At 42.3% G+C, this 243,793-nt stretch overlaps 1 protein-coding gene across 1 annotated transcript; it reads left to right on the top strand.

Moving 5' to 3' along the window:
- Nucleotides 1-2,504: 2,504 nt before the first annotated feature.
- On the top strand, nucleotides 2,505-124,019 carry LOC124798671 (UDP-glucosyltransferase 2-like). Its single transcript, XM_047262171.1, has 7 exons — nucleotides 2,505-2,622; nucleotides 54,554-54,832; nucleotides 61,667-61,918; nucleotides 72,366-72,686; nucleotides 108,232-108,454; nucleotides 114,329-114,548; nucleotides 123,373-124,019. Exons 2-7 carry the CDS (start codon nucleotides 54,554-54,556, stop codon nucleotides 123,662-123,664), a joined length of 1,587 nt encoding a protein of 528 aa, XP_047118127.1. The 5' UTR covers nucleotides 2,505-2,622; the 3' UTR covers nucleotides 123,665-124,019.
- Nucleotides 124,020-243,793: the final 119,774 nt, after the last annotated feature.

Below are 243,793 nucleotides of genomic sequence, written 5' to 3'. Positions count from 1 at the left end.
AGAATGCTGAAGATTAGATGCGTAGATCACATAACTAATGATGAAGTATTGAACAGAATGGGGGAGATGAGACCTTGACGAAAAGAAGGGACCTGTTAGTAGGACATGTTCTGAGGCATCAGGGGATCACAAATTTAGCATTGGAGGGCAGCGTGGAGGGCAAAAATCGTAGAGGGAGACCAAGAGATGAATACACTAAGCAGATTCAGAAGGATGTAGGTTGCAGGAAGTTCTGGTAGATGAAAAAGCTTGCACAGGATAGGGTAGCATGGAGAGCTGCATCAAACCATACTCAGGACTGAAGACCACAACAACAACAACAAAAACAATGTAGAATGCACTCCGTAGAAAGCAGTACGTAGATGATGCACGAAGACGTTGTCTCGGAATTCGACCAATAGCGTGGTAGAAAAATCTCTCCGATGTGTCGTAAGGCCGTCACATTGAACGGAGATTATGTTAAAAAATAGGGTTTTGTAGCCAAAAGGGTGGGGAATAATAGGGTGTATTGGGACCCTGCATAAAACTAACCTAATTTCAGATGAAAATGTCTTGCATTACTTATTGAACGTGTCTCGTGAAATGTAAAGGTCATTTACTATAACTGACCATGTGCTATCAGACATCGTCGTGTGATGTACTATCGGGTGAGAGTTCAGTTCACAGCTGGTACTGACTGAGGGAAATGTGACTGGAAAACGGTACGTCATGGTGATGTGCGTCTTTATCCGTTACTTCTTATAGCACAGTACCATGGTGCTGGTTTACAAATCCAGAATGCTCTTGGACGCGCGACACGTATCTCTATGAAATGTCTATGTGGTTTTGAGGAAGACTCGTGGCCAGAAAGACCCCATATCTGTACCCGATAAAACTTGCGTGTGGTGGGTTTGGACGTCAACTGCGTTCCAGTGGCAGCATCGTGGACATAATTGACCAGTTACAGTGTTTATGAGCCTGCTTGCGGAGAGGAGTCAACCGATTTACAGCCGGATTCAGAGGGTGCAATGCCATGCTGATAAGTAGAATCATACAGCCAAGTATTTTTGTAGATTTGACTCCATTTTGTAATCGCTGAAATAAAAGTACATAGCCTGCCCTCTCCACCCTTGAAATTTCGTTTCGTTGCCTCGTCCTTTCCCAGTTACTTGACTTTCGGTGTCATTCAGCGTATTTCAGGTGAGTATTATACGCTACTGCCAATTTCTATTTTGTATTGTATTTCTTTTGACCATCGTCAGTTACTTCGCTCTCAAATGAGAAAAAAAAAGAAAATTCATCTAGTACTATATTTCATTTCCTAATCTAATATCTGCTCTGTTATGTCACAAAATTTAGCTGCACTTATTTCCGTAGTGTTGCATCTGTTGATGTTAATATCGTAGGCTCTTTCGAGGGCACTGGCTCTCCAAGTCCTGTGCTGCCTGTGACAGAATTACAGTATCGTCGGGATACGTCGAAGTTTTTATTTCTTCCCCTAAAGTTTCGCTCTCCAGATTTCCCCTTAGCTTCGTCATTTCTTGCTCTTTGTACGGATTAAACAACACGGTGATTGACTGAACCCATATCCAGTTCTCTACTTCTGCTTCCCTTTTATATGCTACGGCTCTTAAAACGGCAGTCTGCTTTCTCTTGTAGATAGCCTCTGAGTCTCTGTTTTTTGTTCCTGGTAACTTCAGGGGTTGAGTTCGACACTAACCTCAATTGCCTGAGCACACAGAACTGAAGATGTCTCATTTTCCTTCTACGTCTACATGGATACTCTGCAAATCACATTCAAGTGCCTGGCGGAGGGTTCATCGAACCACCTCCACAATTCTCTATTATTCCAATCTCGCATAGCGCGCGGAAAGAATGAACACCTATACCTTTCCGTACGAGCTCTGATTTCCCTTATTCTATCGTGGTGATCGTTCCTCCTTATGTAGGTCGGTGTCAACAAAATATTTACGCATTCGGAGGAGAAAGTTGGTGATTGGAATTTCGTGAGAAGTTTCCGTCACAACGAAAAACGCCTTTCTTTTAATGATGTCCAGCCCACATCCTGTATCATTACTGTGACAATCTTTCCGATATTTCGCGATAATACAAAACGTGCTGCCTTTCTTTGAACTTTTTCGATGTACCCCGTCAGTCCTATCTGGTAAGGATCCCACACCGCGCAGCAGTATTCTAAAAGAGGACGGACAAGCGTAGTGTAGGCAGTCTCCTTAGTAGGTCTGTTACATTTTCTAAGTGTCCTACCAATAAAATGTAGTCTCTGGTTAGCCTTCCCCACAACATTTTCTATGCGTTCCTTCCAATTTAAGTTGTTCGTAATTGTAATACCTAGGTATTTAGTTGAATTTACTGCTTTTAGATTAGACTGATTTATCGTGTAACCGAAGTTAAACGAGTTCCTTTTAGCACTCATGTGGATGACCTCACACGTTCCTCCGCTCCTCTAACTACGCGGACAGAAGAACCTGTTCCCGGGTCTGACAAGCGCCACCGGTCGTGGTCGCCCAGATAGCGGCAGCCCCGCCGCCGCCGATCGCGCCCACTGTGCAGACAGGGGGCCCCTCACTGCCTCACTCCGCCGGCTCCCGCCGCCCACGAGCCTGCACCCGCTGTCAACTCACCGTGAGTACTGCGTTCCAAGTCCTTCCCCGTCACCTCCAGTCACTTGTTACTGCTTCAACTAGTTATGGGACTTTTATAGAGTCCCAGACAGGTTTACTTGAGGTTCCACTACACTGCTCAGGTATACGATTAATACGACGTCACTTCTTGGAATTACGCTGCAGTGTCTGCGTAGCACCCCTAATAGCGCAGTTATCCTTATCTGAGAGTGCTGAAATCGCAGCGTGAATATCCGCACACCACTCTGTAATGCGGGAGGGACCACTACACGTCACGAGAGGCGAACCCGCCAGTATTAAACGAGGCGGGCAGTACTGGGTTGTTAGTGGTGCAATTGCAGCGCCAGAACGGGTCTGTCAAGAGATCTTATCGACTTCAAATGTGGACTAGGAATTCGGTGTCAGGCGAGTAACAGCTCCATCAGGGGCATCTCAACTTTTCTAAAGCTACCAAAGTCCACTCTTGCTGATACTATTCTGAACTGGAAAAGCGATGGGATAACCACCGTTCTACCACTACTAGGCAGATCTCATGTACCGATGAGCAGGAACCGTAGAGGAAAGAGGAGGCTGGCTAAAAAGAAATCTCATGAAATCAAGAGAAAGATAATGTACATTCTTCTGGGCCTCCACCATGAAATTTGTAGCTGGTGACTTTATACATGTATGAATCCAAGTCCGCTGCTTCAGTTGTATTTCTTTATTCCAATTGGCCTATTCTGTCTACAACTACCACCGTCAGTATATAGAATTGTATCATTAGCCCCTTCACATTTTTTAGTGACGTGTTATGGCTAAGTACTGTGTGTATACGTTCCCTTACATCTAATTATTCTGGACTCCCATTTCCCATCGGTAGGCGTTGTCGCTTGTTAAATTGCTGTCTATGATTTGGTAATCTATGTTTTTGACAATTTGTTGGTCCTTTTTCACTTCAATGGATGCTGTCGAAGGTACTTTAGTCTATAATTATATGTTAACAAATTCCTGACAGCATATTTGACAGCTGAACAAGCGATGATATAGGTTTACAGACTTGCTTTGTACAGGCAATGAAGTAAGTTGGTTAATCGTGTAATTTTTGCTGCTAAATTTGTCTTTGACTGTGAAATGTCCATGTTTATCCTACTTTAAGGTTTCACTAAAATATTCAACATATTTGTTACTTCTAAAATTTGTTTCTCCGATTAGTACAGTTTTTGGTTACTTAATGGTGGGCATATATATCACCATTTCTTCAAGAACGTTCACCATTAATCCCTTCGGCATTACGTCGAGGATTTTCGTCGCTTGTCCTATGCGTTCTGCTTTGTGTCTCTCAGTCTTTAAGTTGCAGGGAAAAATGGAAACTTTAATCTAATGATCCCTCGTTCGCTCTCGACGTCTAATGTCAAAACTTCGTACATTATTTTTTACTAATTTTACATTTGATTTCATATATGTGTGGTTGTTACGAACTGCTAACAGCGTTCTCACTGAGTGGTTCATTGTTATTTATCACTGGTTTAGTGAGCGAATTTTGCTGTTGTATTGTTTAGTAATGCATTTAATATATTAGATATGTTTTCTACATATATCTTTGATATGTACGAGGCTTTACGTTTCATTCGTGATTCTCTTAAAAATGATATGTCCTTATGGATTTCGTTGTGTGTGGTTTAGTCTGTTTTCATAGACTTGAGCTACTATGTTTGGTTTGTTCGGCTACACATTGGAGTATGGAAATTTCTTTCTGTATGGTTGATTTTTATGGCGGTAAATTGATCATTCTATTTTTATTGTGTGGAAATATGCATATCTGTGCGCTTTAGGATGAGAGGATTTTAGATTGGTAATGTTACCTCGCAAGGTGGTTTCCTGAAAATTTCAGATTTTTATATATTGTAGTTGTTGCTAACTGCCAGGTCTAGAACGTTTACTGACTTATTTTTTTAAGATTCCGTTATAAAAATCCTTTTTGATAAGTAGTTGATTTTTCTTCTGAGGTATAGAGCAAAATCACGAACGCATCAAGAGATCAAAGACAAACTCAACCACAAAATTGACATAAACCAAGAATTGTATAATAGTCAACACATCAGTCACAGGGAATAAACTATACATAATAAACCAGAACGGATACGTCAAAGAAGTAAATGACTTTTTCACAGCTAACAACATCAGAGAAATATCAAGGTATTCAACTATCAAAAATTCAGCACGAACTAAGAGAATTATAAAACATTTTGAGAGATTACTCACTGATTACAATAGGGAAAGATACATTGTCAGGAACCCTAGAGCACTTAAATTAAATGGCCAGCCCAAAATACACAAAACACGTATCCCAATACACCGACTTGTTAGTTGCAGTGTTAACCCAGTAATCTCATCACTAAAAAACTAAATAATCTACTTACAGAATTATACACATATTAAACACAAATTTACAACAAAAAACTCACAAACATAGCCAAGCAAAATTAAAGATATATGAATTCCATGAAACGAAAAATACATATCGTTAGACATGATGAGTCTGTACACTAACATATTTGCCCAAGTTCTTATATTAACTACAGAAAATAACCTACCCTAATATAGAAAAAATATCTATTACAATTGCTCAGAAAGTCACAGAATTACTGAAATTCGTTCTAACACTAAACCAGTTCGAATTCGACAGTAACGTTTGTACACATAATGATATAGTAGCTATGGGATATAGCATTGCCCTTGCAATAGCAGACATCTTCTTAAATACCTTACATGAACGATTTTAAATGCCACAAAACCGCTAGTAAAAGAAATACACAAAACGCTAAATCAGTTACATCCAAAAATGAAATGTACAATGGAATATGACATTAGCAAATCAATAAACTTTCTCGAACTGTCGATAAGCAACATCAACAACATTCGCAAATTTGAAATGTAATGGAAACCCACAACAACATATAACATTTCCACTGATAATTCTGTCATCCTAAATCATATAAATATGAATATTTTCACACAGTAATTAATAGGGTGATCAATTCACCGTCAGAACAGTCAGAAATACATAAAGAAATTGCAGTACTCCAATATCTAGCCCAACATAATTATTTCATCCCACAAATGGTACTTTAGCTCTATCAGAAGCACACTAAAATCACACTCAACGAACACCATAAGTTCATAAAATTTGTAGGAGGACCACCAACGAAATATAAAACCCCATTCATAGTGATGGTGTATCTAGGAATTTAATAAATGGAATGCATCACTGAAAAATACAACAGCAAAATTCGCTTACCAAATGAGGGATAAACTGAAACAAATCCAGTCAGTTCACACCAACCCAGACATATACAGGGGGTGTCACCTAACTGTGCCACCTCAAACATCTCTGGAACAACAAAGATATTCAAAAACGATTTTCACCAACATGAACGTACGGCAGGAGCTTAGGAAACCAAATACCATATGAAATTTTAAAATGTTAACAAACTCTATTTTCAATAGAAACATGTGTATTTTGAAATGGAGACCTCCATATTATTTCGTATGAAAACAACAACATGATATTTTTTTAAAAGAAATGCCGTAGGTTGCATCGCAATACGTCAATTACATCCTGAGAAATTGCAAAGAGAAGTTGACTCTTGAAATAAATGAAGCGCACAGCTAGCGCACGTCCTGAGACTCAACCGTGCATCTCACTCTACCTGTGTCAGGGGCTCACATAATGAGAAGTTTTGCACAATTCACAAAGATAAACAAGTAACACGTCCAACGCAGAGTTACGCTTTTCAAATTGTAAATGTATGTTTATTCTAGAGAAATGACAACTAGAGCTACAATTAGAGAATTCACTTTGCTAAACACATTAATAGTGGCCTGAAGCCCACAGGAACTGTATTGTAGTGCAAAAATCTTGACCAAGGAAACCGTGTCACTTCAACATGTGTTCAAATTGCCCTCCGTTTGCATCAGTACACGTTTGCAGACGGGTAACCAGAAAGTGTTGCATAGATAGTAGAGTTTCTATTGCCGCACATGACGCAGTAATACGGCGTTGCATATCTTCTACTGTCGTTGGTTTTTTTTATACACTCTGTCTCTCACTGCTCCCAGAAAAAGAAGTCTGATGGCGTCGAGTCGGGGGACCGTGCTGGCCATCGCACAGTACCTCCCACCCCATCCACCTATTTGGAAATGTCGCATCTAGAACGTCTCTGGCAACTTTTGCATTGTGTGTGGGACATCCATCATCTTGGAACCACGTTGATAGACGAGTTTCCAGTGCTAGATGTTCCATGAAGTGCGCTAATGTGTGTTGAAGAAATGATGGATATCGCTGTCCATTCAATGTTCCACGGTAAAAACAGGGACCTACAATGCAGTTAGCAATGGTACCGCACCAAACATTGACACTCCACTGTCGTTGGTGAGCAACTTGGCGAATCCTGTGGGGATTTTGCACGGACCAGTAATGCATGTTCCGCAGATTCACGTTACCATGATTTGTAGATGAAGCCTCGTTCGCAAACAAAGTATTGCTTAGGAATACTGGATTACCTTGCAACTGCTGAAGTGCAAAACGACAGAATGCAATGCGGGATTCAAAGTCATTCCCTTACAATTCTTGGTGCAGTGAGATATGGAACGAATGAAACCGATCCCGACGCAAGATTCTGCTCACACTACTGTGTCTTATTCCTACACCTCTTGCAATTTCTTGTACAAACCCCTGAGGATTGTGTGCAACAGCAGCCAGAACAGCAATTTCGTTTCCATTGCCAATCGCTGGAGCTGTACGTCGACGTCTTGTGGGAGCCCAGCTTCCTATTTCCGTGAGTGTCTTGCAGATGTTGCCAATGGTTCGACGTGACGGACACCACCGATCTGGGTAGCTTCCAGCATACAGTGTCACAGCTGTGGTTGCATTTCTGTGACATTCGCCATCAATTAATTTAATATCTAGTTTTTCTTCATTAATGAAGGCCAGCATATCGACTAGACGACGGCAAATGTAACAAGCCACAAGAAAACAGGTTTTGATGTGGCAACGTATGTGAATTACGTTACAGTATCAGAGCAGTTCAGCAGACCAGATTAGGAGACACTTGTACACTGAAAGTAGAGCATGCCGTGCTGATATTGGTATCTTTATGGCAGGATAAAGGCGCCGTGCAGGCAACCCCTGCTCTGAGCATAGTACTACATGTGATGCATTACGTCAAAAACTGTAGTGCCGTTGCTATCCTTTAGAAGCCACATATTTCAGAACTTATGAGGTTTAGAAAAGTGAAACCAAGTGTGTTACCACCAATTGTACCTCTAGTTGTCATTTCTCAACAATAAACATCATGCGCAGGACATCCATTATTTTGATGCTGCAATATTTGATACATTATAAGAGGTAGACCGGTTCAAGTAAGGTACAGCTCAAGGTGGGGCTGAACTATCGCCCTTTAGGAGTGCCATCAATGAAATATGGGCCATTGATGTGTTGTCATACAATACTACACCATACATTAACACTCCACTGACGTCGTACGTCAATCACATCACGATTACCGGCAGCGTGAGGGGCACGCTTGAATCTCAGGACGTGCGCTAGCTGTGTGCTTCATTTATTTTAAGCGTCAATTTCGCTTCGCAGTCTCTCGGGATGTATTTGACGTATTGCGATGCAACCAACGCCATTATTTTTGCGATTTTTCATACTATTGATTGCATACTAAATAATCGGGGGCGTCTATTTAAAAATACACAAGTTTGTGTTAGAAATACTATCTCTTTACGTTTTGAAATTTCGCATAGTATTTCGTTTCCTAAGCCCCGCCCGTACCTTCATGCTGGTCAAAACTGTTTTTGAATATCTATTGTTGTTTCAGAGATATTTGAGGTGACAGAGTTAGGTGATACACACCCTGTATATAGAATTGAACGTAAAACTTGTAAAAAAATGCTACATAGGTCAAACAGAACGATATTTTGACATTTGTTGTCGAGAGGGCACTAGCGATTACGAGAGTAATGGTTTCACTTTTTCCTTATACTTAGAGGCTGAGAACCACAAAGCAGAAGTTACATAAAAGCGATGAAAATCTTCTACATAATACCGAAGGGTTTAGGGATGAAAGTTCTTGAAGAAATGGAAATATATATATGGACACATTTAAGGAAGCAAACAACATATCATAAACAGATTTTAAACACAAAAAGTATATAGAAAATTTTATTAACCCTTTATTGCCTATATAAAGTAAGTTTCTAAATCTTACTTAATGTATAAGTGTAAGGTAAAGTAACTTTCACAGGATCTTATGATGTGATAAGGGACCAACAAACTGTCACGAACATAGATCACCAAATCATAGACAGCAGTTTAAGAAGCGACAGTGATATGAGGTCAAGAATAGCTAGACGCAAGTACAACAACACCATGTAGCCATGACAAGTAACTACAAAAAATTCAGCAAATAGTGATAAAATTCAGCGTGTTATTCACAGACACCTTGACAATGGCAGATGTAGCCGAAATAGGTCTGTCGCAATAAATTGATGGAACACAGTGAAACATGCGGATTTAGGGTACTTGGGTTGATATAGACATATACGTCAGCAGAAGGAATCACTCGTAAGTCTCAAGGCAGCAGCCAGCACTGTGACAGGGAACTTCTACTGACCTAGCCCGGTTCACGCCGACGTCGCCACCCGTCTGATGACCCGAGAAAGCCTGCATCTTGCAAAATGGAAAGTGTGTTACTCCATTAGCTTCCTCACAACAACGACCAACAAAGTTTTATGCAGCTATAACTTAGTTAATATGCAGAGATTTTCTCCAGAAAATACATACTGAACGCTCTAAATATCTACAACGACTTACATGACTAAACGCTGAAGGTAAATTATGCCCAGCTTTACGAACATTTATTTAAAAAAGGATTTTGACATTTGAAACGAATCTGGAACGTCCAGTCCAACTACAAATAATGTCATTTTCAAAACAGGAAATCGATTGTGCGTAGCGTCGTCGAAATTTTCTGAGGACGACAATTTAGATGTTATTTATGTTGAAATATGTCATTATAATATTTTACGTTTTAAGAATTGTTTTACGATTTTCAGAATGAATATACTATGTTCTCTTCTTCATGTTATGCTTTAAATTTAGGTGCAGTAAAATGGAATAAATCTATCTTTAAGACTCGTCAAAATATCTGTAAAGGATAAATCCACATGTTACGGCTTTATGTTACAAAAGGTTCATTCACGGAACGTGTCTATTATAAATACTGGGCCGATTCCTAATTTTGTGACGTTTCAACTAGCGACAGATACACTGTCACTATCGATAGCTAAAATGTGGCTGACTGCAAGATGTACGGAGCCATAAACAAGAAAAGCTGGTAAAAATTGAAGAGGGTAGGTACGTGACGAGCGATTAGAGGCGAGATGACCGGGGTTCTCCCTTTCTTTGCAGAAGAATAAAGGGAGACCTACGCTAGTCTACGGAAAGGAGGTTCAGTTGACATAGGTTGCATTAGCTGTGATGAAGTGAAGATACCAAAGTTGCATCAAAGCAGTCGATGGTCTGAGTTCCACAACAATATGGAAAGTACAAAACAATTGAGGAGAGTTGTACTCCACTGCTTCAATGTTCCTGAAAAAAATCATTGAATTTCGTCGAAAACGGCATTATTGTCTACGTCATTCGTCGAAACTAGTTCCAGTCAGATGATCAGCTTCAATTGACGAATTTTTCTCTAGGGGTGAAGCTTACAAGGTGAAATCTCTCCACTAATATTTTATAATTTTTCGTCCAAAGTTTTTGCCTTCTAACCTTCGCTGCTAAAGCAGAACATCGTGTACTGAAGATAATAGGTGACTGAGACCGGATTCGACAAATGAAGAAGAGGGTACAGCACCTTTTGGCGCAATACAGTGAAGTTTTTTTTAAAACTGGTAATCTGTTTGAGAACTGTCTTTGCAAAGGTATGGGATGTACCGAACTGAAGACATTACAACTCTTTAGGTGGTGGTTTGGCTTACATTTTTGAACATATTGTGTATCACACTCATGTCACTGATTTTCTTTAACAATGTCAGTATAGGAAACGATGTGAACGCTTGTCGGGGGCGTTTATCTACCTCATATACCACATTCTCTTTCGTTGGTTGTATGCTTCGCGGGCCTAAATTTACATAGTACGAATAATTCTTTCGTTCTTAAACGTCCATCGATAGCAGAAAATGTTTTGACGTTTGAGAGACCTATATCTGGGTATCTCTCCCTGCTGATATCTCATTTCACTGTTCTCTCGTAGACCGTATATCACGGGTACGTAACGCCCTTCTTTCCGTTTTCGACGTGCGCAGTCCTCGAAGCGTCACGAAGATAACGAGTTGCGTTGTTTACGGTCTCATATCTCACTACAGGTCAGCAAGCACATTTCTTAATGAGCAATAGGTCGCCTTCGCCAGGCGTCAGCTGAGATAGAGTGGGAACGAAGTTTCCGTAATTGCAGCACCAACAGTCTGCCACTTTTGCTACTCAGAACTTCTTACATTTAGCGATCAGTATTCGCACACTCCATTTTTATTTGTTTTATGCACATCTACGAAACAGTCATTGTAAATGTGAGTTAAAAATGCAGAATTCATGGAAGGTCAATTTACTTATAAACTTTTCTAGGTCAGGCGTACATAGAAGTTCATATAACTCTGAATATAAAATTAGGACATTGGTGTATGCATAACAATAATAGTTATTTTTTAACGTTAATGACAAAATATGAAAACTTTTGCTTTTATAATCTTCAGTCCAAAGACTCTGGCCTACCATGTGCAATTCTGTTCATTTTTCTGTAAGTACTGCAACCTACATCCATTTCTAACCCTCTGTGCTCCCATAGGTTACCAGATTGACGATCCTTCATGCCCTAGGATGTGTGTTATCGACTAAATTATTGATTTGATCCATTATAAATGGTTTTTGAAAGCCTGCGACTGTAGATACAATAGGTTTGTCTATAAATAAATAAATCTACTGCTACCAGTCACGACATTTTTTTTATTTTACTATTTGCACGACGCGTTTCGCGAAATAATTCCCATTTTCAAGTGCGTTTTTTTGATGTGTGTTAAGCCATTTCTTTTGATGTTGTCAGTGTGTGTGAGTCTGCTTCATTTTGTTGACTTTTACTGTAATACATAAGAAACGCGATTTTTAGTTGGGTATCAATTCTTTCTGTGAGGTTAGTGGCTAAAGTTTGAGAACAATTTGGTCCATTTGTGTAGAGTCTCACACACACTTAACATCACACACTACTTGTACACTTTACACATCGAAAATATCTTATATAAACAAAACAGTTACAAAGATCTTCTTACAGGTAGTTCACAGAGATAACATTATAGGTCTTCCACAGATTATGATATGCTTTTGTACAGAGGTTATTTATCTTAACAGTTTGGCTCATGAATTACTTATATTGATTTTACAATTGTGCTTATTTCTATGTTTTACTATTTTTATTTAAGTATATTATCGAAATATCTGAAGAAATTCACTGATTCACTTTCAAGTTTTTCATTTAATATTTTATCTTCATATTTTCTGTAATGTGAATATATCTCCAGTTCTTCAAGCAAATCCATTTTATGTCGTTTATTTAGTCAGTGGAGTACTTTGACATTTTGCTCTATTTTTCCAAATGGGTGTCCTGTATTATGTATGTGTGTTGCTATTGCTGATGTAGTGTGTTTGTTGTGTGTGTATGCTCTAATGTGCTCTGTGTACCTGGCGTTGATATTTCGATCTGTTTGTCCTACTTAGAACATGGAGCATTCCTGGCATGTTACCTTGTATATTCCAGAGTCTGAATATGGATCATGATTACACTTTATATTATGTATTAGTTTTTGGTGTAGTTTATTGGATGTAGAAAACCCAATTTTTACTCTGTGATTTTTGAAAATATTTGCAATCTTCTGTGATACATTGCCTATGTATGGAATGCTAGATACATATTTGTTTTTCTCTTTTTCTTCTGTGGTGCAGTTTGTACCTGTCGTGTCACCGCCAGACACCACACTTGCTAGGTGGTAGCCTTTAAATCAGCCACGGTCCGTTAGTATACGTCGGACCCGCGTGTCGCCGCTATCAGTGATTGCAGACCAAGCGCAGCCACACGGCAGATCTAGAAAGACTCGCCCCAGTTGTACAACCAACTTTGCTAGCGATGGTTCACTGACAAAATACGTTCTCATTTGCCGAGACAATAGTTAGCATAGCCTTCAGCTACGTCATTTGCTACGACCTAGCAAGGCGCCATTATCAGTTGCTATTTATATTGTAAATAATGTACAGACAAGAGCTACGTTCAACATTAATGGATTAAAGTTAAGTATTCCACCATCTGCGTCCGTTTTTCTAAGTTCTAATTTCCTTGTCCTGTTCCAGACCTCACGCCAGCCTGCGTGAGCTTAAATGCGTGCCTTTCAGCTTCCTCTAACATTAGTGGGTTGGCTCTCCTGCCAATCCACAACAGTAGCTGGGTTTCTCTTCACTTTGTCTAAGATTGTGTCAACCATGGAACCATTGTAACCATTGGCAACTGCAATCTTCTTCACTGTGTTTATTTCTTGTTGCATATTTTCCTGGTTCAATGGTATTTTTGCTGCCCTATGCAGCATTGACCTGTATACTGGCTGTTTATGGATATTTGGGTGACATGAGGTTGCAGGGATTGTGGTGTCAGTCATTGTGTTTTTCCTATAAATATTGAATGCGCATATGTTGTTGTGTCTTGTAATATTTAGGTCCAGAAAGTTGATACTTTTATTTTGCTCATGTTCCACTGTAAATTTGATTTTCTCATTTAGATTATTGAAATGATTAAGAATGTCTGTGATGTCTTTGATATCTCCTTTCACTAACAGTAGTATGTCAACTACATATCTCGTATAAAATTCTATTTTCTTTAGGCAAGGTTCTTGGCTGTCAAATAATTTTTGTTCTAAGTGATTTATGTATATGTCAGCTATGGTACCGGATATACATGATCCCATTGCTAGTCCATCTGGTTGCTTATAAATGTTGTCATTAAAGGTAAAGTAGTTGTAACTTAGAGTTAGCTGAAGCAGTTCCATAAATTCGACAATCTCTGTGTATGAAAGTTTCTTGTGTTGCATAAGGTTCTTTTGTATTACTGTTAGAGCTTCTTGTATAGGTATGTTTGAATAAAGGTTGGTGATGTCAAGTGATATAAACTGTGCATCTTGGGGGAGCTTTCTGGTTCTTAGTTCTTTGGCTAGAATCATGCTGTTTTTTTATGGAATATGTTGTTTCATGTGTATAATTTTTCACCAGTATGTTATTCAGTTTTTGTGACAGTTTGTATGCTGGGCTGTTTATAGAGTTGACCACAGGACATATCGGGTTTCCATTTTTGTGTATTTTTGGCTGTGCTCTTAGGTGTGGTGCGTTTGGATTCATACATGTAAGGTATTTCTTTTCAGTTTCTGTCAACAGGAAATGTGTGTTCTTTAATTGTTCCTTAATTTTACTTTGGAATTGTTTGGTTGGGTCTTTTTCAATGTGCTGAATGTTATTAGCAGCAAAAAATTCATTTGTTTAGTCTATATATTCTTTTTCTTTCATCACAAGTAATGTATTACTTTTGTCTGACTTTAGAACTATGGATTGGTGGTTTTTCAGTTTATTATTTATAGATTTTAAAGTTTTTGTATCATTTATTGTATTTTTAGATGTAAACTTATCTTTATTCATTTCTTTCTCAAGAAGCTTGCTTACTTTGTTACCTATTGCTGCTTTTGTATTTGGATTTAATTTTGCAGCATCTGCTGCACTTTTAGTTGCAGCTATAACCTGTTTCAGTGTATCGTTGTTGAGGTTAGGTTTTACGTTGTATTTCAGTCCTTTTTGGAGTAGATCGTTTCCTCTTTGGTTGAACTTTATGTCAGTGTTGTTCACCACTCGCTGTAAAATGTGTGTTTGATTTTGACAGCATACAGGTCAATGCTGCATAAGGCAACAAAAATACCATGGAACCATGGAAATATGCAACAAGAAATAAACATAGTGAAGAAGATTGCAGTTGCCAATGGTTACAATGCTTCCATGGTTGACACATTCTTAGACAAAGTGAAGAGTAACCCAGGTACAAACTGCACCACAGAAGAAAAAGAGAAAAACAAATATATATCTAGCATTCCATACATAGGCAATGTATCACGGAAGATTGCAAACATTTTCGAAAATCACAGAGTAAAAATTGGGGTTTCTACATCCAATAAACTACACCAAAACTAATACATAATATAAAGTGTAATCATGACCCATATTCAGACTCTGGAATATACAAGGTAACATGCCAGGAATGCTCCATGTTCTAAGTAGGACAAACAGATCGAAATATCAACGCCAGGTACAGAGAGCACATTAGAGCATACACACACACCATACACACTACATCAGCAATAGCAACACAGATACATAATACAGGACACCCCTTTGGAAAAATAGAGCAAAATGTCAAAGTACTCCACCGACTAGATAAAGGACATAAAATGGATTTGCTTGAAGAACTGGAGATATATTCACATTACAGAAAATATGAAGATAAAACATTAAATGAAAAACTTGAAAGTGAATCAGTGAATTTCTTCAGATATTTCGATAATATACTTAAATAAAAATAGTAAAACATAGAAATAAGCACAATTGTAAAATCAATATAAGTAATTCATGAGCCAAACTGTTAAGATAAATAACCTCTGTACAAAAGCATATCATAATCTGTGGAAGACCTATAATGTTACCTCTGTGAACTACCTGTAAGAAGATCTTTGTAATTGTTTTGTTTATATACGATATTTTCGATGTGTAAAGTGTACAAGTTGTGTGTGATGTTTAGTGTGTGTGTGAGACTCTACACAAATGGACCATTAGAAAACTGTAAGTACAAATTGTTCTCAAACTTTAGCCACTAACCTCCCACAAAGAATTGATACCCAACTAAAAATCGCGTTTCTTATGTATTACAGTAAAAGTCAACAAAATGAAGCAGACTCACACACACTGACAACATCAAAAGAAATGGCTTAACACACATCAACAAAACGCACTTGAAAACGGGAATTATTTCTCGAAACGCGTCGTGCGAATAGTAAAGTAAAGAAAAATCGTGACTGGTAGCAGAAGATTTATTTATTTATAAACAAACCTATTGACTAATTTATTTTGTTGTCCACATATTTCTTTTCTGCTAATTCGGTTCTGAGTCTCCTAATTAATTATTAGAGCTTCAGCACTCTTCTCCAGCACCTCATTTCAGAAGCTTCTATTGGTTTCTTTTCTGAACTGGTTTCCTAACACGTTCCACTTCCGTACAAGAGTATGCTCCTGACAAATTCTTCCAGAAAATACTTTCTAAAATTTAAATCTATTTTCAATGTTAAAGTAGTTTCTCTTTCTCAGAAACGCTTTTGTTCATATTATAAGCTTATATTTTGAATCCTGTATACTGTGACCATTATCACTTGTTTGCTGTCCTCTAAACACATGAGTGATTCATCCCCAAAGCTAATTCCCTAAGCATTAGCTGACTGTTTCACTTTTCTTGGTGACCATCTTCTAACCTCATTTCAAGAAACAATCCATCCCACTGAACTGCTATTTCACTTCTTTACCATGCCCGATAGAAATTGCCATCAAACCACAAAGTTTTTGTTACTTTTCCTTGTACTTCATTTCCCTTTCCAAAATGTCACGAGTTTAGTTTACCGCTTACTCAGTGTATGCACTCAATAACATCAGAGTAGGTTACAACCCAGTTCGACTCTTTTCTCAACTTCTGCCTCCCTTCCATATTCTTCTACGGCTGCAGGATGGTTTCTATGCAAATTGCGGGTAACCTTTTCTTCCCTGTGCTTTATCCCTGCTTCCTTCACAAATAACTCCAAAGAGTGTAGTTCAGTCAACATTGTCAAAAAATTTCCCTATATCTACAAATACAATGAACTTAAGTTTGTCTTTTGGGAAGCCACCTGTTAAGATACGTCGTAGCGTCAGTACTTACTCGCGTGTTCCTACATTTCTCCCGAATCCATAGTGATCTTCCCCATGGTCGATTTCTATTTATTTCGCCATTCTTCTGTAAACATTTTCTGTCTACTTGTGCAATAATAACTTATTAAACTGATAGCTGAGCAATATTCACAGCTATCAACTCCTTTTCTTGGGAATTTTTTTTATTACAAACTTCTTGATGTCCAAGGGTGTTTTGTGCGTCTCATATCTTGCACACGGGGCAGAATATTTCTGTCATGACTGGGTCTCCTAACGATCTTAATATTTCTGAGGGCATATCGTCTGGTCTAGAGGCGTTGTTTCTAAAATATAAGATAACTTATCTGTCATTCGCGTCTAATATAGAAAGATAATAGCTTTCACTTTCATCCATAGACAGAAAGTCGTTTGTTTTAAAGAGTCAGTTTGACCAACTGTTTATAGCTTACACTTTTGACCAAAGGGCTGATTTGTACCGGAGAGCAAATAAACATAAATCATGTAGTTATTTGATGTAAAATTACTTTGTTTTAACATTTAGCTTCTAGGTTTTAGAATGGTGGAGATTAGTGAAGCACTGGTTTGTAATCTCTTCTAGGTTGAGCATATTACAGTGTAAAACATCTATGTATGGCATCTCTGAAAATAAGCTGGCGCGTATTTGAACGTATAACGGTAAACTCTTTGGTGTTTGGTGTCAGTCCCATACATAAAGATATGTGAAATTGCCTGCTCTAAAAAGGATACACTGGGAAGGAATGAGCTTCGCATCGCAGGCTTTCTACATGAAAATGCAGAAGGGACTGGAGTTACAGATTCATAGGTACCGAACTCTGAGAATTAAGTTCTGCTTGCAGCTGTTACAGCCTACGGCCAGGGTTAGAAGCTTTGTGTCGTGGGATTAGGGGGCACATGGGCACAACTCTGGAGAGTGATCCTCCGTGCTGTTCCTATAACAGTCCGCGGAGCACCAACTGCTACTTGAGGACCCCAGTAAAGTAGTTTCTGGCGGACCATTTGCCAGGCATGACCCATGAGCGATATGTTAAGCGAACACGCTTGCCAGGGAAGTAGTTATATTTTGTAAGAGTGTCGGACGTATGTCTCCACATGACACCAGTAACTGTTCATCTGAAATACACTGTGCTAAATTACCTCAAGAGCTCCTCAGTCATAGATCGTCCGCACGTTTCGACTGCTGTTGACATTGCCCTCAATACGTAGGAGTCGAGGCAACATGTTGTACACCGGAGCACCTCCAACCAGCACAGTAATGCACTCGTTTGTTCTCTTATATTCTTCAGCAGTGCTGCCAGCAATATGACAGTCACCCTGGCAGCGTCTATACATATAATAGGAATTACATAGCGCCAATAACACGACTCGTCAAGTTCCCAGCATCATTGTCATCCACACAACTTGCAGCCACATGTTCAGCAATATTGCTGACAATGTTTACGGCAGTAAATTTCCGGGCCAGAAATGCTCACATGGGCCATGGTATGGCGTCGAACTAAGCGTAAATGAGGCAGCAGAAGTAAGTGAAGCTCCCTTGGATTTGTATTCCACAAGGAAGACCGTTAGCAACAAAAAGAGAACAAGTGCTTTGTGGATGGTTTGTCGTTTAAATAAGCGAATCACACCCGAAAATCTGGCTCGCGAATTAATGGTGGATACTTATTTTTTCACAGTTTTGAAAAATGATTTGGGGTGTTTCGTAAAATCAATACGTCCTACAAATCGGAAAGCCAATACCAATACGAAAAAATGTATACGAGTTAGAATCGAATAGGTGACAATCCTTCAGGGTATGGCTACTGGTGATTCATAGAGAAGTTTGGACTACCTCTTTACTATACTTTGTCACCTTTCGTTGGAAAGACTCAAGGTAATTTGAAACAATAATAATAACAATAACAAAGCGTTTATCTTATCTGACAGTGGGTGACCAGTACAGTGAGATAACTACAGATATCGTAAATTTGATGCATCTATCGCCCGCGTTTAGGACGCCATAAATAACTTGTACAAAAAACGAAATAGAGAGAGACAATTGGCACGTTGCTTCCCATGAACATGGAAACGCTCATGAAGCATCATTAGAGTGTTGAGAGCCTACGTAGAATACAGTTACCGCTTACTACTGCAGGTGTGCTACAATCGTAAGGGCGAGAAAGTCCTTTTACAGGTTGCAATATATATCTGTTCCACAGATATCGTGGTGGATCTGCACATCACATTTTTTGGAATTCATAGTTCTCTCTTCTCACCACTTCTACTTCCTCGTAGACGAGAAACAAGTCGAGTGCCGTCTTTCGAATTGGAGAGAATGTCTGACAAAAAAATGAAACATCTGAAATAGGTGGAGGAAATGAAAGGAAATGAAACGTGTTGGCCGGTCATCGGGGCTCAGTTCGGAGAGGGACTCATCGCTGGAGACAGTCCTACTCTAGTCCACGTGTTTCCAGGTCGAAGACATGACGGGAGGCGCCTCAGCAACGGTGGGGTGCCAGCCTTACTGTAGCCCGCCATACGGACCGACAACCATGAGTGTTGATCTGGCGTGCCATTTCTTCTCACAGCAGGACCCCTTTGATTGTCATCCACGGCACCCTTGCAACACAGCGGTCAACGATGTTCTAAGCCCCGTTTTCTTCTACTTCGTGTGCAAGCTGTCCCGAGCTTACATTTCAGCAAGGCGATTCCCGCAAGCACGTGGGGAGAGTCGCTACTGCTAGTCACCGTGCCTGCTAAACCCTGTCCTGACCAGCAAAGTCGCCGGCTGTCATCAGCTGAGAACGCTTGCAGCATTATGGCAGGTCCCTCCTAGCACCTCGATATTTTGACGATGTCACGTGCCAGTTGGACAGAATTGGTCACGACATACCCCAGGAGAGCATCCAGCAATACTATCAATCTGTGCCATCTCGAATAACTGCTTGCATAAGCTCCGAAGATGGACCAACGTGTTGTTGACTTGCGCAATTTGTGAAACTCTTCCTCTTTAATAAATCATCCAATAACTTCTTGCAAAATGGGCAAAGGCAGCCATCGTGTTGTTATCTTGCTCGATTTGTGAAGCTCTTTCTCTTGAATAAATCATTCGATTTTCCTGAAATTGTAATAATTTGTTTGTCTTTACGTGTACATCACATCTACCGATTTGCGTCCCATTTGCATAAGTCTTTCGTGGTGAGCTTTAGAGTGTATATCATTTCCTCATCGAATTCCCTCGGCATCGCCCGATTTTATTTAACTTGATACCATTACTCTTGTGATTCTTGAGTTTGTCCCGGCGTATTTGCTAATGAAAATATCCACGGGTGTACTGCCGGTCTACAGTGTCCCACGGGCACAATATTTCGACGATCATACATGTCGCCATCATCAGGTGAACTGACGGACTGAGCTCCTGTGAACGTGCCGGTACGGAGATCCGTACGCTATGGCTGCTCAGGGGGAACTGGGTTCGGTCGCGGCGGCGGCCCATTTAAATACGCTCCGCCCGCGGCGCGCTCACTCCGCCGTCCGCGCCCCGCGCCACGGTCGCGCGGTGGAGCAGATTGCGACGGCGTCTGAGATGACGTCGGTGTGATGGCTCTGTCCGCCGTGGAACTGTATTTCGGAAAAAATGGGTACTCAGAGTGGCAGATTCAACGTGCTCTCCGCCCAACCACTACAGCACAATCTGTGGAGGTGGGCGAAATCTCGAGGGAGGAGGTAGGCACTGCGTTTATTCCATATACAGGCGCACTCTCGGGGAAAATCGCCCGCATTTTGAAGAAACACCGGGTCGGAACTGTGTTTTGTCCTCCGAATAAAACTCGTGCACTGGCGGAGAGCGCTAACGATGAGGAAGGCCGGCGTGTACCAGATTCCGTGTCAATGTGGCAAGTCGTATATTGGTCAGACGATGCGTACCGTCGAGGAGCGATGCCGTGAACACCAGAGGCACACTCGACTGATGTATCCGAGCAAGTCGGCGGTCGCTGAACATTGTTTGTCGGAAAATCACGCTATGGAGTACGAACGCACGAGGATTCTGGTACAGACGTCGAGATACTGGGACAGCGTTGTTAGAGATGCCATCGAAATTCGCATCAATGACGACCTCATAAACCGTGACTGTGGCTTTAATCTTAGGAAGGCTTGGGAACCAGCGATTGGGTTAATCAAGAGTAAATCGAGCAAACGTACAGTTGTGACGACCACGGCGGACAGAGCCATCACACCGACGTCATATCAGACGCCGTCGCAATCTGTTCCACCGCGCGACCGTGGTGCGGGGCGCGGACGGCGAAGGGAGCGCGCCGCGGGCGGAGGGTATTTAAATCGGCCGCCGCCGCGACCGAACCCAGTTCCCTCTGAGCAGCCATAGCGTACGGATCTCCGTGCCGGCACATTCACAGGAGCTCAGTCCGTCAGTTCACCTGATGATGGCGACATGTGTGATCGCCGAGATATTGTGCCCGTTGGACACTTTAGACCACCAGTACACCCGTGGATATTTTGATTACCATTACTCTTGTTTTACTTTTGTTGGTGTTCGTCTTAGAAATTCTGTAAGATACTATACATTCCCTTAAACAACACTTACAAATCCTTTGACAGCTCGACTCAAACTGCAAAGTCATCACCAAATCCTAAACATTTTATTTCTTCTCCATGATCTTTAATTGTCTTTCAGAATTATTCTTTGGCTTCCTTTACTGCTTGTCAGTTTACAGACTGAATAATATCAGAGAGGGCCAGAAACCCTCTCTCATTTAGTTTTCAACTACTGTTTCTCTTTGATGCCCTTCAGATTTTTATAACAGCAGATGGGTTTCTGTAAAAGCTGTGGAAGGCCTTGCTCTTTATTACTCTCTATTCTCTATGTTACTAAATCTATGGCTGAGAGTGGACGTGTTACCACTGACGGCTGCATCACCCTCGTGGCTGTCCTTAAGCAAAAAAGGAACTAAGTGTCATTCTGCCATAGCGTTGTTGTAATCTCTTGGATAAAGTTCCCTTCTGCTCTCAATAACACTCGGATAAAGCCAATTGTCATTTCACTTCCCTTCTGATGTTGAGTTGTACAAAAAAGCTGCAGATCCTCTTATGGGAGTAACTGGAGAGTGACTTCCGACGGACGTCAGGTATCGTGAACCGCATGCACAACCTGTAAAGCACGATATGGTAGGGAGGACGGGGCCGGTAGGGGAGAGGCTACTAATTGCGATATCAAGCGACTGTGTTTTTCCCCATTATTCTTTTAACACGTCAAATACTCCCGTTCAGTTCTGAGACGGAGATGGGTGCATCGAGATCAGGTATAAGAAAGAGCCCTCTCTGCGCTGCGTGCTTCGGGAAGAGGTCCACGAGCTCATATTCTTACACGTTTGGTGAGCAGGTAGCCAGAGCACGCTACATACCGCTGAAGCTCGACCAACGTAACACGGACGCGGCTGTCCCTCCACATTGACAGGTACGTGTTGAGGTGCGTTCACATGGACCACAAACGTGTGCTCGCAGTATGGTTGTCACCAATGTTGCCGCAAAGTGGCTACAATTGACGGCAGCATTTCTGGGCAGTACTGTTGATAGTGTAGACTGTTGCAGGTGATCGCTCAGATATGGCCTTCGTGTTGCTGGTCTCGTCTGCCAAGGATGGAGAATTCACGAACGGCCGGGTGATATCTACCTCTGCCCCTTTATGTAAATGTTTCCCTCTGAGAGTCATGCTGGTTTCCTCTTTCTTACGCCGACAGTGCTGCAGTGCCAAGTCACATGATGTGAGTGATGAAACAACACTACACTGCCTGATAAAAAAAGAAAAGGATGCACAAGACATGATCGGATATACTTGCAACTTCTTACATTTACACATCTACGGCGGAATGTAAACGATTAGAATTAAAATAAACTTAGAGATGTAGAATGGGAGCGAGATTACATTAATGTTGTCCGTTTTTAGTATTGTCATCACATGTGGCAGGCTACATAATGAGTGTGAACTGTTCATTGAGGCGTCGTATTCTTGAGTGAGACAGAGTTATCAGCACCTGACAGTGTTTGAAAGGGACCTCATCGTTTGTCTGCATTTGGCCGGTTACCGGAATCGTGCAGTATCCAGATTTTTGGGGCATTCAAATGAGGTAATGGCCCGATGGCGGACTGCATCGGAACGTGACGCACGCAACCTGAACCATTTAATGGACTCAGTGCAAAGTTCTGGAGACTAGCAGCAGCTCAACGAGGAAATGACCGTCCCATGCATAAAATGGTTTAAATGGCTCTGAGCACTATGGGACTTAACATCTGAGGTCATCAGTCACCTAGAACTTAGAAGTACTTAAACCTAACCAAGGACATCACACACGTCCATGCCCGATGCAGGATTCGGAACTGAAGCGCCTAGAACCTCTCGTCGACTACCGCGGACGACTCCCATGCACAGACTGGCGTCAACAGTACAGCACAAACCTCTTCGTTTGGAGTGATGCCATGACCAAAAAGTGTAAACACGTGATGATTGGAACTGCATTGTGTTCACTTATGAATCGCTGTTCTGAAGTACCCAGAATGACTATCATCGGCGAGTATATTGGCGGCCTGCGCAGAAGTCCGATTATTCCAGCTTTTTGGGGAGGCGCAGCGGTGTTACTCCTGGCATCAAGGTGTGCAGAATCATTGGGTATGACTTCAGTTCGAGGCTTAGAGTGACTGCGAGAACTGTGACGGCAAAACGGCGCATCATGGGCATCCTGCTCCCTCATGTGGTAGCGCACACGCGACAATACCGAGGTGCCATTTTTCAACAGGTCAGTGCTCGTCCACACATCGCATGTGCCTCCAAGAACAGTCTGCATGATGTCCGAGTACTCCTGTGGCTGGGCAGATCCCCGATCTGTCCGCGAAAGAAAGTGTGCTGCAGCATCTCGCACTTCAACACCATGCTGGTGCCAATATCCAGAATATCAAGGACCAATTGTGTTCCAGGTCACCTCTGGAGGAGATGCAACGGCATTATGACATTCTTCCCACTGAGTCAGTACATGGATCGAGGGCAGAGGGGATGTAACTTTTTTTTCTCTTAGAGTCTATTGAAATTGGTAGATGGGGTTCGCTACTTGGGCTGCAAAATAATGATGACATCCAAAAGAGAGAGGCTATTAAATGTAGACTTGGAAGACAAGAATTTCTGAAAAAAAAGGAATTTGTTACTATCTAACTTAAATTTAAATGTTACGAAATCTTTCTTAAAGTATTTTGTCTGGAGTGTAGCCTTATAGGAAAGTGAGACGTGAAGGATAAAAAGTTCAAAGAAGAAGAGGGAGACTGTTGGATGACAGCTAGCACTTTTGAGTGGGTGTAGGTTGTGGTAGCTACAGAGAGGTGAACAGACTTGCACACTGTAGTGCAGCGCGAAGAATTGCATCGGACCAAAGACCACAATAGCAACGTGGGACTTATTTTTCTTTCTCAAGCCTTAACCGTACTGATATTCTTAAGAGAGTTACACCAGACTTGTTTTTGTTGAAGCGTCATCAGTAAATATCCCTTACATATTATGTTTCAACATATTATAATACAATAGGAAACAGAATTGCTTATGAACGTGGTACACAATCAACTAACACTGTGTAGGGCTCCTTTCTACACGTTTTATAAACAAGAGATTTTTCCCTCGTTGCTAACAGACTCTGTAGTAAAGAAAAACGTGGTGTGTGTGTGTGTGTGTGTGTGTGTGTGTGTGAGTGTGTTTGGATCTTATGGATGCCTAACCGCTAGGTCATCAGCGCCGTTACGGTTATGAAAACGAACGAATCTGGAGATGAACTAAAACTGTTTTAGACTCATGCACTCGAAAGACCACACAGACGCTCTCTCACACATCCACTAGAACCAATTATAAGGGAAAATAGTTATACGTGAAATCAAAACATAGAGAAAACAAAGCACAGAAGAGCTAAAAGAAAAGCACAATGAAAATGTGACTCCCTGACCACTTACAAAAATATTCGGGTAAGCCAGTCACTCTATTGACACATTAAAAACATCATCCTAAAATCTTGTTAAAAATGTTGGACAACTCAAAAAAAATGTAGGAGTTGAACACATTCCTTTGAAGACTGCTTAAAAGAGAGGGAAGATTCGTCTGCAAATCGCCCGCAGTCCGCTCGTAGGCAAATAAAACGCAGTCCAATAAAATGTGGAGCGCAGTGATCTGCACCCAACAAACACCACACATTGGGAGGTCCTATCGCCTGAGTAAGAGTCAATGTGTGATGGGGTCGAGGCCTATGCGGACGGCTAAGAAGGAGTTCGCCCGTCGATGTGGCTGGAAGGAAGTTCGCCACGGTCGAGTTGTGGCCTTTACGACATGGAGCCTGATGTTGGTCTCTTCCAGCCACTCGTTTTCCTCGGACCGCCCTTTCGCTCCTCGGAGTTCCCATATGCCCAGGTACCCAGCAGACACAATCCTCTTTTTGCCGTCGTTGGAGTTGGAGGAGGGCATCCTGGATGACTTTGTCTGCTGGAGAGAGTAAAGCGCGCTCAGAGAAGAATTTAGCACAGGAAGGTCGTATCATCTGCACCAGTGACCTAAAGATCGCATATAATTCTTCATCAAAGACAGTAAATTCTTGAGGACAAGATCCAGAAAAATGACGGACCAACCAGCGGAGTAGCCGTGCTTATACCCATCTGTAAAGACAGCACATAGTTGTGGTGCTCATAAAAATGTCTGAGGACATCGAATTAAAAACAGAAGCAGAGTGCAGAGGCATCAAGGGGTCACAAATTTAGCATTTGAGGGCATCGCGGAGGGCAAAAATCGTAGAGGGAGACCAAGAGATGAATACACTAAGCAGATTCAGAAGGATGTAGGTTGCAGTAAGAACTGGTAGATGAAAAAGCTTGCACAGGATAGGGTAGCATGGAGAGCTGCATCAAACCACACTCAGGACTGAAGACCACAACAACAACAACAAATACAATGTAGAATGCACTCCGAAGAAAGCAGTACGTAGTTCATGCACGAAGAAGTTGGCTCAGAATTCGACCAATAGCGTGGTAGCATGCGGGCGTAGAGTCTCTCCGAGATGTCGTAAGGCCGTCGCATTGAACGGAGATTATGTTGAAAAATAGGGTTTTGTGGCCAAAAGAGTGGGGAATAATAGGGTGTATTGGGACCCTGCATAAAACTAATCTAATTTCAGATGAAAATGTCTTGCATTACTTATTGAACGTGTCTCGTGAAATGTAAAAGGCCATTTACTATAACTGACCATGTGCTATCAGACATCGTCGTGTGATGTACTATCGGGTGTGAGTTCAGTTCACAGCTGGTACTTACTGAGGGAATTGTGACAGGAAAACGGTACGTCATGGTGATGTGCGTCTTTATCCGTTACTTCTTATAGCACAGTACCGTGGTGCTGGTTTACAAATCCAGAATGCTCTTGCACGCGCGACACGTACCTCTATGAAATGTATGTGTGGTTTTGAGGAAGACTCGTGGCCAGAAAGACCCCATATCTGTACCCGATAAAACTTGCGTGTGGTGGGTTTGGACGTCAACTGCGTTCCAGTGGCAGCATCGTCGACATGAGTGACCAGTTACAGAGTTTATGAGCCTGCTTGCTTGCGGAGAGGAGTCAACCGATTTACAGCCGGCTTCCGAGTCGAAGAGGGTGCAATGCCATGCTGATAAGTAGAATCATTTTTTTTTTGTCATCACTCTACTGACTGGTTTGATGCGGCCCGCCACGAATTCCTTTCCTGTGCTAACCTCTTCATCTCAGAGTAGCACTTGCAACCTACGTCCTCAATTATTTGCTTGACGTATTCCAATCTTTGTCTTCCTCTACAGTTTTTGCCCTCTACAGCTCCCTCTAGTACCATGGAAGTCATTCCCTCATGTCTTAGCAGATGTCCTATCATCCTGTACCTTCTCCTTATCAGTGTTTTCCACATATTCCTTTCCTCTCCGATTCTCCGTAGAACCTCCTCATTCCTTACCTTATCTGTCCACTTAATTTTCAATATTCGTCTATAGCACCACATCTCAAATGCTTAGATTCTCTTCTGTTCCGGTTTTCCCACAGTCCATGTTTCACTACCATACAATGCTGTACTCCAGACGTACATCCTCAGAAATTTCTTCCTCAAATTAAGGCCGGTATTTGGTATTAGTAGCCTTCTTTGGCCAGAAATGCCTTTTTTGCCATAGCGAGTCTGCTTTTGATGTCCTCCTTGCTCCGTCCGTCACTGGTTATTTTACTGCCTAGGTAGCAGAATTCCTTAACTTCATTGACTTCGTGACCATCAATCCTGATGTTAAGTTTCTCGCTGTTCTCATTTCTACTACTTCTCATTACCTTCGTCTTTCTCCGATTTACTCTCAAACCATACTGTGTACTCATTAGACTGTTCATTCCGTTCAGCAGATCATTTAATTCTTCTTCACTTTCACTCAGGATAGCAATGTCATCAGCGAATCGTATCATTGATATCCTTTCACCTTGTACTTTAATTCCACTCCTGAACCTTTCTTTTATTTCCATCATTGCTTCCTCGATGTACACATTGAAGAGTAAGGGCGAAAGGCTACAGCCTTGTCTTCACCCTTCTTAATACGAGCACTTCGTTCTTCATCGTCCACTCTTATTATTCCCTCTTGGTTGTTGTACATACTGTATATGACCCGTCTCTCCCTATAGCTTACCCCTACTTTTTTCAGAATCTCGAACAGCTTGCACCATTTTATATTGTCGAACGCTTTTTCCAGGTCGACAAATCCTATGAAAGTGTCTTGATTTTTCTTTTGCCTTGCTTTCATTATTAGCCGTAACGTCAGCATTGCCTCTCTCGTCCCTTTTCTTTTCCTAAAGCCAAACTGATCGTCACCTAGCGCATTCTCAATTTTCTTTTCCATTCTTCTGTATATTATTCTTGTAAGCAGCTTCGATGCATGAGCTGTTAAGCTGATTGTGCGATAATTCTCGCACTTGTCTGCTCTTGCCGTCTTCGGAATTGTGTGGATGATGCTTTTCCGAAAGTCAGATGGTATATCACCAGACTCACATATTCTACACACCAACGTGAATAGTCGTTTTGTTGCCACTTCCCCCAATGATTTTAGAAATTCTGATGGAATGTTATCTATCCCTTCTGCCTTGTTTGACCGTAAGTCATCCAAAGCTCTTTTAAATACCGATTCTAATACTGGATCCCCTATCTCTTCTAAATCGACTCCTGTTTCTTCTTCTATCACATCAGACAAATCTTCACCCTCATAGAGGCTTTCAATGTATTCTTTCCACCTATCTGCTCTCTCCTCTGCATTTAACAGTGGAATTCCCGTTGCACTATTAATGTTGCCACCGTTGCTTTTAATGTCACCAAAGGTTGTTTTGGCTTTCCTGTATGCTGAGTCTGTCATTCCGACAATCATATCTTTTTCTATGTCTTCACATTTTTCCTGCAGCCATTTCGTCTTAGCTTCCCTGCACTTCCTATTTATTTCATTCCTCAGCGACTTGTATTTCTGTATTCCTGATTTTCCCGGAACATGTTTGTACTTCCTCCTTTCATCAATCAACTGAAGTATTTCTTCTGTTACCCATGGTTTCTTCGCAGCTACCTTCTTTGTACCTATGTTTTCCTTCCCAACTTCTGTGATGGCACTTTTTAGAGATGTCCATTCCTCTTCAACTGTACTGTCTACTGCGCTATTCCTTGTCGCTGTATCTATAGCGTTAGAGAACTTCAAACGTATCTCGTCATTCCTTACTACTTCCGTATCCCACTTCTTTGCGTATTGATTCTTCCTGAGTAATGTCTTGAACTTCAGTCTACTCTTCATCACTACTATATTGTGATCTGAGTCTATATCTGCTCCTGGGTACGCCTTACAATCCAGTATCTGATTTCGGAATCTCTGTCTGACCATGATGTAATCTAATTGAAATCTTCCCGTATCTCCCAGCCTTTTCCAAGTATACCTCCTCCCCTTGTGATTCTTGAACAAGGTATTCGCTATTATTAGTTGAAACTTGTTACAGAACTCAGTTAGTCTTTCTCCTCTTTCATTCCTTGTCCCAAGCCCATATTCTCCTGTAACCTTTTCTTCTACTCCTTCCCCTACAACTGCATTCCAGTCGCCCATGACTATTAGATTTTCTTCCCCCTTTACATACTGCATTACCCTTTCAATATCCTCATACACTTTCTCTATCTGTTCATCTTCAGCTTGCAACGTCGGCATGTATACCTGAACTGTAGTTGTCAGTGTTGGTCTGCTGTCGATTCTGATTAGAACCACCTGGTCACTGAACTGTTCACAGTAACACACCCTCTGCCCTACCTTCCTATTCATAACGAATCCTACACCTGTTATACCATTTTCTGCTGCTGTTGATATTACCCGACACTCATCTGACCAGAAATCCTTGTCTTCCTTCCACTTCACTTCACTGACCCCTTCTATATCTAGATTGAGCCTTTGCATTTCCCTTTTCAGATTTTCTAGTTTCCATACCACGTTCAAGCGTCTGACATTCCACGCCCCGACTCGTAGAACGTTATCCTTTCGTTGATTATTCAATCTTTTTCTCATGGTAACCTCCTCCTTGGCAGCCACCTCCCGGAGATCCGCATGGGGGACTATTCCGGAATCTTTTGCCAATGGAGAGATCATCATGACACTTCTTCAATTACAGGCCACATGTCCTGTGGATACACGTTACGTGTCTTTAATGCAGTGGTTTCCATTGCCTTCTGCATCCTCATGTCGTTGATCATTGCCGATTCTTCCGCCTTTAGGGGCAATTTCCCACCCCTAGGACAAGAGTGTGCCCTGAACCTCTATCCGCTCCTCCGCCCTCTTTGACAAGGCCGTTGGCAGAATGAGGCTGACTTCTTACGCCGGAAGTCTTCGGCCGCCAATGCTGATTATTTATCAAAATTTAGGCAGTCTTATATCAAACGATTAAATATTGTATACAGAGATAGGAAATCACGGGAACAACTCAAATAGGACATTACTTCATTGCAATTTGCATTTATTCTAACACTTGATAACAGATCAACAAAATGTCGCGTGTTACACTTGGAAGATAATAGCGCTAGAAGAATAATAAACCTCTGGTTCAGTTAAAGTTCAACAGGCGAACACAATTTAAGTTCTCCCATAAATATAAATATGCGCGTAGGAGTATTAAAGAAGTGCTTATGAAACAGTCACTTATAACATCAAGGCAGGCACACTCCATTTAAAGGGAATATAATTAGCAAGTTTACACATTGGCGAACATTAAGATGAATAACAGGAAAGTGCACCGTCCACAACACCTTACGGCCTCAGTTAACCTCCAAAAATTTCCTTTGTTTACAATATGGCATTAAATATAGCTCAACAGTAATAAAAACATATAATTCCTCCTTTATATATACATGCGCATAAGCACAATTAAAAACTGGTGGAAAAATAATAAATTGGAAATTGACAAATCTATACTCAAAGGAGCCGCAATGCATCTAAACACCCCAAAAATGGCAACTTAATGGCTACCTACAGTAACAAAATTAAGAATAGCATGCTTATGGATTGACTAGAATAAAGGAATAAATAACACGCACACGGCTTCTGACGGCCGACAAACTGTGTTGGGCTATTGAGCGGTGGTTAACTGAAGCTAGCGACAACAAACGCTAACAAGGTTAGCGGCGTACTTAAAAGACAAGCGTCGAGCATGAACCCTGGTCAGAAGGTAATGGAACAACTACTAATTTAGAACTAACTACAGCACTGAAATCAACTGATGACAGGTTGACCATTACCGATGTGGCGTACGATGGACAGTCAATAGACTGAACACCCAGCTGAAATCCAAGTATAACGCTGAGGGGCGAAACGCCCAGCCCAAACCATGTTTAGCGTAAACACCTAGTTTGAGTACAAAACAAACATAAAACCACAGGATGATACTGCAGCTTGCAGTACAAATACCACAGCCCGAATATAGCCTTACCTAAGGCAGGACTAAAGCACACTAGTTTCTCAATTATAGTTTACAAAACAATCAAAACCAGCACGATTTCCTTACACAGCAGTTGTCTCAACACTTCCGTTCATACCCCAGAATAAACTAGCGCAACATAAATCATTGACACATTTCAGATAATATTTTAAAACGACATACTAAATACCTTTGTTTAACACAAGCCTCAATTAGTTAACAGGTTAGGCTCTGTTACTGATGCCACGCAAATGAGGTAGCAAGTTAAGGCCTACAATTCTACTTTGCAATTTAACACACGTCTTGACGAGGAAAGAATGAATCCTGCTAATTAATTGAAAGTCACTACTTGGATTCAGTATTTGACGATGCGCTCAAAATCAACAGACCAAGGTGAGAGTCAAGTTTACACTCGTATGCAGCCCACGCGGAAGACGAGCATAAGGTGAACATTAAATAAACTGCTCCTTGTTCATTCATTTACACACCGACGAAACAAATATTCTTCGCCGAATTACTGCAGACGCTGGAATCCCCAGTTGCTTGCAAATGACGCAAATAATGGTCGAAACGTCTTACTTTACGTCCGATGACATCCGTAGGACAAGAGTTTCAATGGACAACCAAGCCTCATCCCCTTGGATCCACATGCGACCAAGACAATAACATTGGCTGCTATCATGGCTTCAACGATGCATCACACCTGACACGAGTCACGCCAAACCATCAACAAAACGGCGTGGCCTCCTGTACGCTCCCAGCCGTCCGCAATCAGAGTTTTTCCTCCCGACCGACGCTCTCCCGCAAACTCGGCAGGCAGCCGTTCGCCGCAACGCCACAGCGCCCTCTGCCTAGAGTAAGAAAACAGCAGAGCGCGAAGCGGGAACTTCAAAAGGAACGCGCTACAGACAAGGAGCAAATGAAAGGAACCAACCGTGACGTTTCGTCACGGTTCACTTCCTCCAGACTGCAGCACACGCTGAACGCGGTTCGCAAACGGTATTATGGCCTGTGGACCGTTGGAAAAAGGCATTCGAGAGGTGGACGAACTACAGTACGGTGTGCGGGTGAAGATGGAGCTGCAAGGATCTCATATGCCTGATGCACCATGAGGGGCTGCCGCCGGATGGTAAGTGGCGGTTCCTCGGCCTCAGTACAGAGGCTGCATTTCGAACAGGTCCTATGAGTACCCGTGACCAGCCGACACCCCTCATGATTGATAGCGTCAAAGATCTTCAAATAAGAAGACCTCGCAATCTATGCACTGTGCACCCATAGTCCAGCCGCGAAAGCGCGAAAACCCTATAAAACTGGAGGACACGCACCCTGTTCGCTCCCCAAGACCTGTGGCTGAGGGACTTTAAGAGATTCAATGCTTTCAGGGTTCTGGCTTTCAAGTCTCTCAGTTGTGGCAACCACGACAACTTCGACTCAAAAATGTGGCTCAGAAACCACACGTCACGGAGGATTGGGCGAGCGGTCTAGGGCGCTGCAGTCCTGGACTGTGCGGCTGGTCACGGTGGAGGTTCGAGCCCTCCCTCGGGCATAGGTGTGTGTGTTTGTCCTTAGGATAATTTAGGTTAAATAGTGTGTAAGCTTAGGGACTGATGACCTTAGCAGTTAAGTCCCATAAGATTTCACACACATTTGAATATTTTTTTGAAACCACACTCAGTGTTTGAAATGTAGGATGGTGTCCCCCATGTGCAAGACAGGTAAATTAAAAATACGACAAAACGATTTAAATGAACACACACACACACACACACACACTTATCCGCAGAAAATTGAAAACCCGTCTTTACAGCCCACTTCTCCAACCTCGGCACTGTAAGTTGCAAGTGACGGCTTGCTCTTGCAACACTGGGGGAGGTACAGAAAACAGATAATCGTCCAGGGTTCCTTACCATAGACATGACACTGTCTATGGCTATCACAAAGAGGGTAACACTTAAAACACTGCCCTCAGGAACACTATTCTTCTGCTCAAAACGCTCTGACAACGAGTCACCAACCCAGGTACGAAAAAATCGTTGAGGCAGGAAATACCATATGAGGATGGGGAGGTGGCCACGTAAGCTACATTGATACAGTTGTGCAAGATTGCAGTGTCCCCAAGTAGTTAAAGTCTTAATCTCCTGCATCTTCCGCTCTTTATGGAAGACACTGCAAGCCCTACTCTAGACATGGTGACCCAAAGAGCAATTTACACATTTTGGAGAGGAGGAGCAGTCAACACCATCACGGTAGGCCATGCCATATGTGCCTTTCATCCTAAGGTCGTGTGCCCAAAGTGCTGCACTTATACAGCTCATTGAGTTTGGAACATTTCGCCCTTTGTTGAGATGAAGAAAACCCACCTTGTTGTGCCCTGGGAGTTTAGGGCTATTGAAGGTAAGAATGAATCACCAATATGTTCTGCATATCAAGGATGCCCTCCTGAGCCCAGTCGTGCTTCAGTTCCTCCTCGGGAACGTCGACAACATCTCGGCGGGTCACACCACCTTTGCTATAGTTCAAGGTGTTGTGGAGCTCCGTTTCTGTGGCATGTTCTCCAAGGCGTTTAGCCTCCTGGAGGTTCGTTGCTTGTTGGGAATTAGCAGTTTCAACCAACAGGATGACATAATGCAGTCATTTGGCTGTTGTCAGGGAGCCTGCTATGCCCTGCAAGCCCTTTTGAATACAGAAAGGTGAAATTTTGTCGAAACTGCCGTCTTTCCGTTTCACAATTACGAATACATTCTGACTGGCAGCGTGGGTATCGATGACTCCACAGGTGTACTGCTGGTTCATAGTGTCCAATGGGCACAATATTTCGGCGATCAGACACGTCACCATCGTCAGGTGCGCTGACGAACTGAACTCCTGAGGGCGGGTGGCCGCCTTATATCCCCTTCCGCCACGTGCCGTTCTCTCCTAGGTCCACGACCGCAGCCGCGAAGACGCAGGGGTCAGCTATTGTGGCAGCGTCGGAGTAGTTCTTGTGTCTGCCCACCTCGCCAAATCGTTTCGTTGCTGAGAGTCTTCTTAATTATACTCAGTGCCTGATCCCATGCCTTGCTAAGATTATAACCACAGTCTCGGTTGATGAGCTCGTCCCTGGTGCGAATTTCGGTGGCCTCTCTGACAACGCTGTCCCAGTATTTAGAAGTCTGGGCCGAGATCTTGGTACGCTCATAATACATCTCGTGTTTTCCAAACAAACAGTGCTCTTCGACAGCTGACTTGTTAGAGTACTTCAGTCGTGTCTGCCTTCGATGTTCTCAGCAACTATCTTCGATGGTGCACGCTGTCTGTCCAATGTAAGTGTTACCACACCGACAGGGAATCTGGCACTCGCCGGCCTTACGCAAGCCAAGATCACGTTTCACTCGTGTTTTATCGGGAAGCAAAAGACGGTTTTGACTCGGTGTTTCTTTAATATGCATTCCATTTTCATTTGCATTTACTATAGTTCAATGTAAAGAAATATTATATAGTCACACGGCAAGCTGCTTAGTTAGCAAACGATTATAAGTTGAATTGCTAAAGAAAGGTGAATACATAAGTTTTAAAAATCATCGGCTCACACAGAAGGTTCCTTTCGTACTTATGTTGATTTTGAAAGTGCTGCTTAAAATGGGTAATACACAACCTGATCTATAAAATTCATATACAATGAAGTATCAAATACATGAATCAGGAGGTTTCTGTTATTATATGAAATATAGGATGGCTATTCAGAAGGTAAATTTAAAAAAATCTAAGTGCAAGAAATACATTTTATTATATACATTTGAAAGAGCGACTGACATACTACTTTTCCAAATAGTCACCAAACTCATCATAGAGGTAGACAAGCCTTGAAAGACCGTCGTAAAATTCAGCCGCCTGAGACTTCAGCCAGTTCCACGTCGTCATCAAAGAGCTGCTTTGCAAGCCAGTTTTTCATCCCTGGAAACAAGCGGAAGTCACTTGGTGCAAGATCGTGGCTGTAGGGCGGACGAGAGAAAATTTCCCATTTCAATGAATTAAGGAGTTCTGTAGTGCGGTTTGCCGTGTAAGGTCGGGCATTGTTGTGTAAAAACAAAATTTTGGTCGTCAGCTTTCCTTTGAGTTTGTTTTGAACTGCTCTTCTAAGGCTGTGCAAAGTTTGACAGTACTGGGCAGAAATTATGGTTGCTTCACATTAGAGAAAATATCTAAGAAGCACACCTTGCCCATCCCAAAGCACTGTCGCCATCAACGTCCTTGCTGACAAGGGTTGCAAACATTTTCTTGGTTTTTGCGGGGACCTTGTGTGCCCCCACTCCATGGACTGTAATGTTGTCTCGCAATTGACGTGTTTCACATAAGTCTCGTCACCGGTTACGATTCGATCCAGTAATGTAAATGTCGTGTGACTAGCACTTCCCGTCGGGTTGACCGTTCGCCAGGTACAAGTATTTTCATTTGACACCACTTCGGCACCTTGAGCGTCGATGGAGATGAAGTGATGATGATGATAACACAACACCCAGTCCCTGAGCGGCGAAAATCTCCGACCCAGCTGGGAATCGAACCCAGGTCATTAGGATTGACATTCTGTCGCGTTGACCACTCAGCTACCGCAAGCGGACGATTCAGTAATGAATCACCATATTTGTGGTAGGCTTCCAGAAATGTCAATGCTGCCCCCATTCGCTGTTCTTTATGGTGCTCTATAAGCATTTTGGACACCCATCGGGTACAAAATTTGTGGTAGCCTGGGTTTTGAGTGACAATTTCAAACAAAAAAGTCCGAGAAACTTGTGGGAAAGAAAGCGAAAGCTCCATTATTGTGAAGCGACAAGATCGTCAGTCACAATGCTCAGGCGTCCACTCTCCTCTTCATCATGAACGTTGGTTCTGCCATTTTTAAACCGAATGCACCATTTCTGGACGGAACACTCACTCATTACGTTGTTTCCGTACACTTCACAGTGTTCACGATAAATTTCTGTAGGTTTTTGGTTTTTTGTCAAAAAAACTTTATCACAGACTGTAGCTCACAACTAGCGGGATTTTCGATTGCAGCGCACATTTCAAATTCAAAATCGAGAAAACCAGATGCACACAGACATTCCCACTGTCATGGATGGATGCCATCTGAGCCGCTGAGCGCACACATACCAAAATATACGCGATCGGCGCTCGCCTAGCGGCGTCAGACAGAAATGTTCCCCACTTTGTGAATAGCCCTCGTATAAATAGACATTATAAAGATCCAATTCTTTATCGTGGACCAAGTCGTCATAAATAATTTCTGAAATATATGAAAAAAGAGATTTATGGACTTGGAAGAATGTACTCTGAAACTGAAGAAAAGAGACTGTTAACGTCTGAAGAACAATCAAGACATACAAGGCCAGAAACTTGTGTATTATGTAGATGTCATTATTCACAAACAAAATACTTGATCATCATGTACATTTGACTGGAAAATCTATAAATTCACTATATAATTGTTATAATTTACAATGAAATGTTTGTAGCTACTAATTTACATAATTTATCTGCGTATGCTCCATATTTGTTTCTAAGAGAACTTGTTTATGAAGGGACAGAAAATTTAAAGATTGGGTTTATTGACATGCTTAGTTTATGGGTTCAAGTGTTGATAAACCTCCAATAAATTTGAAAAAGGATCAAATAAAAACATGGAAATGTTTATTCTAGAATCTCTAGTAAATCTAGTAATCAAGAATGGTGACTGTCATTATGATCACATGAATAGTTGGAAGTAATTTGAAGAAGCACAGCTTTCATCAAGACAAAATTTTACAGTAAACTGAATGATAGTGAAATAAGTGATGAAGATTATAAACATCCACAATTAGTTTGGAAAAATTTAATATCAAAAATTTGGTGAATACCATGATCTATATCTTAAAAGTGATGTTTTCGTTATTGGCTGAAGTATTCGAAACTTTTGGAAAAACTTGTTTAAAAGCTTATGATTTAGATCGATATTTGTAATTTAGTGCGCCTGATTTATCTTTTGATAGTGTCCTTAAATGACTGAACAATTACTTCCATTATTAGATGATTAAATATGATTTTAATTATTGGAATAGGAATAATAGGGAGCACATTTATGAAAGCAAATAATAACTATATAAAAGATTATGAGGTATAAAGATGTTGAATTATTAGCATATTTAGATGCAAATAGTTATGTAGATGAGCTATAAGTCAGTACTTACCAGATGGAGGATTTCAGTGGGATGATACAAAATCAATTAATTCTACAGAAATAAGTGAAAGTTCTAGCACATCATCACTTGGATACATATCTGAATTAGATCTACAATATCCAGAAAAATTAAATGGTTTCCATACAGATTTATCATTTGCCCAAGTGTAATTATGTATTTCACTACAGAAATGTTAAACAGTATCTGTCTCCAGGAATGAAGGTAACAAAAATACAGGAAGTGTTACAGTTTAAACAGTCTGATTGCTGAAAGAAATATATAGACTGGACACAGAAATAACGACTAAGGAAAAGAATGATTTTGAAAAAGGTTTCTACAAATTGATGAATAATTCAGTATTTGGAGAAATTATGGAAAATATAAGTAACATAGCAAATGTAAAATTATTTTCAGATGTAGAAAGGTGTGATAAACTCATAGCAAATCCAGACTTTAAGGGGAGAACAATATTTAATGAAAATCTTGCTGCTATCCATTTGAATAAAAATATTGTTTTTAATACCAGTTTATATTGGAATGAGTATATTTGATTAATCTTAAGTACTGATGCATGATCTTCATTACAGAGTTATAGTAACAAAATATGATGAGAGTAGCAGTTCTAATTTGTTTAAAAAGATTAGTGAGCTGCAAATAAATGTTTCATATTATATTACTGGTTCTGAATATTTGAATACTAGGAAAGGAGAGAAAATATACTTGTAACTGAATAAGGAATTTAAAATTACTTTATGTTACAGATATTAGTTGCTGGGTTTTTCAGTTTTTTGATGATAGTAATATTAAATTGAGATACAGGGGAGTGAAAAAAACTGAAAATAATGACAATGAATTTTATGACCTAGAATTTCTAGTTAATATTTAAAATTATTTCAAAACCTTTGCTAATTCATGATAAGCTCATGGGCGATGGATATTATTAACAACAAAACGTATATAATCTAAAATATTAATGGCAATAACAGAGTGCTGTAATCGATGTAAAGTGCTTCCTTTCTACCTTTGGTTTAATTTTAGGGAAACGTGAATAATTTTATTTTGCTGATAGGTTACAACTACCCAAAATGACTATTATGTCATATTTCACAGTCATCCAGTCACTGTACCTACTTGTGATCAGAAATCAGGAAAGGGATAGTAAACAGAATTTGCAGGTTCAGGATGAGCCACTGAGCCAAGTGAGTCTGAATCTACGAATTCTGTCTACTCCCAGCATTGGCAGACTGTTGTAAACAGTGAAATGGCATATATTATTGACGACTAAAAGGCTCTGTTATGAGGTCTGTTGTGTTTATTAAACGTATGTAAAAACTCTGCAGACTTATGCACTAACCCAATGGCAAAGGAGACAAGATGGCAGCGATGGAGTATGTGGTGGTTAGTCAGCTGGAACCTTCAGGACGGGTACGCCTGTCCTCTTGTTGCTCTAACGGCCCCACATATCTGAATATTGAACTATTCGACCTATGGACCAAATGGAGACCCAGCATGAGGCTCCTTCCATACTCTGTCACGTGGTGGCAACACTGTCTCACATGAATACACAACATCTCCAGGTCACTCATAATGATCACTCAGTATCTTACACTGTTAAAGCCCATTTTATACCATACTATGCTCAATAGCAACATTAAACATGAATAAAGTTAGCGCACTGTGGTGGCTGTTCTGATTGTCATAGTGAGTTGCAATTCTGATCATTTTCACACCCCTAACAGTGTGCATGTGTACAAAGTTACACTGGCATCCGACCATGTCTTCTGACAAGTGCCTGATTCACTTCTTTTATCAGCCACTCTGAATTTGTCCAAGGTCTGTATTACTTGTGAGGGAACTGATTAAGTTCAGGTAAAAATGTAGTAACAATAACCCCTTTCATCTTTGTTGCTTTGAAAATAGGGCATACAGTACCTGCACACAAGACTTGTGAATCTCGCCGACTGAATGCAGATGTCACATGAAGGTTAAATGCTGGCAGTTTATCACATATAGCAATTTTCGAGACTTTCTGAATGTGGAAAATCATTCATGCCAGAGCGATCTTTTCTGAAATAATTATCTGATGTTTGTTGGCTAAAAGCAAATGCACCTCACATGTTTCGAGGTGCCTGCACTGCATTCACCCCTCTTTTAAACTGAAGGCAAACAAGATGTCCCTGATGTTAGATCTTATTCCACTTGCTGCTCCTTTTTATAGCCGTAAAAAAACGTTCATATGTTTCAAGTATGCAAAAGTAAATATATAGACGCAGGAGGACTACTAGAACTACGAATAAGAAAATGACAGTTGATACACACACTTCCAGCAATCTACGCATTTTGTGTTACTGCACAGCGTTTACTCGTTTTATCGTCGTTATCTCACACGGAATATCAAATTACACTGAGTGGACAAAAGTCACGGGATACCTCCGAATATCATGCCGGACCTCCTTTCGCCCAGCCTCAGCAAGTCGTTGGAAATGTCCTGCGGAGAAACTGAGTCGTGCCGCCTCTGTAGCAGTCCATAGCTGCGAAAGTATTGCCCATGCAGGGTTTTGTGCACTAATTGACCTCCCGATTACAATGTTCAATGGGATTCGTGTTAGGTGGTGTGAGTTGCCAAACCATTTGCTTGAATCGTGCAGAATGTCCTTCAAACCAGTCGCGAACAATTGTGGCCCAGTGACATGGTGCACTTTCAGCCACAAAAACTGCATCGTTATTTGGGTACGTGAAGACCACGAATGGCCTCAAATGGTCCCGAAGTAGCCGAACATAACCAGGATCCCGTCCATTCCATCTAAACACAGCCACTGCACTGCACTGTGGAATTCGTACAGTGCCTTGTCGACAACTTCGGCCCCTTGGTTTCGTGGGGTCTGTGCGAAACTCGAAGCCAACCATCAGCTCTTACTAACTGAAATCGGGACTCATCTGACCAGGCCACGTTTCTCCAGTCATCTAGGGTTCAGCTGATGTACTCAGCACTGCAGGTAATGTCGTGCTGTTAGCAAAGGCACTCGTGTCAGTCACCTGCTGCCATCAAATTAACGGCGTATTTCGCCACACTGTCGTGGCGTACACGTTCGACCTTATGTGCCACATTGATTTCTGCTGTTATTTCACTCAGTGTTGTTTCTCCGCCAGCATTGATTACTCTACGAAAAACGCAGCTGCTCTCGGTCGTTAATTGAAGGCCGTTGGCCACTGGGTTGTGCGTGCTGAAAGGTAGTACATGAAATTTGTTATTCTCGGCACACTCTTGACACTGTGGATCGAAGAATATTCAATTCTCTAACGGTTTCCGACATGGAATGCCCCTTGCGCCTACCTCCAACTACCATTCCGCGTTCAAAGTCTATTAACTCCTGTCGTGCGGCCACAGTCATGTCGGAAACCTTTTTATGTGAATCACCTGAGTACAGCTGAGAATTCCGCCAAGGCACTGCCCTTTTATACCTCGTGTACGCTACACTTCCGCCATTCGTATAACTGTATGTCGCTATCCCATGACTCTTGACATTTCAGAGCATAACAACAAACAATTTTAAATTTGCCAATGCGAGAGCAGAATGCGCTGAAGGAACGCGCCGCCATCTTCTCCTGATCAGAAGGCACCTTCCGCCAAGTGACTGGAGGCTTTGGCTGGCAGCCAGCGACCAATGTGAGGCCAAAAAAATCTGTTCTGATCTCGAAGCAGCCACCAGAGGGTTTTTGGAATTCCTTCTGAAAGTTTTTGCTAGCGCTGATGGGTTAGAATGTGAAGTGAATTATGTTCGAGGCTCCATCAGATTACTACCAATAAGAGCAGCCGAAATTTGGTTAAAAAGCAGAGTGAAAGAGTGGACTCGAATTCTCGCCTTCCAGTTTCTACTGAGCAGCGTATATCGCTAGACGACCGGGAGACACAGCTGTGTAACAGATCGAGTGAAAGACAACACATTCTCTAGAACTTACTCATCATACAGTGTTGCCACATCTTGCAAACGGCTATAGTCAGAATGATGAAGCAGGGCTGGTGTCATTGGAGTCTTCAGTGAGCGACTCGGACTTACTCTTTCAGGTGGCTGGCGGCGGCCATGTTTTATATTTATGAATATACATGCACAATTCATAGCATACTAAACTCAAATGAGAATAAATTCCTTCACTCGTTTACCATTTGAACAACACTACTCCTTAGCAGTAAGCACAAGTAAATACACTCCTGGAAATGGAAAAAAGAACACATTGACACCGGTGTGTCAGACCCACCATACTTGCTCCGGACGCTGCGAGAGTGCTGTACAAGCAATGATCACACGCACGGCACAGCGGACACACTAGGAACCGCGGTGTTGGCCGTCGAATGGCGCTAGCTGCGCAGCATTTGTGCACCGCCGCCGTCAGTGTCAGCCAGTTTGCCGTGGCATACGGAGTTCCATCGCAGTCTTTAACACTGGTTGCATGCCGCGACAGCGTGGACGTGAACCGTATGTGCAGTTGACGGACTTTGAGCGAGGGCGTATAGTGGGCATGCGGGAGGCCGGGTGGACATACCGCCGAATTGCTCAACACGTGGGGCGTGAGGTCTCCACAGTACATCGATGTTGTCGCCAGTGGTCGGCGGAAGGTGCACGTGCCCGTCGACCTGGGACCGGACCGCAGCGACGCACGGATGCACGCCAAGACCGTAGGATCCTACGCAGTGCCGTAGGGGACCGCACCGCCACTTCCCAGCAAATTAGGGACACTGCTGCTCCTGGGGTATCGGCGAGGACCATTCGCAACCGTCTCCATGAAGCTGGGCTACGGTCCCGCACACCGTTAGGCCGTCTTCCGCTCAAGCCCCAACATCATGCAGCCCGCCTCCAGTGGTGTCGCGACAGGCGTGAATGGAGGGACGAATGGAGACGTGTCGTCTTCAGCGATGAGAGTCGCTTCTGCCTTGGTGCCAATGATGGTCGTATGCGTGTTTGGCACCATGCAGGTGAGCGCCACAATCAGGACTGCATACGACCGAGGCACACAGGGCCAACACCCGGCATCACGGTGTGGGGAGCGATCTCCTACACTGGCCGTACACCACTGGTGATTGTCGAGGGGACACTGAATAGTGCACGGTACATCCAAACCGTCATCGAACCCATCGTTCTACCATTCCTAGACCGGCAAGGGAACTTGCTTTTCCAACAGGACAATGCACGTCCGCATGTATCCCGTGCCACCCAACGTGCTCTAGAAGGTGTAAGTCAACTACCCTGGCCAGCAAGATCTCCGGATCTGTCCCCCATTGAGCATGTTTGGGACTGGATGAAGCGTCGTCTCACGCGGTCTGCACGTCCAGCACGAACGCTGGTCCAACTGAGGCGCCAGGTGGAAATGACATGGCAAGCCGTTCCACAGGACTACATCTAGCATCTCTACGATCGTCTCCATGGGAGAATAGCATCCTGCATTGCTGCGAAAGGTGGATATACACTGTACTAGTGCCGACATTGTGCATGCTCTGTTGCCTGTGTCTATGTGCCTGTGGTTCTGTCAGTGTGATCATGTGATGTATCTGACCCCAGGAATGTGTCAATAAAGTTTCCCCTTCCTGGGACAATGAATTCACGGTGTTCTTATTTCAATTTCCAGGAGTGTATAAAACTGATGATACATTGTGCAGAGCACAATAACCACCACTGATCGAACCTGTTAATGTGTGGAAAAGATATAGTGCCTAATTATTAGATATAAAGAGGCTGCGGTCGTTTTGTTGTTATTGGTATCACATCAGCCTTGGTGTTCTGTGTGAAGTATCATGAGATCCATATTTACTTACATATACCTAACGGATTGCACAGTTGATTTATAAGTACACGTCAGCAGCTGGTAGTACAGTGGTGACCGTCGCTGCCTCTAGATGGTCGTCGACAGGTTCCCAACACTGTCAATGATTTTCGCTGATTGGGAATCGGTCTGCGTACTGTGGTCATCATTCATCTCTTCCTCCTTAGTCGTCAAAATGGCTTCAAATGGAGACTCGCAGAATCACACCTTGCGCCTGAACAACCCTAGACAGGGTCTTCCAGCAAAAGCCATACGATCATTTCATTTCATCATGTGTGTAATATGTGTCATACGTTGGTTTCAGTATAAGCACTTGAAATTAGCACATCCCTGAAATCAGCTGACAATGTGAATGTAGATGACTGTTATCAGAAAACAGACAAGGCAGAAGATGGAAACGTCGTTTAATAGGTTTCTGCCCGTGGCAGCCAATATGGAAAAATCTATGGTCAGATGCTAAATGAGAAGAAGGGGGCATGATGTGCAGAGGAAAAGGAATACTGTGTTGGTATTCATTTACATGTCAAAAGAAAGCGTGTACTCAATTGAACGCGGGATGTCACGTGTGAATAGATGAGCCACAAAATGCACATTGCTACTGTACACATAGAGAACAAAATATCATGGCATAATGCGCTCTGAGGAAATCAGAAGCTCTTGCTTTATCTGGAGACTTTTCATTGCATGCAGTGGCAGTGATCATGAAAAGCAGAAAACGGTTATAATGAGTGAGCAGACGGGAGATGAAAGCAAGCTTGACATTTCCTTAAACTTCTTTTAGAGAATGAATATTTGTTTGGAAATTAGTTGACGGTTAGGGAGTAAAATCGTGTGTTCTTACTGGTACTTGTAAAACAGACATTAACGAAGCAAACCATTGTAATGAGGAAATGAATTACATCCTTCAAGAAAATATGGACTATTCTATGATTTTGTGCCACAACTTAATCGAATTCTGTCAAGAACTACATTTTTGGCATAGAAACATCACTAGTGCCAGCACTACTTATCTTCGATGTCTTAGTCATGCCCCTTTTTCGGCAGTGGACGTATAGCTTTTACTTTCTTTCTAATTCCCTCCACTGTTGTCTGCGGCCGACATTTTCTTGCTTACAGCATTTCTCTTCTTATTCAGAATCATGTTTTTTTCCTGTTGTGGTAATCTGTATTTCTGAAGTCAAATAGATACGGCTCCAGTTCACATTAAAATTTAAACACTTGCGTGTTCGCTGCACCAAGTTGCCATATTGAAACTTCTTTATTGCAGGAATCATTTTTCCAGGGCACGAGGGGAGCTGTGAAGTGTGCGGCTGCAGATGTCTTCAGTGTTTGGAAGCACACTTGTGAGTGTGTATTCTATGTGTTTTGGCACTCTGATGTACATATTCATAACTGGGGTTCCAGAAGACGACTAGCAAGAGCTACGAGACTTACAGACAAATGACTCACATCAGTGGAGAGAGCATCTGGGAAAATTTTTAAGTGACATTTCTAGGTACTGAATATGTGAGTCGTCTGTGATGAGCCGATCGTCAGTGCGGATGGAAGAGAGCGTCAAGTCGCCGCTGTCGCTGCTGCCCAGCAAGGCGCAACAGCCTGAGCCTGCTTTGGAGTTCTGATCAGCGAGCATGAGTGAACTAATTCCACTCGACAATCAGGGGGCATTATATGTGTTCATGTCCTCTAATAGTATTGTTTTAAACTACAAAGCAAAGGTTAGTGCAGGTTCGTGCGTCTCTCAAAAGATCTATTGGCGAAACATACAACTACCACCGTCATGGTGTTGTTGTTGTTGTTGTTGTTGTTGTCTCCAGTCCTGAGACTGGTTTGATGCAGCTCTCCAAGCTACTCCATCCTGTGCAAGCTTCTTCATCTCCCAGTACCTACTGCAGCCGACATCCTTCTCAATCTGCTTCGTGTATTCATCTCTTCGTCTCCCTCTACGATTTTTACCCTCCACGCTGCCCTCCAGTACCAAATTGGTGATCCCTTGATGCCTCAGAACATGTACTACCAACCGATCCCTTCTTCTAGTCAAGTTGTGCCACAAACTCCTCTTCCCCCCAGTCCTATTCAATACCTCCTCATTAGTTATATGATCTACCCATCTAATCTTCAGCATTCTTCTGTAGCACCACATTTCGAAAGCTTCTATTCTCTTCTTGTCCAAACTATTTATCGTCCACGTTTCACTTGCATACATCGCTACACTCCATACAAATACTTTCAGAAACACTTAAATCTATACTCGATGTTAACAAATTCCTCTTCTTCAGAAACGCTTTCCTTGCCATTGCCAGTCTACATTTTATATCCTCTCTACTTCGACCATCATCAGTTATTTTGCTCCCCAAATAGCAAAAAAAGTGTCTCATTTCCTAATCTCATTCCCTCAACATCACCACACTTAATTCGACTACATTCCAGTATCCTCGTTTTGCTTTTGTTGATGTTTATCTTATATCCTCCTTTCAAGACACTGTCCATTCCGTTCAACTGCTCTTCCAAGTCCTTTGCTGTCTCTGACAGAATTACAAGTTTTTATTCTTCTCCATGGATTTTAATACCTACTCGGAATTTTTCTTTTGTTTCCTTTACTGCTTGCTCAATATACAGATTGAATAATATCGGGGGGAGGCTACAAACCTGTCTCACTCCCTTCCCAACCACTGCTTCCCTTTCACGTACCTCGACTCTTATAATTGCCATACGGTTTCTGTACAAATTGTAAATAGCTTTTTGCTCCCTGCATTTTACCCCTGCCACCTTTAGAATTTGAAAGAGAGTATTCCAGTCAACATTGTCAAAAGCTTTCTCTAAGTGTACAAATGCTAGAAACGTAGGTTTGCCTTTCCTTAATCTTTCTTCTAAGGTGAGTCGTAAGGTCAGTATTGCCTCACATATTCCAATATTTCTACGGAATCCAAACTCATCTTCCCCGAGGTCGGCTTCTACCAGTTTTTCCATTCGTCTGTAAAGAATTCGCGTTAGTATTTTGCAGCTGTGACTAATTTTCACATCTGTGACACCTGCTTTCTTTGGGATTGGAATTATTATATTCTTCTTGAAGTCTAAGAGTATTTCGCCTGTCTCATACATCTCGCTCACAAGATGGTAGAGTTTTGTGAGGACTGGCTCTACCAAGGCCGTCAGTAGTTGTAATGAAATGTTGTCTACTCTCGGGGCCTTGTTTCGACTTAGGTCTTTCAGTGCTCTGTCAAACTCTTCACACAGTATCATATCTCCCATTTCATCTTCATCTACATCCTCTTCCATTTCTATAACATTGCCCTCAAGTACATCGCCCTTGTATAGACCCTCTATATACTCCCTCCACCTTTCTGCTTCCCCTTCTTTGCTTAGAACTGGGTTTCTATCTCGGCTCTTGATATTCATATAAGTGGTTCTCTTTTCTCCAAAGGTCTCGTCAATTTTCCTGTAGGCAGTATCTATCGAACCCCTAGTGTTAAACGCCTTTGCATCCTTGCATTTGCCGTCTATCTATCCCGGCTTAGCCATTCTGTACTACTGTCGATCTCATTTTTGAGACATTTGTATTCCTTTGTAGCCTGCTTCATTTACTGCATTTTTGAATTTTCTTCTTTCACCAATTAAATATCTCTTCTGTTACCCAAGGATTTCTACTAGCCCTCCTCTTTTTACATCCTTGATCCTCTGCTGCCTTCACTATTTCATCTCTCAAAGCTACTCATTCTTCTTCTACTGTATTTCTTTCCCCCATTCTTGTCAATCGTTCCCTAATACTCTTCCTGAAACTCTCTACAACCTCTGGTTCTGTCAGACTATCCAGGTCCCATCTCTATAAATTCCCATCTTTTTGCAGTTTCTCCCGTTTTAATGTACTGTTCCTAACCAATAGATAGTGGTCAGAGTCCACATCTGTCCCTGGAAATGTCTTACAATTTAAAACTTGATTCCAAAATCTCTGTCTCACCATTATATAACCTATCTGAAACCTGTCATTATCTCAAGGCTTCTTCCATGTATACAACCTTCTTTTGTGATACTTGAACCAAGTGTTGGCTATGATTAAGTTATGCTCTGTGCAAAATTCTACCAGGCGGCTTCCTCTTTCATTTCTTCCCTTCCAATCTATAATCACCTACTACGTTTCCTTCTCTTCCTTTTCCTACTACCGAATTCCAGTCACTCATGACTATTAAATTTTCGCCTCCCTTCCCTATCTAAATAATTTCTTTTATCTCCTGATGCATTCCTTCAATTTCTTCGTCATCTGCAGAAGTAGGTGGCATATAAACTTGTACTACGGTAGTAGGCATGGGCGTCGTGTCTATCTTGGCCATAATAATGCGTTTACTATGCTGTTTATAGTAGTTTACCCGCACTCCTACTTTTTATTCATTATTAAACCTACTCCTGCGTTACCCCTATTTGATATTGTATTTATAACCCTGTATTCACCTGACCAAAAGTCTTGTTCCTCCTGCCACCGAACTTCACTATTTCCCACTATATCTAACTTTAACCTATCTTTTTCCCTTTTTAAATTTCTAACCTACCTGCCAGATTAAGGGATCTCACAATCCATGCTCCCATCCGTAGAACGCCAGTTTTCTTTCTCGTGATAACGACTTCATCTTGAGTAGTTCCCGCCGGGAGATCCGAATGGGGGACTATTTTACCTTCGGAATATTTTACCCAAGAGGACGCCATCATCACTTAATCGTGCAGTAAAGCTGCATGCCCTCGGGAGAAATTACGGCTGTAGTTTCCCCTTGCTTTCAGCCGTTCGCAGTACCAGCACAGCAAGGCCGTTTTGGTTAGTGTTACAAGGGCAGATCAGTCAATCATCCAGACTGTTGCTCCTGCAACTATTGAAAAGGCTGCTGCCCCTCTTCAGGAACCACACATTTGTCTGGTCTCTCAACAGATACCCCTCCATTGTGGTTGCACCTACGGTACGGCTATCTGTATCACTGAGGCATGGAAACCTCCCCACCAACGGCAATGTCCATGGTTCATGGGGGGAGGACCACCGTCATAAGCTTAGAAAAAGACCTGGCTGAGAACCCAAGGAAATACTCGTCCAACGTGAAATTTCTAAGAGGGTCTAACGCTTCCAACCAGTTGCTCGTTGTTCAGTCTAGGATGGCAGTTGAAGATAGCAAAACGAAATCCAAAGTATTAAATTTCGTGTTTAAGAAATCATTCATAGAGGAAATTAGTACAAACATACTGTTCTTTGACCATCGAATAGACGACCATATGGAAGACGCAGTAATAAGCATCGATGGACCAGAGAAGCAACTGAAGGAGCTAAAATCAAATAAGTCGTAAGGTTTGGATGGAATCCGAATTCGGTTTTACAAAGTGTACTCAACAGCAATGGCTCGTTACTTCCCATACGTTCATTGCGAATCACTCGTGAAGCGCAAAGTCCCAACCGACTTGAAAAAACGCAAATGACTCTTCTATGCAAGAAGGATACAAGAAAGGACCTCCAAAGTTACAGAGCAATACTCCTATCGTTGATTTGCTGCACAATCCTTGAACATGTTCTCAATTGGAGTGTAATAAATTTTCTTCGGACTGAGAAGCTTATGTCCTCATATCAGCACGGTTTTAGAAAACGTCGTTTGGCCGAAACTCAGCGTGCCCTTTTCTCGCATAACTTACTGTGAATCTCTAGTCTTGAGGACTTTGTAACTGAGAGTCAACTAACCCTTCCAGTGTTAACATTCTGGGTGTACTCAATGAATCTTCTCAACCCTACCTGACTCCAGGTAAAATCATCATGGAGCATTTTAATAATCACAATATTACCCCAGGTGGTCAGTCCACAGGCAGTATTCCTGGTGCAACTTGTCTTTCGGATTGTGGGGCGGTCAGGTTCAAATGCAGTGTGATTCAACAGTCGGAGTCCTCTAGCCAACTTAAAAGCAAAACAAACATATCTTTAGCTGCACTTTTGGGACGAGGTGAACTTCTTAAATTGGAAGATACATAAAAAAGAACAGAAGATTCAAATTTTTGCACGTCAAGAAACACAAATGATGGACAATAACACCATGGAATTTGGTAATTATCGTCTTTTTAAAAGTGAATTTGATAAAAGAATACTTAATCATATACCACATCTGGGAATTGCTTTTTCAGAAGGCAAAATGTTTTGAATTCGATGACGGAGCAAACACCCATTAATAACAGACTATTGACAATTTCTCTTAAGTGCACAAATTCGGCATTCGATTTAAGTAATATCCATATGCCAGTCAATGAGGATAATCGTAAAAAACCTGAAGAAGTTAATGAGAATGGGAAACGTTAGAAAGAATCATCTCGAAAATTTCCTCAAACCACAACAAAATTTTAATGGGTGATTTTAATGCTCAATTAGTTAAGAGAAAAACTATTAAAAAACTGTGGGTGGATTTAAAGCGCATAAAGGGACAAACCAAATTGGCCAAAGATTTGTTGAAATGTGCAAAAATTTTAACTTAAAATCGTGTCAACAGATTTTAAAAAGAACCCTTCTAAACAAAACATGGTGGGCACCCAATACATTTATTGGGGACTTTCTAATCGATCATGTAACAGTTTAATACCATAACTACAAAAAAATTTCAAATGTATAATTTAGGAAAGGGGCTATTATAGATTCTGACAGTTATTTAACGTGAATAAAAGTAAAACTTCAACCTCAAAAATTCTTCAAAACTAAAAAAGTTATCCCAAAATTAGACATTGCTAAAATAGCCCAATGTCTAACAAGCCAAATTGACAACAAACAATCCAGCAATTAGCAAAGTCTAAAAGAAGTGTTCATCAGAACAGTAAAAAATTTAATTCCACTTCGACAGAAGGAAAAACGTCCTTGGTGAAAAGCGGATTGTGAAAGAGCAGTTAAGTGAAGGCAAGAGGCATTCAAGAATTGGAATAGTGAAAAAACTGAAAATACATACAACACTTTTCTAACTGAAAGAAAAGAAACATCTAAATTAACCCAACAGACTAAAAGAAACTACAAAAATGCCCAACTTTTAGAAATCGAAAGAGACTCCCAAAAGTACAACACAAGAAGCTTTTATAAGACATTCAAAGTAAAAGTAACTGGTTACGAACCACAAAGTCTTTCCTTCCAAAATGAAAATGGCTCTTTGGCTCTTAATAACAAGGAAAATTGTAAGGTACTTGTTAATTATTTTGAAAAAGTGTTTAACTGTCCAGAACCAGCAGTAAATTCCAACAACAGCATACTAATAACACCAACTCTGACTCTAAATAACCTGACGAAATCGAAATAATTAAACAAATTAAAAGACTTAAAAGCAATAAAGCATCCAGAGACGACGGTATAACTACAGAACTACAAAAATCAGCTGGCCCTTACACTATAAATAAGTTCACTCAAGTAATAGGACATACCTGGCAAACAGAGAAAATACCTGATGACTGGAAAACGACGCTAAATCATCCATTGTTTTAAAAAAGGGACAGAACTGATGCTCATAATTACTGAGGAACCTCTCTTCTCTCAGTCAAACAAAAAATCCTCTCACATTGTTTACTCGATGCAGCCCAAGAACAGTTGGAAACTAAAATTAGTGAATACCAAGCAGATCCTGTCTGGAACAAATACTTAATTTAAAACTAATCCTTTGGCACCAAAGAATTACTAGGAATAATATTTTATGCACATTTGCGGATTTTAAAAAGACCTATGACTCAGTTGATCTTGAATCTCTTGTCCAAATTTTAAATGCGCGAAAGATAGATAATAAAACTCTAACACTGATTAAGGAAACTTTAACTGACACTAGCTCTAAATTAAATTCATTGGAGAAATTTCTGAACCATTTGATATAAAGACTGGTAATATACAGGGAGATGGACTCTTCCCATTATTAGTTCACTGTATTTTGAAAAAGGTGATTACAGAATGGCGAGAGCAAAGGTCGATTCAAATTATAGATCAATGAATCAAGCTAGGCAGAAGTAATATTAGAGTAGCCTGCCTCGTCTTTGCAGGTGATCTGGCAATTTTAACAAGTGATATTACCATAGCTCAGAAACAAATTGAAATTCTAAAAGAAGTTGTGGGAAAAGTAGGACCACATGTATCATTCGAAAAAACGGAATATATGACATGCAACAAACAAGCACCAAAATTTTTGAACAGAAAATATGGAAGAATAAAAAGGGGTTCTCAGGTTAAATACATGGGGGAAATCACAGAAGAGAATGTACTGGAAAAGCTGCAAATGGAGATCGCAGTGAAGAAATGGCAACTGCATTCCGATTAACACAAAATATTTATAGCAAAAAATCACTTTCTAAATTCGGTAAACTTAGCCATTACAGCAAAACTGAAAGTCTTTCTGAAGCAGAAACTTTAATTTTAAATGGAAAGAGGGATATTGGAGAAATTCAAAAGAAAAGAAAAGTAAAGAAAAGAAAAGAAAGTTTATTAGAAAAATATTAGGCCCCAAAATTACTTATGGAGAAACTTAAAGACTGAGAAGTAATAAGGAAATAGGAGTATACATAGACATACATGATGACGTGAGAAAACGATGACTGAAACTTAATGGGCACATTAAAAGAATGACATCCACTAGGTTGACAAAACAAACAATAGAATTCTATAGAAACAGAAACAAGACCAAAACTCAACCAATTAAATGGATTGCTGCAATTAAGGAAGATCTTAAAGCAGCAGTTGTAACTAAGGCAGAGGTTATAGATAGAAAAAACATTCAGGCAAAAGGTATTTGCTTGGAAAGTTGGTCAGAGGGAAATTAGAAAATTGACTGGAACACGGTGGTCTGGTAAAAGAAAGAGGCTTCATTCTGAAAAGATGAGACAGATCTGGATGCGAATAAACGCCAACCAACTAATGTGACATTGATGGACTGCGCCTCGCATGGTCCTATTGGGCCCATAGGTGAATAATAATAATAGTAATACTGTGAACTATAGATGAAAGGCACAGACGGGTTCCATATTGCTATATTCCAGAGAGTATTTGACATGGTGTGCACTGTAGACTGTTAGTAAAGGTAAGACCATATGGAATAGGTTCTCAGATATGTGTATTGTGATAAGACAGCCATTATTCTCTGTATACATAAACGATCCGGCGAACCAGGTAAGCAACAATCTGCGATAGCTGTTGATGGCATTATGGTGTATGGGAAGGTACGAAGTGAAATTACTGAAGGAGGATAAAAGATGACCTAGACAAAATCTGTAGTTGATGTGAAGAATGCCAGCTAGTACTAAATGTAGAAACATTTAAGTAAATGCAGATGAGTAGGAAAGATAATTGCATAATGTTTGGGTACATTACTTGCTTCTCACTGCTTGTCACTGTGACATGGTTTAAGGAGAGTTAGAATGGAAAAAATATTTTTTCACATTTTCCAATTTTTATCATATTATAAAATTTGCAATTTTCTGAATAATATATATATATATATATATATATATATATATATATATATATATATATATCACTTACAAACTCACATGGGAAGTATTTTATTTTATTTTTTAAATATAATCTACATCAGATGCAAATGTCAAAATTTTTACATGCATTACTTCAAGATCTAATAAAATCGGTAATTTTTTATATAGAAGGCTGTGGCTTGCTGTGTTATAAAGGTAGAATGCCATGTGACTAGGGCTTCTCGTCGAGTAGACCGTTCGCCTGGTCCAAGTCTTTCGAGTTGACGCCACTTAGGCGGCTTGCATGGCCATGGGGATGATGATAATAAGGACAATACAACATGCAGTCCTTGAGCAGAGTAAAATCTCCGACCTAGCTGGGAATCGAACCCGGGCTGTTAGGTATGACATTCCATCACGCTCACTACTCAGCTTCCGGGGCGGACGTTATAAAATTTAAATTACATGTTTGTTTTGGTGAGGTCCAGAAGAGGATGGGCACCAGACTGAGGAAATTGAAACAAAGTTTGAGAGACAATAAACTTTCTGATAATAAAACCATAAGACGCAAGCTGACAGACAAAATGATTGATGAACTGCAGCAGTATTATGGGATGGCCACTAGAAATAATACTGAAGATTTATTGAAAATGAAGAAGACAGTATGGGCTACCTTCTTCCACAATCAACTGATGAAAAATGAGTACTTTATACAACCATAAACATTTCATTCTAGCAGCAGTCATGGATATCATAAAACCTATTTACAGAGACATGGAAAATCCTGAATTTCTGAAGAAGTGTCTGCTTGGTCAGACTCAAAATCCCAATGAGTCATTCAATAATCTTATATGGACTTGATGACCAAAAAACGTTTTTGTTGGAATGAAGACACTAAAGTGTGGGGTCAGTCATGCTGTTATTACTTTTAATGATGGCAACAGTGGTAGGGTGAAAGTGCTACATCATATGAGAATTAATCCTGGAGCAATCTGCATCAGAGAACCACTAAGGAGTCCAGAAAGAAGAAAAGAAGAAAAAACTTTGAAAAAGATCAAGAGAATGATATGCAGTATGATGCAAGGTGCTTCCGAGTGATCAAAAATAAAAAAAAATTAAGCATATATTGAGTTGCAGTCCTTTGAAACTTTAGAAGCCGTTCATAAAAATTTACATTTTCTGTTGGATTTTTCCCTAAATCTCAGAAACCACTTCGAGTACAGTATTCAAATTTTATGGGAGTAATAGCATACATATCCTGAGTCAACTGAACTAAAAGAAGAACATAATGTTATGTTTAATTAAAATTATTCAGGATAACATACAAAAACTACACAAAATTTTAAGTTTGCAGCTAAAATAATTTCCGAAAGCAGTGACTGAAATGCAGTTCTTGTAGTTCAGTAGACTCAGAAGACGCAGTTTAATGTCCTGTAAGAGTTTCATGCCAATGGCTACAGTGGTTCCTGATACAGAAGGAAGCGATGCCACTAAATTTAACATTGTCGGGATAGGGCGTTCCAAGTCCCCTTAAATGTCTGGGTGTAAAGGTGGAAAGCGACATGAAATGGAACCAGCATGTGAGGACTGTAGCGTAGGAAAGCGAGTGGTCCACTTCAGTTGATTGGGAGGACTTTTTTTGAAAGTGTGATTCATCTAAAAAGAAAACCGCATATTGGACACAAGGGTGACCTATTCTTGAGTACTGATAGAGTGTTTGGGACCGTACCAGGTCGTATTAAAGGACGACATCACAGGAGTTCAAAGGCAGGTTGATAGATTTGTATCTGGTAGGTTCACATAATTCGTAAGTGTTACAGATATGATTGGCGAACTTAAATGGGATACAAATCAGTGCTCTTTTCGAGGAACACTACTGAGAAAATTTAGAGATCTGGCATTTGTAGATGACTGCAGAACGGTTCTACTGCCGCCAACATACATTACGTATAAGGATCACGAAGAGATGAGACATTAGGGCTCGTATGGAACCATATAGATGGATAGTTTTCCCTCGCTGTATTTGCAGGTGGAACAAGAAACGAATTGATAGCAGTGGTAAAGTGTACTCTGCTTCCGGAGTATCTATGTAGATGTAGATGTGGATGTGCGTCCAGAAACATACGATTTAAACTCGGAGAGATGCTCTGTTCAGTGACATGTGACTTTTCCTCTATGTCTCGCACATTTCGAGGTGACGTATTTGATATCCAAGAAATAGATAACTTTGTGTACAAGCCTTCAGTGCTGTGCAATGAACACCATCAAGATGAAGGAAGCGAGACTAAGGAGCCTCCGCAACGCACCAGAGTCTTGTTGGCCCTAAAAGGAACTTGCAGATAGTGAATGTGCTCTCAATACCGGTAACGCTTGCAGCCAGGCGGCTGGTACTACAGGCGCCGCCACTTGTTACAGATGTCGCTGGCCATTGCCGGCCCCGCCTTACTGTGCCTGGCGCTGGTCCTGCTACTGTGCCCTGCGGGCGCGCCGGTGGAGGGCGCTCGCATCTTAGTGGCGTTGCCGCTGCCCGCAGCCAGCCACTTCCGGCTGGTGCAGCCGCTGCTGCACGCGCTGGCCGCCAGGGGTCACCAGCTAACCGTCATCTCACACTTCCCCCAGCAGCCACCACTGCCCAACTACACCGACGTCAGCCTCAATCGCGGCGACTACCAAGGCCACGTTCCACCGCCTTATGTAAGTTTCCTGCTCGCGAACCACGAGCAAGAGAGGCCGTAGTACCTACGCCTCAGCGTGTCACACTACAGGTCTTACGAGAGTCAGTACAATTTCTGGCTGGGGTACACTGATCGGCCAGAACGTTATGACCGCCGACCTAATATCACCATAAACCCGACCAGGCGATATTAGCGTCACCTGGAGAGGAACGACTGCTTGTCAGACACACGCATGGTGCACGTAGTAACGGTGAGTATACTATCCGTATGTAGAATGGGGAAGGGTCGCGATCTATCTGAGTTTGACTGAGGGCAAACTGTGATGGTTTAGAGGTTCGCCACGAGAATTTCGGAAACTGCATGACTTTTCCGGTGTTTAAGGAGTCCTGTGGTGAGTGTCTTCAACACATGGTGAAACCAAGGTGAAACCACGTCCAGACGTCATGCGGTTTGGCGGCAACCCCTCATTTGCAGATGATGGACGTCTTAGGCTGGGCAGACTGGTAAAACAGGATAGTTGATGAACTGTGGTGGAACGAACATCAGGCTTTAATGCTTTGTATCCCACAAGTGTGTCTGAACACACAGCATACTGAACACTCCTAACAATGGATATCCTCAGCTGACAACCCAGGCATACGCTAATCTTACCACAATGACACTGGCCAATAGAACTTATAAGGTCACGTGGCCATCGGCACTGGATGTTGGCGCAGTGGCAGAGCGTTGAATGGTCTTCTGAATCGTGATATCTTCTTCATCATGCTGATGTGAGGGCGCGAATCAGTCGTTTTCTGGACAAACAGCTCATTGACACCTGTAATGTGGGATGGAGGAAAGCTTGTGGCAGCTCCATTAAGCTCTGGGGAACATTCATGTGAGCATCCATGGGACCAGTAGAGCTTGTACAAGACACCATGATATCCAAGGAGTATCATAAGCTAGTTGAACACCACATACTCTACTTCATGATGATTATGTTTTCCCATAGCACTGGAACTTTTCAACAAGTTAATGCGCCATGTCACAAGATCAGAAGGTGATCGAGTGGTTCTAAAAACAAAGTGGCGAGTTCCAGTTGATGTACTGCCTTACAAACTCGCCAGAGGTGACCTGATCGAGCACATTATTCTGGGATGTGACTGACGGTGGCACATGTGCAGATGTGGTGCCAACTCCCTCCAGCAACCTACCAAGGCTTCATTGCTTCCATGCCACTATGCTTCGCCACTGTTATCCATTCAAAATTTATATATACCGTTTATTACGTAGGTAGTCATAATGTTCTGGCTGATCAGGCTATTTCAGCCGATTTTAAGAATTCATAACCACACATTTAAATGCATGCAAGCTCACGGTATCATATGACCAAGTTAAAACACGTAGCGGGTACTTTTTCAACTGCATATGGATTTCCCATGGGTCCTGCATGGAGCCGAGCATTCGTAATGTGTGGCAGGCAAGCTGGCTATTGTGACATCACAGTTTCGCTGCGTGAACCGTATTTCTCGTCAGCTCCATTTGCACGACATACTCTCTCTAGTAGGGTCGCCTGCCAGGCGGCCCTCTTTCCTACCACTCGTACAAAATCAGATGACACTGACTCAGAAACTCTTTCGCGTCATGAGTACTGGGTGAGTCCACCATTTCGCCCCGAAGTAGTGGCTATCTCAGCTGACTGTGGCGTACAGATCTGCTTATCTGCACACATCGAGCTATCTCGTTGCTCTCTCCTTACTACGAAGCATGCCTCTGCAGTCTTCATGAACTGTAGAGTCGGGGAAAGTTCTTTATAATCAGGCACCTACTATTGTATGTGCTACGCCCTGCTAAAGCCGCAGGACAGGACAGGTACTGAAACGTCCTGCTAAATCAGCAGGACAGGACAGGTAGTTGGAATTGCGGAAAGGGGGCAAAGTGAGCGCCTGTCAGTTACACTCAAACTTAATTTATTTGACCAGACATTACAGTACAAATTCTTAAACTTGGTTATAGGCTGAATACACCACACTATCGTATGGCTTTAGGGCACAACCATTTTAATTAAAAAAATGGCTGAAAGCCATTAACTCAAAATTCAGAAAGTAAAGAGAATATTTATAGGGCAAAAGGCCTCATGTTATGTAATCTCTACAATTTGGCTGAAGGCCCAAAATCTAACACTTGAAAATCAGCAACCTTAATTTAAAGACGGCTGAAGGCCGATGATTTAAGACTCAAGGTAAAATGAAATAAAAGAACACAAGGCAGAAGGCCTTATCTTCAATTAGGCTGAAGGCCCCAAACAGTCTGATGGATGAAAGACAAAGATCCTTAATTTAAAAATGGCTGAAGGCCCCATGACTTAAAATTCAAAGTACAATAAATTTAAACAACAAAGCCTTATCTTAAATTAGGCTGAAGGCCCCATTCAATCTGCACTGATGAAGGCCCGTGGCTTAAAACACAACTAAAATAATATTTATTAGGCGGAATGCCCAATACTTTTTATTTAAACAATATATTAATCAGACTGAAAGCCCAAACAATCGAATACTTGACCAGCAAGGAATTATAATTTTAAAGCAGCTGAAGGCCCATGACTTAAAACACAACTAAAATAATTTTTAGTAGGCAGGTAGGCCTGAGGCTTTATCTCTGAACTATATTTTAATCAGGCTGCAGGTACAAGCAATCTAACATTTGACGAACAAGGAATTTTAATTTTAAAGGGGCTGAAGTCCCATGAGTTAAAAAACACTAACAAACAATTTAACTTTAATTCAAAACCATCGCCTATGACCCACAAAAATACACACAACAGAAAATAAGAAAAGGCAGTGCATCTAACGGCGCTCAGAAGTTTCTGGGGTCGGCCAGCACTTGAAATACTAATGTTCACTTAGGTGAGACAAGCAGTTGGCCCAACCATTCTCGATTCGACAACAACCCAACCAACAGACAGTCAACGGACCCACCGACAAGGTGTCTTGTTCTCCACTCGACCAGCACACAACCGGAAGTTCAATAGAAACGTAAAAGGAATGGACGCCCACAAGACAGCATACATTAAGCTGTCGCACTACACACTGTGCTGGACAGCGACCACACAGTGAGGAAAGGACAATGCCTAAATTTACGTCAACGGCCAGGGCAGGTAACCGAAACGTTAACGACCACAAGGCAGAAAATTCCGTTGGTGCAATTCAATTGCAAGTAACCAAATACAGTTAGACTCCACCGGACAGTGGCTAAACCTTCGCCAACTCGAACACACACGTTGTTGCTCGCGGGAATGTCTCAGCAGCCAACAATGAGAACCAAACGGCACATTGTGAACAGTCTTGACTTGCTGGTAGATTTAATCAAAACTCAATTTTCGTGTCCAGGGTCGGTAAGCCACAGTCCTCGTAGCAATGTGAACAGCCCCCCACACTCCGACACTCCATAGAGACTGCCAGCGGCCCCAGCCGAACTATGTCCCATGGAGAATTACTCGCTGCTCCACGCCAACCGACTGACTGGTCGCACCCTGCCCAGCTGGAAACTATAAGCGCCAGGTCAAAGATAGACCAAGGTGCGAACATCGATACACACTGCTGCTGCCACCTGTGAAAGGAGAGGATAACAGCATAATAGTGATAACCGTGGTAGACTAAACACAGAATCGCAACGAAGGTTTAATCCAGCGCATAGCATGAGGCAGCCATGGCTCAGTATGCAATGACATTAAATTATTGTCGGAAGAAAGAGACCAAGAAGCCAAAATCTCTTTAAAAATTTTGTTATGGAGAGTACAGGAACTGGTAGCTATTCTAGTGAACCAGTAATACTGCTGAACACCTTATTACAGAGCTGACATAGCTTCCACATGACACATGTCGTTTATTTTACACTGTAAGAATCATAATATGTGATAGTGTCTGCTACACTAAATTTTTACCCCTTTTAGTTGTGTGAGATTTGCTTCTGGCAGTGTCTGGGCGATCTTGGCTATCTTTGTTTGATCCTTTCTTTATGCGTATATTTCTTTTTCAATGTTCTTAGTGAGTAACTATTGACTCTGAACGACTATATTGATCGATATGTAATAGTACTGTCATTACTTGTTCGTATCATCATATGTGCACCTGCTAGCAGTAGCTTACAAGTTAGGACAGATCTGCATTCATGTGTAGGTTCCAGATGTTGAACCATCTGCAGCTTGTGGTCTTGCAGTAGCGTTCTCGCTTCCCGCACACAGGGTCCCGAGTTCGATTCCTGGTGGGGTCAGGGATTTTCTCTGCCTTGAGATGACTTGGTGTTGTGTGTCTTTCATCATCATTTCATCATTACTGACTCGTAAGTCGCCGAAGTGGTGTCAGCTAAAATGGACTTGCAATCTCGGCGGACGAACACCCCACATGGGGTCTCCTGGCCAACAATGCTGTACGATCATTTCATTTCAGCTGTTGAACCACACCTACCCTAGCATCCAAAGTGGCCCAACGCTACTGTTCTAACCCCCTCCTCCTCTTCTCCCTCAGAAGTACCTCGCTGTCTGCACTACTTCAGTACAATGCAATTACCAAACATACTCGACATAATCGACTTTGAGGCTTTCCAAGTGTTGTTAAGAACGAAATGTTTGTCTATGCACCCAGATTGGCCATAACAAAATTACACAGCTGCCTATACAAAACATAGTGTGGTATTCTCACTTTTCTATTCCTTTAAACAAAAAATGTTTTTGCTTGTCATATACAATTCCAAGGATGTATTGATTGTGATCAAGTCTCATATTAGCGTTTCCACAATATTGTAGTTCATTGTATTTCAGCAGTATAAAATATTTCAATAAAAAACTTAACATGAAGTTTTCTAGTCTTGTAATCAATAGGCTATTGTTCGATTTTCGCTATAGGCATTTCTTTCAACTTCCGTTGAAATTCAACATTTTTGCTATCCAACAGTAAAGAAATTCGCAAATACTGTTCATAATTTTTAGAGAGTCATGTTTTCGTGTTTAATCAGTAAATAAAGCAATTTCATATAGCAAATCAGAATCTAGTATAAAAATATAAGAACATTATAGGGAATTAACAAATAATCTGCATTAACAACGCTTTTCAGCTATGTTATCCTTTTATTTCATCATGTATTATTAGCCCTTTAGTTGGAATTCATGAGCCATATTTGTTGAAGATTGATTATTGTTTTTAAATCTTATGTTAATTATGAATAAAAGAAAGGCATACAAAAGTAGAGGAAATGGGAGTTCCAAGGGAACATATCCTGCTCAAAATTTTCATTTTGCTATTAACTTTTGAATATCATATTTGTATTTTTAATATTAGATTTGTATTTAGTAGAAATATATAGAAAAAAAGAACATTTGGTTTTTTTATATGATGTTTCCCTACCTTGCACAAACTTCCATTTTATCAGGAAAAACACTTTTTCATAAAACTACTAATTAAAAAGGAAAGTTTGTGTGTTAAAGCACTATGGCTATTCGCTACGCAGTGGCCATCGTGAATGTTGAATCGCTGTGCAAAACGGTTGGCGTACTATTGTTTCTATCGAATTCAGTCAGCAGCTAGCAGAACAAAGCTATCGTACTGAATCAAAAGGCACGAGTGCAGTGGCAGGACCCAACAGCTTGTAAGCACTTCAACTCATCAAGGAGTCAGACGTGTGGTGGAACAGTTTGAGGTTTGGGTTTCCCTTTGATAGAAGTGAACCTAGAATTGCACGGTTCTGGCACCGAGACACAGACAGTTATACTGATGAAAGATGCTTGACGTCTTTCCCGATGTCAAGCATCAACGGTTGCAGGTGGTTCGCAGCTTTAAGCGTGTCTTTGATTACTATTGCAACACATTTCCATTGATCGATGATCGAATCTCGATGGTCCCATGCCCTCTGCAATCATAACTGACGATGTTGTTGATCAATGCATGAACACGTAGGTGTGTTCTGTTGCGGAGCTCCGTGTTTAACAACGTATGATGACTAGTGTGCTGCCGGCCACTGTGGCTGAGCGATTCTAGGCCCTTCAGTCTGGAACCGTGCTGCTGCTATGGTCACAGCTTCAAATTCTTCCTTGGGCATGGATGTGTGTGATGTCCTTCGGTTATTTTGGTTTAAGTAGTTTAGGGGACTGATGACCTCAGATGTTAAGTCCCATAGTGCTTAGAGTCATTTGAACCATTTTGAAATAGTGAGCTCTGAAACACCTGTGCTCTTTCGGCAGAGACGTCACGGATCAGCATGTATCCTATTTTACAGAGCAGACAAACCTCTGAACAACATGTTCTGTGAAGAGTCGTGGACGTCCAACCATTTAGAACCTAGTAGCAGTTTCGCTGTCCTTCCATCTCTTCCTGTAGATGCTCACGACAGTAGCACACGAACAGTTGGCCAGCTTCACCGTTTACGAGATACTCGTTTACAGGCTCTGCTTAGTAAAAATCTTCCCTTTGTCAAAGCCGTCAATGGATTTCCGCATTTGCAGCACTTATCTTTGCTAGGTTGACACCACGCTGCAAAGCTGCATCGAATGTCTCGATGGTCAGTGGCCACAATGTTTTGGCTAATCAGTGTAGCTATATTGCAAGAGTTGACTTTTACCACAGTTGCAGACATTATTGGTTACAAGAAAATAATAAATATAGGCAACTCGTGGGTACTGCCATTTTAAACATTGAAAAGGGTCAGTTGCAAGCCAGTCTTACAAATGTCTTCTGGGCCTGTTTGTCTTTGCCCATCCTGCATCACAGTATGGCATGATGAATTTTGTCTTTGTCACTGAATGTGCTGTTCGTCGAATGTGCTGAAGTAGCTCTGGTACCACGCTGCGCTCGAGTACAGTGTCGCCGCGGTTCCTGCGCAGCTGCCGGTGGAGGAGGCCACCCTGGTGTCCGGGGTGCGGAACTGGGTGCAGTTATGGTCGCTCATGGCCGACTACTGCCGCGACGCGTACGCCGCACCCGCGGTGCGCCGGCTACTCGCCTCGGCCGCCCAGTTCGACCTGCTGCTGGTCGAGGTCTTCTCCGGGGACTGCATGGCCGGCCTCGCCCACCGCTTCCGCGCCCCGCTGGTCGCCATAGCCTCCTGCGTCGCCCCGCCATGGGCCCGCGACAGGGTCAGTACAGCCGCGAAGCGGGCTGGCGTGTGAATATATGTCATTACAAAGCACCAGCACACTGATAAGAGCTCGAAAATGCGTTTTTTATATGGTTAATTATAGTTAAAAGTTGGTTAACCACATATCGCTGGTTACACTTTGGCTGCTGCAGCTGTGCGTCTGGCTGGCCATGTCCTGCGCACCCTCGAGGCCACCTGATCCGCGTACCTGCGCCAATAGCCATCTCCCAGGACTGTCGTCTGTGCCTGAGCTCTTCGCTCGGCTGTCCTCGCCCTGTGCTGAGTGTTTCTGGAGACAGGGTGGATGTGAGTGTCTGGAAGTCTTAGTCTCGTCATCGATGTTACAAATATACACAGTGTATCTGGACACTTATTCCATAGCTTTGAATCTGGAGATGAACTGCTCGACAGACATAATGTACACTGAAACTGCCTATGCTGATAACATGTAACTACCCATCAAAGGCTTTCTTTCATCTGCAATAAGTTCTTGCAAAACATAATAAGATCATACGGAGTTTTATTTGACATACTGATACTTGATTATCAGCTTTTACTATTTAACTTAGGCACAAATGGAGGAGAATCCACAATGGACAAACACTGACACTCATCTGTGCTAGTGCAGTAATTCGCCCGCAGACAACTTTCGAGATAAGCATCTGGATGCCAAGATACTCTTTCGAAGCTAATCACTATGTATTTTGAACTCATTAACCCAATAAATTATCCTCAGGGTAACTTCAATGCCAAGAAGCCAGTGCTTCCGAATTCTTTTTATAGGGGCAGCAATTTTTATCATGCATTAGAAATAAACGATGATATATAACTGATGTTTATGAATTCGATAAGGAAATACTAAACTTTCTACAGTATCTAATGTCACGTTTAATTCCTAATGAACATTTGTGTCTCAGAGACAGGTGAGTGTGTGCAACTGACCATCATCTAATAAAGCTAACCTTCATACAGTATTTAACATCTCTGTACATCAAAATGAACTGCTGTGCGTTAGTCTCACTAAAACCCAAAAATGTCTGAACCAATTTGGTGATTTTGTTTCTGTTGCATTCCTAATTATTAAGGAAAGGTTTAAACGACAGAAAAGCTTGGAAAAGTTGCCTAGAGAACTGGAAAATTATGGAAATACTGAAAGAGCTTTCTTCTACAGAATTTTCAAGATTTTCTTTATTCACATGCTCAAATGATCGATATGAGTAATTCGTTTTTTGTTGTGTCCATAAAGGTCTTACGTCAGCACAGACTGAATGTTTTACATGTTTGTACATAAGATGTTTGTCAGCACAGTAATTCATCTGGACAGACTCTCAGGTTATTTCTGTGTTTTCATTTATTTTCACACATCAAAATATGTTTTGCATCGTCTTGGTACCGAGAGTTCCGGAACCTGTACAGAAATTTGGAATAGAGATGAACGTAAACATCATTTCCGCCCCTTTTATTGCTCATGGAAACCACACATTGCATGTTGTACCACTACACAGCGAAACCATCAGAGGTGGAGGTCCAGATTGCTGTATACACCGGTACCTCTAATACCCAGTAGCACGTCCTCTTGCACTGATGCATGCCTCGATTCGTCGTGGCATACTATCCACAAGTGCATCGAGGCACTATTGGTCCAGATTGTCCCACTCCTCAATGGCGATTCGGCGTGGATCCCTTTTCAGTCCATCCCATGCATGTCAGACAGGGTTCGTGTCTCGAGAACATACTGGCCACTCTAGTCGACCGATGTCGTTATCCTGAAGGAAGTCATTCACAAGATGTGCACGACAGGGACGCGAATTGTCGTCCATGAAGACGAATTCCTCGCCAATATGCTGCCGATCGGGTTGCACTATCGGTCAGAGGATGGCATTCACGTATCGTACATCCATTATGGCGCCATCCATGACCACTAGCGGCGTACGTCGACCCCACATAATGCCACCCTAAAACAGCAGGGAACCTCCACCTTGCTGCAGTCACTGGACAGTGTGTCTAAGGCATTCAGCCTGACGGGGTTGCCTACAAACACCTCTCCAACGATTGTCTGTCATATGCAACACTCATCGATGAAGAGAAGGTAATGCCAATACTGAGCAGTCCATTCGGCATGTTGTTGGGCCCATCTGTACTACGCTACATGGTGTCGATAGCGGTCATCCGCTGCAATAGTCGCCCTTTGGCAGCCTGAGCAAGGCATGTCATTGACAGTTACTGTCTCTCTTTATCTTTTTCATGTCTGAACGACATTACTTTGGTTCCCTCCAAGACGCCTGGACACTTACCTTATTGAGAGCCTCTCCTGGGACAAAGTAATAATGCTGACGTGATCGAACTGCAGCATTGACAGTCTAGGCATGGTTGAACCACAGACAACATGAGCCGTGTACCTGCTTCCCGGTGGAATGATTAGAACTGATTGGCTGTTGGACCCCCTCCATCTAGTAGGCGCTGCTCATGCATGGTTTTTACATGTTTGGGCGGGTTTAGTAGTGACATCTCTGAACAGTCAAAGGGACCGTGTCTGTGACACAATGTCCGCAGTGAACGTCTATCTTCAGGAGTTCTAGGAACTGGGAAGACACAAAACGTTTTTTAATGTGTGTATTTTTGTTTTTATTTATTTATATTTATTTATTTTGCTCTTGTTATATCTCCAATCATTCTTCCTCCTCCGGGCTGTGGACAGGCAATGGCAGTGATTTCGTACTTATTTTTCATTTTTTGTTTTTATTTTTTAAGTTTTAAATACTTATTTCACAAGGAAGGATTTTATTTCATCTTTCAGATGTAGCAACTCGGCTAAAAGTTCTTCATTGTGTGGTATGATTAAAAACGTGGTACAACACATAACGGAACGCTGCATGGTTGGTATTCATACATGGTTTTGTGTAACACATTCTGATTCGAGCAGACTGCACATCTAAGGAATAGTACACGTTTCTTATGCTGTTCACTTGGGATGACATTTGAAACGTGCCTTCCATTAAAGTGCAGACTATTCTCGTGATCAGAGGTCTTCCTTTCCTGCCTCTTATTCATTCTGTAGCAAATTCTTCCACGAGTTCTCGTACCAGACGCAAATGAAAGTCTCCTAATGGTATTTTTCTCCCTGTGACCGATCTGCGAAGAGTGTGAGCATTCAACACACAAACGCCCACGATATGAAAAGAAGCTTTTTGTACCATTTAACCTATCCACCCACAGATTCAACTGAGCTTAATAGAATGTCAGAAAGGTCTACTGCGCCGATACTTGCAATATAGTCGACGACGCATTGTGGCTTCATTACTTTCTCATCCTCCTGTTTCTCTTTCCTGTGTCACGCATTCCTGTAGTATTACAGGTAATCAACATCAACACTTCTCTCTTGTCGCACCACTTGATGGGAAGCATTGTATCAGTTGACATATATTCAACTTTTCCTCGTTACAATTTCTTCTGTAGTTCGGCAAATTGCGCCTGTTGCTATGTACAGAACCGCATGCTGCTGTAATGGTTGTGAAGCCAGAGGAAGAAGTCTGGACTTCTATACCAACTCTTGACACACTAAGCATGTCTACGTTCACAGTATGGCTTCATTATGATGCCACTGTATCGCCAGGTTTCCCCAAATTATGGACATCAATTTCTGATGCTGTGCATGTGTATTCAATGAAATCCAAGACGTATCCAATTTTACAGTCGCACAACACAAACGTCTTGAATCCAAATCGAAGGAATGAATTTTTTAAAGGATAAGTGACCTAGGCTTTCATCGACACAGAGCTTTTTGTATGGATTGAATGGACTGTGGAATGCCGTACAAACTGTATCACTTATTTTTCTAATCTAAAACCAACTGTCATCTGCACGTTTGGCTGAGTTGTCACTAAACTGCAACATTCTCAAAAGCAACATATAACGGTCACGGGACATATCTGCACCGAAAATTGGAATGTTCAGAAATTCATCTCTGGACCAACATTCCCAACATTTTAACACAGAGCATGATAAGCCAAATACCAACGAAGATATACAGTTTCTCAGAACCAGTATCTTTCCAGGTGGACAGTCGAAACGAGCTTATTCTGACGTATTTGCCATGGCAACAGTGTAAAATCAGTGCGTTTCAAGTGCTATAAATTTCATCAGATTTTCTGATTGAAATATCATAAAAAATAATGAAACTCTTGAATCGGGCTCTAGTTGGCAATGAGTCATCAAATTCACACAGTGCTGAACTGAAATCACTCTTTTACCGATCAAATTTGTCACTGAGGTGTGACATTTTATGGATCGATTCGTCTTCACCTTCAGAATCTGAAGAAGAACTATCTTGGCGAGCTCTACTTGGTGAAGCTCTCTCTGAAGAGTCATCATCATCACTGCAGTCATTGAAGATGCCACATTCAGTATCACTGTCACTTCTTGGGAGTATCTCCAGTGTCTGACAGTGCAACCACGCCGACGAGCCATTGGTTTGTCTAACACAAAAGTGACAGCATTGTAAAAATCCTGATCAATAGGCAGAAAGCTAAACAACACCACGGAAGCAGAATGCAGATGATCACAGGCACCAGCTACCATGAATGTTGAACAGCAAATGTGAAATCCGACAGAAATACCGCTGAGCGGCTATAGACGTCCGCAGCTTGTGATACCACTACCCAAATTTACTGTATTATGATTAGACCATGCAGCATTGGACTTCCGGAAAGCGGCTCTCGCGTCCAATAGGTTTGAATCGACACCCTATGGTGATCCAACTACTACACGGAATTTTTGGAATGAATAATGATAATCGCGCGTAACCAACTTATTTTTACGTCTATATTTGATTATTAGTGGCACTGATAATCTCTTTGAAGTTTTGAACAGGGAGCACTTAATTCTGTATGTTTGATATTGCCTAGCAGGAGGACATTATTCATTTTAAACACTACCACAGCCTGAATTCGTTTCACAATACATAAACACACATGATAAACACTTGAACTTGTTTTAGGTCAATGTAAACTACACAAATTAAAATTACTGAATTTAATGTTATTGAGCTTGCATTGTGCTGAAGGCACAATGTGTAATGTGGTGGCAGCAATTTCCTTGAACGCTTAATTAAAGAACAATATAGATCTGCATGTAAATATAGTTACTGAAAACACTAACTGAGAATCACGTTGCTCGGACGGAACCGAGTAACTTTTGACTATGGCAATGTAGTGAAGAGCCACCACATCAAGCTGGATAGTAATTAAGGTGGAACAGTACTTGGCATCTTCCATCTGTTGTATGAAGCGGCGTCTGCTAGCCATTTCGGCGTTAATTCCGACTATTTTCTCTTGCAACATAGCTACGCCGACACTCACGCACCATAACTTTTCACTGATGTTGCAGCACATAGAAATCACTGGAACTATTTCCTTTATATAATTGATTACACTCGGGCAATACAATTTAAACCACAAAATTATTATTGCCTCCAAACTTTACACACTGCAGGGAACTTTGTTTGACGATTACACAAACTGATTCACAGAATATAAATGTACTGGTAACGGCGTCGGTATAACCACCACTGCTTATAATAATACTCCTGTAAGATAACTTCTAGTTCTTTGCTACCGAAGTGAGCTCACCAATGCACCTCATCAGTTATTGAGATCACAATACGCCGTTGGATGTGGTTACTGGTCACTTCACACCTCGCCGTTAGCACAAGCAACTCGTCGCAATTAACGCAGCATTGCACCGTGAGTGCCATGTACCACAGAACGGGAAACCGTACTATTTTGGCGCTCACAGTCCATCTCTGTCGAAATACCGCGTCTTACAAGCCTTAGTGCCCATTTAGCTTGTAGCCATACGATAAACATAGTCCATATCTGTTTTCAGCTCACTTCTAAATAGTCTGTTAGCAACGTTACCGTAGCACACACCGGCAGACACTTTTACGCCACTTAACACTTGTCCTGCCTCAGAGGTATGCCAACTTACTTCTACCGCCGATATTACGCGCCAACCTGTTCACTGTTCTCATTCTCTGGGATTCCCTCCACACCTAAACATTATTTTACATTACGCCAAGTTCTTTATTTACGATTAAACATACCATAGCATTACAATACTCAATTACAGTCATTTTCATATATTAAAGTAATATTACATTTATATTTTTACTACATGTAACAATATTATTTAGTTTAATTCTTTTGTTATTTCGCTGTCAGAGTGCAGCACAAACCAACACTGTCTCCCGCATAGCGTTCTTTAATTTAGCTGCCACCAGGCGGAAGCACTTCCGCTTTGCCTTCGATTCTGGCCCACAGATGGCATAAGCGTCCACTTTCTCTACAGTTGCGCCTTGACTATATCTGGCCTTCTCTAAAAGGCACATTGTCACATTACAAGCTCCACAGGTAGCAGGACGGGATGGCAGCAAAAGCCGTCATTAGGATCAGGTACGGCCACTCCTTGACGGTGAATGCCGTCTGCAGCGCCCATTAGAAATACCTCAGCAGCTGCTAGCGACGTTTGCAGCCCCTGCGAAAGGGTGGTGCGCGTTGGGAATCCACATCTGCAGCGCTCAAAGGGTTGAATCATTCAGGACACCTTAAGGGAACCATGAAGTGAAAATCCGTCGGAATAAGGATTTTGTTATTGTGTTAACATACACTACAGTCCTTCCTGAACCAGAATATGTGTGGTTTTTGGATGTTTGTTGTATATTAATGGGAAAGAAAGAGCATTTTCTAAACAGCGTCACTCTCCTTTCTGTCTGCTGTCAACTGAGCTGTTTATACTGGCTCCTACAGATTTTCTTTGTCTTTATTTATTCTTTGAATACTGTTTTGCAAGTTGATGAACCGGGTGCTAAGCGAAAGCGGGTAACAGCTGAACATCAGTTCAGCACTGTGTTTTCGTTTTACTTTTAGCAATGATTAGAAATAGTACTTGATTTTAGGAGATAATCTTATTGTTTTATAGTTATATTTTATTCGTGCAGATCGTAAATATGGACGAAATAAGCATTTTTAACAGAAGGAATAGCTTTAAAGGTAACAGAACATCCCTATAATTCTCTCTGCCCAAGAACCCTGAGTCATGATGTAGTCCACATTAGTGCTGCTGGTGACGAATATAGACGTAAGCATCCCCTACCAATGCATATGTTTTAAAAGCTATCTACAGAGACTTGCTTGCTTAATTCATCTATGGGAAATCTCAAAATCCCAAGGAAAGTTTCAGTAACTACATGTGGCATCGCTTTGATAAAATAGGATTTATGTGTCTCAAACCCCTAAAGGCTGGTGTCATGGTTGCAGTATTGTGTTTCAGTCATGGATTATCCAGCAAGCTGAAAGTTTTCAGTGATACCTATAGTGCCTCCAAAGAACATGAAGAATGTGCGTATATCAGTTGCCCAGCTGAGGGTGTGGGACGCAGAGAAAAGTGCCCTACAAATGATAGAAGAGGACAGATTTCAAAAGAGGGCCTCCAAACGTAATCTGGAGCATACAGGAACCCGCAATGACGACAGTTTTAATTGTCAATGTAGGTTGAAAAAATATATGAAAACTTTGAAATTTTTAGTTTCAAGTACAGTTTCCTCCGAAAGTAATATGTCTATACCAGTGAAACTTGGTACAGAGATTAATTACACCAATTCCATTAAAAGACTGGTACACATCTTTCACCGTGGGATGAGAGCAACAGCGGACGACGGCAGTCGACAGCAGCCAATTGCGCTTGCGTATTTGAAACATGTGACGGCGGCCCCCTATCGTGGAAGCTCGCAGAAGCGGAATTCTGTTGTTGTCAGCAGCGATCCCGGGTGCCAATCGGACATTCGGAAAAGGTATACTTCACAGATGGCGACGAAACGTCAGGTTTTAAGGTGAAATACATTCGACCACGGCATAATAACCCTGCAAATTTTATTACGAAGAGGAGTCTTTGAACTGCACTTCAGAAACACGGTGACGGCCGATTGGTGCTTTGTACGTCGATTTATCCTCTACGTGGTGACTACAGATTCACACAAGCTGCCTATGGAGTTTCCGTTTTGTCCTTATCTCTGCAGTTCATTATTTAGTCTTTAGTATACGCAGTACTTGTCTCATATATTCGTTCGCCTACCTGCCTAGTGCAGTACAACGTTTCACGATCCGGCTTGAGAAGTTTCCCAATAGACTTCGAGCAACACAATGCCTCAATTCCAATTAATTTATAGTCTCCTAGATATTCACAGCAGTAGACCGTAATTTTTAAAGTATTACATACGATTTGTGCACTTTAATTTAAGGAAGATCAAAAAGGTGCTTGAAATGCTCTTGTTTTCTTATCAATCTCGTATCTAACCTCCTTGTGAGACATGACCCCGTGTGCTGACTGGAATGGTGTACCTTCGCTGGACAAGAAACACTAATTTTGCCAGAAAAGAGAAGAGCCATTTCGCTGATTCTATTGGGATTGGCGATATAAAATTACTCAGAAGAAACGGAGCTTTATTACCCACCCACATCAAGGCTGTCAAACTACTGCTCCTGAGACCATATTTCTCCTCTTTACATACCTTCATCGAGAGGCAATGATTTTGGCATAAATTTACTTTTGGTGCGTGCTGCTCTGAGTTATTTAATCTTCTCAGCCACATAAAATAGCACAGTCAGAGAGTCAAAGAAGTTGTCTGGAAGAGTCCTAATGAGGTTTTATTTAGCTGAAGAGTTGCAAACTTGATTCCTCCCGACACTATTCTTCCTGTTTAAGAATTTAAGAGTACGTTCACAGCACAGTTTAAATCCCAACTTATGGGTTTATTTTGAATGAATAGTCCCACATGTTCGTCAACAAACTGAAATATTGTGTTAGTCAGAGATGCCTGAAAGTTTTTATTTAAAAAAATATATGACAGGTCTAATTTTGAAGGCAGGATCATCTGTGCAGACTGGATTGCATTGTTAGCAAAATCCTAGTATTTCCGAATGACCTCAAACCTGTCAAGATATATTACTTGTGCAAGATATGGAACTGCTAGGACTAGTTCCTTCTGAATGTTGGCAGAATGTGATGCGCCATATCAAGATTCATGCAAATATAAGCTTTCATGTCAGTTTCGTCAGTAGTGAACACAATTCCTTTTCGTTCAGCACGTTAAATTCTACCAGGAATTGTAATATCAGTTATAAGCATTTTGAGGTTTGTTTTATAACAGAAAATGTCGATTGGCATTAGCATTTCTCCGCCATACTCAATGTCGAGCAAAAGTAGTATGCAAAACTGAGTTACGTCTTTCTAGACGCCATTCCGTAGTTGAAATTTGCACTTTGCAAGTTCAGGGAATTCAAGTATACCGTCATTATCGTCCAGTACTTCACTCTGATCTCCCATAGCATTTTCTTCCTGCTCTTCCATAACATCTGTAAGCTGTATCGCATAATCAACTTTCCTTCTCTTTGAGTCTGGAGAAACAATGTTTTCGGTATTTTTCACCAAAAAATTTTCCTCATCAGTGTCTTATTGTACCTCCCTGCGTTCTTGCTTTTGTAATAATGGGCTGGGCTAGATATTCAGCTGTCTTTTTCTTTGTGCTGCATTGGAACTCTTTTCAGGTTCTTCTATCAGGAAATGTTTCTTACCACTTTGGGCATTCTGTTTCAAGAATATTATATTATCTCAAAGAAGGTTATCTACATAATCATCATCAGCAACGCCCATTTTCTGTAGGATATGAGAAAATATATTTTTTAAAGTGGTGTTTCATATTTTAAAAGTGTTTTGCTGCTTAAATAAATAATAAATTCAATGGGGATATTTGATCATTGGTTTACTCTGCGTTCTGATTTAAAAGAAATAATATGTAACATATTCATAAGACTGTGGAATGTCTTTTTCGCCGATTGGAGGTCATTGTAATGCATAGAGTATGTGTTAAACGCTGGGGATCGGGGTGGTAGGGTGTGGCTAATTTTGTGTCTAGTGTGCTTATAATCATCCACTTTTTTCAGCACAACTGTCTATTCTTTATACTCGTCACTTCGTGGCATGTAACGTATGCCAGTGTCATTCAAGTCTGTGATTGGGAAAGCAGCTCATGACCATTACAATTATTTATATTGGTAGCATCCTATCCAATCAAAGCAAAATGAACTAAAACAGTTTATATTTTGTATTCCGCCGCCAGATAGTTCCAAATGTTACCCAGCAAAATAGTGTTAATAAATCAACTAGATTTTACTAACTGAAAACAAAATCGGTCTTGGAAAAAAATCTTATGAGTCTCACTGCGTAAAATTCAGTAAAGGAGTCTTGTTACATCTCTATGGATATTTCAGTTACTGACATTCACAACTGTCACAGTTAGACCTAGATTAAAAATGTTGGGATTCAAATGAATGTTGCTGGATAATAAACGTCAGGAGATATGCTGGTGGCATTATTGGGCAGCTGTGTTGCAGATGGGGGACCCTGACCATCCAGCCTACATGGAGAACTTCTTCCTGCCGCTGGTGGCACCACTGGGTTTCTGGGAGAGGACGGCCAACACGGCGTTCTACCTGCTGGCGAGACTGGGCAACTGGTGGCTGTCGGAGCGGGTGATCGACGCCGTGGAGCGGGCTGAGCTGGGCAGCGGGGTGCCGCCCACCAGCCAGCTGGTCCACAGCACCAGCCTGCTGCTGCTCAACAGCCACTCCAGCGCCAACCAGCCCGTGCCGCTCTCGCCTGGCGTGGTCGAGGTCGGGGGTCTCCACATACAACAGCCTAAGCCCCTGCCAAAGGTCTGTGCCACTGTCTCACCTCTGGAGTAACTGACAATTGTGTAAGATTTGTTTTATCCATTATCCTCTTTACTTCATCACGACTGGTACTTCCATTACCATCGACTGCTGGCTCACACACTCATATTGAGGCTTGTTCCTGTCGTTCTCTTCTTTCACCATCCCATTAATTACAGCTTTTAGAAATCTCTTGTCTTAAAAGATGGAACAAGGAAAGACAAATATACACTTTCAGTATTTATAGTATTAGAGAAAACATTTGAGAATATTGACTTGAGCATTGTCAGGTTTAAACTACAGGCATTGAAAAGTTATTCACAACAGACTGCAAGTATAAGAATCATATGACATGATTGAGAAGTTGCAGCTGAGAAGGAAGTGAGACAGGGTTATAGCCTGTATATTGAGATAGCAGTAAAGGAAACAGAAAAAAGTAAACGAAAAACAGAAAAAGCTTTGGAATGGATATTTTGGTATTTGTTAACAAATCAAATATTTAAGACTGCCACTGGCGTATTGTACATACATTTTTCTTTTAATTACATATAAGGAAAAAGAATACATATGGAAGAAAGAATCTGTAAAATGTTTAAATGTGCTGTTATTATAGTTAAAGTGGACAGTGAGAAAGAAAATGAAACCACACTTTTTTTCAGTACAGCATAGTACAGTCGGTTTTAACAGAAAACCTGTAGACTGTTGTTCAAAAAATATACTGTTATCTGAATGTTTATTCAGCTAACATGTAAAAAGCTCAATAGCTTAAATTAGTTGGTCAAAAAATTTGAAGACTGTTGCCAACAGTTTTCCTCCATTACAGGGTGTTACAAAAAGGTACGGCCAAACTTTCAGGAAACATTCCTCAAACACAAATAAAGAAAAGATATTATGTGGACATGTGTCCGGAAACGCTTAATTTCCATGTTAGAGCTCATTTTAGTTTCGTCAGTATGTACTGTACTTCCTCGATTCACTGCCAGTTGGCCCAATTGAAGGAAGATAATGTTGACTTCGGTGCTTGTGTTGACATGCGACTCATTGCTCTACAGTACTAGCATCAAGCACATCAATACGTAGCATCAACAGGTTAGTGTTCATCACGAACGTGGTTTTGCAGTCAGTGCAATGTTTACAAATGCGGAGTTGGCAGATGCCCATTTTATGTATGGATTAGCACGGGGCAATAGCCGTGGCGCGGTACGTTTGTATCGAAACAGATTTCCAGAACGAAGGTGTCCCGACAGGAAGACGTTCGAAGCAATTGATCGGCGTCTTAGGGAGCACGGAACATTCCAGCGTATGACTCGCGACTGGGGAAGACCTACAACGACGAGGATACCTGCAATGGACGAGGCAATTCTTCGTGCAGTTGACGATAACCCTAATGTCAGCGTCAGAGAAGTTGCTGCTGTACAAGGTAACGTTGACCACGTCACTTATGGAGAGTGCTACGGGAGAACAAGTTGTTTCCGTACCATGTACAGCGTGTGCAGGCACTATCAGCAGCTGATTGGCCTCCACAGGTACACTTCTGCGAATGGTTCACCCAGCAATGTGTCAATCCTCATTTCAGTGCAAATGTTCTCTCTACGGATGAGGCTTCATTCCAACGTGATCAAATTGTAAATTTTTACATGTGTAGGCTGACGAGAATCCGCACGCAATTGTGCAATCACGTCATCAACACAGATTTTCTGTGAACGTTTGGGCAGGCATTGTTGGTGATGTCTTGATTGGGTTCCATGTTCTTTCACTTACGCTCAATGGAGCACGTTATCATGATTTCATACGTGATACTCTACCTGTGCTGCTAGAACATGTGTCTTTACAACTACGCACAACATGTGGTTCATGCACTATGGAGCTCCTGCACATTTCAGTAGAAGTGTTCGTACGCTTCTCAACAACAGATTCGGTGACCGATGGATTGGTGGAGGCGGAACAATTCCATAGCCTCCACGCTCTCCTGACCTCAACCCTTTTGACTTTCATTTATGGGGGCATTTGAAAGCTCTTGTCTACGCAACCCCTGTACCAAATGTAGAGACTCTTTGTGCTCGTATTGTGGACGGCTGTGATACAATACGCCATTCTCCAGGGCTGCATCAGCGCATCAGGGATTCCATGCGACGGAGGGTGGATGCATGTATCCTCGCTAACGGAGGGCATTTTGAACATTTCCTGTAACAAAGCGTTTGAAGTCACGCTGGTACGTTCTATTGCTGTGTGTTTCCATTCCATGATTAATGTGATTTGAAGAGAAGTAATAAAATGAGCTCTAACATGGAAAGTAAGCGTTTCTGGTCACACGTCCACATAACATATTTTTTTTCTTTGTGTGTGAGGAATGTTTCCTGAAAGTTTGGCCGTACCTTTTTGTACCACCCTGTGTATCAGTCCACATGTTTATTAGAGTATTGTTTAAACACTGCAAGCATTAGGTTAGGAACTTCGAGATTTCTGTTAACTAAGTTTCTCCTTTATATATTATGTAAATGTTTATACACGATATACATAATTCACAAATATACAGTATATATCACCCCAAATGTTTATTAGAGTATCAAGTAAAAATCAAAAGTAAATCCATCGAGTAATTTTGAAGATTTTTGGTAACAACATTAGAGGTTGCAAAAAAACTTGCAAGAACATTAAAAATATGTGTATATAGAAAAGAGATTACAAGATGAACACCAAAAACTGTAAAAAGTGGTAATGGAATGTAGGTGAATTAAATAAGGTGATGCTGATAGAATTATACTGAGAAACGAAACACTCAAAATTGTTAATATGTTTATCTATTTGGGTGGCAAAATAAGTGACAATGGCTTAAGTAGAGAGAGTACAGAAACAGCATAGCAGTTGCAAGAATAGCTTTTCTGGTAAAGAGAGGTTTCTAATATAAAATATAAACTTCAGTGTTAGGAAGTCCGTTCTAAAATAATTGTATACAACGTAGCCTTCTAAAAAAGTAAAATATCGATGATGAGCAGAACAGACAAGAAGAGAATAGAAGGTTCTGAAAAATTCGTGTTATAGAAGACTGTTGAAGATTAGATTGGAAGATCAAATGAGGAGATACACAATAACTGGGGAAATAAGAAATTTATGGCAAAACCTGACTAAAAGAAGGGTTTGGCTGATAGAACACATCAGTATGATGGCTGTACAGGTATAAGCCCAAATTGTCTCTGATGCCCTCTCCCACCTGTACCCTCCAGTTTAACCCCTTCCTTCTCTCCCTACCCTCCAGACATAGCTGTACATACAAATGGTGAGGTGCTATGCAACTGGCTAGAGGGCAGACAAGAAATTATTTAGGAACCTTATCGCTATTATTTATTACGCAATTAACAAAGATAGCAGTGTTTCACAATCGCCAAATATACACGTGAGTTGGATGTAAGTGCTCATGTCTTTCTCCCTGCTCTCTCTGTCTGTGTCCTACACCCCCTATCTCTGTCCACATCCTCAACCACTTTATATCTCTCCACCTCCTACTTAGCTGCTCCTCCTCCTCATCTTCCAGAATCTTTCTATGTCCTTTCCCCCTTTCCCCTCTCTGGCCATTTCTGCTTCCACTTCCCTTGAGGCCTGTATGTTATTATTGCCAATGAAACCTCGACTGGGAATTGAAGTCCCTTAAATTGAATGGGTAAACTGGTTGAGGTCATTAGTATACGGAGTATGAGAGACTGCTCCTGCTGCAGGGTTTGTGAGGATATTAGCTTTAGTGACCAGTCTCTCCCATAGTTTCAATCTGCAAGTAATATAAAGTTCCTTTTTCTGTCAAAACAGACTGTGGGAAAGAGTACAAAACAGTACATAATTCTTTATACAATTTCTGTTTAAAATTAGATAACAGGAGAAAGAATGCACATGGGAGAAACAGTCTGTTTAATGTTTAAGTGTGGTGCTACCGTAGTTAAAACCAAATGTGAGAAATAAAATGAATGGGTGTTCTGTCTACACTTTACTTAAACTCTGAGCAGTCTACACCAGTTGCCACACAGCCTTAGGCAGAACACTTAGTGGTAACTAGAATCAATGACATCTGGTTTTTAATCCACAGATTCAGACTATTTTCTCAGCTATAACAATATTTTTATTACCACTATCAGCTGACACTACTGGTGAGTTGGCAAATGGTATCAGCGGCATGACACTGACTTCTCCGATTCCATTAAGAGCACATCCTGTTGTCACTAGTACGACTTACCGTGACTTCTCTCGCTTAAGTTAGTAATAACCATGTAAAGCTTAATGCGTTTCGTGGTCTAAATAAGATCTGTACATACACATAAATTCGGCAAACTATCGTGATTATCCTCTACAACAAAGTCTAAGTCGTGTGGAAGGGGGAAGAGTGCATTTTATTACTGGAGTACGTATTAGACGCATCAGATCTACTGAATGACATTTGATACACAACACCTGTAACTGTCTGTTTTGAGTATTACTGAACGGTAGAGAATCATTACTAGACAGTGAGCAGACATGGAAACAATCAATATTGTAGCTATAAATTGTGGAATCTGTGATGCAAAAGAACCAGAGCTCAAAGAGCTAACAAAATAGCACAGAATCTCAAATCGTTATAGGTACGGAAAGCCGGCTAGAGCCGAAAATGAGTTCCGTCGAAAGGATAGATTATATACTCTTGGTGGTGGGGTGTTTATTGCTATCAGAAGTGGTTTACCTTATAGCGAAACTGAAGTAGATAGTTCCTGTGAGTTAGTATGGGTAAAGGTTATGTTTGTCAAATGGAAAAGAAATTATGACTTGTTCATTTTACTGACCTCCCGACTCAGACAGTTGCTCAACAGTTAAAAGGAAAGCTTCAAATTCTTTCCAAAATAGGTAGCCCACCCATACAATTATAGTTGGTGGTGACTTCAGTCTATATTTGATAAGTTGGCAAAAATACTTTTTTAAAGTCGGCTGTCGACATAAAATGCCATCCAAAATCGTGCTGAACATTTTCTCAGAAAATTGTTTTGAACAACTAGTTCAGAAGCCCACCCATAGAGTAAATGGTTGCGAAAACATACATGACCTGTTAGCAAAAAATAATCCTGAGCAGACAGGGGCACCATGACAGGCACGGAGGTCAGTGTTTACAACGTATCATCAGAAACCACCAAAAATAAACGCCAAATACGTCTATTTGAAAAAGCAAATAAAAATTCTTTTGACACCTCCCTAAAAGATACTCTCTTGTCCTCCCAAACTATGTATGCGTTTACGTTTAAAGAAATAATATCGACGTCATTAGTAATAGATGGTACCAATCCTCTCTGGTACACAAGACGGTTAAGAAAACTGTTGCATAAGCAACGAGAAAAGCATGTCAAATTTGAAATAACCTAAAACTCCCGAGAATGGCGAAGTTTTAATAAAGCACGAAATTTAGTGAAAACTTCAGTGCGAGATGCTTTTAATAATTTCCACAATGAAACTCTGTATCGAAATCGGGCAGGAAACCGAACATGATTCTGGTTGAATGGGAACACAATCAGTACCTTCACAGCGTGATGACGATGGTAATGCTATTCACGACAGTGCCATTAAAGTATAAGTCAGTATCCAGATTTCGAATCAAGAACAACTGCCAACATCAGTAACTCAGAAATAGCTTACAAGGCAAGGCCTCCGGTCCAGAATGTATACCAGTCAGGTTCCTTTCACAGAATGCTGATTCAATAGCTCCAGACTTAGTAACCAAGACTGGAAAGTTGTAGACGTCACACCAATACACAAAAAAGGAAATAGGAGTAATCCGCTGAACTATAGATATAAATTACAAACGTCGATTTGCGGTAGGATTTTGGAACATATACTGCGTTCGAACATTATGAATCACCTACAAGAAAAAGGTTCGTTGACAAATAGCCAACACGGATTCAAAAATATCGTTCTTGTGAAACTCAGCTAGGTCCTCACTTTCACAAAGTAATGAGTGCTATCGACACGGGAGGTCAAACTGATTCTGTATTTTTAGGTTTCCTGAATGCTTTTGACATCGTTCCTCACAAGTGACTTCTAATTAAACTGTGTTCCTGTTGAGTATCGTCTCAGTTGTTTGACTGGATTTCTGATTGTCTGTGAGAAAGATCACGGTTTGTAATAACTGACGGAAAGTCATCGAGTAAAACAGAAGTAATATCTGAAGTTCACCAGGGAAGTTTTTAGGCTCTCTGTTGTTCCTGATGTACATAAACGATTTATGAGTCAATCAGAGCAGATGATGCTACCATTTACCGTCTAGTTAAGTCGTCAGATGATGAAAACCAATTGCAAAGTTATATAGACGAGATATATGTATAGTGTAGAAAGTGGCAGTTGGCTCTAAATAATGAAAAATTGTGAAGTTATCCGAAAGAGTACTAAAAGGAACTCGTCACGTGTGGTAGCCGTGCTGTCTGAGGCTTCTTGTCACGGTCCGTGCGGCTTCCCCCATCGGAGGTTCGAGTCCTCCCTCGGGCATGGGCGTGTGTGTCATTCTTAGAGTAACTTAGTTTAAGTTAGATTACATAGTGTGTAAGCTTATGGACCCATGACGTCAGCAGTTTGGTGCCATAGACCTTACCAAAAATTTTTTTCGTAAAAGGAATTCGCTAAATTTTAGTTCAAAAATGGTTCAAATGGCTCTGAGCACTATGGGACTTAACTGCTGTGGTCATCAGTCCCCTTGAACTTAGTACTACTTAAACCTAACTAACGACATCACACACATCCATGCCCGAGGCAGGATTCGAACCTGCGACCGTAGCGGTCGCGCGGTTCCAGACTGTAGCACTTAGAACCGCTCGGCCACTCCGAACGGCAATTTTGGTTACACGATAAACCATTCAAATAACTAGGTTCTAAACTCAACTAAATTCTTTGGAGCTACAATTACGTAGGATTTAAACTGGAATGATCACATAGATCATGTTGTGGGGAAAGCATTCCAAAGATTACAATTTATTGGCAGAACACTTAGAAAATGTAACAGGCCTATTAAAGAGACTGCTTACACCACACTTGTCGGCCCTCTTTGGGAGTATTCCTGTGCTTTGTGGGATCCACATCAGATAGGAATTGACGGAGGACAACGAAAATGTCCAAGGAAGGCAGCTCCTGTAGTATTGTCGCGAAATATGGGAGAGAGTGTCACGGATATGATACACGAACTGGGGTGGCAGCCATTAAACCAGAGATGTTTCTCGCTGCTGCAGTACGTCTCGCTAAATTTAAGACAACACCTTTCTCCTCATAGAGTGAAAATATCTTTTTTTTAGCGCCCTCATACATAGGGAGAGATGATCATCATAATAAAATAGGAGAAATAACATAGGAGGCCTCGCAGGGAAAGATGTGTTTGCTTTTGCCGTGGGCTGTTCGAGCGTGGAATGGTTGAGATGTAGCTTAAAAATGGTTCGATGAACCCACTGCCAGGGATTTAATTGTAAATTGCAGAATAATCATGTAGTTGTACATGTAGTTGATTGATGGATCCTTTGACAACGACACAGCTAATTTTCCTCAGCATCCTTACCAAACCTGCAGTTGGGCTCCAGCTGTTTACAACAGACAACATTGTATAAGCAATAAAGCTTTTCTTACACGATTGTATTGTCTGTATGTAGACTGTATTGAGAATGAGATGTGTAACAACTGCTTGCCACCTTATGGTGTGTGATGGAGAGTAAGTCTGGTAGCCCCAACATATCTCATTCCCCTTCCAACTCAGAATGGCGCAGGGAATGAAAGATTGTCGGCAAGCTCTAATTTCCCGTATTTCCCCGTTGTGGTCACTTGCATGTCCAGAACGTAGCTCTCGGATTTTCAACGGTATACCTCTCCGTGATGCGCATCGCCTCTCTTGTGGCGTTTCCCATTGGAGCTGTTTAATATCTCTGTGACACTATCACTCCAAACTGAACGATCGCATGCTTGCTGCTCTGTGTTGGGTATCGTGTACTTACTCTGTACGTATGGCCTAGTATGAGTCTGTGACCGATGAGCAATGCAATAAAGTCGATCAAGCAAACATTTCGTAATCCCCTTCTTCGATGGATGAATTAAATTCCCCCAGGATTCCTGCACTGTATCTCTGCTGTTATCGGTTTCTTTCCTACCTTTTAGTTTATGTCCTCATTCCACATTAGTTTGCTCCATATGGTTACTCCCACTTCTTTTTAGTGCGCGATCATACAGAATTGCATTTCTCGGCCAGTCTATGTACGCTACATTATATTTGGTTACATTCAGTGTCCTCTTGCAATCTGTTTAGGGGAAATGTTTGTTTCGCGTAGTTTGACAATATTAGCCTATAATTTAAATCTATATCACAATCATCTAATTCTCTTTCTAACCAGTAATTTGATGCATACGTAAAATGTATGTTCTCGACTGCTGACATGTATTAATTTTTTTCTGTAAACTGTCTACCTTACCCCCTTAACTGTTAGCTCTGTTAATTCTTGCGATTCTTCAAGCCTACAGTGTTCGGCAATTTTAACTTTCGTTTTCTTTCCTACATTACATTATCGTTAAAGCATTCTACATTCTCTTGGGTGTACGTTGGCAACTCTTCTCCCTCACGTTCCTGTGCAGTTTCCCTGAACACCTTTAAGTTTACGACTTCTGCGAAGAGCTGTCATTAAATGTCGTCATTCCCTCAATTATGTGTTTCACAAACGAATTTTCTGCTTCTAGATGCACAATATCCAGTCCACCACATTTAGAGACAATGTAACCCGCCATATAGACAATTGTTTGTCCCTCACTTTATTTGCTATTTTAACAGGAAAGGAAATGACTGTTAGGCGTACAGGGTACTCTTTGCCAAACACCATATGGTGGCTTGTGCAGTGAACATAGATGTAGATGTTGTTAAGCTAACTTGCCAATGAACGGCTGGAAAACACTAAGAATTTTCATAAAGTTTATGACGGTCCAACTACATAATGTGGACTCTGAATGCAAAGAAATTGTAGGACAATGAAAGTGTTTTAAGAATGAAGTTTTTGGCATAATAATAATCAGAGTAGCTTTGATATAAACTTTATTAATAACCATTTATGTCAGTCAGTAATTTAAAATTTTTCCTGCCAGTCTATGTTTGAAGTCTGTAGACTTAATAACTACTTTTCGGTGATGCTTAAAACTTTTGTGCACACATTTATGACATTGTTAGCTAAAACGTAGAGTACAATCAAATGATTCCAATCAATAGTTTTTATACAATAAATACGTATATTAGATAATCAAAACTAAGGTAATTTTTTGTATTTAATAAGGGTATATTTTTCCTCCTGGTGACAGTAAGCTGGTGTCTGTAGTCTACTTTTCTCTAAATGGTAGCCTGAAATATCACAATAAATTTCAGACCTCTAGCTCAGATAGTTTCTTTTTGCATAAAATAAACACGTCACAAAATTTGATTCTTGGGAATTTCGATTTAAAGGTACATTTCATCTGTTACTCACCTCTGTTATTCTTAAAACCCTCAAGTTGCATAATATTCTTGGTTTGTATGTTCCTCATCTTCTCTCTTTCTTTTCTTGCTCCTCTTTGCTATTCTGGCCTCTTTAGGTGCCTCGAGTGCCCATTTTTCACCTTCGGCCACTCTCAAGGAATCAATTGCCATCAGTGCTTGTCTCATATTGAAACCAGGAGTTAGTGCCAAAAGGTCTAAAACATCACATCTGCTAACTGCCTCATCATTAAAGTAAATAACTGCATCTAATACACCTGATCTCGTGGTACTGAAACCAACAAACACAGTTTTAGGCATTCGTTCCCATATCAAGTGGTTGAAACATTCATTAACATTTTGTGTCTTTCCATGTAAGCATCGTGAAAATAGTTTAGTGTCATTTAGAGCCCAGTATATGGGCTTAATTGCTTCCAATACCTCAAATGGCAGGGAGTATTGGTGCGCTTAAGTCTCACCATTTCCTGTTGCTTTTTTGTAGCCACACCGTGTGTCTACGTCACTGTCACAGGGAGCATGCTGTGGCTGGTCATCCGTGGAAGCTTTATGGAAAAAGGTAGCCCCTGCTGCTTTCGTCGTGGACTCATTATTGTCTCAATTTCTTCATATGGCTAAACCATAATGGAGCTGCAGTTTGTATAACTCTTCCTTAGTAAGACGACCCCGCCCACCAATTGGTTTGCCATCACCATCCCCTACACATCTCTTATTAGATTACGTAAACGTGTGCCCATCCTCTTTTGTACATGACTAACACACTCTAACTTTTCAATTTTTACAGTTCTTCCGTAAGGCACATTTTCCATCACTTCTGCAAACCCTTTCGAGTCTCCATCTCCAAGGTACTTCACATACTGTACACCATAATTCTCTTCTGACCTTCTGAGAACTCCCTCTGATTCCATTCCACCACTGTACCCAGAAATATTCTGAACACAAATACGATCCTGGTGATTTCCTTTGTAACCATGGCAGTACTTTGTCATATGTTCTATGTCGATCATCTTTCTATTTTCTAGGGATGTTTCGCTGACAACACTATTCGGTGATAGGTAACCACGCTTCTGCCGTGTGCCATCAAAGGCTGCAGCTACATCACTGTCACCTTCACTGCATAACACAGTTTCTTCTAATGCAATCTTCATTGAAACGGCACTCACTTGACCAAGACTTTCAAGAAGTAACTCTGTGTACTTCTCAAATCTTTTAGGTGGCGGCAAATTCATGATAGCACAAAATGTTTGAGCTGCCTTTCTACCCTTCCCAATACATCTCATTCCATATGAAAGTCAGATATTTGTGTTATAAACTTTTTCTTTGCACAATCCAGAAGAATACCCCGTGTTAGTTACCCCATATAAATCACAAAACACTTTTAACTTACTAGCCACACCTTTCCTGCCTTCAAAATCTTCGACAATTTTAATACCACCTTTTCCACAAAGCGCACACACAACAGCATTCTTTAGAAGCGAACATAAAGCACTCAATTCAGCAATTATGGAAACAAACTCCGTTATAGTGTTTTGATTATATTTTATAGAAATGTCACTCTGGGTACTCAAATATTTTAGCTTCTGTCTTGAGGCAATTGGTGGAGTCGACATAACATCCAGTTGGTTTGTGGGTGTAATTAAACAGTCTCTACTCTCTAACGAAGTAAACCCATTACCATAAAACTTAAGTTTTTCCGTACCAAAACACTTTTTTGGAGGTATAACTACTTCCGACAATGACACAGCACCAACAACTCAACAACACAGGCGGCCGCGGTGGCTGAGCGGTTCTAGGTGCTTCAGTCCGGAACCGCGCAACTGCTACGGTCGCAGGTTCGAATTCTGCCTCCGGCACGGATGTGTGTGATGTCCTTAGGTTAGTTAGGTTTGAGTAGCTCTAAGTTCTAGGGGACTGATGACCTCAGATGTTAAGTCCCATAGTGCTCAGAGCCATTTGAACCATTTCAACAACATACAGAAGTCTGAACACAAACAACCCCCGAAAACCATAATTATACAAAGAAAAACAAAGGGGCATCGGAGAACGTGTGTGCTAACAGGGTTGAAAACTCAAAAACCGATTAGGCAGTGTATCTGTTCGAAGTGGCAAAATAATAATGACGCCATTTGACATCTGACCGCAGCGGAAACACGGTCGTTACTGCATACCGACATATATTTAAATTTGTTTTTAAAGATGTTCCCGATGTTCGAATAGATTCATTTAATTGCCATTTTGTTCACAAAACCCTAAATATTGATTTAAGACGGAAAAAAATTCGAATTTTTGAAGCAGATTCACTAGCATGTGATCTTAAGCTGATCCAGATAGAAATGCAGGTTTATAAATAGATTTTTCGTTTATCCTTTAACATAATAAACGTCATCGAATTCATCATTTAACCACATATAAGTGCTTCCCATCGCTATTTATTGTAAATACGGGTATGTCGTATTCCCGAGTTGTATCTAGGTTTTTCCATGCAATGCATTCAAAGGGATTTGTAAGCCCTACTTCACCTGCCGCGGCCTGCCTTTTTTCCAGTAGCTGTTTATGACTTTCCTTCATGGCTGCAGTTTTCGACATATACTACAGTTTTCGGTTTTTGACTTGATCCGCTTGTTTTCTTGTTTTCGCTTCCGTACACATAATATGTGACCTGTAGTGTACAGAATAATCTATATGGTAGGTAATGGTTTAAGTCCGTTCAGTACACTGATCCTGTTTCTTAAGACCCGTGGACGAACATTATTGATGGACACTAGTCCTATTTCGACAACATACATATTTCACAGAGTTGTGCAGATCAGTGGCCAAGGTTTCTTCAACTTGAATGTGACATTATCTTTCTCAGAGCCTGTATTAACAATATCCACGTAGTTTACAGGTAATTGAAACTTTTCGCAGACGGAACATACGGGTACTTTATAATAAATTTCTCGATCTCGATTATCCAGAAGCGTTACCTACACACCAGCCAGCTTCTGCGTGTTCTTGTGGCCTCAGTAGACAAGTTGCATAACAGTATTAAGTACAATGCAGTAGATGTTTTGTAAGCTATCTGATGATTTACACAGCATAGAAGTCAGTGGAACAGACTAGAGTGGTGAATACGGTAAAGACTGCTTGTTAACATTTGATACACCTAGATGTTTTTCCACAGGCTCAAACACATCATTCATACCACAGTCATAAATAATAGCTTCTGGCCTTGTTATACTATGTAGCTTAGGTAACGAAGATGAAAATCTTTCTCACAGACACTTATCAGGACACTTTATAAAGTCTACGAGATGGTTACTGATAACTTTATTCACTCCTGAGTTTGTGACACGAAATACAAATTTGTTATATAGCTTTATATTATAACTCGTGCTCATTCACAACAAAAAGTTTATTTTAACTTTCTTACCATTTTCTAGAATCACGTTGCTGTCATTGAATAGTCTTCTGGCAAACAAAATTGTGGGTTTATTTTAGGTAGTCAAGCAAATCCAATTTCTTAAAAATTCCAGTAAAATATTTCTTTATATCCAGGTACACATAATTGTTGCAATATTCTTGTCTTTTGACCTGTTAGAACACCTCTAATGTTGGCTAATATCATATTATACGGCACAGCAAAAGGATTTTAATATTTTCTCGAAATGGTTTCCAGTGCTTCGTTGCCAATTTTTTTCCAATACGCCACTTGCTGTCACATTACTGTTCCCATGCACGAAAAAGGGTGGTTTTGCCTTGACACCGAGTCTCATCAAGATAGACTTGGAGACTTACCACACAGATAATTATTAAACACATGACAAATGTCCTTCTTTAATATTAAATATCTTCCCTTCCCTAACTGTTCTTGTCAATGCGCCTGATCACATATTTTAACCTCCGTAATGTAACAGAGAACTTCGGTAATGGATGGACACGTATTTGAATTTTGCTTTCTAAGAAATGTGCCACTTTCTGTGTAGTTTATGTAACCAGCGTCAGTAGAAAAACTGTCCAGGTTCTCCAGTTATAGACACAAACCAAAGCATTCGTCAGTTGGTCTCACCTTATTCCCTAATAGCTGAGGGATGTTTGCACTTTGGTCTGAGACGTGTTGACACTTTCTGCTACTACAAATGGCTGAACAATTGTGATTATCAAGGTTTATTATACAATGTAAACATCGAAGATGCAGTCACTTCCAGTCACATGAACATTTCGCAACTTCCAGTCTAGCTCATACGTTTAGAAGAGGGATGCTGTCCTCCAGTTCAATAAAGATAGAAAGTCCTGTATGTGTAGGCATAATACATGGAAAAGCAATAGTTTTATTTATGTTACATTTTGTATGTGAATCTTAGAATCTATAAAATCCTAAAGTTTCCCTCAAGCAGTTATTTTAGAGTACAGCGTAAGAGCAAGCATAAAAAAGAAATAAAGGTTGTTTATCATAATACAAGAGCGTGTCTGATTTAGAAAGAAAAACATATACTTCATCATTGTACCAAAGTAAAAAATGTTGTTTTCACATCTAAATTGTCTGTATTATTTTGTCAAAAAGTCTCGCCTTCTTCTCAAACCAGTATGAAAGTCGTCCATACATTACATTCAACCAAACATTAGAGTGACATTAACTCTCGGGAGGGCGCGCCTGTGTGTAAAGTGCGCCAATCACAGATAATACTGTCTTGTACCATACCATTGTTGTTTTACAATAGTGAACTCATACCTATTCTTTCATTATCGCTTCATGTAATGCAGTGATAGATTGTGTTGTCATACGTCGGAATCAGCAGCAGTAATGTAAAATAAACAACGAGCTAGCTTAGAAAGAAATCACTACCCTTTGTAAGAAAATCATCCAAATTACGAGTTAGCAACACAATTCCACAGCGAGACAGATGTCTACGGGATAGTTAGTAAACCAATAAGCGGTTGTTTGTGGTCTGATGCAACTGCACTGTTAAGTGCTTCGAGTGGCTCATTACTGTAGGTAACACTTGTCTGTGGTAAGAGAGAGGTGTAAAGAAAGTTGCGCGGGATTAGCCGAGTGGTGAAAGGCGCTGCAGTCATGGACTGTGCGGCTGATCCCGGTGGATGTTCGAGTCCTCCCTCGGGCATGTGCGTGTGTGTGTTTGTCCTTAGGATAATTTAGGTTGAATAGTGTGTAAGCTTAGGGACAGATGACCGTAGCAGTTAAGTCCCATAAGATTTCACACACATTTGAACATTTTTGTAATGAAAGTTAATTTTATTATTTTTATATATTTATTGAGGTTTCTCTCCAACATAGCAAATACCCAGAAATTATTACATTTGTTACATAAGATCTTAATGTATCTCCTCAGGATGTCCTTCCAGGTGCATCGGTTTTGGGTGTCTTCTTCTTCTGTACCATGTTATGATGTTGTGAATAGTAGGTTTTGGAGCCAGACCTCTTCTCTTTTTTCCCTCCGGTTCCCATTCGAGGATCATTTTTGATATTCTGAGTTCGCCCATTCTTTTTGCATGCGCGTACGATGTTAGCTTCCTTCTATCCATCTCATCATGCATTCTTCCTCTTACTTCCATTCTCTTTATTATTTAGTAGTTTCTCTTTTCTAGAAATTCTTTCTGATTTTCTCCAGAAATGGATTTCTACTGCTTGTAGTTTTTTTAAGTGTTTCAGTATAATAGTGCAAGTTTCCATTCTCCACGCAACTATGATCTTTAGTATCGATTTCAATATGATTCGTTTAGTCCGATATATTACATTTCTGCTCCATAAGACTGAGCTGAGAGTCCCAATGACCTTTCTTCCACTATTATTTTTTTTTAAGTTATACCTCCGATATTCCCTACAGCTTCCAAATGGATCCCAAATAAAAGAAAGTATTGTCCTTCTTAATTTTCTTTCCCTCTATGTATAAGTCATCAGGATCATTAGTGAGGTATTCTGGTATCTGATAATTAATCTTCAGTCTCCAGATTCCGTATTCCATTATTAACTGGTTACGATATAATTTGCTTGCTCCCTGTCTTGTGCTATAGCTATTTGATCATCAGAAAATAGCAGGAGATATAAATAAACTCCATCTTTAATTTCTAGCTTCATACCACTGCATTTACAAGACCATGTCTTAAGACTTACGTCTATACAGATTTAGAATAATGATATTGACATGGAGCAGCCTTGTAACAGACCCTTTCTTGTTCTAAATTTCTCTGAACGAGTACTACCAATTTTCACTTGATGTATGTTATCTTTATATTGTATTATCTTTATATTGTGTTATTTTAATTGAAGAACCGTTTATGTTAGCCTTATATAATGCTCTCCAAAGTAATTTCCCTCAGGACAGGATCATAAGCTTCTTCCAAACCTAAGAAAATTAATCCTATATCTTTTGGTTTTTCCCTATGTTTATAGTCTGTCGCAATACGAAAATGTGGTCTACAAATAATCTACCAGCTGTATAGCCACATTGTTCTTCCTGGGTTTTAAAATTTATTTCCAGTTTACTTTAATTATTTTCTCAAATTTCCCATTAATGTGTCTATAACAAATTTCTCGATAGTTTGAGCATCTTTCGCGATCCCCTTTCTTAAATATATTGTTAACATAGCCCAGCTTCACTTCCTTGGGTACTGAGTCTCCATGCAACTTTCAATTGAATAACTGTGTTATTGGTTTCACAGTTTTGTCATCACCATATTTTAAGAACTCTAAACTTATACTGCCTAGTCCAGGTGATTCACCATTCTTCCCTGTTCTAAAATTTGGATCTCCTCCCTTTCCTATTCCTTTTCGTCCACGGTTTCTTCCTTCAGATACTCTTCTCCATCCTCACTGAATATCTTCTAGAAATATTCTTCCCATTCTTTGGTGTTATCAGTTGAAGATTATGTTCGGCTTTTGTCTCTTGTCGATGTTCTTTTAATATTGACCACGTATCTTTCACTGTCACGAATCCTAGTTTACTATTGACAATGACACATGTTCCTTCTCATGCTTCATTGTTTCCTAGACTTATTTTTTTTATCATTTCATTCTTCTTTTCCTTGTAAATTGGTCTTTTGTTTCCGAATTACCACTCAACCACTGGTTGAATGCATTCCTCTTTTCTTTATCTGTCATCTCTATTGTTTCCGACTGTTGTTCTGCGGAAAGGCTGTGGTTGTTTCCGCTTATGTCCAGCACAACTATTGCTATATTTATAGTATTGGATTTTATGTATTCATATATTTCCTCTATACTTTCTTCAAATGTTTCTTCAATGTTCTTTCCATTCTGTCGGCAAAGGATGTTTGTATACGTTTATCTTGTAGTCTGTCAATATTAACGTGTAGATTTTGAGCTTTCCTATCACAATTTGTTTTAATGTTGTTAGGGTCATTCTTTGCATTCCTCCATGGCGAAAAACTCTTTATTTTTCCTAGATAATGGTGTGACCCACACTGGTTTCCTCTATAAGATCTGACATCTGCTACCTTGAAACTACCTGTCTGCCTAATGGTAATATAATCTATTACAGAACGAAATTATCTAGTATTCTGTTGCCAAGTATTTTTACGAATATCCTTGTGTTTAAAAATTGTTCACAAATTTCAATAAATCGCTCTCCATTGTGATTATATTGTGTCTGTACATGTTTTCCCGCTATCGGTCATGATTCCTTAATTCCAACAGTTCCGTTCATATACCCCATGATAATCATTTCCCTCCTCTCTGAAATTTTTTCTACAGTCTCCCTAAGAGTTGTCCAGAGTGTCTTTCTCCTCCTGAGGGTATTTTTGTTCTGTCGTTTCAGCTACAAAAATGAGTGTTTTTTTCACTAGACGCATTTCGCTTTACGTAGGTAAAGCATAATCATTGGTCTGTAATTAGGCTATTTACATTTTGATTTGATTTTAGATCGAAAAACAGTTCGTTAAGAAATGTTGATTTGTACTTAATCAAAATGTAAATAGCTTAAGGAGGGATGTAACGGAAAATGTAAACATTTATTTAAAAAATCAATACAGCCATATTTATTAATGTACAAATCTAAAATTTTGCATGTGTAAAGCAAAATAACTCTGTTTTAACGGCAAACTCTAATAAAAAATGCAGGATTATTATTTTGCCATAAATTTGAATTTTTACTGTTTTTATTGTTTTTTTTTTCTATAAGAAGCCATAAATCAAATTCTAATCACGCAATTAAGATGAAAATTTTATTGTAGTGTTTTGAGATGGCTATAAGCCCACTGAACTACAGTTATTAATTTATGGCACAAATTGTAGCATTAACAGAGTATCTAATTTTGCACATCCATAATTAACTTTTTTTCTATATACAATCATCTAAAAATCAGAATGTATTTGCAGGATCTCGTATTTTTTAGTTCTAGGAAGACAGCAACACGTTGCGAACATTTCCTGAAAATTTCATTGCATTGTCACATATACGTTTTGAGAAAATACTTCTAATAGAGCAAAAAATGTGAAACAGAGAAAATGAGGTTCAAAGATTCTCTTCTCATACTTCTACGTGTAATAAGCTTATCTCAATTTTAAAATCCTCCATACTGATACTCCTCATCCTCTAGGTTTATCTTCTCTCCTCTTGGGATCTGCCTGGCCTGTATATTCAGCTAAGACACTAATTTGTTAACTTTCTTGACCCTGTTCTCGTCGATGCTGTACAATTTTTTTTTATTGTAAGCACACCATGATCTATATCAACTCGCTTCAGTACTTCAATTCTGCCATTATTTCCGTTATTGTAAAATAAAACTTCACCATAGACACCCATAACGAGTACTTCAAATCCACAGAATGTCCATTTTGAGCATCTAATCCAAATTAAATTATTGAGGCTTTCGTGTCTTTCCGTGAAGACACTTCCTCAATAAATCAGGGTTTGCTACAAACCTGAATGTGGGCTTAATTGCATTCACAACAGGTTCTGGAAATGAGTGTTTATGTGAATATGTCTCATTCCTGTTACTGAACTTACACCAATTGTCTTTCAGACACGGATTGTGCATTGGTGTTTGGTCAGTGGACAGTTCATGGAACAGAACTGCCCACACAGTACGCCTTGTTGCCTCTAAATTATGTTTGTTTTTCCTGATATCTCTGTCATCAAATAACTGAAGAGAATCAATTTCTTTCAGAGTAAGCCTGCCTTTTCCTGCTAGTGGTTTTGCATCCTCAAGATCTTCACCTTTCTTCTGTTTCAGCAAGCGACGAAACCTACCATTCTAACATTTCAATTGTTGTATTCTAGGCATTTTTATCTGTTACAGCTTTGAACGAAGAAAAATCCCCATCACCAAGGTATTTAGTGTATTTAACTCCATACTGGTCTTCAGATCTGGAGAACATCCTCACAACTGCAGCAGCCTCCATGCCGCCACTTGAGCCACTATAATTTTTAGAGCATGCTACTGCATACTTTTCTCGCCATTTCCTAAACATAGTTTTTCCATCACCATTATGTATAAATCTTGTCTTCCACTTAAAGGTTTGCGAATTAAACCTACTAATATGTGTTAGTATTGACAAAACGTAAATAAACCACATGCAAGAAAGTTTTCAGGTAAAGATATAGATGTAAGATAGAGATATAGATATCAGCCAAAGACATTGAAAGCAAATAGATTTCAAACTGATAAAAATTCCGCTGAAGCAAGCAGTTTCTCAAATGTCGGGAAAGGTGGGAGTGGCCGACAGCGCAGAGTTAATCAGTTTAACAATTTAAAGGCATTTCTAAAGCTGCTATCACGATAAAATTCACACCAACATAGATTAAACTATGTAGATCAAGAAAATAATATTTTTGAAAAATCGGTTTTAGACCAAAATCCATTACTTACTCACCCCCTTAATCACAGACCACTGATGATGCTTTACCTCAATAAGGCGAAAGGCGTCTGGTAAAATACATCACTCGCTTTTTAAGCTGCAGGGCAGAACAAAAATATCCTCAAGAATTGTAAAGCAACTACGGACACTATGGTCACACAAGTGAAAAATCTTTCTCCTGGTCTCTTCCATCAATCGTGGGTGAATGTACACCAATAATTGCAACTTCCCTGGCAAATAGAATCATATTTACCACAGTAATACGTTCATTAATAAATTTACAATTTGTGATTCTATTTTTCCATGCTTTCTTTATCATAATGGAGACTCCTGGTTTGGCTCTTACCACTTTAGCCACCCCACTCCAAATATGTACATAATTACCAAGTTGTTCTTCTCCTTTGCCCATTCTCTTGGTTTCAGAGAGTTTGGTCACATCCATTTTTAACCTGTCAACTCCTGTTGATAATGTATTCAGTTTTATGGAAATAACTTGCACATTCCAGCATCCAAATGTAATTTTGCTTCTTTCTTCGCCAGTTTGTCGTCCAAGATTCCATTTCTTCGAAGGTGTATTATTAGGGCTTTTAGCATTTTCATTTCTTCACGTGAATTAGATGCTCGCCCATTGCACAACCTCCAACCTGGAGGACCAGGTAATTTATTCTCAAGGTTTTATTTCTTTATCCTTTGTGTGGTGTCATCGCCAGACACCACACTTGCTAGGTGGTAGCTTTAAATCGGCCGCGATCCGTTAGTATACGTCGGACCCGCGTGTTGCCACTATCAGTGATTGCAGACCGAGCGCCGCCACACGGCAGGTCTAGAGAGACTTCCTAGCACTCGCCCCAGTTGTACAATCGACTTTGCTAGCGATGCTTCACTGACAAAATACGCTCTCATTTGCCGAGACGATAGTTAGCATAGCCTTCAGCTACGTCATTTGCTACGACCTAGCAAGGCGCCATTACCAGTTACTATTGATACTGTGAATAATGTACCGTCAAGAGCGACGTTCACCATTAATGGATTAAAGTTAAGTATTCCACCAGCTACGTCCGTTTTTTCTAAATTCTAATTTCCTTGTCCTGTTCCAGACCTCACGCCAGCCTGCGTGAGCTAAAACGCGTTCCTTTCGGCTTCCTCTAGTAACACGGTGTTGGCTCTCCTGCCAAACACAACACTTTGATTTGCCAATATCGCGCTACAAAGCAGCAGCCGCTAATTTTGGTGCACCGCGGGTATTTTATTTCCCTAATTACCGCCACACCCGGTGAGGATTCCCCTGTCTGGCACATGGCCCAATGGGAGACTAGCAACTCCAGACGGGAAGTTATTGTTTGATTAAACAGTGATTTTGCACATAAGTGTTACCTTGATAACATAGAGGCAGCTATTCTCTACGTGTGTACAAAGTACGCCGTGCGCCCACTCGTGTTGTGAACGACGGCGCACCTACTCGACAGTTAACTGTTATTTGACGTATCCTAGATTTTTACGCAGTTATTCTATTCAGTTGTCTGGCTGTGACATCTTGCATGAATAAGGCACTGAGGCTGACGCTTTAATAAATACACACCACTAAATTTTCTCCTTAAGCAGGTGCTTTGGTACGTAATGTGTTAGTAAGTACATAAAGAACACATTTGCTTGTCGTAATACGGACATTTGATCACAGTTCACGGATCGCAGATCACAACTATCAGCAACGTTGCAACCTGATTTGAGTTTTGAGAGTATGTATCATTTTACTGCACAAGGATGCAATGTAGCTGTCAAACTTCTGCCATGAAATGTGTAACACTGATGAGGCATTTTACAGCTAATACTGATACATTTGGTAGGATGCCACACGATGGTACCACATAATAAGGCAAATAACAATTATCAAAAAACTTTGAAAATACGAGTGCTATTCGGAAAGTAAATTCCGATCAGTCGCAAAATGGAAACTACTGTAAAAATCGAAAATATTTTGTTTGCAATAGTAAGCTATACCTTACAGCTATTTCTCTTCATAGTCGCAGCTCCGAAATGACATTTGTAGTAGCGTTGTATCAACTTCCCAGTACCCTCTCATAGAACGCAGCCGCCCGTGGTTTCCACCATGTCTCTACGCTGATTTACAGCTCGTTGTCTGTGCCAAAATGTTGTCTTCATAGCCAGCGGCTCATGTGTGCCGAGATGAAACTCAGGACTAGCCAGTTAAGGGCTGTGTTGTGGGTCAAACACCTTCCATCGGGAACGCTGCAGGAGCATCTTCAATGCTCCCTGAACGGCTTAGACAAGCATTTTCACGAAGGACGAAACGCATGACAGTTATGTTACGTGGGCTGCACGACATTAGGCGAAATGTTTCAGCAGGCTCTCGTACTTGGCTGGAGACGCTATTATGAAGGAGTTCACTGTGCGCTCAGAATTGAAAAGAGCGACTTGCCGCGATCGACAGTCGTGCTAGAAACACTACCCAACACACATGCGCAAAGTTACGTCAGATTTTCACAGGGAGACCGATCGGAACATATTTCCCGAAAAGGCCTCGTACATACAGCTATGCAGTAGGAATCACTTTACTGTATGATACAAAGTAGCTGTCAAGCTGCAATAAACAGTTATCTTCCAAAATTCCCAAATTCGAGAGGCACAGGACAAAAACCACAATAGTTACGATAACGAAATTGCACCATATACTAGAACTTCTCAAAAAATTTATTTAATAATCAGCAGTAAACCTCAACATGTGGATGATTTGTAGCACAAAATACACTCCTGGAAATGGAAAAAAGAACACATTGACACCGGTGTGTCAGACCCACCATACTTGCTCCGGACACTGTGAGAGGGCTGTACAAGCAATGATCACACGCACGGCACAGCGGACACACCAGGAACAGCGGTGTTGGCCGTCGAATGGCGCTAGCTGCGCAGCATTTGTGCACCGCCGCCGTCATTGTCAGCCAGTTTGCCGTGGCATACGGAGCTCCATCGCAGTCTTTAACACTGGTAGCATGCCGCGACAGCGTGGACGTGAACCGTATGTGCAGTTGACGGACTTTGAGCGAGGGCGTATAGTGGGCATGCGGGAGTCCGGGTGGACGTACCGCCGAATTGCTCAACACGTGGGGCGTGGGGTCTCCACAGTACATCGATGTTGTCGCCAGTGGTCGGCGGAAGGTGCACGTGCCCGTCGACCTGGGACCGGACCGCAGCGACGCACGGATGCACGCCAAGACCGTAGGATCCTACGCAGTGCCGTAGGGGACCGCACCGCCACTTCCCAGCAAATTAGGGACACTGTTGCTCCTGGGGTATCGGCGAGGACCATTTGCAACCGTCTCCATGAAGCTGGGCTGCGGTCCCGCACACCGTTAGGCCGTCTTCCGCTCACGCCCCAACATCGTGCAGCCCGCCTCTAGTGGTGTCGCGACAGGCGTGAATGGAGGGACGAATGGAGACGTGTCGTCTTCAGCGATGAGAGTCGCTTCTGCCTTGGTGCCAATGATGGTCGTATGCGTGTTTGGCGCCGTGCAGGTGAGCGCCACAATCAGGATTGCATACGACCGAGGCACACAGGGCTAACACCCGGCATCATGGTGTGGGGAGCGATCTCCTACACTGGCCGTACACCACTGGTGATCGTCGAGGGGACACTGAATAGTGCACGGTACATCCAAACCGTCATCGAACCCATCGTTCTACCATTCCTAGACCGGCAAGGGAACTTGCTGTTCCAACAGGACAATGCACGTCCGCATGTATCCCGTGCCACCCAACGTGCTCTAGAAGGTGTAAGTCAACTACCCTGGCCAGCAAGATCTCCGGATCTGTCCCCCATTGAGCATGTTTGGGACTGGATGAAGCGTCGTCTCACGTGGTCTGCACGTCCAGCACGAACGCTGGTCCAACTGAGGCGCCAGGTGGAAATGGCATGGCAAGCCGTTCCACAGGACTACATCCAGCATCTCTACGATCGTCTCCATGGGAGAATAGCAGCCTGCATTGCTGCGAAAGGTGGATATACACTGTACTAGTGCCGACATTGTGCATGCTCTGTTGCCTGTGTCTATGTGCCTGTGGTTCTGTCAGTGTGATCATGTGATGTACCTGACCCCAGGAATGTGTCAATAAAGTTTCCCCTTCCTGGGACAATGAATTCACGGTGTTCTTATTTCAATTTCCAGGAGTGTATATTGAGTTTGTTCAGTTTCTTGCAGTATTCTTTGTTACATGTCCTCTGTTACTGTTGCATTTGCGTCAGTGATACGATATCTTAACATAGAAATAGTGTCCAGTTTTGTCTCACACAAACAGTCCTTCACGAATGCCCACAAGAATAGATCTAGTGGGGTAACATCGGGGGAACGTGATGGCTAAGCCGTGGGTCTGATCCAGCGAATGGGAAATTTCGTATCCAGTACTTCCGATCAGCGGAAAATCAATATTGCACAACTCCATCTTGTCGAAAGAAGTTGTTGGGTGGCCAGTCTTGCATCTGATGATATACAGACTTTTACAACATTTCCAGGTACACTTACCCATTCACTGTGTTTTCCGCAAAGAAGAACAGTCCCACAATCGTGTGGTGCCTTGCTGCACTGCAGATGTTCAGTATAAGCCTATCAGAAGGGTGTTCAATAAGAGTGTGTCGATGTCGCAGGCCCCAAATCGGAACATTATGCCGATTAACAGTTCTTGATACGTGAAAGATTGCTCAATCTGAGAAGAAACATATTTCCAAAACGCTACAACATATCTGTAGCAAATGGTTGTTGGCATGGTTCGTTATTTTGCATCAGATGTTGTAGAACTGACACTTTTCAAGCATACAATTGAAGACGCTGGTGTACTACATCATGAAATGTTGCTCGGGGTACATTAAATTCCCTAGACGCCTGCCGAATTGGCTTAGGCAAGCTACTGAAAAATTCTTGTCCATTGTCTGTTCTGAAACACAACGATGTGCACTGCCAGAATGTTTCAGAACAGTTTCACTTGCCAGAAACGTACAATACCATTCCTTAATTGCTCTTACATTAGGCTCAGATACATACAACCTACGGTAATTTCTTTGAACTGTAATCGGTGATTTTGTTTCCAATAATCACACCATTGCTTGTGCGCATAGGCATAGCTCTGGAATCAAAATTTCCACATGATCGTACTGCCCTCTGGCGACGGTAGTTGGCGTCCGATGCCAGAATACGAGTATAATATCTCTGAGATGCCCTGCCATATGGTGTCATATCATACACTCCTGGAAATGGAAAAAAGAACACATTGACACCGGTGTGTCAGACCCACCATACTTGCTCCGGACATTGCGAGAGGGCTGTACAAGCAATGATCACACGCCCGGCACAGCGGACACACCAGGAACCGCGGTGTTGGCCGTCGAATGGCGCTAGCTGCGCAGCATTTGTGCACCGCCGCCGTCAGTGTCAGCCAGTTTGCCGTGGCATACGGAGCTCCATCGCAGTCTTTAACACTGGTAGCATGCCGCGACAGCGTGGACGTGAACCGTATGTGCAGTTGACGGACTTTGAGCGAGGGCGTATAGTGGGCATGCGGGAGGCCAGGTGGACGTACCGCCGAATTGCTCAACACGTGGGGCGTGAGGTCTCCACAGTACATCGATGTTGTCGCCAGTGGTCGGCGGAAGGTGCACGTGCCCGTCGACCTGGGACCGGACCGCAGCGACGCACGGATGCACGCCAAGACCGTAGGATCCTACGCAGTGCCGTAGGGGACCGCACCGCCACTTCCCAGCAAATTAGGGACACTGTTGCTCCTGGGGTATCGGCGAGGACCATTCGCAACCGTCTCCACGAAGCTGGGCTACGGTCCCGCACACCGTTAGGCCGTCTTCCGCTCACGCCCCAACATCGTGCAGCCCGCCTCCAGTGGTGTCGCGACAGGCGTGAATGGAGGGACGAATGGAGACGTGTCGTCTTCAGCGATGAGAGTCGCTTCTGCCTTGGTGCCAATGATGGTCGTATGCGTGTTTGGCGCCGTGCAGGTGAGCGCCACAATCAGGACTGCATACGACCGAGGCACACAGGGCCAACACCCGGCATCATGGTGTGGGGAGCGATCTCCTACACTGGCCGTACACCACTGGTGATCGTCGAGGGGACACTGAATAGTGCACGGTACATCCAAACCGTCATCGAACCCATCGTTCTACCATTCCTAGACCGGCAAGGGAACTTGCTGTTCCAACAGGACAATGCACGTCCGCATGTATCCCGTGCCACCCAACGTGCTCTAGAAGGTGTAAGTCAACTACCCTGGCCAGCAAGATCTCCGGATCTGTCCCCCATTGAGCATGTTTGGGACTGGATGAAGCGTCGTCTCACGCGGTCTGCACGTCCAGCACGAACGCTGGTCCAACTGAGGCGCCAGGTGGAAATGGCATGGCAAGCCGTTCCACAGGACTACATCCAGCATCTCTACGATCGTCTCCATGGGAGAATAGCAGCCTGCATTGCTGCGAAAGGTGGATATACACTGTACTAGTGCCGACATTGTGCATGCTCTGTTGCCTGTGTCTATGTGCCTGTGGTTCTGTCAGTGTGATCATGTGATGTATCTGACCCCAGGAATGTGTCAATAAAGTTTCCCCTTCCTGGGACAATGAATTCACGGTTTTCTTATTTCAATTTCCAGGAGTGTATATACAGTAATTATCGTTCCTGGTATTTGAAATGTGGTAAGTTTGAGAGATACACTGCGTATAAGTGGAGGGTGATGTCACTTTAAGAAATACACACCACCGAATATACACCTACTTAAGTAGGTATTTTGGGATGGAGATTAACTGCATGTGAATAAGACATGTGCAGGTGACATATTGTAATATGTAACTACTCTAGAACGTTTACGGATCACAGAGAGCAAACTATAAAAATGCTTCTTGTGTTAAAATAAAATTATTGATTCATGAAGTATAATTATTATAATAACTATTAAATTATTTGTCAAAACACATAATAAATGATAAAAAAACTACTATTGTAACTTGATTGTTATACAGCAGTAAAAAGGTACACACAGATCATCAACTGCCACCGCTGATAAAATCGCCACGAAGAAGCCGCATCAACATAAATGATCCGGTGGACAATGTCGGCAGCTGCTTGATGTTGTTCACAAATGATGTGTTTGTCCATAAGGAGATAACAACGCCAGAAAACCTGCGCATAATATATGATTTGTATGAAGATATGAAATGTAACTAAATCTGGCGTAGAGCACGTTAATAGCAATACAAATCCAGTTCTGTACGTTTACATTATTGACAAATATCATTAGAAACAGTAACAATTGTAAAATATCTGAAAGTAACAGTATGGAGCGAACTAAAGTGGAATGACCACAGTGACCACAATGTGGAGGGAAACAGGTGACAGGCTACATACATTGGAGGAAAAGCAATTCATCCATGAAAGAAGTGGTTTACAAAATACTTCTTCGACCGACCTTGAGTATCACTCGTCAGTCTCAGACTTCTAGCGAGCCGAGTAAGTGTAGCTGTATGAAATCCAACACCGAGCTACACGCACGCGACGATTTTGTCACACGAGAGCATTATTGAGAGGCTAAAGAAACTCCATTGATAGACGCTATATGAGAGATGTACGTCACGCAGAGGTTTACTGTTGAAAGAAATGAGAACGTGCCAGGAACTTTATCCAACATACGAGTTGCAAAATAACCACAACGAGAAATTAGAGGCGATACACAATTTTACTGACGATAACATTTTCCTCAAGCCGTTCTTGGAAGAAGGAGCAACGGGAGTTAAATGATGGAGATACGAGAAATACTCATCTCCACGTACCTTAACTTGACATGTGGGTGTTTGGCATCAGATTTTCAGAACATTCTTCGCATTGACGATGGAATCCTGTGGGGAAAAGCTTTATAGAGCGTACGCTGTTTATCTGCAGCAAACAGTAGAGGGAGTGCTAGTGCAGATAAGTAATAGGTAGGTGGAAAATCTGTCGTGTCCTATAAGTATCTATCAGTGCTATTTGGTAAGGATTCCTTACTATGCAGCAGTGCATTAAACGAGAACTGATGTATGTCGTGTCGACAATCTCTTTCAGCAAATTTCCTGCATCTTTTAAGTGTTCAGGCAACAAAAATTCGTCTTCCGCTATCTCTTTCCCTTGGCCTAAAGACTGTTGTACAGGACAATCAGGATGTTCTGCCACATTTCTGTGTAATTACAGATCTTACTTAGGAGATGAAACACACTAAGGAATCTATACTTATTTATTACTAACTTAAATGAGGAAAGTTATCACTACTGACAAAAGGATATACTCTTAGTGGAATACAAGAAATCTATGCTATGCACCTGATCCCATTTTCCATCTGACCGCCATTGTTAGCCGTTGGATACAATGGAAATTATAATTCAATTACAATTGAAAGGACCTGTCTGAGTCTCTGCATATAAAACGGAGAAACACTGATACCGTGCTACTGGAAGGTGTGATATGTCACCCTGTGTGGAAACTGCTGGAGACTGTACTGTGCTTAAGTAGAGTATAAACGTAACAACATCCTCTTTATGTAAAAGCACACTACACTGAAGTGCCAAAGAAACTGGTATAGGCATGCGTATTCAAATACAGAGACATGTAAACAGGCAGAATACGGTTCTGCGGTCAGCAACGCCTATATAAGATAACAAATGTATGGCACAATTCTTAGATCGGTTACTGCTGCTACATTGACAGGTTATCATGATTTAAGTGAGTTTTAACGTAGTGTTATATTCTGCGCACGAGCGATAGGACACAACACCTCCGAGGTAGCGATGAAGCAGGGATTTTCCTGTATGACCATTTCACGACTGAACCGTGAATATTAGGAATCCAGCGAAACATCAAATCTCTGACATCGCTGCGGCTGGAAAAAGATCCTGAAGGAACAGGACCAACGACGATTGAAGAGAATCGTTCAACGTGACAGAAAAGCAACCTTTCCGCAAATTGCTGCAGATTTCAATGCTGGGCAATCAAAAACTGTGAGAGTGCGAACCATTCAACGAAACATCACCGATATGGGCTTTCGAAGCCGAAATCCCACTCGTGTACCCTTGATGACTGCACGACACAAAGCTTTACATCTCGCCTGGGGCCGTCATCACCGATATTGGACTGCTGATGACTGGAAATATGTTGCCTGGTCGGACGAACGTCGTTTCAAATTGTATGGAACGGATGGACGTCTACGGCATGGAGACAACCTCGTGAATCCATGGACCTGCATGCCAGCATTGGATTATTCAAGCTGGTGGAGGCTTTGTAATGGTGTGGAGCTTGTGCAGTTGGAGTGATGTAGGACCCATGATATGTCTAGATACGACTCTTGACAGGTGACACCTACGTAAGCATCTTGTCTGATCACCTGCATCCATTCATGTCCGTTGTGCATTCCGACGGACTTGGGCAATTCCAGCAGGGCAATGCGACACCCCAAACGTCCAGAATTGCTACAGAGCAGCTCCAGGAACAATCTTCTGAGTTTAAATACTTCCGTTGGCCATGAAACTCCCCAGATATGAACATTATTGAGCATATCTGGTATTCATTGCAACGTGCTGTTTGGAAGAGATCTCCATCCCTTCGTACTCTTAGGGATTCATGGTGTCAGCACTACTTCAGACAGTAGGTCAGTCCACGCCACGTCGTGTTGCGGCACTTCAGTGTCTCGTGGGGGCCCTACATGATATTAGGCAGGTGTACCAGTTTCTTTACCTTTTCAGTGTATAAGAAGACAATAATCGCGTCACAGCATACATTTCAAAGTGTGTGACTTTCTGCGATGTCATAGCTCCCGAAGACTGTGTCGTGATGCCTGACAGACACTGCAGGGCGCGGTATATGTGTTGCGATCTGGTGGCAAGGTGGTGTGGTGAGCACTGAAATGTGCTCAACACCTGGTGCAACACTTGCACGGCAAACATGTAGCATCACTCGTAGTGACCACAGCATGGGCGAGGACAGTCCTGCAAGTGTTTGCACTCACTGATTGTTAGTGGTAGGTAAGAGCAAGCGAATGTTCATATAAAAAAAAGCTTGTAATCATATCTTTCCTACAACATTGAGTGATACACCACGACCACATAAAAAGCACCAGTGGTAATTCTTAAATGTGGAGTCTGGAGCTATTAGTGTAATATGTTTAAAAAGAATGAAGCCTGCAACCTATCATTATGGTTGTTTCTTAGCTAGTTGTACTTAGAACAAATAAATCCCAACATTTCCATAGTGTAATTTTTATGTAGCAAAAGTGTGCTTTAATACACTTCCACAGTGTAATTTCTAAAGCAGCAAAAGTGTAATTTCAATAAAAAATGAACCACAACATGTACAAAGCATAATTGTTATCTTTCATTAGTGTACTTTGTTTAAAAAAGTTTCTTGCATGTACAAGTGAGGCAATCAGTAGTATAAAGGGGTGAGAGAGGGGGAGTGGGGTGTGTAAGAGAGTGCTAATAAATTATAGTCATAGGTATCCTAAATATACATCACACCCAGCCGACTGGCTAATAGCCCACCATAACTGTGGAATAAATTATAGAAATAATGATAATAAATTGGGCAATAAATTATATCGATAAAGACCCTAAATATACAGCCGTATGTGTTCTTCAACCAGTAGAATAACAGCTCTCTATTTATACGTAACGCAATAGGTCTGGACGATTGGGTGAGAGGGATTAGCATAACCTTGGAGGTGACAAGCAGGATGGTACTCCTAAATCATTGGGCTCACACCAGCACAGCCACTATACATATATCCTGAGGCATGAAGAAGTCGTCACTTTGATAACGGATAGATGTGTGTGTGCAGTAAAAACTGCAGTGTGATGAAGGCTCAATTACAGTAAGTAGTTTCATATGGATGGAGTTTACAGCATATATTCAGAGATTAAGAGGCTTGTGCAAAATAAGTTGTCATGTAGAGCTCCATCAAACCAGTCTTCAGACTCAAAACCACAACAACAGCAGATTCGTATCACCATCTGTGCCCGACCGAACTATCTCTTTTTGTTTCGCCAGAGCAACGTCTTTCTTCCAGAGAGGCCCATTTAGTTTAGGTTTACTGATATCTGCTTTCCATTTTTGTGTGCATTGTACCGCCTCGTTACAATACAATCAACGAATTTCTGAATTAATTTCACGTGTGCTGTCGTGACTACTTGCTGAAGACCCGAAATTTTGAAGTATATACCCAGAATTTCTCACTCCACCATCTCTATGTGGTCCTTATGAGTGATGTTGTCACTACTTGCTGAAGATTCGAAACCTTGGAGTACACATCTGCTATGTCGTTCATTTAACAGATGCATCTCGCTTCTTCACAACCTTCCCAATGAACCTAATTCTTCCATTCTTCATTCTTAATACTGGTTGTGCTTGCTCATCCCACTCCATCATGACCTGTAGCATTAACCCTAATTATTGCAATGAGGCTCTGGAATGTTACCGCTAAAGATGTGGTAGTACACTCTCTGGTTGTTTCTCTTTGTTATGGACGTTATATTCCGTTTATCCATATTCAAAGAGAACTGACATTTAGCACACTAATCGAGGTTACTATCTAAGCAACTCTGCCTTTCCTTATGACCCTCTACAACGGTACTTCCCAGCTCACAACACTGCCAGTGTCAGTGTGATAGCGATGCTGATACTACATGATAAATCAATTATGTATAGTAAGAACGAAATTGTTAAGGCTTTCGTGACCACTTGTTGACAAGCTGCTTGTTGGCTTCTGTCTCGGGTTTCCGGCCGACGATTGTTTGATGATTTTTCTGACATTGTGCCAGCCAAGTGGCTGGAGTTGTCAAAGCTTCTTCCGCCGTTCTTGGACAGTCCACCACCGGCAATGGCGGATGAGGTCTGATAATTCCAGTCGCTCGTGCTTTCGAAACGTAAGAAAAGTCATCAAGCAAATGTAAAAATATACAAGGTAATATATTAAGAATATTAAAAGATACGCTACTTTTCCTAAAACAAATCAGTTTCGAAACCCTTTCAGAGATCTATGAAAACGAAATTTATTTCTTTACCTGTATGTACTGTTTTTAAAAATATATATGAGAAAAAATAAGAAAAAGAAGCATTAATGATTCTCTGAGAGAAGTATACTCTCCTCCAAGAACACTGTAAAGCCAAGTGTAGAATATACTCAAAGCTCGTATAAACGTATGAAGGTTATGATACTACACTGAAGTCCTGTACAAACGTTATTCTACCTGACTTCAGAGAGAAAGAAAGTGCGCTCTTTGCCCGTCATACCAATGTTTTCGATTTCTGAGATATACCTGACTAATATCAGCTAGGTCATCACACCATCATCATCATCATTTTCCCTTCAAGAATTAGACTGTTGCCTGTTCCGAATCATTCCCACATTTTTCTAGGCCTTCCAATATCTCTTTCCCCATTCAGGTTATAGTTCAGGATCGTCTGAGGAATTCTGTGACCGGATAACCTCATGACGCCCTGTTTCCAATCTTCACGGTATTTTTGAATTTTTTCATCCATGCTGAAAATGTTTAATTCTGTTGTAATATCATCGTTTCTAATCAGATCCCTTCTTGTGCAGCCCTTCGTCTTAGGAACCTCATCTCTGCTGTTTGATTTTTTTTCTGTCCTAATCCAGCTTTTGCTTTCGTAGGATAACACCGGAACTGCCATTCCTTTGTAGAATTTCACGATGGTTTCTTTTTGTACTTTATGGTTCAAATGGCTCTGAGCACTATGGGACTTAACAGCTGTGGTCATCAGTCCCCTAGAACTTAGAACTACTTAAACCTAACTAACCTAAGGACATCACACACATCCATGCCCGAGGCAGGATTCGAACCTGCGGCCGTAGCAGTCGCACGGTTCCAGACTGCGCGCCTAGAACCGCGAGACCACCGCGGCCGGCCTGTACTTTATGGCCCATTGTTCTGCTAATGATGGCACAGACGGCTTGCAATTTGGATTTTAGCTGGGTAAGAGAGTAATTTAAAATGTCGAATGGATTCCATGGGTTCTTCTGTAGAATGAAATTTAAGAATGCTTAACTATTTTTCATTAGCTGCAGTGCTTCAGTGTCTATTATTTGTGAGTTTTACCAGTTATACAGCCATACACACTATATGATAAAAAGTATCCAGATACCCACAAAAACATACTTTTTCATGTTAGGTGCATTGTGCTGCCACCTGCTGCCAGGTACTCCATATCAGCGACCTCAATAGTCAGACATCGTGAGAGAGCAGAATGGAGCGCTCCTCGGGACTCACGGACTTCGAGCGTGGTTCAAATGGCTCTGAGCACTATGGGACTTAACATCTGAGGTTATCAGTCCCCTAGAACTTAGAACTACTTAAACCTAACAAACCTAAGGACATCACACACATCCATGCCCGAGGCAGGATTTGAACCTGCGACCGTAGAAGTTGCGCGGTTACGAACTGAAGTGCCTAGAACCGCTCGGCCACCGCGGCCGGCTCGAGCGTGGTCAAGTGATTACGTGCCACTTGTGTCATACGTCTGTACGCGAGATTTCCACACTCCTAAACATCCCTAGGTGCTTTGTTTCTGATGTGATAGTGAAGTGGAAACGTGGAGGAACACGTACAGCACAAAGGCGTACAGGCCGACCTCCTCTGTTGACTGACAGAGGCTGGCGACAGTTGAAGAGGGTCGTAGCGTGTAATAGACAGACATCTATCCAGACAATCACAAAGAAATTCCAAATTGCATCAGGATCCATTGCAAGTACTATGACAGTTAGGTGGGAGGTGAGAAAACTTGGATTTTATGCTCGAGAGGATAATCATAAGCCACACATCACACCGGTAAATGCCAAACGATGCCTCGCTTGGCATAAGGAGCGTGAACATTGGACGACTGAACAGTGGAAAAGCGTTGTGTGGAGTGACGAATCACGGTATAGAATGTGGCGATGCAATGGCAGGGTGTGGGTACGGCGAATGCCCTGTGAAAATCATCTGCCAGCGTGTGTAGTGCCAACACTTTATTCTTTTGCACAGGCCTGCATTCTTGCTTCCCGCTGTTGAAGAGCAATTCGGGGATGGCGACTGCATCTTTCAACACTAACGAGCACCTGTGGATAATGCACGGCCTGTGGCAGAGTAGTTACACGACAACGTCCCTGTAACGGACTGGCCTATTTAGAGTCCTGACTTGAAACCTATAGAATACCACTGGGATATTTTGGAACCCTGACTTCGTGCCAGGCCTCACCGACTGATATCGATAACTCTCCTCAACGCAGCACTCCGTAAAGAATGGGCTGCCATTCCCCAAGAAACCTTCCTGCACCTTACTGAACATACGCCTGCGAGAGTGGATGGTGGTGGTGGTTAGTGTTTAACGTCCCGTCGACAACGAGGTCATTAGAGACGGAGCGCAAGATCGGGTTAGGGAAGGATTGGGAAGGAAATCGGCCGTGCCCTTTCAAAGGAACCATCTCGGCATTCGCCTGAAACGATTTAGGGAAATCACGGAAAACCTAAATCAGGATGGCCGGAGACGGGATTGAACCGTCGTCCTCCCGAATGCGAGTCCATGCGAGAGTGGAAGCTGTCATCAAGGCTAAGGGTGGGCCAACAGCATATTGAATTCCAGCATGTCCGGATACTTTTGATCACATAGTGTAGTAGTACGACTCTCTTGTGCAACACTGTATTCTTGAATATAGAATTCAGTATTTCGACGTTCTGTCTGTTCTCGTTAGTATCAATGCCGAACTGAACTGTGATAGACAAGACTTGAGTTCCACTCATTAAATTTACAGAAGACCAGGATTTCCAGATAAATATTTCTTTAAGATCTGAATTTGGAACTTGTTGCGGTATTCACTCATTTCCCTTTTTACTGATGTTCGAGTTCCATTAATTTTGATCTTATAGCGCCCCAGAATTACCTTTTATTGCAGTAGTGTATGCCGTGTTTTTGTGCGTTAACGTCACATATTTGTGTAGAACTCGTTGTATAAAGTGTTTTAGCTTTAAACGTAACTATTCTGCGCAAATCAAATTTGTACAAAATTTTCTTGGTGTGACCTTCAAGTAGCATGTCAATACCGTCTATCGCTTATTCGTAGCTCTTTTGATGAGATTGTTGCATTTGATGGCTCTGATAGTTGTTACAAAATTGTTGTTGTTTGTGTCTTCAGTTTCGAAGACAAGTTTTAATGAAGCTGGCCATGCTAGTCCATCCTGAGTAGATTTCTTCATATCTGGGTATCTACAACCACTTACACCATATGAGCGTGTTTACTGTAATGAAGTGTTGGTCTCCTAAAATTCTTCGCCCATTCTCGTCTCTCCATAATCAAATTATTTTTTCCTTGTACCTCAGTACAGGTTCTACAAGTCAGTTTTTGCCGTAAGGGTCTTTTCCCCTCTATCTCGATTCAGTGTGCCTTCAAAAGGTTATGTTTCACTCTAACACAAGACGACACTGGAGACAAATGCTTAGAGAGAACTATGTCACATTTCTCTGCTGTTCGTCATTCACTTTTATGTAATTCTGAGGAAAGTTTTTCTTTCTTTGGATAGGTTACATATTGTAATGTCTGTACTTGTCCCATTTTAGGTAGTTTCCTTCCACAAAACAATACTGATCTACTAGTTCTAGTGACCCATTTCCAAACCTGATTTCGTCAACACCACCAGATTTAATTGAACTACACTCTTACACTCTTGTTTAACTTTTGCTGCTATCCATCTTCCCATCTCTTTCCAGGCCATTATGTGTTCCACTGAAGTAACCTTCCAAGTGGTTTGCAGTCTCTGACAGAATTACGATTTCATCGGCAAAGCTTAAAGGTTTTATTTCTCCTATCTGAACTTTAGTAGTGTTTCCAAATTCCTCGTTGGTTGTTTTCTCTCTTTAACCTCTGGCTGCTATACAGAAACATTTGGGATAGCCTGCGATCCTTTCACACTTCATTCCCAGTTACTGCGTCCCTTTCATGTACTTGGACTCTTAGAACAGCTGCCTGTAACTGAATGTGTCGCGAAAGAGTAACAAATTCTCGAAATTTTCGGCGCCTCATTTCCAGGTAAACAGAAAGTTTCGAGATTATATCCCGTCATGTGTCTCAAGAGAAACAATGCTAATGTAAATAATTATTGTATCGTCGTTACGTGGGGTGTGGTTGGTGCAGCCTCAGTGTCGGACTACTGTTCGTGGTGGTGACAGGAGCTGCAGCAGTTGTTCGACTCGAGCGAGCGCGGCGTGGTGTACTTCAGCATGGGCACGCTGCTGCGTGTGGACAGCCTGCCCCAGGAGCAGCTGCGCGGAATACTGCGGGCGTTCGCGTCGCTGCCGCAGCAGGTGCTCTGGAGGGCCGACCACACGCTGCTGCCGCCGCTGCCGCCCAACGTTCACACTTCCGACTGGCTGCCGCAGAACGACGTCCTCAGTGAGTCCGACAGCTGCGCTGCACGGGGGCCGCCACTGCTCACAGGCGTCGGGTCGGGGCTGTACAGTCGTATAGGATACTGTTGTGACCAGGCGGAACTACATTCGTCCGGACACAAGTGTGGGTTCTCTGATTTCTCTGGGACAATGGTCGTCACACTAGAACACGTGAAATATTATCATTTCATTACACAAGTAAGTAAAAGATTTACTTAACTTCGACAAACTCCTTTGCCACAGGAGTATTGCACAATTCATAACACTCACGGACTAGCAATCTATCACTTGATCCACTTATTAACAAACTGTTCTACAATATTCGACATTAACAACCATACAGTATCATCTGAAGCTTTAACTACTTACTAGTCCTAGATGAAGACGTCGATAGCTTTAGCTGACATCTCGAAGTTGGCAGAGCCCTTGCTAGCTGGACACTACATTGACCTCAGTGTGAGGGCGCAGCTGTACTGAGAGTTGAGTGGTGGTCCTCACTAGCACTTCTCATACATCGCTGCAGACTGCAGTGCGCCCTCATTGCTGTCTGTCACATCCACTGACGGTGCCAACTTTGGTGTGGCAATGCGATCTCTGTATGTTACCACAGATATAGCCCAGTTTTGTGCATCAGCTGTTTTCTCACCCCTGTCCCCTGTGCACACAGGGACCTGTCAGCTCGTGGCAGCGAGGATTACAAGTTCTATTTAAAAATCGATGTACATACACCGATGAGCCAAAGTATTATGACCATCTGTTTAATAGTTTGCTGGTCCACTGTGCGAACACAATAGACATAGGTAAAGCTATTCCCGCAGATTATGGGATAGTTGTTTACTGGCCCACAACTGATACATGTTGTGTTCAAATGGGTACATTTACTGACCAAGACATCAATGTGAGTTCATTATAATCCCCCATAAATCAGTGTTGCGCAGTCCTGACCTTGCAACACAGGCAGTTATCCTACTGGAAGATGTTATCATCGTAGGGGATGACTTCAGGCAGTCCGCAATAGTCTCCAGACAGTTCACTGGTGTCACGATGCCTTCAGTTATCACCACAGATCCTATGAAACCCCAACTCAAGGTGCCCCACAGCGCAATTCTACCCTCACCAGACTGCATCTGTGACACTGTGCACGTTTCGTGCAGCCAGTCGCCTGAACGACAGCGTATAAGTACTCAGCCGTCGACCTTGTACAGCAAGAAATTCGACTCATTCGACAGGCGACACATTTCTATTGATCCATAGTGAAAACTCAGTGATGCTCTGCCCACTGCAGTCGTAACTGACGACATCGTTGAGTCAACTTAGGAACACACAGGGGTCGTGTGACATGGAGCCCCATGTTCAACAATGGCCTTTGAACGGTGTTCTGTAACACTTGCACCTGCATCAGTTGTGTACTGGTCAGATATGCCACAGATCGCTGCCTATCCTGCAGGGGATCCTCCGACATCATGTTTTGTGATGAGATGTGGTCGTCCAGCCCATTCTTTATTTCACTATCCTTCAATCTCTTTCCATAGGTGCTCATGACAATAGTACTCCAACAGGCGACCTGCTTCGCCGTTTCAGAGATATTCGTTTCCAGCCTCAGAACCACAACATTGTGTCCTTCGACGAAACTGCTTTTTTCAGCGGATTTCTGCTATCGCGGCCAGTACATTCACTATAATGATTACTCATTCGCATCTCGTCCGGTAACACTGTTCGCTTACTGCGTCAGCTACTCACACCACCACCAGTAGGTATTCAACCTCTCGGTGGGGTGTGGTCGTTATGTTCTGCCTTATCAGTATATATGTTATGTGTGTATGTTGCTACACAGCTTTGGATCACTGAGGGAAACTTAAACCAAACTCCATGCATACAAAAGTTAGTGTACGAAAAGAAACCTTTTTGGTAAGACAATCCAAGTACCCTCATAGGAGTAGTGGGGTGACATGCAAAACGTATAGGAAACGAATGTTATTAGTGCTCAAATATTTCTCCTCGGTATAGGATATTAACCAGACAGAATTGTTAGGGAAAGTAGAGATCCACGGATTCGTATAGTAAACCCGAAAGCGTTTTTTAGGTGCTCGTCCAGGTCCAGTGGTGGATGCTACAAGAAAGGCATTACGCGACACTGTGATTTACTTTGATATTCCGTAAGCGAACTTTTAGAAGAGTCAGTTTACTGCTTCCTCATACCTATATTTCGTGAGAGGACCATACAGATATATTTTTACTACTTAGTGCACAATACGAGACTTAGTAACAGTTTTTCTACCCACGCACCATTCGTGGGAGAGACGCAAATGGAGGAACTGACAGTGGTACGCGCAGAACCCCACACCAGACACCATAAACACCTTGCAGAACTTATATGCAAACATCAGGGTTTGTAGGACCATTCATGACACTCCAGAAGACAGTCTAGCGTTAGGAGCAGGTGAGATGAGGTGTGAAGCTGCAGCTGGCCTCGACAGTGGTGAGGGAACGTGGAAACATCGCAAGAAACACATCCTACAACATAAATGCAGATGATGGATGCGCTGTTGTATGTGACTGTGAACGACATCTGTGCAGTGTGTCAGCCATGATCAGAGCAGTCTTCTGTGTAGTTGTGAGTACATTATGTGGAAGCTAAGAAAAATCGAATACGATCAAGTTATCGGTGCTCCACGGTGCGTATCTCCGTGACCAAGAACAGAGTGTTTGTTACTTCAAGAAGCATCATACGAAAATTTATACTGCATACAGTGAACGAAGAGAAAAGGTAATCCTCTGTGTCACAAAACGGACGAAACTGTAAGCTGAGTTATCGTGACAGACAGTCATGGGGGAGGAGTGCTAAAAAAAACAAACAAAAAACATATATATGTAGTGTATACTGCGGAAAGGATACTGGTATCATATTTGACAGAAAGGAAACAGCCTGCATGTGCAGAAAGAGATGCTACGGCGATGATAAGAGGGAAAGCTCTAATCTCCTCTTGAATGCAGAGTAGTTTCAATCAGGATACATGTCACAGGGTAGTTGGTTCTATTAGTCGTATGGGTGAATAGAGAAGGAGACGAAGGAGGATTTCATATTATGCGAAGATATAGCCAGGATTCCTCTTTTATCCGTTATGGTAGTGCATGCGAAAATCATATTGCTTATCCAGTCGCATCGAACCTGACTTTAGGAAGGGCTGATGTGATCAAACTACGAATGTCGCACACGTATATTACATAAGCGTTCGTAGCTACGTCGATTCGTCTTCCACTACATGTACCATGTTGAGCTGCATCACAGTAATAAAAAATTGGCAGGACTAAAGATTGGATTACTTTTTGTTTAATTTGAGATGGAAATATGTTTTCCCAAATTTTGGATGGCATAAAGGCAAGAGAGAAATATGGTGTGTGCTGTAACAATGAAAAGAAAGCTAAAATATCTGTAAAGAAGTAACCCATATCTTGTGATACTACTGATAGCGGTACTTTCCTTAAGACACTATCGATAAAATGTTGTTTCTTGAGACACCAGTGTTCTGAATGGTTTGATGCAGCTCGCCACACATTCCTTTCCTGTGCCAACGTCATCATCTCAAGTGGCACTGGCAACATACGTCCTCAATTATTTGTTGCATTTATTTGAATATCTGTTTCTCCCTACAATTTTTACCCTGTGCAGCTTACCGAGTACTATGAGGGCTACTCCATGATGTCTTAACACATGTCCGATCGTCCGTCCCCTTCTCCTCGCCAATGGTTCCCATATGTTCCTCTCTTAGCCGATTCTCTAGAGAACCTCCCATTTCCTATTTTATTGGTCCTCCTGAGCTTCAACATCTTTCAATACCAGTACATAATAAACCCTTCGATTCTCCTCTTTCTCAAGTTATCCCACAGTCCACTATTCACCACCAAACAATACTGTGCTCCCGGAATATAGTCTTAGAAATACTGGAAGTCCTTTGGAGTCACCTTTCCTTCACTTTTGTAGCAGGCTATGTCACACTGTCTCAGAGGCCAGCAACGGAACGTTTTACGACGACGGTCCGACACCCGGACACCTGTTCTCGACCAAGGGGAGTACATTCCTCCGATTCTGCGGGTATTCTCAAGATGTTTTCTGAGAACCTTCCTGCGACATTATTGTAGCTAGCCTCGTGAAAATATTTCGCCTCAGTGGCAGAAATGGGTCAGCATTGCATGACGGCCAACACTGTGTGGCCGGGATACCCATTGCGTTTTTTCAGGGCACTTAGGCAACCAAGCCAATCTCCTTCCCTACTGCGCATAACATCAGTGTTTTAATTTTGCCGCTAGTTGTTATGCCAGAAAGCATACCGGTGACTGCCTGTTCAACGCAATGAGATGTGTTAGAATTGGAGTAACCGATTTTGCACATCTTCTCGAGGGAGACTGGACGATCCGTAAAGACATAGGCGACTGATGCACTACCGTTTACGACTGGTGATTTTTAGCTCTTTGTGCATGCCTCATGTGGATTGTTCTTCGGACTTGAGAGGAGTGTTAGGATTCCACTATTGGTCAGATGGATGTGAGGGATAGTCGGAGAGTCGGTGAGTAGATTCGGGCAGTGGCCTTGAACAAGGAGAGATCGATCGAGACTCAGGGCGCGAAGGTGGATTCACATGAGAGAAAGAGGCGGACACCCACTTTTGGAGCCGACGCAGAGGCTCACTATAGTCACCACATTCTGGACATCTACATGCTCATGGCGAGCAGTTCGCAGCAGCGCCATTACGAATCCTTAAGGTGAATTGTACCAACTGCAACGTGCCCTTACAACAGCAGCAATCACTGTCTTAACTTAATGACATGGTGGTAGCTTCCCGATTGGCAGTTCACATACACTTCAAACGAATTAGTTGCAGTACTAGCCCATTATCCACAGTTACAGTGAGAAGTAGATTCGATTTACCACCTCTTCGTCAACAGTGCATCGATACACACTTCATTTTATTAAACGGGAGCTTGAATATAATCGACATGCGATGTTGAGGTATGTCCCATGTCGTTCATGTCTTTTGGAAATAAAAATGTCGTTATCATGAATGTCATCTGTTTTCCAACTAGCCAGCATTCCTTTGTAAATTTCAGTAACCTATTTTTGGGGAACAGTAGGAATACTCTTGGAGTAGAGTACATGATGTCTGCCTTAGTGCCACTACTCACGGCCAAAATCGTTTTTCATTCGTGTTTAGGTTCTGTTGCGCTTAATTTTACAATATTGTAACGGAGGGGTGCGGAAATACTCCGATGCAGAGGCTCATTAGAGGTACGCAAACACCTACTCACCAAATGGGTGATTTCTTCTTCAAATTAAGGCTAATGCTTGTTATTAATATGCTTCTTACAACCAAGAATTCCCTTCCCTCCTGCGCAAGCCTTCTTCGTATGTCCTGATTCCTTGTTACATCATGTTATTTTGCTTCTAATGTAACAGAATTCCTTCACTTCTTGCACTTCATGATCCCCTATGTAAATGCGAAGTTTATCACTAGAATAATAAGCTCATTTCTGCTACCTCTCATGACTTCCTCTTTCTTCATTTTCTCTGAAGTTGAATTCTATCTTCATTAACTTGTCAATTCCATTCAACGGGTCTTATAGTTCAATTTCGCTTTCACTAATGGTAACAATGTCATCAAAGTGTCTTATTGTTATCTTTTCACCCTCAGTTTTAGGCTCTCTTTTGCTTTCCCAGTCTTACACCCTTTTCGATCCGTACACTTCGTTCTCAGCCTCGATGGTGTCTAACACAAATATCACTTAAACCTAGCACTGAAATTTTAGTACTCATGTCGACAGTATTCGGCACCTTCGAATCAAGAGTGAGAGACGGTACCACGTGACTGTACTTGTGTGGCAGACCACCCCAAGACGGTGGCGTTCATCACGCACGGCGGGCAGCTGGGCCTGCAGGAGGCGGTGTGGGCGGGGGTGCCCCTGCTGGTGGTGCCCGTCAGGTGCGACCAGCGCCACAACGCCGCCGCCATGAGCCGCCGCGGCGTCGCCCTCACCCTGACCGTGGGCCAGCTGACGGAGCACAGCCTTCGTGACGCTTTGGACAGCCTCATAAACGACACCAGGTGAGCGCGCCTGACGAAAAATGGTTCAAATGGCTCTGAGCACTATGGGACTTAACAGCTGAGGTCATCAGTCCCCTAGAACTTAGGGCTCCTTAAACCGAACTAACCTAAGGACATCACACACATCCATGCCCGAGGCAGGATTCGAACCTGCGACAGTAGCAGTCGCGCGATTCCGGACCGAAGCGCCTAGAACCGCTCGCCCACCGTGACCAGCACGCGTGACGAGCTGCCGCGTTCTCCTAAACCTGGCCGCGTGACACGTGACCGAGCACAATCTGCACGAAGCTCATTGCAGTCTCGCCAGTGACACTACGTGACGGCACTATTAACTGGGGCGCTGTGGCCTCGACCCTGCCCTCGTAACAGCTGGCCGGGCCCCGAGTTCATGAAACTCTGGACAGGTTCGACAACAACTCCAGATTACTTCACTGTGTTTTTGGGGCACCATCGCTAACTCAAAAAGCTGCCATCACAATGACGCCAACGTCTGATGATTTGGCCGTTAGCTGATATGATACTACGAAATTGTTGATAGTATACTGATCACTTGTTAACGTGCTGCCTGTTAGTTTCAGTCCCAGGACATTCTGCCAACGTTTGTTCAACGATTTTCCTGTCTTTTCGCTGGATCGGCTGGCTGTCATTGTCAAAGATTAGTGCTCCGTTGCTGGTGGTATGCTAGAGTGGATCTCGCGGCCAGAGATTTTCTGCACCTGTCACACCAGCGCCTGAGGGCTTTTCCCCGATCACTACGGCTGATGCTCTTCCTTTGTTTCTTGCAGTGACCCGGCACTGGAGAATGAGGCCCCGGGACCTATTTACCCTGAGGCGTTCTACTGGTTAGTGGTGGCAATTCTACCACACAATCCCAGGGTGAGACAAATAATCGGTCGTATGTTTCGCAAACGTGGTATAAAGAGCGAGAAGATCAAAGAGTGCTTCAGATCAGTATAAGGGGAATGTTGAGAGTATACCACATACCGAGAACATGTGGGAAAGTCTGTAATGCAACGCCTGGAGGATCCATCAGAACCAGTTCACCGAAAATAAACAGTATTAAAGGTTGAGGCAAACGAGGAAACAAGCTACTGCAGAGCATACGCTCTCTGAAGCCGACCGCATGATAAAATTTACTGACACAGAGGTTCCCTCTGTGGAGAAGAGTAAAACGCCCACTTGTTCACGGAAGCAGAACAAATTCAAAAACATAACAACAGTTTCAAAGAGGTGTAAGAAAGTCTCTGGGCAAAGGAATCCCGGTTCCCTGTGCTAGCGAACTATCGTTGCAGGTAGCAGGGCGAGAAGCACAGTGGTAATGATCAGCGAAGAGCTCTCAGACGTTGTTGTACGTATTGCCACAGGCCGCGGGTTCGATGCTAGTCAGCCACCAGTAATAGAGGGTGAACCTCTGGCGATGGCAGGCGAATCGACAGGAAAAACTGTAAATGACAGTCAGCTGAAGATCCCGAGACAGGCGCCAACAGACTGTCTACAAGAATACACTGCAATTCACACTCAAGTGTCTGCAGATACAACAAAATACGGTGCAATTCGAAGCGGACGAGATTTATGACTGAATCCAGGACTTCCTAACAAATGAAACTCTAAACATCGTTCTTGACAGGAAGAAACTGACAAACGGGAAAGAAAGTACGTGGTAACACCGCGCTATTCTATGGGACCATTAAAAAAATATGATAAGTTCTATGGGACCAAACTGCTGAGGTCTTCGGTCCCTAAGCTTACACACTACGTAATATAACTTTAATTAACTTACGCTAATGACAACACACACACCCATGCCCAAGGGAGGACTCGAACGTCCGACGAGGGAAGCCACACTAACCGTGATCAGGCGCCTAAGACTGCGCAGCTAACCCGCCGGCTATGGGACCGTAATTCATTATATTGCATATAAATGATTATGTGAAAATATCAGAAACTCCATGAAACTGTTTGCAGACGATGATGTTGTCTATGAGCTACAAAGCCAGAACAGTGTGGACAACTGCAGATGACTGTAAACATTACTGTAAAGATGACTGCCAGATGATGCTGATGGAAAATAAATGTGGCATACTGATCATTTGGAGACAAAAGAGGTCTGTTACTGTCCGATTACACTACTGCATATAAGCCACTGAAAAAACCATAAAACAGCTAGGAACCATTTAAACTGGAATACTCACATAAAACTGATTGTATGAATTGCAGATGCAAGCTGCGATTGGTGGGAAGAATCCTCAGTAAGTGTGATGCGTCCACCAAACAAATGCCTCACGAGGCACTAGTTCGACAGATTCTTGAGTGCTTCTCACCATTGGTGGAGCCCTGCCAGGTTGGACTAACGGAGGAAGAAGATCCAACGAAGGACCGAGACTTACATGACAGGCCCGTTTAGTAGGCACAAGGGCTTTACGAAGTTGCTCAACAAACTCCTCTGGCTGATGCTAAATGAGAGGCGTCGGGCAGAGAAAGTTTTTATGCAACACAGAAACGTTTACTTTTGTAATTTCGAAATCCGCTAAGAATGAGGTAACCTGCTGACTCTTCCCACACAAGCACATCTCGCGTTGCGGGCCCAACGAGAAAATCGGATAAGTCAGGGCTCTGCGCACAGACCCTTATCGACAACTGTGCATAGCACGGACTATTTACGAATGCAACAGGGAAGGCGACAGACGATATGAGCAACAAAAGTACCCTCCGCAACACAATGTAAGACGTCATCTAAGTATGACGTAAATGTACACGTAACAGTATGTCCTTATTTGCGTACCATCAGCTTTGTGGGCCAACGTTTCCGACCTGGGGCGGTGCCGGCGGGATTCAGATTGGCTAACCTACTCAGACGATTCGTACTACATCGCTTCGCAGCAGCGATGAATTTTGGAAAACTTGATGCCACGAAAACATTCTTTTTAGAAACTCAGGCTACGCTGCAACACCGTCTCTCTCATTTGTTTAAAAAAATAAACGAAAAGAAAACTTGTACGGGGTGTGTGATGAAAAAAAAAATGGCTCTGAGCACTATGGGACTTAACATCTGTGGTCATCAGTCCCCTAGAACTTAGAACTACTTAAACCTAACTAACCTAAAGACATCACACACATCCATGCCCGAGGCAGGATTCGAACCTGCGACCGTAGCAGTCGCGCGGTTCCGGACTGCGCGCCTACAACCGCTAGACCACCGCGGCCGGCTGTGTGATGAAAATAATGACAATTCTTAGTCTGTTGTGGAACGGAAAACGGAGTAGCATGGCTTTGAGGATGTCACTCCTGTGTCGGCGTCGTCTTTTATTGAAATTCAAGATCGCATGCGTTGTTCAAGTGTTCCCACACCTGTCATCATGCCCGGGGAATGTCCCTGGGAACGATACAACCAACACCGTTGTACTTACTGAAGAAATTCATCACTGTGGATGTATATAAAACCTGCGGGTTCTATCGCTCTAGCAGAAGCTGTGGGTTCCACCATACAAGAAGATACTGCAGGCTTACCTGTATTTGCAGAAGTTGCACTTTCCAATGTACTAGCACAAACTCAAGGTCCCATTACACTAGCTGAAGTTTCAGCTGTAGTATAAAAATCTGAAGATTCCATTCTGCTAGCAAAAACAGCAGATTCAAAATGTTCCAATACACTAGCAGACACTGTGCTTTCCGTGGTAATATGGCTTTAACAAGGACGTTAATTAATGAGAGGACACAATCAACACGTCTTCATGTAAGGACTGGGTAACAAATTAAACATTGTTGGATTCTTCAAAACAACATCTTCACAAATTTATTACTACAATACTGCAAATAAATGTACTACAAATTTTGGTAAGTTCCTTTCTTTTGGCAAAAAACATTTACTAGCTCAAAGAATTTGTTTCTTTTTTTATTGAAACAGTGCTACATTAGGAAAGGTTAACCCACAGTGAAAATCCAAATTTTGCCTTAGGTTCCAAAAGTATTACAAGAAGTTACTTGAGTACTGTTTTTTAGATCTTTTGGGTAAAAGATCAGCTATAATTTCCGGCTTATCTTTTTAACATAAATAGTAGTATTCTTTTCTTATAACACTTTTTTGACGATTGAGTAAGCAGTAAACCAATTATCTATTGTCAGGTTTCTTCTAGACCTTTTACTGAGTTTACAAGACGCAAAACTAGATCATCTGCCTTATTAGTGATTTTCCACGGTTCTCGTATCTGTGCACGCGCACAGACTTCCAAATATTTTTCATCGTACGTTTTAGAACAAGCCTTGATGAAAACGTTGATCCTATAATTGGCAGGTTTAATTGGCATATACAACGTGAACCACCTGCACCTACCTCTGTATGGAACTTGCATTTCGTTTTCTGATAAAGCAAAATATGCGTTGAAGTTGGAGACAGGTATATTAAGAACGAATCTTATGGCAGCAAGATTGTCTTGCGCTTTTCTTTCTTTCCTCGTTTGGGGACAGCGAGTCAAAAATCTGAACCTTTTCAATGACATAGTTGCTCGAAAGATTTGTAATCCGCTCTCATTTGTACTGAAAAAGCCTTCGATATTCATTTTAACCCCATGCAATGTTACTTACAGCTAAGTATAGGTCAAAATATGCCTTCAATTCATCAAAATGTGTAGGCCTAGTCATATTTGGGCCACCTGAACATTTGTTTCGAACTGAATGACGATAGACATTAGTTGATGCAAGAACTAAATCAATCAGTAGATTGATTCTAACGGTAAATCTAGATCCATCACAGCTCGAATGCTTCCAGGAAAATGGATGATAACTATATTCTGACGTCTTTTTCGAACACTTTGTGGGAAACAACTTTTTCTCCAGCTAGTTGCTCCGTTCCTTCCTTTATAAAGTCGCATACGTGATGCATCTGAGTCAGTTATTGGAGATGAACCGGATGCAGCAACAGTATGTGCATCGATGCTGGGGAATATAACTGAACATCTTCCTCTTCACCACCAGTTATTACACTATTACTGTCACGCTCACTGTTTACTTCGAAGTCTGGGTGCGTGTCAGAATCGTCTGCTTCACACTCATCATCATATAAAATTTTGTAAATTTGACTGTATGAAAATTTTGTCTTGCCGTTTCAAACTGTAAACTATTGACAATGATAATTCGGTTTTGGGACATCACAAATAGTCCGCAAAGTAACTCAATGACCGACCTACACCAAATTAAAAATGAGACAGCACTGGCAGAAATCAGTAACGTTAGCCGTCGGGCTTGGTCTGGCACACCCGTGTGCTTTTTGGAAGCAAAGAACACCTCACTGAGGACGTGAACTCTTTCTCTCAGATATTAGAGGAAGCTAGAAGAGTGCTCGAGTCAAACCGGCAACTAACCGGAAATAAATTCAGTGAAAGTGGGTCTTACAGACCAAGCCCGACAGTTTTAGGATCAAATAAAGCAGGGATGAAACTGGCTCATGTCAGAAAACATCTGCTCAAGGCTAGAGCAGAAGCTGGGACGAGGAATTTAGCAGCATCCAAACCTAAACCGTATTCTCCAAGAAATTTCATATTAATCAGGCATGCCAGACAATGTAAGCCTCCATCCAGGGAGCAACGCAACTGCTACCGATTACTAACCGTGAACAAATGTTCGGCTAGAGAATCTGAGTTAAATAGGATAGCAAGTATCGAGCACTTGAGTACGTCCAAAGGATCACTCTCGCGATTATTAACTAAAACTTCACAAGAGTTACAAAGCACTAACGCTTCCACCCAACCGTTGTTATTGTTACCAGCGGGAGCTCCCTTCTTGATAAACAAAAGCTGAACAGTTAATATAAGAGAACACATACAGGTCACAAAATATTAAGAACTAATAAAACTAAAAGACTGATCTCCCTGCAGTATCTGCCTTTTTAGTTTCAGAGTGATCAGCTACAACAGGTCCAGTAGTTTGCCTACGAGGAACAGGGTTGATCATACGTGACAAAAGTTCAGAAATAGACATTATCAAAGCAGGGGTACAAAACGGGTGGCGGAGAACTGACCACGAAGCAGCCAGTAATCACACAAAAGCCACCGGCCGGAACGAGTGTCATAGAAGTGTCAAAGAACGCTCGCCATCAAAACAGGTAGCGGCAGATCCCAAACTCTGTCTTCGACTATGGCGAGCAAGCCGGGCAAATTCTCGCTCCGACTGCTTGTCAGACGGCCGCCACGCCACAGTGACTGCCCCAGAGGTGTGCACCAGCAGCACCAGTGCACGGGCCCCCTGCTGGAACGTGCGCACACCGGGCAAGCTGGCCACGCTGGCGCAGAAACGGGTGCGCTCTGCCCCGTGCACCGTGGTCCTCTAGGCTCTGCACGACTCCCACCTCGACCGTCACGGCGTTCTGGCTCTCCACGTTTCCAGAGGCAGCAGGCCAGGTAGAAAGCACTGACCTCGCACACGGCTCAGGTTGTACAGGAAGGCAGTGTGGTTGCAATGTACTAACACAAACTGTGGGTTCAGACATATTACCAGAAACTCCATCGCAAAGTATAATATCAGAAACTGCCGGTTCCAACAACCTAGTAGAGACTGTTGGTTCCATGCTGCTATCAGAAACTGTGGATTACACTGCCTTTGGAGAATGTGTTGCCAGCCGGTGTGGCCGAGCGGTTCTAGGCGCTTCAGTCTGGAACCGCGCGACCGCTACGGTCGCAGGTTCGAATCGTGCCTCGAGCATGGATGTTTTTGATGTCCTTAGGTTACTTAGGTAGTTCCAGGTTCTAGGGGACTGATAACCTTAGATGTTAAGTCGCATAGTGCTCAGAACCATTTAAAGAATATGTTGATTCAGTCGTACTAGTAGAAACTGCGGTTTGGAATGTACTGGCAAAAGCGGGAGGGTTCAACATACTAGTATAAACCGCTGCTTTCGTCATATTAGCAGAAACTGTGGGTTCCAGTGTACTGTACTGATGGAAACTGCAAGTTCCCTTACAACAGTAAATAACTAAAGGAAAATACACATCACAGTGTCACAGTACGCATTAGAACATTTAATAAATCGAGTCTCCCAGTCCATACTGTATACCAATTAGATTCCTTTCAGGGTACACTGATACAATACCTCCATACCTAACTATCATACAGAATCACCCCCTCGACGAAAGATCCGTACCCAAAGACTGGAAAGTTGAACAGGTCACACCAGTATTGAAGAAATGTAGCAGGAACAGTGCACTTCAGATTACAGCTCCTTACCATTAACGTCGAAATTCAGCAGGATTTTGGAACATATATTGTGTTCGAACATTGTGAGTTATCTCGAATAGAACGATTTATTTGGACTCAGTCAACACGGATTTGGAAAACATCGTTCTCGTCAAACACGACTAGCTATTTACTCATACGAAATGTTGAGTGCTATCGACAAAGGATTTCGGATTGATTGCATATTTCTAGATTTCCAGAAGGCTTTTGCCACCGTGCCTCACAAGCGGCTCGTAATCAAATTGCGTGGTTGTGGAATATCGTCTGAGTTATGCGACTTGATTCGTGATTTCCTGTCACAGATATCACAGTTCGTAGTAGCGGATGGAAAGTCATCGAATAAAACGGAAATGATTTCTAGCGTTCCCCAAAGTAGTGTTATAGGCCCTCTGCTGTCCCTCATCAATACAAACGATTTAGGAGACAATCTGAACAGCCATCTTATGTTGTTTACAGATGGTGCTATCGTTCATGGTTTATCGAAATCATCAAAAGATCAAAAGAAATTGCAAAACGATTTACAAAACAATTTTCTATGTTGCGGATGTTTCCAGCTGTCCCTAAATAATAAAAGTCTTACACCATCCACATGAGTGATAAAAAGGAATCTAAAGGATGTAAATTGAACTAAATGGCGAGGAATTACAGTTACGAACAACTTAAGCTGTGAAGGACACATATAAAGTGCTGTGGGGAAGGCAAACCAAAGACTGCGTTTTATTAGCAGAACACTTAGAAGATGCAACACCCCTACTGAAGAGACTGCCTGCGCTACGCTCGGCCATCCTCTTTTGGAGTACTGATGCGCTGTGTGGTATCCTTCCCAAATAGGATTAACGGAGTACATCGAGGAGGTTCAACGAAGAGCAGTACGTTTTGCTTTATCGAGAAAGGGGAGAGAGTATCACTGACATAATACAGGAACTGGGGTGTACAGCATTTAAATAAAGGCGTTTTTCGCTGCGACGGAATATTCTCATCAAATTTTAGTTAGTAACTTTCTCATCTGAATGGAGAAATGTTTTGTTAACGCCAGCCTATGCAGGCAGAAACAATCATCATCATAATAAAAGGAGAATCGGAACTCTCACGTAGAGATATATAGCACCCCGTCTTCCGGCCACCAGTGGTCTACCGGGACCATCCGACCGCCGTGTCATCCTCAGGGGAGGTTGCGGATAGGAGGGGCGTGGGGTCAGCACACCGCTCTCCCGGTCGTTATGATGGTATTTTTGACCGAAGCCGCTACTATTGGGTCGAGTAGCTCCTCAATTGGCATCACGAGGCTGAGTGCACCCCGAAAAATGGCAACAGCGCATGGCGGCTGCATGGTCACCCATCCAAGTGCCGGCCACGCCCAATAGAGCTTAACTTCTGTGATTTCACGGGAACCGGTGTATGCACTGCGGCAAGGCCGTTGGCTCGTTTTAAACAGCCTGCGTGGAATAATAGGGAATTATTGTGAAGGTGCTTCGATGAGTCATTTGCCAGGAACTTCAGTGCGATTTGCAGAGTAACCATGTAGGTGTAGATGTAGATGTAGAATTATTTGCCTCCTCTCTTTCGTAGAACGCCGTCACTCGTATCGGCGCTGTTTCAGCTACCGAGAGCGCATGAGGGAGCTGTCGGTGCTCTTCCGGGACCGCCCCCGGCCGCCTCTGGAGGAGGCAGTCTACTGGGTGGAGTATGTGCTGAGGCACCGGGGGGCGCCGCATCTGCGCCCCGCCTCCCTGGACCTGGCCTGGCACCAGCACCTGCTGCTCGACGTCGCCGCCCCCGCCCTGGCCACGCTGCTGCTCGCGCTGGCGGCCGCCTACGTCGGCCTGCGCTGCCTGCTGGGGGCTCTCTGGAGGGGCGGAGCAGCGAGGCGGCAGGAGGTCAAGAGTGACTGAGCGACATAGGGCAGCGCTGGTCCTCCGGCCCAGCTAAAGTCGCTCGTAAAACATCCAGAGGCGATGCCTATGTGCAATGATACTTACTGGTTGGGCGTGTTCTGGTCCAGAGTTAGAGTTGAAGCTACAGTTACTGAGTTATCACCTGAGATGTTTTCAACAGCAGTTCCCAAGAACAGTCATATTTTCGGAAAGTTGGCTACATTTCGCTAGGAAACACTCTGTAATACTGACTGACCAAGTTCCACTGACGAATAAATGAAACTTGATAATCCAGCCCGTTATATGTATTATGCCGGATTTTTCAATGCAGCATCATGCTTTACTCATTTCGTTTTTAATTTCTTTGCTCAGAAAATAAAATCATTACCACAAACGAAAAAAATTTTTTTTATATAATCCTTAATCTAATTCAGAATGATCTGTCTGTTTGCCTGCAAATGTTGTGTAAGCGTAACATGTATAAGTAAAGACTGAAACACACTTTCTGCCCCTGACTTCATTTCAGTTTTCTGCGAATTAAAAAAAAAATCTGTTCCATGCACTGCAGAAAGATTCCTATTCAAGAAATCTGAGTAATAAATTGAGAAACAGAAATGTCTGAAATTTTATGTGTTGAAACACACAATGAATCTTATATGAAATATGTAAAATATTTAACGTAGTTTCTAGTGAATGTATACGATACTGTAACGTCAAACTGAACATCCGTAACCAGTGCACCTTGGAATTTTTTTTTCCCTGTAATGTCAGGGTAAAGAGTGTATGAAAGAAAATTTTTGGAAAATTCACCGAAAAACTTGGGGATCTATATGGTATTTATCCACGAAACTCTCAACAAAAGACAGTTCTGCTGCCACATTTATTCAGAAAAAAAGTTTGACAGTTCTGCTACCTCATGTTTTCATAACAAAAACAAACTACGCATTGAATATTGATATTTTGCGAAGCCAAAAATATGATTGAAAACGATAATTCAGCATGTTAGCGTGGTGATCACATCTTTGGCGTGTTGTAAAGATTGAACTGATGTGAGTTCGTGGTAATTTCCTGTGTTGCGACCAAAACTATGCAGTGGAACGAGACTCGGTGTTAAAAGCTGATGAACAATGTGACTGATAAAACGATAATTGTAGATAAGTACAAAAGCGAGGATGTTCTGAGTCCAATAATACCACTGATTCCAACCGACTTGCCGTTTCAGTTTAAGTCTGTCCAGTTCCTGGTTCGTCTCATATTTGTAGTGATCATTAATAAATCTTCAGGCCAGTCGTTGGAAGAGTGTGAATTAAATCTTCAATTGAAGTGTTTTTTCCTGTGGATAGTAGTATGTCGCATGGTCGTGAGTCGGTAAATCACTGGCGCCATTCGTCTTCTCCCTGTGATGTTGGATGAATCCCTTCTCGACCAACTCACTGTCAGCAGTGGGGTAAACTATGTTCTGCGCCACTTTTGATATCAAATTTATCAGCAAATTAATTAAATTCCGACAGCTGATTGATTTATGATCTTAACCAATTGTTCTGCTTAGTGCTTTTCATGCAACCCATTTCACTTAACCTACAGTTCTGCTAAGTGTTTCTTGATCCCCTGAGGATTGACTGAAGACCGTCTTAGGATAATCAGTCCTTCTCCCTCCATCTCACCCCCTCCAATCCGTCACCCTCCACCTCGCTAGTACAGGCACACATTTGATATCAAATAATTGACTAATTAAATAAATTGATCAATTAACTAACCTATCCCCCTCTTGAAAATCCCACAGCCATCCCCCACTCCCCTCACTCACCCATATCTGGAAATTGGCAGGAAAATGAGTTAGTCTGTGCTGGAGAGGGAGGACCTCATTATACGATACTGAAGTCAGTGTCAATTACATAACAGAGGATATACTGTTTATTTAGAAAATTCGATTTTCAGTGGCTGGATCTTTTTATTTGGCTGGAAAAGCACACATCCTGCAACTACATTTCCTAATTACATAACTGAATCGGCAGTTGGAAGAAGGAAATAACTCCATAAACCTGTTTGTTGGGAAATTAAAAAAAAAAAAACTGTATGTCTTATGCATTTTTCATTGAACCGAAAATTATTTTTTACTGCACATACAGAACAACATTTACATCCGTTTGCAGTGTTCAGACGATTTCCAGGTATTGTACTTTGACTCGTAAAACAAAAAAAAGTTTGATGGATTTGTTTCCTTCTTCCAATTGATTGAAAATGTGACAAAAAATAAAAAAATAAATCAATAATGACTTTCAAATTTTATTCAAAATTGTAAAAACATAACACTGTAGGCTATTTGAAAAATGTATATAGTTGAAAAGTTTAAAAGGGCATCAATTATTTGACCCCAAGAATGCGCAGAAGGTCTTAGAGAAAAAAACTTGGACACAAAAAATCACTCATCATCATGATAAGCTGGATCTGAGGTGGTAGACCAGGTAATTAAGTCCTCGTAGAAGTCTTTCTTTTCTGTAGGTATGTAGGTGATTATCTTCTCTACGTCTTGATTTTTTTTCATTTATGGGTATTTTTCCTGTGTATGCAGTCTCTGTAGGAAACGTTATTTCATCCAATAACTTTGGTTTTTGAAGGACAAATCTCGTCTGAACGAAGCTATCAATGAATTCTGAGCCTATTACAGAACCCTTCAAGTCTTGAAGAACTTTGGCCACCAATCCTTATACATCGTGATTTGTTCTGTAGTCTTTCTCACAGAATGTCTAGATTCTCTCGCTGTTTTTATCAACTCACAGTACTCGTCCGGAGTGTATATTCTGTCCGTTTCCTACTCTTACGCTAGGCGATACCAAAGATCCTATCACACTGCAGGAACGAATGTCCACGAATAGGAAATATTGGTGAATTGTAGCAAAACGGCTAAGTGATACCAAGGCAAGTAGAAACCTGACGACAGTATTATTTCGGTTTTGTCCACTGCAAGCGTTGCTAAAAATGTGAAGTTCTTTAACAGTTGGACTCGTCCTGAATCTTCAACCAAAGTAGGCTACATACCTCATAGGAGCCTCTTTTAGCCACACCTTCTGGATATGTGTAGAAATTTGCTGATCCTGTTTTCACGTCAAGGATACAGAAAACGTACAACCAAAGCTTTCTTAGGTAGAACATCTCTTGCACAGGAATATTCGGCAGCGGAAGATTTTGCATGTAGTCAAAGACGAGGCACCCTACTTACTTTTCATTGCACAGTTGCAACACTTCTTTTTGTTTGGAGTAAAATTTATTGGCTCGACGTAAATGGACTATCTTTTCAGTGACTGCGACACGTTTTTGCGGTGTCGGTGCGAACTGGTGATTTGATCTTCATTTCCAATTCCTCACATGTGCTACAGACGTCGATTTGGAGCCTCCCTAATCTATATCCATGGTTCTCATTATAATATTTCCGATAAAAATCGTATTTGACGCTAAATGCGAAATGTGGATATTTCTCGCAGTGCAGGTGGTGCAGAGTTTTTATATCCCGCTCAGCACCTAGATATTTAATTTCCTTACTGCAGTAATAAGAATGATGTATTGGGAACTCATTTATATGATCATCAATAGCACCTAGCATTTGTGGAGGTAACACATTAGCCCGGTTCATATGTCTACCGCGCATATCAACTGCAGATTTTCCAGAAGCAATTAAAGTAATCAAACGGAAAAGCGCTTTACTTTTGATGGCATATAGAACGGAAAATGCACTTCTACAAACTTGAATTCTTTTGTTGGCATTGTTCAGAACAAATAAATAGAGAACGTTGTTTAGTTTCTTAGGATTTTCGTTCTTTGAACGGCAGCGTTTTGCATCACGTCGTATTATCAGACCCATTCGGAATGTATCTTGTTCATTTTTGTTTTGTCTATCATATACATTATATAGAAAATATTTTTTCTGTTCAGAAGGGAAGTTGTCTGTGCATTTCAACTTGCCCCAACACGAAATGTTGGTTTTTGATTTTGCAGGAATAGTGTTACCTGTGGAGGTACTCACATATTTTTGACCAAGAAGACGCTGTCTCTTCTGTATTTCTCGTTTATAGCAGTGAACATTGCGAAATCTTTTTTTCCGCTTGTTTCAGAATCACTCTCGGAAATCGATGACATCATATAAGTATGTTGTAGTACGAAGAAATTAGTGATTAGTAAAAGCTAACCCGAACACGTAATCACATTAACCAACTGTTTGCAAGCTAAATACACTCCTAGAAATTGAAAAAGAACACCATGAATTCATTGTCCCAGGAAGGGATCACACTGACAGAACCACAGGCACATAGACACAGGCAACAGAGCATGCACAATGTCGGCACTAGTACAGTGTATATCCACCTTTCGCAGCAATGCAGGCTGCTATTCTCCCATGGAGACGATCGTAGAGATGCTGGATGTAGTCCTGTGGAACGGCTTGCCATGCCATTTCCACCTGGCGCCTCATTTGGACCAGCGTTCGTGCTGGACGTGCAGACCGCGTGAGACGACGCTTCATCCAGTCCCAAACATGCTCAATGGGGGACAGATCCGGAGATCTTGCTGGCCAGGGTAGTTGACTTATACCTTCTAGAGCACGTTGGGTGGCACGGGATACATGCGGACGTGCATTGTCCTGTTGGAACAGCAAGTTCCCTTGCCGGTCTAGGAATGGTAGAACGATGGGTTCGATGACGGTTTGGATGTACCGTGCACTATTCAGTGTCCCCTCGACGATCACCAGTGGTGTACGGCCAGTGTAGGAGATCGCTCCCCACACCATGATGCCGGGTGTTGGCCCTGTGTGCCTCGGTCGTATGCAGTCCTGATTGTGGCGCTCACCTGCACAGCGCCAAACACGCATACGACCATCATTGGCACCAAGGCAGAAGCGACTCTCATCGCTGAAGACGACACGTCTCCATTCGTCCCTCCATTCACGCCTGTCGCGACACCACTGGAGGCGGGCTGCACGATGTTGGGGCGTGAGCGGAAGACGGCCTAACGGTGTGCGGGACCGTAGCCCAGCTTCATGGAGACGGTTGCGAATGGTCCTCGCCGATACCTCAGGAGCAACAGTGTCCCTAATTTGCTGGGAAGTGGCGGTGCGGTCCCCTACGGCACTGCGTAGGATCCTACGGTCTTGGCGTGCATCCGTGCGTCACTGCGGTCCGGTCCCAGGTCGACGGGCACGTGCACCTTCCGCCGACCACTGGCGACAACATCGATGTACCGTGGAGACCTCACGCCCCACGTGTTGAGCAATTCGGCGGTACGTCCACCCGGCCTCCCGCATGCCCACTATACGCCCTCGCTCAAAGTCCGTCAACTGCACATACGGTTCACGTCCACGCTGTCGCGTCATGCTACCAGTGTTAAAGACTGCGATGGAGCTCCGTATGCCACGGCAAACTGGCTGACACTGACGGCGGCGGTGCACAAATGCTGCGCAGCTAGCGCCATTCGACGGCCAACACCGCGGTTCCTGGTGTGTCCGCTGTGCCGTGCGTGTGATCATTGCTTGTACAGCCCTCTCGCAGTGTCCGGAGTAAGTATGGTGGGTCTGACACACCGGTGTCAATGTGTTCTTTTTTCCATTTCCAGGAGTGTAGTTAAAAAGATATACAGCATATGGAGCAAAAACGAACTTGTTCCGTGCCCTGTTCCCATCTCTTGGCCATGCATGGCAGTAGTTGGAAGACAGAAATAAATTTGTTATGTGGCACCTCGTGGATGGAAGCGATGGCTAGGATATCATGGATATGACTTGGGAGTTGGAGTGCTAATCAGGCGTTTGTGAAGTGCTTCCAAACAGCTTGCTTAGTGATAGGGTAGATGTCTCTATTTTCATAGAGACCCAAAGCATTGATTCCTCATATTGCTGGTCAATATTGCTTTCAGGAATGTGATTGCAGTTTTGTTGTCCTAGGTGGTAGTCGTCCTGACTCCCAAATCTTTGGACACTACCTCGTTCATTTTGATGGCTTAGAGTGCATAGTCACATTTGTATCAAGTGGGTATTCTTCCGGACTTAAACCTATAGAGCACATATAGTAACACTGTGTATACATTTGCTTGACATACATTGTGTGTGGAAGAGATTGTGTTCTATTCATGGGGTTAGAGGAGCGTAGCGTATAATTTCACGTGACAAGTACTGCTGCTATTTGTTTGTCTATTCCCTCTTAAGTTGAGCGTCGTTTCATGCATTTTCTGTTGATGACGATCGTTTTATAGGACTGATGCGAGCATAGCACAATTTCTGACTCTTAATCGGATGTGAACAGTAGGTGCTGTATGCCTGTGGAAACAATATATGACATGCATCATGAATAATCTATATTTTCTCTTTTTCTTTTTTCCTTTTTTATGTCCTTTGGTGCTGTAGGTAGTAGTTTTATGATCTTAAATTTTCTCACCGTAGTGAGTGTGATAGAAAACTTGCGGGGTGAATGTATGTTATGTAGTACATATGTATTTCCTGCATTGGAGTATTAACAGTGTTTCATTCCACGTGAGTAATATACAAGAAACCGCACTGCTTTAACTGCTGAACTGTGCAGCCTTACTGGTGAATGTTTACGTTCTACAATCATTTCTCTCCTCTCAGTACCTCTTTGGTACGGAATTCAAACACTACAACAATTCTACAGAATTTATAGCACAAGAGATTTACTTAAAACGTTCCAAACACCTTCCTGTTGGAACTCCACAAAGCATAAATCATGTGTTCCTTCTTCTTCTTAATCGTCTTTCAAATGAGTAGGCTCGTATCTGCTATACACAAATAAGGAGTACTAAACTACTCAGCATGGAAGCATACAGAGATATCATGCGTAATTGAACAGGTGATGTGAGTAAATTTGGTACTGGTACAAGTACCCTCCACTGCACATCGTAAGAACGATTGCGAAGTAAGCATATAGATGAAGACGTAAATTTAGTGTATCTATTGAGATATCACTCCATCCATGTATAGGCACACAAAAGATACAGAAGAATGTTGTCTCTTACTTATCGAAAAAACAAAATATGGAAAGTTAGATGTAGGTGAAGAAAGACCATGCTGCAGCAGGCTTGCGTCGTCGGCGGCCGCATGTGGTCCCCCACATACGGCGAACTGGCATCCGAACACTGTACACGACTAGGACGACGGAATGACACTCACTCACGCTCTCTAGCGATGTCGCGACCGATAGTATCTCGGTCACGCAGAACTTTGCTACCAGCGGTTCACTATACCACAAAGAGGACAACGAGCGCAAATTACTCGCAGTACAGTGGATGCAGCGTTCTGCTGTGCCACCAGTTATGGCGATGCAGGACGCCACAGTACTGCCAGGGAAGGCTCAGTCACTCAAGCAGTCACTGGTCTGGTGCATGTAGCCATCAGCGAAAGTCGAGAACGACTTTTTGTCTCCCTCCACCTCTGCCACATGGGACCCAAAGAAGAGATGATGTGATGCCTATGGTGAGAAAAGACCGTGTTTACCACCATCGACAGGTTACGCAACCTTCGGAGTTTCTGTCATTGACTCTTGTACTGCAAGTGTCGTCACAAGTTGTTTCAGTCTTGGCACCTGGTGAGCCTGATGTTCTGCCCCTGTCTGCCATGCTGGCTCATGCAGCGGAGCAGTTTACTTTTCCTTGTCCAGGGCGGGCAGATTTAAGTCTTGTGTTGCTGAGGCGATCCTACCTGACGGCTGGCGTACACAGCACGTCGAGCCGGATCGCGCAAGAAATCATGATGTAAGTGTTCTGCAGGGAGTGGAACTAGTCCCCCTCACTCGTATCGCTTGTGGTCTCAGCAGTCGCTTAGTGGCCTTTTATAATGTAGCGCCTGAGGATTTGACGGGCACTATTCTATTCTATCGTGAAGGTATTCCTGTCATAGACATTGAAGTTCCCGATTCTGGTCGCGGGGTCAGTTGTCGTACAAGGTGTGTAAATAAAGTTTCAATATTGATTGTTTCCTCAGTAGCGCTGCTTGCGCAGACCTGTCTCAGCACCTGCGCAAGGTGGTAGGGGGTGATGGCTAAGCAAGCAAAGCATCGGAATTCGCTGACGAAACGTTGGTGTGAAAACATCGCGAGTGCAAGGAGTGTTTGTTTCGAAACGTCGTCGAGGAATCGGAGCTACCAAAACGCAGAGGCTCTTGGAGCAGCGGTGTTCGATCAAATTCTGTGTAAAACACAATAACACTGGTACGGAAACATTCCAAATGATTCAAGAGGCCTATAAAGAATACATGACACGGTTTTCATGTGACGCAAGAGGTTCAAAGGTGGCCGCGAAGACGTGGTGGATGATGAACGCTTTGGAAGACCTTCAACGAGCAGAACGGCGAAAATCTGGCCGAAGTGCGTCAAGTTTTAAACAGTGACTGACGTCTCAGCATCAGAGTGATTGCAGATGAGGTGGGTTTGAATCATCAAACTGTGTTTCAGCTAGTGACAGAAGATCTAATAGTGAGAAAAATGTGCGCTCTCGGATGAACAGAAGGGATGCCGCCTGGCTGTTTCGCTTGAAATGCTTGATCGTTTACAAACTGAATTTGATTTTTGGACAAAGTGGTCACTTTTGATGAGACCTGGGACTTCGAATACGATCCATAATCGAAGAGGCAAAGTTTGGAATGGCACACCTCAGCATTACCAAAGTCGAGGAATGCCGCATGCGCAAGTCACGTGAGAAAAGGATGCTTATTGTTTTCTTTGACTCAAAAGTACTGATCCGTGAAGAGTTTGTGCCTGCCAGACAGACCGTCAATGGTCAGTATTATACTCGAGTTTGAGGGATCGAGTCCATCGAGACTGCCCGAAGAAGAAAGACGACTGGGTGCTCCATCATGACAGTGCGACCGTTCGCACCTGCTTCCCCGCCACTGAAGTTTTGACACGGTTCAAGGAGGTAACGCTGCCGCAGCTACCCTGTAGCCGCGACCTCGCCCCCGGTGATTTATTTTTGTTACGCCGGATGATGAGGGGCCTGAAAGGGAAGTGGTTTGACAGCATCGCAGCGATCCATAAGGCTTCGACAAGAGTTTTGAACAGCATTGTGGTTAAGCATTTTCAGGGATCTTACCAGCAATGGAAATCTTGTTGGCAGCGGTGTGTGGATTCTCGAAGCACCTATTTTGAAGAATTTTAGTCCGATGTATCAAAGTATTCAATAAACATTGCGTTCTGAGACTAGTGTTGAAACTTTATCTACACACCCTATATTTTACACAGTACCCTGGTTGTGGTTTATGTTCCGTCTGCCACAGGTTAAACGGTGGCGTGCTCGAAATTTTACAGAGAGGAGTTCCCTTACCTTTTCCATAACAACCGTCGGGTACTGCTCCATTTCATAGTGACGCCACTCCCGTCATTGACGCTGAAGTTCTCGATTCTGGCCGTTGGAATGGTTATCGTCTTTTTGACACTACCGTAGTTGTGCTTTATGCACCGTCTGGCATGACTCAAACGGTGGTGTGCTCGAAATTTAGAGAGAGGATCTCACTTATCTTCCCTGTAAGAGCATCACTTTTGTCACCGCGACATTTAGTGGCAGATTTGATACAGCAACAAGGAATAGCTCAGTAAGCGGTACAGTTGAAGGGGAATGGACATGTCTAAAAAGGGCAGTCATAGAAGTTGGAAAAAAAATACAGAGGTACAAAGAAGGTGGCTGTGAAGAAACAAATGTTCAGAGAAATCCAGGAATACAGAAATACAAGTTGTTGAGGGATGAAATAAATAGGAAGTGCAAGGAAGCTTAGGCTAAATGGCTGCATGAAAAATGTGAAGAAACCGAAGGAGAATTGATAGTCGGAGGGACTGACTCGGCATGCATGAACGTTAAAGCAACCTTAAAAGCAATTGGAACGCAATGGGATTTCCACTGTTAAATGCAGATCAGAGAGCGGATAGGTGGAAAGAGTACATTGAAGGCCTCTATAAGGGGGGAAGATTTGCCTGATGTGATAGAAAAAGAAACAGTGGTCGATTTAGAAGAGATTAGGGATCCATTATTAGAAACAAAATTTAAAAGATGTTGCTGAAGGGATAGATAACATTGTATCAGAATTTTTAAAATCACTGGGAGAAGTGGCAACAAAACGACTGTTCAATTTGGTGTGTCGAATGTATGCGTCTGCCGATATACCATCTGACTTTCGGAAAATATCATCGACACAATTCCGAAGACTCCAAGAGCTGACACGTGCGAGAATTAATGTATAATCAACTTAACAGCTCGTTCAAGCACGTTGCTGACTAGAATAATATACAGAAGGACGGGAAAGGAAATTGAGGATATGCTAGATGACGATCAGATTGGCTTTACAAAAGGTGAAGGCATCACAGAGGTAATTTTGACGATGCAGTTGATAATGAAAGCAAGACTAAAGAAAAGCCAAGAGACATTCATAGAATTTGTCGACCTGGAGAAAGCGTTCGACAGTGTAAAATGGTGCAAGATGTTCGAAATTCTGAGGAAAATAGGGGTAACGTATAGGGAGAGATGGGTAATATATGATATGTACAAGAGCCAAGATGGAATAATGAGAATGGACGGCCAAGAACGGAGTACTCGGATTAAAAAGGGAGTAAGAAAGGAATGAAGTCTTTCCCTCTACTGTTCAATCTGTACATCGAAGAAACAATGATAGAAACAAATGAACGGTTAAGGAGGGGAATTAAAATTAAAGGTAAAAGGATAGCAATGATACGACTGGCTGATGACATTGCTATCCTGAGCGAAAGTGAAGAAGAATTACATGATACGCTGAATGGAATGAACAATCTAATGAGTACAGAATACGGACTGAGAGTAAATCGACGAAAGACGGAAAGTAATGAGAGGTAGCAGAAACGAGAACAGCGAGAAACAACTTCAGGATTTATGGTCACGAAGCAGATGAAGTTAAGGAATTCTGTTACCTAGGCAGTAAAATAACCAATGACAGACGGAGGAAGGAGGACATCAAAAGCAGAGTATGCATGGCAAAAAAGGCATTCCTGGCCAAGAGGAGAATACTAATATCAAATATCTGCCTTAATTTGTGGAAGAAATTTCTGATAATGTACATCTGGAGCACAGATTCTATCGTAGTGAAACATGGACTGTGGGAAAACCGGAACATAAGAGAATCGAAGATTGGAGATGTGGTGCTACAGGCAAATGTTGAAAATTAGGTGGAATGATAAGGTAAGGAATGAGGAGGTTCTGCTCAGAATCGGAGAGGAAAGGAATATGTGGAAAACACTGATAAGGAGAAGGGACAGGATGATAGGACATCTGTTAAGACATCGGGGAATGACTTCCATGATACCAGAGGGACGTGTAGAGGGCAAAAACTGTAGAGGAATACAGAGGTTGGAATACATCCAGCAAACAATTGAGGACCTAGGTTGTAAGTGCTTCTCTGAGATGAAGAGCTTTGCACAGGAGAGGAATTCGTGGCGGGCCGCATTAAACCAATCAGAAGACTGATAAAAAAATTAGGGAAACAAGGAAAGCATGAATGGGGATGGTCGAATAAAGAGTGAAGCCTCCATCTTCCCGAATACAAGGCCAGACTCTGTAAAGCAGTGATATGCCTAGTGTACAATACTGTTTTGAAAGAATTTACTGAATAATGTAGAAGGCTGGTGTTAGTTCCTCATTCATTTCTAATTCCCGGTTACGGCTCACACTACGACCCTATACACATACTGTTTCATACCGTAACACTGCAAACATTATCAGTTGACATCAGGGCCATGGTGTCGATGTTTTCTTTCCATTTTGTGTCCCGCGACTTATCCTTTGCTTCGCCTCAAAATTTGAGAGTGAGATGCTGGACTCAGAAAGAAAGTAAGAAGTTCGTGTTCTTGCATAGTTTTTGAAATAATCTATTGAAGAACAAAAACAGAAGAAAAGAAAGAAGTAAGAAACATAGCAAGTTGTTTTGTAAAAAGGTTGGTGTTAAATATTATTATAATTATTATTGACTTTTGTTTCTTTGTTATCTACTCGATCTCTGTGTTATCTCAATAACCCTTCACGTTATAGAAGTTTTTGCTTAAGTGGAATTTTTCAGTTTCAATAAGTTCGTTTTATAGGAGAGTGGTGTACCAGATATGTTAACCAATAAGAAACTAGAGACTAGAAAAAGGAGGTGAAATGGCAAGTCGCAGCCTGTAGAATTATATTGATACTGATTATGGTGAACGATGCTACCCTTATCTGGAAATCCGCTACGGTCGCAGGTTCGAATCCTGCCTCGGTCATGGATGTGTGTGATGTCCTTAGATTAGTTAGGTTTAAGTAGTTCTGAGTTCTAGGGTACTAATGACCTCAGGTGTTAAGTCCCATAGTGTTCAGAGCCATTTGAACGCTTATCTGTAAACCAAGACAGACGGCACACCACAAACATAGTCTGTTGTTAATGAATTGGTTACGAACTGGTAACGTATACGGCTTACCTCGTAATGTACCAGAAAGAGTGGCTGCTGACGTAGAAGTTGTGAAGTGGAGCGATGGTGCATTTGACTGGATAGCAGGCGAATCCGAGAAAATAGATATTTATCATGTAATTTCGTAAGTAGACTGTGTCCGACTGCTTAGCTGGGTGGTAACGTGGTCGCCTCCCATGCAAGCGGGCCTGGGTTCAGCCCCCGGCCGTGTTGGAGATTTTCTTCGCTTGGAGACTCGGTGCTGTGTTGTCCTCATCATCATTTCATCCTCATCAACGGCGTGCAAGTCGCAAACTGTGGCGTCGACTGAAATAAAACTCGCACTTGGCGCCCGATCTTCCCCGGTTGGAGCCTCCGATCCAGTGACCCATACGCTCATTTCTAATTAAACTGTGGACTCGAGTATGGTAACTATTGTTAAATCTGTAAAAACTAATTGGGTACACCAGACATATAACGGGAACTGACAACTACATTTCTTTTTGGTAAACGTATTTGTATTTGAGGCATGGCTCCATTTTATTGCAGTATTCGAACTTGGAATAATTGAAATTCTATCGGGGTGAACAAATTGTTAATAAAATTGCGCAATCTACTGGAAAGTGCACATGGCTGCTTTTCATTGGCTGTTAACGCAGTACTGCTCGGAATTAGTATTGTGAACTTTGGCAGGCGTGTAGTGACACCGCACAGGTACCGCGAGTGGTCGCCCTGGTCGTGACGTCACCGACCGCGCTGCGCGGCCTGCGAGGCGGTGCGCCGACGGGAAGGCGGAAGCGGTCGTGGCCGGCGCGACGCACTGGGCTTAGCACAGAAGACGTCAGGAGCAGAAACCCAAGTACGAACTTTACGTTATTTGCATCTTGTACATTTATTTCCGCCAGAAGAAGTATGTGTTAAAGTGTGAGTGATCTACTCATCGTGACCATCCCTAGACGCCATGTTGGTCCACCTTTGGAACGCAATACAACAGTGATTCGGCATGGCATGGATTCGACAAGTTCTTCATAGGTTTCCAGAGGCATGTCGCAGCAGATGTCTAACAATTCACGAAAATTGCTACAGGGTAGTCTGTGCTTGCATAGTTTGCACCTTATAATGTCCCACTTGTATTCCATTGGGATCAGATCAGACTAGTATATTTATCATGAGCCCGAAATCACTGTAGCTTGTAATACGTGTAGTGAAGCTGCTGGGAGATTCGATTGCCGTCTCGGAAGATATCAAGCTCGAAGGGGAGCAGGCGGTGTGCAGTAATGCTCACATGGTCAACAGCCGTCATCGTGCCATCGATCGCTGCCACAGGCGCCATGGAACCCAAGGTGAATGATTACCGCAGCGTGCCACTGTCCCCACAGGCCTGCGGCCGTGACACGGTGCAGATGTCGAACACTCGTCCACGTGGATGGCGTCACATATGGACACGACCACCGACCCACTGTGAGAAGAGACGTGATTCATCAGGCAAGGTGGCGCGTTTCCAAGAACGCACGATCCCATCTTGACCATCACGTGCTTGCAGCAAACAAAACTGACGATGTCATCACGGAAACACACAGGAGCGTCTGCTGCAAAGTCCCATGTTCAACAGTGTGCGCTAAACGTTGTGTTCAGAAAACTTGTGCTTGCACCAGCATTGCTCCGTCTCATCGGATCGCCACCTATCGCGTTTCACGAAGCAGGTAATATGTCCACCACTAACGCATGACGTGTAACAGTTTGTCGCCTCCTCGTGAATTCGCTGCCCCTAAACCACTCTCCACAGAGGTTCAGGGCAGTGAGATGCGAATAGCCGACCACCTTCGCTATTTGCAAAATGTTCATCCGAAAGATGACAGCCGTTCACGGATGTGAAAATAATCGAACCATCAGTGCAATAAGTCATGGTTACTGCAAAACATCGACACGAATTTTCTTACAAATGAATGGCCAGTATTGTAGAAGGCGTCCTTATGGACGATCAGTTTGCGTTCCCTAGAAATTTTGGACCACACGAGGCGGTACTGACCCTACAAATCACCTTAGAAAATAAACTAAAGAAAGAAAAGCTTGTGTTTGTAGGACAAGTACACTTAGAAAAGCGTTGGACAGTCGTGCCTGGGACACTGTCTTTCAATTTCAGAAGGTGTCAGAGATGAAATACAGGGAGAGAACAGCTACAAGTAAGAGAAAGTTAAACAAAGACAATAGATCGTAAGAGAATCAAACAAGACGGATCTAAGGGAAATAGAGTATGAAATGGAACACTAAAACTACCTAACCAGAATGACTAGTTCTAGAGCAAAATAACTGACGATGACCGAAGTGGACAAGCTATAAAATGCAGATTGACCACTGCCAATAATTTGGTAACATTGAAAATAAATTTAAAAGTTAAGTAATCTTTTATGAAGCTATTTGTCTGAAGTCGTGCACAAGAAGTGAAGAGAGGCTTTTCAAAGTGTTGCCACACGAAAATGCTGAAGATAATATGGATGGATCGAATAACTGGTGAGGAGATTAAGTGGGACTGCAGCGAAATTTTATGGTACAGCTAGCCTAAAACGGATCGGTCCGTGGGACACGGGATCAGGCAACGAGGAAAAGTTCATTCGTTGATGGATGGCAAGCTGGGGGTTGAAAATTGTAGGAGGAGACAAAAACTTGTACAAAAGAAGTAGGTTGATATGGATGCCGGTTGCAATAGTTGTGCAGATATGAAGACTCCTGCACAAGACGGGCTAGCGTGGACGGCTACATCAAACAACTCACCCTACTGAAGACCACCGCCAGGACGTCACCCACAGCAGCAACATGTCAGAACATTGAGGCAGGAGGACTCCCATCTGAGGCACATACACCGCCTCCGTCTGTATTATACAGAGCACTTGTTTTAACTTCTAACAACAAAATATCCGCAAAAATAGGCAATGTACAGGTAAGGAAGCGTTGTTCCACATGAAGAGTAAAATATTCAAAGCGGACATCTGTCTGCGTTAAAACCGGCCAACGCCTGACACCCTCTTCCCCAAAAGCAAATACGAACGTCCGGTTTCTGTCACAGATTCGGATTCTATGCAAAAGATACCTAGGGTTTACCCATTTTCTGTTCCCATTCGTGATAAATGGCGCTGTAATCCATAAAATCCAATTTTTCTGGTTTTTGTAATCAAAAATCAAGTCATTTGATTCTACATTATTTTTGCTATAAAAATATAACTTTTTTCTTAGCAGTTGTATGTTTCTTCAAATGTAGTTTAATTCAGCGGATTTGATTACACACCGAAATTATTACATCCAAACCTCCGAAAATCTGTCAGATAAGCTACATTCACCGTGAGGCAGTATTTTGTTCCCCCCTGCGCTGATTATGGTGGGTGCGGACAGCATCGAGGAGTTCGATTTCAGTGAGTACGGCTACCCGTGGAGTACAACCCAGAAGCATTGTAAGGACGAATGTTCACAGTAACACAGTAATAGTGACAGCCGCCCTTGCCGCGGGTGCACACGCAGAGTAGCGGGTGGTCCCTCGCGCGCGTGCACACACACACACACACACACACACACACACACACACACGCGCGCGCGCGCGCAAAACACGCCCCCACCCCCGCTGAGCTCGCGAACGCGCGACGCGGCGGTTCTCAGAGCAGCGCCGGAGCCTCTGCGAGCAAAAAACCCCAAAACGACTAAGCGACTCGGCACCGCTCCTCTTCGAAGACTTTTCTGGCACATTTCTAGTAATGGATGTTTTATCTCTAAAAGAGAAAAGCAAATGAGTCGGTTCTTAATTGGATTAGTCGGAAAAATTGAATTTTGTCGATTACAGAATGGACGAACACTCGAACACTCCTCCACGTGGGTGGCGTCACATCTGGACACGACCACCGATCCGTTGTGAATGGAAAGAAAGAATGGAAAGAAATGTTTCGGGAACACCCTAGCCATATTTTGCAGTAAAATTCGTAACTGCGATGAAACTGGCGAGTGCGGAGGGGTGTGGTGGAGGGGGCGGGGCGGCAGGGGTGGAGGAGGAGGTTCGAAACGGTCCAAATGGCTCTGAGCACTATGGGACTTAACATCTGAGGTCATCAGTCCCCTAGAACTTAGAACTACTTAAACCTAACTAACCCAAGGACATCACACACATCCATGCCCGAGGTAGGATTCGAACATGCGACCGTAGCGGTCGCGCGGTTCCAGACTGAAGTGCCTAGAACCGCTCGGCCACACCGGCCGGCCGAGGAGGAGGAGGGTAGGGGACAACCAGTTATAGCACATGTAGATGTCACATTTGAAAATACTACTTCTTCATCCTTATGATGTGCATTTTTCGAGGTATTTAGTTGTTCCAAGTTAATAAAAAAAAACCTATATTGTGTGCTCAATAACCGTTACTTCAGTGTAAAGTGCTAACACGTTTTGATGTACACGCTCTCGCAACTTGTACTTGGTTCTTGAATCTACGTGACAACTTGTATCTTCAGCTGATTAGAATGTCTGACTTGTCTGTTTATTTCCATGTTCCCCTATCATAGTTCCCAGAGGTGTATTCTCGCTCAGGTGTTGACCACCACATCCGTAGGGAACTTCTACAATCTTTCAGTAACTAATTGATGTCTTCTCACTTGACCTGTATCGAGTTCAACCTTTTCAAGGACGTCTGTGATTATAGGACACACCTGATCAATGTAGATTGTTTCTCAGATGTTAAAATACACTACTGGACATTAAAATTGCTACACCACGAAGATGACGTGCTACAGACGCGAAATTTAGCCGACAGGAAGAAGATGCTGTGATATGCAAATGATTAGCTTTCCAGAGCATTCACACAAGGTTGGCGCCGGAGGCGACACCTACGCCGTGCTGACATGAGGAAAGTTTCCAACCGATTTCTCATACACAAACAGCAGTCGACCGGCGTTGCCTGGTGAAACGTTGTTGCGATGCCTCGTGTAAGGAGGAGAAATGCGTACCATCATGTTTCCGACTTTGATGAAGGTCGGATTGTAGCTTATCGCGATTGCGGTTTATCGTATCGCGGCATTGCTGCTCGCGTTGGTCGAGATCCAATGACTGTTAGCAGAATATGGAATCGGTGGGTTCAGGAGAGTAATACGGAACGCCGTGCAGGATCCCAACGGCCTCGTATCATTAGCAGTCGAAATTACAGGCATCTTATCCGCATGGCTGGAACGGATCGTGCAGCCACGTCTCGATCCCTGGGTCAACAGATTGGGACGTTCGCAAGACAACAACCATCTGCAAGAACAGTTCGACGACGTTTGCAGCAGCATGGACTATCAGCTCGAAGACCGTGGCTGCGGTTACCCTTGACGCTGCATCACAGACAGGAGCACCTGCGACGGTGTACTCAACGACGATCCTGGGTGCACGAATGGCAAAACGTCATTTTTTCGGATGAATCCAGATTCTCTTTACAGCATCATGATGATCGCATCCGTGTTTGGTGACATCGCGGTGAATGAACATTGGAAGCGTGGATTTGTCATCGCCATACTGGCGTATCACCCGGCGTGATGGTATGGGGTGCCATTGGTTACACGTCTCGGACACCTCTTGTTCGCATTGACTGTACTTTGAACAGTGGACGTTAAATTTCAGATGTGCTACGACCCGTGGCTCTACCCTTCATTCGATCCCTGCGAAACCCCGCATGTAGCAGGTCCTGTTCGGGCCTTTCTGGATACAGAAAATGTTCGACTGCTGCTCTGGCCAGCGCATTCTCCAGATCTCTCACCAATTGAAAACGTCTGGTCAATGATGGCCGAGCAACTGGCTCGTCACAATACTCTAGTCACTACTCTTGATGAACTGTGGTATCGTGTGGAAGCAGCATGGGCAGCTGTACCTGTACGCACCATCCAAGCTCTGACTCAATGGCCAGGCGTATCAAGGCCGTTATTACGGCCAGAGGTGGTTGTTCTGGGTACTGATTTCTCAAGATCTAGGCACCCAAATTGCGTGAAAATGTAATTACATGTCAGTTCTAGTATATTTGTCCAATGAATACCCGTTAATCATCTGCATTTCTTCTTGGTGTAGCAATTTTAACGGCCAGTAGTGTATGACTTAAGCTGCTTAAGCTGCATCGAAATCGATAATTTTGTCCTAGCCATACAAAACAAATGCGTCTGCTCAGAGCGTCCTTCATCCGATGGGAATATCGCAGGCTGATTCGGCAGAAGACACGCCGAGTTCCACCTTTCTGGAATAAGCTGTTGTTCCTGAATCCGAAAGCAATTTGCTGTTGTCGTAAGTTTGGGTAGTAAAGATGTGTACACATTTGGTGGACAGACCGACCTATGCAAAGATGTATTTTGGCATTAATTAGTGGTTGACAAACTGTCTCCAAAACTCAGACACGATGACGGTCAGATGCAGACATCGTTGATTTCAGTGACCTACTAAACAACATGGAGACGAGTCTAGTTAAAAGAGGTAGAATTTTAAAATTTGGTAGTGTCACTATAAAGTCCTATCCGGGCTCACACTCTCATTCTCGCTGTCTCCACCCCTCCCCCCCCCCTCTGTCTCTCCCTTTCTCTCCTACACACACATGTACACACACACACACACACACACACACACACACACACACACACACGTACATTTACTCTTGTAGCAGTAGGGTAACGAGATGATTTTATAGGAGCGTACAACACAAAGGTAAGAAGTGTAGAAGACCTGACAACACACTGGACATTATCCGTAAATGCAAAATTAATGTAAAATTATAATTAAATCGATATTTATACACATCCACATTCCTATTCTATTTTCTTGAAATGCTCAAACATACTATGTTAAATGCTATCATCGACGACAGTCAGTTTTACTTCTCTGAAAATCTAATATTGCGCAAAAAATCAAGCTTGTTTGAAATTCTTGTGTTGGCAGAAGAGCCAACACCGTGTTACGAGTGTATGCCAAAATACACGCGTTTTAGCTCACGCAGGTTGGCGTGGGGAGGGAATAACTATACTGACGTGAGGCCTGGAACATGACAAGGAATGAGAATTCAGAAAGCGGACGTAATTAGTTTCATACCTAACTTTAATCCATTAATGATGAACGTCGCTCTTGACAGTACATGATTCACAATATTATCTGTTCAGAATACAGTCTGGTAACTGAATATGGCACCTTGTTAGGTCGTAGCAAATGACGTAGCTGAAGGCTATGCTAAACTGTCGTCTCTGCAAATGAGATCGTATGTAGTCAGTGAACCATCGCTAGCAAAGTCGGCTGTAAAACTGGGGCGAGTGCTAGGGAGTCTCTCTAGACTAGACCTGCCGTGTGGCGGCGCTCGGTCTGCAATCACAGATAGTGGTGACACGCGGGTCCGACGCATACTAACGGACCGCGGCCGATTTAAGCTACCAACTAGCAAGTGTGGTGTCTGGCGGTGACACCACAGAAATAAAGGGCTATTCAGAAAGAAGGAACAGATTTGAAACACATATTGGTTCCAAACGCCAATTCATAGAAACGCAATTCCAGCGTCCGTGGACAGAGAAAATTTCACAGTTTTATTCATTCATTGTGAGCACCATGTGTTATACGTCAGATTTCAAAACGGTGAATCATATCCTGTCACACATGAAGCGGCTGTTCTCTCGTTATCGAATTCACAGCTTCAACAATGAGATGTCGAAAACTTCCAAGAGGGTCAGGCATAGAGGAGATAAAAAGGCGGTCTTTTACGTAACGCGCAGATAATAGTCACAAGGTGTGGCGTCTGGAGTCGTGGAAGGACACCGGCGATGAAGTTTCTCTTCTGTTCCTTCTTTCCAATCCAAAGTTTTCGATCGGTGTCATTCAGATAACGTAGGACTTGTTCAAGGAATTTCTCTAACTTCGGCCGACGTTACCTCAATGACACCATTCCAGGACGTGGAATGGAAGATATGACTGTCATCTTGTGGGCTTCAAGAATTTTTGTTACAAAACATGATCTTTGTGAGTATTTACAGCGGTCTTTCCCTAAGCTTCTGAATGGCCGCTAAATTCCAAGAACTCACAGGATGCCTGTGACCGTTCTAGTTTGTCAGCAGAACAGAGTGAGGAAGCTCCGTTGAGTTCCGGAAGTGATTGCAAGCGTGGCTATCTACTCTTCCTACAGGGCAGTGAAGCATGTGACTCCACCAGTTCGTGCTTCCACAGCGTGAGAACTTTTCATACTATGACAACTCCAGCAGCCGCCCACCCTATTTTGGCTTACCCAAGAAGCAGCGAGATGGCAATCGGTGTGCCAACCTTCAGACAGCTACGAAATACGCAGTGGGCGTTATTCAAGAGTTGAAACACTTTCTTCCTAGTGATTTGTACTGGAAAGAGAAATCCTCGGTTGTCGGGCTCGCAACTGTGATACAGTCTTCCCACGAGGGTGTGTTCTTCTGGAGCACAGGGGTGTGGCTGTAGAGAGAGTGGAGAGCGGCACGTGGGTCCGCGGGGTCAGACTTCCGACCTCCGGGACGCTGGTCTGCAGGGGCGGCCTCGGACCGGTTCGCTATTTGAGTGAGTGCCGCCATTTCGCAGCGGCACAGTCCTTTTACCTCTCAGCAACTTGCAACCGGTGTGCCCTTTAACTTGAAAATTGCATTGTATTTGTATTAATTCAGAGTTGGATTTAGTATTCAGCAGTTCCTTTTAATTAAATCTGTAAGTTGCTCAAACCTGTTGGAACGGCAGTTGCACATCCACTAACAGTCTTACTTATTACTAGTTTCAATACGCGCTCATCTGGATATAGATTGGGTCGGAAGTTGAACGAAAGCTAGCGGTTTGAATGGCAGAGGAAAAAAAGTGCCGAGGCAAGAGCTATGGAAAAAAAATCTCTGTGATAGTTGAGTCGGGTTGTATGACCACTAGCGGTTTTCTTGATGCTGCGACAGGTCGTGCAAGGGTAAGCTTTGTTGGTAGTGGGTATCATGCAGGTCGTTTTGAGGTGGTGTTACTCGGCCGTTGCCGCTGGATGCTGGTGTTGATTTCTAGGTCAGCGTCAGCATACCTATTGCAGTTAGATTCATCATCGTTTTATGTCCGATAGGCCTTTGTGAAGAGTCTTTGTTAATATTTAGTTTAACGGTGTTGCACATCCAAGTTTGTAAATCTGCAGTAACGTCCTGGATAGTAAAGATTCTACGATTTTTTGAGACAGGGGGATCAATTCCTTTTTCATGTTCTGATGCTAACGCTTGTAGTATTGTATTATAAATTCACTCTACTTTCTGACTAATTGTTATACACACGGTTTATGTTTCTATATTTTTTTCATAAATTTTTTATATACTTATGTGTAAGTGATCTTATTCTTGATAACATAGGATGTCTCATAAGTTTTAGCCACTCTTCAGTTTTTAATTTTCCTTTACATTTTACAAAAGTTAATATAAACTTTATATATATATATTTTTTATATATTTTATTGACCAATAATGTATGTCACCTGCTTCAGTGTTTGTCGCAGATACCTGTTAATTCAGTAGCTTATCACAGATACCTGTTAATTCCGTACCTTATACTCTCATTGTTTTATTCTTAGTCTTCTAGTGCTATATTTATATTTAACTATATTTAACTACATTTTTTTCTGGCATGTAAAATAAGACATAGCAATGCCGGTTAATACTGTGACAAAAATTTGTGGTATGTATGGGCGCGTCATAGGCAGTATTTTAAGAATATGCACAAGTACTGTGACCTCTCGATTACTTTCTTTCTCAGTTGTCATCTGCAAGAACTAATTATTATCTATCGAATAATCTATAAAAATGGATGTCTCTTGTTTCACCTAGATATTATATCGTGCAGCATTTACTACAACATGTCAGTCAATGATTTTTGCAGCCTCCTTTATGGAATGCGGGCTGGTAGAGCGTCTACCGTTTCCATAGCAACACGCTGCTGTTCACGATACGTTGTCTGACCTGACAGTGTTTGCCTGTCGATATTACAACAACCTCGTTGGAGAGTAGCCTGCTGCCACATCTTTGGAATGGCGTCTGTACTTACAATTGCAACCATAAGCTTCTACATGGTTCTCCAACAGGCCCAGAGAAGGCAACCTATTTACTGACGAAACGATTTTTATTTATCTCATTTGTTTAATATTTTTACATATTTTATCTGAAAATAGCTGATGAACCAGCTATCTCCCATGAATTTTTATTTTTCATTCTTTCATCGTTCTTTTAGTTACGAAATTTTACGTTGTTATTTGTCTTTTAACCCATTGGCTAGCGGTGACATCATTCTGTGAAAAGTGGGCGGAGCCTCCAGTATATAAGTAAGACCTGCACTGCTCTATCTAGCAGTGATTAACGACCAGAAGGAGGCTCCTGCTCATACAGCATTTTGGTAATTTATCGTTTTATAATTTTGTAGTTTTATGTAATTTTATTTAATGTATATAGCCCTCTGATTAGACTTTGTATTTGACTTGTAGGTCTGAAGACGACCACAGTCGTGGTCGAAACCGGTCACCGGAATAAATAAATTTGTGATCAAGACTGATTTTAATAGTAACTATTAGTAATAACATTGATCACTGCTGCTCCCACGATGTATTCAAAAGTAATCCGTTAGCATCGTTCACGCCTTACTTCAGACAGCCTCAGCCTTTTGCTATTGCATGAGTTGAACTAAATTTATCACTCCATTGTTTGTAGCGACCTTTCTTATGCTTGAAGAAATCGAAATGAAGTAAATCTATTGTTCACTGTATTTTCTTGTTCGCTAATCATTTCTGCTGCTGTCCAGCTTTCCTACGACGACAGTTTGTGCAACACTCTGTAGCGCCCCTCTCAGTACCCTCGTGTGTGAAGTCGCACACAACAGATACCAACGAGTGGAGCACGCATTACTGACCTTGGCTAAGAAGACATGTAGATGAGTAGAGGTGAAATACGATTCACACAGGAGTGAAGACCGCAAGTCATTCCTTCTGTTCTCTAATGTTTCGCAAAGCACCTCCATAATAGGGGTGTGATTCAGGGTGGAATAAATGCCGGAACTGAAACAAAATGACAAGACATAAGAAGCGCAGAAAAAGTCTTGCGTAGTGGTGCTAATGATGACAGCAGTCGGTTATTTCCGAAATCACGGTATAACGGCAAAGGCTTATTTCTGAGACACAATTAGACGTTAAATGAACTCGGGAAGAAAATGAAACTGATTACAGTTTACGAGACACAGAATCGTTAGCTAACGGGGACGGTTCACGGCAGGCTGCGTGGCGTATTAACTTTAATGCGCAGCATTTTGCAAGTTGGCCCCCTGACTGCGCGCGGCGGCTCTGCCTCCTGGAGGCATCTTGCGCAGACCGCTCATTAGGGGCAAGACGGCCCGCCATTAATCAGCGCGCAGTTGGGCGGGGGGGGGGGGGGGGGCAACGGCGCCTGCTCTGTTGTTGTGACGGTCGCCGGCGGCGGCGGCAGTTAACGCTTGTAAATTAGCCTGACCAGAGGGGCACTAAATCAGCGTCGCCGCGAATCCTGGGCGTCGCCCACTTTCATTAGGGCGGCTCCCGAGTGAGGCGGCGAGCGCGCCATCGGTCCTGGGTCCTTCCCCATGCAAAGCTGCGCATTCGTAGGCTGACGAGTCGGGCAACCCATCCACCGGGCGTCTGACAGCGTGTGGGCGCACCGTGACTGTGTCGTGGGCCATACCTGCTCCCACTCACGTGGCAGCTTTCACCATGCCAAGGGAAAAAACCGAAGTTTGAGGTGCCCGGTAGTTGGCTCGGCTAACAGGCAGTGCCGCACTGGCGGAGCCAATGGACTGGGACCGGGAACCGGTCGCTATAAAATATTACACCACAAAGGTGAGCTTTTGGGGCAGACCTGCTCACCAGGGGCCATAGGCCGTCCGGTCGTCCTGTGAATGGCCACTTGAAGTCAGTTTAGCAGCCAGGCGCAGCTGGTTCTGCTGCTGGGCAGACCACTTCCACAGTCGCGATTGTGACATCAGATCACTTTCTCATGAGGTACTAAATACGTCATCCCTGACTATGTTCAGGGAAAAACGCCAGCGGCCTCCAGCACCATATCACACACATGGTGAAACATAAGTACCTTTGAGTTTTCGGAAGACTACTTTATGAAAACTGCAAGGTGCGCAGAACATGCCACACATCAGCAGCTGGAGCGTTTCTACAAATTTCGATTCATAATATGTGCCACGCTGTAGTTGCAGAGCACCACTAAGAAGCAGCCACATCTTAACATGTAGACCGTTCATCCACCATATAAAGTCGCAACAAAGCAGTTTACACCGGAAGATGGACAACTCAAAGAGGGCAGCTGTCGTCGCGTCTTTCTGGGCAACAGATGTAGCAATTTTAATGATGAATTTCACACATTTTCTTCTCCATCTATACTGACATTTCCTGTGTTGCAGTGTCAATATTGGGCACCTGTAATATGAGCTGAAGCTTGCAGAAATGCTCTCTCCACTGACATGTGCCTATTCTCTGTATGCCTTGTCACTTTTGAGGCATCATCTTCTCAAATCCTGGAAGTGGTCACGAATATTTCTTTCCATTTGTGGAAAATGTAATCTCACCATCTAACTACTGCACTGTCCTCTGATTTTCTGTCCAGATAATAATTTGAAAATGTTGACATGTGTCTGATAACCCAACCATACAAGTTATTCATCAGTAAAACTCTATACTAGAAGGCAATCATCTTTAGGAGTTCTTGACCCTAAAGGCCACAGTAGCGACTGGAACAACCGAATGGAAACAGTTGATTCATTCGGTTGTTGAAAAACAATCGACTCATTTGGTTGTAGTTATACATATCAGTTGAATTACTTGTTTATTCTTTTGAATGAAACTAATCTATGGGAACAACCGAATGAAAACAACTGACTCAGTTGGTTGCACTACTCATTCATTGTTTTGAGTGAAATCAGTCTGTCAGACCAACTGAATAAAAACAATCGTTTGATGGTCAGACTACTCATTCAATCTTTGAATGAAACTAGTATGTGGGAGCAATAAAAAAACCATCGCGTCTGTCGGTGTAGTTTTATCTGTCAGATTATTATGCATGCAGTTTTTTCGAGTGAGAGTAGTCGGTGGGAGCAATTGATTGAAAAGATTTGACACCGTTGTAGCTTAGCGAGTATACTGGATTATTCGTTCTCTTTTTTCAAGTGAAATAAATCAATAGTTTTTCTGTCAGTTGAACCATGTACTCGTTCTTTTAACTGAATCCGCAGCTGACCAAGCTATCAATTTATTCTTCTAAGTGAAAGCAGCTTGTAATATTTTAGTTATGTGAACTAAAGCAGTGCTACATTATACTGACTGTAGGTGGTCCTACTTGAAGATATGTCTCATGGGTATGCCAAAGCTAACATGGACAGTATTCATGCTCATTTAATTATGAACTGAATGGACTGGTTTTTCTTCTCATTATTTAGAACTGATTCATATACTGTTGTGGATTAAACTGTTCCCAGTGCCATTAACGCTTAACTAATTAACTTCACGTGTCACTGGGGCAGACCTGCCATCACTGTAATAGCTGACTCCAGACATAATATACCGAAACTCGGGACACGCGAGTCAAATCGGATAATTTTCCCAGACGCAAAGAGTCTGTAGATGATATGTTGGCTGACAGCCACCATATTTTGCTGGGAGTGGGGACGTGAGAGGGGCAAAGTTTCCTTGCTTGCTTTTCAGTGCTAACGGTACCAGCAGGTGTGCGCCTCCTGCCAGTCAGCAGATATAAGTTACACATGACAGAAAATTGTGGAAGTGTACTATAAAAACGTTTAAAGCTAGAAGTAGTACTAATTTCCAGTAATGAAAATGAATGAAAATGCAATGAGTTTTATGCAGCTCTGTGAGGAGAGGGCAAATGACGTTTAAGACATTCAATTGTGTGGCGAGTGGGGCCCGCTTCGGTGTATGCGGTCGCCCGTCGTCGCCGGCTTTTCGTTGTCTCAGTATAGAAGTGTGCAAAATACAGGCTGTTCCAAAGTTGTGCTTATAACTTTGATCACATATATTTCAGAAATTGGGATAGTTTAAAACTGCAGTTTGTGGAATAGTGTTCATGTACAACTAAGGTTCTAGGAGTCGGTAGACAGAGTTCATTGTGTTAAGGCGACCATAATTTCCACAGCCAAATTCTGGATGCATTAAAAATTTTTGATATTACAAAAAAAAAAAAAAAAAAAAATCTGAACCGAACGTAGTAAATGCAACCTATCATTTTTAATTTGTTACAAAGATATATTAATTTTTATTTTATCAGTACCTTCTAAGGTGAAGGAGTGTGAGCAGGCATATAGTATTTATCAGTGCAGAAAATTTTCTTCAGCATGTCTGTATTCTTCAACTGTTTTATGAAAATATTCAACTCAAGTCTTATAGCAATTTACTCCAGTCAGTAACATTTGTTTCGTAGTTTCTAGAACAGACTGTATTTTGTCACTGCTACATACGTTATTCATATGTGAAAATAGCCTTTAAGCAAGAGCGTATCAATATAGGAGAAATGAACATACAGTTTGGGGTATATTGTTTCATAATTGGTAAATCTGTGACAAATAGGTGTCCCAAATTACTTTTGAAAAAACTCAGGACAAAGGTAGAAAAATCGTGGTTGCCAGGAGAAAAGGAGGGCCGGGGGAGAATAGTAAACTGCCATCTCCAGCATACAGACTATCTAAAGATATTCCAGTTCCAAGTCCGGCCTAGGGTGTCTTGTGTCTTCATTAAGGCTTGCTCTGATGCAAGCTCAAGTTCGTGCAAGTGCCACTTCAAGAAAAGACAGTATTGGGTTTCTGCAGGACCAGGGTGTAAAATCTGGTCTATACAAACCACTCCACACCTGTACTAGCTGATGAAGGTTGTTCAGTCAATAGCAAACATGAGGAAATAAGAAAAAAACTGCTTTAGATGTGTGTGAACATTATTCTGCAAACTGAACCTTTCTACCTACTCCCATTCCTAAAATAAACATGATCAAAGTTGTAAGAACATTTTTGGAACGTAAGTTTTCCGCTGCGTTTTTATTAGACTAAAACGTGGAAACTATCTAGTGTTATGTCCTTCTTTAATGAATTTTAAATCAGGTTTATTACACTCTACTGCCAATCACCCAATTTTCCACAGGGATGGACCGATGACGTCAGCAGTTTGGGCCCACTGGAACTTACCACTATCTAGCATCAACAGGTATAGAAATAGGCCAAGGTTTACCCCAAACAGTTGTCTAAATATCCCTCCAGCATGCGTCCTTATGTCCTACAAATTAGGACCAATCCAGCGAAATCTCGAAGTATTGCAGCCCGAGTTGGGGATCCAAAGGCGAGTGCAGTGGTTCCCTTAAGGACAAACGAAGAAGAAAGAAACTTTGCCTCGTTTCAGCGACAGTTTGCATTCCGTTCAATAGGCAATGCTTGATTATGTCCACAAATACAAAATCATTTGAATATTCAGCCATTTATTTGTGTGGAACACAAATAATTTGTACAGAAAACATCACCATCTCTGTATGTAAGTAGTGGGATAAAGGGGCTGCTGGGGCAATTTGTTAGTGTGGGTTGCATACATTCAGAGGCACACTTGACTGATTTATAACCCCTTCTCCCTCCCCTCGACATATTGTTCTGCTAAGTGGATTTATGACCTCCTGGAGATAATCCATCCTTCTGAGAACACCAACCCATCCCCTCCCCCTCTTCCGCCACTACTCGTCTGGTAAATCCATAACATCCCCTGACCAACGCCAACACAAGCATACTTGTGATATCAAATAACTTGATTAATTAATTAAATTGATAAATTATTTGCTCCCTCTACCTCTAAGAAATCAGTCAGCACTGTCTCTCCCCAGTCTGAAAGTTAGTAAAATAAAGACTCAGTCTCTGTTGGAGAGGAAGGATCTCACAATACAAAACTGAAGTCAATGTAAATTGCAGAGCAGAGGGTATACTGTTTATTTTGTTTATTTACAAAACTCAATTTGCGGATGTTGGGTCTCTTTTATTTGATGGGAAAAGCTCTCTTCCAGCAACTACATGTTCTAATTACACTGCTCTATCCTGATCCTTTCCTGAAACTACTTTGTGCAATGTTAAACAATTTCTGGTAGACTGTGCTATGTGTGAAATATTACTTAAACAGTATATGGGATACAAGGCAGTGTATAGAATATAGTTTATTTATTTAAAGAATTTTGCTGAAAATCGATTATAGTGTGTGAAATATTGTTAAACAATTATTGCTAATAAGGAAGTGTATGGAATAATGTTTACTTAAACAATTTATAGGGTAGAAAGCAGTGTATGGAATATAGTGTATTTATTTATTTAAACAATTTTTGGGATGCAATGCAATGTGTGGAACATTTAAACAATCTGCAATGCTTTTCAGGTGGCACAAGTAATGCTGTCAACATAACTCACCACACATAATAAGACTACTAAAAAGCTTTCAGTCACAAAGCATGTAATGTCTGTTGTCTGCTGGGACACACCACCTGCCAACCACTTCACATATTCCCACATGAGCAGGATCTGTGACTGCTCTCGGCTGCCATATTGACAGGCGATTCATGTGCTGCACGGAACAGAAATTGCTCTAATCCCGCAAACAAAATCTTCAGCTGGCGGCAACCCTTTGATATTTGATACCTCTGAAGCTCCTGTCGAAATACAAGCTCTCTCTCTCTCAAGTGGTCACGTCATATTGGGTGTGACTGCCAGGTTGCACAAGCCATCGATTGGGGTTGTACCAAACTGCAAACAACGCATCATTCACCTGGCAAACCCCAGATGTGGGTGTCTTGGAAATATTCCCACACTGAATCAGATTGATTAATTAATTAAGCCGTTACCCTACGGGTGGGACAGTTTTACCTTGCTTCATGTTGGTGTATACTAGGATTGGAACATTTGGTGGGGTTGGATCCTGCAACCATCTGTTTTCCAAACCCTACTGGACTTCTTTTTCCTTTGCCTCATATCAGCTGATACTGCCACAGTTAGGTCATTTGGTAAGAACTCCAGTATGTTGGAGGTAACTGAAAATGTCAAATTTCAGCTTGACGAGGTCTTGGTTGGTGTGTGTGCTCACAATAGAACTACTGGAAACAATAAATTGATCAATCGGGAATTTGATGTTGCCATTGGCTTTTTAAAGCATTAAATAGGCTCTAAGTTCGTTCTGTCAGCATCACCAGGATGAAGAATCAGCAGGGTGAGGACAAGGAGGAGGAGGAGAAGAAAGGGTGTACCACATGATGGAATAATAAAAATAATAAATACCACTGCCGCTACTCGGCTTCAAGATAGAGTCCACTGGACTGAATTGAGAAGCAGTAAGCCCCACCATTCCATTGTAGTAGTTGTCATGGCTAGACGGTGGACATCGCTAAAACATTTGTACATTCCTTGTCGTCCTGATGTCCACATGCGATCCCCTAGGCGTGAGAGCCGCACAGCACTAGTTACGGCAGTGTACACATGTCTAAGTGGTCAGCAGCCAGACTTGGTGCCCCAGAGATGACTGCCTAGCCTTGGAGGACGTCCAGGGATGATTGGAGTGGCAGGAATTTGGATGTAGTCAATACATCCAGCGCCACACTTGGCAGTGATCGATAATGAATCTTCTCAAATATCCACTTAAAATTCTGAGAATACTCGCAGCACACGCTATCGTGAAGGCTGCTCAACACATACTGAGTATTAGTTCGCTATTCAGGTATGAGCGCCGCCGCTGGGACTTGCCCCTGCAGCTGTGGGCAAGAAGCGCCTAGTCAGCCAGTCAGAACTTTACTGTATAGCTGCTGTTAATGAGAGCCTTAAGCCAGAAATGTCCATTCATTCCGGACACAGGCTATCTCCGCCACGCGCCCCACTCGACAAACGCAACCAGCCACATATTTATCACTGTAATTTCAATTAAATACTACGATGGCAGCCCAATCGGTGACACTGAACAAAGAGCGAAGTTTCGGAAATACCTCCTTGTGTCGGCTGTGACTCTGGAAATGTCAATATCTATATTCTTATTAGGACTGGACACAATTTTCCACGTGAAATCCTTAATCCCCTTTACGACTATCGGTGCATTGAAATCGCAGTTTTCTGTGTCAAATGTGTGCCCCTCTTATGACAGTACATAGTCATTTTCTTTGTACACACCAGAACAATGCCCACACTAACACTACACACCAACAAAATACTTTGTAAGTCTGCCAATCACAGTGAATCTGTCACACATACCCTCCTAAGTATAATAAATAACTAAATGCTGGTTTCACCGGACTGTACTGAGGGAAAATGGTGGGAAATTGAGGATGAATGAGAGTGTACATGCATGCCCTTTGCTCAGTGCAGGGAAGTTGTAGTACATGGGGAAGAGTCTGTGACAGCAAGAGGAATACGAGAAAAAGCTGACATCGAAGCATGGGGAACCAGGAAACAGTTATCTTTTGTCAAAAGCAATAAGACGGCTAGAATAGCAAGACCACCAAATGTAGACTAATATATTTATATATGCCAGATCAAAGGCCAGGTGTGACCCCAAAGTTATTGGCAACCACATTATACATTTTTATAAAGTATCCTAAGTGAAAGAGCATTGTATTATCAGTTGGTTGATTGCAGTATACAACTACAGAATTGGTCACGTGTTTGACACTGTGAGGGACTGTTTAGGTGTATTTACCCTAACAAACAGTATTTACAATGTGCTTCGCTATGCCGGCCGTGGTGGCCGAGCGGTTCTAGGCGCTACAGTCTGGAACCGCGCAGCCGCTATGGTCGCAGGTTCGCATCCCGCCTCGGGCATGGACGTGTGTGATGTCCTTAGGTTAGTTAGGTTTAAGTAGTTCTAAGTTCTAGGGGACTGATGACCTCAGATGTTAAGTCCCATAGTGCTAGAGCCATCTGAACCATTTTTTTGTGCTTCGCTATACCCTGTTCCAGTTACAACAAAACAGTGTCAGCTAATAAATACCTTACGGAACAGTTGCTGTATGATTTTTAACAACATTCTACAGTATGAAACTTCCTGGCAGATTAAAACTGTGCGCCGGACCGAGACTCGAACTCGGGACCTTTGCCTTTCGCGGGCTCTACCAGCTGAGCTACCCAAGCGCGACTCACGCCCCGTCCTCACAGCTTTACTTCTGCCAGTACCTTGTCTCCTACCTTCCAAACTTTGCAGAAGCTCTCCTGCGAACCTTGCAGAACTAGCACTCCTGAAAGAAAGGATATTGCGGAGACATGGCTTTGCCACAGCCTGGGGGATGTTTCCAGAGCACTTGTCCGCGAAAGGCAAAGGTCCCGAGTTCGAGTTTCGGTCCGGCACACAGTTTCAATCTGCCAGGAAGCTTCATATCAGCGCACACTCCGCTGCAGAGTGAAAATCTCATTCTGGAAACATCCCCCAGGCTGCAAATTGACTGCTTTGTTGCTTTCCTGGGAAAGACAACCATTTGCCTCTAAATGAACAAGGATCTGCAATAAAGGAAGATGGAAAGTGAAAGGAATGATCGATTGGGAGGGTTGTAACGATATATGATTTAATGGTAGATTTATGATGCGTTCTAGAGAGAGGGAGATGTTGAAACAGGTCATTTTTCACGCATTTAAACACTTTTTTAACAATTTTTTCCGTTATTATCTTCAGGTGCATCAGTTGTGTGCTACAACTTTCAATTGACTTGTATACAATGTATCTACTTGCAGTCATTCACAGCAAACATCTCTATATCACAGTCAGCAGAGGGCTACCAATGCACATGTGATGAATCACATCCATTGATGGAAAACCTATTTGAGCACCCTCCTCTACATGGACGAAGACGTATGCAAAATACTCCATGTCTCTGTCACATCTAGCCATAAATGGAGTCTTCAGTTTAATAGCTGAAGTGATTCCAAGTTAGTGACAGATGTTTGTGAGTTACTGCAGACCCTATGCATACTTTTACTTGACAGTTGTCTTGTTTATGGAATTAGTGCAGCATTGTGTGTGATTTCACATGTCAAACACCACTACTATGTACATTTCTGTATCCTCATAAGATGCATTTTACAGTGCTGGTGATTATTTTATAGGACTGATGTGGGCACATTATAATTTCTGAACCATAATCAGATGTGAACAGTGGGCACTATACACCTCCAGAAAGCTATACTGTGCATGCAGCACAAAGACTCTATGGATTTGTCTTTGGTGTAGAAGGAAGTATTCTTATCATCTCTAAGTTATCACCATAGTGAGTGGATTAGAAACTTGCAGGGTGATTGTATGTCAGATGATGGACATACATGTCCTACATTAGAGGATTAAGAGCATTGCACTCCACATGACTAATGTTTCAGGAACCACATGGCTTTAACATTACAGCATGTTTCAGAGCAGAAAAGTGTAGCCTTAGGACTGAATGTGTTTATGTTCTACAATGATTTCTCTCTTGTCAGTACCTTCTTGGTACTGACCCCAGACACTAGAACAACACTTAGAATTGATAGCACTGTTGATTAACGTAAAATGATTCAAACTCTGTCTGTCCAGAGCTCCATCATGCATAAACAATAGGTTTATTGTTCACCATATGTTATATCATCACAACACTCTCATATTTACCAGACAGAGGTAACAAGTGCTAACTCCTCGACATTCATGCATCTGGAGAGATCTTGTGCACTTGGATGTGTGCCACGTGTAAGACTAGAATTCACTGAAGAATGGTTATGGACTCACCTCACACTGTTTGTTCATCAGACATGGCATGTAGTGGATATAATACTCTACCACTTGCGGTCAGTTGTAAATTAAATCAGTGACTGTTGAGGGAGGGCTGGTCGGAGACAATGCATGGTAATCCTTCAGTCTCCAACTTTATTCTAAGAATACAAGAATGCTCTGTGACTCCCATCCACAGAAGTAAATAAGGGCAATCGTAAATGTAAATTATGTACTATAATCTAAGAGCTAGAAATATATAGATAACCTTACTGAATCGCTGTAGTACTCTCTCTGGGATACTTTGGTATATATGTTCATGAATTAATCATGAATGGATGGACTGCACAGTCACCTGTTGATATTCACAATCTAGCACATGGTACACACAAAGTGGTGGAGCGGTTGTGTAGCAATGTTACACAAATGGGAAAGCATACTGCTGTGTCATTGTTCAATGCTGAAATTACGGAAATACTGGTAAAATTGCTACAACCGATCGCAGTATCAACTATGGTGCAGAAAATAAACAATTTTTTTCAGCCTTCAGTTGCAAGGTAATTTTTACGCGTTTACCTAGGTTTTGATTCTAGTAATGGAATCTTCTTCAGAACCTATAAATTAAACCACATACGGACATATATTACTCACTGAAATGCATCATCAGTCTAATGATCGAATAATAAAGAAATCGTGATACTTACAAAAATTAAATTATTTTGAGAGCCAAACACAGGCCATGTCACAGATTAAAAATTAAAACAATATAGACGCATAATCATAAGATTATGTCTGTCAAAATTAAAACAATTAAGGCGAACGTAGACGGGGCTACGCCGGCCAGAAATAAGGACCACACGTGAGCGGCACGGAAAGTAGGCGTCGCGAGCAGTTCCGCGGCGAGGCTCGGCCGCGGCCAAGCGCATGCGCGAGCGCAAGAGACAAACTGTCTCAAAATTACTTACAGCAAATATACATATAAACAAAATGTGACTGAAAGCCGTCATACAAATGGACAAACCTATCTATTGGTATAGCAACATTAAACAATTTACCTGAGAACAAACTACAAAGCCAAGGTATAATTTTATTTTTTTTTACATTTAAATATTATAGTAAGAGGGCGAGGCCCCGCTACAGTAAGTAAAAAATTAGTGTCGAAACCATGCGTGCTAAGCATAAAATGTCTTTAACATAAAAACGCCTTAGCAACTATGTGTCATTACCAAGCATATTACGAAATACAAAGACACACATGTACAATCACACTATAATAAAGGGACAAAGCGGACAGGGAAACAGCGTCGGCCATTCGACGAGGACTGTGTATCAACTCCACTGGAGTAAAGGTACTTTTCACGGTTGCTGACGCGCTGCAATATGTTAAAGATTTGTCAACTGTGGTGCTTATTGCAGTAGATTGTCTCATCTTGATGGTGTCTTTTCCACCCCATCCTTCCACTCGTATGCTGCTGATTACCACATAATGGCTAATACCACTTGTCTGAGATGATGAGAGTCTTGTGGGACCAACACATTCTGGGGATGGGCAGCACCGAAACAGTGATCACGTCCATGCCTGCAATACAAGGAATCAATGCTCTTCATCACTTCAGAATGGAGCACCTAGACATCTGCTACCCTATCACTGTGAAAGATGAGATTAAATTTAGAGGTCATCACCTTCAGGCAGCTGTTTGGAAACGATCAACAGTGCTAAAAATTCTTCCAGTTTCAATATGTTGTGACATCTTCCACATTTTTGTCAATAAGAAACACTGCCTTATCCTTTTATTTTAACCATCCAGTATGTTGAGGGAGCAGCATGGTTTACACTATGTGATGTCCACCTTTCTGTAAGAGCTAATGGATCGAAACGTGTTAATGTTGGTTTAGCACCTGACCTAGAAGTCATGGTGGAAAAACAAAATGTATGGCAGTCTACAAACCAGTATCATACACTGCTTGGATGTGTTAGAGCAAAAAAACAATGTATGAAACTGCTTACGAAAAAATAACACAGGGACACATTCTTGCAATTGACAGTCTGTGAGATATGATCCTCCTACCATACAGGAAATGAAATGACTTCGATCGCTGGTCATCTTCCACAATGGACCAATACCTGTGAATTTTAATATGACTCCCACATATGTTCGATGTCAGCACACAGACAATATTTGCTATCGACATATCTGAAGAGAGGGACATGGCAACATCTTAGTGAGTTCTGTATTGCGTGATGTTAGTGGAGATCTTATAGTTCGTAGTTTTTCTCTGTTGCATAGTACAAAATAACGAGGCTAGAGAGAATATTTGGGTGACAGACATGAACGCACCCTAAGCATGCAGATCTCCTTCAGAATGCAGTACCTGCATGAAGTGTGGAAATGCATTGCAATGCAGTAGTAAAATCCACGTCCTTTGTGGTGTCACCGCCAGACACCACATTTGCGGGGTGGTAGCATTTAAATCGGCCGCGATCCGTTAGTATACGCCGGACAAGCGTGTCGCCACTATCAGTGATTGCAGACCGAGCGCCGCCACACGGCAGGTCTAGTCTAGAGAGACTCCCTAGCACTCGCCCCAGTTGTACAGCCGACTTTGCTAGCGATGGTTCACTGTCTACATACGCTCTCATTTGCAGAGACGACAGTTTAGCATAGCCTTCAGCTACGTCATTTGCTACGACCTAGCAAGGCGCCATATTCAGTTTCTATAAGTACTATCTTCAAGAATGTATTCTGAAGAGATAATATTGTGACTCATGTACCGCCGAGAGCGACGTTCATCATTAATGGATTAAAGTTAGGTATCAAACTAATTTCGTCCGCCTTCTGAATTCTCATTCCTTGTCATGTTCCAGACCTCACGTCAATATAGTTCTTCCCTCTTCACGCCAGCCTGCGTGAGCTAAAACGCGTCCATTGCGGCCTCCACTCGTAACACGGTGTAGGCTCTTCTGCCAACACAAAATCTTTCTTCCAGTTCTCATATGATGTGGAGTCCTCCTATTTTTCCTGATAAGAAACACCACCATAACTGCACGTATTGTCCTTTCTACTGGCTCATATTTAAGAAGAAAGCTTCGTTTGGCACTGGCCTGGTGGAGCTCAGACAAAATGTTCGCATTGCCAACAAGCAGTCAAAACACAGCCCTGTTGCATTAACCCAGCTCAGCCTGTTTCTCCACAGGATGCAGAACGTGGTAGATACAGCGCATATCGACTTCCACTCAGTTCAAACTTAAATTTTGATGTGGCTAGTTTCGTAGGGGGATGCTCTCTCCGTCAGGCAGTCCTCTCTGGTGGGCCGAGTCAGGCTGATGACCTGGCGTGGTCCCTGAGAAATGCATACACTGTGGCAGCTGGTGCTGTGTGTGTGTGTGTGTGTATGTTTGAGGTTTATGGGCGCTAAACAGCGTGGTCATCAGCGCCCAAACGCATAAAAACAGGAACACATGCAGTGAACAGACTAAGACGGACAGCGAACAAGGAGAACGGCTAAAAGACACAGTTCCAAATCCTCACATACAGAGGCAAAACAAGAGGAGAAGAAACGCACTAAAAAAGGAAGGGAAACACAAGGAAAGGAGGACAGAAACCGAAGGGAAACAAGGAGGTATTCGTGACTGGCGGACCTCTTACCTAAAGCCTGGGTGAGCCAGTCACCCAGCAGCACATTAAAATCCTCTCCCTAAAATCCGAGGCAACAAATTGGACAGGACACAAAACCGTAAGACCTTAACCACAGTCGTTGCGTCGTCTTGCAAAATAGAGGGCAAATCCGGTGGCAAGGAAACCACCGCCCTCTGGTCAGAGAATAAAGGACAGTCAAGTAAAATGTGGCGGACAGTAACCTGGACGCCACAAGCACTGCAGATTGGGGGGTCCTCCCGCCGGAGTAAAAAACCATGTGTTAAGGGACTGTGCCCGATGCGGAGGCGGGTGAGGAGAACCTCATCCCGCCTGCATGATTGGTAGGACGTACGCCATGGCCGCATGGTGGCCTTGACCAGACGCAGCTTCTTGTCACCGACTGCCAGCCACTCCTCTTCCCATTGACGCACAACACGAAAACGCAGGAGGGAGGTAACAGCATGGAGGGGGACGGCCCCACGTGCCCTGGATCCCAACAGAAAGAAACCTCCTTCCCCTGCCGTTGCAGGTGGAGTAGGGCATCATGGATGTTCTGGACGACCGTATCCGCTGGGTACAAGTGTTGCATGGTCTGAAGGGCACTCAGGGAGTCAGAACAGATGAGGAACTTACGACTGGGAACACATCTCATCTGCTCCAATGCCCGCAAGATCGCAAACAATTCGGCATCAAAGATGGTAAACGCCGCAGGAAGCCGTAACTTGACGACTCGATCAGGGAAAACAACAGCACAACCAACAGAGTCCCCCTGTTTAGAGCCATCCGTAAATACTGGTACATGGTCGGGATGCTGGTGTAAAATATCGGAAAATAAGGAGTTAAAACAAACGCAGGAGTGCAGCTCCTCCGGTACTCCGACAAGTCTAAAAGGACGCTGGGCCTCTGGAGCAACCAGGGAGGCAGGCGGGTAAAACCTTGTCGTTAGGGGGCCACACGCTCCACACCAAGGGACTCAAGCAAATGCTTGACACGAATCCCAAATGGTCTCGTTGCCCTGGGACGACTGGAAAAGAGACGTTCCATAGGCGGTCGGGCAACAGTAGGGTATGCAGGGGAGGTAGGACAGGCAAGGAATTGACACACCCGTCGCACCATGAGGAGTTTCCGCCGAATGGCGAGCGGCGGTTCCCCTGCCTCAGCACACAGGCTGGGTATGGTACGGAAGGCACCAGTGGCCAGCCTGATACCCTCATGGTGTACTGCGTCAAGAATCTTCAGATTCGAAGGCCTTGCTGACCCATACACAGTGCAACCATAGTGAAGACGCGATCGGACGAAAGCCCTATAAAACTGCAGCAGACGCGTCTGATCTGCTCCCCAGGACCGATGGCTCAGACACTTCAAAATATTCAGCGCCTTCAGGGCCCGCACCTTTAGGTCTTTAAGGTGAGGAAACCACGACAACTTTGAATCAAAAGTGAGGCCCAGGAACCTCACAGTGTCTCTAAAAGGAAGAACGGTGTCCCTCAGACGCAATTCAGGGGAGGTAAAAAGACGTCGAGAACGATTAAAATGAACACACACACATTTGTCTGCAGAAAAGGTAAAACCCGTCTTCGCAGTCCATGCCTCTAAGCGCTTTATCGTTAGCTGCAATTGCCGACTAGCGGTGACAAGACTGGAGGAAGAACAGAAAACAGCAAAATCGTCCACAAACAAGGAGCACTGGGCAGGACTCCGGATAGCGGACGTGATACTGTTAATGGCGACGGCAAAGAGGGTGACACTTAAAACGGTTCCCTCAGGAACACCATTCTCCTGCACGTACAAATCAGATAGCACATTACCAACCCGATATCGAAAGAGGCGGTGGGAAAGAAAGGACCGAATGAAGATGGGGAGACAGCCACGAAAGCCCCACTCATGGAGCTGATTGAGGATAAGGCGGCGCCAAGTAGTGTCATATGCCTTATTACTGTCAAAGAAGACACCTAGACAATGCTGGTTACGTAGGAAGGCCTGCTGGATGGCCACCTCAAGCAGGGTCATGTTGTCTATAGTGGAACGACATCTCCGAAAGCCACACTGAGAGGGGCTAAGGAGCTGCCTGGTCTCGAGCAGCCAAACCAGGCGACGGTTGACCATGCGTTCCAACGTCTTCCCGACACAGCTCGTCAAAGCAATGCTTCGATAACTACTGGGATGCGTTCGGTCCTTCCCCTGTTTGAGGAGGGGAATCAAAATCGCCTCCCTCCACGAGTCAGGGTACGTGCCGGATGACCATATCACATTAAAACAATTCAGGAGAACTTCCTTGGATGCCAGCAACAAGTGCTGCAGCATGCTGTACCGGATTTGATCATGACCAGGCGCAGTATCATGAGCCACAGATAGCGCCGAATCCAATTCCCACATTGTGAAGGGGCGGTTGTAGGGTTCAGAATTTGGAGACTGGAAGTCCGAGTGACCCCTCTCGATGGCAGTACGGTAGTGGCAGAAATCTGGATCACAGTTAATAGTGGCGGTAGATTCCGCAAATTGCATGGCCAGTGTCTGGGCAATGTCTCTCGGCGCCGTGACGAGACATAATTGATGCAGCAATGCCGTGACAGGTAGTTGGCTGAGTTTCCTGGAAATCCTCCTGATGGCTTCCCATACTTTCGTAGAACTAGTGGAACGGGAGATGGAGTTCAAGAACGATTGCCATGACCGTCGTTTGCTCTCTTTAATCACTCGCCGCGCTTTGGCCCTTGCCACCCGAAAGGCCGCAAGATTTTCAGCTGAGGGACAGCACTTGAAGCGGCGCAGAGCCGCACGGCGGGCTCGTATGGGTGAGCGGCACTCAGTGGTCCACCAAGGGACAGGACGCCTCTTGAAATGACCGGATGACCGTGGGATTGACAATTCAGCAGCGTGGGAGATCACGGCTGTAACATGGCCTACCCAGTCGTGGACGCTGGGACGGTGTTCCAAAACAGCCAGTTGGCTGAAAAGTGTCCAGTCAGCTCTGCAGAGGTGCCACCAGGGCGGCACTGGTAATGCCACAGCCTCATCCAGGAGGCGAATCCAAAGGGGGAAGTGGTCACTAGAATGGAGGTCAGCAGCAACCTCCCACAGAGCAGAATCCGCGAGTGCTGGAGAGCAAAAGGAAAGGTCAATAGCCGATAACGACCCGGAAGCAGTACAGAAATGAGTGGGAGCATCAGAGTTGAGGATGCACAGGTCAGACATCATGAGGCTTTCCAGAATGCGACCCCTGGGGCAAGTAGTCGGAGAGCCTCGTAAGACATTATGAGCATTGAAGTCCCCCAGAAGAAGAAATGGGCAGGGGAATTGGCTAATAAGGTCTGTGAGAGCCTCAGAGTCTATCGCATCCTGAGGTGGTAAGTAAACTGAACAGACTGTGAGCCTCCGGCCCACAAGAAGGTCAACTGCAACTGCTTGCAAGTCTGTAACGAGAGGGAGCTCAGATGAGGGGTGCATGTCACGGACAAAAACCGTAACACCACCCTTTGCCCTTTCCCCCGTCAGATCATCTTTTCGATATATGGTATAGCCCCATAAAGAAGGAGCATTAGTGGCCAGAAAATGTGTCTCTTGGAGACATAAGCACAAAGGGCACTCTCGTACAAGGAGTTGTAATTCGGCCACATGCGTCCTGAACCCATTCAGGTTCCACTGTAATATGGGAGCCAGTGATCAGGGTGGCTGAACTTTCACCCTGCCTCTGTGCTTTGGAGGAGAGCCCGTACTGGCAGGAGATTTATTCCTGCGGCGAGAAGATCGCCCCTGGTCGACATCAATGTCCATCAGCTCCGATGACGACCCATGGGAGATGTCAGACAGTACAATGGCCTTGTCATCGGACCGACCCTGACTAGTCTCCTGAGGTGGCAAAACCTTCACCTTCGGCGTCTTTGTCTTGGGGGGCTTTAAACGCAGAGCCTTGTCAACAGCTGGAGCTGTACTCGCCTGGGCAGAAGGCGCCATATGGGGAGAGGCAGGAAGTACCCCAATGTCAGCAACCACGGCCTTGTCCGACGTTGCGGGGAGAGCTGCAGGTTGCAAAACAACCGCAGCAGCACAAGTGCACTGGCAAACGAGGGTATTAGTGCTAACACTAGCAACCTCCGTTTATGTAGCAACAGCGGCCATTGGTACTGGTTTTGTCAGAGCTGAAGCGAAAGAAGTTGTAAACACAGGAGGTTGCATGGCCTTAAAGAGCTTCTTGGCCTCGCCATAGGGGATGCACTTAGATGTTTTAATCTCCTGTATCTTCCGTCCTCCGAGATAGATGGGGCAGACCCAGCTCCAGACAGGGTGACTCCCAGAGCAATTCACGCATTTCACAGGCGATGAACAATCGGCTCCTTCATGGGCAGGCTGACCACATTTACCACAAGTGGCTATCCCATTGCACCCCAACGTAGTATGCCCAAAGCGCTGACATTTAAAACAGCGCATTGGGTTAGGGAAATATGACCGTACTGGCAAACGTAAGAACCCCGTTTTAACATGCTCTGGGAGTCTCGGGCAACTTAACGTGAGAATAAACGAGTCGGATTTGACGAGGTCCCCATCGACTCGTTTCATAATATGCTGCACGTCAACAATACCTTCGTCAGCCCATTTAGATTTTAACTCGTCTGTGGGGATATCCACCAAGTCCCTACATGTCACAACACCCTTACTATAATTCAAAGTGGAGTGGAGCTCGGTCTCGATAGCGCACTCTCCGAGACAGGTTGCTTTCTGAAGAGAAGTGACTTGACGAGAACTAGAAGTCTCAATTAACAGAGTCCCATTGCACAGTCGCTTCACAGATTTCAGTGTTCCTGCAATTCCCTCAAGACCCTTGTGGATGTAAAAGGGAGAAACCCTCTCAAAGCTACCCTCCTTCCATTTAATAATCAAAAACACATTCTGATAAATCTCTAACAACACCAGGCGCTAGAGGACTCGTAGCACGAAGTCGCTTTTTCGATGGGGTGTGTTTTCCTACCAGTGGCCCACCCAATCCACTGGTAGGGGGAAATCTAGAGGTCGAAGGGTCCATTGCGGTCCCACGAGCAGCTAGGGAACTAAAGGTCCGCTCAGACAGTGCCCCGCGTGCCTGAGTAAGCCTTATACAACTAGGGTGCGGCAGGTGCCCCAGAGGTTGCCTGCTTGCGACTGTTCCACCCCAACAGCCATGCATCTTATAGGCACGGAGCACACCGTAAGATTGAGGGTTTTTTATAGAGGTTGACCTGCCTCGCAATCCAGCCGATCAAGCCAAGATTACCATTCCCCGCAGCACACAACATTCCACCGCCGCGCCATACGGTGGTCGCTGAAGCATGTCCGGGGGTTATGGTGACAGGAGACTGGAGGCGCTGACCAGTCCCCAGCTCAGGACCCCGGGGTCGCCAAGCCCGTACTCAGCAAATGAATGCTGAGCCCCTGGGGGCGCAGCTGGTGCTGTGTGACTCTCTGGCCTGAGATGCTGCATTTGGACATCAGGACATGAGCACACGGGCTGTACGAATGTTTCAGCAATCTTCAACATATATCCATGACAGCTTCTACTACGGAATGGAACCTGATTTAAGTGTGTGGTGTTTACTGCTGCTCAGTACAGTCAAATGGACTCTGTCTCGACGCAGAATGGTGGTAGTAGCATTTGTTATTGTTACCATGATATCATGCGGTAGACCCTTCCACTTCCTCCTCCTCCGCCAGTTCATTCTTCATTTTGGTGTTTCTGAGAGAACTAATGTTGTGTAGTGTTTTAAAACTCAAATCCCCAACTGATTAGTTTATAGTTTCCAACAGTGCTGTTACTCGCACACACACCAGACCAATCCCTCTGTCAATCGTTTACAACATGGCATTCAACTGAGCTGAAATTTAAAATTTTCAGCTACCTCCAGCGTGATGGGTTTCCTGGTCAACGACCTAACTTCGTCAGTACCCACCAATAGGATACAAGGGGGGAAAAGTCCAGTAGTGTTTGAAACCTAGGTGGCTGCAGGATTGAATCCCTCCATATATTCCAGTCCTAGTATCCACCAATAGGAAGCAAGGAAAAACAGCTCAAAACAAAAGGTATCGATTCTATTAATTAGTTAATCAGCGTGATCAGCGTGATAGAGAGTGGGAATATTTCCAAGACTTTGACAGCTGAAGTGTATCACGTAAATGCTGTTTTGTTTGCGACCGATGGCGCATGAAGGCTCAGGAGGGCATGTGACAGGAGGTGGCCACTTGAGAAGAGAGAGAGAGAGAGAGAGAGAGACAGCACGCCGTTTCGACAGGAATTTCTCAGTTACAAACATCAAAGAGTTGCCACCAGCTGAAGATTTTGTTGAGGGAATTAGTGCAACCTAGGTCTGTGCACCGCATGGGTCAGCTGGCTGTGCAGCAGGCCCCCCGCCTGTGTGTGTAGAAATACGTGAGGCGACTGGCACATTGTGGGGCCTGGAGAAAGACGGACGGCACATACTTCGCGATTGGAAGGTTTTTAAGAGTTTAAGTACATCCAGTGAGTCATTTGATGGTATTCCTTGTGTGATCTGGAAAAACCATTGCAAATTGTTGAAATATTCCACGTGCTGCCTTGTATCCCGCAAATTTGTTGAATAAACAGTGTACCATACACTGCTGGTTGCTAGAGGGACATGCTCCTACCCGATACCAGTAAAATCCTAACCTTTTTACTTGAGCTATCAGCACTGCGATGCTTTTTGCAGGTTTATATCCCACCTCATAGTCAAATACCCTCAACTATGTACCCACTGTGTCAGCCTGCTTAAGCCTGCATTTTAATGCAATGTGGCCTGCATCAACTGTTTCCTTTCTGTTATACAAGTAAGTATATATATATATATATATATATATATATATATATATATATGCGTTACTCAATTAATAGCAGCCAACAACGCTTTATCTTTGGTAGAACCGTTCTGTTATGCTTTATTCAGCTGCTTTAGCATGTATGGCGTTGTGAGTTCTTTATCATCAGTACTTGACTAAGAGCACATCGAGCTGCTACATTGCTGCGTCATACGATAAAATAAATTCCTTTCCAAAATCTGGAAATACAAACACTTGACTCGTTGTTAATGTCTGTTTTAAATATTGAAACAATTACACAATCAATTAGCCACTAAAATTTCACTCTTTTTCTGAGCAACGTTTTCAACAGTTCAACAATTTCAGAAAATACCCTGACAAATTTTCTGTACTGAGCCTGAGCAAAGAGTGAATCAGTTTTGTTGTCTGTGATGGCAAAAAATCACGGACTGCAGATATCAAAAACAGATCAGTTCTGGCACCCTCCTGACCAATCACGTGATGTGAGTAACGCGGATGAGTTGCTCCAAACTGATATTTATCGATCCTGAGCGCAGCTGTACTCTGCATAACCTCTTAAATTTTCCTCCAGCCCCTGCAAATGCTCCTCCATATTCATCAAATATCTAATAATATCACTCAGATAAACCATACATTTTTTTGCTTTAGTTCTCTGCGCACTCTATCTAGTAGCTTCTGGATTGTAGCTGGCTTGGGCATTTCTATGACCGAATGGCATTCAGTGGTATTGATAATGTCTTCATGGTAAGAGGAGTCTTTAATTGGTCTTCGAGAACCACTTCCAACTGATGATAGCCCTTTGGCGAGAAATATTTACAGTGACCCAAGTTGTCCAGTGTCTCCCTTTTTTTTTGGTTTAAGATATGAACTGTAATAGTCCTTGCTTTAAGGTAATGATACTCGCAACAAACCATGTACTTTTGTGTGATATCTGATGATTTTTTCAGGACAGTGCCAAAGCTTGCCCTCCATCAGCTGTTATTATGGTTGATTATACCATTAGCCAACTGCCGGTCAACATACTCATCCATTACTGGTTGGCTTGGCTCTGAGCACTATGGGACTTGACATCTGAGGTCATCAGTCCCCTAGAACTTAGAACTACTTAAACCTAACTAACCTAACTAACATCACACACATCCATGCCCGTGGCAGGATTCGAACCTGCGACCGTAGCGGTCGCGCGGTTCCAGACTGAAGCGCCTACAACCGCTCGGGCACACCGGCCGGCCATTACTGGTTGCAAATGCCTCAGTATTCCATATGGTTTTCTATGCACTGTAGTATCGCTACCCATTAATATACTATGCTGGGTCATTGGTGTTGCAGGGACAGGTCCTGCTGTGTTAAATAGATCTGCAACTCGTAGCAACAGAACTTCCCCAACAGACTTATATTTTCCAATTAAATTTTTCTCGTAAAACGCAGATATATCGATGGTTTCTTTGTGGCCAGAGGCATCTTGTGACCTGCCCTCATTCAGAACACCCAAAGTGGCAAATTGCAATCCACCGTGTAGTAATACCTTGGAAACATCTTTATCTCTAAACGCTTTATTTGTGATCCGTTTCGAATAATCACATCAGATTAGTGTGGTCAAAATTAACCCAAAAGAAAAATTAGGAAAGCTTATATATAAATACTACAAGACCAATGGAAAATCAGAAACGAAAGTACACAATAAGTACTTACAATATACTTAGGAAAGCTCATGCAAGTGAAAAATACAAGAAAAATTTACACTCTCATATGCAACTGCGGTTAAGTGTGTTTGCAAAAGATGTTACTTTGGGACGTTGCGCGCCGGAATGGAGCCAGTAAACTTGAGAACCGTAATACTTCAACATGGAACCAGACTGCGTTGATCTCAGAGATCAGAACATACCAAGACATGGCGTTTGCAATATACAAAACGTTGAAATATTCTTTACCAGATTCATCTGATTTTTGCAATAAGAGTAATATTGTCAGTGAAGGAATGTATCAAAACAGCTTACGTTATGAATAAAACGTATTATGGGACATGTACAAAAAACACACAGCACACTCAGCACGATGTACAAATATTCCATCAAGAGACATCAACGTAAATGATATCACATTAAAGGAAGGCAATATGGGTTACTTATGTCATGTGAATACTCTGGAGTGTGTGAGAACTGACCCGTGTTTGATATCTGCAGTCCGTAATTTTCTGTCACCGCCGACAAGAAATCAGATTCAGTCACTCTCAGATCCGGTAATTATTATAAGAAATTCGTGAGGGGATTTCCTGAAATTGCAGAACTATTGAATAGGCTGTTTAGAAAAGTAGTGAAATTTTGGTTGTTAACTAACTGTGAAAAAGTGTTTCAAAATCTGTAACAGACGTCAACAACTAGTTGAGTACGGTACTTGGATTTATAGGTTTTAGTAGTTAGTAGTAAGAAATTTATTTTATTGTGTGACACAATAATGTAGCAGCTCGATGTGTTGTTATTCAAGATATGGATGGTAAAGAAACAGCGACGCCATCTCAAGGCAGCTGAACAGAACTGTTCTGCCACAGAGAAAAAGATACTGGCTGTTATTTACTGGGTGATGTGCTTCTGTTGTTACTTGTATGGCAGAAAGAATAAAATTAATACAAACCACACTGCATTAAAATAGTTACTGGGGCTAGAGGCTTCGTCCAGCAGGCTGACACAGTGGGTACGTAATTGAGCGAATTTGACCATGAGGGGGAACATAAAGCTCCAAAAAGCATAGCAATGCTGACAGCTCAAGGAGAAAGGTTGGAGTTTTTGAAGTACTGGATAAGGCAGTTATTTTGGGATAGCACTACAGCAGGCTTACTTATGCCCTAGGCCAGCCATCTTGGATTCTGCCACTATCGCTGACTAACTGGACTACTTTAATGGATTGTGATATCAGTGACATGAAATTGCCCAGTAAGTGGAGAAAAGTTGGAGGTGACAAGATTTTGAACGCATAGGACATGCCATGTCCCACGTTCTTGAGATAGCTCTGCCATCATTGAAACTGTAGCCGAGGTCTGCAAAGCCACGAGTCGGTCATAAAACGAAAAATACATACCTCTACAATTTAAAGAAGACTACACGATATTGGCACCAGTTAAATCCAAAATGTGTGCAATATCGAATTCAGTGATGCCGCTCGACACTGTGAATGGCATTCCATTTGTTAGAAGCGTAATTCTCACAGCAACTGGTGGGGAGGGAACTGAAAACGTCAGCTGACTTCGATTTCGTAGCATCAGCAAACAGATCTTTTCCAAACACACGTCCGTGTCTTCATCTTCGTCCGTTACATCACCGCTGCCAGCTGTAAACATTGTGCTACAGGAATCGTGGAATAGCATGTATATCAGATCATTTCATGTCGCCATGCGCCCCCACAAAAGAGTGTACTCAAACATTTTAAACGCCTGATTTCGTTCGTGTCTTTTTGTCGCCCCGGCGTAGTGCCCGTGGTGACTGCTCACTGACGTGACGTCAGTGCAGTCGAGCGAGGTGACCACCCTACGCCACTGCCTGGCGCCACTGCCGGCTGTCGTAAATGAAGACACTGTGTGAGGCTGGCGAACATCGTAATACTTGAGGTGGTGCGTCTGATGGGCCAGCTTTCCTGCTATGCAGACGCTGAGGTATTTTGCCCTTTCGAACCAAGATTTGGCTGTTACAGTTCTGTGGAGAATGTGGAAGAAAGAGTTTCTGACTAACGCCACGAAGTGCGTTAGTGACTGGTGCATTTTTCATTCATATTCTTCCGGTCTCAACCCTCTGTTGCCGAATATGAAGCCTGCTTCTGATCAATAATCCCAAAGCTGATTGAGGTAAATGGCTTGACTGTTTCTTCCAAAAAGAGATCCACATTTTGCCTACCTGTCCTTAGACAATAGAATTTAAATCTCTGTGTCTAATGGGACGTCAAACCTAAATCCTTCGCTTACGCGGTATCACTGTGATGGGTAGTATTATGGCGCACTTCATTTCATGTCCAACAGGTAGCTTTTGTCTGTCGAAAGTCCAAATCGCCATGGCCGGACGGCGATTTGAACTAACGCCCTCCTGGTTGAGAGTCAAGTGTTATAACAGTGCAGCAACTCGCTACGTAAAGAAATGAAGCACACCAAGTGTATCATATATTCATCGCATGTGCTGATCGTAATGGCTGAGGATCTTTTTTTTCCAGGAGTTAGTGAAATATACGTTCATTGAGGGATTCCAGATTCCTGATTTCCTCAATTCCAGAAGTCTTACGCAAACCACTTGCTCAGGCCTCTCGACGTCATTAGAAATCGGGATGATATCGTGTAAGAAGTTATGTATGGCAGATTAAATGTTTTTTGTTGTATTTAAAACTGATGGGGGCTTACTTGATCCGAACTAACAACTGTGACCTATGTATATTACTGACAGTCCTGCGTTTACATTCTCTTAAGATCTCAAAGTGTTTTGCTCCCCTATTTTCTTTCTGCTAGCTGATAATAAATAAGCATACAGCTGTGTGGGTGAAATTTCACGGACACGCAAGATGAGTAGCCGATTTTGATTGTAATGTTGATCGTGTGAAACAACAGCCACCAAATATAATACGAGGGAGGAAGAAGGTCTATGAATAATGTACCGGTCACTAATCCACTTTCTGGGCTCGGTCAGCCACTCTCACCCCTAACTGTAGATTTTTGATATATCTGGACGAGACTATTTCAATTCTTGCAGTTCTCAGAAGTGTGGAGAGTTCATCGTATGATCTCTGCGAAGCGCAGCTGTTCAGGTACGAGGACAACCAGACGTAGCGCGGTTGGGTGAGAGCGTAATCCCAGGCGCCGAGGCCCGGCCCGCGACACGCTGGGGGTCGCGCAGTCGGTGCGTGGCTGTGGGTACACGCGCCTGCGCCCTTCCAACTGCGCTCCTTGGCATCATCTTTCCCTTTCCAGGCCTCCCAACACCGTCCTGGAAACAAAGCTGTTGTCTCGAGGAGACTGTAAAGCAAACTTGGTGTTCCATTTGGACGGCTGCTGCGACGGCCCGCAGTAAAAACATATGTTTACTTAGAAAGAGCACGCGCCTCGCTCGCTAATTAAATTAAAAGACTCGGCCGACTCCCAGCGGCGAGAGGCAGTGCGGGTGCGGTGGGAACGGCGTCCCCCTCCCCCCCCCCCCCCCCACTCCCAAGAGGCCGCCAGCGTCTCTGTTCTGCTCTGCCCACAGGCAGTTCTCATCTTTGTTTCCGTACAAGTTGGCTTCTTTGTTAATTTGAGGGAAACAATTTCCGTGGAAAACTGTCAGAGACGAAGTGAACTCAGCAAACAGAAGGTTCATTCGCTCTAGAAAATGCCGTCGACTGAGCTGGCTAAGATAAAATGCCGTTGGCGAAGACTGTAAACATCTCGATATTTCTCTTAAAAATATGACTGTCTAACTGATTAACACACATTTATAAAAGAAATTGTTGGAGGAAACAACATGATAAACATCACAAGAACGTCACCAAATGCGGTACACTGAAAAACGAAAAATCTTAGAAAACGTGATTTTCATCCTTGTATTTTCGTCGCCCTGGCGTACTCCAAGTGATGACTGCTTAATGACGTGATGTCAGTGTAGTCTGGCGAGGTTACCACCCTACTGCCTGCCGCCACTGATGGCTGCCATAAATGAAGACACTGCGTGATGCTGGTTAACACCGTAGTAGTTGAGGTGGTGCGTTTGATGGCCCAGGTATGCTGCTGAGCTGATGCAAACGCTGAGGTATTTTACCACTTGGACTCTCATATTCGACCATATGCGTTAGCAATTGCGGTGTTATTCACTGATATTCATCCTGCCTCAACTCGCAGCTGGTGGCTGTGAAGCCTGTTTCTGATTAAAATTCCCTGAGTGATCGAGCGGAACGGCAGGACTGTTCCTTTCAAGAAAACTTACTTTGAGACGTCGAATACCAGACTTGAAAACGACAGTTCACTCCCGCGTCCGGCCATCCTGATTTCCGTGATTTCCCTAAATCGCTCCAGGCAAATGCCTGGATGGTTCCTTTGAAAGGGCACGGCCGACTTCCTTCCCCATCCTTCCCCAATCCTATGAGACCGATGACCTCGCTGTCTGGTCTCCTTCCCCAAACAACCCAACCCCCAGACTTGAAACAGACCTGAGAAGCGTACCACTTCAATTTGGCGCCGGATCAGAAACATCTCAAAGATCAAAACACACCGGAACATCGCGTTTTCAATATACAAAACACCGAAAATATCCTTCGTTACATTACATCTGCTTTTCACAGTAAGCATCATATCGTCAATGAAGAAATACAGTAACACAGCATACATTATGAATAATACCTATTAAGGGACATATACAAAGAACTTACAGCGCATTAGGAACCATGTCCAAATATTCCATGGAGAGATAGCAATAGAAGGCCATCTTTATAAAGGAAGAGAATATCCATTTTTTAAATTAATTTTCAAACAAATCAAGCACCTTTCCACGTATGTGGGCCCTGTCGAAATAACAAAACCTCATCATAAATAACAAATTTTCAAACTGTGCTACGATGGACTGGGAGAGACAGACACAGGAGAAGGAGTGAGTGGGGTCGCTGAGGGCAGGGAAAGATAAGATGACGATGTAGTTGGTGGGGGGAGAGGTTGGGAGGGAGAGGTGAGTACTAAATAGGCTGGAAGGAAGGGTAACTCGAAGGGATGCAGGGGAACAAAGAAGGGATGAGGATAATGTTACACGAATCGTACATTTTAACTGAATTTTGTAATACACATTGTAATATTGTAAATTATGCTAAAATGTAATGGACATGTTCTTTTTTTCCTCTTTTGGTGGAGAACTTCCCAGGTATATAAATATATTTTATTCATCTAAGTGACCTACAGGGACCAATACGTAAAAATATCAATAGCGTATTTCGATACATTGCATTTTTCCAAGTAAATAACCATTTTTTATTAGTATGACTTGCAAAAAATGCACAATGTCTTTATTTTTAATGATGGCATTTAGACTCCTGTCGCTAGACAGCAAATGTGTTTGAATTCCTAAGGGACCAAACTGCTAAGGTCATCGGTCCCTAGACTGACACTCTACTTATGCTAAGTACAACACACACACCCAGGCCCGAGGGAGGACTTGAACCTCCGGAAGGGGCCGCGCAGTCCGTGACGTGACGCCTCAAACCACGCGGCTTCATTCTTTTTATACATCCATAATACATTTTATTCATAGCGTTTGCTATGTTGTTGTATTTCTACATTAACGTTATGATGCTTATTGTAAGAAACAGATGTTATGTCTTAAGGAATATTTTAGACGTTTTGTATATTGTAAACGTGATGTCGTGGTATGTTTCAGTCTTTGAGATCAACGCCATATTGCACCAAGTTGATATAATACAGTTTTCCAGTTTGCTGTCTGCAGTCTGGCTTGTGACATCTCAAAGAACGTCTTTTGAAAAAAAAAAAATAGACAATACATTTTGTATGAGGCTATGACTTCATCTGTAAAATGTCAGCAATAATAACCACTTTGGTAAACTCCGTGTTATACATCCCAAAATTCTCTACACTCATTGGAATCATGTTATGCCTACCTGCTTCCCTTTTGTGTGTTACACGTCTGTGCACAAATCGATGCGACTCCTATTTCTCCTGTTCTGAACGGTGTCATAGGCAGAAGTTTTTAATCTGTTTCTAGCGTGGTTGCTTCATCTTTTGTTTCCCAATTAGGTACACTTTCATGTTCCACTATTTTAGATGTAGTGTATTTTACTAACACACTGTCTTCAGGCATCCGCCTTTTGCTATTTTGTGTGACAGTGTGAGTGAGACATTCATTCTCAGGATGGCTGCGAATCACATTTTTTGTTAGCTGAGTACGAGCTCTGTATAACGCACTGTTGAGCGCCCTATACAAACCATCACCACCAGTGTGACACATACAACTTGTTACTGCAATCAGGACCTCGATAATTACACTAATCTAGAGTAATTGCAAAGTGCCTTTCGGCACCTTATCACGTGAATTCACATTTGGTACATACGTCTGCAGTGTACTTCGTACCACCTTCATGACAGGTGGACTTCGTGGCGATGTAACACTAGCAGTGGTCGTTCCCAGCTGATATAATGTTACGCTGAGTACTGCAAAAGCCCAGTTTTTAGTTACGTGCGTTCAGAAAGTCAAGTTCCAGAATGGTGCAGCATCCGTCACCGACATGTGGCAATACCTCTATGTACCCCCGAAAATTCCTTGCTCCTGTACTGACGTTGAGCATTGCCGATCCCAACGGTGCCACATCCTTGCCACCCACTCCACATAATGTATATCGTGGAGCCGTCAGCCTACTCCATCCTAGGAGGTCCAGACTAGCTACCGGTACACCAGCAGCTGTGTGTTTACTAAAAAGACTATGTATGTTATGTTCCATTAGCTATGGCTACTAAACAATACTCCGTCTCTTGCAGTATTCGGTTTTACTGAGAATGCCATCTGACGGTTAAAGATTTCCCACTGGCGGTTAACGAACGTCTGTTCTGACACTGTCCGTGTTGCTTTTTACTGTGACACTCAGGCGCCTAATGGCCTACTACCGTACAATCACTAAACTAGGGTTGCCGACATTGCTTTTTAAGGTGGCTTGTGTACCCATGTCTGTAACAGTTACATCATTTCACCTCGGACGAAAAAATATCCCTATTGACCCGTCCTCATGTTGCGAAATCTGCATCCCCAAGTTGTGTAGCTACCACGATATCACAAGCTAAGTGATTCGGTTTTCTTTCCTCACTTTCCCTGAAATATCTACTGTCAGTCCTCTGAAGAACATATCCAGCATCTTGTTTTCACGTTATTACAAAATGACTGTATCCGCCTTCGCATTCCTCTTTCATTCCTCCTGCATAGTAGCTGCTCGCATTGCCATAATTTGTGTAGTCTCCGTTCAATAAAACAGCAAAATTACACAACACATACAATTTTTACACGATGTACTATAATCATTGCTACTGGGTTGAAAATACGTTCATTATAGAAATTTACATCCACTGAATACAGAACTGCAGTCCGATTTGCTCTCGCATCTCAGGAAAAAAAGCTATGTACGTGTAGAGGTTATCAAGGATAATGCTATTAACTACGTTAAATCACGAATGTGAGGAATTTTAGGGAAATTAATGTGCATATTTTGGAATGAAAACACTAAACATTATAACTAAGAAGTGAATTATAGAGTTTATTTACCTCTGGAATGAATCAGGAATCCTTAGTTACACTAAGATTGACATAGGCTTGGTTTAAAAGTGTGTAGAGCTTCTTGCTTTCCGCCTATGAACATCTTCTGCTGCTCTGCAAAAACCAACACTAATCTGCCATCATGTACAGACTGAAGCGGCCTTGATATGTTGTTTCCATGGTGGAATCTTTCACCTCGCTCGTCACTCACGGCTCCCATATTTGACGAAAAGAAGGTGAGATGCGATTGCAATAAATGGATCCTTAGTGACATTCGGCGACCGAGGTGCTGGAGGGCTGTTAGGAAGTTGTCCACAGTTTCTGCATGGTTCTCTGCTCTGTGGCTTCCAAGCAAGTTGTGTACAACAAGCACATATGCGTCCCAAGCTGCTAGTTCTCGTTCCGTGCGCTCCAATTCGAATTGTGGATCTCGAATTAACTTTGATATTTCTGGTCCAACGAAGACTCCTGCTTTCAATTTTGCGTCAGTTTTCATCTTTTCAGACTTGCATTTTTGGTACTGAGAACCATAATTTGTTTTAACAATCACTCCAACAAACTGTTTCATAAGATCCAGTTTGATACGAAGTGGAGGTAGGTAAATCTTATTACGATCCACAAGAAGCACACATTGAACGTTGTGCTGTCCGACTACACGTAAATTTCTGGGTGGCCAATTTTTCACTATGCAGTGATTCTTCTCATCTCGTCTATTTCAAAGGCAAGAAAGCACATGTGCTTTGTATACCCCGACTGCATTAGTAACAAAAGGGCTACATCCTTCAAATCACTGTAGATATTCCAATTATGCTCAGAATACCTAATCAGCAAGGAAGCAGTGGTTGGGAAGGGAGTGAGACAAGGTTGTAGGCTCTCCCCGATGTTATTCAATCTGTATATTGAGCAAGCAGTGAAGGGAACAAAAGAAAAATTCGGAGTAGGTATTAAAATCCATGGAGAAGAAATAAAAACTTTAAGGTTCGCCGATGACATTGTAATTCTGTCAGAGACAACAAAGGACTTACAAGAGCAGTTGAACGGAATGGATAGTGTCTTGAAAGGAGGATACCAGATGAACATCAACAAAAGCAAAACAAGGATAATGGAATGTAGTCGAATTAAGTCGAGTGATGCTGAGGGAATTAGATTAGGAAATGAGAAACTTAAAGTAGTAAAGGAGTTTTGCTATTTGTGGAGCAAAATAACTGATGATGGTCGAAGTAGTGAGGATATACGTAAAATGCAGACTGGCAATGGCAAGGAAAGCCTTTCTGAAGAAGAGATGTTTGTTAACATCGAGTATAGATTTAAGTGTCAGGAAGTCGTTTCTGAAAGTATTTGTATGGAGCGTAGCCATGTATGGAAGTGAAACATGGACGATAACTAGTTTGGACAAGAAGAGAATAGAAGCTTTCGAAATGTGGCGCTACAGAAGAATTCTGAAGATTAGATGGGTAGAGCATATAACTACTGAGGTGGTATTGAATAGGATTGGGGAGAAGAGAAGTTTGTGGCACAACTTGACTAGAAGAAGGGATTGGTTGGTAGGACATGTTATGATTTCTCGAGATAACCCGGCGCAGCACCCCCAAATCGCTCTCCCCAACCGTCCGCTGCCAGCCGCTTCAACGGACGCAGGAAGGCGCGCCGATCTCCCGTCTCACGACGTCGCAGCTCGCACCGGCCAGACTGATGTCGTGGGATGACTCCTGTTGCTCTCCTATCGACCGCGAAGCCACCCCTCGCTATACGGCGCGGCCCACTGGACTCACGTGGCGACCTCACATCCACCGACGCTCAAGACGGACAAGTCATCTTGTGTCTCAGTGCGGAACCGACTAACCGATCGATCCAACCGCCAATCACCAATTGCTTGAGCAAACTCGAGCAGTCTGGCGGCCTAACGCGCAGACTCAGATGCCGGAACTAAGCTCTAACCGGGCGACCACTCGCTGAGTTCTCTCACTGGCGGAGTGGAAAGACTCTCATTTTGCCGGCTTTAAAGGTTGATCCGAACGATAGAGATACTAGCACTCTGAACGACAGACAGACACTAATTGCCTAACAAATGCGGACGAGAGACAGACTACCAAGCTGGGGACTAGAGACTGACCCAGACTGACCGACTGGCGAGCTCATAGCGCCCCTTAAATGCATGTGAACAGGCAACCTTTCCCCTTTCCCACCAGAAGGAGACTCCAAAGCTGCGATTTCCACAGCGGCGCCACCGCCAGAAACGGAGGGCGACTGCTTCACACTACGCGCTGCGGCGCGCTCTTCAAAACAGCACCTTTTACCACGGCTCAGTCATGATGTGGCTTTTTAATGTCATTGTCAGGATCAAGCTTGTATTCCATAGCTCCAGTGTCACTGTCATTACCTTCAGTATCACTTTCTTCGTTGTTCATTCTATCGGGTCAAGGAGGAATTGCTATTGGGTAATCTGTAACATGTGCCACAGACTTTAGAGAAGACTGACAATCCGGGTACACGATTTTTAACTAGTTCTTATTGCTGTACCCAGATGTGTTGGTCAAACAGAAACTGCAATCCGAGTGATGATCTCTCTGCTACCGCCAAATCATGGGAACAGCAAAAGACATTCGTTCGACTACTGTTTAACCACTGGGTTATGCTGGAGTAACAGTCTGTGCAAGAGATGAGGAGCTCAGGATTTTGTCTGATCTCCGATTTCACATCCGAACTAACGTCTGTAAGCTATACGTAGCTTTCTGGTCACGTTTTTGAGCTGTTCGGACCTCGTATACTTGCCACAAATATAGCAAAAGCAGTCCGACAATTCACCGAATGAAATGGCTCTGAGAACTATGGGACTTAACTGCTGTGGTCATCAGTCCCCTAGAACTTAGAACTACTTAAACCTAACTAACCTAAGGACATCACACACATCCATGCCCGAGGCAGGATTCGAACCTGCGACCGTAGTGGTCACGCGGCTCCAGACTGTAGCGCCTAGAACCAGACGGCCACTCTGGCCGGCCTCACCGAATAACCGAGCCGTCTTATACGAAATTACTTAAATGGATTTTACTGCGCGTGTTGATTAATAAAACACAGAACCACAATAGGACAAACTATTCTGTGGTCACCTCCGAATGATAGTGATAGACGAACAGAAGAAATTGCATAGGAACAAATTTTTTAAAACTTGTTGAAACCTGCCTGCATGCTATAGCTCGCAGAGAAGGTAGGACTTGTCGTGGACTAGTCAGAACTTGTCCAAGTCTACCTGTTCGTTTTTACTACTGCATACTTACCTTTCCAGAAACGCATAAAGCAGAGTAACCTCGAGAATACACACACATACACACACACTCACACAGTCGCACATCAGAAACGGCTCGTTGATGCAGCTAAACATTAATCCGTGCACAGGCTTTTTATATTATATGACTTTAAGCTTCAACTTAAAATCCACACGTTCTACAACATTTCTCATTAGAAAATCGGGACTCGGCGCACCGTATTACATAACACTCGCTTTATTTTAACGCAGTAGCAAATTCATTGTTGTGTTACATATAGCTCAACTTCCTGCAAACACGAGACACCTGTTCGTCCAAATCACAATCAAGACACCTCACTGTTTGCAACCTCTCTGCAATTATCACCAAAGTGAGACAAATGCACCGACTTCCACGACTTAACAAGTGACTCTTCCACGTTCGTGAAACAGTGACGACGCCTTACCATGGATATAAACAAAGCAAACAAGAAAGGAAAAAACTGAAATAACAGAGCCGCTCACCTCTTGTACTGGAGTCATGCAGCAGCTGCTGAAGCCGTTGTGTTGGACCCTTGTTGAGACCAGACGCAGCGGTGCCTAACAGCAACACATCTGACACCAGAACGAACGGCCTGGCAAACGGTGCGTTGAGGTGACAGTATTGGGTCGTGGAGGTCACGATCAGGCCATACAGGCCATCACTTCTGAGGGAGGGGTAAGCTATGGCTCAGTGGGAGATGGCCTACTGTGCGGCCAAAGCATCCTTTGTTCCCAAATACACTGTGCCCTAACTTATGGTAGCCAGCATTAGCGGCGAGCAGTCGGGACGTAGCCTCGATGGGTTGCATCGACATTCATGTGCACCACACCGTTTCTGCAGTTGAAGCGGTAGAGGCACATACTCAAAACCTGGCAACATCGTGGCACATTGCCCATAGCTCGGCCATGATTGTTTGCACTTCCTCTGTTGTTAGCAGTGCAGGCCAGTGAGTTAGAAGAGAGCTTTCATTCACATGGAAGACTGTGCCCCAGAAAGCACCCACTGGCCCTACACATAGACTTGCACCAGCTAAAGTCCCTTGGCAAGACTCGCTGTTCCATCAGATTTCGAAGACAGTCTCCATGAACTGAGGACAGAGTGACACAGGTGTTGGTTGGCTGGAAACTAACGGCAGGCAGATCGAACCACTGGATAAGAGTAACATTTATATAAGAAATATAATGCATGCGCTGCTATTACGAGGCGATAAAGACTTTACATGGCACATTTTTCCTGACAGGTCACCCTTGTGGCCGCTTCAGCTGTGACTGAAATGTTTCTTAACTTCACCTTTGAGAAGTAGTTGTTGACGTATTTTAGAAGTGTTCGTACTCTGAATAATCGAGTCTACGTCTGCTGTATGGCTTCCGTCTGATCAGCACATTGACAGCCTGTTCTTCCCTCTATGAAATTCTGTTGTATTTGCGCTTTGGATACCCAGCTGGTACAGTCTGTAGCAGTTACCTCCGTCTTGTTGACACATTACATGTAACATCAAGAGTCCCTACAAGTTGGAACTGCCTGGCACTGGGTCATCTTCTGCGTTACCAAAGGAAAACTTCCAAAATTAGACTCCGTGACCAAGCCCACCACTTCCTGGCGTACTATCATCCATCTAGCATTTCCCGCCACTACTAATCCATAATCCTCATCCGTAATCAGTCAGTTTTATGTCGAAATTAGAGAATTCTGTGTCAAAATCAACGAATTTCGTACCTAAATCATTTAATTTTGTGTCAAAATCTGCGAATTTTGCACCGAAATCAGTCGAGGCTCTATCAAAATCAGTCAATTTTTGAAGCAAAATCAGTTAACTTAATGTTGAGATCAGTGAGTTCTGTGTTGAAACCAGCCAATTCATGGCTACTAGTACTTCTGAAGACAACAAACGAAAAAACGAGTAAAACTATGATAAGTAACGCCACATCATGCACACTTCTTGCCATGACGTTACACGCTAATTTGTGTCATGGAGACTAATGTAGGCAAACTGTGTGTCGTCACTACTGCCTGGTTGGTTATAGGAATGTTGTCCTATTTTTTGTATTAATGCATTTCAATCTATTTTCTTCCACTATGGTACGGTAATGGAGACAACAAATATTGTTCTTAGATCCTGACATCTTACTGGCGGAACTATAGCTTCCACACATGTTTACAGCCTTTACCAGCGCATTTTCTCTCTACAGGTGTGTGGTGGTCTAACAGGTAAGTGACTACTACTCTGCAGTTATCAAGTCGAGTTTCATTATACGCTCATGGCCCAGATGTCACTGTGTCTCACAGAACTGAACTTGGAGAATTTATCACTAGATAACTGTTAGAAGCACCATCTGTCAAAAGTATCCTGCCTCTAATGCAGGCAGCTCCACCTGCAACCTAACAATAACGTATCCACCTCCGAATCATACCACCTGGCACTAGGTGGCAGCACAATGCACCTAATACGAAAAACGTATGTTTATGTGGGTGTCTGGATACTTTTGATCACATAGTGTACCTCCTAGTGAATCCACTCCTGAACCCTGCCCTAGGCTATACCCAGGACACTTAGGCAGTTGCCCATGACACTTACACCCCACCCCCCAACCCCCCACAAACACAGACACACGCATATACATTGATATGACATTTTTCGGTGGAGGTCCTGTTAGTGCAATGGCTGTGGTCATGGAACGAGATTTTGGAAGCATCTCTAAATATAGAGCTGTATTTTAGGGAATGGATTGTGCATTTATATATCATTAGTACAGGAAAACATGGTTGGCCTCATGTATATTAGCAGTATAGTCGTTATAAACCATGAAAAGTAATATAGCACCCGCAAAAACTTCTGTAAATGGCTAGAAATAAAATACAAGACCACTGATAATGAACGTGTGCCTTATACCTGTACTGGTCAGATAAATTTAAAAAAATATGAGGAGAAAGCGTTCTTGTCTTTACATATATTAATAAAATTAACATTTATCAGTTATATGTAGGCTGCAAGACACCTTGAATGTAACAGATTTTTAAGTTCCTGTCAGATAGTGTATTAAAATGTGCTAGCCTCTTTGGGTTAACTTATATTCGAATATGTGAAGAAACGTTATCCATAGTAAGCATCAACAATTCAAAAAATTGGAATGACAATTCAGAATCAATTTTATGACTTACGACAAAAACTGAGCCAAACGTTTTTCTTTATTTGCTTTCGAACTTGACACTGCCACAGCAAGTTTCTACACACCTCTTCTACATAAACACATGGCATTTCCATTATTAGACGATTAACTGTCAGGTTGCGCGTTTTCTCTTTCACTCAGTTGCTCACAAGGTCTAATAATGTTCCTCCTCATTGCTGATAAATTCTTATAGTTTAAAGAGCTTTTTACGTTTCATATTGGCTTGTCCGTCTGTCAGTGTGTGGTACGAAACTGAAAAAATGAGCACAGGTTCAGGTTTCACCATGTTACATAAACTCCGTTCACTTCCAGCAACACAATTCTACGTTATGAAAATCAGTCGGAATGACTTACCTTCAAAGTTCCTGACAAGACCTTTCCTCAAGGGGACCACGCCCTTCCTATCTAACTCACGTTAATTTAGGCAAGTATTTGACTCATTTCTGAAAAAAATATTTGATGCAGGACGTTAATATTTTTACTGTATGTTACATGATTCTAATAGAGTCAACTCTACTAAAATCTACTTATCCATTTTATAGTTTTAAAGAAATACTATTTTTAAATTTATTGACAAAAATAATAAATTTTTTCTGCAGAAAATAATTTTTTGTGAACTTCCTAATGGGGTAATATTAATGAGTATAGTACCAGAGGTGGCTTTTTTGTTATGCTGAGTCTCTGAACATTTCATTCATTTATCTATGATAGCTTCTGATATAATGGGGCATATGTACAGAAAATTTTAGTTTGCGGGAAACTGACTTTAAAGAAAAACTTTTGAAATTTGTTACTTACAGATAATTAAAACTGTCCTTCTGCATATGGTGGCCCTTCTTTGGCCTCTAGCAGGTCTTCCAGCTTCTTTCTCACCTATCTGGATGTTTGTCTTACTTTTTTTGCCATATTAGAGGCAGACCTGTCCGCATCAGCTATTCTCATTTTATCTATCGCAATGTTGCATGCCAGTGATCATATTTTCACCAGGATTAATTCCCAGCTTTTTCAGTACCCAACAATTTCCAGTATTACCACAACTGAATGTAATAACAGCATCATGAACTCCTAGTTTCACTGTATACATGCCTACAAATACAGTTTTAGGAAGGCGGTTCCAAATTATGCTGTTGAAACATTCATTTAGGTTCTATGTCTGCCCATGCAGACATTTACTTAGAATGTCAGGATTAGCCAAGTCTCTGAAAATAGGTTTAATTGCTGTAATAACAACAGGAAGAAGAGAATGCTTGTGAGAATAAGATTCTCCTGTTGCCTGAGCCCTATTGTATTTGCACCACAAAATTTCTCCTGATGGACACAATGTATGCCATGGCTTATCATCAGTAGAGGACTTAAGGAAGAATATGGCCCAAACATTTCTCTTCATTGCCTCCAGATTTTCTTTATTTCTCCTAATTGCCTGCCCATAGTATACCTGCAAGTTTTCTGTTTCAGTTTTAGTTAACCGACCCTGTCCCGTCAACAATTTTCCATCTTGTAATTTTTTTCCTCTCATAGCAACAGTTTTCTCAGCCTTGTTCCCAAACGTTATTCAACATGGTCTAGAGATTCTATTTTGCTAATAATGCCATCTCCATATGGCTTAGAGTTGAGAGTGGGTGGGCTGGTAGTTGGTGACAGAAAAGTGGTAGTGGCACATAAACACACGTAATAGGAAAATGCTCTTTAAATGTTGGAAAAAAAATTTTTTCAATAAAATCCTTTTCAGAGTACGCACTTAAATGAAACCTTGGTCTATCGTAATATGATGAAAACCGAAAAATGATTTTTTTTTACCTGAACCACGGCGTGGTCCCTTTAACAGACCACGCCACGTACACAGTACGATTGTTTCTGATGCTAAAACTAAAAGTACCGTCAACAACGCCCATGTGTTCAGGGCGTGTGAAAGAGAAAAGGGACTGTCGAAACTTGCCGCCTTAGGGGCTCCAACTCAGGCATCTTAAAAGAACGCTTCAGGGAAAGCTCCATACCCGGGGCAGCGCCTTGCGATGTTTCACTTCAGCCTCCAAACTACGTCATACAAGTGCTAATTATTGATGATGCGCAAAGCCTTTGTTAAACAGCCATAAACCTTATGTTTCGTCCATAAATTTTTTTCGATTTATTTCTAATCTCCTGAATAAATCAACTCGGCCATAGATTTCAGGTATTTCATACCGCAGCGAACTTCATTGAAACGTTCGCCAGCTTTCTTTCGCCTTTATTTCAATTCGTGTCGATGCGCGTCTGAAAGCAGATAAAGGCATGTGCAAAAGGGAAGGAGTAACTGCACCAGGAAGCAATTGCGTGGAACCTTAAAATGCGCACTCCGGGCGCATTTTGAGGCGCTCGCTCTTTCCGCCGCTCCTGTATGGAGAGCGACGCCTCCCCCCTGGAAAGAGGAAGGCGAGAGGCGGCCTTGCAAGCCTACTTTGATTACACCTAGGAAGTTTCCCAAACCTGTTGTGGGACTGACAGGCGCTGCTGTTGACCGCTCAGCAGGGAGCGCCTACACACGTGTCTCTCTGTCTCTCGTCTTATTCCTAGTAGCTTGAAGGCATCTGCACCCACCGCTCCCAGTCAGCATCTGACGACCAAGTTTGTGCTTGCCAATGGCTGCTGTAATGTCCATCCAAACGGAATGTTATCAGAATTAACTACTTAGACTACACTGTATGTGTTTCATTGCTTTGTCTCAAATGATCGACTTCAGGACAACGTGTCCCATCATTCTGTATTAAGTCGTCTACGGTACTGGGAACCGGCTCTTCGTACAGTCATACATTATTTCCCCGTATCGCCCTTACAGAAAATACACAACTGGCCATTACAATTGCTACACCACGAAGATGTGCTACAGACGCGAAATTTAACCGACAGGAAGAAGATACTGTGATATGCAAATGATTAGCTTTTCAGATCATTCACACAAGGCTGTCGCCGGTAGCGACACCTAGAACGTGCTGACATGGGGAAAGCTTCCAACCGATTTCTCATACACGAACAGCAGTTGACCGGCATTGCCTGGTGAAACGTTGTTGTGGTGCCTCGTGTAAGGAGGAGAAATGCATACCATCACGTTTCCGACTTTGATAAAGGTCGGATTGTAGCGTTTATCGTATCGTGACATTTCTGCTCGTGTCGGTCGACATCCAATGACTGTTAGCAGAATATGGAATCGATGGGCTCAGGAGGGTAATACGGAACGCCGTGCACGATCCCAACGGCCTCGTATCACTAGCAGTCGAGATGACAGGCATCTTATCCGCATGGCTGTAACAGATCGTGCAGCCACGTCTCGATCCCTGAGTCAACAGATGGGGACGTTTGCAACACAACAACCATCTGCAAGAACAGTTCGACGACGTTTGCAGCAGCATGGACTATCAGCTCGGAGACCATGGCTGCAGTTACCCTTGACGCTACATCACAGACAGGAGCGCCTGCGATGATGTACCCAGAGACGAACCTGGGTGCACGAATGGCAAAACGTCATTTTTTCAGATGAATCCAGGTTCTGCATACAGCATCATGATGGTCACATCCGTGTTTGGCGATATCTCTGTGAACGTACATTGGAAGCGTGTATTCGTCATCGCCATACTGGCGTATCACCCGGTATGATGATATGGGGTGCCATTGGTTACACGTCTCGGTCACCTCTTGCTGGCATTGATGGCACTTTGAACAGTGGACGTTACATTTCAGATGTGTTATGACCCGTGGCTCTACCCTTCATTCGATCCAAGCGAAACCCTACGTTTCAGCAGGATAATGCACGGCTGCATGTTGCGGGTCCTCTACGGGCCTTTGTGGATACAGAAAATGTTCGACTGCTGCCCTGGCCAGCACATTCTCTAGATCTCTCACCAACTGAAAACGTCAATGGTGGCCGAGCAACTAGCTCGTCACAACACGCCAGTCACCACTCTTGATGAAATGTGGTACCGTGTTGAAGCAGCATGGGCAGCTGTACATGAACACGCCATCCAAGCTCTGTTTGACTCAATGCCCAGGCATATCAAGGCCGTTATTACGGGTACTGATTTCTCAGGATCTATGCACCTAAATGGAGTCGAAATGTAATCATATGTCAGTTCTAGTGTAATATATTTGTCCAATGAATACCTGTTTATCATATGCATTTCTTAATCATGTAGCAATTTTAATGTCCAGTAGTGTACGAACAGCCCCCTCCATTTACAAACTGTCTTATTATGTTTTATAATACGAATATGTCCCATTTACGTGATGCTAACTGCGTAAACCCAATGAACGGTACTTCCGTAACACTTTAATACTATTTCGTGAAACAAAATTACAATCCCGCTCACCTTTTATAGAGTCATAAGGGAACTCACATCAATGACGATAAGAAAACATAATTAGGTGTAACTCTACAATTTCGCCAGAATACTTCGACAACATCGTCATTCCTGGGTGCCAGTATTGCATGAGGCTGAAAATGCCATACCACATTGCGAACTGACGTTGTTATTGTGTGACTTAATCTCGCATTGCATGTAGCTCTAATGTTTACATGTGTCTAAGGAACCAACAGAGAATTTGTTCGCTTATATTCTGCACCCACCGAAAAACTGACAAATTTTTGAAATCTCGGACCAACGATGAATATCAACAGTATAGAGAGATACACATTGTTTCTCACAGAAACAGTTTATGAAAGTTCATTGAATTTATTTTTCACCCAAAACATAACAGCACAAATATTAAAATGTGTGTGAATTCCTAAGGGACCGAACTGCTGAGGTCATCGGTCCCTAGACTTACACACTACTTAAACTAACTTATCCTAAGAACAACACACACACCCATGCCCGAGGGAAGACTCGAACTTGCAACAGGAAGGACCACGCAATCCGTGACATGACGCCTCAGATTGGGCGGCCACTCCGCGCGGCCATAATAGCACATTACAAGTTGCAGATGTGATCTGTATGTCTGTGAAGCTATGCAGAAATTTTCTATATGCTGTCATACTCTTGGCTCACAACAGATAATCAAAGTATGAACTTCGCCAAATGGTTTCAATGTCCATCACTGTTTGCATAAAATCAAAGTAAACCTACCAAAGAACAGTTTCAAGTCCAGTTACAGTCGGAAATTTTCTAAATGTCCAGCAAATGTCAGAATTTTTCTACTTTTATTCCAAGCGGACCAACAGAGAATATTTGATCTTTCTAACAAAAAATTGTGACCTACGAAGAGACTTTTGATAAGGCAGTAGTTCTTGTCTGGACTTGGTTACCTTGAGACTACATGATGTAATTGTAGATTAATTTTTTGAGAAATTAAAAAGAAAAATAGCTTAACCCTGTCAGTATAAAGACTTTGCCAAGACACGCATTAGCAATATAGAGGGTAGTATTTCGTGTGTCCCCTAAAAAAATTAGGAAACAAAATTTGTTAACAGTTGTTGAGTTACATTTACAACATACTTTTAAAGAGCTGTTGATATATAGGTAGGGAGCTGAACCTGAAAATGTCTTTTACCACACTCTTAGCAATGCTGGAACACTTTCAATCATGTTTAATAAGAAGGAGGGAGATTGCTTTATGATCACAACATAAGTTTTAAAAATAAAAATTTTATTAATTGTTGCTGACTTCTACTCACAACAATATTTTTAGAGAGATATTGAGTAACTTGGGTACTCAATGTAAAATTATGGAACGTTGTATTTATTTTTAGATTAAGTTTAACTGAAAAATTAAAACATTTATGGATTTAGTAGAAGACACCATTAAAACCAATAAACATTTTGTCCAAAATTTCACAATATCAAGTAACTGACTAAATTACTATACATTCGTGTGGTGGGTATAAAATACCCCCACCACCATGGTAGTGAGAGCGTTAATGGCAGGTAGAAAGAGAGAAAATGCGAAAACTAACAGGGTTGGTATCTTGAGAGGATGAATTCTGTTATTTAGAAAGAAATGGATGCCTACCTCTGAAAATTCCATAAAGTGACTGCTGCATTACTGCTGCTATCATTTGCCAACATATCAAGAAAAAGATTTTATTTTTGAAGATCAATGCAGAACTGGAAACCATAATAGTTGAAAAATAAACAAAACTTCATCAGATTCGTTCACAAAAATAAATTCATGATTGGTATTTGATTGCTGAAATATAATTAAATTTAGAGAAAAATTTGTGTTTACATTCAAATGTATTCTAAAAGAGGATGGACAAGCGTAGTAGATCTGTTACATTTCATCTACATCTACATCTACATCCATACTGCGCAAGCCACCAGATGGTGTGTGGCGGAGTGTACTACTCCATTGTCATATTGTTTGTGGAAAGAAAGATTGTCAGTATGCCTCTGTGTGGGCTCTAATTTCTCTGATTTTATCCTCAAGGTCTCTTCGAGAGATATATGTAGGAGGGAGCAATATACTGCTTTACTCGGTGAAGGTGTGTTCTCGAAACTTCAACAAAAGCCTGTACCGAGCTACTGACCGTCTCTAGTGCACAGTCTTCCACTGAAGTTTATCTATCATCTCCGTAAAGCTTTCGCGATTACTAAATGATCCTGTAACGAAGAGCGCTGCTCTCCATTGAATCTTCTCTATCTCTTCAATCAATCCTATCTGGTACGGATCCCATGCTGGTGACCAGTATTCAAGCAGTGGGCAAACAAGTGTACTGTAACCTACTTTCTTTGCTTTACGACTGCATTTCCTTAGGATTCTTCAATGAATCTCAGTCTGGCATCTGCTTTACCGACGATCAACTTTATATGGTCATTCCATTTTAAATCACTCCTAATGCCTTCTCCTATATAATTTATGGAATTAACTGGTGCCAGTTGCTGACCTGCTATATTGTAGCTAAATGATAAAGGATCCTTCTTTCTGTGTATTCGCAGCACATTGAGATTCAATTGCCATTCCCTGCACCATGGGTCATCCTCCTGCATTTCAGTACAATTTTCCATTGTTACAACCTCTCAATACACCACAGCATCATCTGCAAAAAGCCTCAGTGAACTTCCGATGTTATCCACAAGGTCATTTATGTATATCGTGAGTAGCAACGGTCCTACGACACTCCCCTGCGGCACACCTGAAATCACTCTTACTTCGGAAGACTTCTCTCCATTGAGAATGGCATGCTGCCTTCTGTTATCTAGGAACTCTTCAATCCAATCACACAATTGGTCTCATAGTCCATATGCTCTTACTTTGTTCATTAAACGACTGTGGGAACCGTATCAAACGCCTTGCGGAAGTCAAGAAACACGGCATCTACCTGGGAACCCGCGTCTACTGCCTTTTGAGTCCCATGGACGAATAGCGGGAGCTGGGTTTCACACGATCGTCTTTTTCGGAACACATGCTGATTCCTAAAGAGCAGATTTCTAGTCTCCAGAAAAGTCATTATACTCGAACACAATACGTGCTCCAAAACTCTACAACTGATCGACATTAGAGATATAGGTCTATAGTTCTGCTCATCTGTTCGACGTCCCTTCTTGAAAACGGGGATGACCTGTGCCCTTTTCCAATCCTTTTGGAACGCTACGCCCTTCTAGAGACTTACGGTACACCGCTGTAAGAAGGGGGGCAAGTTCCTTCACGTACTCTGTGTGAAATCAAACTGGTATCCCATCAGGTCCAGTGGCCTTTCCTCTTTTGAACGATTTTAATTGTTTTTCTATCCCTCTGTCATCTATTTCGATATCTACCATTTTGTCATCTGTGCGACAATCTAGAGAAGGAACTACAGTGCAGTTTTCCTCTGTGAAACAGCTTTCGAAAAAGACATTTAGTATTTCGGCCTTTAGTCTGTCGTTGTCTGTTTCAGTACCATTTTGGTCACAGAGTGTCTGGACATTTTCTTTTGATCCACCTACCGCTTTGACATAAGACCAAAATTGCTTAGGATTTTCTGCCAAGTCAGTACACAGAAATTTACTTTAGAATTCATTGAACGCCTCTCGCACAGCAGTCCTCACATTACATTTCGTTTCGCGTTGTTGTTGTTGTTGTTGTGGTCTTCAGTCCTGAGACTGGTTTGATGCAGCTCTCCACGCTACTCTATCCTGTGCAAGCTTCTTCATCTCCCAGTACCTACTGCAACCTACATCCTTCTGAATCTGCTTAGTGTATTGATCTCTTGGTCTCCCTCTACGATTTTTACCCTCCACGCTGCCCTCCAATGCTAAATTTGTGATCCCTTGATGCCTCAAAACATGTCCTACCAACCGATCCCTTCTTCTAGTCAAGTTGTGCCACAAACTTCTCTTCTCCCCAATCCTATTCAATACCTCCTCATTAGTTACGTGATCTACCCACCTTATCTTCAGCATTCTTCTGTAGCACCACATTTCGAAAGCTTCTGTTCTCTTCTTGTCCAAACTGGTTATCGTCCATGTTTCACTTCCATACATGGCTACACTCCATACAAATACTTTCAGAAACGACTTCCTGACAATTAAATCTATACTCGATGTTAACAAATTTCTCTTCTTCAGAAACGATTTCCTTGCCATTGCTAGTCTACATTTTATATCCTCTCTACATCGACCATCATCAGTTATTTTACTCCCTAAATAGCAAAACTCCTTTACTACTTTAAGTGTCTCATTACCTAATCTAATCCCCTCAGCATCACCCGATTTAATTTGACTACATTCCATTATCCTCGTTTTGCTTTTGTTGATGTTCATCTCATATCCTCCTTTCAAGACACTGTCCATTCCGTTCAACTGCTCTTCCAAGTCCTTTGCTGTCTCTGACAGAATTACAATGTCATCGGCGAACCTCAAAGTTTTTACTTCTTCTCCATGAATTTTAATACCTACTCCGAATTTTTCTTTTGTTTCCTTTACTGCTTGCTCAATATACAGATTGAATAACATCGGGGAGAGGCTACAACCCTGTCTCACTCCTTTCCCAACCACTGCTTCCCTTTCATGTCCCTCGACTCTTATAACTGCCATCTGGTTTCTGTACAAATTGTAAATAGCCTTTCGCTCCCTGTGTTTTACTCCTGCCACCTTCAGAATTTGAAAGAGAGTATTCCAGTTAACGTTGTCAAAAGCTTTCTCTAACTCTACAAATGCTAGAAACGTAGGTTTGCCTTTTCTTAATCTTTCTTCTAAGATAAGTCGTAAGGTTAGTATTGCGTCACGTGTTCCAACATTCCTACGGAATCCAAACTGATCTTTCCCGAGGTCCGCTTCTACTAGTTTTTCCATTCGTCTGTAAAGAATTCGCGTTAGTATTTTGCAGCTGTGACTTATTAAACTGATAGTTCGGTAATTTTCACATCTGTCAACACCTGCTTTCTTTGGGATTGGAGTTATTATATTCTTCTTGAAGTCTGTGGGTATTTCGCCTGTCTAATACATCTTGCTCACCAGATGGTAGAGTTTTGTCATGACTGGCTCTCCCAAGGCCATCAGTAGTTCTAATGGAATGTTGTCTACTCCCGGGGCCTTGTTTCGATCAGGTCTTTCAGTGCTCTGTCAAACTCTTCACGCAGTATCTTATCTCCCATTTCATCTTCATCTACATCCTCTTCCATTTCCATAATATTGTCCTCAAGTACATCGCCATTGTATAAACCCTCTATATACTCCTTCCACCTTTCTGCCTTCCCTTCTTTGCTTAGAACTGGGTTGCCATCTGAGCTCTTGATATTCATACAAGTGGTTCTCTTCTCTCCAAAGGTCTCTTTAATTTTCCTGTAGGCAGTATCTATCTTACCCCTAGTGAGACAAGCCTCTACATCCTTACATTTGTCCTCTAGCCATCCCTGCTTAGCCATTTTGCACTTCCTGTCGATCTCATTTTTGAGACGTTTGTATTCCTTTTTGCCTGTTTCATTTACTGCATTTTTATATTTTCTCCTTTCATCAATTAAGTTCAATATTTCTTCTGTTACCCAAGGATTTCTATTAGCCCTCGTCTTTTTATCTACTTGATCCTCTGCTGCCTTCACTACTTCATCCCTCAGACCTACCCATTCTTCTTCTACTGTGTTTCTTTCCCCCATTCCTCTCAATTGTTCCCTTATGCTCTCCCTGAAACTCTCTACATCCTCTGGTTCTTTCAGTTTATCCAGGTCCTATCTCCTTAAATTCCCACCTTTTTGCAGTTTCTTCAGATTCAATCTGCAGTTCATAACCAATATATTGTGGTCGGAATCCACATCTGCCCCTGGAAATGTGTTACAGTTTAAAACCTGGTTCCTAAATCTCTGTCTTACCATTATATAATCTATCTGATACCTTTTACTATCTCCAGGATTCTTCCAGGTACACGACCTTCTTTTATGATTCTTGAACCAGGTGTTAGCTATGATTAAGTTATGCTCTGTGCAAAATTCTACAAGGCGGCTTCCTCTTTCATTTCTTCCCCCCAATCCATATTCACCTACTATGTTTCCTTCTCTCCCTTTTCCTACTGACGAATTCCAGTCACCCATGACTATTAAATTTTTGTCTCCCTTCACTACCTGAATAATTTCTTTTATTTCGTCATACATTTCATCAATTTCTTCATCATCTGCAGAGCTAGTTGGCATATAAACTTGTACTACTGTAGTAGGCATGGGCTTTGTGTCTATCTTGGCCACAATAATGCGTTCACTATGCTGTTTGTAGTAGCTAACCCGCACTCCTATTTTTTTATTCATTATTAAACCTACTCCTGCATTACCCCTATTTGATTTTGTGTTTATAACCTTGTAATCACCGGACCAAAAGTCTTGTTCCTCCTGCCACCGAACTTCACTAATTCCCACTGTATCTAACTTTAACCTATGCATTTTTGTTTTTAAATTTTCTAACCTATATATCAGATTAAGGGATGTGACTTTCCACGCTCCGATCCGTATAACGCCAGTTTTGTTTCTCTTGATAACAAGGCCCTCCGCAGTAGTCCCCGCCCGCAGATCCGAATGGGGGACTATTTCACCTCTCGAATATTTTACCTAAGAGGACGCCATCATCATTTAACCATACAATAAAGCTGCATGCCCTCGGGAAAAATTACGGCTCTAGTTTCCCCTTGTTTTCAGCCGTCCGCAGTACCAGCACAGCAAGGCCGTTTTGGTTAGTGTTACAAGGCCAGATCAGTCAATCATCCAGACTGTTGCCCCTGCAACTACTGAAAAGGCTGCTGCTCCTCTTCAGGAACCACATGTTTGTCTGGCCTGTCAACAGATACCCCTCCGTTGTGGTTGCACCTACGGTACGGCCATCTGTATCGCTGAGGCACGCAAGCCTCCCCACCAACTGCAAGGTCCATGGTTTCGCGTAATTTTTGTTTTTCTGCAAGGCTACAGCTATGTTTATGTCTGTTGTGAAGTTTCCTTTGCTTCCGCAGCAGTTTCCTAACTCAGTTGTTGTACCACGGTGGCTCTTTTCCATCTATTATGATCTTGCTTGGCACATACTCATCTAATGGATATTGTGTGATGGTTTTTAACTTTTTCCACTGATCCTCAACACTATCTGTACTTGAGACAAAACTTTTGTGTTGAGCCGTCAAGTACTCTGAAATCTGCTTTTTGTCACTTTTGCTATACAGCAAAATTTTCCTACCTTTTTTAATATTCCTATTTACGGTTGAAATCATTGATGCAGTAACCGCTTTATGATCGCTGATTCCCTGTTCTGCGTTAACTGTTTCAAATTTTTGGGTCTGTTTGCCATCAGAAGGTCTAATATGTTATCGCCACGAGTCTGTTATCTGTTTCACTACTCAAGGTGGTTTTCAGACAGTGCACTCAAAAAAATTTCCCTCGATTCTTTGTCCTTGCCACCCATTATAAACGTTTGAGTCTCCCAGTATATATCTGGCAAATCTAAATCGCCACCCAGAACTATAACATGGTCTGGAAATCTATCGAAATACTTTCCAAATTTTCCTTCAGGTGCTCTGGCGCAGCAGCTGCTGAGCCAGGTTGCCTATAGAGACATCCAATTACCATGTTTGAGCCTGCTTTAAATGTGACCATCACCCAAATTATTTCACATTTCGGATCTCTGTCAATTTCCTTCGATACTATTGCACTTTTTATCGCTATAAACACGCCTTCCCCTTCACAGTCCACCCTGTCTCTATGGTATACATTCCAATCTGAGTTTAGAATTTCATTACAGCCAACTTTCTGTCCCTAGTACTATGTTGGCATTGTGACTGTTTGCAACGCACAGAGATCTGTTTTCATTAATCATCATTAATTAGAAAGATCATTACAATACAAATATATCTTCCACAGTTTGCAATAAAATTACTATGAAATAGGTACTCTTTTAATCATTCAAATAAACTAATAGCATTTGCAACTCACATAAATACATTAGAGCTGGACTAAATCCAACTTCTGACATATTATTTATTTTTGAGACAATTATTAAGTTTTGTAATTTTTGTGGAAAACTTGTACATTTTCTTTATTTAACCGGGTTTTGTAGTTCTTCATTAAAATATCACTTTGTAACTATCTCATAAGTACATACTGGAGCAGCATTGCTGACTAACCAGTTCTATAAAACTTGCTAAGATGTTCCATTTTAAAGAGATATTCTCCAAACACTTAAATCATTTCTCAATTTTATTAGACTTTTCTAATATTCTAATGTAAAAGCAGTTATTGTATTTGTGTTATTTTTGAGTCAGCCTCAGCTATGATATCTTCTGTTATATTAGTTATCACAATTTTTTAAGATATTATTCTTCAAAATATTTGTATTTTAGCTTTTACCACTTGCCCCAAGTATTTTTCTTGCTCTGTAACATACATTTTGCACTTTTGTAAAAATTATACCATATACGAAAAATAGTTATTTTTTCATGTGTCAAAAAACTTTTCTTAATATTTTTAAGCATACCGTTTGATATTCTTATGACTGCTTTTAGATGTTTGGAGTCATTCAGTCATTACAGGAGCAGTCGTTTATCTAAATTTATTGCAAAGTTGTTCCTCTATCATTCTTCATCAAATCTTTGTGGGTGTTTGTAAAACACGTCAATTTATTACATTCCATATTTTATGAAACTTGAAGCCACCAGTAAACAACTTTCAAACAAGTGATTCAAAAGTAGTCGAAAGCCTTCATCACATTATTTGATTTTCTTTTCATGGTAGTAATGATTTGAAAAAAAAACTTAAATCATTCCAAGTGAACTAAAGATACAGATTACATTAACTTATTACAATTAAAATAATGTATTGCTACATAATTTTTCGTGTGTAAATCTACAATTCAAAAATAATCTTCTTTTGGTTTTTCAGTCATTAAATTATAAATCATAAAATGACTCCAAAGGCATTATTCATTATTTCTTTAAATAAATTTTTCTATTAGTTTAATTTAATTCTTTGAAAATGTTTTGAAGTGACATTTATTTGATGATTGAGTCTTTCCTTCTATCTGTAAGTTATTTCTTTTTCATTCTTGATAATGAAGCATATTTTCTCTGTTTAATACTAACATTGGTTACAATGTTTGAAGCAATTAAAGCTGAACTTTCTAAATTGCCCATACAGTTGCAATTGCAGGAAGTATTAGTAAAGGCCGCTCATAATGTTCTTCAAAATACATGTTCTTTACATCAGATATTCCAGTATACCTTACACACTTTGCAGTGCTGATGTTATTAGTAAAAATCTACCTTCCCTCTTTTATCCTACTTATATTGTACATAAGCAGGTAATATTTTCACTTTATTTTCCCAGCATAAGCATTACCATACATCACAAGGAATATAATCATTTACATGATAAAACATCCCATTTTTCTTAAATAAATATCAGAACTATTAATCCTTTCTTTTGCTTTATGTTGAAGTGTTTCATTTATTCTTGTCTAGATCTTAAACATTTACATAACTTTGGTAATATCACTTTTTATATGTGTTTCATTTTGGTATATATTAATATATTTCCTCTCACTTATCTTTCTTCTAATGTATTTACAGAGTGTCTATAAGTATAAGCTGCAGTGTGTATATTAAAAGGAGCATTATTAGTTATTTAACTGATAGTTCTCTTTCGGAAATGATCAGATTTTCATGACATATGACCAATACTTTTTTACAAATGTTATTGTATATGAAAGTCTTCTGGGGTTATTTATTTAAAAAAGCAGCTATTAGCTCATGTAGCAGTGTCCAAACTTGCCATCATGATGATTAGCATTATGTGCCACTTTTCTATGAATGACCATTATAATACCGATTATCCATTTTACATGAATCATCCAAATATTATTTACCGTTTTCACTGTATATTTCAGAATTAATCCTTAAACTTCCTTTGGTATAAGTACTGAGTCACCAGATGAACATTTATTACAGTTTAATGCACATGCCTATGGAACATGTACATTAAGGATATATTTCAATTATAACTATATTTCTTTTCCTTTGAAAAGTAAAAGTGTCCTTAACCTGAAGATCAATATAAGCAGTGCAGTGTCTAACTAGGCATTGATTAATCCTTGAAGTGAATTACTTAGCTTAATGAGAAAAACCCGCTGCTTAATGTAGAATCCAATCTGTGGTGACATTTGGTATTTTTCAGTGTAACAGAGCACTTCCAGAAGAGGATGAAGCTTTAAACACCATGAGAAATCGTTGTGTGAACAAATTATCGAATTTTAGTCCTCAATGTTTTCATAATTTCTCAGTTTGTGGAGGTGTAAATTTATGTGTATTTCGTGGTATTGTAGTTTACCTTTCATCTGTGGTACTTCTCTGTTCAGCATATTGTGCATATATTTATACTTCATTTGATGATTTATTATTATAAGAAGTAAATTTGCCTAATAGCTTTGTATGAAATGGGCAAGTTCTTTTTTATCATCAAGCTTTTTTCTATGCACTATTATACAAAGAGACTTTACTTATAATTTCTTTGCCTTTCGAATGAAAATGCATTATTGTAGCTAGGAATCAATTTTCTTGTAAGTCACCTCTCTCATAATTTTTAATTTTCTGGATTTTGAACTATGACTTCATTTCTTATAAGGATCTTTATCATTGAAAAACTGCTACCTGAAATACAGGGAAGTAAGTCAGGTTACATTACTCACAGGGGCAAGGGGTAAAAAACTTTTTATTTAACAACTCTGCAAAATATTAACCAATTTTAAAAATTTAATGTAATCTACATAAAAATAGATTTCCAGAAAAGTATAATGAATACAACTGGACATCATTTAATAAGGAAGATATAAAATTTTTCAGTTTAAATTTTCTTAATTATTGTTCTATATTATCCTAATGTAAATTCTTTTTTCCATAAAAAAATTATATAAGTTAAAGTATCAGTAGGTATTTTATCATTTAAGATGGCACATAATTTCATTGTAGGTTTTTGAATCATGATAATATTTTTTCCTTTTGTAATGTTTACAATGTAAATGGATAATTCATAATGAAATTATATGGATTTATTTCAGTATCCCTTTCAGATGTGTTACTTGTTTAAACTCACAGAATGAATGAGGAGCTTCTAAATAATTATTTTGTGCATCTAAAATCCACATTTATTGAAGAAAAACTAATTTAATTTCGTTTTTTAAGTAAATACTTTGTAATTTAACTTTATCAAATAACGATGAATCCACGAAGGGATTATTTTTTCTTTTTGTTTCAAAAATAACAAAAATAAAATATGGTTTACCAGACTGTACTGAATTTGTTACATCTAAATTCACATTATTATTCTTACTCAATCTGGCGATTTCTACGTTTTGCACTTCAAAGAAAGTTAATGGTGTTCAACATTTTAAACCTATCTTGTTCTAACTTGAGTTCATAATTAGGTTCATATTTAATAATAGGTACTCGAGCTTCCACAATTCTTACTACAATTTGACCTTCTTTTGGAAGAATACTAGCACAATCAGTACCATCATCCCTTTTACCAGCCCAACTAAAAATACAGTCATTTGCAGTTGAACTTCATGTGAAACATACAGTAATATCATCTTCTCAAATAAATTCCTCGGAAACTTTAAAAACTCCGCCTAATATTTCTGATGAATATAATACGTCATTTGGTTTATTCTTTATTTTACCATTGTTAACTATATGTCCTTCAACACTTTCCTTACCTGTAAGAGATGAAGTCCAATTCAACAAAACATCGATATATAACCTGAAAAGTGTTCCAAGGGCAATGGATTCTCAACAAGTCATATTAGAAGTGTAACAGACTGAATCACTTGACGGAGTAAGACACCACGAAAAGAAACGTCGGGTATGGCCTTTCTCCCCTATATTCCCAAAGATCTGGATAGAATCGGCCATATAATATTGCACAGTCATGTACAGATTGTGTTGAACAATCTGGACGCTAAAGTAGTGACAGTGAGAGGTCAAAATCTTTAAATGAACAAAAGACAAATCCACCAACAGTGTAGGTGGGTTAAAGCTGTGAGCGCAACCACAGCAAGGAATAACTATGGTACACATAAGACTATGAATCTGTAAATAGTGTGCAAATTTATGGCCAAAGTCCATAGCATGTGGAAATGTCTGTGCATTAATGTGAAGGTTCACGTACATAATAATGATATGCGGTGTACAAAACTGTTGAAATATGACATGCATAAAAGTGTTAGATGTACTGTTAAGCTGCGGAATCCATATACGGCAGTGAGTAACTTGAAAACACGGAACATCTCAATGCGTAAAGTGACAGGTGGACCAACACACAACAGAAAATCCTAACTGAACAGGACGACTATATGAACGCTCTGGGAATGGGAAATGCAGTGAATGTGTGATGCAAGGTGTTGCCAAGCTATAAGCTGTGTATTTTATTAAACAGTGAGATAGTATAAGCCTAATCCTACATGCATTTTATTAAAGAGCGAGATAGTATAAGCCTAATCCTAAACACATTTATTAAAGAGCGAGACAGTATAAGCCTAATCCTAAATGCTGTGAAGTGCTGGACTAGTGACAGCAAAAACAAAGTACATACACAAACAACAAGAAATTGACGTGTGGTTGAAGACTGATTGTGAACTGACCCAAACATTTTTTCAGCTTATATGTGCATATATCTTCATGATAAGGAAGCTGATGCGTGGTGGACTTGTTTCATGCTTGCTGCAGAGTGAATGATGGAGACAGCCTGCTGTCCAACAGATGATCAGCACGGGGTGGGCGGGAGCTGCTACTATGACAACGATGAGCAGCTGTCTGGCATTCAACGACCAGTGGCTGGAGATGAGTCTCTGTGACCAGTATTCCAACGGCACCAAACGACGAGAGCATCGTCATAACTTCATATAAAAACTGTATAAAGTACTCTAACTCTAGATCATTGATATGTGCTGCAGTACTGGCTGTGAGAGACATGAATGGAAAGGTTTCTGTGCTGCATGTATCTCCAAAAAACTATGTTACATATGTATAGTGGACGTACACTGAAAGTTGATGCAGTAGAAAAGTGAATGAACTTAATAAAATTAACCATCAAATGCATATTTTCAAATCGTATGCCTGAGAAATGAATCAAATAAGTTGCTTGTAATTACTGTGTAAAACTATTTACTGTAAAAATGACCATCTACAGATCAAGGTAATTAAATGATAACATCATTGACAACTAATAGTAACAGGAGTGTGATCAGTTTGGTGACGCCGGGTGGGGTTTTTCTAACTCGGTTTTTTCCCTATTGCCTGTAATCTAAGTAGGGGAGTAAAGCTATTGTTCCTATAATAGTAAAAACTAAGAACATTCAGTTCAGTTCAGAGATCGGCTGCTTCTCAGCGAAACAAAGATTCTTACATTTAAAAAAGGGAATACTTTCTTTAATTCAAAGGCTTATTTCAATTATATTTCGCTTCAGTAAAGATATCCTGTGGAAATATTTTAATCTGATAACACGAAATATAATCCCTGATATTATGTTCCTTTTTTTGCCACTATGAATGCTCCACACACACATCAGTTTAAACAAATTCTAAAAGCACCTTGCGGAATCTTATAGTAACAAGGAAGTGAGTTGTGTGCTGTTAAATATTCACAGCTCAGACAACTATTTTACGAAATTATAGATGCCGGTCTCCCATATTATCATGATTCTTCCTTGTGTCCACTCCAATAAATAAGTGCTCTATTCTTGCTGGGAGTAAATATCAGTAAAGTTAGGCAGTAAGATCCTGTTAGGCTCTTTTTGTCACATTCGTTGTGTACAATGTAAGTATACTTGAGACAGTGTACAGACTGGGACGATAGTGGTGAGAATGGAAAATCTGAAATTTTCCCAGTGAATCAACTGTTCAAAAAGATGACCGACTCCAAGTCCAAAATCTTTTTCAACAGTGGTATGTCTTTAGTAACCCATTTTTAATTTCTTAGCTCCTTACTATTTAGATGATGAAATTAAAGAATATAAACTAGATTCATCAATGTAAATAATATTTTTTCATAACATGTTTAAGGGCATCTCCTGGATGGCCTTTATATTTTCATAATTAATTATATCATATTCATTGGTATTTTTCTTATGTGTTTTGAACACTAGTGCTCTCGACAAGTTGACTTTTGTGTATGATGTTATTTATATGTTATATTTGAACATGCTGTTACTGATTTGGTGTTTAACATTTGATGATGCCTCTATGGCTTTAGTATATTAGGAGATATTTCTGTAAAACAGGTATGCCTCTATATACTTAAAGGTCACAAATGCACTTGTGTGTCACTAGTTTGTTTCATTATGGCCTGTTTCATTGTGTCAAGCTGTAGATAATCTGATAGTGTATTTATGTTTCTCCCATATTTTTCTGCACGTTTTAAGATGGTCATTAGAGACTGAAACCTATAGACTGATGACAAAAATAAGGTTTTCACCATAGATGTAACGTAAAAGAAATTTTTTCTTATTGCTTCTTTTCTATCTTTGTATTCTGTTATCTAGACAATATCTTCGACAAATTTTTTGTATCAGTAAATATTAAAAATTTCTTGTTAATATATTTAAGTTTTTTATTTTGAAGATCTGTGAATGATTCCATTCATCATTATAACTTCCTTTAGAAATTTCCTATTTTGTTTTTATTTCTTTTTTCTATGTAAATGGAGAGTTCAATTGAATTGTTTTGCCCTTTGTGTGAACAAGAGTTATAAATTAATAAAGCGATTAAAAAACAAAAAAGTTTCCATTAAAACACTAGTTGTATTGAATGTACAAAAAGAAAAAAAAACAATAAACAGACCAAATGGAAGAAATTGTTTGTAATTCGAATACATAATCATATTTGTGATTTTTTTAAAAATGTAAAAATTGTTCTTATTGTCAGAAATGTGATTACAGACATACAAAAGCAGCAAGAAAGAGTTTAAATTCTAGCAATATTTACCCTTTTAATGAGTATGGTAGCATTTACTGTCAAAAATATAAAGAAAAGTACTATGAAAAAGTTGACTGTTTTTGTCGAAATTTTGTTACTAGAATAAATATGAATTCACATCAAAACTCGCTTATCAGGACAAAATATTTAAAACTGGCCAAATTAATTTTTGCATTATATTTTTAAAATTTTTATATTTTTTTTATTCTCTACCCTATAAGTATACAATTTCGATTTTTAACTAACATTTCACTAAACATTTAATGTGAGATAGTGGTATTCTATAAACCTTATCTTTTGGATAATCACTTGTATCAATTACGTTTATAATTATCAGTTTCACATCGTTGAAAATATTTTCTTCATATATGAGTGTAAATTGGTTTACCAAATTTCATTTTTGTTGTTTTCATATCGAATGCTACTAAATTTTTGGTAAATATTCTTGTGTATCCATCTTGTGTATCCTGTATATCTTTTGCTGTCTGATATTATTTTAACACTATCTCAGTTTTAAATATTTTCCATTGTTTAAACAGAAAAGCAACATTCAGTAATCTATAGAAATCTTTTTCAAACTCATTAGTTGCCTTTTTTCTCATTTCTTATTTGGAAGAAATGTATTCTTTTAAGCAGTCAGGTTGTTCAAATTCCACAATTCTATGAACTTTTGTTAATTTTAATCCAACATTTTGGTAGTGTTAAGATTTCGATAATGTTAAACACATTTTTCTCTAATATTTAATGTTATAAATAATGTATTTCCTCCTTCTGGCTCTAAAGGTAAATCTTTTGTGTGAAAATGTAACTTTTAGGCTACTCTAAAATATATACGGACTTATAATCACCAGTGTTGAGATTATTTTTTGGATTAAATATTTCTTTTGATTAAAATATTTTGAATGTAACCACAGAAATCTTTAAATGTTAAAAATTGGGACACAGTGAAACCATATAAATTAATTAAATCTCAAAACACAAAATAATTCAATTCTTTCTCTGGACAAATTTTTTTCATATATTTATTATCACCTTTAGCGAATATTTCATTACTTTGGGAAATACCTTCTCAGACTCCTTTTTCAGTCATTAAAATCATATTATAATTATAAGAAATGCATTTAAATTGTAGTAATTTTTAACGTAGTGTCATAAGATACATTTGGAGATGTAAAATCACAAGAAATATTGAGTTTTTATAAGAATTAATAGAAGCATTTCTAAAATTTCCGAAAGTATCAACTAATACTAAAACAACAGATGGATTATAAAATTTTGTATATTCTTCTAAATTCTTCTAAAATATTAAATATTTTCAAATCAATTGAGTGTGCCTGCATATTTTAGCTTTTATATGGGATTTAATATGTCTGAAATTAGAACATTCTGTTTTGGATAACTTTTTTAATTTTGTTTCTAAATCTAAATATTCATAAAGATAAACGCAGCTTTAGTCACTAAATTTTAATTTTTCATTTTGAAATTCCTCGAATATTGCTCTATTATTTTAAGATTAGAAGATAGTCCATCACTATTTAGTGCCCTAATCTGAAAGGATCTAAAAATCATTAGATTAAACCATTTCCAAGTACTTTATAAAAACAAAATATGCCTTGTTATTTTGGAAAGTGTTAGTATCTTCATCATTTAGTCCTAATTCTTTTATAAACAAATGGACATCTTAATTTTGTTAAATTATGAATATAAACTGGAAGACAAAAAGTGTTGTTCTAAGTATTATTACATTCACCATGGATAGCCCTTCGAAATATTCCTGTTAAGTGACAATGGCCTCTTACTTTTTTCCAATGGTACACAGATAAAAGAAGTTTCTGAATTTTTAAAATTTATTTTATTTTCTTTAGTCATTATTATTCGAATATTTGTTTCATACAGTGCATTAATTTTAGTAGAGTTTAGATTCAACACTTCTACAAATTTTTTTGTGTTACCAAATTAATTTAATATTTCACATAATAACAAAAATAAATTGTTAAATTTTTTGATATTATTACCATAGGCCTTATGTTGATTTGGTTCACAAGTACTAGTATCATTAATAAACATTCTAAATCAGCAAAAATTACACAAAATTCCCTCAATTAATTATTATAATTCTTAAATTTAATTTCATGTCCTTATTTAGGAACAACAATTTTTACATCTTTTTGGATCCTAAAATCATTTCCATGGCAGTCTAATTTTTCTTCACCATAAAATACCTTGACTGTCTATCACATGGATAAATTTTTGATTGATTTTTACTTTCATATATCTTTTTCCAACAATTATGCATATTAATTCATTTTGGAATAAAAAGAGATTAACATGTTTTACTTGTTTATGTTTGTATCATAAAGAGGACACACAAATTTTTCATCATAAATAATACCTGAAATATTGGATTTTTCATATTTGCCATTTTCTGTTAATTGAATACAAAGCCAATTTTTTGTTTTTTAGAACTGTCATGTATTTGTAGACTGACATTTTTACATTTTAGAATTGCTTCTCCATCACGATTTGCTGGATATAAAACAGATTTTATTGAATGTAGAGAGCATATTTGTTCGTTTCTCTTAAGATTTATTACAGTCTTTTTATCTTTACTTAATTTAGGTACATTGTTGTATGGAAAATCAAAACTGTCTTGTGGCTGTTAACACATAATTCTAAATGAGTTATATAATATATAGTACAAACTGACTGTAGTCATTAAAAAATTCTATGGTTCTACATTATTAACGATATTATTAGTTTGAGACTCATTTTATATTTAAAAACAAAATTTTATCTATCAATTCGACTGTTGATTTCAAAAAGTTAAAATTGTTATTACTGAGATTATGAAAGTTATAAGATGAAAATTTTTTTGATAAACTTTTGTTTGGTAACATTATATTTATCTGCTTTAAGTTTTTGAAAATAATTATCAGTTATTTTGTTATTGTTATTAAATAAGCATTGTTATTTACATTGAAAACATTTATTAATCTCTCTTATTAAGTTTGGAATATCCTCTTAAATTTCTTCTTCTACAAATATTTTGAAGTTCTTTCAAAGTTTTGTTCTCCAATATTTTATCCTTATTGTTACTAGTCTCACTATTTACAATAAAATTTATTAATTGTTATTTATTAAATTTAGTCCAGTTTCTTAAATTTTTGATTTTCAGATACTTTGCAATTCTAGCAAAGTTTTATTCTTCAATTCATTCTTCATATTATTAATATTATCCTGATTATTATCAACAAAACGAATTAACTGTTTTTTATGAAATTAACTTCTGTTGTGCTTTGAGTCTTTGTTTCCCTGTGACCTCACAGGTCCAAGAATGAATCATGTTGTGGGGAAACAAACTGATTTGTAAGAAACTGGCTAACACAGCATGAATTTCTTAAAACCATGGTTGGCTTTTGGAAAAATTGACTCAATTAGTAAAGTGTCTCCAAAAGTGGAAAAAATTATTAATCTCTTTTTGAGAAACTCATTGGCAACATTGTGCCGTGTGGAAAAAAATTTCCTTTTAAACAACTGTCATTGAAGACGATCTCTTCCACACAAACAGACAGAAATCTTGATATCAAATGTGCCTCAGATATGTCAAGCAGTTATTGATACCGCAGACATACTATTCATTTTAGTTGAATTTTTGTTCTCTTCATATAAATGTTTAGCATTTCTACTAAACCATGATCTTACTTAACAGAAACACACGTATTATATTAGATGCTGCCACAGGCCCAGTGCAATTTAAATTATTGATGCTTATGTCATAGGACACAATGATGAATATATTCTATTTCATACTCTTAAAAGCGAAAATAGCAAAACTAAAAGAATCTATAACTATAATAAGTTATACCCACAAAGCAAAAATATTCCAACATGTGTGCTCATCACTATCAGTGGAACACACGTGCTTGTGATAACAGTGAATAACTAAATATTAACATTCTGGATCTGTCAAGAGATCAAAGACAAACACCACAATCACTGAAACCAAGAATTGTAACATACTAGTCCATTAATTTATGATTACCTAACTACGTTGCTAAAGAAATATACTTGCTGAATTAGCCAACAGATACAAGCAACACACAAGAAGAAATTTCAAAATCTGATGCACTCTTTAAAATCATACAAAAAGACCAGGACCAAACTACACATGCCCATTCCCATTTTTTTATACAGGGACAAATTTTCTTACAAATATTCTATTGACATACTAAGAATGAATTACTAGATAATGGTACACATCTTTAGCAGCACACTAAAGCTAATCATAGTACTCTAACATAAAAACAATAGGATTTTAGTTCAGTTTGTGGATCAACATGGAGTGTAAAAGATAATCAAACCACTGTCATAATAAGTAGAGGAGGGATATTGATGAAGACACCAATATAATACTTGCAAGAAGTCAACACTACCATCTGACAATGATCTCAGGGCCGACACTAGCAATGATATAATAAAGTCATTGCAGGTAAACTTCTGGCTGGTTGCAGTATTTCCTACAGTGGTACTGATAAACGAATTAAGTACTTGTTACGCATGACATTGCATGAATCTCCAAGTCCTGTTCTGTATGGTACGAGATATGAGATATGTGGAGCTCTTGTGAATGCACCCAAACCGTTGGATTCCTCTGTGTGAGAGGCCTCATGTGCCGTCGGTTGGATTGCATCTTGGCCACTGCCTTGACCCGCTGGGGTCCTTCCCACCACGCCAGTAGCCGCTCGAAGTTCAGAACACGTTCTGTCCCTGGCAGGAATCCTGAGTGCCTAGCATCCTGCCGCTGCCCACCCTCAGGGCAAGGCACACCTTCCTCCTTATAGTGCCTGCTTCCTGACTAACACACACTCCTCTTTTGTAGTGGCAAGTGCGAGGATTTGTCTGAATGCTGTGGGGAAACCTCATCACCCTACAATAGAAACTGGCTCATGTTGCCAGCGCAGCTATCCGCACAACTTTAAGTCATGAGCGTTCGTCTGAGTGTGAGGGCAACTACTCCATTAGGGGGACTGGATGGCGTAATTTGGCTCACCCAATTGAATTTTACACACATCAAAAAAAGTTTTGCATCACCCTGGTTCCCAGAACACCTGGAGATAGACTTGACTGTGGATATTGCATCACAGACACAGTCCGTTTGACTGTTCAGAGATGACACTAAACCCACCCAAAGATGTAAACAACCATTCACGAGCTGCACTATTAGAGAGGGTCCAACAGCTAATCAGTTCCAGCCAATACACCAGGAAGGAAGTAAACGGCTCGTGTTGTCTGTAGTTCGACCATGCCGCGGTTCGATCGCGTCCACATTGTTACTTTGTACCAAGAATGGCTCTCAACAGTGGAAGTGTCCTGGCATCTCAGAGTGAACCAAAGCGATGTTGTTCAGACACGGAGGAGATACACAGAGACAGAAAACTGTCGATGACATGCCTCGCTCAAGCCTCCCAACGGCTACAACTTCAGTGCATGACCGCTACCAACGGATTATGGCTCGGGGGAACCATGACAGCAACGTCATAGCGTTGAATAATGTTTTTCATGGAGTCACTAGAAGTTATGTTACGACTCAAACTGTGCGCAATAGGCTGCATGATGCGCAACTTCATTCCCAATGCCCATGGCGAGGTCCATCTTTGGAACCACAACACCATGAGATATTATACAGATGGGCACAACAACATGTGAATGGAGTGCTCAGGATTGGCATCACGTTCACTGATTAGTGTCGCATATGCCTTCAACCAGGCAATGGTCAGAGATTTGTTTGTAAGCAACCCGGCAGCACCATAATGCGAGGCATTCGACTTCATGGAATGACAATTTGCGCCCTCATCGTGCACATCTTGTGAATGAAGTCCTTCAGGATAACGACATCGCTCGACTACAGTGGCCAGCATGTTCTCCAGACATGAACGTTATCGCACATGCCTGGGATAGATTGAAAAGTGCTATTTATGGACGACATGGCCCACCAACCATTCTGAGGGATTTACGCCGAATCGTCATTGGGTAATGGGAGAATCTGCACCAAGAGTGCCTTGGTGAACTTGTGGACAGTATGCCACGACGAATACAATGCAAGAGGACGTGCTACTGGGCATCAGAGGTGCCGGTATGTACAGGAATCTGGACCATCACCTCTGAAGGTCTCGCTATATTGTGATACACCATGCCATGTGTTGTTTTCATGATCAGTAAAAAGGGTGGACATGATGTTTAACTTGATCTCTGTTCGAATTTTCTTTTCAGGTTCTGGAAATCTCGGAACCAAGGCAATGCAAAACTCTTTTGGATATGTGTATTATTTATCATGAGATGAAATTCAAGAAATTACTGCCTGAAGTTTTACACACGTGTCGATAGCTCATTGTTAAGGTAATATGCCTTTTAGATGGCTGTTTTCAACCAACGATGCATACAGAGGTGTGTTATAAGTTTAACATGTGTATCTTTGTATCTGTCTATTTCATTGTACTGTAATGAAACAAATCGGATTAAGAGATGAGAAGCATAAATTTAGAAACGGGTTTTGTATATCAGCTCACTGACAGTGTTATACGGCAGGCTATATCTGAATGAATTGAGAACTAACGTATTTCCGGCAGCGAAAGGGAGTGACTTCGACAATAATCTCTGTGTAGAGGAGCTACTCTTTGCTGATATAGCCTCTTTGACAATGGTTAATAATGCTTTTGACTGTGGCTTGATGTTGTACTAGAGAAAGACGTGTTGTCGTAGCGGATCTAGTTGTATCGTTGTGCGGCGGGCATTATGGAATTAACTAGACTGTTAAGTTTATTTATACGCTGAGGTGTAGTATCTGTGAACAGAAACACGAAAATGATTATTTTTTAAAAAAGACTATCGTATAAATAAATATTTATTCACAGGTGCGTAATTTCATCATTTTAACAACTTTGGAAATTTGTGCTTTAGGATTAGATATACGTACTGTTAGACATTCGTGTCTGAAGCATTACGAGTCTCAGTTAGATCCTACAAGCGGCCTGATTCCGTCGAAAAATGCCATCTATGCACTGGAACTGTAGTTTACTAATATATTCTCCCACAACACGTAAGACGACTACGTTCATACATCCCACAGTGCGCTAAGAGTGTAGGCGGCACACATGTCTGACGTGAGAAGTAAAGATAAATAAGCTTTGCATGAGAGCGGTGTGTAGCAGCAGCAGTGCGGAATGAGGATGATACATTTTCCTATCGCTACCATTCCATCATTACGGCGACTGTACGAACCTACATCTCAACAAGTAAACGTATCAAACATAGGCACACGTGGACAGCTCTGAAAGCTTAGATCCATTTAGAGACACTCATAATTAGGTAGAGAAACTTCTCACTGAAGGACATTAGCATTTAACTTATCATTCATTCCAACCTTAACATTTCAAGTTTAATATTCATTTAAGTGTGTGGCAATTTGAATTTATTTCTCTTTATTTTTCAGTCACCATAATAGTAACTCCCAAACGAAAGCTCCGAGTTTAATGAAGTTTTTTTTATTTCAAAGTTGGTTTAATTGGGATGATTCATAGCTATGTTCCATTGACATCTACACAGCCGTTTCAATTTCATCAGCTAAATTAAGTAAAAATGTGTCCTGTCAGTGCTCTCTCTTGATATAGCCTATGTTACGTAATACACTTGAGCTTTAGTAACTTAGGTGCTACCAGATTGTAGAACTCATAAAGATCTACGTAGAAGTCTGTGAGAACATATGTTTATCTTTTACTGTTAACGAACAATGATCACTTTCGTCTTTTGAAGTCGCCTATTTCAGCACCTTCAAAGTAGAGAAAGGGTGACTGTACCTAAAATGCAAAAGAAAAACATATGGTCTCCTGGACTTTTCTGTACATCTTTTTGAGACCTACATTTCAGTACTAAATCAAATGATTTCGCTCTAGTAGTTTAGGCAGCTTGCTACAAGAGAGTGCAACGGCAGTGCACTTTCTTCCAACTCGATTTAGAATTATCGCCACTGCTTATTGCTTATTTTACCTAAACTAGTCAAATATTTACTAAAATATAATCCATAAATATGTGTGAATTAAAAGAAACGAAAGAGATAAATCACGTATGTCAAAAAGATCTCACATCGCAGTTTAGTGTTTCGTGCTGGAAAGTATTTGTGTGAATGTGGTTATGGAGTGTCGATCATACCGTGTCTACTAGTAAAATACAAAGTTTAATAAGCGTGAATTAAAACTCAAATTGAAAATTAAAATAAAAACTGCAGATGACCACTGAAAAGTAAAAAAAAATTATGTGTATTACTCCTTCAAGTTTAATGTAATAAGTAATATCTTGAAAAAATGGCTCTTAGCACTATGGGACTTAACATCTATGGTCATCAGTCCCCTAGAACTTAGAACTACTTAAACGTAACCAACCTAAGGACATCACACAACAGCCAATCATCACGACGCAGAGAAAATCCCTGACCCCGCCGGGAATCGAACCCGGGAACCTAGGCGCGGGAAGCGAGAACGCTACCGCACGACCACGAGCTGCGGACTAATATTTTGATCCAAGTGTCATCGCGTCGGGGCAACATTTAGTAAATAAAATAAAAACAGAATCACCATAAAGTACGAATTTAAATACAAATTAACTACCTAGGTAACGTAGGTAAATATCAAAACAACAATATGTAATCCTTGCGTCTAAATCTTATTCAGTTTACCCCAAAAAGGTAGAAATACAGACACAACCGTCAACGACGCCTGCCCTCACATGACTACCCATTCGGATCACCATATGTGGTCACGCCTCGCACGCCGCATACCGCTCATCGATCGTCTCAAACTTGCGATTTACTGAAGTGCTAGTTGGCGCACTACCATCAAACCACTGCAGGACATAGGCCTCGTAAGACAGATTAATCCATGAATGTACGTAATTTTGTAAAAACATAATGTGAAAGAAATAGGTAACCCTGTACCTCAACAGTGTTTGGCTAGATAAAGATAGACTGGTTTTCATACTTTATACGATAAGGAATTATAACTTCCTCAGCAGTTGAACGGAATGGATAGTGTTGAGGATATAAGATGAACATGAACAAACGCAAAACGAGGATAATGGAATGTAGTCGAATTAAGTCGGGTGATGCTGAGGGCATTAGATTAGGAAATGAGACACTTAAAGTAGTAGAGGAGTTTTGCTATTTGGGGAGCAAAATAACTGATGATGGTCGAAGTAGAGAGGATATAAAATGTAGACTGGCAATGGCAAGGAAAGCGTTTCCGAAGACGAGAAATTTGTTAACATAGAGTATAGATTTAAATGCCAGGAAGTCGTTTCTTAAAGTATTTGTATGGAGTGTAGCCATGTATGGAAGTGAGACGTGGACGATAAATAGTTTAGACAAGAAGAGAATAGAAGCTTTCGAAATGTGGTGCTACAGAAGAATGCTGAAGAGTAGATGGGTAGACCACATAACTAATGAGGAGATAGTGAATAGAATTGGGGAGAAGAGCAGCTTGTGGCACAACTTGACTAGAAGAGGGGATCCGTTAGTAGGACATGTTCTGAGACATTGATGGATCACTAATTTAGTATTGGAGGGCAGCGTGGAGGGTAAAAATCGTAGATGGAGACCAAGAGATGAATACACTAAGCAGATTCAGAAGGATGTAGGCTGCAGTAGGTACTGGGAGATGAAGAAGCTTGCACAGGATAGAGTAGCATGGAGAGCTGCATCAAACCAATCTCAGGACTGAAAACCACAACAACAACAACAGCAACTTCCTCACTATGAGGTGTAAATGTGGGACGCACAGGACTAGAAGAGATGACGCCAGACAGATGTCGCTTATACCCAATACTATTGAAAGTACGCAGTTTTAGAAAAGATAGCTGTTGTTAATTTCTTTTTCTTTTTTATTTACTTATCAGTCCCCCAACGTGATTATGCTTGGGTTTAAATATTGCTACTTATGTTAAACTTAAAAGGCAATTTTTTTACTGTTTAGAGGGTTTTAGTACTTATGTATATATTTCATTTAAGTTTTATTTTATGAGAACACTTCTCTTCTAAAATTGTCAATTCTTACATGACGGTACAATGACTTCTTAACTGGGGTTAAACAATTAAATATTATTTTAAACAAAAGCCATCTCCAATGGTAGCCAAAGACTTCCTATACAAGCAGTCGTCCTCATTTTGCTAACAGCCTTCTCAAATATGCAATTGCAGTCTTTCTCGGCGTATTCCATTGATGAATTGGTTATCAGCCGAGTGGTGGCGTCGTCTTGTCGCAACGCTTCGATGTGTTTCGTACCCATTATCTTCTGGCTAAGTCAGAAGATAATGGGAACGAAACTCATCGGAGCATTGCGACAGGACGACGCCACAACTCGGCTGATAATCAGAGAAGAAATCATCGTCAGGCTTGTCAAAGTTGACGGATGGGCGGACAGAAACGGCTGACACCATGATTCACCGGGGTTTTTGAAAGCATCCATAAAATGTGTAACAATCAGGAGCGATCTACATATAAATCCAGATATAGAGTGATCAAACTGCAAGGTACAGAAAACAATGGAAACCACTCCATTCGAAACACAGAGCGTGTTTATCGTCGCCTGTTAATGAGAAACTGTCCTGATGATCTCTCCACTGAAAAAATGTTCTGATAAGTGCCATGTCTGGGTCTCTGGAAAGAGACTGCCAAATGAAGGTCACCACGTGAACAAATGTGAACAAACAAGTGAAGGACAAAATTCTATGAGTTTCATTGAAGAATGTCAGTAGTCTGAACGTGTTGGAGAAGATAGAAAATATGGAAAGCTAAACTGAAGGTTGGACGTTAATAGTTCTTCGGATGATTGGCCACTGATTCTGCTGTGGTGTGCATACTCAAACTCAGAGTCTGAGATATTATTATCGCGAGTAGTAGCGAGCAAACAGTTGTTGAGAGTAGTCAGACGCACCATGCGGTGGAGGGAAGTCGGGCGCTGAGGTTGAGCCTGCCGTGGTCGTGTTAGTAGCGCTGGAGCAGATTTGGTGCTAATTGAGGATTTTTGGTCATTTGCCAGTATACTGCACGTAGTTGTTGCTTGCTTGCACATTGGAAGGATTTTGTCAGATTTGTGTATGCCTACATTGTGATTAATATTAGTATGTTTGTTATGACCAGATATGTGATTATTGATTATAGAGATGATTTTACTAACCAAACTGTAGAAGATCCAAACTGTCTGTGTTTAAACTGTCAATTTTCAGAATATAATTAATTATTAGTTTTTATTCGTTTTTTTTTTTTTCATTTTTACCCCACATAAGGCTTATTGACCAAACCCCTCCTGATCATTCAATTTCTATATAAAAAAAGCAGTAGTTGTATCAGTAGTTGTGATCATGCATTGCGCTCCGCATGGATCCCATTATTTCTTTTGAATTAGTTTAGTATGTTTCCAGGTGCAGATTATTCACACAATTGCAAGAGGAAGACGAGATAAGTTGTCTCTTGCATGCAGGAGCTCTATTGTATTAATTGTTAGAAGATGTAGAATATATTTTTTTATAATCGCAGTCAGATACGACAGAATTTGACTTTTTCATGATTTATAGGAACAGTAATGATTTTTTTGTTCTCAATCAGAATACTAATATTGTCAGGAATGGAGCTCTACAAATTTCAGTGTTTATTTCACCAGAACAATAAAAGTTACTAAATACAGAATGAAACAAATTTTCACCTGTCGACCTGTCTGTCAGGATTTCGTTCCTTTGGATGATTTCGCAGTTATAGATGCTTCGTCTTGCAAATGCATTTGCCAAATTTTATGCAATAATACGTGGCCCGTAGCTGCTGCTTAACATTTTTCTTGCTCAAGTGTTGCTTCACATTAATTCAAAATCCTCTTATTTTCAGTATATTTCTGGTCCAGAATTTGTTTATTTATTTCGTAACAGTGAGGATAGCAGTTTTGTGTTAATATATTCGTTTTGCATCTTTGTGTCATTTTCTTTATTGGTACAATGACAATGAAAACTAGAGCACAAACAGAAATGGATAAGTAGCACATAAGTAATACAAGTAGCACCAAACAAAGATTCGAAAATTGAGACATAGTGTAGAAAATTCTTATCAGCATGATGAAGTCAGGGTATTTTCGAACACTATTGTGAATAATGAGTTTGTTGTCTATTATTTGCCAATTGTCCATAATGAACAACAGGGAACAACAGGCAGTTCCGGAGATCAAAATACCGTGACGGATCATAGACGCAAGGATGGCTTCTGCTTCTACAGAGCAAAATTATTTTGTTTTCATCTCTTTCAGTAATAATGTCAGAAAATTAATACTAGATCAATTTGGTGAGATTAAAAAATCCAGTGACGAACGGTTGAGATTTCAGGTACGTGGGAAACTCATGTCTGATATTAGTAATGGAGCCCAGACTTGATCATGTACAATCAGTTGACATTTTTGAGATGAGGCAACAGACGTCAGAACAAGAATTGAAGATATGGGAATAGGCACAACAGTTGAGTCATTAAACTTACAGACTAACAGTGAAGTTTCAAAGACGCAAAATCCGTTGACGACTGTTGCAAAACAAGTCGAAGAATTATCCGAGAGAGTGACGCAAACGAACGAAGATTCAGATGAAAGGTCAGACGATACCCAGCCTGTCTCATTCGCTTAGACCGAAGAATTTCAGCCTCTGCAACGTTTTAAAGAAGAGCAAATGACAATTACTAAACAAAATAAAGGTGACGTGCGAAGAATATAGCAACAGCTTGTCAGTGTCTAAGAAAAAATCGGTCGCAATAACAACATTTTATTCAGATGCCCTGACAGACCTATTAGGATACTGTGAATCCCAGTCTAACTCGTCAAGGTACTCATTTCGTACACACACCTCTGTTACGCATACTTTGGTGCTACGAAAAGTTTTCAGAAAATACAAAATACATGTTACTTCAGCAATTTGGAGAAGCGAATTCGTACTGTCTTTCCAAAGTGCAAAATGTGCCAAAAGGCAAAACGACCTACAGTTACCCACAAAAAAGTCATTATTTCCTTTCATTCCTGTGAAACTAAGGGAATTAGCTGCTGTTAACATTTTCGGTCCACTTACGAGATCTAAACATGATCATTTGTGTTTGTAGCTTTTGATCTTATGTCTAAATTGCGCCGTTCACACCTTTACAGAAAAGAACCGAAAAATCTGTTTCTATTGCATTCGTAAAGGATTTTCTGAGAGAAGTACGGTGTGTTGACAAGGTAAACTCTGATAATGGCCCAAAATTTCGTTCTAATACATGCCTAAGATCTTTGAGATTAGAAAAATTAATCCAATATTTTGATCACGTTATATGCCACCTTGAAACCTTCGGAACGCATTATGAAAGAATTAAGTAAACTTCGTAGATTGTATTGCTAACGTCAACACAGAAACTGGGATTTACACCAGTCAGATTTTAAAATATCATTATCGAACTACCAATTGAATCTACAACTTTGCCTCCACTCCCTGTATTAAAGGATAAATCATCACTAGATCGTTTGAAACAATTAATAGTCTTCCCTACACATAGCGGCGTTTTAGACATTGTGAAGTAATCTGTTTAGCATTGTAAAACATCAAGAAAGCCACAGAGAAAAGGAAGAAGCTACAGAACCCACTCTGAACGTCAAGAGATTACAGGCAGGTCAAGAGGTAAGTCTTTAAGTAGCAAGTATTTCTTGGTGTATGAAGTTCCGCATACGGCGAATCGTACATGCAAACTTTGTGAAAGTTGAAACCATATGCATACATAGATCACAAGGTCTTCATACTGTATCGTAATCAAAGTATACAAAGAATAGTATCCTAGGGGGCTTACTGTTCTTTCGTAAATATATGCGATGGCGAGCACATGTACCCCAGCTGTTGGAGCGTATTTTCTAACCTTAACTTTCAGCACTGTTTCACACTCTTCAACTAATCTCTTAATGTGTCTTTTATTGTCAATCTACTTAAAGGGAATTTTAATGAATAGTGACGATCTATGATTTGTGTTGTCCGAAGAAAAGTACTTTTAATTTGCTAAGCATAGTATGACAAAGTGATAACACAGTGGAATTAGAAAATTTTTTTATCTATATTTTCACTATGACAATATGGAATGGTAAGCTCTCTGTGAAAAATTTGTTTTCATCTGACATTATTCTGAGCTTACTGGTTAAGTATCTGATTGAAATGTAATACTGATATCTTTTTTCATGAGATTTGAACTTGGTATAACAGAGCAGATTTGGTTTTGACGTTCGAAGATAATCATTTTTTTCTTCAGGAAGGAAGTTTGCACATATAATGAAGTTTCTTGAGACTTGTGGTAACTTGTGATGTGGATTTTTGATTTACCTTTACCAGAGAGAATACTGTGTTATTTTTTAGGAAAGTGCATGAAATGACATTTTTTGTAGGTACATATTTCGTAAAGTAAGTTGTGAATTTTAGAAGTATAGATAACTGCTGACTTTATTTCGGATAAGAGATTGTTTATGAGTGGTTCTGAATTAAGGAAGATATTTCTGATGGGCAGTAGTTCAACTTGGAACATTTCAGACGTACTTATTCTGTTAGTTAGGAAGTATACTGAAGAGTGATAATTGCAGAGTTGTATGCATACACATGATGAATTTATGGAATACTGTGCGATATAGATACAGCATATGATGAGGAATTTTGCTTAAGGGCTACCATGTGAGGTTTATAATGTTGTTATGGTTTATTATGGTGCAACTTCGGTATATTATGGTACAATTATGGTACATTATGTGACGTCGATTATGATTTGTAGGACATTATGCTGAAGGTTAATGAAATTTGTTGTTCTGAGGAAGGCACATGGGGCATAATACATGATTTACTTAAGAAGCATTTCTTGCAGCTATTTATGGAACAAGATAAGGTAAGGAATATACACTCATTAAATAAAGCGACATACAACTGTAATTGATACATGGAGATTGTGTTTGTGCACACTTTGTTCGAAGGTGGAGTCACAGTGACGTTTTCAAGAGGAATTTACTTGGTTATGAAAGGACTTCTGAGAGGACAGATCTGTTGATTTTTGTTGCTAATGACGAGATGTATTATGACGTTAAGCGGTATGGGTTATGGAACAAACACTAATTACTCTTTGAAATACCAATCACACCTGCAATATATATTGCAAACTACAGAAAACACTAAACATTTACTTGTATGAATAACCAGCACTAGCTGATGACGCATTTTCTTTTCACCTATTTGGAGATGAGAGTGCATATGTCGATGTATATGTCGAGTAATGAACATGAATGATTTTGAAATGATTTTTTCCTCCGCTACTGAATTGTGTGATGTAAGTGTAATATGAAGCTTCCAGCGTTGTGAAGTTGTGGAATGAAACTTTCTGTGTGCAAAGTTTTTTCTCTATTTATTATTGTTTATCCTTATTGCACTTAATTTTTTTGTGTCTGATGTGATCATAATTTAATTTTTCTCCATTTCAAAAGCAATAAAAAAGGCAGAACTTTATGCATTTGTTTGAACTAACAATATTTTCGGATCAGAATGTAACATATATAGCAACCGAGTTACATTCTATAAATGTAGGTGTTACAGTGGTCTGTTATGAAAAAATAGATATTCCAGAATCACCCAATCACGTTAAAAACATTGATACATAACTTGTATATAATTATGATTTGCATTTTGACAAATTTTTCTTTTCATCTTACAGTATTTTTAAATATCAACACAAGTTGATCTGCTATATTTTTATGCATATTGAAAAAACTGTGTACAATAAATAACTTCAGTTCTTTAGTGTTTTTCTATTTAAACAACTTTATTTCAGAATTTCTCTTATGCTGATGAATTGAGATTTACCGAAGCTTCCAGCTATGGTCGACTTCTGCAGCCAGTAATTTGATTACCGCACCACAGACAGTATTAAATGCCCACTGAAAAAACAAAACGCCTGGGAAAAAATACTGTGATTTTTGTGTATAACTAACGAGGGAGATTTGGTTCTTTCATTTAAAATCAGCAATAAACCTCACTATATAAGTTTGCGTAACTTCTCAGTGTAACTATAGGCTTTGACTGAATAGGAATCACGACATCCAACCTGAAAGTACTTGAATAAGGCACACACTATATCACTTAAAAAGCAACACTGGCGAGCTGCAGGCAGAAGAAACTATTTCAAAATTGGCAATAAGCTTTTTAATTAAATAGCTCATTTAAAAGTAAACATACTTGCGAGATATTCTTACATTTAAGGTAATGCGTGATTGAATCGGTACCTTTTTTTGTGAGCACAACACGTCTTTCTGAAAGGAAAAATATCGACAAATATAAAGATAACGGTTAGAATTCATGCTAATGACCTAGAGTGTGACATAGAAACCTCTCTGAGGCTGTTACCACACGACGCCGTTGTCTGTAGGAAAGAGGCTAGAACGCAAAAAAAAAAAAAAAAAAAAACGGGAAGCCCTACAATTGATCCAAGATGGGTGTTGCCGCTGGGGTACTTGATCCCTAATGTGCAGTAAGTGTACGTAACGTGTACGGCACAAGCAAGCGATGAGACCTATACTGTTCTATTACGCTACCCGTGGAAAACCACTGGAAACAGTAACCACGTAGGAAAAAATTGTCGAGAGCGATCAAAAATGGAATGAACATATGAAACTGGATGTAAGGAAAGGAGATCCCCTGCGAGGATTCATTGGAAGACTCTTAAAGAAAATTAATTCCTCCAGGAAAGGAGTGGCTTACAAGATACTTCTTTAATTATTTCCCGAGTACTGTTGATCAGCCTGGGACCGTTACCAGACTGGCGTGATGGAAGAGGTAACAATATCCAAATGAGAGCTACGCGATTCGTCCCGCGAGGGAAGATACTCAACAAACTCCAGTGGTCAGTGGTACAAGAGAGTCGCTGAGCATTTGTTCCAACAAGAGTTGAGTAACGTATTAGTCTACTCCATCCCAAATATATCTTACAAGTTGACCATCACAAGCAACCCGGAGAAACTGGAGCTCGTACGGAGATTTCTAGACAGTGAATTTTCCTACTTCCCGTTTGTAAATGGAACAGGAAAAAGGGAGGAAAGATTGTGGCAACTGACGTATCCTTCGCCACACACGGTAAGATTGTCGTTTCCTGGCATAGGATACAACAATCCTACGAGAACTTAAAGAGGGGTTCAGGTCAGTCTGAAATTTTCTAACTGCCAGGAGCAAACGCTGAAAGACACACTTACAGTGCTGGCAGATGATTGCTTGGATCGGCCCCGGACACCTACGAGAGGGTTCGCACTAAGGTAACTCTTACTGCGAATCAACTGTCCTATGCAAGGCGCCACCGCGCGCCGTGCGCTGGTTGTATTTCGGGTTGCGGTCTCAGCAAACATCCAAAATGTGCCAGTACTTTTTTATTTATTTCTTTTTCTTCGAAATCCTACGCCTTTACTCAATTATGACCACTGCCTCTGTCAGACTGTTAGTGATTCAAGATGGTGGAGACTTTGACCTCTATGAGTTTCACGAAAGAATGTACAGAAGACGTATCTGATGCACGCATTTTAGGAGAATCGAGCCTTTTGCGAGTATATGTTCCTGATGCTTTATAGGAGTATCGCCCTCACATTAACAGAGTTTAACAGTTTAAAATGAGTACTGGAAGAATTTTAAGGAATTTCAACATTAAGAGTGTGTTCCGTCCACCCTCCAAGATTAGGGGACTACTCGGCTCTGTGGAAGATGATTTGGGGATTAGGAAACCCTGTATATACAAAACTCCGTGTCAGTGTGGGAAGGCTTACATCGGACGTTCGATTCGCACAGTTCATGACCGGTATGCGGAACATCGCCGTCGTACGAGGCTGCAACAGCCAGAAAAATCTGCAGTAGCAGAGCACCGCTTAAATGAGGGACACGGTATGAAATTTGAGGAAACTGTGATAATTGCGAGTACATCCGGTTTCTGGAACAGTGTCTATAAAGAGGCAATTGAAATTACACTACTGGGCATTAAAATTGCTACACCACAAAGATGACGTGCTACAGACGCGAAATCCTACAACGTGCTGACAAGAGGAAAGTTTCCAACCGATTTCTCATACACGAACAGCAGTTGACCGGCGTTGCCTGGTGAAACGTTGTTGTGATGCCTCGTGTAAGGAGGAGAAATGCGTACCATCACGTTTCCGACTTTGATGAAGGTCGCATTGTAGCCCATCGCGATTGCGGTTTATCGTATCGCGACATTGCTGCTCGCGTTGCTCGAGATAAAATGACTGTTAGCAGTATATGGAATCGGTGGGTTCAGGAGGTTAATACGGAACGCCGTGCTGGATCCCAACGGCCTCGTATCAGTATCAGTCGAGATGACAGGCATCTTATCCGCATGGCTGTAACGGATCGTGCAGCCATATCTCGATCTCTGAGTCAACAGATGGGGATGTTTGCAAGACAACAACCATCGGCACGAACAGTTCGACGACGTTTGCAGCAGCATGGACTATCAGCTCGGAGACCATGGCTGCGGTTACCCTTGACGCTGCATCACAGACAGGAACGCCTGCGATGGTGTACTCAGCGACGACCCTGGGTGCACGAATGGCAAAACGTAATTTTTTCGGATGAATCCAGGTTCTGTATACAGCATGATGATGGTTGCCTCCGTGTTTGGCGACATCGCGGTGAACGCACATTGGAAGCGTGTATTCGTCATCGCCATACTGGCGTATCACCCGGCTTGATGGTATGGGATGCCATTGGTTACACGTCTCGGTCACCTCTTGTTCGCATCGACGGCACACTGAACAGTGGACGTTACATTTCAGATGTGTTACGACCCGTGGCTCTACCGTTCATTCGACCCCTGTGAATCCCTACATTTCAGCAGGATAATGCACGACGGAATGTTGCAGGTCCTGTACGGGCCTATCTGGATACAGAAAATGTTCGACTGCTGCCCTGGCCAGCACCTTCTCCAGATCTCTCACCAACTCAAAACGTCTGCTCAATGGTGACCGAGCAACTGGCTCGACACAATACGCCAGTCACTACTCTTGATGAACTACGGTATCGTGTTGAAGCGGCATGGGTAGCTGAACCTGTACACGCCATCCAAGCTCTGACTCAATGCCAAGGCGTATCAAGGCCGTTACTACGGCCAGAGGTGGTTGTTCTGGGTACTGATTTCTCAGGATCTATGAACCCAAATTGCGTGAAAATGTAATCACATGTCGGTTCTAGTATAATATATTTGTCCAAAGAATACCCGTTCATCATCTGCATTTCTTCTTGGTGTAGCAATATTAATGGCCAGTAGTGTAGGTTGGCGGATTATTTAATTAACAGAAACAATGGGTTTCCTTTTATCAGGACGTGGAATCCTGTACTGTCTCACGTCGAAATAGAACGGTCTTCGTTGTAGCCAGTCCGAGTGTTCGAAAATCGTCCCTGAGTGAGACATATCGTTGCCTCCGGTGTTCTAACAAGGGCAGCGCCACCTGCCCAGTCTTGAGGGCGTCGCTTGCGCCTTGCACAATATGGAGGCCAAAAGAGGATGTCGATTTGCTGCCTGGTGTTAGTTTTCAGCGGGACTCCATCAGCAGAAGCAGCATTCTCCTGAAGATTGCGAACAGTTGGATCGCTGATGTACTGAATCGAGTTGATTTTAGGATTCGGCAGCAAACCCGAAGAGAGTTTCAGTTTTTATACACAAGTAGCCTACGTCCATCTGAATGTTTATTGGAGTATCATGTGAGAGTTTAATGTAAACAGGTCAAGATTTTCGGGAATTCTAGAAACGACGTCTCCCTTTATCCACACAGCTTATAAAACGGATGTACATTTCTATATGTGTGTATGTATGTGTATATGTATGTTCTCCTAAAACAAATTGGTAGATGTATCACTTACCATCTGGAAACAATTGCTGTGGGGGTGAGAACCACTGAACTATCACGGGGGTGGGGGTGTAAAAGATTTGTAGTCCGCGACGTGCGAATATTCGTATTTTACTCATCCAGTATTTGAGAATGAGAGGAGCCAGTGACTTGCGACCAACTTTACACACGATTTCGAACCTTTACGAGACCGCTGCTCGCTGACAACCCCCACAAAATACCCGCCTGCGAGGCCGACGTCGCAGTCGGCCTTGGGTTGTGTAGCGGCGCGGACGTGCTCAACACTCCGGGTCGCGCTCCGCTAGCGACTGTTTTGTTTACTTGTGCGCCGCGTTGTGTTTAAATCGACTCGAAGCACAATGGCTCTTCCGTACCGAAAGGAGACGATCGTGCTTAGGTTCAATGCACAGTACACCCGACGCGAAACTTATGAATCTGAGCGTTTTGTGCATGACATGGTGGACTTACAACAACAAGATCTGCTAGGTATTCATCTGTCCATTGTTTCCAGCATGGTTTACCTAGAGCTGATAGATGAAACGGTGCGTAACAGGCTGCTACTCGGATCTGTCGATGGATTCCGCTTTTGTCTCTCTGACGGGAACGTGAGTGTGGTGGCAGTTGGTCATACTGCTCTGGGAGTTCGAACTGTGCCCGTTTCCGAACTCCCCTTTGATGTCCCCGTCGCTCTGGTTATAGATGCTTTATGGCTGTATGGCACAGTTCTAAAACATGTTGAAGAAAAACTTTTGAGAAGTATCCGCTACTCGACGGAGTGCGTCAAGTTCGTATTGAGTTCCGAAATCACATACCTTCGTTTGTGTCTATCGCTGAGCGTCGCTCAACCGCCATGTATGACTGACCTGCTCCAGTTGCGGAAAAGAAGGATACTTTCGTTCGTGCACCCTTCGGAGATGTCCCGTGTAGGTACCTACTGCGGATCAGACACTGACGACGAAGATGACGTCCCTCGCTCTCAGATATTTGGAGGTGTTTATGAACCAGTGGGTGTCAGCCACGAATGGCCCTCATCTCAGGTGATCTAAGTTCAGCACCCAATGCTATACTGCAGCAGTCACATTTGATCCAGTAGTATCTCCATACCATCACCCCACAATTACATCGGGATCAGGAACAAATTACGGCACAGCTGACTTTTTCTTCAGCAGGATAATACCGACCCTCGATCCACGGCAGACGTGGAGAAGAGCCAACGCCAACAGAAGTTCTCAAAACGGCGTAAGAAGCGGCCGCTGACCACAGGAGAAGGCCGCACGGGGGAGGCGGGCAGCTGAGGACGAGAGCCACCCCACCTCGTCCCTGCCAGCTGGATCAGAAGCAGCTACCCCCACCCATCACGCGGCTGCCACGGGCCAACCTGGAGCTCAAAACGCGTGCCCGTGGGATGGAGGCTACTGTGCAGCAGGATGACACCAAGAGTTACACTGCTTTTCTTTCTCGACGTACTGCCGCTGATTCTCCGTGGCTGTGGGCCGCGCCGTCGGCTGCAGCCCCGCTATTCTCTGTGCACAAGCTGACGCTCGAGACGCGCCCTGTACTGGCCGCTGCTCGCTGCCGCCCCACCTGTTGTCTGTGGTTGCCTCGTGCTGTCCTGCACGCTGCGTTGTCTCGAAGCGTTGTAACTCATGTTCCTAACGTTATCCCATGGACCGCGCACACAATGTTAACTTTTATTCTCATAGCACTTCAGCAATTCCTATTCCTCAAATACCGATAATACTCGTACTTTCATTGTAACGGAAATTTGATTTTGCAGCACCAATTATTTTAGTTCAACCAAAGTTCAGAAAGAGTTCAAACATAGTTCAAAGCCTACTTATCACAGTTGTCATGCAGTTCTCTGGTCATTCACAGTTCACACGAATCACAATCCTCGCTGCTCGGTTACAGTTCACAGTTATCGTGAATATAATCTAGCCTCATAATTACAAAGCACTCTGACTTCAAAGATTATCCCCGCATGGGACGCCACGTGCGGTAAGTGGGACAGAGAGTGAGAGACAGGGAGTGATACATACGTGCGTGTGATAAACCCCTTCCCTCGAAAACTTCTCTCGCTCGTGCTTACTCTGTTACTACAGAGTGCGTGTCACTGATCACATTTGTATTAAGATTGCGGTACACGCGACCTACTTATTCGCTTCCACTGTCCTGGGTGGACTGCGTAAGTTCTAATTAATGTTCACCAACTTGCAGTCTTCTATAGTTGTTGGCCGTTGCGCAGAAGACAGCACGCAGGTCATGAATCCGTTATCTTGAGGCTGTAATAAACTCCTTGGGAGGAACTGATATTTTGTAAATAATTTAATTTCCAATTGGTTCGTTTATAAGAGATGTCACTCGCTTTTGCTTAGCAGAATATGAGAAACTGCACAATTATAAGCGACTTTAATAGTCACAGCCGGCCGCGGAGGCCGAGCGGTTCTAGGCGCTTCAGTCCGGAACCGCGCGACTGCTACGGTCGCAGGTTCGAATCCTGCCTCGGGCATGGATGTGTGTGATGTCCTTAGGTTCGTTAGGTTTAAGTAGTTCTAAGTTCTAGGAGACTGATGACCTAAGATGTTAAGTCTCATAGTGCTCAGAGCCATTTGAACCATTTAATAGTCACAAATAATCTCCAGTCTTCACACTTACATAAAAATGAAACAGTGAACTGAGTATTTGCGTAATTGCTATCAAATTGTTCTCAATTACATGTCCACATAAACAGAAATTGCTAATAGAATGTTAACAGATACTGTCATGCGACACTGCAGAACCAGCTCTGATGCTACAGCCGAACCACTTCGCCCGCCGTCCAAAGGAGGCGCGATCCCAAGATCACCCAATTGCGTCTTCGTTGAGCAATCGTTCACTGTTCTAGTGGTTATTAACACTTGGGAAAAATGGAATGAAATCTGCTATTGAGAGATGCTTTTACACGAAACGAAGTAAATACACTGTTCAGATTTTCTAATATTCCTAACAGAATCATTTTGACACGCAACTTCCGAACGCAGCATCCAATTGCGGAGAAGAATCACAATTTAGGAGGTCGTTCTCACGATACCCATACCGAACAAACCATCTGTCATCGGTACCTCGCACCACATTACGCCATCTTCTGACTGCTGCCTTCTCAACCGCTCTAAGAAGAGCCTGTGAGACCTGGTAGTCAGGGGAAGGCAGGATTCGGTTACGATTGTGCACGGAGCCGTAATCAGTTACTATTGGTTGGATTTTCTTTTAATCACACACAACTTATTTAAAATCAACAACAAATTAAAATAATGGTAATAATTTAAGTATTGTTTCAGGGCTGAAATCGTTAATGGCAATAAATTAAGAATTGCTTCACAGCTGAAGACCTTAATGGCAATAAATTAAGAAATAACTTGTTGCAACTTACAAACTACAGTCATTAAAATATTGAAAACAAATCACCAAGGTCTTAAAGGTTAACTGCTAAAGTACAACTTTCACATTAGAATTTTAAGACAAGTAGCGACAGTCTCAGCTGAACGCCTTTATCGCCAAGAAAAGCAATTATGAAAAAAATTTAACAAACATACTGTCAAACGGCAAGGCAATAGCAAAAGTTAATTTAAAGACAGGAAAGTGATCACCAAACGGGTGAGACAAAATAATAGTAAACTTGGTAGCACAACCACTTAAACTTGCTGTAACACCAAGAATGGCAATTATGTTAAAAACATCTAGAGACATACAATAAAACAGGAAATATAATAACAAGATTAATTCGAAAGGAGAAGGAACTGACCACCAAACAGGTGAGACAAATGATGGTAACTTGGTAATACAATAATAAAATAATAACACAATAATAAAACACAAGGGCTAGTTACAGACGGTGCTCCAGGAATCGACCTCTGAGTAGGTCAGGCCAAAACACTTTCGCGAGCTATGAGACAAGCAGCCAAAAGTTGCATTCAGTTCACAAGATGGTAGCTCAAATTAGTGGCAGTCTAACGAAGGACTAATGATAATCTGCTGAAGCTACCTAACGGCGGATAACCAATCCAACGGTGGAACACAAGGCCAAAGCCGGAACAGGTGGTCAGCACTATGCCCTCAGAATGCTGTGTTTAGAGCGTCCGAAAAGAGAAAGGAACCACTACTACCAGAGTAGAAGAAACACGAACTCACCTACTAATCAAAGAAACTGTCAAAACTACACCCCTTACAGGACAGCAGAGGCAAGGCGAGGAAACGTACACTGCCAATACATACACTATCCTCCGGGCCAGGTCACTGGGGCGTTGGGCCAGGTCACTGGGGCGTTAGCGGCCACCAGGCAGGAATAATAACGCTCGTTGAACTTAACAAATAGTAACACACAGAATGTAACAAGAAATCGAGGAAAGCTGGTTAGATCCGCCTTCCCCAAGCACGCCACTAGCTGCTTTTCGTCGCGGCGACACTGCGAGCAGCAACACGAATCCAAGTCACTGGAGAATCGCGAGATCTCGCAATGGTGGAGGTTTCACTGCTAGGATTAAAATCCACTCAACCTAAAGTTTGTTGGATCCGGTTGACGACTAGGTCGTGTACCGTCGCGACCATCTGGCAGTGCATGCGTGCCGCCAGCGATCCCGGCGTGTTCTCGCACTGCCCTCTTGGCTCCTCCGGAGTTGCCAACCGAACTGATCACTCACTAGGCCTTGAAGAACGACGACGTCAACCCGAAGATAGGGCCACAGTTACTACATATCGATAACGCCGCTGCTGCCACTAGCGGATAGGCAACACTTGCAAAACCAAGTGGCGCCAGTCACCACAAGAAGAACACAAACAACCGCAACCATATCAGCTAAACGATACAGTCTGGCCTCCAACAGAGGGCGGAAACCTACAACAGCACCAACGCGAGCCACAGCACGCCTCACCTTCTTGTAGCCGAGTATGATGACTGGTAAGCCAGAAATATTACACAGTATCATCAGTCTGTGCAAGGTGAAATATACAGATGTGGGCAAGGGGCTGGCCCTGGAAACGACAGTGGCCATCACTAAAGTACCTGTCCTCAGCTGTGGAGACACGCCAAGGCAAGTCCCCGAAATGGGGGCACAATACGTCAGTGACCACTTCACTCCAAAATTAAACCGTTTCGCCCATGTGCTACCGACGCCCATTACGGTTGCTACGAGAGTACAAGCTGCATTTGGACGTTTTGTGTATGCAGAAAAATGCTTCAAATGGCTCTGAGCACTATGGGACTTAACTGCTGAGGTCATCAGTACCCTAGAACTTAGAACTACTTAAACCTAACTAACCTAAGGACATCACGCACATCCATGCCCGAGACAGGATTCGAACCTGCGACCGTAGCGGTCTCGCGGTTCCAGACTGTAGCGCCTAGAACCGCTCGGCCACTCCGGCCAGCGAGTGTGCTGAACTTGTTTCTAAAATTTGTTACGACACCTTGATATTGGCATCACATGAAGGTGGCGTAGGTCTGAGCAACGTCAGAAACAGCGCGGGCGCTGTTTCTTGGAATGATGCGGCAGTTATGGCATTCTGAAAGGCACCTTGATAGACGAAATGGCGCCAGAGTCGCTACACCCTCCAGTCCCTGTCGGCCATATTTCCCCGACATTAAATCATCTTAGGACTATAGTTGTCAGCTCCATGACCTACGTTCTACATGGTCGCCCATGACGAAGGACTATTGTCGCTAATTACGAAGACACCAACACTCCTACGTCGTTGAATGACGTTACTGTACCGTACAGTGGAAGAGAGCATGGCGTACGACCCGCCTATTATTTTCCCCACGGATGTGCGGGCAACGTGGCACGTGATAGTGAATGACATTTCGCTAACCACCAACAATCGCACTCCATTCATCTCGTCGACGCATCTTTGTGTCCTCTTTGCGCAGTAACTGATTCTGCGCACATCTTTTGACATGTGGTAAGCTGGTTGCGTGTTGGCTGCTAACACGACTAATCGTAGCCCTGCTGGTACGACGGTCACCCACATCAGTTGATTCTGAAGTTCTGTTGCACCCGAATGCCGTATACTTCCAAGCCGCCAGCCCAACGCAGTCAGTTGGATTACAGGAATTACGCTGCACTATTTCTTCGACGACGGTAACAGAGATGTGTTAGATTATTAGGCCTTCCTGCTGGACAAACACACGGACTAACAATGGCGGGCGAAATACCAATCTGGTTTTTGCCAACTGTCTGGGTTCACTGTTCATGGAGTCTCCGGCTAGATACGGTGTTCCACATGCGAGAAGAGATGATGATCCACGATTGGAGATCGGTTTCAGGCTGTGTACACAGGAGAAGACAACCTGGACGATCTCCATGCTTAGCTGTTGTAGGGTTTTCTTTACCTAGTTAGATTGTGTAATTAAATAAAAACAAGTAGCTGAATAAATAAACAAAAAAGAAGAACGGTTGGTATCTCCCTCTTCGATACCTGTTCCAGACCAATGAGAAGGGCGACACAGTGGCCAGGCCTCGGGTGGCGACCCCTGCCGTCATTAAGAAGAAAAAGAAAAGAAAAAAAGGAAAAATAAAATAAAAAATGTCGATAACCCGTGCTAGTGCAGTTGCGCTCGGTCCGGAGGTAAGCCTGTTCGTACCCTGGCGGTGGAGAAAATTTTCACTGCCAGTATTTTGCCGTAAAGTCACTGATCACCAGATTACGCTCCAACGCCCTGGTTTGAATACCAAACCTCTCCGCAGTGTCTCCTGAAGTGAGGGTATGTGACACCGTTGATGGTGGGGAGGTTAAACTTGGCGGTCCCCTGGGTGCTATTCGCGAGGTGTAGGCTGTGTGCCGGAACCGGCTGTCACCCTCTCACTTCTCTCGTCATCAACACAACCACACACACACACACACACACACACACACTCACACACACACACACACAAAATACAAACATGTACTATTAGAAACAGTGTGTAATAGATCATGTTGTTAACAAACAAACAAAGCCCCACAAAATAATGAAAGGGAAAAAGTTTATCATGCACAACATTTTCGCTAGCCACGTAGTGAAACTCCAGCATAAAGCAGTAAGTTTAAATATATTACTTATTTACTATGAATTGTATTCGAGACACATTTTGCAGACAGTATTCACACATAGCACTGAATATACCAGCAAAATTATATCATTGTACTTTGCATAGTCCAGGAGATATGAAGTCGTGAACACTGAGGCGCATCAAAACCTGCCTCATCGTGCATAACGTTTAAATTTATTACTTCTTTACTACTCACTCCATTCACAATATATTTTTCCGACAGTAGCCAGGTACGCCTCTCGATGCACCTGCAAAATTATATCATTGTACGACACTTAGCTCAGGAGATGACGTCATAAACATCGGTGTGCATCAAAGTGAAACTCTAGAGCGGAAATCGCAAGAGACACAGGAGAAAAGTATGTTACATATATGTGAAATATATTTCGCACGTACGTATGTGGGCAAAGCCACAGGCAATATGCTCATCCTAAACCCCTGGAATGATTTGAACCAAATTTGGTACACATATTAGTTACGATCTGGAAATAATTACTGCGGAGGGAGGGGAGAGGGGTAAGAAGCATCTGCGTCCTACTGGGGTGAAAGTAATAAGGTGGAAAAACATGGAGGAGGTGGAGGAGGGGACGCACAAACAGAGATGGAGAAGGAGGAGATGAGCCCATACAGGAGAAGGAGTAGCTGAACAGAGAGAATGGGAGCAGGAGATGAACAGAGAGAAGTGGAGGAAGAGATGAACGGAGAGAGATAGAGGAGATCGTGAACAAAGATATGGGACAAGGTAACGAACAGAAAGAAGGGAAGGAGGAAGCGAACAGAGAACTGAATGAGGAAGAGATGGATGGAGAGAGAGAGAAGGAGCTGGAAGCAGAAAGAACAGGGGAGGAGTTGAGCAGGGAGGGAGGGGAGCAGGAGATGGACAGGGAGAGGGGGGACCAGGAGACAGACTAACAGAAGACTGGAGTAAATAGACACCAGTGCAACGCCGGCTACTCAACTATTTACATACACTGAAGCGCCAAAGAAACACGTATAGGCATACGTATTCAAATACAGCAGGCAGAATACGGAGCTGCGGTCGGCAACACCAATGTAAGACGACAAGGTTCTGGCGCAGTTGCTAGATCGGTTACTGCAGCTACAATGGCAGGTTATAAACTTTTAAGTGAAATTGAACGTGGTAAATAGTTGGCGCACGAACGATGGAACACAGAATCTCCATGGTAGCGATGATGTGGAGATTTTCCCGTACGACCGTTTCACGACTGTACCGTGAATATCAGAAATCCGATAAAACATAACATCTCCGACATCGCTGCGGCCTGAAAAAGATCCTGCAAGAACGGGACCAACGGCAGCTGAAGAAATGCAGTCCTTCGGTAAACTTCCCCAGATTTCAGTGCTGGGCTGTCAACAAGTGTTAACGTGCAAGCCGTTCAACGAAGCATCATCGATATGGCCTTTCGGAGCCGAAGGCCCAGCCGTGTACCCTTGATGACTGCACGACACAAATCTTTACGCCTAACCTGGGCCCGTCAATATGGACATTGGGCTGTTGTGATTGGAAAAATATTGCGTGTTCGGAAGAGTCTCTTTTCAGATTGTATCTAACGGATGAACGTGTACAGATATAGAGACATCATCATGGATCCAGTTGGAGTGATATGGTGCCCCTGATACGTCTAGATACGACTAAGATAGGTGACACATACGTGAGCATCCAGTCTGATGAACTGCGTCCATTTACATCCTTGTACATTCCGACGGACAAGGCCGCTCCAGCACGACGATGCGACACACCACACGTCCAGAATTGCTACAGAGTGGCTCCAGGAACACTCTTATGTGTTTAAACACCACCGCTGGCCACCCAACTCCGAGACATGAACATTACTGAGCATATCTGGGATGCCTTTCAACGTGCTGTTCATAAGAGATCTACGCTCTCTCGTGCTCTTACGGATTTATGGACAATCCTGCAGGATTGATGGTGTCAGTTCCCTCCAGCACTACTTGAGATATTAGTCGAGTCCAAGCCACGTCGTGTTGCGGCACTTCTGCGTGCTCCCGAGGGCCCAACACAATTAGGCAGGTGTAAAAGTTTCTTTGGCTCTCCAGTGTGTAAGTGCAGTGAGATAGAAGAGAAGCAGTAAGTCAACTTGTATCGCCGGAAATGCATATCCTCCTATGTCCATCTATTGTACTATAAATTTTTTCCTTATCTTCTTACCTGAAGATATGACATTTCTGTGTCCTTATATATTGTTATTGTTTTACTATTTGTATATATATATATATATATATATATATATATATATATATATATATATATATATATATATATTTATGCATTTATGTCGATGTATAATTGGTTTGTTTTGTAAATACTACACTCCTGGAAATGGAAAAAAGAACACATTGACACCGGTGTGTCAGACCCACCATACTTGCTCCGGACACTGCGAGAGGGCTGTACAAGCAATGATCACACGCACGGCACAGCGGACACACCAGGAACCGCGGTGTTGGCCGTCGAATGGCGCTAGCTGCGCAGCATTTGTGCACCGCCGCCGTCAGTGTCAGCCAGTTTGCCGTGGCATACGTAGCTCCATCGCAGTCTTTAACACTGGTAGCATGCCGCGACAGCGTGGACGTGAACCGTATGTGCAGTTGACGGACTTTGAGCGAGGGCGTATAGTGGGCATGCGGGAGGCCGGGTGGACGTACCGCCGAATTGCTCAACACGTGGGGCGTGAGGTCTCCACAGTACATCGATGTTGTCGCCAGTGGTCGGCGGAAGGTGCACGTGCCCGTCGACCTGGGACCGGACCGCAGCGACGCACGGATGCACGCCAAGACCGTAGGATCCTACGCAGTGCCGTAGGGGACCGCACCGCCACTTCCCAGCAAATTAGGGACACTGTTGCTCCTGGGGTATCGGCGAGGACCATTCGCAACCGTCTCCATGAAGCTGGGCTACGGTCCCGCACACCGTTAGGCCGTCTTCCGCTCACGCCCCAACATCGTGCAGCCCGCCTCCAGTGGTGTCGCGACAGGCGTGAATGGAGGGACGAATGGAGACGTGTCGTCTTCAGCGATGAGAGTCGCTTCTGCCTTGGTGCCAATGATGGTCGTATGCGTGTTTGGCGCCGTGCAGGTGAGCGCCACAATCAGGACTGCATACGACCGAGGCACACAGGGCCAACACCCGGCATCATGGTGTGGGGAGCGATCTCCTACACTGGCCGTACACCACTGGTGATCGTCGAGGGGACACTGAATAGTGCACGGTACATCCAAACCGTCATCGAACCCATCGTTCTACCATTCCTAGACCGGCAAGGGAACTTGCTGTTCCAACAGGACAATGCACGTCCGCATGTATCCCGTGCCACCCAACGTGCTCTAGAAGGTGTAAGTCAACTACCCTGGCCAGCAAGATCTCCGGATCTGTCCCCCATTGAGCATGTTTGGGACTGGATGAAGCGTCGTCTCACGCGGTCTGCACGTCCAGCACGAACGCTGGTCCAACTGAGGCGCCAGGTGGAAATGGCATGGCAAGCCGTTCCACAGGACTACATCCAGCATCTCTACGATCGTCTCCATGGGAGAATAGCAGCCTGCATTGCTGCGAAAGGTGGATATACACTGTACTAGTGCCGACATTGTGCATGCTCTGTTGCCTGTGTCTATGTGCCTGTGGTTCTGTCAGTGTGATCATGTGATGTATCTGACCCCAGGAATGTGTCAATAAAGTTTCCCCTTCCTGGGACAATGAATTCATGGTGTTCTTATTTCAATTTCCAGGAGTGCATTTATATTTTTACACTGGGTCTTGCCTAGCGAAAACTATGCTATCAAACGACTACATCGATAGGTCGTGTGGAGAACCAAAGTGCTTAGGATCTTTGGTAGTGTTAACTCTGCCGCATGGAGCGCAGGAGAAGAGAGTTTGGCTGGAGTAGGGCGGTGGAGCAGAGGTGTTGTGTGACGCTCCCTCGAGTTGCCGCGCTTTCGGGGTTTGGCAGCATGTAATTGCGCTCGACTTGTTATAATAGTTTCTGACACGGTGTCGCGGATGGGAAGCATTAGCTGGCGCACATCAAGAGCCCGTTTCGCCTGGTGACAGTGTCAAGAAGAAGGCGCGCCAACATCCAGCTTCTGCAACAGCGACGGCCGACAATCTCCTCGACCGACGACTTCAAACCTTCAATCAACCAACAAGGAAGACTGAAAGCATGTAAAGTCTTAGAACTGTATGGCAGACCTCAGCTTTTCAAATTATCATCACTAAAATACAGCAACTTAGCATGAACCTTTGTTGCTCATTGTCCCAATTGCATCACCAAGCAGCGTCCCTTCCTTTTTCTGGAATGAACCCGAGTGTCATTGAAATTCAACGCCAGCATTAAAGTAAGATCATTCCATTTCACTGCTTTAATTTCAAAGTTCAGTTAAGGTACTCATAGCTGGCTATAATATTTAGATTATACAAGCAGAAATCAAGAGTGCGAGTTTTGTTACCATATTTAGCTTACCTGTGACTGCAGCTCAGCTTGGTATGTACTAAATTTTACTATTGTTAATTGTTCAGATTCATTTAATTCAAGTTCAAAGTTAAATCTCTTATTTCTAAATTGCGTAGATTCAAGTAGCTTTTGAAATGATTGTTGAGGTAGCCCAAGACTAACCTTATTTTATTGAATTTCGTAGTGCTCCAGAAACAAAGTCACTATTAATTGCAGTCACTAAATTAAATTTCAATTTTCCAGTTTTATTAATTCTTTTGCTAAATTAAGTCAGAGTGTAGCGAAATTTATTACTTCTGACAAACATTCAGTTTTCACACAACACGTGTCAACCTTCAGTTGCCACGCTTTTAGTGCTAATTATATGTGCATTAATCTTTCATTTTCAGTTATTATAATACACTCCTGGAAATGGAAAAAAGAACACATTGACACCGGTGTGTCAGACCCACCATACTTGCTCCGGACACTGCGAGAGGGCTGTACAAGCAATGATCACACGCACGGCACAGCGGACACACCAGGAACCGCGGTGTTGGCCGTCGAATGGCGCTAGCTGCGCAGCATTTGTGCACCGCCGCCGTCAGTGTCAGCCAGTTTGCCGTGGCATACGGAGCTCCATCGCAGTCTTTAACACTGGTAGCATGCCGCGACAGCGTGGACGTGAACCGTATGTGCAGCTGACGGACTTTGAGTGAGGGCGTATAGTGGGCATGCGGGAGGCCGGGTGGACGTACCGCCGAATTGCTCAACACGTGGGGCGTGAGGTCTCCACAGTACATCGATGTTGTCGCCAGTGGTCGGCGGAAGGTGCACGTGCCCGTCGACCTGGGACCGGACCGCAGCGACGCACGGATGCACGCCAAGACCGTAGGATCCTACGCAGTGCCGTAGGGGACCGCACCGCCACTTCCCAGCAAATTAGGGACACTGTTGCTCCTGGGGTATCGGCGAGGACCATTCGCAACCGTCTCCATGAAGCTGGGCTACGGTCCCGCACACCGTTAGGCCGTCTTCCGCTCACGCCCCAACATCGTGCAGCCCGCCTCCAGTGGTGTCGCGACAGGCGTGAATGGAGGGACGAATGGAGACGTGTCGTCTTCAGCGATGAGAGTCGCTTCTGCCTTGGTGCCAATGATGGTCGTATGCGTGTTTGGCGCCGTGCAGGTGAGCGCCATAATCAGGACTGCATACGACCGAGGCACACAGGGCCAACACCCGGCATCATGGTGTGGGGAGCGATCTTCTACACTGGCCGTACACCACTGGTGATCGTCGAGGGGACACTGAATAGTGCACGGTACATCCAAACCGTCATCGAACCCATAGTTCTACCATTCCTAGACCGGAAAGGGAACTTGCTGTTCCAACAGGACAAGCACGTCCGCATGTATCCCGTGCCACCCAACGTGCTCTAGAAAGTGTACGTCAACTACCCTGGCCAGCTAGATCTCCGGATCTGTCCCCCATTGAGCATGTTTGGGACTGGATGAAGCGTCGTCTCACGCGGTCTGCACGTCCAGCACGAACGCTGGTCCAACTGAGGCGCCAGGTGGAAATGGCATGGCAAGCCGTTCCACAGGACTACATCCAGCATCTCTAAGATCGTCTCCATGGGAGAATAGCAGCCTGCATTGCTGCGAAAGGTGGATATACACTGTACTAGTGCCGACATTGTGCATGCTCTGTTGCCTGTGTCTATGTGCCTGTGGTTCTGTCAGTGTGATCATGTGATGTATCTGACCCCAGGAATGTGTCAATAAAGTTTCCCCTTCCTGGGACAATGAATTCACGGTGTTCTTATTTCAGTTTCCAGGAGTGTAGTTGTCCATAGGACTGGCGACCGTAAATTTCCCCAAATCTCAAATATCTAATTAACGCCAGTTAATTTTTAACGTAACGACAGCACATTTACTTTTTTTATTAACTTTACCCCTTTTCAAAATTAATTTCCACCAGTTTCATTTGCATTTTTCCTTTCATTTAGATGTAACCCTTTCCTCCCTCTTTACCGACAAATTAACTGTGGTGTCACCGCCAGACACCACACTTGCTAGGTGGTAGCCTTTAAATCGGCCGCGGTCCGTTAGTATACATCGGACCCGCGTATCGCCACTATCAGTGATTGCAGACCGAGCGCCGCCACACGGCAGGTCTAGAGAGACTTCCTAGCACTCGCCCCAGTTGTACAGCCGACTTTGCTGACAAAATACGCTCTCATTTGCCGAGACGATAGTTAGCATAGCCTTCAGCTGCGTCATTTGCTACGACCTAGCAAGGCGCCATTATTCAGTTACTATTGATATTGTAAATAATGTACAGACAAGAGCTACATTCAACATTAATGGATTAAAGTTAAGTATTCCACCAAGTACCACCTTTTTTTTCTGAAGTCTAAATACCTTGTCATGTTCCAGACCTCACGCCAGCCTGCGTGAGCTTAAACGCGCGCCTTTCGGCTTCCTCCAAACCCCGTGGGTTGGCTCCTGCCATTCCACAACATTAACTTCGATAACTATGGCTTTTCCCAAATTTCCATTAGGTACACGCGGTTTCATTTATCACTGCCATTAAGGTCGATAAGTGAGGGGGAGGTTACAAACTGTTTTTATTTTAAATTAATTCCTTTAGCCCACAGTTAGACAAGCAGTTCAATACCTCCATGGACATGTTTGCGGTTGCCAATGGAACCATGATTGTATCCAGGCGTGCACCGTTTCATCGGGTGCAAACAGACGACCACGAATGTCTACCTACAGCGCTTCAAAAATGTGGAAATCTTGTGGAGAGAGATCGGGCCTGTAGTTCCGTAGTGACTTGGGCACTTCCCGAACTCCCTTTAACAGTTGCAGCTGCTCTCGCCCCTGAACATAGGCCGTCGATGAAACACACACGTATCACATACACACGATTCGTGTACTACAGAATCAAGAGAGTTACCCGTTCCCTCTCTCTCTCTATCTCTAATTATCCCCACGTCTCCCTCCCTCTCTCTCTCTCTCTCCCCTTCACACACACACACACACACACACACACACACACACACACACACACACACAAAGACACATCTAAGGAGAAATAACGGAAGTAATATACACATTACTATGACCCTCAGTTAGTTCTACGAATATTTGCAATATTGCAAGACCATTACTGTTTGACGGCTGGAAAAGTGCTGTGTTCTAGGGTACCACGCAAATATCGGAGACCACCTGTAGACGAATCGATCCGTCCAGTTTCATTAAAACACTAGCCAACACAGAATTCACTGAAGAGGTCGAGGGGGACGAAACAGCAGATCTCTTTACCCGTCAAATATTAACGCAGGGAGAAGAGAAACACGGCACACCCCCTGTTCCAGCAGTCGCGCCGTGTAGCCAGGGCGCGTCTAAACACGCCCGTCGCCGCCGCTGCATCTGGGTCAGCCTGCTGATGCGATCTGCCAGTGCAAACGTTAATCTTACCGCGCAAACCAGTGACCTACTGCCCCTGACTGAGACCTAGTGAACGGCAGGACGGATTGGAACTATGTTTGACTTTAAATCTGTTATTACGATGGATCACACAAATTTGTTTGTATTAATGGATTCTTTCGAATCTTTCTGACTGAACAGTTCCACATTTAAGGTCGAAAAATAAACTAACTGCCTTTTACACATAAATTGTTACTAGTTTAGCTTGAGGTGCTTCGTTTGGGTAGATTATGTTTGGGAGTGACTTTTTTATTTTTTTTATTTAATCGAATTTTTATGTTGTTCACAAATCGCAGTACCTTCTGAGCATTTTACGCTAATTAAGCCCATATCAGCGTGTTCATTTCCGGAGGTACTTCTGACCAAAACGTGATTCTGGTAGCTGGAGTCCAAAGTTTCTGTTAATCATGCCTTTTGCGTTCCCATTGAAGTCTTTCCATAGCAACTTCCATCGCCTAACAAATATTTCTTTATACCTAACTTAAAGTGAAATACCGACGTTCATAAATTTAGCTTTAATTTTTTTTAATGCAACAAAATACACTCCTGGAAATGGAAAAAAGAACACATTGACACCGGTGTGTCAGACCCACCATACTTGCTCCGGACACTGCGAGAGGGCTGTACAAGCAATGATCACACGCACGGCACAGCGGACACACCAGGAACCGCGGTGTTGGCCGTCGAATGGCGCTAGCTGCGCAGCATTTGTGCACCGCCGCCGTCAGTGTCAGCCAGTTTGCCGTGGCATACGGAGCTCCATCGCAGTCTTTAACACTGGTAGCATGCCGCGACAGCGTGGACGTGAACCGTATGTGCAGTTGACGGACTTTGAGCGAGGGCGTATAGTGGGCATGCGGGAGGCCGGGTGGACGTACCGCCGAATTGCTCAACACGTGGGGCGTGAGGTCTCCACAGTACATCGATGTTGTCGCCAGTGGTCGGCGGAAGGTGCACGTGCCCGTCGACCTGGGACCGGACCGCAGCGACGCACGGATGCACGCCAAGACCGTAGGATCCTACGCAGTGCCGTAAGGGACCGCACCGCCACTTCCCAGCAAATTAGGGACACTGTTGCTCCTGGGGTATCGGCGAGGACCATTCGCAACCGTCTCCATGAAGCTGGGCTACGGTCCCGCACACCGTTAGGCCGTCTTCCGCTCACGCCCCAACATCGTGCAGCCCGCCTCCAGTGGTGTCGCGACAGGCGTGAATGGAGGGACGAATGGAGACGTGTCGTCTTCAGCGATGAGAGTCGCTTCTGCCTTGGTGCCAATGATGGTCGTATGCGTGTTTGGCGCCGTGCAGGTGAGCGCCACAATCAGGACTGCATACGACCGAGGCACACAGGGCCAACACCCAGCATCATGGTGTGGGGAGCGATCTTCTACACTGGCCGTACACCACTGGTGATCGTCGAGGGGACACTGAATAGTGCACGGTACATCCAAACCGTCATCGAACCCATCGTTCTACCATTCCTAGACCGGCAAGGGAACTTGCTGTTCCAACAGGACAATGCACGTCCGCATGTATCCCGTGCCACCCAACGTGCTCTAGAAGGTGTAAGTCAACTACCCTGGCCAGCAAGATCTCCGGATCTGTCCCCCATTGAGCATGTTTGGGACTGGATGAAGCGTCGTCTCACGCGGTCTGCACGTCCAGCACGAACGCTGGTCCAACTGAGGCGCCAGGTGGAAATGGCATGGCAAGCCGTTCCACAGGACTACATCCAGCATCTCTAAGATCGTCTCCATGGGAGAATAGCAGCCTGCATTGCTGCGAAAGGTGTGTCTACGTGCCTGTGGTTCTGTCAGTGTGATCATGTGATGTATCTGAGCCCAGGAATGTGTCAATAAAGTTTCCCTTTCCTGGGGCAATGAATTCACGGTGTTCTTATTTCAATTTCCAGGAGTGTATTTTATTAAAATGTTACACCCCTATTGCACTCTCTTAGGGTTTGAATTTCGAGAAACACTGAAACACGTTTTGTTCTTAATTGCTAACAGAGAAGTCAAATAGCAATTGTAGATGTAACCTTAGAAATCTTTCAGTAATTCTCTATTAATTAGCTATTTTCAAACACCAGTTTTCAAATGTTTAGCTTTAAAAATGATCGCGCAACATAATATTTTCGTAAAAAGTTTTAGCCCCCATTTCACCCCCTTGGGCTGAATTTCAAAAACAGTGACATATGTATGCTCTGTTTCTAACAGAGAAGACAAATACAAATTTTCATAAATTTAGTTTCGAAAGCGCTTGCACAATCAAATATTTTCCTAAAAGCTTTTTTAGCCGGTCGGAGTGGTCGAGCGGTTCTAGGCGCTACAGTCTGGAACCTCGCGACCGCTACGGTCGCAGGTTCGAGTCCTGCCGCGAGCATGGATGTGTGTGATGTCCTTAGGTTGGTTAGGTTTAAGTAGTTCTAAGTTCTAGGGGACTGATGACCTCAGAAGTTAAGTCCCATAGTGCTCAGAGCCATTTGAACCATTTTGAACCATCCTTTCCGTCAATAAGCACTGACGGTAACTAAAATTTGTAATTAGTGTTTGCTGACGAACTGAGTGACATTGATATTGTTACTAACAAGTTCTCAATGCAAGTAACGTCGTCAACACGGTTCTAGACAGTAAATACAGATAATAAAACATTCGCTTCGTGGCGCCCAGGCATTCTAGGTGAATCCCCATTTTGTCTCCCTGCTTCAGTACGATGCAGGTCCCACTCGAGCGGCAGTTCTCACGCGATGTGACCACTTGGTGTCTCTTTCGATGATTCTGCCTTATGATGCTACGAACTGTCTAGCCTCCCGTAACACAGTCTTCCTCAACTGCACATTAAAATATAGCAGTAAACGAGGGCAGAAATGTGGCATAATCACAACAGTATTGTTTTGAAATTTGTGTCAGATATTAAGATCTACGAAGCTTTTAAATTAATGAAACGAAAGCAAACGGTGATTCACGTGACATATTTTGGTACTCACAAACTCACCCACCAGAAACTACAGACGAACCGTTCGTATGCGCAACTGAGTTCGTACGGAACCCTCAGCTCAGAGCGCCAGTGGTACACGTCGTTGTCCAGTCTTTCGAACAGGGTGCGAACAAGCACTGTTTGCAACGTACGACAGTTGTGTACCAGAGGCGGAGGCGGACAGTTTGACATCAGACACTTGTGGTCTCTGCAGTCGAGAAACAGCGTCAAATTGTCCTACAAAATAGAGTTAGGCTGCAGCTCATGTGCGCTGCACGGGATTTGGGCTCAGATCGTCCTAGAATGTTGCCCTTGTTTCTGGTCTTACAAAATGTAAAATCCACTGAAAAACGTGCGCGTCATTCACCATTCAGTGCTCGTATTTCATATTTCTAATCCCAGCATTCTGCTACTCGGTAAAATAATAATTCAGGTAATATTAATAATTTCTATGGGTTGCCTGATTTATTTGACGATTTTTACAGCTTGTCTCACACTGATGTGTGAGAGGAGCTTGGCGCTAGAAATTTTCTTTATTTATGGGCGAGGGCAGCAGTCTTCCTAGCAGCCATGATGGCTCCCCGTTTCCCATCCTTTTTCCGATCGCCAGGGTAGCACGTGGTGTCGTTTGAACATTCAGTAGTGGCCAAAGCTTCCCCTGTTCTCAGTTCCCCAACCTGCCTTATCAACCTTGTAAACGCTATTTCTGCTCAATTTTAACGTCGCGAGGTCGCCTGCCTGTGAAATTCCGGCCCTATGATTGGCCAGTTCAGGTGCGCGCCCGTTTTCCGCGGGCGGGCGCCAACCGCCGTCAGCAGATGGGTGGTGGACAAAGGGGCAGTAGGGCAGTTCTAGTGTGACCGGAGGTGCTGCTTCCTGGAGATGAAGTTCGGTAAGCACGAGCGCCGGCTTGCACTGCAGATTCGCGTCCTGCGGCCCGGAGGGAACCTGATAGGTCATTGTGAATAGTTTCGCGTCTTACGGGTTTTATTGCTTTAGTACCGGGGCTACCGAGCGATTCACACGCAGTAACATCTTCTTAGTCGTGGCTAATTCCTGGTGGTGGTCGTTGCACGTCTGCAACCCCTTCCTTTACTAAATGGGATTCTATTTGATAATACGGCGATCGTTACTAATTATTCTCTTCCTTCTCCCATCATGGCGTGTTATGAACGTACGTTGGGGCAAGCAGCTGAACTCGAATCTTTCTTTCCCCCACCCCCATTTGGTTGTATTATTGTTCGATTCTCAACTGTTTAGTAAATCAGTCCGTAAATCTTACATTCTCTATCTTTCCTTACGTGAACTCACCCCTAGTGTAACAGAATAATGCAGAACTATAGCGGCTGCTATAAGGTCGTGCAGGTCTTGCACCACTAACGATAGTGTAAAAATTCAATATCGCGCGCCTGGCACGACCATTGCACGCATGGCACCGATAACACTAGTAATCATGTTCAAGTATTCCCCACTGCTAAACTGGGAAGTGTTCACGGCTCAGTGTGAGTGCGTGAGCACTAAATCCACTCGATATCGTGGAAGTAGTGACCTCTGTTATGCCTTGCTGGTTCAGACAAAAAAAAAAAAAAAATCAAAAAAATCACAGCCCCTATAGCAAGGAATAATAACCTGTAAAGTAAAACAAGCCACCGCTTTTACCACGTTTCTGCAAATTTTATTTTATAATTTTGCGACTTGCAGCAGCGTATTATAAACACTTCAATCGTATAACACCAGATAAACATATCTGGTGCTCTTCTACGAGATAATTGTGCTTGTAGGGTTTAACTTTACATCGAATTGTAGACGTAATTAGTTTTTGCATAACTTGTTTAGAAGTTCCTTTCAGTGCCCTCACCAGTTATCTTACAAATGTTAACGAAAACGGATGGCGTAAGAGAGCGAGAAAGTATTAAACAACTCGCGCGGCACCGATGCGCTGCAGCTTAGGCGGCACGGAAGGCCAATTTGAGGCTGCTTCCCGGCTTCATAGATCGCAAGTATCCTGCGTCAGTTTCTTCATCCTGGCTTCTCCCACACTACTGTGGTACACTGTAAACAGCGAACGTATACACCACACACAGGCGGTCACATACAGTCTGGAAAGCTTGTGAGCATGTTGCAGGGTAGGTCGTGCTGAGAAATAACTGGTAAGAAAAAAAAAATGGATGTGTTCCGCCATCACTGCTGCAGTTCCCCAGTCAGGCCTATTCGCGAGCCAATTCGAAGGATCCACCAGATATTGTTAGTGTCAATTCTTCTCGTCACGCAGATGATAGCGCAGGAGAATGCTCAACCTTTCGCTCGGTCTCGATCCTAACTACTGTCCCATGTTCAATTTTTGTATCGCTCTCTGGTTCGGTTTTAGGAAACCAAACGAAGAACACATTTGGCTACACCATTTCTGGCAAGTCGCTTGAATCTGCGAGCGCAGTGACCTGATTGGCTAATTATAATGCTAATTAACCTGGAAACTGCGCAACGTATCCAATTCTTTTAGCCTATTTTTCTCAACACAACGTACCCTGCAAATTCTTAGAAGATTTTCGGACTGTTTCTGAGTTGCGAGTTGCCAACTTCTCTTGAGGACCCCTTCAATTGCTCGGAGCAGCATATTACTGACTGAGGGGGAAACGTTACGACAGATGTTTCTGTAACCATCTTAACGTAACTGGGGTCGGCTACAGATAACAGATGAATAGCAATATGACACATACGGTTTGAGTTGCACATTATACCAACCGTACTATTCAATATGCTTGATTGCGGAAGCTCGGCAGTCAACAATTGTGGCACTGTAAGTTTGTTAAGCACACAAACCACGACAAGTTCGTACCACATTGTATGGGAAAAATCTGGTTTTAATTGTCGCGAGCCCAAAAAGCGCATAAAAATAAAGATGACATCAGTGGCCTGGTGCCAGAAACTGCACTAAAAGCAAAAAGACATCGGTTTGTAATTTTAGTGGGACTGGCGCAAGAGATGTTCAATATGCTGTCAACGTTTTCTGCCACGATTTGAGATGGAGAAGCATATTCCACAACAGTTCACAGTGTCTACGGGGTCATGTTTAGAATACTTTTCGTAAGTTCGTAATTGGAGGACTGAATACAACATCTCTCAGATAACCCACCGCCAGAGGTCATCAGCCGATATGGACTGCCAGACTGTAGGGAAATGATGGATGATAATTCTAACATTTCCTAAATGCCTCTGCAGCAGCCGCTTCACCGGCTGCGCAACATCCGAAAGAGCGACATCTTGCATAAAAATGATCCTACCCACACTTACACGCTGTTGAAGGGTTGAAATGACGTTGGTGCGCAAAAGACACTCACAGCGTATGCCAGTAGCGGCACAGGTAACAGTCTCCGCGAAATCACCTTCTCGAAAAAATGAAGCCATACGATAAAGGATGCTTTCAGCTCGCCTCACACAGTCACCTTTGCACAAATGAAGGTCTATCAGTTGATGTACGTGAGGATTTTCC

This window comes from Schistocerca piceifrons, chromosome 5, assembly GCF_021461385.2.
Source record: "Schistocerca piceifrons isolate TAMUIC-IGC-003096 chromosome 5, iqSchPice1.1, whole genome shotgun sequence".
In the NCBI taxonomy this organism is placed as follows: domain Eukaryota; kingdom Metazoa; phylum Arthropoda; class Insecta; order Orthoptera; family Acrididae; genus Schistocerca; species Schistocerca piceifrons.
This window is presented reverse-complemented; position numbering and strand designations above follow the sequence as displayed.

Bases quoted from the DNA above. Each gene is read 5' to 3' on its own strand.
- LOC124798671 (XM_047262171.1), top strand. From the start codon at position 54,554: ATGTCGCTGGCCATTGCCGGCCCCGCCTTACTGTGCCTGGCGCTGGTC. The intron at 54,833-61,666 runs GTAAGTTTCCTG...GTTCCTGCGCAG, and splicing joins GCCACGTTCCACCGCCTTAT to CTGCCGGTGGAGGAGGCCAC. The intron at 108,455-114,328 runs GTGAGTCCGACA...CTTGTGTGGCAG, and splicing joins GCCGCAGAACGACGTCCTCA to ACCACCCCAAGACGGTGGCG.